The 288,358-nt window shown below is 41.3% G+C and overlaps 4 protein-coding genes across 6 annotated transcripts; 2 read left to right on the forward strand and 2 right to left on the reverse strand.

Moving 5' to 3' along the window:
* Window positions 1-101,811: 101,811 nt before the first annotated feature.
* Window positions 101,812-122,755, reverse strand: cep76 (centrosomal protein 76). Its single transcript, XM_061718195.1, has 13 exons — window positions 122,309-122,755; window positions 120,930-121,085; window positions 119,839-119,923; window positions 119,517-119,747; window positions 119,244-119,423; window positions 117,859-117,956; window positions 117,110-117,238; window positions 116,032-116,223; window positions 109,295-109,461; window positions 107,746-107,905; window positions 106,940-107,113; window positions 104,359-104,576; window positions 101,812-102,159 (listed from the first exon to the last, which is right to left on the reverse strand). The coding sequence occupies exons 1-13, from the start codon at window positions 122,369-122,371 to the stop codon at window positions 102,021-102,023; spliced, it is 1,992 nt and encodes a 663-aa protein (XP_061574179.1). The 5' UTR covers window positions 122,372-122,755; the 3' UTR covers window positions 101,812-102,020.
* Window positions 122,756-123,830: 1,075 nt separating this feature from the next.
* ptpn2a (protein tyrosine phosphatase non-receptor type 2a) lies at window positions 123,831-142,219 on the reverse strand. Of its 2 annotated transcripts, none has more exons than XM_061715916.1 (9): window positions 141,992-142,219; window positions 138,489-138,579; window positions 138,294-138,394; window positions 138,066-138,164; window positions 133,705-133,842; window positions 131,168-131,377; window positions 129,606-129,770; window positions 128,600-128,790; window positions 123,831-125,573 (listed from the first exon to the last, which is right to left on the reverse strand). In XM_061715916.1, exons 1-9 carry the CDS (start codon window positions 142,046-142,048, stop codon window positions 125,387-125,389), a joined length of 1,239 nt encoding a protein of 412 aa, XP_061571900.1. In that variant the 5' UTR covers window positions 142,049-142,219; the 3' UTR covers window positions 123,831-125,386. The 2 variants fall into 2 exon arrangements, with proteins under 2 accessions (XP_061571900.1, XP_061571892.1); XM_061715908.1 differs by having other exon boundaries at window positions 128,600-128,793.
* Window positions 142,220-143,280: 1,061 nt separating this feature from the next.
* On the forward strand, window positions 143,281-160,275 carry seh1l (SEH1-like (S. cerevisiae)). Of its 2 annotated transcripts, none has more exons than XM_061715938.1 (9): window positions 143,281-143,479; window positions 144,297-144,347; window positions 146,294-146,440; window positions 146,533-146,744; window positions 153,744-153,842; window positions 153,944-154,084; window positions 155,998-156,152; window positions 157,983-158,136; window positions 159,788-160,275. In XM_061715938.1, exons 1-9 carry the CDS (start codon window positions 143,369-143,371, stop codon window positions 159,966-159,968), a joined length of 1,251 nt encoding a protein of 416 aa, XP_061571922.1. In that variant the 5' UTR covers window positions 143,281-143,368; the 3' UTR covers window positions 159,969-160,275. The 2 variants fall into 2 exon arrangements, with proteins under 2 accessions (XP_061571922.1, XP_061571911.1); XM_061715927.1 differs by lacking the exon at window positions 159,788-160,275 and adding an exon at window positions 159,307-159,619 and having other exon boundaries at window positions 143,283-143,479.
* A 1,182-nt stretch (window positions 160,276-161,457) lies between these two features.
* cep192 (centrosomal protein 192) lies at window positions 161,458-224,585 on the forward strand. Its single transcript, XM_061715963.1, has 52 exons — window positions 161,458-161,653; window positions 162,311-162,547; window positions 163,414-163,521; window positions 169,746-169,897; window positions 170,534-170,595; window positions 171,734-171,887; window positions 171,992-172,107; window positions 173,580-173,669; window positions 174,497-174,649; window positions 174,818-174,968; window positions 176,154-176,362; window positions 177,397-177,513; window positions 186,172-186,327; window positions 187,759-188,008; window positions 188,161-188,310; window positions 188,420-188,484; window positions 190,921-191,142; window positions 192,783-192,924; window positions 193,026-193,108; window positions 193,203-193,469; window positions 193,716-194,478; window positions 194,590-194,707; window positions 195,519-195,675; window positions 195,935-196,559; window positions 197,430-197,573; window positions 197,887-198,035; window positions 198,204-198,434; window positions 198,890-199,015; window positions 200,602-200,742; window positions 200,913-200,976; window positions 201,133-201,272; window positions 202,819-202,911; window positions 203,105-203,223; window positions 204,230-204,427; window positions 205,964-206,054; window positions 206,163-206,342; window positions 207,316-207,576; window positions 208,418-208,539; window positions 208,754-208,863; window positions 208,997-209,159; window positions 210,145-210,232; window positions 210,357-210,435; window positions 210,530-210,653; window positions 211,581-211,686; window positions 214,175-214,403; window positions 215,463-215,539; window positions 216,628-216,723; window positions 216,884-217,003; window positions 218,411-218,527; window positions 219,640-219,762; window positions 221,735-221,793; window positions 223,474-224,585. The coding sequence occupies exons 2-52, from the start codon at window positions 162,363-162,365 to the stop codon at window positions 223,604-223,606; spliced, it is 8,178 nt and encodes a 2,725-aa protein (XP_061571947.1). The 5' UTR covers window positions 161,458-161,653; window positions 162,311-162,362; the 3' UTR covers window positions 223,607-224,585.
* The last annotated feature ends 63,773 nt before the right edge of the window (window positions 224,586-288,358 follow it).

Raw genomic sequence — 288,358 nt, forward strand, 5'->3', positions numbered from 1 at the left:
AGTCCTGCTCAGTCCTGCTCAGTCCTGCTCAGTCCTGCTCAGTCCTGCTCAGTCCTGCTCCGTCCTGCTCAGTCCTGCTCAGTCCTGCTCAGTCCTACTCAGTCCTGCTCGGTCCTGCTCAATCCTACTCAATCCTGCTCAGTCCTACTCAGTCCTGCTCAGTCCTGCTCCGTCCTGCTCAGTCCTGCTCCGTCCTGCTCAGTCCTGCTCAGTCCTGCTCAATCCTGCTCGGTCCTGCTCGGTCCTACTCGGTCCTGCTCGGTCCTGCTCGGTCCTACTCGGTCCTGCTTGGTCCTGCTCAGTCCTACTCGGTCCTGCTCAGTCCTGCTATCTTCCAGCTGAAAAATGGCGCTTTTTCCACTAGCACCTACTCAGCCCGACTGGACTCGCCTCGGTTTTTCTCTTCTCCACTAGGGGTCTAACGTGCCGAGTAGATTCTTTTCTGTAACTATTCTGCCGAGGTTCTAAGCGGCTGAGTCGGCTGTATCTGACATCATCACACTACAGGCCACCCATTGGTCGGGGGGTTGGAGTCAGACGTCTGAGTCAGGAGGAGGAAATCAGAGAAAGAGACTCTGACGGCTTCTTGTTCATTTTATTCGACAGGCAATGGCAGCAAAAGTCTGTTTCATGATCCAACTCTGAGGTGCAGATGTTCATAAACCTGGTGCTGAGGAGAGAATTAAAAAGGGATCTAGACGGTGATAAGGAACGACCAGATCCACCAGGAGCTCTGTCTCTTCATAGCTGCTCACGGCTCCAGCTGACTTTTCAGCAGCACAGAGACAAATAAACAAAAAAAAAAGTGTTGCTGCTTGAAGCTTCTCTCATTCTCATTTTTTAACTTGATATCAAACACAAGCCACAGACCCAGCAGCACATCTATCATCTCCTCCAGGTTCTACATCTTTAGTGTTGTTGTCTTCTTCCTTTAGATCACACAATCAAATACGTCACAGCAGCTTCACTCCAACCTCCTACTTCTGATCTGGGTATTGAAAATAAACCTGGGCAAGGCGAGTCGAGTCGGGCTGAGTAGGTACTAGTGTAAAAGTGCCAAAAGAGAGCCACACGCACAGAAATACAGTGAAAGAACATTGCGTAGGCATTCCTGGCCACCCAACCAACGCAGCTGCCCGTGCAGCATGAGCATGTCGGCACCGAGAAACTGTTGAACCAGTTTAAAAAAGCACAACAGCAGGGAGAAGCACACTGATATCACAGAGAGAACATTTACCCTCACTACATAAAACAGCATTCATTTAAATGAATAAACAGACATTCCACCTTCTCCTTACCTTGCTGTGTTTGTGACTTCTGTTCAATCGAAGAAACGGCACATGAACTGATTGAAATAAATGTGTATACAGGACTGTCTCAGAAAATTAGAATATTGTGATAAAGTCCTTTATTTTCTGTAATGCAAAAATGTCATACATTCTGGATTCATTACAAATCAACTGAAATATTGCAAGCCTTTTATTATTTAATATTGCTGATCATGGCTTACAGCTTAAGAAAACTCAAATATCCTATCTCAAAAAATTTAAATATTCCGGGAATCTTAATCTTAAACTGTAAACCATAATCAGCAATATTAAAATAATAAAAGGCTTGGAATATTTCAGTTGATTTGTAATGAATCCACAATGTATGACATTTTTGTTTTTTTATTTGCATTACAGAAAATAAAGTACTTTATTACAATATTCTAATTTTCTGAGACAGTCCTGTATATGTGTTCAGGCAGCTGATATAGTATGAAAATTAGAAGTATTCAAGTAGAGACAAAGCATCCAACATCAAGCTGATAGCCCAAATTTTATTTACAACCTCAGATTCAGAAACCGAACAAAACTAAAAAACAATCATTTATGAGTTAATGCAGAATAATACAAACGTAGGAGGAGGATCACCGAAGAATGTGACAGAAAATCACCACATAATAAATCTACCAATCAACCAAAATGGTGTAAGAGAGATTTCTTCTAGAATGGTAAGTGTTTTGTTCTTATCATTGGATAGCAAGCCATAAACGGGAGATCAAATATCCCGACCCAGGTGCTGCGGTGATGCTCCAGATGTGAATATAGTGTTTCATGGAGGACAGGTCTGTTGGCCCTTCGACCAGGCACACAAGGATCTGTGTGTCAGCTGGAGTAAGAGAATCCTGCCTCCCATCACAGCACTTCCACGCAGAGTCAGATCAATAGCACTGTCACCGAAGGATGAAACAATACCCTGATGTCCAGGAATAAGAGCTGGATTAGATGATGGGAAAGTGATCTCGTACCTGTGGAGTCACTTTTCCCCAGCACACATTACTGGCAAGAAGTGAGTCATCATGGAAGGACACCAGAGTGGTGGAAGACACACACACACACACACACACACACACACACACACACACACACACACACACACACACACACACACACACACACACACACACACAAACATCTCTGTGTGTGACATATAACAAGTCTCAGGTGATAAATCCATTCAATCGGTGTGTGTGTTTTTGTAGACGTATGAATTTGTACATGTGACCCCCAATCACCCAAACCTTAACGCCACACACACACACACACACACACACACACACACACACACACACACACACACACACACACGCTCCCATCTGGCTCCCACAGGTCAGCATCGTAAACCTGGCATAATAAACAGCGGCTGTATGTATCCCCTTTATAACATGACACTCTCCATTCACGGCGCTGTCATCATGGAGGCAGTTACCGCCTCCCATAGCGTTTTGCTGACAGACATTTTAAATTAGACTAATAAATTGCCTAGCGCTCTGCTTCAAGCTTTCTGAAAGCACTGTTACCGGGAGACAAATTAGCACAGCGCAGGTATAAAGACTGGATCCTGCACAAAAGGCCAAGGTGTGTTTATGAGGCAGCGGCAACATCTGAGCAGAGACGTGAGGGTCATGCGGGGAGGTCACACCGACGGAGAATGCAATGAGTAAACAGACTTATACACTCATATAGTAATGAATTATCAAAAAGAAGTCACTGCACAAAGCCAGAGTTTGTGGCTTAAAGCCAAACTGTTTCGAAAGTTTTAAAACGGTGAAACTTTCCAAGGCTGCTTATTAATCACTGTTCCTGAATTTAAACAGAACTAGGAATCTAGTTGAATCATGCCACCTGTAAAAGCACGGTTGTTTGTCCTGTAGGCTCTCACATGCAAATATATTGGTCATTTAACACGCATATTACAGACAGATGCTTATGTAAGTCTGCATTGATGCAAATGTAAATCAATGAAACTCAACTACAAAACATTTAAAAAAAATGTAGGCCTATATGTGATTTGAAAGCAGTCTTGATTAAATAATATTGGTAATATGACACAATACAGCGCTATACTTACAAAATGGTTTCATAACATTGACCATGTAATCCCCACTAATATAAACTAATATTCATAAACTAGTTGTAGTTCCTATTAACACCTACAATGTGCAGGGGAGGAGAAAAAAAATCATTTTTGTTTTGTCTAAGGGTATTTCACAGTAAAAAGAAATGAATTACTCTGCACGTCATTCCTAAAGTGGGTATGACATGTTTTTCCATGTTTTATAACATATACAACAAATTCTTACCATAGATGTCATCATAAGCAGAAAAATGTCCAAGATGTTGTATTTCTACACAGGTTTTTAAATCTCACAAACTCTACGATGCAAGAATTTGTTTTTCTTTGACTAACTATGTCATGATCAGGCGATTGCTTTAATTAGTCCGATTCTATCATACTAAAAGGGAAGTCTACATTCATGAGACAGGCAGCTTCCAGTTATGAGGCAACAACTACCTGCTTTGAAACAACTACCTGCATATGGTTAGTACCATCCATCCATCCATCCATTTTCTATACCTGCTTTATCCTCTGCAGGGTCACGGGGGTCTGCTGGAGCCTATCTCAGCACATTACAGGCGAGAGGCAGGTTCATCCTGGACCATCGTACGCTATGGCATCACCAGCTGGTTTGGGAACCTAACGGTCAAATCAAAATCCCAGATAGTTAGCCTGGTCAAAACAGCAGGGAAGATCATGGGAATGCCTTTGAACAATCCACCATTCGGCAGGCCAACAAGATCCTGTCTGACCCATCCCATGTGCTGAACCCTGAGTATGAGCTGATGAACTCTGGTAGGAGATACATGCTCCCCCTGTGTAAACACAATAGGTACAAGCACTCCTTCATTCCACAATCAGTCAAACTTATTATTAAGCTCCCCCGAATGGTTGGGGGGGGAAGATAGGAGGCTGAGAGAAGCCGGCCCATGTGGATTGATTAACAACTGATTATGTGATCTTGTACAGTGAAGCTAAAAATACTGATGATGCTAGCATTGTCTTTTAACAATTTGCACTTGTTTGCTGTTTTATACAGTGCTGTTGCAAGTGCTCCATATGCCTCCGCCGATGTTGATGGTGTTGTTGATGTTGTTAATGTGTCGTCTGTGTCTGTCTTTACTGCAGCTTTGTGGCCTCTACTCCGAGACCAATTTCTCCCGTGGGAGATTAATAAATTAACCTTGACCTTGACCTTGACAGGTCGCCAGTCCATCGCAGGGACACATATGGCGCTTTTCCACTAGTACCTACTCAGCCCGACTCGACTCGACTCGGTTTGGTTCTTCTCCATTAGGGGTTTGACGTGTCAAGTAGATACTTTTTCTGTATCTATTCTGTCGAGGTTCTAAGCTGCTGAGTCAGCTGTATCTGACATCATCACACTACAGGCCACCGATTGGTCGGGGGGTTGGAGTCAGACGTCTGAGTCAGGAGTAGGAAATCAGAGAAAGAGACTCTGACGGATTCTTGTTCATTTTATTCAACAGGCAATGGCAGCAGAAGTCTGTTTCATGATCCAACTCTGAGGTGCAGATGTTCATAAACCTGGTGCTGAGGAGAGAATTCAAAAGGGATCTAGACGGGCGATAAGGAACGACCAGATCTACCAGGAGCTCTGTCACTTCATAGCTGCTCACGGCTCCAGCTGAATCATGAAAGGACGAGACTATAGGGAGACAAGACAGTGATGAGTGCAGTGTGCGCAGTGTGGTGATTACTATAGTGTTTGTGTGGTGTGTCGTGCTGTATGTAAATGAACGTGTGGTGAGTTGTGTTTCAATATGACAAAAGGATAGACATGCTAATAAAAGTCAAACAGATATAAAAGGGAAAGGATGTACAAAAGAGAGAGTGTGTGTGCAGGTCTGTAAGCATGTAATGTATGTATGTAAGTAGCTTCCAGCTACGGGTTATGATGTCACCAACACGGCCAATGGGAAACAGCGATGCAGCTGATTTGGTGTTCAGATATGATATGTAGAAACAAGAAACGATATCTGATAGCACAACAAAAGACAGAGAAAACAAGCATCAGTGAATGCAGTTTGTTTTTGGGGGCAAACAGAGTTGCACATATGTCACTTCACAGCTGATTGTATTGTGAACAAAGATCATTATGACACTGGATTTTCAAGCAGACTGAGGTTTAAAGCCGATGATATTTTGACATTGGAAGATCCTGAGCCTTAACCACTAGCAGTGAGAATTACGGTTTCATACGTCTGCATTGTCCTGTCAAGTATAACATGTTTGCACTATTATGTGCATGTAAGTATTTTGGAGCAAACATTATGGGTACATTTAGTCAAACATTAGCAGCAAACAGGTTTATTTTCTTCATGTTGACATATCAGTTACAATTTCATTTTGGAAGGAATGTTTGATTACTTTTATAATTTGCTCTCATGTCCCTACTATGAGTAAGTAACTTTAGACTGTTTCTCGCAATAACTGTGTAATAACACTCGCAATAACACTAAATCACACTGTTTTATTCTCCAAATTGATTTCATAGAAGTCACACGGCTGATTTCTCCAGCAGTAGAATAAGATGCAGTAAAAGATCAGAAGATGAGATTCCTGTCATAACCCAGTTTTGATGTAACGTATCCAGGTAATTTACTGGACTGCTATATGGCTCTACATCACACATAGGAAAAATGTATTTATTTATGTCACTGCTGAGCAGTCTGCACAGAAAAAGCAATTGAATAAGAACATATTCGACATGCAAAAGAGTGATAACAGCAATAGAAAAGTTCCACACTCACTGACGATGTTTCATAAAGCACTTCAGAAGAACTGGGGCAGTGATCTGCAGTGTGGGGTTGAGTGTCTTGCTGAAGGACACTTTGACAGGCAGAAGATTGAACCACTGATCCTTCATCGTACCACAAGCTGCCGGCAGAAAAAGAAAGGAGGAGAAGAAGAGAATGCTGGAGAGGAACAAGGTGGAGAAGAATGAAATGAAGGGGGAAGAGCAGACTCCCTTTCCCGAATGACATACGTGCAATTGTCCGTGAAGTGTCTCTATTATATGGCGGCGATGTTGGTGCTCCGTAGCAGCAGCAACAACAAAATAATCTAGCTTTACGGTTATCTACGGTCTATGCAGTGCATCTGTTTTATGTTCTAAAATTAATTATATAGAAGACACACAGCTCATTTCTGCTGCAGTATTACATGGTGCAGTGAAATATCTGAAAAGCAGATTCATATGTGAACTGATGTGATGTATCCAGGAAATTTACTGGATGTTTATGGCACATTGGCTGGAGGAGCCGTCATTTCCCATGTGTAGGGAAGTGCACGTTAGTGCGTTGGTCCAGCACTTTCGCGTTTGATGCAACATTTCAAAGGCTTGGAAGAAAAAGCCTCGGCTTGATATGTGATCTGAGGCAGGGAACAAGATATATATTGGTGCATTAAAAAAGTGAGGAACAGTTTGAACTCTCTTCTATGGAGCAGGTTGTGTTTCTTTGTCAGCGCTCATTTTCTACTGTTCTTTCAACTGTCAGAGCGAGCCTTAACATCCTCTCCAGATGAATTGAGCCGCTGTTAAGAGCAGAGTGGATGGAAATTAAGCTCCTACACAATGCGTGGGTAGCTCTGCCAAGCACATGACAAAGTGGAAAGTGTTGTATTTAAAACCATATAATGTTTCCCTTGTGTGCGGCGGTGCCGTCAAAGCAAAGAGAAAGTGGCGAACGGAGGGAAGAGAAAGGAAAGCTGAAGAGGGAAAAGAGACTCGGAGCGAGATATATTGTCGGCCAGATAATTGACACTCTCAGAAAACAAGCCACCACTTCTCGTCTTCCTCTCGTCGTTTGAGTGCGGCGCTATTGCTTAAGTTATTGTGGCTATTGTAAGTCACAAAGCAAGAAGGAATGTTTGGCCGCCTCTCTGGGAAACGCCACTTCAGGGCCCGCAGCTGTCACAGCCTGGCGACTTGAATTCTGCCACGGAGAGTTCAATGGTGAGGCGCTGGCACACTGCGATATGCTTTCTCACTCGCGGACGGCAAACTGTGGGAAGTAAAAACCAAAACCCGACTGCCCTGACGTACAGTTACTCTCATACTCTCAGCTTCCCTTCCATCATCACACACTATTGCCATAATTCTCCCTCGTCGCTCGCTATGAAACTCTTCAAACCTTCTGTCTTTGTCCGCTTTCTTCAACACTCCTTATATGTTTCCTCTTCCTTCCTCTTTTCAAATGCTCTGTCTCCCTCTGCATTGTGCCTTCACTTGAATAAACAATCGTCTCTCTGTGGCGAAGGCTCCCCATCCCAGCAAAGGAATGCTGTTTCCCATCCTCCATCTCACCATGGTTACTGGGAATCTTCTGACAATCTGATTTCATACCAAGGTATATATGGGTAGAAATACTTCAAAAGCTAATCAGCTGCACTTTTTGAATCTGGTTTTCACTGGTTTATATTCGTCATTTGACAAAGTAATCAAAATTGCCTTGTTTTTTTGTTGTTGTTTTTTTTTTCTGGGAAAGATAAATTATGAAAAAGGCAACATGTTTGTGCAGAGTGGCTCTGCCAGTAATTTACTGACATAATTGCCAGCAGTGAAAATTAATTCAATTAAATGACTTTTATGAGACTGTCACATTATTAATTTGTTTTGAACACCAACCTCTTTAATAAAGTGATTATAATTCTGCTGCTAAATGCAAAAATAAGTAGAAGCAAGCATGACAAAAATGCATTTGTCCCACAAAGCTCTCACAATTATCATTATTATCATGTGACTGATTTATTTGTTTAAACAGACTTGAAAATTAAACATTGGGAACTAGAATCTTCTTCTACATTCAAAATAAATACAACATTTCAACATTTTCACAAGCTTTTGCAGTGTGTCAGATGAGCTGCAGAAATAAAAACAGTCCTCTTTTGCAGTAGCCTTGAAACCTAAACTCAGTCAGTTAATGGGTAGAAATCATTTGGAAAGCGAACGCTACTTCAGACCTCGTGTTCGGGCTGCAGTTTGAGTTGCACAGCTCCTTTTGTCTCCGACGTCTCATTATATTCAGGACCAAACCTTCTCATTCCTGAGCAGTGATCTCATTTCTGTATCACAATATAGTGTGAGACCATCAATGTACGGAGACCCCGAAGGGGCTTAAAGGGCTACAAAAGTCTCACCCGCTGGGATGTTCACGAACCTCAGCTGAGATGAAGGATTTCCAGAGCACTGAAACAATGCAGCACACATTTTCCATCTCTGTATCTCTACAGCTGTGCTCTGCTCCTCTCAAGTGACATTGTCTTTTGCAGCTTTAATAGCCTGGCAAGATCGCCTCCCTGCAACGCTGTCCACCTCCAACAATTACAGCACTGCTGCTGGATGTCAGGCATTGTGCTGCGCGCCGCATGTGTCACTGACTGATAGAATTAATAATTAGATGCGAACTACGTGTGTGCCTTTGTATTCAATAGAGGAGGAGGCTGAAAATAGTGAGCGCAATTCTTTCTTACAACACCCTATGTTTTTTTTTAGACTGGAACAATTATAGTGATGATCACAGGAGCATTCTTAGTCTTTGTTTTACCAAATAATCCAATATGAAAATAAAGCTTTTTTTTTTGTTTGTTTTTAGTTTCTTTGCTGACTTTTTCCAAAACAAAAAAAGTATGCTTGTAAAATAGTAATTTCTGTAAATAGTGAATATGCAGACATAGGGCCATAATGTGCCATAAACATCCAGAATTCCCATTGATCGTACTTGGAAAGCACTGTGCAACTTTGTGGGGTATTTCTGTGGATTTAGACATCAGACTGCGGTTTGATGTCTGGTTAGACCAACAGTAAACCAACAGTGCCAATATTAAGGGTTCGTGAGGACATTACTAGATAAATAACGATAAACTTGCTGAGTCTGAAAGTACCCAACCATACCAAATAAATGATAAATCAAATAAATGATAAAACACTGCAGATTTAAATTCTCAGTGTTACATCAGACAAATGCGACTGGCATCAAAGGGAACGTATTAGGGCGTATCAGGGCCATGCAGAGGAAATAATATTTGAGAGGGGAAGTTTTTTTTATTATGCACTTCGAGAAAAAAGTCGAAATGTTGAGAAAAAAGCCAAAATGTTGAGATTAATGTTGAAATACAGTTTCAAGAATAAAGTCGAAATTTCGTGAATAAAGTCGAAATTTCGAGAATAAAGTTGAAATACAATTTGGTGAATAAAGTGTAAATGTCTCCTCTTCCATCAAATCCAGTTAGGAGAGCGACTGACAGCTCTGCAGCAGCAGCTGTAACTAACTAACTTACATCCTTGGAGTGGAACGTTAAGGTACGTTTCTGAAGTTATGCAATTGCATACTGTATGTGTTATATGTGTTTCAAATCTATATTGTAAAGCCAATTCACTTTATTCATGAAATTTTTACTTATTTCTCAACATTTCGACTTTTTCTCGACCTTTCAACTTTTTTCTCGAAGTGCATAATGAAAAAAAAAATCTTCCTCCTCTAAAATATTATTTTTATTTTTCTCCTGCCTGGCCCTAATACTCTTCCATATAAATCATTTTATTATTGTGTCTTTTTTAATGCATTTATGCTGGGTTTTTTTACGTAATAAAGCTGCTTACACAGCTAAAGTAAAGCATTTAGACTGAGGGAAAAAATGTATGCTCAAGTTGACCCAAAGGAAACACACTTTACACATTACACCACCTCTATTCTCACACAAACTGCCATATTCCTCTTGTAATAATGCTGATTTCATTATGTGCACTTCCATCTTCCCTCTGTCTTCCTCCAACAAGCCCCTCACCACCACCAACTAAACACACACGTAGACACACAACACACACGTGCACTCCCCCTTCCTCCCCCAGCTCTACTGTAGCTTTGCCATTAAAGCTATTTGCATCTGACTGAGAGACCATTAGAATAATAATTAGCCTAACCCACCTCCGTCACACACACACGCACACATGCATACGCTCATGTGTTGCCGGTCGAATAAGAGATTAAATCACACATTTTTTTTCCAGGTTGCTTGATTTTTTTGTTTCTTGCTTGAAGAATGACTGGCGTGAATCCTTGTAACGGCGAGCTTTCAGTGTAGGCTGACGAGACAATCACAAAATACAGCATGACGAGCTAGAAAATCTGCCTGAAATTGCACCGAAATGACTTTGTATGCTTTTCTTTTCTTTCTCGTGAAATTGCTTCTCTAACAGTTCTGCATACTAGCAGAAAGCTCTGGTGGCAAATGGGATGAAAAATGGGTATCACATGCTTTTAGCAGATATGTGCTAATGTGCACTACTTCCAGGATTATTATGGCCTTAATGCACAAATCACAGGCCTGGGTGAGATTTTTCACGTTGAAAGGAGAAATAATCACCAATAATGAACCGTATTAGTGCACAGCCGAACCACGTTAGTGAAGTGTGGACCACAGCAGGTTCAAGCTGAACCTTGGCTCCTGAAAAAAGCTGCTACATTTATTATACACGCCTCACGCCTCCATGCAAGCAAAGCAGTGGTATCGTATGTACTGCTACTGCTTTCAGAGATAAAACAGTTTAATAAAGCACATTATGGGGCAGTTTATGAGAAACCCCCCCCCCCGGACAGGTGAAAGTCTTGGGACTTTTGGACTTTTGAAGAAGGTATAACTTCAAGTTTAAATGGGGAAGATCCAGAAGCATTGGGTTTCAGAACTGGTCAGAAGTTTGGGTCTCTCATAAACAATATTTATTACTCAGACATCTTCCTTTTGTTATTTCTTTTTTCTGGATGCTTTGGGCGTATTTACATCAAAAGCTTTCCTCAGTGAGAAACCTTTCATGAATCCACAGTATACTATAAATTAAACTGTTAATGAACACACTTAGGACTTTTTTCAGAGACAGTTTTCTTTTTACTGCCCTTTTCATTTACAATAGCTCCATGAGAAGAGAAATAAGAATGTATTCCTACTTTCTGGGCAACAGTGGCCATACATGTGCTATCATGTTGATGCGTCTGTAAAGCTAAGCCTAAATAATCAGACATTTTCCCCCTCTTTGGTGTCATTAACTGAATGGGGCCTCACGACCATTGTGTCATTTTGAAAAATATTTCACCTGTTTTATAGTTGCTGGGCCTCCAGGTCGGCTTCTGTCTAAATATGGCCACTTGGCCATAAATGTCATCCATAAAAAAATGGAAGAGCTTGGAGGGTTGATGAAAATTAATCAGAACTACAGGGAATTAAGCACAATCTGTTTCACCGAGACGTTGCCGCGGGAACATATTTTGGGCTCCATGAGCTCTATGAGCAGACAAAAACAGCAAGCAGGACAGAAAGATTGAAAGAATTAAGAGTTTCAGTGCTTGCTAAGAAAAAAAAGGTGTAAACTTGGGCATGTTACTGTAAAGGAGCATCTCTGCACCTGGATACTGAACTGCTGGCTGCAAGCATCCATGTTTTCTACTGAGAGTTCACTTGCGACAAAAAACGCAAAAGATTTTTGGTGATCCCTGGAGATTTCAACTGTGCATCTCTATCTGCCACACTTCCAACAGCTCGTTGATTAATACTATATATACCACGGTCTGTGTGAATACTCCATTCTGATTGGCTGGCAGGTGTACGTTAAAAGTGATAACAACAAGTTTGGTCAAATTGCCTGATATCTTTAATATCATTGCGCTGGATCAACTGCCAGGTGGTAACCACGGCAACGGAGATTCAGAGAAGAAGAGCCGGCTACCGCAGGACGGCTACATGAGTGATTTTGTAATTTCTTTTAATTTATTTGGTGAATTTAACAATTTTGACGACTGGGATGCAGAAGAGGAGAGAAAAGAAAATAGCCGAGTGGAGCTGAGCGGACTACAATATCTCCCGTTGCTAAATCGTATCTCAGGTCCGTCCTAGTTACTGGAGAATCAACACTGTGTCCGTTGCATAAGGACCTTATGGGACGGTAGTGATTGTTCCAGGTATTAGTCAGACCCTCAGGTGTGACCAAGGTGTTAAAAAACTTTGTAACTTACCAGGTTCCAACGGCTGCAGACGAGAGATTAAATAGTCGCTCAGCCGCTCAGCTGTGGCTTGTTATAAAACTAATGATTTACACTGAAAACACATTAAAGCATGAATAACTGATTTAATATTTATGTTTTATGGTTAGTGGCCGTGGTATAAGCGGGATAATTCCCTTCAAGGTGTCCATTAACATAAATATTATCCCTTACATATACTGTATGTTTTTATTCTCAATTTACACTACAATCCTTTCTTTTCCCTCATGGGATTAATCAGTTTGAGGCTTTAAAAGAAGAGTTCACAAACCAGTGTGTAACATCGGTGTGGCTCCACCTTGTAAATACAGTCTATATAGACTCTACCAACATGCTCTTGTCTGGGCAGTTGTTAGATTTTGTACAAAGTGTTACTAAATTCTGCTTGGACAAACAGGGAGGCCAACGTGTTAACGCTTGAGGGTAGTGGTCATGGTTCTGGCTGCTTTGCAGGCAGATATTTCCATCGCAGGAAGTCACATAGAGTAAATGCAGCGTTGAATCTGTTCTATATGTCACAGGTACTCGATGTTTCTGCCATGAGCACACCTTTATGAAGGGATTATATTCATTGTTTTGTTCACAGATTAATTTATCACGATGAGCATCACTAATCTGCACTGGCTTGATTTTGTTGTCATTCCCAGATTCCCAGACAATTTCCCATTATCCGTTTTCCCGAGTTTGACGCCTTCCTACACGAAGGCTCGATAATTGTGGTAATTTTGTGTGATCTCTCTCACAGTCACTTTTTATTTTTTATCTAAGTTGCTGCAGCATGCTGCTGTGCTCCAGACTCAACGTGTTTTAAAGGATTAAGCTTAATCCTGAGAGGTGGGTTAATTTGTCATAAGTCATGCTCACTTTACTTCGGACTCGTTCAGATAGACCACCTCAGTCTTACATTATTGGGCTGTGCCCTTTTTGTGAAGGGGGATATAAGTTACACACTTTGCCATAACTTAATAGACTTCATTTGATAAGAAACTGCAAAAACAAGGAAACATTTGCAGCATGTCTGGTGTTGGAGACGCCAGTCACAGCATCCCTGACAGGCCCAGTCTGGAGATACACTGCGTGCGTGCGTGCGTGCGTGCGTGCGTGCGTGCGTGCGTGCGTGCGTGCGTGCGTGCGTGCGTGCGTGCGTGCGTGCGTGCGTGCGTGCGTGCGTGCGTGCGCCCTTAAATACAGCTAATCTTACTGGGGTCCACATTAAAAAAACAATACATTTAAAACGTATGTAGTATGTACTATATGTATCTGTATAAGTGTGTGTGTGTGTGTGTGTGTGTGTGTGTGTGTGTGTGTGTGTGTGTGTGTGTGTGTGTGTATGGTATCCTATACATATGATATTCCAAGGTGTTTCTTCATTTGCTTTTTAAATATTGATTTCTGTGTTAATTGAGTCATATAGTGGTAAAGGATTCCATGATTTAATTGATCTTAATATATTTTACTATATGCTTCAGAAAATTAGTGTTTGGCTGAGGAAGTGAAAACTGGCCCTTTATTGCCAGTCTAGTGGCGTATGGATATGACTCTAGATTGAGTCTTAACTGATTGTACTGATATAATGGAGTTTTGGATTGTAAAACCTTCCATATTGAAAACAGAAGTGCAGCATTCATTCTGTCAACTTTTAACCTTTGTAGATAGAAACGCATGCTGTTGATACTGGTATAATATGGACAGTGTGTGTGTGTGTGTGTGTGTGTGTGTGTGTGTGTGTGTGTGTGTGTGTGTGTGTGTGTGTGTGTGTGTGTGTGTGTGTGTGTGTGTGCGTGTGCGTGTGTTTCCTCTACTGAAACCGTGTGTATCCATGCATGCAATCCTGAATCTGTGCATATGTTCCTGGGTCTACAGGTAAATCTGCTGTGTGTTTAATGTATTATATGACTTATAAATTATTTTGCATGTACGCAGAGGCAAGTGCACTAACACACACACGTGCACATCCCATCTGCATGCACGCACGTCTCGTTAGCGTCGTTTGTTTGCAGACACATGCAGGCCTACATGTAGCAGATTGGAGGGCGGTTTGTGCGTCTTCTGGTGTGTGTGCAGTTGCTGCAGGCAGGTTGAAAATTGTCTCCCCCCTGAGGGCCTCTCGGTCCCTGCAGCATGTGGGAACCATGGCGCGTTGCCAGGATACAAGCCCCTCGTCTGTACTGACAAGAAGACATGAAGAGCAAAGATTAATTATTTACAAGCAGACCCCTGTACACCACGTCTGGCTTGGCACTTCTCCTGCATTTAATGTCACTATCTATGAAGCCATCCGTTTTATTGCTTATTCTATTTAAGCAATTTGGAAAATCTGTTGCATCACCCCGCCCACTATCTCATATGCCATTCTTGCATGTAGAGGCAGTAATGTTTCCTTCTTAATAAAGCTATTTCGGATTTTAAAAGGCCTGTTTTAAAGAGCAGTCCTGAATGTCCCGTAATGGTCCCTGCATGCAACTCTCACAGCGAGTTTTGGGTGTTTCTGCAAGCCGAGGTTACCAGTGTCCTCTGGGCAGCTTTCTCCAGTGCCTCATCTAATATTTATGGAGACTGCACACGGCTGACTCGCTAGCATATCTGCTTTCTAAGAGCAGCAGATATTTACGCAACAATATTAGACCCGTTCATTTATCGCGACATTCGATTTGGGCGCCATTTCTCCTTTCCCCTCAGATTCTAACTCAGTAAAGGATGAATTTTCCCCGGTACGGTGTGAGGTGTGCTGCGTTAACAATGTGCGGCACACACAATGAAATCAGGTGCTAATCCAGTGCCGTATCCAGAGATGTGATCCCTGGTTTCTGACGGTGACGAATCTGGAAGTGAAGGCATCCGCGCAGCCTCACCCAGGACTGCTCCTTTGTTCTCTTTTCCTACCACCTCTTTGTTGTGCTGCTGTCTGTCTGCTCGTCTCTCCGTCTGTCCGCCTGTCCGTCTGCCTCTCCCTCTCTGCCTGTCTGCAGCCAGCCGGAGGTTCATTTGCATTCCTCCAACACATCCATATTAATGATGGAAGCAGGTCACTCCACGTGGAGATGTGTGTGTTTTTTTGTATACAGTGTGCTCGTGTGTGCAGAATTTAATTGGGCTGTGGTCAGAAGGGGATCCTCCACACCGAGTCCCAGGTGGAGAGGGAGCAGAGATCCCACTGTTCAGAGCATTCTGCATTTTCTATTGTTTCTCCACCCCCCCCTCTTCCTCCTGCACACACAAGCTCTCCTGCGGTGGCGGCGCAAGATGCCTTTTCATCACACCAAATTCAGCCTGATCCAGTGCTAATTCTGCTCATATCTGACGAATTGATTTGGAGGACCACAGGCTGCGAAAGATGTATCTTGCTGTGTTTTCTAAATGTGGGGGAAAAAAAGGAGAAAAAAAAAATTGCATTCAGGTATTAGTATTTCCTGAGCGCACACTGTTGACTTTGGGTGTTGTTTTCAACTGCCATAAAGTGACGGAGACTTGAATTTATTAGAGAAGATACGTATATTTTAATATTCCAGCTTTTAAATGACATTGATTTGGCCCCGACAGACACTTGAAAGACACAAAGGCAATTACAGCGAGCATTTGGCCTCATGCAAGGGTTGCTATTATTGTCAGAAATGTAATTGCACTGTTGTTGCTGAAGGACAGAGGACAGAGGGAAAGGGATCAGGCTCTAGATATAAAGTACGTGCCGAGCATTAATGCACAAGCCCACTCCTTTCCTCGTATTTTCCAGCTATTCTCTGTAACTTTCTGACATGATGGCGCTATTGTATCCCCTTAACCTCTTGTATGTCACATGTCAGGGAACACAATCACCGCTGCAGCCTCCTTCACCTCGGAGTGGAAGTGAGCAGGAAAGCGAAAGAGGAGACTCTGCTGGCTGCAGAGGTCAGCAGTGGAGGATGACGCTGCTCCAGCGCATATCTGCGGGTCTGGACGATCCACAGATTTCTAACTGGGGGAGGTAATGTTCACTAGTAGGTGGTTTATTTTCAGTCTCGGTTAAAAAAGAAAATCCAATGAATTTAGAAAAAAAAGGGGAATTTTTAAGGGCTGAACGTTGACAAAAATCAGAGGGAGAGAAATAATAATATTCTTTGTTTCAGAATTGTTTTAAATATTGTTTAAAATAATTTTGGAGCATCATAAGGCTTTAATTTCTCCTTTACTTTTTACTTCCTATAAACACATGATAATGATCCAAAGAAATAATGTCAAACATATGAGCAAATTAAATATGTCGATGTTTAATCTCTTTCTTGTTTTCACTCAGCACTTCACCTTTGTTATGTGATTACAATGGACATTACTCTTTTTTTTAAATCAGCAAATTGCCTCAAATATACACATCTAATAGTTAGTACTTGGTCTACTTCCATCTCCACACACACACAAACTATCAATTTACTCAAATTAGGAAAACATAGTGATTTATCATACGCATAAAGCAAAATAGATTGATTTAAATCTAACTAAATATGCAGAATTTAATCATGTAAAGCCTAAGTGTGATAATGAACATTTTCACCTTTAGACTTGATAAGTAGCTCCATGACACCGTGGCTTTCCAAGGTATTTCTCAGAGAAGCAGCGTTGCAGGTGTTGAAGTGACTGTTTTTGTGCTGCTGTACATATTATTTGACTACTGATACAAGTGTCTGGCCCAAAAAACAAAATGCCTGTCCGGGGGTAAAGATACTTTCTTTCATGTTCATGCATTCTTATCGTTTTCGGTGCAGCACTCGGCACAACAGAGATGTTCAGTCATGAAATCGTCCAGCACAACAGCTGGATCTGAGATGTGCGCCTTCACGTTGAAAAGGATCAAGACCTTCCTGACAAGCTCCATGATGCATGGACAAAAAAATTATTTTACAATACATAAGTTTGGATTATTCTTGGAGGACTCACAGTAAACATTTACATAAAAAGGTTTCATTGCTCTTAAATTTTATTTAATGGGTGATTAATGAATACAGATAAGGCCATGCTTGAGTAAAGTTAGATAAAAGTTTCTGTCTCTTAACTATGCCTGAAGCGCTTATCATCTTATTAGGATTTGAGGAAAAGATCCCTGTTTCATATTAATATTGCTATTAGACTTGATTGACTACTCTCCATATCAAGGTGGTCATTTAAATAAGATATGAATTTACAAAACCCCTGACAGCATAATTTGAAATTTCTTGGAAGCTAAACTGGTCACGGTCTTAATTTCAGACTTGATGCTTCATCATCAAATGGAGCTAAAACGATGACTCAGCAGTAGTTTCAGCTACTCACTAAAAGCTTTATCAAGGTCAGGACTTTATTTTAGTTTTCTTTAGGATAAAAGCATCTTTCCTTTGAGGCCCTAGTGACTCTCTGCCACTGCTTTGTTAAATCTTGCTAAATGAATTCAAATCAAAACACGTTTTGGAGGTTTGTGACTCTTGTTTTTTGATATTTTCCGTGACAATGCTTTATACTGTTATTTGCAATATTTATGTTGTTTTGTGTGGTGAATGCGATTCTACTGACCTAAAACTGCAAATGGTTAAACACACACATTGACTAAAGCTTGAATAAAGATTAAAAAATAAACAAACAAAGAGAAAAATAGGAGTTAAACATGACATGTGAAATGCTGGGTTTATCATAAATGTTAAGTGGAAAACTTCTCATATCACCGTGAGGATTTTTAATTGAACTAATTCATCAGCTCAATTCATTAATATTTTAATATTTTTAATATAGATTATTATAACTATGCAGAATTTCCCTGAGTGAGTGATGGAGCATTTTTGTACATTTACTTCTTTATTTCATGTTTAACTGTACTGACTGAGTGGTTGTTTTTTTGGTATCTGACATTAAATGATTGTCTTTATGTTGCATCAAGTAAATAGTCTTACCAAAAATTAAAAACATGGTTTTGGGCTACAATGAATGTACGTACAGTAGTCAGGGTCACATACTTTGATATTAATGGCCTCCATTTACAATCATCTCACGTGAAATCTCCTCTACAGGAAAAACAGCATACAAATATGTAGCAATCTCCCCATTTTGAGCCTTAAACTGTAAAATCTTCTGCATTTTGAACATGTGGACAAACCCAGCAGTTCCACCTGTCCCTGTGAGGTTGGAGGTTCCAACCACCAGTCAGGCTGATTAAACAGCAGGGGGTTGTTCCCAGATTAGTGGAGCCGGCGCTGTAAATTTGAGCAACTGATCCTAAGAATACACATTGATTAAATCCAAAGACAACTCTCGAGAATTACAAACAGAAAAGCTACTGATATTGTGAAAGCCAGTTGGTAGGAAAACAGAGTCAATGTAAAAACAGGTGTAATCCCTCAGAAATGTTGTCAGCAAACAGTTTCAGCAAGTCAATATTAAAATTCCGAGGTCAGCGTTTGGGTCCTGTTCTTCCGGGGGGTCCTGCGTGTCTGACGTCAGGACTAGGGTTGCCAACTCCCTGAAAAAGAAACAAGGGACACCTCATCAGCAGGACCGGGCAACCCGATCGATTGCCTTCACCCTTCCTGGCGTGGTGAATTTTTTTAGCCCCTTTTTTTGTGAGTGAAACAATTTTTTAACTATTTGACTCAAACCTGAATTGAATTAGATACGTATTTTTGAATGCCATGAACACATGGAAAACAAAACATTATCCAGCAATGCACTTTAATACAAAATAACAAAATTAACTGAATAAAATAAGTATCTTTCTTAAACGGAAACCTATCCTGCTTAACTTAAAATTACAAATTAATATAAAACAATAGAAAGAAAGCAGAACATCCATTCTGTAATAGTGCACATTTTTAGTGCAATAATAAAAGTGCAAACAGAAAGTCTGTTTTAAACTTGTAAACATATTTGTGCCTCAAAGGCCATGACTGTAGCTACAGTTGGAGAAAAACAGAAAAAAATAACTTATGAACTCAACAGCTCAATGCCATTTTCCATTGGTATTTTATGACTATTTTTTGACTCTCACAGTAATACGGGACAAAGTACATCCCTTTTCAGCTCAATACAGGACGTACTTAAGTTTATAAATACAGGATGATTCCATTTTTCAAGGTTGGCCACCCTAGTCAGGACCTCCCCTGCAGCGGGGACCTTAGCTGCAGCTGGCCTGGACTAATGAGTTGGTACCCCTAGGTTAAACTAAAGAATGTCCTGTACTCAGCATCACAGGTGTCTTCAGTCAGAGAAAGCAAAAGAGACAGTTGTTTGAGGAGATCAGATGGATAATTACAGGCAGACATGTTAAAGGTAAAGGCTGGAAGATCATCATCTCCAAGCAGCCTGATGTTCCTGTGACTACCGCTGCAAATTTGATTCAGACGTTTAGGGTCCACACGACTGTGGCCAACCTCTCTGGATGGAGATGTAACTGGAAAAATAAATTTGATTACTTCACTGTTAAAATAAGATCATAATAAAGACAGACTGGAATTTGTCAAGACGCAAAGCTCCTGGGAGAACGTCCTTTGGACAAAAACTGGAGCTTTATGACAAGTCACACCAGCTCTTTGTGTCTTTGTTACAGACACAAAAAAAAGAGAAGAGATTCCAAAAAAAGGACACGGTACGAAACATAAAGGAAGCTTACTTATGTAGTGCAGCTGCTTTGTTTTTTCTCTGGTGCAGGATGTCTTTATTTTGTGTCGGGACAATGACGTCTCAAGACACTCTGAAATCAGTCCGTTTTAGAAAACCTGGTCTCAGTTGCAGGCCATGGATCCTCCAACAGGATAATGGTCCAAAAACAAACAAGAATGGCTAAGAACTTTACATTTGACTATTCTGAGGCGGTCATGTCCGACTTCTGATCTAAATCTATTGAACATCTGTGGAAAGAGACCAAAATACCTGCCTGCAGTCTCATTCAGAGTTACTGCGATGAAGAGTGAACCCAACCAGAAGTCTCTTGACTGTAGTGAAAGGTTGTAAAACAAAACCTAAACCTTAAGTTTAGGTTTCCATAGATCTGTATGGTTAAATGAGTCCAATCAAAGTAGAACGTATACTAATTGCTTCAACATCATTAGAGTGCTGTGGTTATTCTCTTTATGTTCAGTTTATTAAAGCTTTAATACTGTCCGTCCTGTGAGCTCATGTTTCCACAGATATGGTCCTCGTCTGTCTCCTGCCTTAAATCTTATTTTCTAAATGGGGAAAAAAAAAATGAAGGGGAAAACAAAAATCTGTCTTGCCTCTGTAGTGCTGAATGCCCAAGCTGTGCATATTATGGCACAAGCTCAAGATAATTTCATATGAAATGCTCACAGTTGCTCTTAAAACAATTAGTGTCTTTGTATGATGGGAGGGAATAAAAGAGTCTCAGAGAACTGATTATTGTGATGGGACTTTATATTGGTTTTTTAAAACCAATTAACTCCTGAGAGCTTAGTGGCTTTTCACCAAATGGCCCGTCATTAAAGTATTGTGGAGAAACATTGTTGGGCGTGATAATTGGCATCCATTCAGAGTGGGCCTGGCAGACGCTTACAAAGGAGTTGATTGTTGAACAATCAAACACTCAGAGACAGAACCCTGACTTGGCATTTCTCTGCCTTTTCCCCTCATTACAGATACAAGTCGCACGCGGACTCATTGCTCCGTCCTTATCTCCACTCTGTGAACACTATGAACTCTCACATTTAACCGGACAGTGAGAGAAAATGCTCAGCACACTGGAGTGGATGTAAGTGACATGCATTGTCTGCTCCTTCTTGACACCAAGAAGAATTTGAATCAACCTCCCATACTTGACAAGATGTGGAAATAAGGCTATCTGGCTCTAGCCTTGTAAACACTAGCAGTATTTACCTTTTTGACTGAAAATTTCCATTATTCAGTGAAACAGTTTTTTTAGAAAGAGACTAGATAAGATTTAGCGATTTTCTTGCTGCAGGGTAGTCGCTGGCTTGTGGATGTTGTGATTTTAATTCATTTAATGTCTATTGGAGCATTTAATGAGGTTGTCTTCCAGTACAATGTAACCATAGCTTTGGTGTTTAAGGTATTTTTATGACAAACTATTAAGATTTCATTATAACAATGCCGAAAGAAGATGTTGAAGTGGAATGAGAGCACATACACATTTGTTATTTTTATTTTTATGTAGATAAATAGGACAAATTTGAGTAATATTGAAAAACAAATCACACTTTAAGCACTCAAAATTATAAGAAAAAAGTGTGTAACTATCATGTACTGATTTGTACGGAAGAGTATTAGGGCCATGCAGGAGAAAAAAGATTTTTTTTATTGTGCACTTCGAGAAAAAAGTCGAAATGTCGAGAATAATATTGAAATACAATTTCGAGAATAAAGTTTACTCACGAAATTTTGACTTTTTTCTTGAAATTGTACTTCAACATTAATCTCGAGATTTCAACTTTTTTCTCAAAATTGTACTTCAACATTATTCCTCGACATTTCAACTTTTTTTCTCAACATTTCAATTTTTTTCTCGAAATTGTATTTCAACATTAATCTCAACATTTCGACTTTTTTTTCGACATTTCGACTTTTTTCTCGAAGTGCATAATGAAGAAAAAGTCTTCCTCCTCTAAAATATTATTTTTATTTTTCTCCTGCTTGACCCTAATACTCTTCCATAGATTTGCAATCACTTCTCATGGGGTCAAAAAATATTTGTATAGCAGAAAATGGGATAAGAAATAACAGCACATTGATCAGTAAATAACCCACGTATACGATATGAACCAAAATCTTGTTTGAGTTGCTTCCCTGAGCTTGCAAGGTAAAAATGCACATGTGTCAAATGTAGTCTAGGTACAAACATTTAACATTTATCATACCAGCTATCCTACTGTTGTCTAACTGGATGAAAGGCTCCCCTCAGAGAGCTAGACGAAGGCTTGGACTGCATCCAGGGTTCTTTGAGCTGCAGCACGGTCCACAGCGACACTGAGGTCAGCAGCTAATCAATAACACCCAAACTGATTGCTTCGATCCCTGCCCCCGCTTTTGGCTGGATGGAGCTTATATACCTCCACTCACAGACACAGAAACACACCTGCTGGGCTCCCCTCACGTCTCTAATCGAACAGCCATGTCAGATGCTCTCTGGGGGGTTTCTGAATCCTGGACTTTGTGCTCTCTGTCGAACATGAAACAGGCAGAAGACAGACAGACGGTCACCTGGGAACTCTGTAACATCTCAGTCCACCAGACGTGAAAAAATACTTTTACTTCAATTCATCTAAACTTGTGATGTCCTACATCCATTTCCATCCGTACTGACGTGTGTAGGGAAGCTGCACATAACCTGAACCCCTAAAGATGTCTTTGTAGGTTCTCAAGGCCAATAAGTGGTACTTTAAAATTTATATATATATTTCCGATTATTCATTTTCAAATCAAAATAATGATGCAGATCCACCCTGCACAATTTAGATGTAGAGCAGGGGTCAACTATATTGGTCAGAGGGCCAGAATTTTACCGGACAGTCACCTTGGGGGCCGGACCCTCATATAAAAATGAAATAAAAATCAAATTTTGGCATAACATTATTATTTGATGTTTATTGTATATATTTTTTTTCCATTTCATTACAAACACATTACAAATCCCAAGGCATTTTTAGCCTTTATGAGTCAGTCTCCTATCACCTAAACCACAGTCATCCACCAGGAGTGATAGAGATATTTTGCCTCAACTCAATTGAGTCAACTTTATTTATAGAGCTCTTGAAAAACAAACACCACGGAAGTGATAGGAAAAGGCCTCTTAACACAAGTAAAATGTCACTCTCAAAGGCCATGAAACGAAAAGTTGAAGTTGGAAAACCTTCCAGATCATTTATCATTCATCCTTTAACGATGACTGGACTGAAAAGTACGCATTTATCATGCCAACCTTCCCAAATGCGTCACCTGTTTGCCTCGTCCAACATACATAGCCAGATGCTGAATATGTATGTGCTCACCATGTTGGGTTCAACCTACACCTGCGAGGCTGCGTTCTCCAAGATGAACTCGATAAAAACACACGAGAGGAACCGACTGTCGGACCAGTCTTTGGAGAACTGTTTGCTCATAAGTCTGACAGCTGCCAAGCCTGATGTGAAAGAGTTGGTGTCAGAGGGGAAATGTAACTTCAGTCATTGAGCAGTGTGAGTCGCCCATTTCAGCCTTGAGATTTTACCTTTTATTTGATGTGCGAACACTATTTGTGACCTGTTTTGTTCTGGTACCAGGTTATTTACCATGCTATTTTAAGTTATGCCAGTTGGTTTTTCTTCCTTTTGTCCTGAGAAGTCTACTAGTTTGAAGCTTGTTGTTGTGTGTTTCACTGTGTTAAAGAATTAATGTTAGGCTAAACAGTGCAGTGAGTCTGTCCTCATTTTGTAATGTAGAGAGTCATAAATGGTGGGGATTACTGATAGTTATGAGTCTCAGTATATTTTCTGTTTGATCCTCATAATTATGGAATCCAGTCGCGGGCCGGATTCGGCCCGTGGGCCGCCAGTTGATGATCACTGACATAGACTCTTTAATCAAAGTCAAATTTATCACTTTGAGCAAAAATTTGAAATAAAACAATGTAATATTTTATTCATACAATATAATTTAAATTTGTATCATCTGAAAGAATAAAATCATAATTCTGAAGGCATAGAGGCTTTTATTTTGGCGTGGTGGTGTGTCAGGATCATTTAAAGGTAGCAGAAACTCTGCATTTAAAAAGTCTGTCCTGGGACCTGGACACTCCTGGGGCCTGTACTACGAAGCAGGATTTGGGGTTAGCGAGGTAACTTCAGGTTTAACCCTGGGTTTTCAGGACTACGACGGTGGTTCACTTCTTACCGGGGTACATCGCCATGGTAACTTATGCTGAACAGCTAACCTGCTCCGGAGCAGGTTATGTTCGAGATACAGATCGCCGGGTATAAAAGCACCGCCCACTGACCAATCAGCTCTCTTGGAAAATAGCCCTTTCGAAAAGAATCCAGTGGAGCTCGGTGCGCGGATCGTGAGAGGAAAAAAAAAAGAGTGGGCTGACTTTCAACAAAAATTGAATTAGTCAAGAAACTAAGCAATTCCTTTCATACCCAAGTATCAACACTTTATCATTTCTTTTCTCCTGACAGAGAGGTATGCGAGTACGTTTGTCTTTGCTGTAGATACCCTCACTCCGTCTTTCTAAGAAAACTACTTTTGCAAATAAACCTTTATGTACAAACTGTAAATATACTGTAGAAACAAGGTATGAGTCATTTGAGAGAGGATGAAATGTCAGACCTCGTTTAATTTGAACACGACATGAACTTTTAATTTCAAGTCTAAATATTAAGTTAAATCACAGTGTAATTTATCCTTTGCTCTTCGCTACTGAAATAAGCGGCTCTGACAGCGGACTTCTCCATGCTTGCGATTGGTCATGCGCTGAAAACACCGGCCCTTTTATGTGCACGCGCTCATATCCAGATTGGAGAAACCTGGGTTGATATACCGAGTTGATAACCGCCGTCGTGTGACCGCTTAGCGTGATTGCAATTGTCCCGCTTAGTGAATCTGGATAAGGAAAAGATATCCTGGATATGTTGAACTTGCTTCGTAGTACAGGCCCCTGGTCACCTCCAAACAACAGCATCGAGACAACAACGTTCCTTTTGTGTGGAGTTGACAGAGAAGCTTAAACCAGGCTTCACCTTCACATTTAGCTTCTCTTCATGCGCTCCTTTAAAATAGAGAAGACTTCTACATTCTTCTCATCACACATGGAGCCAAACACCAGGATGAAGGATCTCTCCTAACAGACTGTAGATAATTCTGAGTTTCTGAACTCAAAACATCCAGCACAATAATATTCCAGCTGACAAAATGTACATCTATATTTTGAACCCCTTCCTCTCAGATATATGGACATTCCATAAGTACATGTGAATGCTTTTTCATTCATCAAACTTTTTCTAAATAAAGGTCACATGTCATATTTTCTTGCTGATGTTTAATCTCTTTCTTGTTGTCACTCAGCACGTCACCTTTGTTACGTGATTACAACAGAGATTAGCTACTCTTTTTTATAAATCAGCAAATTGCCTCAAATATGTTAACACATCTAATAGTTGGTACATGGTCTACTTCCAGTTTTACACCCATTTTGCACCGTTTGCAGCTGTGCATACTGAAAAAGAATGAAATATATATATATACCGGTATATATATATATATATATATATATATATATATATATATATATATATATATATATATATATATATACAAATATGGGCTGTATTGCAGGAAATTAAGTTAATTGGAGCGGTTATGTCTTTAGTTTGATTGAAACAGAATTTTGACATGTCATAAATCATGGATGTTCAAACTTTTTTCTTTTTTAAGTCTTTAAAAGTGAAGAAGAGAAAAATCCCTCAGTGCTGCATGTACTGTACCGTGTAATGGATCAAATGTTTTTGCGGTGGATTAATCTACTGAGAGAATGAATAAAAGATGAAAAACACAACACAGAGAAAGAAGTAACACCAAAAGTTTGGATTTAAATTCTTTCAAGACGTGAAAAACATCTCTTGTTGAAGAAGTGGGCTTCTGTTTTCATCACAGCTTTGATCAGAGTGACACAAACAGATCCACAGAGAGATAAATAGAAAGGGAAAAAAAAGAAGCCAGATTTCCTGATTGACAGCTTTAATTAACAAAAGCAGCGCAGGTTCTGTGCATTTCCTCTCCAGCCTCTGGGACCTGAGCTGTTAAAACTGGGAAATGCCAGGGAAAAGAAAACGCCGTCTTTACAAACAATTTATCTTTTCTTTTAACAGTTACATTCCTTTACGGTCTTGCAGGATTTATTTTAATAAGGATTTTCAGTTTGACAGAATCCCGACTGATTGCGTGGGGACGCTGCAGGAAACTCTCCAAAGGAAATTAACAAGATGCCATATGTTTTTCACCGTAAAAGGTTCACAGCTATACAACACAGTCTCTGTACAACATCTTCACCTTCAATTCTCATGTGAAACAATGAGATCGTTATTTTAACAAATATTATATGTGTGATAAAGATAATAGACTGATTGTTTTCAAGGAAAAGGACAATGTGAATACAGTACTAGACAATAAACATAAAGGTCGTAGAGATGATGGCTGGAGACTTTGTGAGGAAAAAGCAGCAAATACCATATTTCACTAGTTTCTTGAGTTGTCGATGGAAATAAAAGCAAAATCATCTGGCATAGGATACATTGTTTAATTTTAATTTCTATTGGTGAGAAATGCTGCTCTCTGACCCACGTAGGCTACATGATAAAAAGGAAATACTATATAATACCATCATTATTTAAAAAGCACTTTAAGCTTCTACAGTGGAACAAAGTGCTGTACAGGAAAGTAGACAAAAATGTACAAAATTAAAAACATAAATAAATAATTTTCCAGTGACATAAAGACAAAATATGGTCTCAAACTAGTTAAAAACAGCCGAACCAGGGACACAGACTGAGGGGTCATAAGCACCAGGTGGGATTAAAACTCTGGAGTAAGAGACTTTTTCAATAAAAACATTGAGCAAAGGTTTGGCGGATGGTAGAGGAAGGTTCACCACAAACTGTGGGACATCAAGAACTAAATCAACTGTCCTCAACAACACAAGGCCTGTGAAAGTTGGGAAGACTCGACTCGCCTTGCCGTGGTTTATTTTCAATACCCAGATCAGAAGTAGGAGGTTGGAGCGAAGCTGCTGTAACGTATTTGATTGTGTGTATCTAAATGAAGAAGACAACAACACTAAAGATGTAGAACCTGGAGGAGACGATAAATGTGCTGCTGGGACTCATGAGAGTGAGAGAAGCTTCAATCGGCGACGCTTTTTAATTTTGTTAGTTTGTCTCTGTGCTGCTGAAAAGTCAGCTGGAGCCGTGAGCAGCTATGAAGAGACAGAGCTCCTGGTAGATCTGGTCGTTCCTTATCGCCCGTCTAGATCCCTTTTTAATTCTCTCCTCAGCACCAGGTTTATGAACATCTGCACCTCAGAGTTGGATCACCAAACAGACTTTTGCGCTGCCATTTCCTGTCGAATAAAATGAACAAGAATCCGTCAGAGTCTCTTTCACTGATTTCCTCCTCCTGACTCAGACGTCTGACTCCAACCCCCCGACCAATCGGTGGCCTGTAGTGTGATGATGTCAGATACAGCCGACTCAGCAGCTTAGAACCTCGGCAGAATAGTTACAGAAAAGTATCTACTCGGTACGTTAGGACCAAACTGAGGCGAGGCGAGTTGAGTCGGGCCGAGTAGGTACTAGTGGAAAAGCACCATATGAGTGGTGCTGGGGCTCCGGTTTAGTTTTAGACTAAGATCTCTAGGAACCGCATGGCAGGCGAACATTTTGAGAGCAGTAGAATTAAGTTATGTTATATTTTATATATTCTATGATACTGGATATCCTAAGATATTGTTGTGCGGCGCCCATGTGAACTCTGGACTTATAAATGTATGAATATTTTGTGATTATGAGGACCTGTAAAACCAGACTTTGCCCCTTCTTCCTGAAGTCCTGCGACCCCCTGCTGCTAACTCCTGGTTATCTCGGCCTGGGTCGAGATAGTCCGTTTACGACCCCCACTGCATGGCCGGAGATCAAAACAAGGACCCAGCAGGGTTTCTGCCAGGGAAAACAGACTTCCTTGGGGTTTTATGACACCTAAGCAGGGGTCGGGACGCAGCGGAGCCCTAAAACCAGGCCTCTTTGGACAGACACAAAACCTACCAGCAACCCCCCCAGCATGCCTTGCGGGATGGGGCGGCGCCTACAAGCGGCGCGCATCCAATCACAAACGAGGCACCGATGACGTCACCGCAGCGCGCGTGAGATACAAAACTCCGTGCTGCACCGAGACGTCTTCTCTTCTCAACTACATCTCGTGCTGGAACAGCTGGATCTTCTTGGCTCTGGGCCAAAGATCCCACCTCTCTCTCCCCCCGGGCTGGGGGGAGGCAGGAGGCCTGCTCGGACCGGGCCCTGCGGGGTCTGGTCGTTGAAGCGGCGGTCCCCCGGGGAGCCTCCGGCTTCCACTAACTCTGTCCTCTAAGTTCACAGATCCAAGCTTCCGACGCCCACGCGCTCCCGGCAACCAGATCGGGACACAGCTGCGACTCAGACTGAACCCCCCTCCCCGCTCCGAGCCCCTGCCTGCCAACCGGCGCAGGGATCGGGGACGGACGGCCGGCGTCTCGCCCGGCGTGAGCTCTCCCGGGGCCCGGACGGCCGCGCGTCGGCGACCGGCGCAGAGAGGGAAGCACGGCGGAGAGACCGGTCCCCCCGCCGCGCCTAGGAATGCGTGTGAGCCTCCGTTTTGGTCCGGAACCACGGCCCGGCACGAGGCGGCCCCGCCGCTGTCTAATCCGTTTCAGGGGAAGGGACGGGACGCGATAGCCTGACTGCGAAACCCCAGCAGGACCGCGAACCCAGTCGACAAACCCGCAGGCACCCGATTCCAGATCCCAGAGGAGACGTGAGCCCGCGTAGCAGTGATCAGTAGGATTTAAGAGTGTTCAGAACTGTGTGTGAGATTGTGAGACCTGGGTTATCAGTAACTTAAGAGTGTTACAGAGCTAAATCTGTGTTCAGAGCTGAGATTACATCATCATTGTTATCATTATCATGTTTGATTATTTGGTAGTCGTTTTCTGCCGTAGGCACGTTTTAAATGCTGCGTTCGCCATCCGGTCCGATTGCACGTGGCCCAGAGGGCGCGTCCATCTTTAAAAGACCACAGGAGCCCCGTTTGAACTGTAGATGTTCTGTATCTTTATTATTGCTTGATTTCTTTTTTTTTTTTTCATTCCATGCATTTAACGTTTATGTTTCATTTTATTGATTGTTGTTTTTCTTGTTAGTTAATGGTTTTATAATAATGTCGTGTGCCATCAGATTTATTCGGGTATTTATTTACATCCCTTTTGATACCCGTATGTAAATAAATTCTGATTGATTTCTTTATGAGTGGTTGTTGTTTCATGCAAGATTTGGTCACAAATTGATTTGTTTAAGCAGAGCCTAGTGTTCGGACATCACGCCTTCACTGTTATTCTGTAAGATTTGCTGTTCTGCAGGATAATTCAAAAATCATATGAGACTGATTTTCTGCTGTTTTAGTTATCGAATTTCTCCGGATTTAAGGCCATCGGAGTGGTGCCCCGACGAGAATTATTATCATATTGGTCATTCAATTTGATAAATAGTCCACTTTATTAATTATTAATAATTCTTTAATAGAATTATCATTAGCCTTGATAACTGGACAGCCAAGCTACCCGAGACGCACAACAATATTCTAGATCAGAGCCCAATCAGCAAAACTCAAATGTGTTTCATTATTGATAAAGCAATTAAAGCCTTCAGCACGTGAGTTGACTGACTGGACTATGATAATCTGAACAAGTAGACATGTTACTGGATGTAGCTACAGAGCAGTACGGACTGCGTCTGAATCATTATGTGAGACGAGGGGAGGTGGGTAACAGCCTGATTAAGGTGTAAGGGAGTGGAAATGGAAAGCAAGCATTAACACAGCGCCACATTAGCATTGTCCTAGACAGCCTGTTAGCTGAAGTGGGCTTTAATGAGCTATTTTCCAGTGAGTAAATGGAGGAATTATCAGTGGCCCAAAAACGAGAGTGAAACTGGGTATTCAGTGTACCAACAGGAAAAACAACACACACACACAGTCTGTGAAGTACACAAACAAACACTCAACATAAACGGTGGATACATGCATATCATATTGGCTCACAAATGGGAAAAGCCATTATCTGGTTTCAGGGCTTGAAGTTGTTTTTCTTTTTTTTTTTAAACACCCTGTACTGAACAAACCAGAGCCTGCTCTTACAATATTACATATTACAAGTGCACACATAACACTTTTAAAAAAATTGCAAGATATTGCGCTTTTGTCCATTCAGCATCTGACAGGTTACTTCGCTATCCCTCTTTTATGAACAAGCTCTTAGTTGTCATAGCTGAGGACATCATGAGGATAACAGAATGCTGAGGTTATTAGCCGGCTTTTTAGTTAGCTACTCTCCCACCACCCTTGTGGCTTCTCATTTTAATGTTATTTGTGTGTGCACCAGCAAGGCATTATTAATATTTAGATTAGAAAACCCCCACTCTGGCCTTAGAGGGTGTTGTTAAAACCAGGTCCCCCTAACGCAGCAGGGGAGGTGGATGGATGGATTCCTCTGGTCTTCCGTCTGCTGCCACAGCCGTGCAACCTCTCTAGTAGGAGAGACGAGCATCCACACTGTTTATACTGCAGCAGAAACAAGTCAGATTGATTTCCTAAAAATCTACAATGTTATTTAAAATGCTGTATCCATGCTGGGTTCTTTTGAGTTTTCCTTTCTCAATGGGGGTGTTTAGAAATATTTTGAGAATTGAAATGCTATTGTTATGTTTGATTACAGGGGGGAAAGGCATACATTTTTATTCAGATCATTTAGGAATTAAGGTGTACTGGGATTTATCACTTTATCTTGATCATTTTCTGTGTTAATCAAAAGTTTACAGTACAAATACAATACAAAATTCAAATTTACAACATTGTAGTTATTGTTGTTAATGTCTGCAAAATCTACTCTCTTACTGTGCTCACACCTTAACACTAAGTGGTGAAGGTGGAGCAGGTTAAAGTATTACACAACACCATGTCATTTTTTTTACTAAATGATCATTTGTTTTACACTAAGGAAACATTTTATGAGGTAAGACTGTATGATGTTAAGTTATTACAGTTTTTTATCCGTGATCCCTAACTTCCAGGTGCGGATATACAGGGGAGCAAGGAAAAGCTGCCCCCCACTTAAGAGTAAGGAAGAGTGTCAGGACCACTGAAGAGAAAAAAAAAATACAATTCTGAGAAAAAAAGTCTGAATTCCGACTTTTTTCTCAGAATTGTATTTTCTTCTTCAGCACAAGGACATGTACAGTATATGTTATGTGGTCCTGGTACCCTCCCGTAGGGGGGCACCAGTGCAACCTAATTTACCGTAGATGACCAAATAGTCGCCCGCGCGCAAATACGCGCCTGTGCGCTAATAGCCGCCGGGGGTCCGAGCCCATTTGGCATAATAAACGCCGGTTCAATTAAACGCCCGGGCGACTACCGGTAATAACCTGGTAATAACACTGTATTTGCATTGTATTGTGTACAGTATCGTTCATACTGCTCTGATCAGCTCCGTGTGTCGCCGTTACACAGACAAACTGTCTTTGTATATCAGAGCATGTGAGCGGAGTGAAGCGGCGAGGGGATTCTTTATTATTTTTAATTTTATTTTTTTATATATTAAAATCCCAAAATATCTGTACCGTTTCTGATTGGGTGTGTGCACTGCGAATCATTTTTAGACACAACAAAGAACGCGTACCGCAAAAGTTGTGTCTCGGTGGAGGAACCCCGGCGTCCAGCAAAATGAGAAGAGAAAAAAGAGTTCAGCAGACAGCGCACACACTGAAGGCTGATTTATGGTTCCGCGTTACACCAACGCAGAGCCTACGGTGCAGGGTACGCCGTAAGGCTGATTTATGGTTCCGCGTTACACCAACGCAGAGCCTACGGTGCAGGGTACGCCGTAAGGCTGATTTATGGTTCCGCGTTACAACAACGCAGAGCCTACGGCGTAGGGGACGCGGCGACCCGCACCATAGCCTACGTGGAAATGCGCTCTTTTTTTTTGCTATTAAAACATGATTTGTAATGTGAATTTGCAAAACTTAAACTACAAATAATAGTTTTTGACGTAACATCAGAGATTGTGCATGCTCTCTGTGAAAGGATGAGTCCAGTCGGGTCGCACCTGCTTCAGCTGTGATTCCTTCACGAGGAGCGACCAGGATTTCAAACACGCTTGATTTTCTTGCGAGCTCACGATTCGTGATCGGGAGCTCGTCGTGAGGTGTTGTGTTGTGTACAGTGTGTACAATTTTAGTTCTAGTGGTACTATGGTGATCTCATATGTTCTTTGTAAGTAATGGTCTGGTGCTGCTCATTGCAAAAATAAATTGTAGCCTGGTGCAAATACCCGCCTGGTTCTTATAAACGCCTGGGGTCCAAGTGGATTTAGCATATTAAACGCCCGGGCTACTAAATGGTCATCTACGGTAAATACCTTCCCCCAAACCTTCCAAGTAGCAGCAAAAAGAAGTTATATAGACACTAGAATTTCCTCATATTGTGCTGATGTTGTCCCACGCCACCCTGTCTAGACCTCCCGCCACCCTTTTGCCCCCCATGTAAAATAATCTAAATCCGCCACTGCTCACTTCCTTTTAGTCGTACTCCTCCATAAAGTTATGAAAAGACTGAAGAGGCAGTCTTCTGACCTTTCCATGTAAACAGATCTTTTGTAGTTTGTTTGTTATTCTGTTACATTGCTGATATAAGGTAAACAGAATTTCTTACGTAAATAATGTCTCCATAGCTTAATAAACGGTAGGATATATAAACACAATATAATACGATTCAAACCTCATTCTTACTGTGCATGTGCAATGTACAGCAAATTATAAAGACATAATAATGGAGACGGCATTCGACCATGTCCCTGGGGGCACTTTGTTGGGGGTATGAGAGTATGAAGAGAGTATGGAGAGAGTATGGACCAAAAAATTAAATCGGGGATGCAAGTGGCTGAAGTGAGTTTCCGCTGTTTTCCAAAAGGAGCCAACCGAGTTGGTTTAGGCATCTGGTTAGGGTGGTTCCCTCTTTGGGAGGCCTCCAGGCCCGCAGATACAAGTGGCTGAAATTGGACTGGGAACTAGAAATTGGACTAGACTCTTCATTTGAGATAGGGTGACAAGTCCAGGCATCTGGGAGGGACTCAGTGTAGAGCTCCTCTACATTGAGAGGAGCCAGTTGAGGTGTTGGCGTCACCCTTAGGAGGTGTTTTGAGCATGTTCAACTGCGAGGAGACCCTGGGTAACACCTTGGATACACTGGAGACATTATATTTCTCCAGCTGGGGACTGGGACTGGCCTGGGCTGGAGGAGGTGGCCGGGGTGAGGAAGGCCTTGGCACCTCTGCTTAGACTGCTTCCCCTGTGACCTGACCTTGGATAAGCGGAAGTTAATGGATGGCTGAATGAATAATAATTTTTGTCTTAAAACAGTAGAAGTTGTTCCATCGATTTCTTCTTATCCACCCTTGACACTACCAACATGACATTCCACATAACATATAATGTACATGTCCTTGTGCTGCTGTAGGAAGTTGTGCGACCATCTGGTTACATTATTATAGCAGACAGCTCATTTTACTTCAGTGGGAACAACAAATGGACCAGGTGCCTTTTCCTGTATAAGCAAACAGCCAGGTAAAGTGAACATATGCAAAACAACCAATCTTTGTTCAAACAGTTTAATTTGACAATGTCCTGCCTACCCCCTGCTTTAGATTATGACTACAGAAATATAGACCAAAGTTAAATAGACACAAGAGAAAACTCTATCAGGTCCCAACTTATCATAGTTCTAGCGTGTTCCCTGATCAATCCTGTTTCTGTCCCGATGCCTGCCGTTTCCTGGATTACTTTTTTCTGTTATCTTCTTTTTTTTTCTGTTATCTTCTAATTCTAACCCTGATTACCTGCCTGCCAATTGGAATAATCTTGGATGGACACTTTTATATTTTCCTACCTATCAAGGCGAGAGGAAGCGTTGGCTACGGCCGAGAGGAGTTGAAATTCAGCATTTTCTAGCTCATTATCCAACTTTATCTCAGCACACTTGTGGCAGTGAAGCAGTGTCTCCTCTGCTAAATCTATGCCATCGAATTCAGGACCTTGGCTGCAGAGAGCAGCTGGAATCAACCCCCACTGCAGGACACATTTTGGCATGGACTGTCCAATACTCTAAAAGATTAGTTGGCCCCGCTGGACATATCAGAAGATCTATATTCTCTCATTGCTTTGGCTATCAAAATTAATAACAGACTGTGTGACAGGGAAAGAGAGTGGAGCTGACATCTCTCAGGCAGCAGAGGGTTCGAGCTATTCCCTGTGGCTCCATCTCTAAAAGCCTTGTCTCTCCAATTTCCTTCACCAATGCCAATGTTGTCTACTGAGGAGCTCTTGCAGCTCCCCCCATTTGATCCAGGAAGAAGTCGACAGAAGAGCTGCATATATTGTGGACAGGACATTTCATCACTCACCGTCCAGTAAAAGACCACACTCACTGGTGAATCATAGGGCCCCAGTGAGGAGGATGTCAATATCTGACTGTCCACCTCAAACTAGGGTTTGTTTGTTTGTTTTTTCTTCTGTGTCATCTAGGGGTGGGACGATACGGGTAAGTCCCAATTCGATACTTTGGCGATATGTGGACCAGGATATCGATAATATCACGATATTTTCGATATTCGATATATCGATATATCGATATATTGGTAAGAGCGATATATCACGATATATGGGACTGAAAAAGAAAAAATACCTATAAAAAGGAAAACGTCTGTAGTTATGCATTTATTCAATGCCAAAACTTCATACAAGAAAGTGCATTTGTATATTTCCTCACTGTCTCCTAGGCTTGTAAATGTAAACACTGTACAGCTGGACAAATTCAAGTGCATGAACATTAATAACATGTTTTATATAAACCAGGACAGTGCACTGCTTTGTTTCTAATACTGAAAAGTCAGTAAGCAACTTAATTTTGCACAGTACCTCACTGCCTCCTAGGGCTGGGTATCTATTAAAATGTCAAGAATTGATCCGATTCTTAAGATTCAGAATCGATTATCACTATTTGATTCGATTTGATCCGATATTGATGTGGATTAGTGTTATTAAAAAAATGTTTGCCCTGTTGCCTGAATTATATGACTGTAAAATAACTAGTGAAATAATAATTTCACAAATAATTATTGTGAAATAACTAAGAAATAAATAACTCAAATAGGCTTTTCAATATCCCTTCTTTTCCAATATCCTTTTAGCCTGTCTAATTTATTCTGTCACCACACGCACATATTGCCATGAAGCATCAGGCATTTTTCACTCATGTCATGACAAACTGTATCCGATAACAGAAGAAACCAAATAAGCTATAATAAATATAAATAATATGAACTTCATTGAACTAATATAACATTTTGAAATTTAAGCTGAAATATCCAAAGCACTGAACACTGGTTGTGCACGGGTGGGCGTGTGTCTGAGTGTGTCCGTGTCCGTGTGTAAAGGCTGATTTATGGTTCCGCGTTACACCAACGCAGATTTACGCCGTAGAGTACGCAGCGACAGGCACCGTACTGTACGCGTCGCCGCGTAACATACGGCGTAGGCTCTGCGTTGGTGTAACGCGGAACCATAAATCAAGCTTAACGTGTCTGGTCAATGATCTGCAAGTTTTCCCAGCACACGGTTGACTGGACACGGAAGGATACGAGCGAGGATCACTTACAGAGTGAAAAGCATAAACGTCACAACACAAAAAGACTGACAATCATTTACTTTAACGGCGTCTGTAATAGGTGGAATAATTTTGTATTACAGTACGAGCCGCTCTCCTCACGTGGAGCGCAAGCGGAGCGGGGTCCGTTTCTTAACGCAGCTGGTTGTCTGTGTGAGCGGACATTAACGCACATGGCAGCTTTAACACCGGCTCAAACAGCAAGTAATTTCCATTGCATTAACAGTGCTGCTCAGCCCGCTGTCTGTACGAAGTAACCCGTGGTTCTGTATTTTCTGAGCTGGTTTCTCAGGCGGCCGTTTGTTTTGTTCACGAGGGCAGCGGGGGCGGGCGGGGCAGAGCTTGAACAATAGTGCGGTGACAACCGCGTAAACCATTATGTGTGTTGTAATAAAATATCGATATTAGCCGACAGTATATCGATTATTTATTGAAACAGAGAGCACAACAATATATTGAAATATCGATTTTTTTTCCCACCCCTAGTGTCATCATCCTTATCCTAGGTGGTGGTGGACTCGGAGGCTGATGATAAACCAAATGGATTCAACCCTTGCCAGACCACTCAGTTTGGGATTAATAGCACATCATAAACCCCTTGAGGCTACTGGGAAGCTCTTGCAAGTCACTCACTGCACTATTCCTGTAACTGTATCCTTCTCTTAAAGTCACACTGAGTGTCACACTCGGCCCTGTCGTGGCATGTTGTGGTTGTGGTGAGTGAACTCACTGACCTCCCTGCCACACAATCTCATCTGCATCATGTCCCATACCTGTTTGGTCCCAGTTGCAGCTCATCACTGCTCATCAGCCAGCCAGCATTTAACCTGCACTGAGCCCTCACTCAGTGCCAGGTTCTCTGCGCAGCATGCACTGCTTTCCAGCACTCATTCTTGGATTGGCGGCTTGGTTTTGACTCTTGGTCGCCCCGATCACATTTTGTCTTTGCCCGTCCACAATAATCCTCCTGTCTGCTCCCTCTAGGCTTTGTTTGCCCTACTGATGGTCTGCTTGGTTCTGGCACTGCTTCTGCCTCGATCACGATTACAGCTAGCTGCTCCCCTGAGTTGTCGCCTTCATCGAACACTCTCAGGAATACTATGCCTGTTCCAGAGCACCCACTAAACTTTCTGTTGGTTCCTCGCATCTTCCAAGGACTGTTGCCTGCTTCCAGCTGAAGATCCTTCCTGTTAATTCAAAGACTTTTCTAAACTCTACTCCATGGTACTCCATGACTGGGAGACCGGTCTAGGTCCCGGCCTCCGTCACCTCCGTCACTAAACATTCATATTTTGCTGAGTCACATCAGTTTGTGCCAAGCAAACCTTTCTTCTGCCGTTTCTTCGCTGCAAATTGTGTTTCAATATTTATCTGTTCAGACACAGTTATGGGATATTTTAAGGATATGGCTTTTATCTCGAGAAGTCGTCTCATACGGTCGTCATGGCGACACAGATGTCCGACCTGTCAGCAGCTCCCACTGAAAGGTTCTTGTTGGTCTGAACCGGAGCAGCTGGTCCAGTTCAGGGCAGTGATCCAGAAGGATCCTTGTGGTGACCTAACCAGCTGATGGTCCAGTCTTCACCCTGGACCAGCAGCTCGGTGTGATCCCTGAAGACTCGCTCCTGATCCTGCATCAGCAGTGTCCTCTAACAGGGCCAAAGCTGCCATTGTGATTTACAAGTTCCACCGTTGAGCTCCTACCTTCATATGTTCATGTGGTTGACTGTGAGATTGGTGCAGCTCCACTCGTGTGTAGCTTCTCTGGTGATGTGGGGACTGTCGTGTTCTTCACGTGTGGTCATGAACTTATTGTTGACGTCACGTTTCCTCATATTCTGGACTTTACTGCATCACCAGTGAGATTCGCCAACGGACAAAACCTCAGAAAAGTGCGTAAGCCCACCTTGATGTGCGCGTAAAAAAGACCACAAACTTTCATGTCCAAATCACTTTTGGAACATCCGACCGTGAGCGTAGAAAGTGCCGTACGCACATTTTTTGTGCACATTACATGAGGCCCCTGGACTACTCGGGGACCTCTCATGATACACCTGTACTCACTCTGTTCTTGTCTACTCCAACTCTATTGATGATACTGTTGTTATAATGTTGCTAAATCACTTTCCCTTTAGGGATTAATAACGTTTTGGAATTGAATGTCTTCCTTGTTCCCAGTAGGTGTTCCTGATCTGTTATTGATCTCAGTCGATGGCTGCCCTTCCTAAGTCTGGTTCTGCCAGAGGTTACTTCCTGATAAAGGGAAGTTTTTCTTTTCAACAGTAACCTGTTGCTTGTTCAGGATGGGAGATTGTATCAAAGAAAAGATTTTTGGTGTAATTCTTTTTTTTTGGCACTAGTGGCCTTTTGTTGAAAGTAGGTAGACAGGAAATGGGTATTTGGGAAGACACACAGCATATAACGACTTGAGATAGATGAGTCAACCCAGACATCACTCTGTCTAGTTGTCCTGAGACCTTGCGTCCTCATATGAGGACATTACATTTCTGCTGTTCTGCGCCATGATACTTCATTTGTACGAACATTGACCCATTGTCCTCATCCGGGGACCCTCCCTGCACAATCTAGTGGTCTCATAATGAAATTACACTCATTTGGGAAAAAACAAGACGGCGCAGATCACAACGAAAGGCTTCTATGGCAGCTACCGACAGAAATATGGACAAGGTAAAAATCCTTACCTAATTTTATGATTGAAACTAGTATATTTATGCACAATAACGTTCCATGTGAAAAAACTGGGGAGCAACCTGATGATTCTGAATCAGATTCAGATTATCAGCCTGATGATGCTCACATAAGTGAAGATACTGACAGTGATACGAGTGAGCCACAACATAAACAACCGCATCTTGAGAATGATGGTGAGACATAACCTAATACCCATGTTTTTACTCTGTAGCACTTTATTTCATTCAAAATTGTGAGTATATTGCAAATAAAATGTATCATATTTTTATTATTAGAACCTGACCAAGATGTGCAAGGACGCAGGGCAGGACCAAGAAAGGGAAATAGAGAGTACTGGAAGTTTGCTCCATTCAACCCTATCTTAGTCCCATTTCAGGGAGCTGATGAACAACAAGACGAGAGAGCAGATTTATGGCCGGTGCAGTACATGGAGCAGTACATTGACATAGAACTGATGAAAGTCCTTGCGGACAGTACAAATTCTATGTCCTTAGCCAAAAGTGGGAGATCTCTCAACACATAGGTTGAAGAGATGTACCACTTTTTTGGAGCATCCATCTTGATGTCCTGCGTCCCTTATCCACAAACCTGCATGTTTTGGTCCAATAGCCTGAGAATCCCTGCCATAAGTGACACAATGAGACGCAACCGATTCTTCAAGCTGAGGAGCCATCTGAAGGTAGTAATTGATGAAAACGTTCCTGAAGACAGGAAAACAGACAAATTCTGGAAGGTGAGGTCTTTCATGAATCGCATACTCAAAGGCTGCCACGCTCAGGCTCGGCCAGAATCCGTCTCAATAGATGAGCAGATGATACCTTTCAGTGGAGCCTGTCCATTCCGCCAGTATGTGCTGCTAAATCCAAATCCAGTTGGCATGAAGAACTTTTTCCTGGCATCAGCAGATGGGATCGTTCTGGACTTTGAAGTTTACCAAGGTTCAAAGGCACTGGCTGCACAGGTTCCAGATGCAGAAGGATTGGGTTTGGGAACCCTGGTCCTCAAACGCCTGACAAAAACAGTGCATCCTGGTACAAAGGTGTACTGCGATAGGTTCTTCACCACCATATCAGCTGTGGATTGCATGCTGGAGAAGAAGGTATATATTTTATATAGTTTCCTAGGTATTATCCAGCTTGTCATTCTTTTTTGCTTTTTCGGTTTCACAGCAGCAAATGACATTCATCAATCTGTGTCCATCGGTTAATTGTTGTGTCAGTCTGGCTCAAGGTGCATGTTTACCCTGTTTTCTGCCAAGATGGTTGCCATTCAAACATTGTCCTTGCTACATCACTTTGAGAGTATCTAATTGGTTTTGTTTACACTGATACAGTCATAAAGAACAGGATCCCAAAAGCAATGCAGAAACTGCCAAGTGACAAGATCATGAAGCAGCAAGGCAGAGGTACGTCAGCATCAGTTGTCAGGGGAGATGGGAAACTCAGTGTTGTGAAATGGTTTTACAACAAGCCGGTCCTGCTGCTCTCTGCTGTCCATGCTGAGGAGCCAGAGGATACCTGCCAGCGGTGGTCAAAGAAAGACAAACGCTACATAACTGTCAGACGACCAAAGATTGTACAGGAGTACAACGCAAAGATGGGTGGGGTAGACTTATCAGACAGAATGATGAGCTACTACAGGATGAGTGTGCGAACAAAGAAGTGGACAATTTGCATGCTTATGCACTTTATGGATCCTACTCTGGCCAACAGCTGGCCGCTGTATCGCAGAGATCAACAGGAACATGGTACCCCAAGAAAGGCTATCATGATGTTCCGCATGGACGTGGCTCAGGTGTTCCTCAACAAGTGTGATGTCAAACATGCAGAAGAAGAGAGTGCATGCTATCCACAACCTGGCCAAAGATCCCGGGTCACTCCAGCCCCCCACATCTCAGTGTGCACAACCTCTGCTGCTCATTTGCCGGAAGTTGTCAATCTCAAGAACCTGATGCGTTGCAGACAACAAGGCTACCCTGGGAAATGCTGTGTGTGCTGCATGACATGCAATGTGTTCCTTTGCTTGCAAAATGGGTGCAACTGCTATGAAGCCTTTCACAGAGGACACTAGGACTTTATGAATGACTGTTTGTTTGTTTGCTATGACACGTTCATAATGATGTTCATTAACTTTGCACTTTTCCATGCAAAGCCTTTCACAGAGGCCAGTAGCAGTATTTGAATGAATGACTGAGTTCGCTGTGACATGTTCATAATGACATCCATAAACTTTTCACTTTTTTCATGCAAAAGCTGGACACTTTTATCTGCACTTTTATGTTTGTTGACAGTATAAAATAAACGTTTGTACTTTATTAACTAATGGTGTCATACAGAAAGTCGGGACAGAAAGAAACACAGGTGTAAATAATAACATTGATTGAATGGTTTTTATTGTCATACAGTAAGATAGGCCCAATGTCCTCATATGAGTACATTGGTTTTTGAGATAACTACTTATTATTTTAAAGGCAGCATCAGTTGTCAGGGGGAGATGACAACTGGGGAGATAAAGGCAGTTTCAAGCCAGTTATGTGACTATTTGTATAGAAATGATCTGTTTGAAGTCTTTCAGTCAGGGTTCAGAATGCATCATAGCACAGAGACAGCACTTGTTCGAGTCACGAATGACCTCCTTATGGCCTCAGATAAGGGATTAGTGTCCATACTGGTTCTACTGGACCTCAGTGCTGCTTTTGACACTATAGATCATGGCATTTTACTGCACAGGTTAGAGCATGTTGTTGGGATTAAAGGGACAGCTCTATGTTGGTTTAAATCATACCTATCTGACAGGTTCCAGTTTGTTCATGTACATGAGGTTTCTTCAGAACAGTCAAGGGTCTGTTATGGTGTTCCGCAGGGTTCAGTGCTAGGGCCAATCTTGTTCAGTTTATACATGCAGCCGTTGGGAAGTATAATCCAGAATCACGGCATACAATTTCATTGTTATGCTGATGATACGCAGCTCTATTTGTCTATGAAGCCGGATGAAACAGAACCGTTAGTTAAACTTCAGGCATGTCTTAGGGACATCAAGGACTGGATGTCCAGAAATTTCCTGCTTCTAAATTCAGATAAAACAGAGGTTATCATTCTTGGTCCAGAGCATCTTAGGAAGGGATTAGATGGTGTTGCGATGGCTTCCAGTGCAACTGTGAGAAATCTTGGTGTTATTTTCGATCAGGATTTGTCGTTTAAACCATATGTCAATCAGGTTTGTAAAATAGCCTTTTTCCATCTCCGTAATATTGCAAAGATTAGGAAAATCCTCTCACAGAGTGATGCAGAAAAACTAGTTCATGCGTTTGTATCTTCTAGACTAGATTACTGTAATGTGTTGTTAGCAGGATGTCCAAGTAATTTGCTGAATAGGCTCCAGCTGATCCAAAATGCAGCAGCACGAGTACTGACAGGAATTAGCAGGAGAGACCACGTCTCTCCAGTGTTAGCGTCGCTCCATTGGTTACCCGTAAAATTCAGAATCCAATTTAAAATTTTATTACTTGCGTATAAAGCCCAAAACGGCTTAGCTCCGCATTATTTGCAAGACCTGATAGTGCCTTATGTTCCTGTCAGAGCTCTCCGTTCTCAGAGTGCAGGTTTACTCGTAGTTCCTAGAGTATCTAAATGTAGATTTGGAGGGCGGGCGTTCTGCTATCAGGCGCCACTACTATGGAACCAACTTCCAATCTGGGTTAAGGGGGCTGACACCACCTCCACCTTTAAAACTAAACTTAAAACATTTCTGTTTAGTAAAGCCTATAGTTAGTGTTTAGTAAACCTCTAGCTGGTGTTGGTAAATCTCTAGGTAGTGTAAACTTTAGTGTGTCAGAGTCGCTCCTGTGGTTTCTTGTGCTGGCCCCCCCTTCTCCTCCCTTTTCTCTCTTTTGTCCATGTTGCAGCATCCTTTGCCGGACACCGGAACCTGCAGTGTGGGAGTGAGGGGGGCAGGGTAACGGCCCCTTTTGGGCGGGGGAGAATGTTCGTCCCTCAAGACTCCTCTCCCTGGCCCTGCCCCTTCTCAACCTTTCCCCGACCCTGCACCCCAACCTGGGACTTGATGATTGGGCCGGAGCTTCGGGAGCTGCGTGCTGGCCTGCGGTCCCCACCCCTGGTCATCCCGTTGCTGGCCCCCCCTTCTCCTCCCTTTTCTCTCTTTTGTCCTGCAGGTGGCCGTGGGTGGCTTGTAGCTTGCATTACGGAGCACAAGTCTTTTCCTGACCCTGCACCCCAACCTGGGACTTGCTGATTGGGCCGGAGCTTCGGGAGCTGTGTGCTGGCCTGCGGTCCCCACCCCCGGTCATCCCGTTGCTGCTTCCACCTGCCTGCTGTGCTGTTGCCGTCCCTGACCCACCAGTCTGGCCCTCGGCAGGAGGGTCCCCCCTGATGAGCCTGGTCCTGCTCAAGGTTTCTTCCCTCCTAAAGGGGAGTTTTTCCTTGCCACTGTTTGGCTTAAGGTTTTTCTCCCACTAGGGGAGTTTTTACCTGCCATTGTTTATGTAATAACTGCTCGGGGGTCATGTTCTGGGTATGGGTCTCTGTAAAGCGTCTAGAGACAACTCTGTTGTATTAGACGCTATATAAATAAAATTGAATTGAATTGAATTGAATTGAATTATAGAAAGGTCCATTTTCATTTTTAGGCTATTTGGGTCCCAAATTTCCCAAATAGCGAGGAAAAAATGTATATGCAAAGATAGACCCATTGTCCTCATGTGAGGACAGGGGATTTGACATAGTTCAACAGCACATAGTAAGCTAAAATTTAATTTCAACTAAAATTAGGTCCTACTGATCCCAAATAGTAAGGAGACAAAAAATGCACATCAAACAAAAGTCTGTGTCTCAGGAGGTTAAGACTCAAATAGTTGTGAAATCACATAGGCAGGACAGTCAAAGTTGCATTGTGAATGTCGGATAAGTGATAACTGAAGAAAAGGAACAAAAAAAAAAGAAATCAATTCAAACCTGTGGATACCTGAATTCAACTTCTCTAAAACCAAGTGGTGGTGCTGCTCACAGCCTAACAAACCACCACCAAACTACCAAGACACCCTGGATCGTATTTCAGTTCTCGATTTTATAATTGTATTATCAGATCGCTGCAGTCTCTGCTGTAATGAGGACTCTGTATTGGTCTGTTTGATGAAGACAGAGTTGCGTCAGACGGCAAGGCTTTCTTTTTAATCAGTCGATCTACGTTGCTAGCTCAACCATGGTCATGACCTGTGGGTAGTGACCGAAAGAATAGGATTGTGGCAAGCGGCTGAGCTGAGTTTCCTCCATAGGTTGGCTGGAGTCTCCCTTACAGGAAGGTTGAGAAGCTCAGTCATCCGGGAGGTACTCAGAATGGAGTAATTTCTCCTCCACATCAAGAGGAGTCAGTTTCGGTGGTTTGGGCATCTGGTGCGGATGCCCCATGGACGTCTCCAGACCAAATCATTAAAACTGGATTGTCTGTATGTATTAAAAGACCTCCGACTGTTGCTCTTTGAAGACTACAGCCTGGACCAAATGTGCACAAAATTATCACGTTAAGTTTCTACTATTTTTAATGTCAGCTTTGCTCTGAAAGATCCATGCCTCCTTTGTTTTGGTAAACAAACCAGCAAATGCTTTCCCCTCCATTTAAGCGACAAACTCCTCCTCCCCCACTCGTCACCACTTCTCCCCGGGTCCCGCTCGACTGACGCAAAATGAGCAGAGCCAGTAATTCACAAACGCAGCATAGGGTAATGGTAACCATTTACTTTATTTAAAGAGTAATGCATTAGAGTATTAGTTACTGACAAAACACGTTACTAGTAACCCGTTACCACCCAGCACTAGTAGGGACTAAAGTGCAACTTTGACATCAAGATTTGTGCATATAGAAGTAAATAGCTTTGAAATAGCTGTCCACTGTAGTGACCACTATGCATGAAATTACAGTAGTACAAACAAACTATTCAGAAAAAATTTCCAATTCTGGGTCAGAATATGCAGTTATTGTGTGACTGATTGTTATTGCTTCACTTCAAGCCGGTTGTTATAGAAACATGACGGTGTGCCACCACTAATATTGACTGATGATAGCACTGACCATTGACTAAATTTACATGGACTGTGTTCTGGTTATTGATCTTAATCTAACTAAGACAATATTTCATTTCAGACCTTCACATCCTTTGCCTCAAAAATATTCACTTCATAATCCAGGTTTACATGTTTACAAGAGCATAGTTTGATTAAGGGGATGTAGTTTACATCACCATCAGGGTTGCATATTACGCTTATTATAAGTCACTTTGGAAGTTGCGGGTTAGAGGTTTTTGGATTTTTTTTTTTTTTTTTTTCAGACCTGTAGCTTGGATTAGGTTTGTTCATATCTTTCCTTTGCCCCAAGAAGGAGCTCTACACACGGCCTCATTATGACAGGGCCGGTGCAGGAAGCACAAACAAATCACTGCAGCGCATGACAACTCATTATGTAGCGTCATTTAAATATCACACTCTGTACTGTAACTGCTGCAGACACGATGTAGCTGGCACACATCCTTCCTTTGAAATAAAATGTGCCATTACTACTATTCCTACTATTACTACTACTACTACTACTACTACTACTGTCACTTTTTATCCAAAACGACTACTGTCTGTCTCTGCTGTGCGCAAAATATTCTCGCTCCTGCCAGTGTGCACATAAAACGCGTACAGACACACACACACACACACACACACACACACACACACACACACACACACACACACACACACACAAACTTGTTTGTGTCTCACCACAACGCAGTTTATTTATTGATCACAATAATATAATTGTAGAATTTTCAAATATTTGTGTTTTGCTAAAATCTAAAGTATATAGAAAGAAAGAACTCAATGATATAACAATTATCAGTTAAGTTATTCATTTGTTGTTGTTTTTTATAATTTTTTTCCATTATTAGTACTGCTGATCATGTGACCTCACGGAACACCATGACTTCACAGCACATGATGACATCACAGGGCACTGTGACATCAAAGCAAATCATGTGTAAATATTCCGTGAGGCCAGATAGATCAGCTAGCTGTTTTCATTTGCATGGTGTTAGATGACTTTTCCACCAAAGAAGAGTTCTTGACTTTACTTCCACTAAAAACTACTACTACCAGGGGAGTTGATATTTACAACGCAGTGAAGGACTACTTTGTTGAGAAAAAGATCCCCGTTGAAAAGCTGGTGTCTGTGACAACCGACGGTGCGCCCGCAATGACAGGCTGTCATTCAGGATTTATTGCGCACTGCAAAGCGGCTCCAGACTTTCCAAAGTTTCTGAACTATCATTGCATCATACATCAACAGGCTATACGCGCAAAAGTTATGGGATTCGACCATGTCATGGCGCCTGTTGTCAAGATCATCAATTCCATTCGGGCAAAGGCAAAACAACACTGGAGCTTCAAGCTGTTCCTGGAGGAATGCTCTGTGGAGTACGGGGATCTCCTCCTCCACGCTGACGTCACATGGCTAAGTCGAGGTAAGATACTGCAGCGCTTTCTTTCCTGTCTGGATGAAATCAAGGCTTTTATGGAAACGAGGGAGGAGGATACCACCTTGTTATCTGATCCTGAGTGGCTGATGGATTTTGCTTTCCTGACTGATGTAACTGAGAAAACTAACCACCTGAACCTACAGTTACAAGGCAAAGATAAAAACATATCTGATATGGTCAGTGCTGTCAAGGCGTTCAGTGCAAAACTGTCACTGTACATTCAGCAAGTGAAAAACAAAAGGTTTCAACACTTCCCCTCTGTCTCCAAGATGTTGGAAAGTCACACAGGTGGAGCCAATGCTTTAAATGTTTCCAAGTATTGTGACCTCTTGTCAAGGCTTGGACAGGAGTTTTCAGACAGATTCAGTGACTTTGAGAGACTTGAGCCCTGTGTGACATTTATGGCCAACCCTTTCATGGATGTGGACACAAGTGAGATATCAGGACGGGTGGCTGAACTTTTCTGTATTGATCCTGTTGAAATGGAAATGGAAGTTCAGAATAATGTGCAGTTAAAGTCCCAGCAGCAATCTCAACATTTCTGGAGCTTAGTAGACCCAGACAACTACAAAAACCTTCACCAAACAGCTTTGAAAATGTCTGCTTTGTTTGGGTCCACATATCCCTGTGAGTCAGCCTTTTCTGATATGAATGTGATGAAATCAAAGTTCAGAACAAGACTGACTGAACTTTGTCAGTTCTTGGGAGGTGAAAATCCGGTTTTAGTTGTTCAAAATCATCCAACTTTGTGAACTAAGTGAACTTAAGTGGGTTTACTCCAGCATACACCTCTCTTGTTGGCCCCATGCAGTGCCAATCATCTCACTAATTAAAAAAGATGTGTACATCACATGAATACTCTTGTAACATGGGCAGATATAACAAATGATGAGTGAATTAACAACATCTGTATTTGTAATTGCATTTTGTTTTAATAGTTTTAATAGTGTTAAATAGTTTAATAGTGTTTTAATAGTGTGAGATACATACAAAAAGTACATACAGAAAGCCAAAATGCAGATGTTTTAAATATTGTTCATGGTGTTTTGATACATAATGTTAACAGTTAAGTGTGTTTGGTTAAAAGACAGTATGGAATAAATGTTACAAAACATGAGTAGCTCTCGTCCACTTTCATTTTTGTAAAAGTAGCTCTCAGAGGGAAAAAGGTTGGACACCCCTGCAATAGGGCCTTCGCACTGTCAGTGCTCGGGCCCTAATAACTGACAAGTAAACAGCAGACATTAATTTTGATTAATAGTTCAACAAAATCATATGAAATAAATAAATAAACACACTAATGAAACTATCCTTGACAAATTAGTTAGTATCCTCAGCTTTATTTACACAACCTTTGCAGGCAATTACTGCAACCAGGTGATGGCTGTAACTCTCAATGAGACTTTCCACCTGTAGACAGGTATTTTGGTCAACTCTTCACAAGTAAACTGCTCCAGTTGTCTCATGCTTGAAGGATTTCTTCCCCGCTGTATTCACACAGCCATCACTAAATATTTGGACATAAGCAGCCAGTGGTGAAACCGGTGTCAGAAAGCAGAAAATCCACTTCTTTGTAACCTCAGCACTTGGCCTGCTACATAACTGTTAAAATCCCACTATTCAGAGCAACTTCAGAATGGATTTCTGAACTGACAGTAAAATAAATCTGCGCTACTCTCATTCAGCAACCAAACTGAAAACGGAATGTGTGATGATGCAATCAAACATATTCTTTGATCTTCCTGAAGATCAAAGAATATGTTTGACTGCATCATCACACATTCCGTTATGACATCAAAACGACATCAGTGGCTTGTGGGCGGGGCTAAAGCCAGCCTATAAATACTGGACTCCCCACATTGGTTGCTCATACAAAAAGAGGAAGAGGACAGTGCACTCAAGTTCTGGACGCTGAATCAACTGTAAACAACTAAAAATGTCAACAGAATCCCAAAGTTCCCCACTGAGAAGAAGTTCGCGCCTGCAGGAAGCAGGATATTATAATGAAGAGGGAGAGCCAATTATCTCCTATAGAGATAATAGAAAATATGAAAGAGGTCAGGAAGATCCTCAGGAAGACGATATCAACCACAGCAGGTTTATCAATAATGTGGGCCGCTACTCCAGATGCCTGGATAGATATAGACAGCAAGTATTGAGAAAAGGTAGGCAAACCAGTTGGACTGGAAGACAAAAAATGTGTTTTTTCTTTTTCCTTGTTCTGGGTCTTGGAAATACATTCATGTTTTTTAGTTTAGGAAACACCAATGAGGAACTGCAATCATTAAGAGAGCAGATGGACAGTTCTTTACATCACACGAACGCAAAAGCAAATTTTGCCTCTGGATATCAGATGAACGCAAAACCAAATTTTGCCTCTGCATATCTTGGAGCCAAAGTTATCAATCACTTGTCCTCAGACACACATTTGGCCCCAGGACAGAAAAACTCAGTGTTGTCCAGATTATACAACTGGATTATTCCACCGTTAGATTATAAAAAGGAAATAGTCATCCAGGAACGTTCAACACTAGAGGCAGGTGATTGCTGGTGTCTCACAGGAAACCGTGGACATTTAGTCATCTCTCTGGCTAACCCTGTTTCCATCACTCACCTGACACTTGGACACATCATGGAAAGTCAAGCCGTCTATGGACAGAGAGAAAGTGCACCCAGGATATTTTCTGTCTATGGAATGGAGACGGCCGATGGGAGAGGTACATTTCTGGGAACGATGGAGTATGATCGAGGCGGTAGTGGATTTCAGTTCTTCCAACTGAATAATGCAGAAAACACTGTTTTCAGTTACGTGAAGATCCAGATTGAAACCAACTGGGGAAACACTGACTTCACCTGCATTTACTCTTTGAGGGTTCATGGAGACTAACTGCAATTACTTGCCGGTCAAACATAATTCAGTGTAAGCTCTCCAACATTTAATAGGCACGTAAAAATTGCTCTGGCAGAAATTCTTGGACAGGAGCCCTAAAAATTAGGATGATTCAAATTAAAATTTGGAGAAAAACTTGGATGGTTTTGAACAACTAAAACCGGATTTTCACCTCCCAAGGACTGACTTTTTTAAATACCTACAATTAAGACACCTTCTAACAATTAAGACACCTTCTAACAAAACATAATGACTGGAATAAAATTAGAAATTACAAATTAGAAATAGGGGTGGAGTTGTACCTAGCAAAGGTACAATTGAGGAAAGATAGGGGAAGACTGATCTCTGGTATGTACCAGGAATTCTTATGAATCAGACTAACTGAAAACACATTAAAGAAAGATGGGAAACCGAGATGCATGAGGAAATATCAAATGAGGACTGGGAACGAATTTGTCTTGAAGCCCACACGGTAACCAGTGCCAATATCTGGAGAGAGTTCAAATGGAAAGTTATTGTTAGATACTTTCGGACACCACAAATAACTGCAAAGATGAGTCCAACACATACTGATAAATGTTGGCGGAACTGTGTTGGAGACATCGGTAACCATCTCCACATATTCTGGTCTTGTCCTAAATTACAACAATTCTGGGGGAGTTTTACCGAGCCTTTAAGGCGGTATTTACCATCGTCATCCCTCAGGACCCACAAACTGCCCTACTCGGACTGGATCCTGATGGACTCATAGAGGGAAGAGCTGCAAAGTATTTATTGCAGATTTCGTTAACTGCTGCATTAAAATGTATCACAATCAACTGGCTGAAGACGGAACCACCTACCCAACCAGTGGATTCAAAGGATCTGGGATATCTATATGATGGAGCAGATAACCTACTCCCTGAGGTTACAGAAAAACATTTTTATCAAGAGATGGAGCCCTATAATGAAACTACTGTGTACATCACACATATCACTATGCATGTGAATACTCTTGTAACATGGGCAGATATAACAAATGATGAGTGAATTAACAACATCTGTATTTGTAATTGCATTTTGATAGTTTGCATTTTGTTTTGATAGTTTTAATAGTGTTAAATAGTTTAATAGTGTTACAGAAAGCCAAAATGCAGATGATTTAAATATTGTTTGTGGTGTTTTGATACATAATGTTAACAGTTAAGTGTGTTTGGTTAAAAGACAGTATGGAATAAATGTTACAAAACATGAGTGGCTCTCGTCCACATTCATTTTTGTAAAAGTAGCTCTCAGAGGGAAAAAGGTTGGACACCCCTGCAATAGGGCCTTCGCACTGTCAGTGCTCGGGCCCTAATAACTGACAAGTAAACAGCAGACATTAATTTTGATTAATAGTTCAACAAAATCATATGAAATAAATAAATAAACACACTAATGAAACTATCCTTGACAAATTAGTTAGTATTCTCAGCTTTATTTACACAACCTTTGCAGGCAATTACTGCAACCAGGTGATGGCTGTAACTCTCAATGAGACTTTCCACCTGTAGACAGGTATTTTGGTCAACTCTTCACGAATAAACTGCTCCAGTTGTCTCATGCTTGAAGGATTTCTTCCCCGCTGTATTCACACAGCCATCACTAAATATTTGGACATAAGCAGCCAGTGGTGAAACCGGTGTCAGAAAGCAGAAAAGCCACTTCTTTGTAACCTCAGCACTTGGCCTGCTACATAACTGTTAAAATCCCACTATTCAGAGCAACTTCAGAGTAGATTTCTGAACTGAGAGTAAAATAAATCTGCGCTACTCTCATTCAGCAACCAAACTGAAAACGGAATGTGTGATGATGCAATCAAACATATTCTTTGATCTTCCTGAAGATCAAAGAATATGTTTGACTGCATCATCACACATTCCGTTATGACATCATAACATTCATGACATCAGTGGCTTGTGGGCGGGGCTAAAGCCAGCCTATAAATACTGGACTCCCCTCATTGGTTGCTCATACAAAAAGAGGAAGAGGACAGTGCACTCAAGTTCTGGACGCTGAATCAACTGTAAACAACAAAAAATGTCAACAGAATCCCAAAGTTCCCCACTGAGAAGAAGTTCGCGCCTGCAGGAAGCAGGATATTATAATGAAGAGGGAAAGCCAATTATCTCCTATAAAGACACAAGAAAATATGAAAGAGGTCAGGAAGATCCTCAGGAAGACGATATCAACCTCAGCAGGTTTATCAATAATGTGGGCCGCTACTCCAGATGCCTGGATAGATATAGACAGCAAGTATTGAGAAAAGGTAGGCAAACCAGTTGGACTGGAAGACAAAAAATGTGTTTTTTCTTTTTCCTTGTTCTGGGTCTTGGAAATACATTCATGTTTTTTAGTTTAGGAAACACCAATGAGGAACTGCAATCATTAAGAGAGCAGATGGACAGTTCTTTACATCACACGAACGCAAAACCAAATTTTGCCTCTGGATATCAGATGAACGCAAAACCAAATTTTGCCTCTGCATATCTTGGAGCAAAAGTTATCAAACACTTGTCCTCAGACACACATGTGGCCCCAGGACAGAAAAACTCAGTGTTGTCCAGATTATACAACTGGATTATTCCACCGTTAGATAATAAAAAGGAAATAGTCATCCAGGAACGTTCAACACTAGAGGCAGGTGATTGCTGGTGTCTCACAGGAAACCGTGGACATTTAGTCATCTCTCTGGCTAACCCTGTTTCCATCACTCACCTGACACTTGGACACATCATGGAAAGTCAAGCCGTCTATGGACAGAGAGAAAGTGCACCCAGGATATTTTCTGTCTATGGAATGGAGACGGCCGATGGGAAAGGTACATTTCTGGGAACGATGGAGTATGATCGAGGCGGTAGTGGATTTCAGTTCTTCCAACTGAATAATGCAGATAACACTGTTTTCAGTTACGTGAAGATCCAGATTGAAACCAACTGGGGAAACACTGACTTCACCTGCATTTACTCTTTGAGGGTTCATGGAGACTAACTGCAATTACTTGCCGGTCAAACAGAATTCAGTGTAAGCTCTCCAACATTTAATAGGCACGTAAAATTGCTCTGGCAGAAATTCTTGGACAGGAGCCCTAAAAATTAGGATGATTCAAATTAAAGTTTGGAGAAAAACTTGGATGGTTTTGAACAACTAAAACCGGATTTTCACCTCCCAAGGACTGACTTTTTTAAATACCTACAATTAAGACACCTTCTAACAATTAAGACACCTTCTAACAAAACATAATGACTGGAATAAAATTAGAAATCCAACAGGGGTGGAGTTGTACCTAGCAAAGGTACAATTGAGGAAAGATAGGGGAAGACTGATCTCTGGTATGTACCAGGAATTCTTATCTATGAATCAGACTAACTGAAAACACATTAAAGAAAGATGGGACACCGAGATGCATGAGGAAATATCAAATGAGGACTGGGAACGAATTTGTCTCGAAGCCCACACGGTAACCAGTGCCAATATCTGGAGAGAGTTCAAACGGAAAGTTATTGTTAGATACTTTCGGACACCACAAATAACTGCAAAGATGAGTCCAACACATACTGATAAATGTTGGCAGAACTGTGTTGGACACATCGGTAACCATCTCCACATATTCTGGTCTTGTCCTAAATTACAACAATTCTGGGGGAGTTTTACCGAGCCCTTAAGGCGGTATTTACCATCGTCATCCCTCAGGACCCACAAACTGCCCTACTCGGACTGGATCCTGATGGACTCATAGAGGGAAGAGCTGCAAAGTATTTATTGCAGATTTCGTTAACTGCTGCATTAAAATGTATCACAATCAACTGGCTGAAGACGGAACCACCTACCTATAACCAGTGGATTCAAAGGATCTGGGATATCTATATGATGGAGCAGATAACCTACTCCCTGAGGTTACAGAAAAACATTTTTATCAAGAGATGGAGCCCTATAATGAAACTACTGTGTACATCACACATATCACTATGCATGTGAATACTCTTGTGACATGGGCAGATATAACAAATGATGAGTGAATTAACAACATCTGTATTTGTAATTGCATTTTGATAGTTTGCATTTTGTTTTGATAGTTTTAATAGTGTTAAATAGTTTAATAGTGTTACAGAAAGCCAAAATGCAGATGATTTAAATATTGTTTGTGGTGTTTTGATACATAATGTTAACAGTTAAGTGTGTTTGGTTAAAAGACAGTATGGAATAAATGTTACAAAACATGAGTAGCTCTCGTCCACTTTCATTTTTGTAAAAGTAGCTCTCAGAGGGAAAAAGGTTGGACACCCCTGCAATAGGGCCTTCGCACTGTCAGTGCTCGGGCCCTAATAACTGACAAGTAAACAGCAGACATTAATTTTGATTAATAGTTCAACAAAATCATATGAAATAAATAAATAAACACACTAATGAAACTATCCTTGACAAATTAGTTAGTATCCTCAGCTTTATTTACACAACCTTTGCAGGCGATTACTGCAACCAGGTGATGGCTGTAACTCTCAATGAGACTTTCCACCTGTACACAGGTATTTTGGTCAACTCTTCACAAGTAAACTGCTCCAGTTGTCTCATGCTTGAAAGATTTCTTCCCCGCTGTATTCACACAGCCTTCACTAAATATTTGGACATAAGCAGCCAGTGGTGAAACCGGTGTCAGAAAGCAGAAAATCCACTTCTTTGTAACCTCAGCACTTGGCCTGCTACATAACTGTTAAAATCCCACTATTCAGAGCAACTTCAGAATGGATTTCTGAACTTAGAGTAAGACCCCGTCCACACGTAGCCGGATATCTGCGGATATCTGCTAAACCGGAGATATTTTCCTACGTTTTGACCTGTCATCCACACGAAAACGCAAATAAACGAAGGTTTAAAAAAACTCCGGGCAAAGTGAAGATTTTTGAAAACTCCGTTTATGTAGATGCGTGTAGACACACACAACCGGAGTTTTGCGTTTTCGAACGTCACATTATGCGCCAAAACAGCAACAAATCTGCTCTGACGTGCGCCTTTTGTTTACTACAGATGATCCAGCATCTGTTCTCTAAGCTATTTATTAAATAAATGGTCTCTGGTCTTGACCACCGCTTACTGCGTTACACCGACACAGAGCCTGTAGGGTACGCGGCGGATCCGCGGAGCCCCGGAGCCCCGGATCCGCGGAGCCGCGGAGGTGCAGCTTCCCCGGGAGCCGAAGATGATCTACAGGTTAGAATGCTTATGAATGTGGTCGAAAACGCAGATCTTCGGTTACGTGTGGATGCAAATTTTTTTATAAACGGAGGGGGGAAATATTTGTTTTTAAAAATACCCGGCTACGTGTGGACGGGGTCTAAAATAAATCTGCGCTACTCTCATTCAGCAACCAAACTGAAAACGGAATGTGTGATGATGCAATCAAACATATTCTTTGATCTTCCTGAAGATCAAAGAATATGTTTGACTGCATCATCACACATTCCGTTATGACATCAAAACGACATCAGTGGCTTGTGGGCGGGGCTAAAGCCAGTCTATAAATACTGGACTCCCCACATTAGTTGCTCATACAAAAAGAGGAAGAGGACAGTGCACTCAAGTTCTGGACGCTGAATCAACTGTAAACAACTAAAAATGTCAAGAGAATCCCAAAGTTCCCCACTGAGAAGAAGTTCGCGCCTGCAGGAAGCAGGATATTATAATGAAGAGGGAAAGCCAATTATATCCTATAAAGACACAAGAAAATATGAAAGAGGTCAGGAAGATCCTCAGGAAGACGATATCAACCTCAGCAGGTTTATCAATAATGTGGGCCGCTACTCCAGATGCCTGGATAGATATAGACAGCAAGTATTGAGAAAAGGTAGGCAAACCAGTTGGACTGGAAGACAAAAAATGTGTTTTTTCTTTTTCCTTGTTCTGGGTCTTGGAAATACATTCATGTTTTTTAGTTTAGGAAACACCAATGAGGAACTGCAATCATTAAGAGAGCAGATGGACAGTTCTTTACATCACACGAACGAAAAACCAAATTTTGCCTCTGGATATCAGATGAACGCAAAACCAAATTTTGCCTCTGCATATCTTGGAGCCAAAGTTATCAATCACTTGTCCTCAGACACACATGTGGCCCCAGGACAGAAAAACTCAGTGTTGTTCAGATTATTCAACTGGATTATTCCACCGTTAGATAATAAAAAGGAAATAGTCATCCAGGAACGTTCAACACTAGAGGCAGGTGATTGCTGGTGTCTCACAGGAAACCGTGGACATTTAGTCATCTCTCTGGCTAACCCTGTTTCCATCACTCACCTGACACTTGGACACATCATGGAAAGTCAAGCCCTCTATGGACAGAGAGAAAGTGCACCCAGGATATTTTCTGTCTATGGAATGGAGACGGCCGATGGGAGAGGTACATTTCTGGGAACGATGGAGTATGATCGAGGCGGTAGTGGATTTCAGTTCTTCCAACTGAATAATGCAGATAACACTGTTTTCAGTTACGTGAAGATCCAGATTGAAACCAACTGGGGAAACACTGACTTCACCTGCATTTACTCTTTGAGGGTTCATGGAGACTAACTGCAATTACTTGCCGGTCAAACAGAATCCAGTGTAAGCTCTCCAACATTTAATAGGCACGTAAAAATTGCTCTGGCAGAAGTTCTTCGGCAGGAGCCCTAAAAATTAGGATGATTCAAATTAAAATTTGGAGAAAAACTTGGATGGTTTTGAACAACTAAAACCGGATTTTCACCTCCCAAGGACTGACTTTTTAAAATACCTACAATTAAGACACCTTCTAACAATTAAGACACCTTCTAACAAAACATAATGACTGGAATACGATTAGAAATCCAACAGGGGTGGAGTTGTACCTAGCAAAGGTACAATTGAGGAAAGATAGGGGAAGACTGATCTCTGGTATGTACCAGGAATTCTTGGCTGATCTATGAATCAGGCTAACTTAAAACACATTAAAGAAAGATGGGAAACCGAGATGCATGAGGAAATATCAAATGAGGACTGGAAACGAATTTGTCTTGAAGCCCACACGGTAACCAATGCCAATATCTGGAGAGAGTTCAAACGGAAAGTTATTGTTAGATACTTTCGGACACCACAAATAACTGCAAAGATGAGTCCAACACATACTGATAAATGTTGGCGGAACTGTGTTGGACACATCGGTAACCATCTCCACATATTCTGGTCTTGTCCTAAATTACAACAATTCTGGGGGAGTTTTACCGAGCCCTTAAGGCGGTATTTACCATCGACATCCCTCAGGACCCACAAACTGCCCTACTCGGACTGGATCCTGATGGACTCATAGAGGGAAGAGCTGCAAAGTATTTATTGCAGATTTCGTTAACTGCTGCATTAAAATGTATCACAATCAACTGGCTGAAGACGGAACCACCTACCTATAACCAGTGGATTCAAAGGATCTGGGATATCTATATGATGGAGCAGATAACCTACTCCCTGAGGTTACAGAAAAACATTTTTATCAAGAGATGGAGCCCTATAATGAAACTACTGTGTACATCACACATATCACTATGCATGTGAATACTCTTGTGACATGGACAGATATAACAAATGATGAGTGAATTAACAACATCTGTATTTGTAATTGCATTTTGTTTTGATAGTTTGCATTTTGTTTTAATAGTTTTAATAGTGTTAAATAGTTTAATAGTGTTTTAATAGTGTGAGATACATACAAAAAGTACATACAGAAAGCCAAAATGCAGATGTTTTAAATATTGTTCATGGTGTTTTGATACATAATGTTAACAGTTAAGTGTGTTTGGGTTAAAACACAGTATGGAATAAATGTTACAAAACATGAGTAGCTCTCGTCCACTTTCATTTTTGTAAAAGTAGCTCTCAGAGGGAAAAAGGTTGGAGACCCCTGTTCTAAACACTCAGTTATGTGGATGATTCAGAGACCAGACACAGATCTTGCTTATTTCCACCTCCAAAATGTTTTAAAATCTTTATTATAAAACTATTATAACTAAAAAAATGTTGAATGTACCTAATTCCTAAAAGTTTCAGCATTTAGCTGAAATTTCTGTCAAATCACAAGTTATTTTTCTGGTGATGACTCTAAATGTTGAAATAGCAGTAAAACCACATTCATTGATGAAATGACATAAGGGATGGAAAGGGGGGATGGCAGTTTTACAGGGGAGATGATTTGGACCGTTTTTATTTCAGGGGCGGATGCCATCCCCCCTCATCCCCCCTCACCCCCCCTCATCTTGAGTACTGTATATATATATGTATAATATACATATGTGTATGGAGTGAGGCCGGAGAGGCCGGAGAGGCCAGAGAGAGATAGAGAGAGAGAGAGAGTGAGAGAGAGAGAGAGAGAGAGAGAGAGAGAGAGAGAGAGAGAGAGAGAGAGAGAGAGAGAGAGAGAGAGAGGCCGGAGGGAGAGACCGGAGCAACCGGAGAGACTGCCGTGTCTCATGTCATAGACGAGGCTCGACCTTCACACACTTCAATGTGTCTTATCTTTAGTTGAAAGGATGAACAATACTTTGAAACGAGAATTTTATTTTGAAAAATACTTTTATTTTGAATGTTCGGACAGGATATCCTCCTTCGCAGTTAACGGTTGTTGTCGGGTTTTTTTTTATACTGCAACTGCTGCGTGTGTGTACATACTTTTCTAAACGGACGGAGATTTCAACGGATTTTTTGTGATAGTGTCTCAGTTAGAGAGGAAAAAGGTAATATTGTCATGAATATGTTTGTAAATATTTGTTTGAAGTGTTTTAAGATCTGTTTACTGCAGCTCTTACGGTGTGAAGGAACTTAATAAACTCCTGAACATCAGTTGAAGACTCCAACGTTTCTTAATTGGTACTCCATATGTGGACTCCCTCTTTTGTCACTGACTGGCCCGGTTTGTGACAGTATGAACTTAAACATTTTAAGTTAAAATGCACATATGTAAACTGGGACATTAAGGAAATAAGTGGAAAATGGACTATACTGTATGTTGTTGTAAAGTCTATCCAGTGTGACATTGGTGATACATTTTCTTTTGTCATCACAGAAATATGAAATTACCATATTGTAGCTTCAGCCATTCAGAATCCAGCCCCACACTCACAAAGATTTTTGGTTGACATTACATGTCTATGTCATGTTTGACTTTACCGGTGAAGTTTGTTTCACAAATGAGATTTTAATCAACTAAATACACTTATAACTTACATGGTCTTTTGTGTTCTGCTGCAAACTTTGCTGTTCTCTATTGTTTAAATTGTGTTTTTGTATTTTGATTGTTGAACAGCGACCTTGAGTGCCATGAAAGGCAAGAAATTAAATGTATTATTATTATTATTACTCTAGAAAACTAAATAACACACAAAAAAGAGTTCACTGGCGTAATTATACTGTTTTCTGAGTGTTTTGCTTCTGGAAATGTTGGAGCTTCAAGTACAGCTTCTTGTGTTTAATGTCGTACTTGCTAAGAGACACCAGCAGGGACACTTTTTAAAGCGACAGGTCATTCTGCAACTTTATTTTAGCCCCCATCAGGGTTGCATATTACTACTATTACTTATTATAAGTCACTTTGGACTTGTAAGTTGCTTTAAAATATCACAAGTTGCGGGTTGCAGGTTTTCAGATTTTTTATTATTTTTTTTCAGACCTGTAGCTTGGATTGGGTTTGTTCATATCTTTCCTTTGCCCCAAGAAGGAGCTCTACACACGGCCTCATCATGACAGGACCGGTGCAGGAAGCTCAAACAAATCACTGCGCATGACAACTCATTATGTAGCGTCATTTAAATATCACACTCTGTACTGTAACTGCTGCAGACACGATGTAGCTGGCACACATCCTTCCTTTGAAATAAAATGTGGCATTACTACTATTACTACTACTACTGTCATTTAGCAGACGTTTTTATCCAAAACATCTACTGTCTGCTGTGCACAAAATATTCTCGCTCCTGCCAGTGTGCACATAAAACGCACACACACACACACACAAACACACACACAAACTTGTTTGTGTCTCACCGAAACGCAGTTTATTTATTGATCACAATAATATAATTGTAGAATTTTCAAATATGTTTTTGTGTTTTGCTACAATCTAAAGTATATAGAAAGAAAGAACTCAATGATATAACAATTATCAGTTAAGTTATTCATTTGTTTGTTTTTTTTGTTCTTTTTTTCCATTACTAGTACTGCTGTGACCTCATGGAACACGATGACATCACAGCACATGATGACATCACAGGGCACTGTGACATCAAAGCCGATCTTGTGTAAATATTCCGTGAGGCCAGATAGAATTCTCTGCTCTACAGTTGTTTCGATCCACATCTAGCTCTTCTGCAGCAGCACAACTTAAAAAATACAAACCGTTAAACCCACAGTTTTTCACAGGCTCTGAAAAACTAACCGATACAATTAATTCAGCTGAACTTCTTCGAGTTGACATGATGGGAGAAAAGAAGAGGTTTGCAACTATAAACGGGGTCCGAGGCCTGAGGCCTGACTAGCATGGTGCTAACGCGCTCCGCGCTAGCCGCTAACGGGGCTGTGTGTTGGCCTGGAGCCAACGTCCTGGCTACACCACACTCTTGAGCGATGAGGGACAAGGGGAATCCGTCTTAAGACAATTTTCTGTGGTAAACTGAGTCTTTTATGCACTCGGACACTTTACTTTATTATTTTTAATTTTAAGCCTAACTTTATCAATCAGTCAGATTGTCCTAGAAATTAAATGGATGGTTGTACTTACTTGAAGCTACCTCTAACTCAGGGATATTAATATTTATTTTGTTTATAAAACTACAAAATGTGTCACGATTGCCTTACGCTGTGCTCCCACTCTTTTCAGGGAAAACACATTTTGATGCAAAGTAGCTATTCACCCAGGGCAACTGTTAAAGGTGAAACTCGACTGAATAAGGGAATTATTTAAAAGATGGTCATGGGTCTAATATATGTCTTTATATGCACATTTTTTTTTTATTTTTATTTTTTTTTCATATATACTTTTGTCAAGGCATAGACTGGGTGGCCTTTCTTTAGGTTCAATTATTGAGTAACATTTAGATTGAAGAGGAATATTCTTAAAATATCTCTGTTATAAGGGTTAAATGAACAACTGATGTTTTGATCATTAGTCAAGGGGTTAGAGATGATGCAGAGAAGAAAGATGCATCAGAAAGGGAAGTATGAATATGTTGTTGTCTTAGATAAGTCTTGGATGACTGAATTAGGTGGGAGGAGGGTGGGAGGGGGGAGGGAGAGCGAGGGGACTGTTCAGGGAGGGGAATTTGGACCTATAATGATGGGCAGGTGCATGGGGGAAGGGACCTCTTTGGTTATATGCCACTGGTTTACAGCTAATCTGAATACGTTGTTGATTTCACTGCCATTACATGTCGCTTTCTATGTTCATGATGACTCGCAGGTCCTGTGCTGCTCACGTCTCGGGACTGTTTTGACAGTTCTGATGCTTTACATCATAGAATGGCTGGCGTGAACGGTGGGGGGGGTGCTGCTGGACAGGTGGTGAGGATCATCTCCTTGAATACTGGTGGGTTAAATGCTGCAGTAAAGCGTGCAAAAATTATGACACATATAAAAAACCTAAATGCGGACGTCATGCTCCTCCAGGAGACGCACCTACAGAACCTTCGGGGTCCGTAGGCTTCCATGGCATGACCGAGACGTGAGCAGCTATCAGGACTTTGTTTGTATTCTTCTACATAATTAGCACTCTAACAAGTGGCAGTGAAGTGATTCATCCTATCAATCTACAGCTGATATTTGACTTATCTATTTTGATTAATTTTTGTTGTTTGCTGTATATTATTTATATAATTACTCCTCCTCTCATGTTAATCATTTATGTTAAGCTTTACCATTTTTCATATCAATGACACTGACTATTTACTACTGGCCATGTGGTTAATGTGAGGTCCATGAGTGGGTGGGATGGGAGGGAGTTTAGTAAGGGGATAATAGGGTGAGGGTTTGATGTAAAAAAAAAAAAAAAAAAATGGTTACTGATTGTTTTATTGTTACTGTACATTGTTGCCTGGATTCAATAAAATATGTTAAAAAATTAAAAAAACTGTCACCAGTAATGGATGCTTAAATCACACTACGTGAGCTGATGTTCTTGATGCACACTTGAGATCTTTTTCGTATCCCAGCAATAAATGTTGATTTATAGTTTTAATTATCTTTTTGTTAATTTTTGTTTCTGTGTAAGTTAATTTAGTTAACTGTTAGGATGGCATTTTTTCAAATATGCTGACAGCTGGGCTGTTTTTTTGTTTGTTTACTGTTAATATTGTAAAGGTTGTTAAAAGGCATGTTTAATTCAATTCAATTCAATTCAATTTTATTTATATAGCGTCTAATACAACAGAGTTGTCTCTAGACGCTTTCCAGAGACCCATACCCAGAACATGACCCCCGAGCAGTTATTACATAAACAATGGCAGGTAAAAACTCCCCTAGTGGGAGAAAAACCTTAAGCCAAACAGTGGCAAGGAAAAACTCCCCTTTAGGAGGGAAGAAACCTTGAGCAGGACCAGGCTCATAAGGGGGGACCCTCCTGCCGAGGGCCAGACTGGTGGGTCAGGGACGGCAACAGCACAGCAGGCAGGTGGAAGCAGCAATGTTTACATTGCCTTTGTTTATCTTTATATTTAAAGTTTTTTTTTTTAAATATTGACTCCCAGCTCTTTTATCGAATATAACGTTATTTGTAAATAGTGAACATGTTTTGTTAATATGTTGGAAATAAATGAAAATAAATGAAAATAAAAATGCTTGGCGTCCAGCGACTCCAGGCCCAGCTGTGTTTCCCCAATCAGTTTACCTGACCATTTAATAATCTGCTTAAGTGAGCTCCTTTCTTTTAGGGGCAGGTTTCCAAACCATGCTGTTAGTGAAAAAGTTAAAACAGATTCAATAAAAACATGATAAAAAAGTGTCATCATGGTTTTATCAATGTGGAAACGGGACAACTTCCTCAGACAGAACAGCCGCTGGTGTCCCTTCCTGCTCGCAGCTTTGCAATTCTCTTTACAGTTTAGGTAAGAGTCAATGATTGTCCCCAGATATTTATAGGACTGCACTTGTTCAATGACTTGTCCTTTAATCATTGACTAAGGATCTCCCATTTTCACAAATTGCATCCTGTTTTTTAAATAACTTCTGCACTCTGTGGTAACTCTCGAGTTACCACACTTATCAAACGCTTACAAAAACTTACAAAGCAGCCATGAGTCTCCTTGTAGTTTCACACCCATTCAAACCTTAATTTATGTGACCAGAACACCTCAGTCGAGTCCCAGGCCCGGTAGGGTCTTTCTATGTGGAGTTTGCATGTTCTCCCCGTGCTTGCGTGGGTTCCCTCCGGTTACTCCGTTAATTGGTGATTCTAAATTGCCCGTAGGTGTGAGTGTGAGTGTGTCGGGTTGTTTGTATGTATGTGGCCCTGCGATGGACTGGTGACCTGTCCAGGGTGAACCCCTGCCTCTCGCCTGAAAAGGACCACAGCATCCCACAGGTGAGGCAAGTGAACCACACAACAATTAGACCATTTAGGAGACAAGAGAGGCTGCCCATCCCAAATAGTGAAAAAGAGACATCTGAGTGAGGTGAATAGAGGGTCTGCATTGACGTCACTTCCCCACTGGACCACGCCCCCTTAGTCGCACTGAGTGGCAAAAATGGCTGCAACTAGTAGGGGAAAGTGGAAAAGACGGGATAACAGCCGAATATCGGCTTAAATCAAAGGCAGACCCCGGGGGAAGACCCAGGACACGCTGGAGAGACTATGTCTCTCTGCTGGCCTGGGAACGCCTCAGACTCTCCTCGGAAGAGCTGGAGGAAGGGTCTGGCGTGAAGGAAGTCTCTGTTGAGGCTGCTGCCCCTGCGACACGGTTCCGGATAAGCAGCGGAAAATGGATGGATGGATGATAAAAATATAATGATTCAGAAAGCACCCCAAGACAGAGCTTTTAGCCAGGCCAGAGTTGCAAAAAAGAAAGAAAGAAAAAAAGAGTTGCGTTATTTCGCTACAAGCACCTCGGCCCAGTTCTTCATGCACCACTACATCACCCTCGTATTGTTGGAGGCCCTTTCACATCGAAAGGGAAGGTGTAAATTAGTAGGTACAAGCGCACACACTCCTCTTTCACAAGGAAACAGCCATCACCATGGTTACTGACAGACACCTCTTTGGCAGAGCTGTCTTGTGTCTTCTCAAAAACATGAATACAGTAAGCAATACTTTATTAAATTTTGATTGTTTGTTGAACGCTATAATCGTATTCTTCATTGATCTTTTACATTTTCAGTTAGTTTTTTGCGCTTTATATTTTTGGTTTTATGTATTTTAATAGTATTTTCCCTCACTGTGTGAAAGACCTAAACACTGATAAACCCCAGGAAACCCCAGGAAATAATTAACAAACAATTGGTGTGGAGCACAATAAGACCTTAAAGCATTCACAGCAAATCTACCAAGCCTGTTGAGGAAATTCCTGAGTAACTCGTGCGTCTCCAATGCATCTCCGATGGACAGGAGGGCGCCGTTTGTGTCTGGGCAGCAGTGCAGATGTTGCAGGAGTGAGTTCAGGATACTGAAAGGCTTCTCTTGTGGCGCTTTTCCACTAGTACCTTCTCAGCCGGACTCAACTCGACTCGACTCGCCTTGCCCTCGTTTCTTTTCAATACCCAGATCAGAAGGGTTGGAGCTAAGCTGCTGTGACGTATTTGATTGTGTGATCCAAACGAAGAGGACAACAACGCTAAAGAAATATATATATATATATATACTATAATTTAAAAGGCATAGTACGAACAACAACAGAATAGTTCAGTCAGGGTAGTGAAATGGAGACATACACTTTAATTTTAAAGAATAGGTTTGCACATTGAAGGTTTGTTAAGTTAATTCACACATCAACTTTTCTCTCAGAGCTGTAAAAAGCCTGAGAGGATGTGACTGGTTCTGTTTTATCTCAAACTGAGGAGTTTTACGAGCATAGAGTCCTTTGTTCTTGTTGTGGCAGGCCCTGCTAGCCTCCTCCGAAGTCTTCGCCTGATGCTTTTGACCTGCGGTTACTCCCAAGGTGTAACTTATTCATGGAAACGTTGATGTGGATTCTACTCGTCCTGCTTTTAAGGACCCTCTCAAATTCTTCTTTGGTTTGCTTATGGATAAGGTGTGTATCTTCATGGGGCGCCAGCTGGACATTCCTCTCCAAGTGTGACCTATTGGAAAAAGGTCATGTGATTTTCACTCTCCCTGGATTTGGGGAGCATGCGTCTGTGAGTTGAGGTGTGGTAAACCAGGCTTGGATTGCTACACCTGAATGATATAAATATTATTCCCAATCTTTGTCTGGTTAGTTTTGATTATTCAGTAGCTGTCCACTCACAACTGCTTTTCTATTTATGGCTATTTTTGAGTCAGAACAGTTTCAATGTTTGTTTCACTTTCAGTAGTTACCTCTTAATTCCATTCAATTCAATTCAATTTTTAACAGTGGGCAGCAGGGTAGCTTGGTGGTTAGCACTGTTGTCTCTGTTTCTATGTGAGTTTGCATGTTCTCCCCGTGCTTGCGTGGGTTTCCTCCGGTTACTCCGGCTTCCTCCCACAGTCCAATAACATGCGTAGTAGGTTAATTGGTGATTCTAAATTGCCCGTAGGTGTGAGTGTGAGTATTTCTGGTTGTTTGTGTTTTGTTAGAAGGTGTCTTAATTGTAGGTATTTAAAAAAGTCAGTCCTTGGGAGGTGAAAATCCGGTTTTAGTTGTTCAAAACCATCCAAGTTTTTCTCCAAACTTTAATTTGCATCATCCTAATTTTTAGGGCTCCTGTCGAAGAATTTCTGCCAGAGCAATTTTTACGTGCCTATTAAATGTTGGAGAGCTTACACTGGATTCTGTTTGACCGGCAAGTAATTGCAGTTAGTCTCCATGAACCCTCAAAGAGTAAATGCAGGTGAAGTCAGTGTTTCCCCAGTTGGTTTCAATCTGGATCTTCACGTAACTGAAAACAGTGTTATCTGCATTATTCAGTTGGAAGAACTGAAATCCACTACCGCCTCGATCATACTCCATCGTTCCCAGAAATGTACCTTTCCCATCGGCCATCTCCATTCCATAGACAGAAAATATCCTGGGTGCACTTTCTCTCTGTCCATAGACGGCTTGACTTTCCATGATGTGTCCAAGTGTCAGGTGAGTGATGGAAACAGGGTTAGCCAGAGAGATGACTAAATGTCCACGGTTTCCTGTGAGACACCAGCAATCACCTGCCTCTAGTGTTGAACGTTCCTGGATGACTATTTCCTTTTTATAATCTAAACGTGGAATAATCCAGTTGAATAATCTGAACAACACTGAGTTTTTCTGTCCTGGGGCCACATGTGTGTCTGAGGACAAGTGTTTGATAACTTTGGCTCCAAGATATGCAGAGGCAAAATTTGGTTTTGCGTTCATCTGATATCCAGAGGCAAAATTTGGTTTTTCGTTCGTGTGATGTAAAGAACTGTCCATCTGCTCTCTTAATGATTGCAGTTCCTCATTGGTGTTTCTTAAACCAAAAAACATGAATGTATTTCCAAGACCCAGAACAAGGAAAAAGAAAAAACACATTTTTTGTCTTCCAGTCCAACTGGTTTGCCTACCTTTTCTCAATACTTGCTGTCTATATCTATCCAGGCATCTGGAGTAGCGGCCCACATTATAGATAAACCTGCTGAGGTTGATATCGTCTTCCTGAGGATCTTCCTGACCTCTTTCATATTTTCTATTATCTCTATAGGAGATAATTGGCTCTCCCTCTTCATTATAATATCCTGCTTCCTGCAGGCGCGAACTTCTTCTCAGTGGGGAACTTTGGGATTCTGTTGACATTTTTAGTTGTTTACATTTGATTCAGCGTCCAGAACTTGAGTGCACTGTACTCTTCCTCTTTTTGTATGAGCAACCAATGTGGGGAGTCCAGTATTTATAGGCTGGCTTTAGCCCCGCCCACAAGCAGGGGCGGGGTGGCCACAGGGAGGTTCGGGAGGATTCCCGAACGGCCGGTCTGTTCTGGGCCGAACCGGCCGGTGGTCAGATTTTTTTTTTTTTTTTTTTAATGTAAAACGGGGCCGCGGCCCGCGATTAAACAGGCAGCCTGCCCTTACAGCCCTTGTAGGTGGCAGATTGGAACGCCAGACCGGGTCACTCTAATATCTTGCATTTTAAGGGGGGATACGAGCGGCCCCCCCTCTCAATTTGAGCTGATCCTTGTTCCTATTGACATGTGATTGGCTCAGCCGCTCAGTCAGAAGAACGGCTGGTTTTCCTGTTAAAAAAACAGAAAAGGAAGGAAGGAAGAGGGGCAGGATCGCGATGATGAAAAGAAAGAAGCCAGAGAAAGAGATGGGTGGAGCAGAGAAAGTGAGGATGAAAAAGAAAAGAAAGTTGATAGAAGACACAGCAAAATGCGCGAAATTAACTGACATGTTCCGTCGTGGTGGGACCAAGGTCGGCCAGGCCGGTGATGACGACACGGGTCCGAGCAGCACGGCCACAGCAGGTTAAAAAGCACCGTCTACACCGCGCCATCACCAGACCCAGACAATATAGTGTTTGTGTTTCAGGACACAGACAGAGCTATCAGTAAAGTTACACAATAAATAAATCATTAATTTGCTTTGTCAATTAAAAATAAAATCCATAGGCTACCAACTGACCATAAAACACTAAAATTCATTGCAATAATAAATAAATAAATAACATTCTGTTTTAAAGATATAATTTAAAATTATAAATATATATATAGCCTAATATAATACGGCTATATTTCCTGTTATGTTTCTGCATTAGTGTGTGTGTGTGTGCGCGCGCTGCACTTTTCTTAAATTTAATTTTAGATTTTGTTTGTGTTCTAACACTGAATTATTTGCAAAAGTACTATAAATGTTATCATTGTTGCTGTTAATGTTAGACACAGATAATGCCAGTCATGAGAGTGAGGAGGAGAGAGGGACAGATGAGGAGGGACAGGAGAAGGAGGAGGAGGAGAAGGAGGAAGAGGACGAAGAGGAGGAGGAGGAGGAGGTGGATGAAGCGGAGGAGGCGGAGGCGGGGACTGAGGAAAGTGGAGCAAGAACAGTGCCAGGTACAGGTGCAGTGTGAAGGTCTGGGTTAGCAATAGGTCTTTGCTTAGAATTATATGAAGATGTAAAGTTCCACAGGAACAAAAAGCTCATCCACTCATTTTGCCCCATTTTGCCCCACTCAAAAGCCCCATTTTGAGTCATACACTGTCTGGACAGCAGAAGAGACAGAAAATGGAGAAAACATGGAGCTGAAAAACACCAGTTGTACCTGTTGTAAAAACTGTGCAATTTGTGTTTATCACATACTCTCCAAATACAACCTGCTGACTGATGCCTATCATGTCATCGGACTAGGCTATAAGTCCCTACTGACCCTGTCTTTCAGTCAAGTGGCCTGTGAGAGAACTTTCTCAACTCTTAAGTTTGTAAAGAATAGACTGAGGAGCACACTGACACAGGAGCATCTTGAGGGATTTATGCTAATGTCAACAGAGAAAGAGACCCTGATGACTTTGGACAATGATACAGTCGTAGACAGAGTTGCAGAGAGCAGTGCATTGCTCAGACGCTTGCTGATAAAGTAAGTTAGGACAGTTTCCTTTTGTTGGGCAGGTTGAGATGACAAAAGCATGAGAGCATCTGAGAGTTTAGATGAATAACAATATTAACAGAGGATAAGAGTAATAGAAACAGTGATGGGCATACAACTGAATAAAAAAAATCAGTGTTGATAAATTCTCAAGAGAGAAAATTAGAGCAGAATGTTAACATCTAAACAGGTCAGAAAAGGTACTCACACTGTTTAGATAATAAGGAGAGGAGGAAGAGAATGAGCAGAAGGAGGAAGAAGGAGGAGGAATAGGAATACATTGAGGAAGAAGATGAAGAGGAGGAGGAAGAAGAGGAGGATTAAACAGGGAGAGGAGATAGAAGAGGAGGAGGAGAAAGAGGAGGATTAAACAGGGAGAGGAGAAAGAAGAGGAGGAGGAGGAGAAATAAGAGGATGGGGAGAAAGAGAATGATTTAACAGGGAGAGGAGAAAGAAGATGAAGAGGAGGGGAAAGAAGAGGGGGAGGAGGAGAAAGAGGAGGATTAAACAGGGAGAGGAGAAAGAAGAGGAGGAGAAGGAGTAGAAAAAGGAGGATTAAACAGGGAGAGGAGAAAGAAGAGGAGGAGTAGAAAAAGGAGGAATACACAGAGAGAGGATAAAGAAGAGGAGGAGGAGAAAGAAGAGGGGGAGGAGAAAGAAGAGGAGAAAGAAGAGGAGTAGAAAAAGGAGGATTAAACAGGGAGAGGAGGAAGAAGAGGAGGAGAAGAGGGAGGGAGGGAGAGAGAGAGAGAAAGGAGGAGCAGCAGTTTGTACAGTATATTGAACAGGTATTTTTTCACACACACACACACAGTAGTTTTGTTGGTTGAAAATAAAGTATTTGTGTTTAAATTAAATTACGGTTCTACTTGTGCCCTTCGTGCGATCGGATAAAAGGCCTCTCCAAACCAAGCTCCCGGGCTGAATTTCAACCCCAGCCCGCCCCTGCCCACAAGCCACTGATGTCATGAATGTGATGATGTCATAACGGAATGTGTGATGATGCAGTCAAACATATTCTTTGATCTTCAGGAAGATCAAAGAATATGTTTGATTGCATCATCACACATTCCGTTTTCAGTTTGGTTTTTCAAATGACAGAATTACTCCATTTTCAATGAGACTTCACCTGACTGGCTGGGCCTTCCTTTATCGTGGTTTAATATTTGTATGATTTGAAGGAGAGTAGCACAGATTTATTTTACTGTCAGTTCAGAAATCTATTCTGAAGTTGCTGTGAATAGTGGGATTTTAACAGTTATGTAGCAGGCCAAGTGCTGAGGTTACAAAGAAGTGGCTTTTCTGCTTTCTGACACCGGTTTCACCACTGGCTGCTTATGTCCAAATATTTAGTGATGGCTGTGTGAATACAGCGGGGAAGAAATCCTTCAAGCATGAGACAACTGGAGCAGTTTACTTGTGAAGAGTTGACCAAAATACCTGTTTACAGTAGTGGGGCAGCATAGCTAAGCTATTGTGCATTTTGTGATACAAGCAACAAATTTGGCACAAATGTACATTGACATATGGCGAACATTTTCAGATAATGAGCCACTCGGAATTCTCTCTTCATGTCCGCCATATTGGAATTCAAAATGGCCGCCATTTAAAATCTACATTTGCGCTCATCTGTGGATCTAAAATTGCTATTGACTCGATTCTGGTGCCAAAATGTATGTTTTGGGGGACAAGGAATCCAATGGTAACAATATGCATTGCATATTTTTTACCACTGAGCCGCCATCTTGGATTTCATTATGGCCGCCATTTGAAATCTTCATTTTTGTTTATCAGCGGGTCTACTGCTGCTATTGACTTGATTCTGGTGTCTAAATGTATGTTTTTGGGGGCAAGGAATCCAATGGTAACATTATGTATTGCGTATATTTTACCACAGAGCCGCCATGCTGGATTTCAAAATGGCCGCCTTTTAAAATCTACATTTGCGATAACCTTTGGGTTCAGTCTAAATGTATGATTTGGGGGGTTGGGGGCAAGGAACCCAGACGAAAGACACTAACCCTGCAGCAATTACCGCAGCCCAGATACTGAAGTTCAACAGCGTCAAACACAGGCGAACTCGTGGCACGACATCGTCCACCTGTGTCAGACACAGTGTTGCACAAGAGACCCCACTTCCAACATACATTGGGATGATGTTGCATGCACATACACGCAAGAAAGAATTAGTCGACAGACTTTCACACCTTGGCTTAAGCATCTCATATGACAGAGTGCTCCAGCTCTCAGCACAGATGGGCAACCGTGTCTGCAAACAGTTTTACAGAGAACAAGTGGTCTGCCCTCTAAATTTGCGTGGCGAAGTGTTTACAACTGCCGCTGTAGACAACATAGACCATAACCCCAGTGCAACAACATCAAAAGACTCCGTCCATGGTACCGGTATTTCTTTAATAAGACATCCTTCTTACACTGGTGAAGGAGTGAATCGGAGCATCGTCGTTTCCGGAGAATCTGGAGATGCACGGTCCAAGACTGTCGCCCCCTTGCCGCACTATTATACTGACGTACCCCCCGTCACTAGCAGCATCAGGGGGTCGCCTGTCACAGCTGCTAGAGTAGAGTCATTGGCCAGAGGAAACTTCCAACAGCAGACTCATGAAGAATACCAATGGCTAGGCTATGTAAAAAAGGTCCTAGAAGATAAAACTGGTACAGTAGACAATGAAAACACATCTTGGGCTGCATTTCACGCTAGCCGACAGCAACCAAATGCTGGATGCATCTGCCCCAAGTCACTGCTCCCACTCTTCATGGAGTGTGCTCACACTGTAGCCATGATCCGCCATTCAATGGACGTTGTGAAGAATGCTGTAGAACACATGAATCCTGGACAGACAGAAGTGATCACCTTTGATCAGCCACTGTTTGCTTTGGCCAAGCAGCTACAGTGGAAGTGGCCAGATAGTTATGGTGAAGACCACATAATGGTGATGTTTGGTGGTCTCCACATCGAGATGGCAGCACTGAAGACACTTGGGGACTGGCTGAAAAGAAGTGGTTGGGTGCAAGCACTGGTGCAAGCTGAGATTGCAACAGCAGGGACAGCAGACTCATTCTTGCGAGCATCTCATGTCTTGCGCACTAGAAGAGCACATCAAGTGACTGCAGCAGCACTGTACATCCTGCAACACCATGCCTACAACTGCTTCTGTTTGTAAAAAACCAGAGAAGCAGAGGACCTTCCCGCGTTTGAAGACTGGTGTCGCCAAAGACGAGACAACATCCCCCAGTTTCGTTACTGGGCAACTGTGCTGGAACTAGAATTGTCGGTTCAAGTATATGTGTGTTCTCTCAGGCAGGGATCGTTTGTGATGTACATAGATGCTCTGACAGATTTGGTCCCCTGGTTTCACGCACTAGATCATACCCACTATGCTAGGTGGATACCAGTGCACCTGAAGGACATGGCTGAGCTAACTACCAAACACCCAAACGTAGCCAGCAAATTCAGCGGGTGTTCTCTTCAATCCCAACAGACCAAGCACATGAGCAGAATAATGCCTGTATCAAAGGAGACGGTGGCGCAGTTGGGCTTACTGACAACCCTAGTGCCCTTCGTCGCTGGATGGTTGCAGGACCAGAAGTTGCTAGGTTGATCGAAGAATTCCAAGACGGGAACCAATACTGTAGACGGCAAACAGCAGACACACGCCATCATGATCAGACTCCAAGTGTACAGGCCTCATTTGTGAGAGATGTCTCATCTCTCGTTGGTGTAATAGAGGAGATGGGGAACCCATTCGAGGAGGACAGCCAGGATATAGATAGATAGATAGATAGATAGATAGATAGATAGATAGATAGATAGATAGATAGATAGATAGATAGATAGATAGATAGATAGATAGATAGATAGATAGATAGATAGATAGATAGATAGATAGATAGATAGATAGATAGATATCCCTTTAAGCTCTCTGGAGATAGCTCTCTGCGTTGAACAACCGTCCTTTATAACGACTGCAGGCTCTATACAGTGTCTGCAGGCACAGGTTCATTTCCTGCTTTGTTGAGCAGATTCTGTAATTTTTTATTTATTTTTTTAACAAATTCAGCAATTTCTTTAAAGCTTGCCTTCAGCAGCATTCAGCATGTCACCAGGAGGCTATCAGCTCTTAGAATCATACCCAAATTTCAAACATGCAATTTTGTAGTTATTGTTTCTCATTTTCTCTGTCTTTACTCTTTGTATTTTTAGCTTGACTATCACAACTTGATGACGGCATTGAAAGTATTTCGTCTTAATTGCAGTGTGTTGCCGTTACCGATAAGTACGGTCAATAATATGAAGAACTTATATTCATGGACACAATGTAAGACTCAAGAGCAGATTTTAAAAGTCTGAAAATCCCAATTCTTAAATTAAACAGTGGTTTGATGCATAAATGAAACCTCTCCCTCATGACAAGGCTGCCATGTAAACATTCTTCCGTCTTTCCTCCAGTTGTAATAACCTTGAAAAAATCCTGCACAGCATCACGATGATGTATCATTGACTGTGACATCTCTGTGATTTAAATGGAAATCCTGTGTACCTCTGAAGTTTACCAACATCAAATATAAAACAAAACAAAACCTCCTCATTGCACCAGGACCGCTTTGGTGTTTAATATTTCAAAAACCTTCCCCCCTTTTCCTCTTGCCGACAATCAGGAAACAATCTTTCCTTGTCTCTCCCTGGCATCTTCAGGGACTCTGGGTACGGCGTGTGAGGGGAGACATCTGAATGCAAGATGACTGCTCCAAATCTGATGGCGGAGGGGCGTGGGAGGTGGAGGGTGGTTTAATTGAAGATGTGGCTGGCTTCTCCCATGGAGGGGGAATAACATTACAAGGGGGCTCTTACTGGCTCGGCGCAACACATAACCGGTGACCTAGAAAAGGAATACTGAGCGCTCCCCGGAGTTGATGGGAGCACAGTCTCATGCTTCAGGAATGCACGCTGCCCGAGTCTGCTGCCGATCAGAGAAAGGAGGAGCAGTGAGAGTATACATGTGGGACAGACAGGAGGACACGTGATGCTCCGAGTTACTGAGGCCAAACATGAAGCCAAAAGACTGTCCACTGTGTCAGGACATAGTCTTTAATGATTAATAACATTGTACAAGAATGGTGAATAGTTTGATGTGAGGGGGGCTTTTAGACAGTTAACTGTATATGCATGAGCGCTTGGTGGCTAACAAATGGAAGGTTTTTGAAAAAGGCCATTAGAAAAACCATTTCAGCACTTAGAAAGTTCCAGTTTCCCATTTAAGTCCCTGATGATGTTGGAGAGTGCACTTGTATGATAGAGGCCCTGGCTTCATTTATTATTAGTCACACGTGTGACTTTCACCCAGTGGATGGAGAGAAAAAGTCTAACGGAGGTGACGCGAGCCAGTCTCATCGTTGATACGGGTTAGTGAAGTAAAGCCATACACAGGTGTCGCTAGAGACGGCCAGGACGGCACTGCCAAGCTACTTTGACTGGGTTTTACCGTTGAGGACAGGAGACCATGAGACCGGGATCAAACTTGTTGAAGGTACTCAAGCTGAAAATGATATTTTAACATTAAAAACTATTGACTATTAAAAACTACTTAGTGTTGCTTCAGACATTTTGTTGCACAATTATCTTTTAAAATACATCCCACTCTTGTTTCCCCACATACTTTGCCCTTTTTTAACAAACTGACAGTGTGCATGGATCTAAATCTGCATAACAAAAGTCTCTGCTGCGACAACGGATCGTTGCCGCAGCGGATTGCCACCGCAGCAGATCGTTCCCGCACCGGTTCATCGCCATAGTGGATTGTCGCTGCAGTGGATAGTGGCCACAGTGGATCGTCGCCACAGCGGATCGTCGCCACAGTGGATCGTCGCCACAGTGGATCGTCGCCATAGTGGATTGTAGCCACAGTGGATCATCGCTACAGCGGATCGTCGCCACAATGGATCGTCGCCATAGTGGATTGTAGCCACAGTGGATCGTCGCCACAGCGGATCGTGGCCACAGCAGATCGTGGCCACAGCAGATCGTAGCCACAGTGGATCGTCGCCACAGTGGATCGTCGCCATAGTGGATTGTAGCCACAGTGGATCGTCGCTACAGCGGATCGTCGCCACAATGGATCGTCGCCATAGTGGATTGTAGCCACAGTGGATCGTCGCCACAGCGGATCGTGGCCACAGCAGATCGTGGCCACAGCAGATCGTCGCCATAGCGGATTGCCTGCACATCGATTTGGCCGACTTTACGCCAAATGCCCTTTCTGACACAACCCTGAGTACAGGGAGCCAGAGTCCCAGGAGAAACCCCACCCAAGCACAGGGAGAGCATGTAAACTCCACACAGGAAGACCCCCACCAGGCTGGTAGCTGAACCAGGAACCACTTTGAGGCAACAGTGCTAGCCACTTAGCCACTGAGCAAACTGTCTCCCAGTTCACCCAGTTGCCTCCCTGCATATTGAGATTGACAGTGAAAGCTGATTTAAAAGTCATCTCCCTATTTACAAAGTCCCCATTAGATAAGCTCTATTTGTTTTTTTAAAGCTAAATTTGAATCCTGCACTTTTCCTCTCAAAGAATCCTGAGGGAACCGTGGCTCTGGTGTTACATGGAAACATTTCTCCTGACCTTCCCACATTCTGTCCTTCCTAATGAGGTGAATCAGACAAAGAGAGAGCGAGCCTCCCGGTAGTGGCGGAGGAGAGGACTCCAGCATTTCCTCCATCAATTAGCACTGCAGCTAAACCAGAGGAGCACAGGTGATTGCTTAAGGAGCTGCAGCAAACCAGCAAGACAGCCAGTCGCTGGATGCTTGATGACTTAGATTCTGCAGGGCTCGGCCGCTGGGGGTTGGTTTCCTGGTGCATTCACTCACCCAATCAGGCCATTTGCAGTGATTTTGGCATTCAGCTGGTTAGCTGCAGGACAGCTCGACACAGGACTGAGAGGTGGTCAGTTAGTCCTTTGATGCACAGAGTAACACCAAAGCATTTTAATGAGCCTTTCCTGCATCCTCTGTTTTTCCTGCAGCCAGTGACGTACAGATATGAAAACATCAGTCCCAACATCATTTATTGTGCTGAGAGGAGATACAGACCATCACCAGTTTTTCCAGGAAGTTTTTCTGTAATTAGTTACCCTATATAACATTATTCTACTTTTCTTCTCTGTAGTTAGACTGAAAGGTAAATTAGATAAAGATATCTATCCAAAATATACAACATGATCATTTACTTATTGTCAGCTTGATCCTGTTAGTAACAGCCAAAGTCAAAAATAGAGACTCAGTTAATGTTTTTCGTTAAACGGTTCTCCCATCTCAGTTGTTTTTTGCTTTTGTTAATTAAACTTTTAAAGATTTTTCAGTTTAAGAAAGAAACTCATGCGATATTTCTGGACAAGCGTCACAAAGGTGAATCTACGTCAACACAGAAAATAATTATGCAAATGAAACAAGAGTCTGCTATGATATATGCGTTTTGTGGGAAGCTCGTGGTTTAAATGTGTTTTACAGGCTCAAATGTGAGTACTCTGTGTCCTCCTTTCCTTTTCAAAGAAAACCTCTCCCGATCCTTTCATTTGTCTCCCGTTGACGTGCATCACAGCCTTCACATTAATCACCAGTCTGTCTCACTTTCTCTCCTCCTCCTGGTCTCAATTTATTCACATTCCTCTCTTTCCCCTTCCTTTACCGTGAATCACGCCTAATTAGGCGCTCTCCAGATCTGATTTTCATAAAAGGCTGGGGGGGAGGAGGAGGGGGCAGCGGGGGTTTGGTTATGACAATTATTTTTCATGGGCTGCATGGAACAGGGACAATGGATAAATGGTTATTAGTATTCTGCACCTTTAAAAAAAACCTCCCAAAAAGCTTTCACTGTGAATCTAAAATTACACCGAGCCGTTACTGCTACTTGAATTCACAGGACGCCGATGTCTGGGTGGATGGGAAGTAACAGGCATGGCAGTACGACTAGGGTTTCCAACTCCCTGTAAAATAAATCAGGGACACCTCATCCTCAGGCCCAATTGTCTTCACCCTTCCTGGCGTGGTGAATTTTTTTAGCCCCTTTTTTTGCGAGTGAAATGATTTTTTAACTATTTGACTCGAACCTGAATTGAATTAGATGCATATTTTTGAATGCCATGAACACATGGAAAACAAATCATTATCCAGCAATTCACTTTAATACAAAATAACAAATTGATCTGAATAAAAAAAGTATCTTTCTTAAACAGAAACCTGTCCTGCTTAACTTAAAATTGTATAAATTAATATAAAACAATAGAAAGAAAGCAGAACATCCATTCTGTAATCGTTCACATTTTTAGTGCAATAACAAAAGTGCAAACAGAAAGTCTGTAGAAAACTTGTAAACATATTTGTGCCTCAAAGGCCATGACTGTAGCTACAGTTGGAGTTAAACAGAAAAAAATAACAACAGCTCAATGCCATCTTCCATTGGTATTTTCGGACTATTTTTTGACTCTCACAGTAATACGGGACAAAGTGTCAATACGGGATACGCATCCCGTATTGACCTTTTCAGCTCAATACGGGACGCGTACTTTAGTTTATAAATACGGGACAATTACGTTTTTCAAGGGACGGTTGGCAACCTGAAGTACGACTACACAGTTGAATGGGAAATTTCATTAGAAAATAAGTGTGTGAAATATCCAGTCTTGGTATGTCCGGAAAATAATAAAGAAATGTCCTGAATACTTGGGATAACATCAAGGATAAATGTACGGTTTATCCACGTAGAATTTCTTGAGTCTGCATCCAGCTTTCTACAGTTTATGCCTTTTTTGTTGCAGGCAGGGGCCTCGGTGGTTGGAGGTACGGCACTCCGGAGCAGAGCCTTATTAAAAACCAACTCAAAAAGAAAGGAGACCTAAAAAGAACATGTTCTAGTCGGGCATTCAAAACGACGGACAGCAAAGTGAAAACCAACCCAGAGAGTTTGTATATGTATATATTATTTACATATACATATATATTATGTATATATTATGTATTTATGTATATGTAGATGAAAAGGACAGCATATGTTACACACACACACACTCACACACACGCTGACCGTTTCTCAAATATTGAATAAAAGAGTGTACATTATTCAGAAAGCGGGGGCCTGTGGCTCCACTGATGGCGGCAGTAACAGCCTCGGGGTGCATGCAGGGGGTGAGAAAACATTGGTTTAGGTGGGGAAGATCTGCTAATGCCCCCTGCCAAACTGACAACACACACACACATTCGTCTGTACCGAAGAAGTCTTCCGCCATATTGAGTGGCCCCTATTGTTTGTGGCCCCCTGGACGGGGTCTCCAGATGGCAGGGGGCCTATTATCGCGGCCCCTACTGTGAGGGCCTCGCAGTGGAGGTGTATGTGGGTTTTGGAGCGTGGGCTTATGGATGAATTTGCGTAGAAGTAAACAGAAAGGGAGACAGTAAGACATTCCTCTTTGTGTGGCTGTACGTCTGCAGGGCTGTATTGGCGCTTTTACACTAGTACCTACTCAGCCCGACTCGACTCGACTCATTTATTTTCAATACTCAGAAGTAGGAGGTTGGAGTGAAGCTGCTGTGACGTATTTGATTGTGTGATCTAAACGAAGAAGACAACAACACTAAATAACCTGGAGGAGATGATAGATGTGCTGCTGGATCTGTGGCTTGTGTTTGATATCAAGTTAAAAAATGATAGTGAGAGAAGCTTCAAGTGGTGACGCTTTTTAAATTTTAGTTTTTTTTGTCTCGGCGCTGCTGAAAAGTCAGCTGGAGCCGTGAGCAGCTATGAAGTGACAGAACTCCTGGTGGATCTGGTCGTTCCTTATCCTGGAAACAGGCATTGTGGCATAGAATTGTCAAATTAATTCACCGTACGAATTGTTACAGATTACTTTTGTAATACTGTATTTGACCCGGTCTTTGTACGTTTTGACCGTATAGAAACGTAATTCTGCTGTACTCTACTGCCCTTACTTTTTAACAACTTGTGCTTTCTATAATTTTACCTCCTTTCTTATCATTTTATTTCATTTAATTTGTTATTTATGTTTTAATTGCGTCTTGCCGCTTTTAATGTTGATGTAAAGCACTTTACCTTGTGTTGAATTGTGCTATACAAATAAACTTGCCTTGCTTTGCCTTATCGCCCGTCTAGATCCCTTTTTAATTCTCTCCTCAGCACCAGGTTTATGAACATCTGACCCTCAGAGTTGGATCATGAAACAGACTTTTGCTGCCATTGCTGGTTGAATAAAATGAACAAGAATCCGTCAGAGTCTCTTTCTCTGATTTCCTCCTCCTGACTCAGACGTCTGACTCCAACCCCCCGACCAATCGGTGGCCTGTAGTGTGATGATGTCAGATACAGCCGACTCAGCAGCTTAGAACCTCGGCAGAATAGATACAGAAAAGTATCTACTCGGCACGTTAGACCCCTGGTGGAAAAGAACCAAACCAAAGCGAGGCGAGTCGGGCTGAGTAGTTACTAGTGGGAAAGCAGCATATGTGTGCATGGCTGTACGTCTGCGTAGGAGTGTGTGTACGGGCTCAGGGTGAGCCCGAGGCGTCATGATGTGGGACACCAGGGTGACATTCCTTCAAAGCTCTCATCAGAGCTTCCCCCAGGAGAGGAGGGTGCTGTGCGTGCGCCTCCGGGGGATTAGCTGGGCCTTGGTCATTAGGCCTCAGCCAAATGGCCCTAAGGAGACACTGGCTGGATCTATAGCACGGAGCGCATACAGCACTCGTACAGCCGTGTGGTGGGCCCAGCTCATGAATATCATTACATAGTAATGGAATAAAATTACCCAGGGATAACGCCTGGCATCACACATTATGTTTCTCTCTGCATGGCGGGACGGCTTTAAAAGCAGAGTGTATCAGCTCTAAATAAAATTCTGGATATTTAAAGACGCTTTTCACATAAGAAGAACTCAATGCAATTTTATGAAGAGAATTCCTTCCACTCGCTGCAGCGCACATGTGATTTTAAAATGATTTCGTTTGAGGAAAAAAAAAAACAAATTTGTCCCAGCTTTCTCTCCAATGGAGGGCTTGCTCACAGGATTATTGCAAATTTAATTTAAAAAGATTGGTACGGTGGTGATTTATTGCTAAAGTCAAGCAATCACGTGTCAGGGAAACTGCATTAATTAACCGAAAAATACTGGATTCATTTAGGGGGGAAATTATTGCATATTATAGTTGAGACGATGCAGAGATTTACCATTCGTTTTGATTGTGTAGAGGTAGTTAAAAAAACAGCTCTGTGTTCTCAAATATATGTATGTATATATATATATATATATATATATATATATATATATATATATATATATATATATATATATATATATGTATGTACATATATAGATATATATATACACATATACATATATATACATATATATACATATATATACACATATATACATATTCATTTAGAGGGAAAATGATTGCATATTATAGTTGAGACGATGCAGAGATTTAACATTCGTTTGATTGTGTAGAGGTAGTTAGAAGAACAGTTGTGTTCTCAAAAATATATATATACATATATATACATACACACACACACACACACACACACACACACACACACACACACATATATATATATATATATATATATATATATATATATATGTGTGTGTATATTAGCTGGGATAGGCTCCAGCAGACCCCCGTGACTCTGCAAAGGCTAAATATATACATACATATATTATGTATCTGTATATTCAAAAAGAAAAATAGCATCTTTTCCCACCCTGGCATGATTTGATTGTTCTACGTTCCCCTGCCTCTCACCTGCACTCAGCTGGGATCGGCTCCAGCAGACGCCCGTGACCCTGCATTAGATTAAACAGGGATAGAAAATGGATGGATGGATATACTTCCTGCGTGTGACACATCTTCTCTGTTGAGACAATTCATTACCTGCATGAAATCTGGCAGGACGCGCTGCGATGGTTTCTTTTTTTTTCCTCTGCAGCTCAGAGACATGCTGACATTTCAACATAATGGTGCCAATAATGCATTCATCTGTTCACTGTTTATGGAGCAGCAGTCAGGGGTGATATCATGGTAGGTACCTCAAGCTGCTGCCGCTGCATCTTTGATGGGGAACGTTTCACTTTAACTGTGGATAAACACCCCAATGAAAAGAGCCAAAGCAGGTGTGGGGGGTATATCCTTCTGCCGTTCATTTTTATAAATAATTGGAAATTTGATGTTAAGGAATCATAATGAACATATGAGGTCAGTCAGTCTAACGGGCAGAAAATGAGCATTTTTTTGGACTCTTGTTCTCTTTCATCTCCTTCATCATCATCTTTATTTGCACAGCAACTGCTCTCTCTTGCATTTGTCTTTTCAATCAGTGGTAAATTATTTACACAGAGAACAGAGCTACGAGATCTGAGTGTGTTGCAGGTTGCTGAACCGCGTCACCCAGCGCTGCAGACGGGGGGGTAGGGTGGGACCGGTGGCCGAGCACTTTCCGAGAGAGCGAGCAAGCAAGGCAGAAAACGCAGCGCTCTCCAAAGGTCACCGCCACCCACCGGGTCCCCTGTGATAGTTTCATTACTGAGGTGCAAAAAGGGAAAAACAAAGAGGCTCTGCCCCATTCAGCTCTGTGTGCGTGCACCACCTTCAGGCCGAGCACGCAGATCCCCAGCGGCGGAGCCAGGCACTGTCATGCATGGTAAAGGGCTGGAGGAGGGACGCTTTTCTACATGTGTAAACATGTGGCGGTAGAAGAGGAGAAAATGTGGAGAGTCAAAACAAATGGGCAGAGAAACAAGGGAAAGCTATTATGGGAAAACGAAGGGGAAACTATTAAAAAAACAGGAAAATAGATAGAAAAGAAAGAAAGGAAAGAGGCAGGAGTGGAGATGGAGGGAAGGAAATAAAAGGTGAAGAAGTGCAAGAGAAAAGAGGACAAATGAGAGACATTGGTGCGCGGGTGTGTGTGTTGTGCCGAAGCAGTGAATCAGATAGGCTCTGATTGTTTTTGGGCTTTTTTCTTAGATACACTGTAATCTTGCTGATCTTCAAACAGTGCTGTAATTGGATTCTCCTGGGAGGATCAGAGAAAAAGAGCCCGGCAAACTGTTGTCCTTTTTGTCTCCAGACAAAAGCAGCAAGGAAAGAAGATCATCTAAAAGATAAATAAAGGTTTGCATTTATATGAAAATGTATGATATTAAACGTGATTGTTCTGTCTCTATTTTGCTTCAAAAGGATAGGTTGCAAGGGGCGTAAATTTAAGGCTGAAAAGTAGATATGATTACCTGACACTGATCATTTTAAAGTTAAAAAGAAGCTGGATGTTTAAGTCCATATCCAGTCCCAGGGCTGCTTAGTTTCACGATTGGAAACAGGAAAACAGCAAGTTGGATTCAGTGCAGCAGTAAAACAGCAACCTGTGGCACCATCTTTGAAACCTATTAAGACTGTACATCTGGTTCATTTCATTTGTGTAAACTGCAGAACGATAATGAAGTTCTTTTCTGCAGAGTGTAGCACATGAAACATTCATTTTCATTGCCTGATGTTGACTCATTCCCAGTCTTTATGCTTTCAACGATATAAATCCTCATTTCTCAGTTAAATCTTCAGAGTCATCTCTGTCAGACACTTTTTGTTTTGCCACTAGCTTTATCGTGACAGGACTGACAATGAATCATCATGTTTGAAAGAATATGTCACCTCTAGTGTCAAAATGGTTGAAATTTGGCTTTAATGATCTTTTTCGAATCCTTAGCTAGTAGTTTTTAGTTTTAGCCTCTATCAAGTAACGATAGTAATAACGAGTCTTTTAGTGAAGTGGTCCTTTAGGAAGGTTTTTACCTCCAGGACTTCCAAGACTTCAGAGCGGGGGCTCACGAGAGTCTAAGATGATTGTGGGGGCCTGCACCGATATGACAATGGAGATGGACCTCTTATAAAAATCCATATCTTATATATATGACACCTTGCAAGCTACCAATCCTGTTAATTCCACTTTAATAAGGACAAAATGGGAGGAAGAAATGGGCACTGAGATCCGGGATGCTCTATGGGTGGAGTTTAGAACATGTCCATAAGTGCTCTAATAACGCTACACTGCAAAAACTCAAAATCTTACCAGGAATATTTGTCTAATTTCTAGTTAAAATGTCTAATTTTTAGTCAAAAAATCTCATTACACTTAAAACAAGAGTCATTACCAGAAAAATAACTTATTTGACAATTTTCACCTGTTTCAAGTAAATTTTCTCTTGAAATAAGTAGAAAAATCTGCCAGTGGGACAAGATTTATCTTCTCATTACAAGCAAAAAAATCGTGTTCCACTGGCAGATTTTTCTACTTATTTTAAGTGAAAATCTACCTGAAACAGGTGAAAATTGTTGTTTTTTTCCAGCGATGAGTCTTGTTTAAAGTGTAATGAGATTTTCTTTGACTAAAAATGAGACATTTTAACTAGAAATAAGACAAATATTCTTGTTAAGATTTTGAGTTTTTTGCAGTGTAGGCACTGCCTAATCCAGTTTTAAATCATACACCGTCTTCATTATTCTAAGGAGAGGTTACATAGAATATACCCTGAGATCTCTCTCAGCAGACGACACGTCGCTCCACAGCTTTGTTCTGTGTACCAAGGTTAAGGCCTATTGGTTTAATATATTCAGTTTAATATCCAAAATACTTCACATACAGCTAGATACCGATCCATTCATTGTTATTTTAGGAACATCAGATGATGTTATAAAGTTAAGCAACTTCCAACAATGTTTCCTCTCCTATAGTCTTATTATGCAAAAAAGTTACTTATCATGCATTGGAAGAAAAAAGATGTTTCCACCACAAAGATGTGGCTTGGTGACCTTACTAACACACTCCACTTAGAAAGAATAAGATATAATCTTCTGGATAAACTCACTTACTTTGAATAAAATGTGGTCCCCTCATTCATTATCTCACACCTCCTATCAGAAATGGACATTTCCCCTTCACATTAACAAAGTAGTGAACAGACGGAAGAGTAAGACTGGCTAGGGTCTTTCTTTGTATTTTGCACTCCACATTTTATATCAGTTTCTTCAGTTATTATGTTCTAAGAAAACAAAAAAGTGCACTATGACCTGTACTCCCTTTATGTGCACTGATGTGTGTATACTGTAAATTTGCAAGTGTATTTTAGTGTGCTCTAATAAAACACATTTGAAAAAGAGAAGAGAAGAGATGGACCTCTATAAATAGATTTTGCACGGGGGTATTTTTATTTATTTTTTTTAAAGTGACATGGCTCAGTCCTTTAATTTTCTATATTGTTTCAATAAGGGGAGAAAACATTTTGTGAGTGTGTGACATCACCTGCAGCGTCTCATATCACGAGTCCCTTCACGGCCTCCTCAGCTGAATGTATGTAAACAGGCTCACTTTAGAGCGATAGTTTGATTTTCTACCGTAAATATCAGCGGCGCAATGATCAGTCATGAGTAAAATACTTATCTAAAAACAATGAACACTGCAACAATTTCATTTAAAATTTTGACACATATTAGATATTGCAGTTCAGGAAAACATAACTGGGAGGCTGGATTTTCCTTCTCTGCATTGAGGTGTAAATAATTACTTTAGCAGTTTTGCCCCATTCGGACTACAGTACCTCGCAGGCCGGTTCATTGCAGGCTCTTTTGGCATCGTGGGATTGATTTATTACCTACACGTGACCCAGAAATGTAAAATAGGAGGGAAAGAAACATTGTACATGATGGTTTAGTTTTGAAATGGGCTGAAGGAGCGATAGGTTGGAGACTCCATGAGGCCGTGTGGATAGAAGGACTTGTAACTGGGGGCTTTAGTTCCTCACTGTTTGGGATGTTGTATGGCTTTTGACTCCCATCTGACCTTTTTACCCTCAATATGCTTTATGTAGTTATTGTTGACCAAATTAAGGGAAATAGACTAAATTGGATGATCCTTTAAGCAGCTCTCAGTATTTTCTATATAATCAACATTTCAGCCAAGACACTTCAGGTTCCATGTAACTCATATGTAACTTACCTGTATATGTAACTCATATGTGACTTATATGTAATTTACATGTGACACATGAACTTGCGTGCAGCAGCATCTTTTTGTCTAAATGGTATGAATTAGAAATACTCTAGCATGAATGAGAGATGGATGGAAAATTAGAAAACACTGTAAAAATTTATATTTTATTTATTACTATTTAGATGCCAAAGACACAGCATGACTGCTAATGAACATTGCATGGTTGCCCTTAAATGAAATATTTTTAACTTTGAAATTGTATGTTTTTTATCGATTGCTGTAAAATTCTGCTTTTTTTTCAGTGGAGCCATGGCTTTCACTGCAAGCTGAATTGGATAAAATCAAATCAAATCATAGATAAATCAATAGATAAATCAATAAATAAATAAATAAATGTTTGCCCAGCTTAACCCAAAAAGTAAAGTTGAAGTCTCTTAAAAGAAAAGGAACTATACTGTACTTTGAATGTTTCTCATATAACCCTGAAGCAATTACTGTTGCTGGCTGGAGGTGTGTGAAATTGGTGTAAAACCGCCACCGTGACTGTTAATTAATTCTTCCTTTGAAATGGCATTAAAACTCCCTTGAAAATATAAATCTCTAATTGCCGTGGTAAACTCCTCCAGCAGGGACAGTGAGGAGGATTTAAACCAGGCCAAGCAGGTTGCAGGTGGAGGGATGGCAAATGTTCCACAACGCTTTAAGTTTTACTTTCTCAAAGTCCCTGTTTTTTTTTCTTTCTTTGTCTTAATTTAGGCGTTCATCTATTTCGCCTCTCGCTTTCTCTTGCAGTTCCTTTATTTTGAAGCCAATCCTTTCAAGGCTCCCATTAGAGCCTCACATCAAGCAACGCTCCTCTGAAGCCAGATCCTGCTGGAACTTATTTCACGCCATCCATTGATCTTTTGTCAATCCTTCGCTCTCGTTCCTTCCGAGTCTTCCTCAGCCTCCCTGTATCTCAGCACACGGGACAATACGGCGTTTTCCGTCCCGACCGGTTTGATCTGTTATTGAGAGGGCACATCTTTTGCTCAAATGGCGCTTTTCCACTAGCACCTACTCAGCTCGACTCGACTCTCGTTTCTTTTCAATACCCAGATCAGAAGTAGGAGGTTGGAGAGAAGCTGCTGTGACGTATTTGATTGTGTGATTCTAAATGAAGAAGACAACAACACTAAAGTCTGAATTCTGGTTCTGCGTTAAACCTACTCCGTAGGCTACGCGGCTACGCGGCTACGCAGGAGTCTCTCCGTAGCCTACGCCGTAGCCTGACCTGAACCTCCCAAAAAAATGGAACTACGCGTCGAGGCGACGCAGACCCAACGCAGACCGAGAGGGCTGTGATTGTTTCGCTTGGTAGCAACACATGTCCGGTTCTGGTTCTCTCTCGGCGGCCATTGTTCACTGTGACCGGAAAAACCGGAAGCTAAACAAAGAATCAACTAGAGACGACCATAAGAATAAAATTGTTGTAATTCAGCCACATTGGAGGGTTTTCGAGCATGAATCGCCTTTTTTTTTCTCCGGAAAAGAACGCAACCCCCTAGCACTCTGGGGGGTACTGCACCGCGGCGCAATGGAGTGACGGAGAAGTCCGAAGGTTGACGACGGCGTCACGGCAACGGCGTAGGCTCTGCGTTGGTTTAACGCAGAACCTTAAATCAGGCTTAACGATGTAGAACCTAGAGGAGATGATAGATGTGCTGCTGGGTCTGTGACTTGTGTTCTATATCAAATTAAAAAATGAGAGTGAGAGAAGCTTCAAGCGGCAACGCTTTTTTGTTTGTCTCTGCGCTGCATAAAAGTCAGCTGGAGCCATGAGCAGCTATGAAGAGACAGAGCTCCTGGTGGATCTGGTCGTTCCTTATCTCCCGTCTAGATCCCTTTTTAATTCTCTCCTCAGCACCAGGTTTATGAACATCTGCACCTCAAAGTTGGATCATGAAACAGACTTTTGCTGCCATTGCCTGTTGAATAAAATGAACAAGAATCCGTCAGAGTCTCTTTCTCTGATTTCCTCCTCCTGACTCAGACGTCTGACTCCAACCCCCCGACCAATGGGTGGTCTGTAGTGTGATGATGTCAGATACAGCCGACTCAGCAGCTTAGAACCTCGGCAGAATAGTTACAGAAAAGTATCTACTCTGCACGTTAGACCCCTAGTGGAAAAGAACCAAACCGAGTGGAGGCGAGTCGGGCTGAGTAGGTACTAGTGGGAAAGCGCCAAAAGTGTTAACGTTACCTGCCGGCAGCCTCGTCCTCCACTCCCAGACATCCATCTCTGCTTCGTCTCCGTCAGAGAAACGTGACATCGGCTCGACTGCTGCGATGCACGAGTCTCATCAGCTCTGGCGCTCCTAGACTCTCAGAGTCACAAATCAAAGTGGACAGAAGTTGTAAGTGTTGAGTTACCGCAGCAATAATGCATCACTATCAAAGACGGTGGAACGGCGATATATCTTAGAATCAAACAATGATCGTTTCTTTTACTTGCCTCAGGCTTTTGGGAGGCTTTAAGCAAGACTGTCTTTGTCGGTAGCTGTGTCGTTAAACTCCAGTCATGCAAACAAGAGGTCATATGAGAAGAGGATGCAGAAATGCAGCTGTCCTATCTGGATCAAAGCTTGTTTAATGTGGACTGAGGCAAAGTGGAAAACTGTACTGTGTACCCTTTTATTTATTTATTTATTACAGATCCCCATTAGTCCTCACTGCAGTGAAGACTATTCTTCCTGGGGTCCAACATTGCACACATAAAACAATAAAATACAATCCTTACAATTAAAACATAACTAAATCTAAACAAAAATGATCTGGGATTTAATGGAATTCAACCCTTAAATTGTTGAAACCAGCCAGAACCAAACATCAAGAAATATTCCATTTTACACACTCAGAATTTCAGAATAAACCAAGAATTTCAGCATAAACCAACTAACTAAAACTGATTTCCTTGCTAAGTATTGCTTTTCTTAATTTATTTTTGAATCTAACTTTTTTGTTGATCATGGTTAAATGAGGTGGAAGCTTATTCCAATAATATTCCCTTTGAAAGGGTAGGATGCACATCTGGAAAAGAAACATAAATGCTGAAAGATATACAGGTTTAAAGCAAGATATACCTCCATCCAGACCCCGTCTTTTCAGGTAAGGGCTTGCATATCTCATCAAGACAAAGCTGAGCCACATACTGCATCCATGAGAAAGGCATGGGTGAGTTTTAGAAGAGGAGTCTGGATCCAGGTCTGGTCCGTCCCAACCTTCCCACATCTGGAAACACTGATGAAAACATGCAAAAGGAGACCCAAGTGGTCTGGTCAGCCTGCACATGTGTGGACTGATGTTGCAGCAAAACGAGATGCCACACAGTCGTGCAAACTGCTCTTTAGAGAACTTTGTGAGATCTGTTTACTGCCACGAAATTCAAAATGACCTTTTTAGTTGTCAAACATTTTCATCAGTTTAGAGATGTGGGATGTTGTTTTATGTTCTATTTGGACCAAAAAATGCAAATGATTTCACTTTGTTTTTATTTATATTTTAAAGTGTCCCAACTATAATTGCAGTAAGATGGAAACCACCACACACGCTTAACATCTCCCATTGGATTTGACTTTTCTTTTTATTATCTACCTGGAAATATCTACAGCCCCAATCCATAATGCAAAACAACTAAATATTTTATTTTGGTAAATGGCAGCAGATCAAAATAAAGCCAAATTTGAAAGATGTTTTAAAATTGATATAGACTACCTTGTTGCAGCTATACTTGTCCAGTTTTTGATATCATTATGTTTTGCCTTTGTTATGTTTTGTCCTTTTTTGTTTGTTTTTTATTGTTGTATTATATTTTTTTCTGTTTTTCTTATTATTAATTATTAATTGTTTTCATTGAATGCTTAGGTCCGAGGGGTGGGTTTGGAAGGGGGTGAAAATATGTGTATAATGTCTGTTTGACATCATTGTGGATGCCACCATGTATAATAATAAAAAAAGAAATATAAATAAAAACATTTGATCACAAAAAAGAAGTGTCCCAACTTTTGGGGATTAGTGGTAATAGATCTGTTTGCTGTTGGCATAAATGATTGGCACCGTGGGTGTGTCTGCACCCGGGCCAAAGCAAACCTCTGTGTTTGTCAAAGATGTGTCCCACTTCAACAAAACAGCAGGCGTTAACGCCCCGCGGAGGAGAACGCGTTACTTCTTCTCAGCCAGAAGGAGAAGACTTATCTCATCAGGTCACTGAGAACTGGTGATGGTAATGTTTAATTATGGGCATGCCAAGTAGTGGCTGTGGACTTCAACATATTAAAATGTCATGAAGCTGTCATTTAAAGAAGCATGAGGCTCCTTTTAAGAAATGAGACTCTCTAGCGCCACCCTTCACCACGACGGCCGTCGGGGGTACTGCAGCCAACAGTGAAGCCGGCACGGGAGAACGGGGAGAACGCACATGCAGCGTCATGTGACGTCACATATGCTGCCCAGCGCGGGAAATTCGGGACCGAATTGCAGCACATTTTGCAGCACACAGCCTGTTCAAGGCAACGGAGAGATACACTAGAGGACTCATTCTTTTTGGTTTGGAACGCTTCATCTGACATTATTACTAGAAAACTTAAAACGTATACGAATTTTTTTCATAAATCCTGCCTCAATCCTGCCTCATGCTCCTTTAAGGAAATTTTATGTCAAAATCCAGGCCAAATGGCCCCATTCATTCAGATGGGGCTTTTGACCATGGTGGAAAAACGTAGCCTGAACCGGAACGTGCACCCATGCATGGCATACATCTACACATGTAAATACTTTTCTCAGTCAAAAGCGTTACCGTGGCAACGCTAGATGCCAAGAAGCGGGAAAAAAAGGTGAAAATTCGGACGCTTATTGGTCGGCCGAACTTTATCATTCAAATGTTCCCAGACTCGGTTCGCTTCGGACCAAAATATCTTTCAACCTCATTATGCCAATTCTTACAGTTTTTGAGATATTAATCTTTTAATACAAAAAAAAATGTCCATTTGACTTTGGACGCTTGTTGCTAGGCAACAGGTTATCGTAGGGACATGATTCAAATGTTTCAAAACTCGCCTCGTTGTCGACTACAACATATTCATATTTCATGAAGCTGTGATTTACATACATTTTAAGTCAAAATGCCTGCCAAATGGCCCCATCCCCAAAGGTTTAATAACAACCTTTAACGGTTTATTAACAACCCTAAACTACTTCTTGGAAAAAGGTTGAAATGTCGAGATTAATGTTGAAATACAATTTCAAGAATAACGTTGAAATGTCGCCTTTTTTCTCAACATTTCAACTTTATTCACGAAATTTTGACTTTTTTCTTAACATTTCGACTTTTTTCTCAAAATTGTTCTTCAACATTATTCTCGACATTTCGACTTTTTTCTCGACATTTCGACTTTGTTCTCGAAGTGCATAATGAAAAAAAAATCTTCCTCCTTTAAAATATTATTTTTATTTTTCTCCTGCCTGGCCCTAAAGGCGGGAATATACTCTACGTTGGTGCCTGCGTACCCTGCGTACGTGTCTGTTCGGCTCCCACCATACCTCGCGTACCACACGACGAGAGCCCGTCATACCGATGGTGACCAATAGGGGGCAGTAAGCAGAGCAACAGTTGGAAAAGCTACTTATATTAAGTAGCAGAAGTAGTAGCAGCAGCAGCGGTAGCAGATTAGAAAAACGAACAAGTTTACAGGACAATACTGGATGATGTAGGAGATTATAACATCGTGTGAATGTGTTTGAATGTGTATGAATGTTGGTGGTGGTCGGAGGGGCCGTTTGGCGCGATATGGCAGCCACGCTTCCGTCAGTCTGCAGGGCAGCTGTTGCTACAAACATAGTTTACCACCACCGGGGAGGATGTGTATGAATTAATAATGATCTCTGTAAAGCTCTGGGTGCCTTGAAGGAAGCTAAAGAAAACCACAGCATTATTATTATTATTATTACTCTTTATTAATTTGTATTACTTATTTATATTACTTTTTACCCCCTTCCCTGTATGTGTGTGTGATGCTGCTACGTGAGTTTCCCTGTTGAGGGAGTAATAAAGGACTATTTTATCTTATCTTATTATTATTGCTTATTATCAAAAATGGATAGTCTGTCCAGACTAATTTATCCGGCATTCTCCTTACCCATCTCAACAAGAATGACGAAACAATAAATACAGTTAATTTTAAGTTCATATGGAGAAGTAGATGTCAATATATAAGAAAGATTAAGATGGTAAAAAACTATGATGATGTTGAATATGATCGATTTCAATATCATGAATGGTGTCTTGAAACTGAAATAGTTACAATCTTTCCTTACAAATAGACATTCCATCTGATTTATTGTTCCTAATATGATTCCAAGTCATTAAAAGAGTATTTAAAATAAAATAAGTCCCGTCAATTGACTCCTGGCTCCCGGCTCCGCTTCCTCCCGGCTCCCGGCACCGAGGCTCGGCGCGTACCTCCGCCGGGGCTCCGACGGGGCTCGGCCGGGGCTCGGCCGGGGCTCGCCATCCGCGGTACTCCCGGGGACTCTAGTCCCGCAGCACCAGTGAGTATTTTCACCGGACATTTTGACCGGAGAGATTATAAAATACCGGACTTCGGCATATTTTACCGGACAACGGAAACCCTGAGGGGAAGTTAACCTGCATGGGGAACTTTCTCCAGGGGAGAGCAGCATAATCGTGCCAGCTGGGATCAGACCGGGAACAGCGATACTAGCGGCCAGAGCGAGAACTGCAGGTCGCGTACGCGTTCAGTGTCTTTTTGAGAACGTGCACGTCGACGCGTCAAATGAACGCAGGATACGCAGGATACGCGTGACGTGACGTCACACGTATCCTGCGTCGCGCGTACGCGTTCTGAACGGCAAGTATATACAGCCCTTAATACTCTTCTGTAGCTGGTAACAGCTGTTGCTTACTGTTATTATTATTATCATTATTTAGGTGAATAAGTAGTAACAGCTATTTTGTCTCATATCCAGTGAGGAGAGACTGTATACAATAACGTGGTGTTATTTAAGGCTGAATTAAGGTTCTGCGTCACACCAACGCAGAGCACACGGCGCAGCCGTGACGGCGTCGTGAACCCTTTGGACTTCTCCGTCACTCCATTTCTCCGCGGTGCAGTACCCCCCGTGGCCGCTAGTTAGCGATCTTTTTCTGAATGGTTTATCCGACTTTTTCCGGTCACAGTAAATCAAAGAGATAAGGACAACTATTGACAATGCAAAAAACCAAAACAAGAAAAATCACATATAAACGAAGAAAAGAGCGCTGAAAGTTCACGACTGCTTCAAACCGGAAACCGGAAATGCGTTGCTACCAAGTCAATCAATCACAGCCCTCTCGGCCTGCGTGTGGTCTGCGTCGCCTCGACGCATAGTTACAATTTTCGGGAGGTGCAGGTCAGTGACGGCGCAGGTGACGGCGTGTGGTACGCGTGGACGAAAACCACACGCCGTAGGCACGGCGCCATTTTGACGCAGAACCATATTTCGACCTTTACTGTTGACGTTTCCTAGTTTCCTCACCAGGATGTCCAACACATCTATCTGCTCTATTGTTGTCCAACATCCGGTGCATCGGTTGTGATTTTGACGAGCCAGTTGTCCAAGCTTGTTTTGTATAGTGAGAATAACTCACAGAATGGGGCGTACTGGTATATTCATCTTTAAGTCTGTCCGTCCAAAGTAAACTGAAAGGCAATCTATTCATCAATTTATTTCTCTTGGCCTGAAATAATTATTCTGGGACGTACAACAGTAAAGTTGTATCAATATTGCCATTTTTATTCGACTTGAAATTCTTCTCATTCACTGGATTTTTCTCTCTTATCAAACCCCTTCATTCGATTATATTTCATCCATGTATTTCTTTGTCACCCTCACCTTTTCAGTCTTTATTTTTTTTCCTCGCCTTTTCTTGGCACCATGTGCTTCCCTCTTGTGCTTCCCAGTTTTCTGTCCTCTGCGACCTCTCACCCTTTCTTCAGATTGACCACTCTTTCAATGGCAGTGGCCAAGGTTATTTGGCGGCCTCCACAGAGCACGTTTGTTTGTGCCCGTCTGCCACTGAAGAAGACACTCCGCTATTCTAACAGACTCCAGAAGAGAGAGTTCTTTGAATTGGTTTATAAAGGAGGCCAACAGAGTCCTTTTTCACTCATTCTTCTCTCCTTCTCTGCCTTTGTAGACGCTGACAAAGGAGTCTTTCTGTGTTTGCCATGGGACCGATGTACCCAAGCAGCAGACAGGATGCTAACCTCTGGAAGCCCTTATGTTCCTCCTGTTATGGGGCATCAAAGCTCCTCTCAGCAGCCTCGCATATTGGCAGCTAAATAAATAGAGCTGTGGAAGAAGAAAATGCAGAATACAGATCCAGATACAGAAATGCTCTGAAAATAGCAAATACTGTCTGTATTTCCACGGGGCACTGGCACTGAGGAACAACTGGCAGAGATGAGAGATTCTCGTTGTTACCATGGTGAGTCATGAAGCTGTTTAAGTCACTTAACCATTAGTGGTGTTTCACATCGAATTAACATGCAAGTTGGTGTGTTTCATGCGTCTGCAGATGACGGGGGGATGGTTTACTGTTTAAATGAGGTCACTTTTGGTAAGTTGTTTAAAGACTTATCTATCTGCAGACGTGTCACTCAGTGCGTTTACATGCAGCAGTTTAATCAAGTTTCTGATCGTATAAGACATTGTTCGGACTTTTAAACTGCATGTAAACACCTCAATCGATCTACTTCGGACCTATTTCGGACATTTAGTAATCGGGTAGCAACACCTAGATAATTCGTTCGGAGTCTGAATTTTAACGAGACATCGGATATTGCAGTCTGAGCATGCTGGAGAATTTCCTCTGGGGCTTCACCCGGAAGTGAAAGGAGACGGCGTGTGTTAAATAAATGTAAAAATATATGGAAGGCGTACATTGGCGCCAAACAAAACAACCGTCAACCGGAAGTGGCTCTTTGTTGAAATGGTTACCATGGTTCATCACGGAGTCAGCCATGCTCTGGACATTTATCCGATTCTCTGAACAGCATGCAAACTCAGACAAGTGATTCGGTCTTCTGGAGGTTTATCTGATACGATCAGAAATCTGATTTCTTTACTGCATGTAAACGTACTGAATAAGAAATGAAATGACCTGTGCTGATCAGTGCAGGAGGGGTCAGGTGTTTGGGGTGGGACGGGACTAGATGCTGCGACCATGTGGGAAGTTTCTTGGACAAGTGTTTATGTTCTAAATAAAATCAGTTCAATAATGCACCGACGTCACCAGTCACCCTGAATCCCTGACTTCACATAGCCGTAAAAGGTCATTGCTCATTTTACAGTTGTTTTGTGGCGCTTTTCCACTAGCACCTACTCGGCTCTACTCATCTCAACTCAGCCTGGTTTCTTTTCCATAACAATTCAGCACCTGGAGCAGAAGTAGGAGGTTGGAGAGAAGCTGCTGTGACGTATTTGATTGTGTATCTAAAGGAAGAAGACAACAACACTAAAGATGTAGAACCTGGAGGAGATGATAGATGTGCTGCTGGATCTGTGGCTTGTGTTTGATATCAAGTTAAAAAATGAGAGTGAGACAAGCTTCAAGCAGCAACGCTTTTTAATTTTTAGTTTGTCTCTGCGCTGCTGAAGTCAGCTCGAGCAGCTATGAAGAGACAGAGCTCCTGGTGGATCTGGTCGTTCCTTATCGCCGTCTAGATCCCTTTTTAATTCTCTCCTCAGCACCAGGTTTATGAACATCTGACCCTCAGAGTTGGATCACCAAACAGACTTTTGCTGCCATTGCTGGTTGAATAAAATGAACAAGAATCCGTCAGAGTCTCTTTCTCTGATTTCCTCCTACTGACTCAGACGTCTGACTCCAACCCCCCGACCAATCGGTGGCCTGTATTGTGATGATGTCAGATACAGCCGACTCAGCAGCTTAGAACCTCAGCATAATAGTTACAGAAAAGTATCTACTCGGCACGTTAGAACCCTAGTCGGAAAGCACAAATCCGAGTGGAGGCGAGTCGAGCTGAGTAGGTACTAGTGGAAAAGCACCATTGGATAATTGAATCTTGATTATAGAGACTTTAGTTGTGGGTGTATCAATGATGGACAAGAGACTGAAGACAGAGAAGTGGTGGACTGTTTTTGTGGTGTGATGTAGGAACAATCGTCTCATCTTGAATGTGAACAAGATAACGGAGATGGTTGTGGATTTCAGGACAGTCAAGATCGAGTCAATAGTCAATAGATCATGGGGGAAGAAGTGGGGGTGGTGGAGGAGTGTAAATACCTCAGTGTTCACCTGGACAGCAGACTGGACTGGAAATACAACACTGATGCTGTTTCTGAGAAGGGACAGAGCAGACTTTACTTCCTGAGCAAGCTGTTGAGGGGGCGGCATCTGAGCCAGAGACTTCATGAAGCTGAACAAAGGGAAATCCTTCACACCGCTACAAGAGATCCTTCAGACCGCTACAAGAAATTCTTCAGGCCGCTACGGGACATCCTTCACACCGCTACAATCCTTCACACTGCTACATATGTATGGGATAATGCCCTTCCAGGTGTATATTAACATAAATATATGGACGACGCAGGGGCGTGAACCGTCCGATGACCCCGCGTCGTCCATATATTTATGTTAATGTCACCTTGAAGGGCATTATCCCGCTTATACCACGGTCACTTACCAAAAAACATAAATATTAAATCAGTTATTCATGCTTTAATGTGTTTTCAGTGTAAGTTAATTTAGTTAGTTTAATAACAAGCCACAGCTGAGTGGCTGAGCAACTATTTAATCTCTCGTCTGCAGCCGTTGGAACCTGGTGAATTACAGTTTTTTAACAAGCCATAACTCAGTTTCCTTGGTAACGGGAGATCTTCTAGTCCGCTCAGCTCCGCTCGGCTATTTTCTTTTCTCTCCTCTTCTGCATCCCAGTAATCAAAATTGTTAAATTCACCAGATAAATTAAAAGAAATTACAAATTCACTCATGTCTCCGTCCTGTGGTAGCCGGCTCTTCTTCTCTGAATCTCCGTTGCCGTGGTCACCACCTGGCAGTTGATCCAGCGTAATGATATTAAAGTTATCAGGCAATTTGACCAAACTTGTTTTCTAGGTGTAGGTTATAAGTGATAACCTATACCTAGAAAACAAGTTCTGCCAGCCAATCAGAATTGAGTATTCACACAGACCGTGGTATAAGCATATATATGTACCGGTATATACAGTGCCTTGCGAAAGTATTTGGCTTCCTTGAACTTTGTGACCTTTTGCTACATTTCAGGCTTCAAACATAAAGATATAAAACTGTAATTTTTTGTGAAGAATCAACAACAAGTGGGACACAATCATGAAGTGGAACGAAATTTATTGGATATTTCTAACTTTTTTAACAAATAAAAAACTGAAAAATTGGGCGTGCAAAATTATTCTAAAATTATTCTAATATGATGTGGCAAAAGTATATAAAGAAAAACAGCTCTGTGTTCTCAAATATATGTATATATATATATATATATATATATATATATATATATATATATATATATATATATATATATATATATATTCCCTCTCTTCATAATTCTGCATCGTTTCAGGTAATGACACAAAATCATCAGTAATTGCTGAATGAGTCGTGCACAGATAAAGGACTAGCCCCACGTTTTAATGCGTCATCTTTGGTCCATCAGGACTAAGTTTCCCCCTCAGCGCCCACTTGTGTTATAATCCAGCCCGGCATTAGCGGCTGGACTCCTGCCGCCAGCTCGCAGCACGCCCGTGCCTCCCAGCCGCCTTCTGCTTCCAACAGAAACAGTCATGCCGGGGACGGACACTGAATCAGATAGCTCTCACGATGACCTTAGCTGCTGAACAATAGTCTAAAACAGGCATTTGCAAAGTGACTTTTACGCGTTGCTGCACTGATTCTGCTGGGCGGGCCACCCTGCCCAAGTCTCTTGTTGCTCTTTTTCTGATTGCCTTCTCCCCGCATCTCACAATAAGCTCATTAAACTGCAACCGAGCCGACATTTCACCCCGACGTCTCCCCCTCTCTTGCTCACATCATTAAAGTGGCAGCGAGAGGCTCAAAGGTAGCCGGGCAGGCTCTTTGAGAGGACAGGTTCGCCTGGCAAGCGGGCGTTTTGATGAGCTGCTCACTCCCTCACCCCAAACATGGCTCATTAGTAGTTCAGTCCAAACACCTATCCAGCCCCCCCAACACCCAACACACACACACACACACGCACACGCACACGCACACGCACACGCGCACACACACACACACACACACCAACAGTTTCTTTTCTCTTTCTGCATCTCCCTCCTTGGCCCCCCTCTTGTTTTTCCGCACTAATTAGCTGGCTTCTCCCTCTTCTGTGCTTCCCCAGTCACATCTCGAAGGGGGACGGATATGATTTTTCTTTAACCCAAAGGCCAACTTAATCAGCTGAATTAATGACTTTATTACTCGTTAGGCTCCAGGCCACGCAACGCATTTCTCCCCCCCCCCCGATGCCCAGGGCTCCTCTGGCTGCCTCTACCAGCGTCTTCTTTCTCTGTAGGAATTTACACCTTTCAAATATAGAAACGAGAGGAGAGAAGGGGAGAGGAGGCGAGGCAGGAAGACATTAGTAGAGATATAATGTAGTAGTGGAAGAGAGACGGGGTTGCAGGTGCTAACGACTGGCACCACGACTACGTTTCCATGCATCAATAACCCTTTTCTAACCGGAATATTGGCAATAACCCGGTTTTACACGTCCATGTAAACACCAATAACCTCTTTGAATAACCGGAATTTGCTCATATTCGGGTTTTTAAAAACCAGAATATGACCCCTGGGTTACTCCTTTTCTAACTGAATATTGGGTCATGTAAACGCCTAACGGGATTTCCCCATCAAAAGGAACAGGAATTTGTTTTCTGCACATGCTCTGTTCACAAGGAATCCTGGTCTTTTGAGTCCAGGAAGTTCTTAGAAACACGGAGAAACACAAGACCAGGAGGAGACTAATCACTTCATAAATGTAATGAAAGATACATTTTGTCATTTGTAGATGGTAGAAAGTACAGATAGAGAGATTTCCAAAAAGGTGAGAGAAAAGTTGCGTGAAGCAGGATTTGTACGAACGCCAGACCAGATCAAGTTCCGCTGGAAGACGCTGGAAAAGGAACTACAGGTCAAGAAACTAAACCACTTCTACTGGGCTGTTCATTATCCTCCGTGCTGCTGTTATTGTTGTTGTTTTGGATTTGGATACAGGAACAAGAAGCAGAAATGACCGGAGTAACCGGAGAGAACCCACACAAGCACGGGGAGAACATGCAAACTCCACATAGAAAGACCCTGCTGGACCTGGGAATCGAACCAGGAACCTTCTTGCTGTGAGGCAACAGTGCTAACCACCAAGCCAAACGGAACATGAATTTGTTTTCTGAGCATGCTCTTTTCGCAAGGAATCTTAGTCTTTTGAGTCCAGGACGTACTTCTAAACACACAAGACCACACCACACTTTTGGAGTGAGGAGGAGACTAATCATTTTATAAATGTAATGAAGGATATGAACATTTCTGCATTTGTAGACGGTAGAAAGTACCGGGATAGCCAGATTTACAAGAAGGTGAGCGAAAAGTTGCGCAAAGCAGCATTTGTTTTGAATTTGGATACAGGAAGAAGAAGCAGAAATGACGGGAATTGCGTCATCACGTTCTCTGTGCGTCGCTGTCTTGATCGAGATATCCTGAATGATTAATTACCATGTAAACAGGGATAACCCTGTTTGCTCACACATGGAAACACATTATTCCCAATGTTTCAGTAACCGGAATATTGACCTTAACCCCACTTTTGACTGCATGGAAACGTAGTCACTGAGCAGCGTCTCCTGGAAAAGGAAAAGTACAATCTTTCTTCCTTGCTTCCTCCAACTGTTGTCACACCAGTCCAGTTAATCATTTGAAGGTTGTTGTGTTTTTATTTTATTTACATGCGTGTCAAACATGACAAACGGAAGCGTGGTCAGAAACACCATAAAATCACTGCCAAGCTTAATGTTTATACACAGTCTTCTTTTTTAATGGCTAAAATACGGTAATTAGTTGATACATCAGTGTCTGCCAGTAGATATATTACCACAATTGAAAAACACCACTGATAAGGAAATGCGCCATTAGTCTTCTCATTTATGTGACAAGCTCGAACAGAGCCCAAGGCCTAGGCACTGAATTAGGTTCATCAATTGACAATGAAATAATGAGGTGCACGTGAAACGTGCTTCTTTGCTGCTGTGATGAAATGAAACGGTTCCAATACACCTGAGCTCCGCGTGAGGAAAGCAGGCTTTTCCTGTGGATACCTCGCTAACAAAAGCCCCGGTCCACAACCAGCAAGCAGGGCGACATACGTGTCTCATGGTGTTCAGCTGGTCACTGCAACACGTGCTTTTCTCTGGTCAGGTAAAGGTGCGCGGTGCTAACAGTGCACCTTTACGGCTAACAGCGCTTTTTGGCGTCTATCGTCGCCACGGTAACACTTTTGACTGAGAAAAGTAATGCGCATCGTTGCAGGATGGAGACGCACATTTTGATGTACAACACACCTGGGTGCACGTTACGGTTCGGGCCGCATTAACAGCCGAAGAAATGGCATAAATTGCACCAAAATTACACGATTAATTCAAAATGCCCGGCTTCCTGTTGGGTTTCGGCCATGGCGCCAAGAGACTTTTCTTTAAGTTGCGACATGATACAGGTGTGTACTGTATTTTCGTGCATGTACGTCAAACCATATCGTGGGGCTTGAGGCACAAAGTTTTCAAGGGGGCGCTGTTGAGCCATTAGGCCACGCCCATTAATGCAAACCATTAAATATCAAATTTTTTGCCAGGCCTGGCTTGGTGCAAAATTTGGTGACTTTTGGGGCACGTTTAGGGGGGCAAAAAGGCCCTCCTTTTGTCGTAAAATTAAAAACGAGAAAAAAAAAAACATTATCAAAGGTTTGTATTGTACAATACTGAGCTAAACTGCAACTTTGATTAAGTTGATTCTCGGTATATACATACAGTCATGGATTATTAGACCGCCTTTGTTTTCCTCAACTTCCCGCCCACTCCAATGCCCTGCACCACCCTTGTTTGGACAAACATAATGATAACCACAAAAATAGCTCACAAGAGTTTTATTTAAGAGCTGATATCTAGCCATTTTCCATGGCTTTCTTGATAATAACCTAAATCACTAAAGGTTTTACATCAATAGCTATTGCATTTCACTGCAAAAAACAGTACTTTTATGCATTCAATGTTTTCATTTCTGTCTGTTTTAGTCACATGATACACTTTAGTGGTACCAGGCATTAAAATGAACAAGAAACTGAAGAAAACAAGGGTGGTCCAACAATTATTTCCATGACTGCATATTCTGGGTCGCTTTTTTGACAAGGTTTGATAGTAAACGTTTAATATCAACTTATTACAAATGTCAAACGTTAATCACTGTGGATTACAATCTAACTACAACAAAAAGTTCTAAGATCTAGTTTTACAAGTGTATTTGTATATTTGACAGGGAAGAACATGAAATAAGTTTATAGTGGGTGTGTGAATGATCAATAATCAGTATTATTGGCAGTAATAGAGGGACCATGGAGGCTTGCTCCCTTTGAGGGGGAAGACGATGTTATAGAGGTGTTATAAACAGTAGATCAGTTCAACCTGAACCGATACTCACATTCGTTCTTTATCCAGTTTGTTCAAATACTGACTGCAAGGCCTGCTATACTGTTTTCATTCATTTCCCAGTTCATTGTTATGCTTATAAAGAAAATTAACATCCTCTTTCTCATGTGTGACAAACCACAAAAAGGTGACATGAACACAAGTGAGTTTTTTACAGAAATTTGAAAGTCTCACCTGAAAGCGCCTGCTGTCTGTCAGCGTTGGCGTTGGGAGACGAGGTGTGAGGGACGTTATCTTCAGCTGTGCTGGAAACCAGCACCTTCTCCTCTCTTCCTGCTCCGGAGCCGCCGCCTCCCCGTAGGATGTACTTGTCAATTACACCTGAATGTTGCTGTTTAATGAGGGCTGAAAACAGAGCTGAATTCCCAGCATCAAACACTTCCTACGCCATTCATCCTGTGGTATACAGTAATGACTGCGGTGTTTGTGCACATCTGTGTGACATTCAGAAAAAAGGGTGGAATAATTCATTAGCTCCCCAATTCGCTCTTTCTGCCTCCCCTCCTGAGCCTCATGTACAACAACTCCGGGGCAAATGCAGAATTGCAAATTAGCTCCCTGCAAAAAATCAAATTAATTGGCCGTCCTCACAGGCGTCTTGTCAAAGTTTGGGCTGACGTTCAGACGCTCCAACAATTCATCTGCGTCAACTCCAAAAGGGAGAAAGGTTCAGTGAATTCAACATCTTTAATCAGGGATTAAAGATGTTGAATTCGCGTCTGCTCGCTACAAAGTTGCCGTTTACGTCGCCGCTTCACTCGTCCTCAAATCTCACAACCGTTCATTCTGACTTTAACACTCAACATCTGTCTGCGGCGTTCCAGCAAGTTTGCTGTGGCTTCTGCCTAAAAACTGTATATATTTCTCTTATGTTTTGCTTCATAAATAGAATCACATTTTGTCCTGAAGTTAATTCCTCCCATTCTTCATGCCAGGATGTTTTTAATGATCTCTGAGAAAGGTCTGACATGACCCCAGAAAAAGGAGCCATTTCCATGCAACATTCAGGTTAAATACAACGCTGTTGTATCCTGAGATCATAACTTGTCTCACTTCGCCATCTAGTGGTAGATACGAGTATTGCAAGTTCAGATTTAAATAGCAATTTATCGCTTTACATGGGTAAATAAACATGTTTGGAATATAGAAATCCCCTTAAGAAAACGTTCCTTCTCTTTTTACGTATCGTTACCAATTGCCCCTAAAGTCAAGGAAACCCACTTTAAAAGAGCATCAGCTATTTATCCTGTTAATGATTTGTTACACAGGTTTAAATTGGAAGTTGATCCTTTTGGTCTGACATTCATAATTGTTGTTATCTTTAAAAATGGATGAAATTCCTGTTTTTATTTACAATGATGTTATTTATTATTTGGATAACTTGGATCCTAAATATTCACCAACTACCAACTACTTTAATTCTATGAAAAAGTGTAGCAGGGCGAGTGCTACCGGGGCCGACCGAAGGATGGAGAGACACGGAGTTTCGTGCAGACCCTTTTTTTCAGAACACCCAGACCACCCACACACAGTGCACAAGCACCTCCGCATGACAGCAGCTCCTCCGACCCCTTTGCTGCTGTCCAGCTCCGCCTATAAGGCAGGCAGGGTGGAGAGAACCAGCCACTCAGGCGGATGGGACACAGGTGCGTGTCCCATCAACTTCTCCACCCTGCCACAAAAAGATTGATAATATGAACAGGGTTGCTAAGAAACTGTATCATCCATAACTCAGTCCTTGCTCTTTTGATTTTATTGCACCTTGCAGTCCTTGTGCTTTTTGTTTGTTTTCGTTTCTTGTGTGAATCTGTTATCTTCACCATTGTTGCTGTAATTATTTCCTAATTTGATACCTTTTTCACCCTGCCTTGATCTGTACATTCTTTGTGTAAAATAAAGTTTAAAAAATAAAATAAAAAAATAAACATGTTTGATAGCTTTATTAGACCCGTTGTGATTAAAAAGCGGGAGTTTGACCAGTGAGGTCCACAAAAGTCAAGAATAAATGACAGATGTTATTTATTGTCATAAATAACTTTTGCATGAAGTCATCGTAAGTGCAAACATTTTCTTTTTCCAGAAATAAAATATTTTCAGTCCTATTATTATTTATGACACCAAGTAAAAAAGAAGAAATGCGAGTAACGTAGTTTAAAAAATATCTTTAATAGTGCTTCTAAAAAGTGCACAGTGAAAAATAAATAGTATAAATGTCTGTACAAATGGAGACTGTAGTAATGTATGAGACACGGCCTGAGGGTGAGAGGAAACATCGGGGGTTGCACTTCATTTCTCTGTAGTTTCATGGTGGACCCTGACGACCTACGACCTCAGAGTGCTGTGGAAGTTCCTCTGAAACATTTAAAATATGGCTTTGGTCCGGTGGTCAGAGTACAGACCGGTATTTAACTGCAAACATGAGCCACACTGCACACGCGTTCTCCGGATACGCAAACACTCGGACGCGGACCGCCAGCCTCACGTGGTCGCCACGGCAGCAGACTATCTCCTCGCAGAATGGAGACCTGGAAGAAGAAGAACGGAGAACAGGGCATGAAAAAAATCTGTATTCAATAGAATTGATAGAAATGCATATACAGTTGTGTGAAAAAGTGTTTGCCTCCTTCCTGATTTCTTATTTTTTTGCATGTTTGTCACACTTAAATGTTTCAGATCATCAAACAAATTTAAATATTAGACAAAGATAACACAAGTAAATTAAGTGAGTAATTAAATGAAGGCTTTGCAGCCTGAAGAAGAGCATTGGTGAGACGGACTGGAGCCCCAGATATCAGTCTGGACTCTTGAACAGTGAGAGAGAATATGGTCTGATGAATCCACATTAACCCGGTCCAGAGTGACGGCACATGAGAGCAAAAACAGCGGAGGATGAAGTGACGTACCCAGGGCCGGTCCAAGCCTCCATGGGGCCCTAAGCTAAATGTGATTTTGAGGCCCTCTATTACTGCCAATAATACTGATTATTGATCATTCACACACCCACTATAAACTTATTTCATGTTCTTCCCTGTCATTACAAATACACTTGTAAAACTAGATGTAAGAACTTTTTGTTGTAGTTAGATTGAAATCCACAGTTATTAAGACCATGGAAGCAACAACAGATTAACAAACTTGCAGCAAAATCTTTCAATGAATATTGATCAGAGTCAGCAACTGCCCCTACTGGCCACACAGAGATCAACGGGTCAAAGGTGAAAGAGCTGCACAGTTGCAGCAGTGTTGTTTCCATCATCCTACTGTCAGCCTGGCAGGTTTTTACCATCTATGGTTTTTCATCTGAAATGGAGCAAATTCAGCTACAAGAGCGGCCTGGGGTTGATTTACACTTAATATTTAAAGTGATATAGTACTAAGTGTGATACTGAGTGTCATCTACAGTGTAGGCCGACTAAAAGAAACAAAATAATCTAATAGATCATTTATAAACCATTTACTGTAAACACATCATCTACTTAATTTTGGTTTTAAATATGCAAGCAGTATCTACTCTAGTCTGTTAACATAATATTGTTTATATAATAATTTTAACTATTTTGTTTGTGTACAATAACATACCTTTGATAATGTATGAATCATCACTCACACATAAAAAATATATTTATTTGTTTTTAACTCTTGGGGGCCCCCTAGTGGTCATGGGGGACTAAGCAGGGGCTTAGTTCATTTATGCCTTGGGCCGGCTCTGGACGTACCCATAATGCAAGGCTTTTGCGGGTGGTTTTATGAACTGGGGCTGCCTCAGCTGAGTATATACCAGCACTGTATCGCAAAAGTGGGGTCAGCTGACTCCCTGCATGTTTGAGTAACCAGCTTTTCACCCTGGAAATGCTCAAGATGACAATAGCTGCATCCATCAGGCTCAAACAGAGAAAAAGTGGAGAACTCAGGGAGAACAACATCACTTTCTCACAGGGATTGCGCCCCCAGAGTCTTGACCTCCGTGAGAATGTGTGGGATGAGCTGGACAAGACTTTACGGCTCTATCGTTACCAGATGTGTACTGTAATCAAAGCTAAAGGATATCCCACAGAAAGAATGAGTGTTTCTTGTCCGGTCAGTGTCTGACAGCTGAAGTTCCTCCTCTTTTGCTCCTACAGGGAAGTTGGTGGTCAGGTGCTGGAACTGATGCCACCAAAACACACTCTGTTGAATACATCAGTACTCAAGGACCCTCAAACAACAAAAGCAAACTTAAAATGCATGTCATGATACAACAGAGACACTTTTATGACACAGAAATTAAGAAGGAAATGTCACTGGAAGGGAATGATGTGAGTGAGGTGTTGACAGGTGCTTATAAGCAAATTCCTTTAAGAATTGTCTCCAAACTTAAACATAGAGTTGCCACTCCATGTGTAAGACCCAACACCTCAACCAGCTCCAAAAGATGGAGGGAATTTGGTTGGAAAAATTTAATTTGTTTTTTTTTATTTATTACAAGAAATTGGCTGAAGATGGACTCGTCTCTGGACTGAGCCAATGGTTGGACATTGTAGAAGAAATACGATCAATGGAACTAATTACTTGGCACGTACTTAGCAAGATGGAAAAAATTGCATTATTATATAAGACAGTAGTGTCTTTTCTTGTATTGTTGTCCACCTGTTTTTGTTGTTGTTTTTTCATTATGTCTGAAAATTGAAAAATAAAGTTTAAGTGGCTGAAAGGTGGTTTCTAAACGCTCCTGTCCCGTGTCTGACCTGAGGCAGGTGGCGAAGGCTCTGCGAGCGTTGCGGTGCAGGAAGTGTATGGGGAAGCCTTTGAAGGTGTGTCCGTCCGGCACGGCCCTCCTCACGGCGTCCTGGAACTCCTCGTTGCCGCAGGAGACGCCGGTGCAGCGCTCCATCTCGTAGGCCGACAGGGCCGAGGACAGCAGGTAGGACAGGTGGTCGTCCCACACGGTGGCCAGATCCAGGTCCTGGAGGAGGACGAGTGGACGTTCACACAGAGCAGAGCTGGACCGCACTAACACTAAACACACGGTTCATACACATCTTAACCAACACATTTACCTGCCTGCTGTGCTGTTGCCGTCCCTGACCCACCAGTCTGGCCCTCGGCAGGAGGGTCCCCCCTTATGAGCCTGGTCCTGCTCAAGGTTTCTTCCCTCAAAGGGGAGTTTTTCCTTGCCACTGTTTGGCTTAAGGTTTTTCTCCCACTAGGAGAGTTTTTACCTGCCATTTTTTATGTAATAACTGCTCGGGGGTCATGTTCTGGGTATGGGTCTCTGTAAAGCGTCTAGAGACAACTCTGTTGTATTAGACGCTATATAAATAAAATTGAATTGAATTGAATTGAACCATGACTTTCCCATGACTTGGCAGCAAGTTTCCATGACTATACATGACCTCTAAAACATCAATGTATGAATGAAATATAGGAATAAAACTATGTAAAAAGTCACCACAGTGGAGATCTAATGACAATTAAAGCTGCAAGCAGCGATGAACGGGCCCTCGCACCCTTGTGCACGTTCAGGCTGCAGTGGAAGCTTGTATGACTTGTATGTAGATTCTTCAGGCCTGGACATTTAGCGGATGAAACCACCCACGACTCTCTATATCAAACCATTCAAAAGTTATGGCAGAAAGTAGGAACTATCAAATATGGATCAATCAGAAGAAGGGTGGGTGCGCTTTTTGGCGTCTATCATCGCCACGGTAACACTTTTGACTGAGAAAAGTAATGCGCGTCGTGCAAAATTTGGTGATTTTTGGGGCACGTTTAGGGGGGCAAAAAGGCCATCCTTTCGTCAGAAAAAAAAAAAAGAGAGAAAAAAAAAAGAATTCCTACAGATACAATAGGGCCTTCGCACTGTAAGTGCTCGGGCCCTAATTATGGTTTTATACAAAATAAACATTTGTTGCACTTTGATGTCACAGATAAACTGTACATCAAAGTGCAAACTTTACATTAAAGTGCACAAACTTTGCATCATAGTAAAAACTTTACATCAAAGTGCAAACTAAGATACCCCCCTCCCACAGAAATAACTCATACGCCATTCATTTTTTCATTTCTGCCGGCTTCTCATCAATTTGCTTTTCAATATGCAGCAGAGACGCTTTCTTTGCTTTTGAAGTACGGCGAAAACTGTTGGATTTGGTGATGTATGTCAGTTTGCTCGTGGTCTCTGCTTTCTCAGCATATTCATCAGCTGACTTTTCAAGGCCAGGGCACAAATATCAGCCTCAACTGTAGCCCTCTTCTTTTTCAAGTCATGGAGCTCATCACTGAGGGCCTTCCGCTTCAGATCAACAGTTTGCTTTTCTGTGACTCTTTTCTGTTCATCCAAGTAGGAATGATACTTCTGCCAAGCTCCTGCTGCTGACAGGAGCAGCTCTTTTGTGGTGTTTACCTTTGTTACACCCCCGACAGACCGGACATAGTCAATAATGAGTCTCTACGCGAACCCTCGTCATCAAAATCACCCTCCTTAATAAAACCCTGCTTGGATTGTTCATCCATCTGTCATAACAAGTTTATGCCGTACTACCTCTACTGGTTTTATAGGTAGAATTTGCAGGGCTTTCTTTGGAATACAAACATGTACAGGTGGGTTTGAGTCATTTCCTCATTTCCACGTGTAACGTAGGACTGACAGGTGAGGCTGTGGGTAGGGATGAGAATCAAGAACCGGCTCTTGTTCAGAACCGGTTCCCAGTGTTTCAATTCCTTGGAATGGTTTGCAAAATTTGCAAACCATTCCCGTATCAATTCCAGTGGGGACGAATGACGTCATCAGGCACGTTGGGTAACAACCAGCAGTCAATAGTAAACATGGCACCCAAGCGATACAAACGCTTGAAAGTCTGGTTACATTTCAGTAAAAAAGACCACAACTGGGTAACTTGCAATACTTGTGAAGTGGATGTTTAGTCAAAGGGTTAGATTTGCAGATTTGCAAAATACACAGTTTGATTGGATTTGACTTGATTGTATATGTCACTGACTGACAGTTTTATTTTTGAGCGCTCAGTTCATTTATCCTTTTAAAGTGGAGAATTGTTATTTCTATTAGAAAAATGTTGGACATTCTCATGGAACTGCCACAGCATCATTAATGTTAAATTTTGTTTATTTCTAAAGAAGAATATTTAATTTATTATTATTAAAATGTTATATTGGTTATGCTAATCAACCTTATATCGTCTTCTTTTTCCAAATGAGAAGCGATAAGGGAATTGATTAAGAACCGAATCATTAAGCAGAATCGAAAATGGGTTTGGAATGGTAAAAATCCTCTCAATTCCCATCCGTACTGGAGGGCTGTTACCGTACCTTGCGGTGCTCGTAGAGCAGGTAGCGCAGCTCCAGCTCCAGCTGGTTGCTGGCGGCAGCAGGATCCAGAGAGGGGGCGCAAAGAGGAGGTGGGGGGGGCAGCGCCGTGGTGGCGCCGGGGCCGCACACCGACTGCAGAGCCGCTTCACTCATCGCCTTCCAGCGAGACTGATTCTGAAGGAGAGAGGAGATAAGCCCACATGGACCCATGACGCTGAGCCCACTGCTGCACAGAAGGAGTTGATGGATTGTCCCGCCTACAAACCGACCTCTTTCTGATAGCAAAGGATCATTCTCATTGATTATTTCTGTGGCATCACCATCATAGAGCACAAATAGAGATTTCCACACTGAAGTCCATCTTACTAATAAATAAACTGGAAGTTGAAAGTTGAAAGTTGAGATGTTGAGAAAAAAAGTGAAATTTTGACTTTATTCATGAAATTGTATTTCAACATTAATCTCGACATTTTGACTTTTTTCTCAAAATTGTATTTCAACATTAATCTCGACATTTCAACTTTTTTCTTGAAGTGCACAATAAAAAAAAAACAACTTCCCCTCTCAAATATTTTTTCTCCTGCATGGCCCTGATACTCTTCCGTATTTATCAGCTCCTGCTGCCTTGGCGGCTTCATCTCGGGACAGCAATGTATGAGCTACAGGTCACCAACACCCTCTCAACACTAAAGGGAACTTCATAAATGCAGTAATGGGCTATGAAATATCGGTTTCATTTAAATGACATGAAGACCAAGCCGTCCATTGATTGTTGTGGGAAACTGTGAGAGACATTATCCTCCCACCTGGAAGTCAAAGACGCACAGCTCCACGGCATCCGAGGGCTGACAGTTGGCCAGGAAGCTCTGGTGGTTGAAGACGCAGCCCACGGTGCGGTAGGGGGAGGAGGGTTTGGGCTGGGGGGCCAGGGGGGGGGCGTCCGGATCAATGGCTCGGTGCAAATATCTGATCACACAGATGGAGGGAGAAGAAAAGTACAATCAGTCGGATTACATTTTATATTTACAGTAACAGCAAATCTGGCATGATTTATGTGGAAATAGCCTAAACTAATGTGGAGAAAACGCAAGAAAACAACAAGATTATTGCAACTAAACTCTTTAACAACGGATTTATCTCTATTGGTGCTTTTCCACTAGTACCTACTCAGGCCGACTCGACTCCACTCAGTTTGGTTCTTTTCCACCAGGGGTCTAACGTGCCGAGTAGATACTTTTCTGTATCTATTCTGCCGAGGTTCTAAGTGGCTGAGTCGGCTGTATCTGACGTCATCACACTACAGACCACCGATTGGTCGGGGGGCTGGAGTCAGACGTCTGAGTCAGGAGGAGGAAATCAGAGAAAGAGACTGACGGATTCTTGTTCATTTTATTCAACCAGCAATGGCAGCAAAAGTCTGTTTCATGATCCAACTCTGAGGTGCAGATGTTCATAAACCTGGTGCTGAGGAGAGAATTAAAAAGGGATCTAGACGGAGATAAGGAACGACCAGATCCACCAGGAGCTCTGTCACTTCATAGCTGCTCACGGCTCCAGCTGACTTTTCAGCAGCACAGAGACAAACTAAAAACTATTGAAAACTGTTGCCGCTTTCTTGAATGATGTGAAGACAGACACCAATACTATCATATCATTATCCTTATTATTATCTCACCCTCTCCACCCAGAGAGAATCATGTTATTTTTCTTCTGTATGGAGGTTTTATGTTTATAGTCTGTCTCTCCCAGATTGTATAAAGTTCTTTGTAGTTTTTGTCTTTTGTTTCTTTTTTCCTTTTCTTATTTCTTAATAAGTTTACTTAAAATGAAAAACTGGATGGCGGATAATATTACTGCTTTTACTTTGTGATATGTACTGCCATACCTAAATAAAGAATTAAGAGAGAGAGAAAAAAAAAAGCTTTGCTGCTTGAAGCTTCTCTCACTCTCATTTTTTAACTTGATATCAAACACAAGTCACAGATCCAGCAGCACATCTATCATCTCCTCCAGGTTCTACATCTTTAGTGTTGTTGTCTTCTTCCTTTAGATACACAATCAAATACGTCACAGCAGCTTCACTCCACGTCCTACTTCTGCTCCAGATGCTGAATTGTTATGGAAAAGAAACCAGGCCAAGTTGAGATGAGTAGATCCGAGTAGGTGCTAGTGGAAAATTGCCATATGAGTTTTGGGGAAACTCAATATAAGAAAATGCAGAGACCTTTTAGGAGTCCGAGGATAAAACCATGACGTTAGACCATATATGCTGTAACTAGCTTCCTCGTAGACGTTGGAACCAAAGGTGAGTGTTGCACTTGTTGAGCATCCGTGTAAAAGCAGATGAGGTCAGACCTGTGTGCAGTCAGACTCTCCCAGAAGGTGATGCTCCCGTCGGTCCCGCGGGTCAGGACCCAGGTGTGTGGCCCTCCCTTGGATTTGGTGCCCACGCACACGTACGCGTCCAGGCCGAAGCCCAGGAGGAGGCTGCACAGCAGGGTAGCGTGGTCCTCACAGTCTCCCTGGGGGAACAGACGGGTCAGCATCACCTTAACAACAGTCCTCACGTGTTTTTCTGCTTTAGTTTGGTCATAAACATGTTTGGAGGGGGGCCGGGTGGCTTTAACCTGGTGTGATGTGCAGTGAAGGGCAACAGGCTGCAGTGTTGTGCAAGTTCATACTTCTCATGAACTAGTTCAACGTTCAGTTCACATAGTTTAAAAATGAATAGTCCACGTTCATAGTTCACCATTTTCACTTTGAACTAGTTCAAATTCAGTTCATTTCAATATTTTTAGGTGAGAAGTACGAATGAAACGCCCCCCTATCCTAAAACTATTCACTACAATCATTATTGTCCTAGTGGCTTCTCAACTTTACTCAGAGGTTGTAAATCTCCAACAATGTGGTCCATTATCAGTGTTTCTACCTGTTGCAGGTAAATCCACCCCCTGAAGGAGCAGCAGTGACTGGGGTCGTTTGGGGCTGTTGGGTCTTCTTGCTCTTTCCTGATCTCTTTGTTTGATTGTCAAGGACTTGCAGATATTTTCTCACACTGGACAGATGCTTTAACTACACATGATGTTTCTAATTTGAACCGTCAGACTCTTTGGGAGACGATGTGTAAAATTCCCTCAGATAATGATAAGGATCATCTGACGTCTCGCTGACGCTGCGTCTTAATCGTCTCTCTCTTCACTGGTCATGTAAAGATGCACCGGGCTCGGGCCGCCGTTGCCATGGAGCTGGTGCCCGTTGTTATGCTAGTGTGCACTGCATTGTGGGTAATGTAGTGTGAAGTCGTCGTCTCGTGGAGTATTTTAAATGTGTGTGCCGCCTGCTGGTGAAATGAGGAGGATTATTCCCTAATAATTGGACCTAAACAGTGAAGCTGAAACTCACATAATCTGAACAGTTCAAATTCCAGTTCGTGATCTGCAGAATGAACAAGTTCACGTTCAAGTTCTTTATTTGTAAATATGTTGCGTTCAGTTCAACGTTCTCACAGAAATTAACTCGTTCATGCACAACACAGACAGGCCGGAACTCGAACCTGCGCTGCCTGCACGAGGACTACTAAGAAAAGTACGGTAAAACAACTCTTTCTAGGCATCATTTCTTTCTGCATAATACTCATAAAGACTCAGGCAGTGGTGTGTACCAGCCGAGCCGGACACCTCTGGTGGCCCCAGGCTGGCTCCATCACCACATCACCTTGGAAACCAGTGATGCCTAAAACACAGCCTGGTGCCGACTCCAGTAATCCAGCTTTAGGGTACAATCATGTCATAATTACATGCAGAATAAGCCAGATTTTGACAGCGAACAACTGCACACAACCTCATCTATGTTTATATGTGTGTGTGTGTGTGTGTGTGTGTGTGTGTGTGTGTGTATATATATATATATATATATATAGCTATAGAGCAGATGGAGTTAATATATAGATAGTATGGTGTAAATAAGTATATTTATTTGGGGCATGTGTGTACAGATATATATAAATATTCAACTATGTGTATGTATGTTATAGGTAAGTGCGCGAGTACAGTGTGAGTATAATTATATTATAGTTAGTTATTATAAATACGTGTTAATAAATGATTAGTGAATGGGGGTAGGATTAAATAAGTTTACGCTTCTTCCTACTCCTTTTTGCACATGTAAATGAACATATTATGTGGGAAGGATGAAATTCTTTGTTTTGTTGTTTTTTTTTTGTTTGCTTTGTTTTGTTTTGTTATCTTCTCTTTTAATTGTTGTCTTTTACATGTACAAAATCAAATCAATCAATCAATCAATCAATCTCAGATGGCCAGAAAGATGGTGGACGCGAGTTCTCTGTCATGGGAGGTTCCAGTTTTGTGAAACACTAATGGCCCTTTTCCACTAGTCCTTACTCGGCCCGACTCGGCTCGTCACGCCTCTACCCGTTTTGTCCCCGTTTGTTTTTCCACATCCAGGGGAGAAGTGGGGGGCTTGGGGTGAAGCTGCTGTGACGTACTCGATTGCGCAACACCTTTGTTCATGTCGGCGCTGATCAGAAATCAGCTGGAGCCCCGAGCGGCTGAGAGTAAAACAGCCCGTCTACATCCCTTTTTTAATTCTCTCGTCAGTCACCAGGTTTATGAACATCTGCACCTCAGAGTTGGATCACCAAACAGACGTTTTGCACTTTATAATAAAATCGCCGCGAGCCGCGCTGACTCCCGCTTCCTGATTCAAACGTCTGACGGCCCCGCCCCCGACCAATCGGTGGCGAGGAGGGTGGTGACGTCAGAAATAGTCCCGGCTCAGCCCGGTTAGAACCTCGCCAGAATGGTTACAGAAAAAGTATCGGCTTGGAGCGGCTCTACCCGTCTCAGCCAGTGCAAAAGCGCAAGACGGGGCCGTGGCGGGTAGAACCGAGCTGAGGCGGGACTAGTGCGAAAGGGCCATATTATTACTCAACTGAGAGAAAAAAAACAAAGGTTGTTCCCACTAACAAGGTGGAAAGGCCGGCGGCGCCTGTGATGGTATGGGGTGGGGTGGGGGGGGCATTAGTGTCAAAACACACAAAGATGAAGCTGCTGGAGAGAAACAGCCTCAGTTTGTCCACCATCTACTCTTGCTGTTCCGGTTAGAGAACCAGGGTTGGGGGGGCGACCGCTCCAGCGGGGCAGTCAGGATGACAGATCTCTCCAGAAGGGCCACTATGGATCGGAGCATCAGAACAGGCCCGGGACTGAGGAGGCTAGATTAATTTTTCCTGGAATGGAGCTCGTAAATCACAGATGACAAGAGCCACGTTGTGCCAGTTGGACTGCGTCTGCCCTGCAAGCCACTCGCACAGAAGCACTAACGTTCATCCTCTGGTGGTCGGGGGAATTCCCCGCTATCAAGGGGAGAGACCAAAATACAGCAGTCAGTCAAGCTCGCACAAATCCTCCTTCCCCAGAAACAACACCATCCGTCCTACTTGGAAATGCAGGGAGCGTTCAGACAGCCGAGCCCAGCAGGATGCTTTCTGAGTCCTGATTTGATCTTTGAACTGTGTCTTTAGTGCAGCCCACTGTAAACCTGCACGTGGGCCTTTCCCAGAGGCCAGGGGGAACCAGATCAGCTTAGGGAGGAGGCTGTGGTCATGCAGCCGACTCTGAATCATCCCTGATCAACTGTTTCCCTCCTGATACAGAGTGCTGATCCTATCAGTGTTCTGCAGTCAGTGTTGTGCATGAACGAGTTCAAATGAACGCCTTCATTGAACACGTTCATTTCTGTGGGAACGTTGAACTGAACGCAACATATTTGCAAATAAAGAACTTGAACTTGTTAATTCTGCAGATCACTAACTGGAATTTAAACTGTTCAAACTCTAACCCTAACCGTTTAGGTCCAATTATTATGAAATACATTTCACCAGCGGGCGGCACACATTTAAAATACTCGACGAGACGACGACTTCACACTACATTACCCACAATGCAGTGGAGTCTTAACATTATTTGCAGGAATTTTACACATTGTCTCCCAAAGAGTCTGATGGTAAAAATCTAACCTTTCTGTACAAATTATGTCCACCTGCGCTGAGAAAACAAGTCTGAGCATCTGCCTCGTCAACTTCAAATTGTAAACGTCATGTGGAGTTAAAGCATCCGTCCAGTGGGAGAAAATATCTGCAAGTCCTTGAAAAAAAGTCACCAGGAAAGACCAAGAAGACCCAACAACCCAAACGAGCCCAGTCCCACTGCTGCACCTTCAGGGGGAGGATTTACCTGCAACAGGTAGAAACACTGATAATGGACTACATTGTTGGAGATTTACAGCCTCTGAGTAAAGTTGAAAAGCCACTAGGACAATAATGATTGTATACTGTGTTACAGTTTTAGGATAGGGGGGCGTTTCATTCGTACTTCTCACCTAAAAATATTGAAATGAACTGAATTTGAACTAGTTCAAAGTGAAAATGGTGAACTAAGAACGTGAAATTTTTTTTTTTGGTTTGTACTCTGTGATCTAGTGTTTTAGTGTGTTCTCCTTTAATGTTTTGCAGATGTAAATTAGCCTGTATGGCTAAATCTTGCACATTTATATGATGGACACAAGAGCTCATGTTAATTAATGTGCGTTGTCCCTTTTTAAATAAATAAATGAAATGAAATTTTTAAACTACCGGTATGTGAACTGAACTTTGAACTAGTTCATGAGGAGTATGAACTTGCTCAACACTGCAGGTACGAATCATTCAGTGTAAACTGGATGGGACCAGAGATTGATGTGGTACTGAAAGAGCAGTCACCGTGTGATTTAGTGCATTGACATGAATTTGTCACACAAAAACTGTATTGTGGTTTAGTCCAGTGATTCTTAACCATAGGGCCGCGGCCCACACTTGGGCCGCGAGCGCCCCCTAGTGGGCCGCGGAAAAAAATTCTGTTTCGTAGGTTTGGGCCGCGGGGGCCGCGGGACTGCATCCCGACCATGTGGTGGCGCTAATGCGTTAGTCAGTTGTTACTGACTGCCAGCCGGTGGAGGAGGGAACCAAGAGGAAGAAGCGGGGGAGCTCTATAAAAGAGGAGAATAATGCCGCGGCACGTTCCATTTACCTCGGACACTCATCTAGCTGCACGTGTACTATTAAGGCCTGTATTTACGGAGAAAATCCTTTATTTTGCACAAAATAGGTTTAAATCCGCCAGTATCAGGGATTGATTACTTGGTCTGCGCCCAGCAACGGGGAGAGCGAGCGCGGCGTGATCCTTTATTTTTATATTCTCCATCGTGGCCACAACTAAGCCCAAAGCCCGAAACAGACTCAGAGCAACGCTGCATGCTACTCTGAGAGTGAGCCTTTCCCCCATTCCACCCAGACTGGACCTGATGGTGTCTCAGAGGCCCAAGTGTCTCATTAAGAGCTGCAGATAAAAAGGAAATTGTATTTTTTTTTTTAATATGTATATGAAAGAAAATAAAGATTCTTCTGGTTCTGCTATGCACAAATATAGTTTCATTTGCACTTTATTTCAATTTTATTTACAGTTTATTTAATTTAAAAACATTATTTTGAATGTATTTATTTTACTTTTTATTAATAATAATGGCTTGGTTTTATATAGCGCCCTTCAAGGCACCCAGAGCGCTTTTTACAGAGACCATTATTCATTCATACCATCCTCACCGGTGGTGGTAGCTACGTTTGTAGCCACAGCTGCCTTGCAGACTGACAGAAGCGTCAGTCGGCCCCTCCGACCACCACCAAACATTCAAACACATTCACACAGGGCAAGGTGGGTAAGGTGTCTTGCCCAAGGACACTACGACAGCAACTGGGACGTAGCGGGATTCGAACTGCCGACCTTCCGATCATTGGACGACCCGCTCTACTGCCATCCATTGATTGATTTATATGTATATTTTTTATTCTGAGTCCTTCCTTTTTTATTTAAGTAAAATCTAATTATTGATCTTTTTTTATTAATAAGCCTGAACTGATTGATTTGTCCTAGTATAAATCAAGCTTGACATGTGCATGTTAACATTGACATGTTTCATAAAAGTCCGTGATGATCATTTTATTTGACAAGGTTTTTACTTGGGCCCTGGGCCGCTCTGTACTGAAAAAATTGGGCCTCGAGGTCAGAAAGGTTAAGAACCCCTGGTTTAGTCAAATTGTGACCAACATGATAAATGAGATCAGTGCTAACACTGATGAAGGTCTAGCTGTCAGACTGGATTTTCATTCACTTTTACAAGCTCCAGCCACAAATCTAACATCAATATAAATTCATCTCACACTTTGAGCTGTAGACTTATGACTTGATGCACGAGGATAAGAAACACATCAGTTGGGCACACTGACTTCGTTTACATGCAGCCAATAACCCTTTTAAAACCCGAATATTAGCAATATCCCGGTTTTGCACGGCCATGTAAACACTAATAACCCCTTTGAATAACCGGAATTTGCTCATATTCCGGTTTTTAAAATCCCCAATATGACCCCTGGGTTACTCCTTTTTAAACCTGAATATTCGGTCATGTATAGCTAACGGGATTTCCCCATCAAATGGAACAGGAATCTGTTTTCTGCGCATGTTCTTTTCACAAGGAATCCTGGTCTTTTGAGTCCAGGAAGTTCTTATAAACACGGAGAAACACAAGACCAGGAGGAGACTAATCACTTCATAAATGTAATGAAGGATATGAATATTTTGGCATTTGTAGACGGTAGAAAGTACCGGGATAGCCAGATTTACACAGAAGGTGAGAGAAAAGTTGCGCAAAGTAGCATTTGTTTTGAATTTGGATACAGGAAGAAGAAGCGGAAATGAGGGGAATTGCGTCATCACGTTCTCCGTGCGTCGCTGGTTTGATCAAGATATCCCAATTAATTACCATGTAAACAGGGATAACCCTGTTTGCTCACGCATGTAAACGGAATATTCTGAATGTTTCAGTAACCGGAATATTAACAATAACCCAAATTTTGACTGCATGTAAACGTAGTCACTGATGCCTTGACACATGTTTTCCCGGTAGCCCACTTCAGCCCAGAGATAAACCACAAACATTAAACACACTTCCTGAGACGTGGCTCCTCTAGAAAAACTTACCTTCCCTCTGCATAAGAAGGCCATCAGCGTGCACCACTGCTCCTGCTTGCCCGTGCCCCCCCCCACCACCGGGGCCTTCTCCTGGGCCAGCAGGCTGACGAAGCGGGCCGCCTGGCGAGGGTTCTCCAGCAGGCGTCCCGCCCGCAGGACTCGCACGTAGGAGCAGACCGGCCGGTTCACGCAGTTCTCATCCTGCAGAGGGAGCAGACAAACACCTGGCTGGAACAGAACGGTCTGAACATTTTGGTAAACTCTTTAGAAAACTAAATTCCTCCTGCCAAACCAGTGCATCAGTGCTGCCATATGAGTCATATTAGTAAACAGGGCTGGGGATTGATTCAAATATCAAGAATCAATTTGATTCCAATTCTTAAGATTCAGAATTGATTATCAAGATTTGATTTGATTCAATTCCGATATTGATTTGGGTTAGTGTTTTTAAAACTGTTTTTTTGAGCTGTTGCATGAATGATATGACTGTAGTTCTGTAACATATTACTACTGGTATTATAATGAGATTCAACAGCAAGTATTGGCAGCTAATGATGCTGTAAGGACCAATCAGCTCCCAGAATGCTGATAGAACTGCTTTCAGAAACATCATGTGGGTCAGAATTACCAAACAGATCCAGGTGAGCAAACAGAGACGGATGAAATCGTTTTTATTTTTCCCCACATTCCGTTTTAATTATTTCCATTTTCGGTCTATTTCGGTTTTTAATTTTTGAGAATTTGGTTTTTAGCATTTTATGCAAATGTAACCCCAAGACAGTATATAAAGTAATGAAATATAGACAATTTATGCAATTATAACTGAAAACTTTAATGTTTTCATACCTTTAAACGTATTTAACGGCAAAAACATGGCACCAGTTATTCTCGTGTCCAACAAAACATTCCTTTTTTGGGCATAAACAAAAAAATACCAAAAGTTGTAATGTAATGATAAAGAAAAAGAAAAAAAAGACATACGAATCGATTTTTAGGAATTAATATGAGAATCGATTTAGAATTGGAAAATCGATTTATTCAACACACATGAGTAAATATTCTTTACAGATATAAATCATAGACGAACCTGTGCAAATATCTTGACCAGTTTGGATTGGTGAGACGGCCGGATTTCAAGGAACTCTCTCCACCACTGTTTGGCGTAGACCAGGAAGAGCCTCTCCTTCTCTGCCGTCCTCTGCCGCTCCAGGGATTGCTGAATGAGAAGGAGACAGTACAGCGCTGCACATGTCACGATGGTCTGATTCCTAATGGTACTAATGAGTCACAGATGGCTCCCAGTGCTCAAGGTGAATAATCAATAATGAAGCAGGGAAAGAAAAGGTGGAGGAAGCCACTTTGACACCGTTCCACGCAGCTTTGATTGTTTTTAAACCTAGGAGCCAGAGGTGACTACATCTGGCCAAGAGGCTGGAGCTGGAGAGAGATGCTCCAAACATGACTGAACAAAAACACTTTTGCTAATATCCCCTCAACTCAGGTGTCCTTATCAAATGGTTATCCAAGCGCTTCATGAATGTGAGTTTACTCTGGCCGCCCGTCGCTACTACCGACTGGATGGTTTAGTGAGGTCCTCGGATGGGCCCCGCCGGGGTCGTTCACGGCCCTGGTAGAGCGCCGTGAAGACGATCAGACTTGACTATCCAGAGGAAGTAAAATTCCTAACAAGGTTTCCTTAGGGGAACCTGCAGAGGGATCATTAACGGCTTGACCCTGCTGGTCTTATCACGCAGAGGCTCCTCAGGATCGCTGTTCGGATCCAGTGGCTTTGTAGCCAAACCACATGGCCGGATGAAACAACGGTGTTGTGCTGACCTGTGTGCTGATGACGTCACTGCTCAGGGTTTCTGGGAGAGGAGGGTAGAGCTCCACGCTGACATTCAAAACACCAGCCGGAACTCTGCTTTCACTTCCTGGTGAAATACAGACGTATTAAGATAAGATAAGATAAGAAGCTTTATTATCATTGCAAAGTATACAACAAAATTCTGTTCGGCAGCATCCTCCAGAGACAGCAGCTACATTCACAAGTCGGAATCCCAAACAGCAAAAAACTGTTAGTGACAGCTATTGACACTTTTCTAGAAGAAGCTAACCACACAATGTAAAGTCCAATGTTGGGACTGTCCCTGAACACAAGTCCTCCACATTCTTATGCAGGATGAACTTAACTCTTTCATTGAATTGGGAATTCGTGTGCAAGCAAATCGGACTAAAGTAAATCTTTACTTTAAAACAAACCATTTTCATTGCAGGAGGTACAGTGTTTGGAGGGTTAAAGAGAAGAGGTGTTTTTTGTTTGTACCGTATTTTTGCGACCATTAGGCGCATATAAACGTTTTTTTTTTTTTTTTTAAATGTGCTGCACGCCCAATGACGCAATGCACCCATTGTATTATTGTAAAGGTTGATTTATGGTTCCACGTTACACCAACGCAGAGCCTACGGCGTAGGGTACTTGGCGACGCACACTGTACGGTAGGCTCTGCGTCAATTTAACGCTGAACCATAATTCAGGCTTAAGGCGGACGTTTTGAGGCCACCATGAGAAGTTAAAGGGGGAAGGGGGGGCGCGTGAATTGCCCGTGATTGCCCGGCGGCGGCTCCGTGGCGGGACACCTGGAGCGGACGGGGAGACTCGGGCTCGCTACCGAGAAGGAGACGCGGCTGCGCCGCGGAGGTGGGCCCGAAGGCCGGAGGAACCACCCAACCAAGCGTCCCCGCGGGCTTGGAGGTCGGCTGGCGCTCGGTCGGCGAGCTTTCGCGAAAGCCAGCATCGGAAAGTGACTCGGCTGCTCAGCACGGCCAGAGCAGCGCGATCAGGCTCTTGCCCGTCTCAGCACTGATCAGTTCTCCCGGTCTCAGCGCAATCAGGCTCGGATGAAACCCGACACGCTGAGTCCTGACAACTGATTAATGTAATAACTTGAATAAAGTACAATCAAACTAAGTTTTGCTCCCGCTCTATTTTTAAATACGCACACTTGTATGCTTGTGTGTAGACGGCGCCTTTTCAGTCGATGCGCTGTGTGTGTGTTTTAAATACAGAAATGACACACAAAACTGAGGGGGGGCCTTTCCACACGGCACACCGAATGGTCGCGAAAATACGGTAATATGATGTATAAAAAGTGCTCTTAAAAGTAAAGCATAGCTTTACTAAAAGAATCTGGTTCTGAAGCTGGATTATTCCTGCTTACCGACTCCCATCAGCTCTACGGCACAGCTGATCTTGCTGCTGGGGGAGCTGAGGACCGTCCTCCAGTCCAGACAGTAGGACGACACCAGTGCCGTCTCACCAGACGGGTCGGTCTTGATCAGCACCAGGTGGACGGGGTCACACATAGACAGCATGCTGGTTGCATCTGCCATACTGCTCTCTCCTGCAACAGCGGAAGTCATTGCAAAGTTACGGGTGCAGCACAGAAGTACACGACAGCTACTTGTGAAGGGCTCCGAGAGTGCTGCTCGACTCTTACCTGCACCGTCCCGGTGCATCTCCAGGAGAAATCCCTCCTTCAAGTCGGGTTCACACACACAGGGCACCGGTTTGGAATGAAACCTCTGATCACGGAAGTGCAGGTAGAGTGTAAACGTAGAACACACACGACCAGGTAAAGGGTCTGGCTCCTGGAGGTGTTCCAGAAATGCCTTACCTCCAAGCACCTGGAGATACAGGTACCGCCTTGATGGATCAACATTGCCTGAGGAAGAAAAAAATGATCAGCACTCAAAATAGATTCAGTGCACAAACTATTACATCAGTTGATATGACTTGTAAGTGATGTTTCTTACTTTTCTTGAGCCGAGGAACGTCTTTGTCGACAAAATGAGTGGCAGGCTGCAGAGGAGACGCCACCCTCGCACTTGTAGCTGTTTCCTGCCAAGGCAGACAGATAGGACAAACTCACATTTTTGAGAAACTCAAATCTCTAAAATAGATTCTTAGAAATTGATAAAATAGATTAACCCTTTAAGCTCCAGCCTATTGTCAAAGTCCATCTGCTTCTCTGCAGTAGGGTCAGGGACCCTGGAGTGGAACGGGTTAATTCATTTTCATATTTGCACAAAGTAGTGAGCAAACATTAATATTTTTTTCTTTCCTTGCCAGTATATTGTTGTCAATATTATGGGGGAGTCTATTTGGAATCTGGAATTATCTACATTTGGTTTATGATAGTGTTGATGCCTTTTGTCGATCCATTTTGTGAAAAATGTCCTCAAACACTCATGTGCATATGTTTTGGTCATGTACATCCCTGTATAACTATTGGACTGCAATTTTTAATACTTTGACAGAGGTAACTGGGACAGTTATTGAGCCTTATCCCATTACTGCGTTGTTTGGCATCTCTCAACTGCCTTTACTTAAACTTCAAGCAGATTTAAAAGCTTTTGTGACATTATTGGCTAGATGTCTTATTCTAATGAGGTGGAAATCACCAACACCGCCATCACATACACTGTGGATAAAAGAGATTTTCAACAATTTGAGGCTTGAAAAAAATCCGATACACACTGAGAGGTCTTCCAGAAAATGTAGTGAAATGTGGGGACGTTTCTTTGCCTAAGCAGAGAAAGTCCCAGTTACACCAGAATAAGATTCCACTTATTTTTTATCTACCTTTTGTCATTTATTTATTTATTTTTATTTTGACTTGAAAAGTGAGGTTATCGTCACGTAATATGTGAAATATTGCAAAGCCGACTGTCTGGGTTTTTTTGTTTGTTTGTTTTTTCTTTATCTTTCTTTCTTTGTCAATTTGTGTATTAAAAATCAATAACCAAAGTTCATAAAAAAAGTATCTACATTTATGCATCACATGATTACATTTATATATGTCTATATAACTTATTGTGTCAAATAGTCCAAAGAGCTCAGAAACCTGGGTAAAGTGGAGGTCTTTCATCAGATCGTCTACGATGCCCCTGCGCTGCAGAGCACGAAGCAGATCCGCCTCAGACAGAGACTTGTGTCCCGAGTCCTGGTGGTCCCTCATCGTCTCAGCCAGCACCTCTCGGATCTTTCCATGGACGTCCATCTGTTCAGCAGAAAATAATGTTTACAATCCCTGTAGCTCAAAATAGCAGTTGGGTTTTAATACTAGAGGACTCATTAAAGAAAGGCATCTTAGTGCAACTAAACCTGCAGTGTCTTTAATTTTCTATATTAGTCAGTGGAGTTAAACTATGGAACAGAATGGATTCAGAATTAAAACAATGTCCAAACATTAACCAGTTTAAAAACAAATATAAAAACATGATTTTCACAAGGTACAAAGAGGAAGGGGTTTAGCGGCTTTTAGGGGCCTGATGTAACACTATTGAGTGATGGGTAGATCTGTTTATGTTTTTGTTCAGAAATGGGCAGCTAATTATAACTATATGTGTATGTATGCATGTGTATATATATGTATGTATGGGTGTATGTATATGTGTGTGTGTGTGTGTGTATATATATATATATATATATATATATATATATATATATATATATATATATGTGTGTGTGTGTGTGTGGTATGTGCGCAAGTAGATATATAGAGCAGATGGAGTTAATATAGAGATAGTATGGTGTAAATAAGTATATTTATATAAATATGTATATGGGCATGTGTGCACAAATATATAGAAATACTCAACTATGTGTATGTATGTTATAGGTAAGTGTGTGAGTACAGTGTGTGAGTATAATTATAGTATAGTTAGTTATTATACGTGTTAATAGAGGATTAGTGAATGGGGGTAGGATTAAATAAGTTTATACTTCTTCCTACTCCTTTTTGCACATGTAAGATGTTAAATGTTGAAGTTTGAAATTCTTTGTTTTGTTGTTTTATCTTCTCTTTGTTGTCTTTTACATGTACAAAATCAAATCAAATCAAATATCCATGTCAGTATTCTAACACCAGATCAAAACAGCATTTCAGACACATATATTGTCTGTTATTATCCACCAGGGTAGGTTTGGCATACATGAGTCTGAAAGTGGCATAATCAGGTGACAGTGACTCTTTAAATCCTGTAAAGCAAATCAAAACATTGGATTACCACTTTAAATAACATAGTAAACAGTACAGCTGAACATATGTCACACAGTCAAATGTAATTCATTATGTTTCTACTTTTGGCTTTACAAGGGTGTTTTCAGGAGAGCCCACTACAACAGCTTTAATCTTATATGAAAAAACAAACACAAACTATGTTAAATCATACAAGTATATACTAGTGGGAGTTGTTTGCAGAACATAGCAGGAGTTGTTACCTCGAGCAGGTGATTGTGGATCATCTGCTTTAACTCTGTCGCTTTCTCTGGAGGCAAAGACATGGCAGCTGCTTCGCCCCGGGGAGGATTTAAGCAGAATTAAACCGTTTGGCGATGCAAACGTGCGTTTACGAATGATAAATAACGTAGTGTCTTGTCTGGGCTATCCTTGATACTTCTGTGCATTTGTCGTCTTTCGCACAACCGTCATTCTTGTGTTTAGAGACGCGTCTGCAGTTTAAACTCTGGGGAAGCAGCAAGCGGGAATACGTCTCATCTGCTGCCTGAATAAAAATACAAAAAAAAATATCGATGCTGAGGTAAAAACTGAATAATGTATGTCGGATATAATATTTCTGATGACATGATTAATTTTAGAGGAAGCGTTTTTGATTTTTGTCTAAAGTCTTTTAAGATTCATTCAAGAATCGTAGCGGCTACCTTGGTGCCATCAGGACCCTTTTGTAGTTTTGCTGCTGACGTCGGTGTAGGCGTTACTGTTACGTCATGACGTCACTTCTACGCTTCGATTTTCACATTTTCACTCATATTTTCACTTACAGACTGATAAAAAGTGTGGTAACAAGTTTATTTGTAATGTTTTTAAATCCAGATTGTTCCATGATTTTTGCAGAAGGATAATTCGACAGGATTCTTACATGGTAAATATAAACACTTTAAAAACAAAGCGCATTCCAAATGTATTAAATGGCCTATTTTGCCTAAAGTTAAAGTAGTACATTTTAAAATTATGAATAAGGTCTATCCTGTGGCAGAATTTCTAAAAAAGAGATTTAAAAATTTGAGGTAGATCAATGTTCCTTCTGTAAAAAGGATGAAGAAACACTGGATAATTTGTTTTATCAATGTCCTTTGTCTCATTGTTTCTGGACAGACATACACAATTGGATATCTCTTAAAATTAATAATGTTCCACCTTTTTAATTGAGCCATTTTCTTTTCTTTTTCTTTTTTTCTTCTCTCATTTTCCATTTTCTTCATGGATTTGGAATTTTCTGTTTCTGATATTATAATATTAATTATTAACAATGAAGTTTTGTTACTGGGTAAGTAAGCACCATATTGATTATGCCAAATGGAGAAATTGTAATCCCTCCTTCCAGGGTTTGATTAACGATTTTAAGATTTTTTTTCACATGTCTCAAGAGTAGAAAACAAAAATGCAAGTAAAATAAATCTAGACATTGCTCGTTGTTATTCTAAATTTAATAATTCCTCTTTTTCTATGCTCCATTATGTTAATTTAAATGCTTAATTTATTTTGTTATTCATATACACCTTTTAATTCTTAAAGCGCCTTGTTTTTTGTATTCCTTACAAGAATTCCAATTTTTTTTATTTTACTTTCTTTTCATATTGCATTTAAATTGATATTTGTCCATTATCCTCTTTAAGAGTTGGTATATTTTCAATAAAATTGTTTAAAAAAAAAAAAAACCTCATATTTTCACTCTTAATTAACATATTAAGCAGCCGTCACACACAAACACCACCAACAGGGTTGAATAAAAAATGATTTTGTTTTATTTTTTTCTCTATGTATTTCTAGTTATTTTTCTTTTCTCAAAAACAAATCATTTGTATTGTTTGCACTGCAACTCAGCAGCGTACAGAACTTCCCTGAAATCTTAAGTGGACATCAAGAACAAACGGAATGTCAAGGTCAAATCAACGTCTTCAGTAACACGAAAACAAGTCAAAAAGCCGTGAGCAACAGTAGCCGGACACACATCTCATTTCAGTGGTCAGTAAAAGCCATCAACACACTTAAAGAGTGCAACTGACTTCAAATTTATGGTACAACACCTCCAGTTTTTACAAACTTGTCATTGCAGTGTGTTGCGTCATTCTTTTCCTTTGGGACTGTTCGCACAAGTCGCTTTCTGTTCTGATCATGTTGGAGACCTTCAGTTTACCTTACTGTACTTCAAGGCACATTAAAAACCAATATCAACTGTCAGATGTGTTTACTATCATTTTCTTTTAAATTGGACTTGATCCAGGGTGTTCTGCTCCAATTTATAACTTCAGACTAATCCATGTTAGATGAAAACCAGTTTGGTGAAGCTCTATGATAAATTTAAGGAGACACACAAAAAAACTCAAAAGTACTATGTCTGATAATTTGAAACATACGTGTGAGTCCTATCAGATCTAAGAGAACATAAATTACAGGTGATGGGAGTACAAGGCTTCATCATGGAACAGCTTGCCTGGCTGCTGATCTTCCTAAAACGGACAACTTTGGTTTGCTCAACAACAAAACAACAGTGGGTAAACTCAAAAGTACACACATGAACCCATCCAGTGGGCGAACATTGGCAAGGGAGCTGGCAGCTTGGATGATTCGCATGACAAACAAAAGTTAATATGAGACAAGAGGAAATGTACTTGTAACATAAAAAGTCAAGGATAATATTCAAGCACAATTTGAATACATTGAGAGGGTCCCTTGAAATGTCCAGCTACGCAAAAATATAAATCTGGCCATAGTGGGATGCCCTGCAGAATGTGAGTGGAAGAACAGGCGGAGGTGTGGAAAACCTGCAAGTGCATGCATTTCCTCATAAAACAAGAAAAACTCAATTCCCAAAGTTGACGTTTTGGCTCTGAAGTCTTTCCACACATTTACGGTAGGACTGAATGTCACCACGAGTCATCCTGAAAAGCAAAATGCAAAACGTGTCCACAGTTGATCAATGTACATCTGACCATTAAGAATGCATAAAATAAACCAGTCAGAATGTTTTTGTTTTTTTTCCTTTGTACTGCACCTTCTGTAAGTTTCTCTCAAAGCCATTTCACTATGCTACAGTACATTCAACAGTGACGAGAAGAAAAATAAAATCAAATTCACCTTGCTGGCACCAAGATCCTGAGATGTTACCACTTAACAAGAAAAATATACACAAACTCATTTGATCTAGCGCTCCTGCATTTTGACCTTAAGAAATAAATATCCTCAGTTATGCACATCTACACCTACTTAGACAAGAGGTACCTAATCCCAGGTACTGGTGCAAAATAGGAGTCAGTCTTAGGAGACGGCGAGTTATTTCATCGATAGTACATCCAGCACAGCAGGCCGACGACACACGCGGCCCCGGCCCCGACGTTGAGCAGGACGGGCCTCCAGTACTCCCACTTCTCCTGCTTCTTCTCTGAGTCCGTCAGTCTCTGTTTCATCTGCTGGATCTTCTGTGTTGTGCTGGCAATCCTCTCCTCGCGGTGTCTCTTTCTCAGGCTGGAGAAGAAGAATAAAATAAATTAGGCCTGGGGATCCATTCAAATGTCAAGAATCGATTCGATTCCGATTCTTAAGATTCAGAATCGATTATCCGCATTTGATTCGAATATTGATTTGGGTTAGTGTTATTAAAATGTTTTTTGAGCTGTTGCCTGAATTATATGACTGTGTAGTTATGCAACATATTAATACTAGTATTATATTGAGATTCAACAGCAAGTATTGGCAGCTAATGATGCTGTAAGGACCAATCACCTCCCAGAATGCTGATAGAACTGCTTTCAGAAACATTGCGGGGCAGAATTACCAAACAGATCCAGGGAGGAAACAGAGACGGATGAAATTGGTTTTATTTTTTCCCATTTATGAGAATTTGGTTTTTAGCATTTTTGCAAATGTAACCCCCAGACAGTATATAAAGCAAAGAAATATAAACAATTTATGCAATTATAACTGAAAACAATGTTTTCCTGCCTTTAAACATATTTAAAGGCAAAAACATGGCACCAGGTATTCTCGTGTCCAACAAAACATTCCTTTTTTGGGCATAAACAAAGAAATACCAAAAGTTGTAATGTAACGATGAGAAAAAAAAAAAAATAATCGATCTTTTGACATATGAATCAATTTTTAGGAATTAATATTAGAATCGGAAAATTTATCTTTTCAACACAGGCCTAAAAGAAATTTAAAAAAAAGTCAGTCAGCAATTTAATAGTGTTGGATTAATGGAATTTTCAAAATAACACTAAATCTAACACTGTGGTGGCAAAGAGTTATTACAAAGAGTGATTTATTAATCAATCAGGGATGACACATTCTGATTCCTCTGCCATCTTACAGCCCGTTCAGACGGATGGAGGAACCTACTGATTTAACGCTACTGTGTTAAATCTTTTCTCCGAAATGCTAAACCGGGCTGGCTTATGACCTTATATGACCCGCCTAGTTTGATGCTTTTAAATGTGCTGAGTCTCAATCACAGCTGGCTGTGATTGAGACTGCATGGTGCCACGCCATAAATGAATAATACAAGTCACTGTGTAACATGCCACACATAAGTGCAGTAATCCCTCCCTTCACCGTTCACGTCTCGCTGATTCACGGATTTGCATTGTGCATCGTGTTCTGCATTCTGATTGGCTAAACAGTCTCCCCGCTTCTTCACTTCCTGTGTCAATAACGTTGGTCGCTTACCAACAATGCTGAGAAGTAGGGCTGGGTATCAATTCAAATGTCAAGAATCGATTAGATTCCGATCCTTAAGATTCAGAATCGATTATCACCATTTGATTCGATCCAATATTGATTTGGGTGAGTGTTATTAAAAATGTTTTTTGAGCTGTTGCCTGAATTATATGACTAAAATAACTAGTGAAATAATAATTTCACAATAATTATTGTGAAATAACTAAAAAATAAATAACTCAAATGTGCCTTTCAATATCCATTTAAAGTGCAAAAAAGAAGGAAATCATTTTAGCTTGTCTAATTTATTCTGTCACCAGACACACAGCTTGCCATGAAGCACTCGGCATTTTTCAGGTATGTCATGACAAACCGTGTGGCCGATAACAGAAGAAACCAAACAAGCTATAATAAATATAGATAATATGAACTTCATTGAACTTGTATAACATTTTGAAATTTAAGCTGAAATATCCAAAACACTGAACACTGGTTGTGCACGGGTGGGGGTGTGTATGAATGTGTATGAGTGTGTCTGTGTGTAACGTGGCTGGCGATTCAATGATCTGCAAGTTTTGCCAGCACACGGTTGACTGGAGATGGAAGGATATGTGCGAAGAAAGATCATGTAATTTAACGGTGACGTCTGTAGGTGGAATCATAATTTTGTATTACAGTACGATGCGCTCTCCTTGCGTGGTTCGAGCGAGGTGCGTTTCTTATGCAGCTGGTTGTCTGTTTATGCTGCCATATGTGTTAATGTCCGCTCACACACAGACTCAGCAAACAAACAGCAAGTCATTTCCAGCATTAACAGTCCTGCTCAGCCTGCCGTCTGTACGGAGAAAACCGGTCGTTCTGTAGCTTCTGCGCTGGTTTCTCCAGCGGCGCTTCGACATGTTTGTTTTGTTCACGAGGTTGTTTAGTGACCCCTCTTTCAGCATTTTCTCAAAAGAAAAGTTCATTTAGTTCGGGAGTTTTAAAAACCAGCGCTTTGTTAATGCTACCGCTGTTCTTCCACGCCATGTTAATTGTTTGATAGTTTCACACCACGCCCATGTGTGAATTAAATGACGTGACTACTGGGATTAAAGTTCACCTGGCGAAAATCTAATGATGAAAAATAATCGATCTTTAGACATACAAATCGATTTTTAGGAATTAATATAAGAATCGATTTAGAATCGGAAAGTCAATTTTTTTTCAACACAGGCCTACTGAGAGAGCGGCCAATGAGCTTCAGCAGCAGCTCAAGAACAGGACGCTTTGATGAATCGTTCATTACAGTCTCAGATATAATCCATGGTGGCATGTCGGTTTAGAAGAATCTTTTTGCCCAGAAGAAAAAAGAGCGACAACAACGACCCAGAACTATGTTCTTCTCTGGAAAAAACACACCTGCACCGCGGCTTTAGAAGAAAAAGACGCTACAGAGCGAGTCAGGATGCAGCAGCATCACAAGAGCAGTGAAATACGTCACAATTTTTCCTACTGTACTTAATGTATTTTTTTTTTTCATAATCATTTTTCATTTTCTCCCGTTCAAATCCAATTACTCGGTGGGGCGGGGCTGATCTCCGCAACAAACTCGACAACAGAGCACTGGCTACTTGTGCTGAGGCTGACATTTCTCTGCAGGCGTGCACTTCCCAAAACCATCATTCCAGTGCATATTTGCAAACAGTTGTGAGCTGTTGTTGAAAGCTTACTTCCTGGTTGTGACGTCATGAATGACCCAAGACGGAGGTAAGGGAGTCAACCTGCTGACTTCTTGTTTGGACAACAACCTATTCTTGATTCTTGAAGTGAACCTCTGTGGGACGGCAGGTACTTACGGCCCGGAGTTGTCTGCCACAGGGTGATCTGGGACATCGAACTTTGCTGTTGGGAGCGGGGCTTCTGTGCTGGTCTCTGGCTCCAGACACGGCCCGTTGGGCCTGCTGTCATTCAGATGAGGTCTGGGTGGAGGGGGTGGAGGGGGCAGATCTGGCTCCAGGTCATCGCTGAGCAGACCTTCCTGCACCATCTGCTATCAGGGGCCAAAGGAAAAACATTTTAACTGTATGTCAGACAGTTCCAAGTATCATTCTAAGGTGGCTAGAAGGAAGTGACCGTCTATGTTAAATAAAAAAAAAATAAAATAAAAAACAGGAGGCAACTTCAGGTTTCCCCCATCCACAATTAAATGTAGCCTTGTCTCTTCTCTCCTTGTGGTTTCACAACCAATCACGTGACAGCACATCTTTAAGGGAATGTATGGTGTAAAGATGGACCCTAATAACCCACAAGACGGACCGGTGGGTCAGGAAAGAAAACATTTTTTCCTGCTGTTTAGCTGTTTGCTGTTTTTTTTTGGATTGTTCAGGTTAAACTGAGAACTTCTGAACTCATAAGCTATCTCATACTGTGCAATATTCTTTCATCCATTCATGCGCAATATTCCTTTACTCATGTAATGACAATATTCTTTCTTCTTATATATATAGTTTGTTTCTTATTTTGTTTTTACATGTGTGCACTTTTATGGAGCTGCTGCTTAATCTCATATCATTATAATGACAATAAAGGCTTTCTATTCTATTCTAACTTCAAGCTGTGTGTATATAAGTTCTGAATGACTCCTCTCACTTGGATGTTGTAACATATCTGTGGATCTTCTGGCTGCTGAGTTAACACCCACAGTGGATAAACACGTTAGTCTATAATTAAGATTCAGTAGGAGGTTTCTGCCTGACACTGGAGCTCACAACCAAACAATAAATGAACTTAAAGCAGTCCAAAAATGAGCTTTAGACTGTTTGTTTCCAGGTTCCATCTCACTTGCCGGTGTTGTGCAGGTACCTGAGCTGCTGAGCTGTCTGTCAGGATGAACTTGGCTCCCTCGATGACGGCCATGTAAGAGAAGCGCAGCTGGTCGGGAGTCTGGATCAGGCCCATGCGGTACTCTCTCATGCCCAGTAGCACCTTCTGGATCTCCACCGATGACGGGCCTTTCCTCTTGTCCATCTGTAAAGATTTGTACAGAATACAGCTGGAGAGATTGTGCGGCTAAGCCAGCGTTTTCAACACAATACTGAATCATATCAGATTGCTCAACACGATATCACGCTCTGCTTCGTGGGGTCATGGAGCTACGGTGTGGTGCAACTCACAATTCCTGGTATGAAACATTTATTTATGGTTCATTTAGAGTTGAACATTGAGAACTTGAGGAAATACAATTCATCAAAATGGTGAGTTGCGACTTTCTCACGCCTAACTTGGAGGAACTAGATGCTCAGCAACTATCCACCACCACTAAAACCAGAACGGGTTGAGCTGCAGGAGCTGACGTGACTAGTTTATCAGTGGCTCTGCTTTTATTTACTCCAGATATGAATCAATCCAGCAGAACATTTTGAGCATGAAGAGTTAGTGTGGGTAAACAATGCTTAAAAAGATGACAAACATAAAACAATTTAAGTAATAATAAAGAAATTGTTTATTTGAGGTATAAAAGTGAAGACTGTGTTTAAAGATCACCAGCTGTGTGTGTTCTGGTATTTTGTCATGTTGTCTTTGTATGTTTATATACTTGGATGTACGTATTATATATTATATTTATGATAGAGCTTACATCTTGTATTGAACAGGTTATTTTTGTAAAAATGATACATATTTATACAAATTAAGAGTATAGTATAAAAAAAAAGACAGACATATTTTATGTTTGGTTGTGGAAAGGGGGTGGGATTAAATACGTTTATACTTCCTCCTACTCCTTTTCCAACATGTAACTTGAAATATGTGTTTTGATGCCTCGTATGTGTTTTGATGTTTTTTTATTTTTTATTATTCTACCTCTTTTCTCATCATTTTATTTGTTATTTAAGTGTACTCTTAAATGAAATACTTTTTGAAAACCGCGCAAAGTTATGGATAAGCCCGGAATGCAGGCATTGTGACATAGAATTGTCAAATTGTTTTAATTCACCGCACGAATCGGCACAGATTACTTTTGTAATACTGTATTTGACCCGGTCTTTGTACGTTTTGACCGTATAGAAACGTAATTCTTGCCATTGTAAGAATGAGATGTACCTGCTGTACTCTACTGCCCTTACTTTTTAACAACTTGTGCTTTTTATAATTTTACTTCTTTTGTTATCATTGTATTTGTTATTTATGTTTTAATTGTGTCTTGCCGCTTTTAATGTTGATGTAAAGCACTTTGAATTAGCTTGTGTTGAATTGTGCTATATACACTTGCCTTGATGTGGTGGAATGCCCACCTGTATTTGTTTTCTTGTCTTTTTTTTTTACATGTACGAAATAAACAAGCAAATTGAAACTATATGAAGTGTTTTCTGTTTCTGTTGTGGCCCCTGTTAACTCTGTGTTTGGTGAACCCCCCCCCCTCTTACCAGGACGAGGCAGGTGTCCACCAGGGCGAAGGTCCCCGACCGTCCGATCCCAGCGCTGCAGTGCACCACCGAGGGCCCGTGCTCCGAGCCCAGGGAGCCCGACTCCCGCACCTTCAGCAGGAAGTCCAGGAAAGCAGCGGGAGATTCTGGCACGCCAAAGTCAGGCCACGTGGTGTAGTGAAAGTGGTAGATCTCTCTCGACTCTCCCGTCTAGAAAAAAACACGCCATATCAGTCAGAACGTGAGTCCTGTATGGACATAGTGTTGGGCTGATCCTGACAACATCCCGTGAAATAATTGCCTGTTGATAAACCAAATAATCTGTTGGGTAATTTACCTGGAAATTAAATTACATCACTCGATTCAAATGTCAAGATTTGATTAGATTCCGATATTGATTTGGGTTAGTGTTATTAAAACTGTTTTTTGAGCTGTTGCATGAATGATATGACTGTAGTTCTGCAACATATTAATACTAGTATTATATTGAGATTCAACAGCAAGTATTGGCAGCTAATGATGCTGTAAGGACCAATCAGCTCCCAGAATGCTGATAGAACTGCAAACAGAAACATCGTGTGGGTCAGAATTATCAAACAGATCCAGGGAGGAAACAGAGACGTATGAAATCAGTTTTATTTGTTCCCACATTCCGTTTTTATTTTTTCCATTTTCGGTTTTTAATTTTTGAGAATTTGGTTTTTAGCATTTTATGCAAATGTAACCCCAAGACAGTATATAAGTAATGAAATATAGACAATTTATGCAATTATAACTGAAAACTTTAATGTTTTCATACCTTTAAATATATTTAAAGGCAAAAACATGGCACAAGTTATTCTCGTTGTCAAACAAAACATTCCTTTTTTGGGCATAAGCAAAAAAAAAACAACAAAAGTTGTAATGTAATGATGAAAAAAAAGAAGGATCTTTAGACATATGAATCGATTTCAGGAATTAATGAGAATCGATTTAGAATTGGAAAAAAAAAAATCGATATTTTCAACACAGGCCTAGTCTGATGTGTCCTGGGTGATTCCATCACAAGTGGAAAGAACTGTTCACACCTGGCTTTAAAATGCCCCAGCAGGTTTGGTTTTTTTTGACAGCAAAAAAAAAAAACCACTGCTGTGACTGGACCTGCTATTACAGCTCATACTCACCTGGGTTGCATTAATGAAGATTTTTTAAAGCAAATATTTCAATAAATGCAATTCCAAAACAGACGCATGAGAAAATCACAGGGGCATGGGGAAGGGCCTTTAAAAAGGCACAGGCAACCTACAAGACACATTTGGTGCTTTAGCACTCTGCTCACATTTGATTCTTTTAAATTCCTGGTGTTTGTAAGTCCTTACAAACACCAGGAAACTGGACCACATTACACCGGTCATGAAATCACTAATCTGGCTTCCAGTGAGTCAAAGGATAGAGTTTAAAGTCTTCCTGCTGGTCTACAAAGACCTGAATGGTCTTGGACCAAAATACATGTTTGATCTGTTAGTTCCTATGAAGCTCCCAGACCCCTGAGGTTCATCTGGATCTGTTAGTTCCTATGAAGCTCCCAGACCCCTGAGCTTCATCTGGATCTGGTTTGTTGTGGTTCCAGAACCAAGCAAGGTGAGGCAGCGTTCAGTTATTCTGCTCCTCACCGGTGGAACAAACTTCCTGTAGACCTGAGGTCTGCTCCAACTGTAGATCCTTTAAATCAGGACTAAAAACATTACTGTTTACTCAAGCTACTCTTAAATTAAATACTTACCTGCTGGACTCTACTGCCCTTATTTTTAACAGCTTGTGCTTTTTATCATTTTACCTCTTTTCTTATCATTTTATTTATTATTTAAGCATACTCTTAAATTAAATACATATGATTTTTAAAACCGTGCGAAGTTACACTAGTGATGGATAAGCCCTGAATGCAGGCATTGTGACGTAGAATTGTCAACTTGGTCTGATTCACTGGACGAATTGTTACAGATTACTTTTGTAATAACTGTATTTGACCCGGTCTTTGTATGTTTTGACCGTATAGAAACAACTTGTGCTTTTTATTATTTTACCTCTTTTCTTATCATTTTATTTGTAATTTACTGTTTAATTGCGTCTTGCCGCTTTTAATGTTGATGTAAAGCACTTTGAATTACCTTGTGTTGAATTGTGCTATACAAATAAACTTGCCTTTAACAGCATACGTTCATACTTTGGACTCCACTGTTGGCAGAATGTGGCCCCAGATCTCTGAATCTGTCCTGTACTCGGACTGGCATGCTGCCTCAACTTGTTTTGAGTGCAGTCAGTCACACCTCTATTTAGAGCCGTCCACTTGTCATTGGATCACCCGGAAAAATAAGTCGGCAGCGAGTCTGATCAGGGCTCCGGGGATAGAATTCAGGTGGACTGGTTAAAAAGTGGAAAGACTCTTAGTTGTTTTGCTCGACTTTTTCCCCAGAATCACCACACCACACTTTTCACCTGAAACATCCATGCTGTTTAACCGGTACAGTGCTGTTGAACATGTCCCCGCTCGTGCTCACCTTTGTGTTTTGTAGTTCTAGCACCCTAATGATATAATGGGATTGATCCACCTCTGACAGCAGTCTCACAACAAATCCCGTGTCTGTGAACGACATCTGCAGCTCTTCTGCGGTGGGCCAGTACTGAGCACACTTTTCCTGTTGAGACAGAGAAGAACTAAGTCAGTCTGGGGCAGGACACCACATGCCAGAAAACGCAGAGCACAGCAGGGAAGACACGTGCACATGAACCGAGTAGGAGTTGCTGAGCGTGTACTTGTGTTTGTAGGAACTTCTATTCATTCTGGGAATCTGTGAAGACGCAGAGTACGAGCTCTGTACGAACAAACTAACCAAGTAACCTCCCTACACGATCATCACAGTCTTTGAATGAAAGGGAACAGAAAGAAGACTAAGCTTATTTTATCTGTCCCTTTTTCCTAAGAAATCAAATTTCAATTAATGCAATAATAAAAAAACTACACAATTAAAAAAAAAAAAACAACATTTTCCAATAAACGTAATTTAAAAAAAACCCGAAAGACAAAACCAAAACTACAACAAAGTTATAAAATAACAAAATAGCTGTCGTCAAACACAGATAGTCGTATTCTTTTTTGATTCAAAGAAAAAAATATGACAATGGTGCTAAAGAGAGAGAAAAAAAGAAAACACACCTAATTTAACAATTATGATATTTCTTCATCATACTGGCTTTTATTATTCTTTTAAATGTAATGTTTGATTTGCATTCTTTGGTTTCTGTATACAGATTGTTCCATAAACTGATACCTTTTACAGAAACACAACGTTCCATTAATTTTATCCTGAATTTAGTTTTTTTTTTAAAGATCTCTGTTCCTTTTAAGTTATACTTATTTTCTCTTTTTTCTGTATATTGATTGGCAGAATTTTCTTATTAGCTTTCCACATAATTTGCAGAATTCTGTGGTCCACTAATTCAAGAAATTTCAACAGTTTTAACTAAAGGATAGATTTGAAGGATGACTATATTGTTTTCTACTAATTATTCTGCAGATTCTCAAGAAAAATGGACACCTCATTTCAATTATACAGTCTGATGCATCTGGACTATTAAAAGAGGTCTTATCAGGTCTTTAAATGAGTTAAATACAATTTCAGACACATACAACACATGACATATTACATGGTGCCGAGTGCAGCATGTGGGAAAAACTTGGAATAAGTTTGGCCTACTCTACTTTACCATTTTACTTCAATTGAGCTTTCCAGAAATCTGTGTATTCACAAATCTTTTAAAAAAAGGTCCAGCCGCAGAATTTCAATCAGGTTTGGATCTGAACCTTGACTGGAAACGACAACACCTTGATTTGTTTCTTTTTCGGCTGTTATGTTGTGGATACGGTGGTGTGCTAGGACTCTGTAGCTAGATCCAATTTCAACAAGCCCCAAACACCACACCTTCGCCATGAATGAACACTTGGGGTGAGACGGTTTAATGTACCATTTCTGGTTTACCATGGCCAAATGTGTCCACTTAAGTCTCATCTTCCTGAAGAAAAAGTATTCAGGTTTACTCAGATCCAGGTTACAAACCTAAGTCACACTGTTGTGTTATTTTTTAGAGAGAAGGGGCTTTACCTTTGCAAACCTCGTAAAAAATGTTTAAAAAGTATACTTGTTCACCCTGAACAGAGGTCTGTACCGTCCGATATTTAGCTCAGACTTTAGGGCTTTCTGTAATTTCTTCTAACACTATATAGTCTGACCTGGGAGTGAACTGGAATGTTCACTCCTAAAAACACTGGCAAGTGTCATGAATATTTTATCATTAAAACTATTCTTCCTCATTCTAAAAAAGAGGGACTCACATTGTTTAGAAGTGGCACCCCAGCCCTTCCCAAATTGATGGGCAGCAATAAATACTTCCCTAAACTCAAACACACGCAAAAACAAAACAAACAAACCAAATCAACGAATGCTGGCCAGAGTGCTCAAATACATTTTGCTCATTTTGCTAAAAACATTAAGGCGATGTAAGAGCATATTTAGATCAGACTACGTCAACAGTCTGGGTAATGACTCGTATATGTACATTTTTATACAGTAATCCCTGGTTTTTCGCAGGAGTTACATTCCAAAAAGAACCTGATAGGTGAAATAGCAACCTTTTTTTTTTTTTGTTTATAATTATACAAGGCTTCAAATTGTGGAAATCAGCCCCCACCCCCCCGCCCCCCGCCCCCCCCCCCACACAGCGACCCGGGTAATTGGATTTGTACAGGAGAAAATGAAAAATGACTATGAATAAAAATACAATACGTACAGTAGGACAAATTGTGACTCACTGCTCTTCTGATGCCGCTGCATCCTGACTCGCTCTGTAGCGTCTTTTTCAACTAAAGCTGCGGTGCAGGTGTGTTTCTTCCAGAGAAGAACATAGTTATGGGTCGTTATTGTCGCTCTTTTTTCTTCTGGGCAAACCGACATTCCACCATGGATTATATCTGAGACTGTAATGAACGATTCATCAAAGGTCCCGTTCTTGAGCTGCTGCTGAAGCTCAAGTTCTACAGTTCTGCACCAAGCTCTTCAATCTCTGTATATCCTCATGCACTTTGAGTATGCAGTATTAGTTTTTAGACTAATGTCCTTATCTTTTAGTGTTTTGAGTGTTTTAGTGTTTTAATTATTCTAATTGCTTGCTTTGAGCCAGTGGCAACGAAATTTCGTTCCACTTGTTCTTGGACTTTTGGAATGACAATAAAGTGAACCTTGAACCTTGAAGTTCATTGGCCATTCTCAGCATTGTTATGGATACAGGAAGTGAAGAAGCGGGGAGACTGTTTAACCAATCAGAATGCAGAACACGATGCACAATGCAAACCTGTGAAGCAGCGAGAGGTGAAAGGTGAACCTCGTTATAGCGAGGGATCACTGTATATAGAGGTAAACTGTTCCAGGATTATTATGGGCCGCTGCAAAGACCCGATCACCTGTATAATTTGACGAGGATCTTAGGACGTCTCAAAGCAGCAGACTGGGTGGTCGCAGTAATGGAGTGTGGATGTGTCCATTTATAACTTCACACATCAGCCTTTAAATCTTAAAATCACTTCACCACCTCACAGGGATGTGGAGGCTGTAGTTGTGTTATCATCACTATTTTGAGCCAGTTAAAAGACGAGCTGCTGCATTTTGAACTATTTGCAAACGCTACAGAGAAGACGGATCTAAACCAACAAACAGCATGAAGTCATTTCAGAGGTGATGAAAGCATGTATGCTTTCCTGGTCTGTGGAAGAAAGATAAAGCTTGACCTTCACTATCATTGATCTTTTATACAATTGGAAAAAGATGCTATTTAAAAAAGATTAAAAATAAATCCCACCCACATTTCTTACAGCAGGAGGACAATCTGGAGCCAAGAGGATTGGTGCAGTCACACTTACTGACGATCAAGTTGAATTGTTGAAGTCCCTGGTTGCTGCTTACCCTCATCACAAGTGAATAGGGCTGGGGATCCATTCAAATGTCAAGAATAAATTCGATTCCGATTCTTAAGATTTAGAATCGATTATCAAGATTTGATTCGATTCCGATATTGATCTGGGTTAGTGTTATTAAAACAGTTTTTTGAGCTGTCGCCTGAATGATATGACTGTAGTTCTGCAACCTATTAATACTAGTATTATATTGAGATTCAACAGCAAGTATTGCAGCTAATGATGCTGTAAGGACCAATCAGCCCCCATGATGCTGATAGAACTGCTTTCAGAAACATCGTGGGTCAGAATTACCAAACAGATCCAGGGAGGAAACAGAGACTTATGAAATCGGTTTTATTTTTTCCCACATTCTGTTTTAATTTTTTCCATTTTTCCGTCCATTTTTTTTTTTTAAATTTTGGAGAATTTGGTTTTCAGCATTTTATGCAAATGTAACCCCAAGACAGTATATAAAGTAATGAAATATAGACAATTTAAGCAATTATAACTGAAAACTTTAATGTTTTCATACCTTTAAACATATTTAAAGGCAAAAACATGGCACCAGTTATTCTTGTGCCCAACAAAATATTCCTTTTTTGGGGATAAACAAAAAAATAAAAAAAGGTTATGTAATGACGAGGAGAAAAAAAAAATTGAATTAATTTAATATGAGAATCGATTTAGAATCGGAAAATCTATTTTTTTCAACACCGGCCTACACCCCGCCCCCCGACACACGCGCACACACACACACACACACACTGCTGCTATGATTGATTTGTCAAAACACACAAATTTACACAATTTAAAAAAAATCCACAGGTGATGACATTGACAGGTTGTGAATGGAAGAGGCCAGCAGGAAGAAAGAAAGAGATCAGTGATCAGCAGGTGTGGAGAAGTACTCACAGATCCTTTTTCTATCACTCTGTTCAGCATGATAACAGCTTTGGAACATTGCTGCCAGATCATCAGCCAGAAGTGACCACATGTATTCCTCAGAGGCCCCTGCCAAGGGGAAAAAACAAACAAATATAAACACAAATCTAATAGCAACACACAGAAATTGATTGCCACCATACTATTCAACAGGTATATAATGTGTAAAGAGCCATAATTATCCAGCAGGCTACGTACCTGAGAAAGAATGTAGGCCCTTTGAGCTTCTTTCTCCGTGACTAAACTTGCGTTGATGTAGTCGTTTTCAGAGTTTTCAAGTTTTACTCGACTGTGGTCATCTAAGACCAAATAAAGAGATCACAGATAATTACAAAGAAGCCATTATCGACACAATGTCAACATACGATCAGCTCTCGTTGTCCTTTAACTCACATGGGCTTACGTCTCTGTAGCGGTTCAAATTCCTGTTCGCTGGGAGTTTGGCTACTCTGTACGGATACTCGCTGGCCTGGTTGCGGATTTCCTAAAGCACACAAGAACACAGAGTTACTCAACAACAGCCTCGTTGGGTACAGCCTGCAAAGAGAATGCATCTTCCTGCCCGACTGAAGTGGCACCAGGTAACAATGAGGGCATGCAAGCACCGAGCACAAAGAGATGAGAGGTTTTCATTACAGTAAATCTATTGTGCTGGACTCATTTGAACTGCTCTGCTTTGTTTACATGGTGCTTTGTCCAAGTGGAGAATTGTAATCTACATAGACTGCTGACTGTAGTTTATGACAGTTGTTAAATGACAAGACAACCAGACACTGTTGGGACTTGACTATTTGACAAATACCAAATTTGTTTCACATAGGACAAGGGTCTGCAACCTGCGGCTCTTCATCATCATTGTAGCGGTTCCCTTTGGCCTTGAAAAAATACCCAAACACAAATAAATTATATTTCTGAATTCATTTTTAGTCATATTATTAGTTTGTTTTGTTGGGCAGTTATTTTGGAGTTTGAGTTGATGCCATCTTATTTTAAAAGAACTATTTTTAATTTCTATATTTATTTTTAAAGCTGCAGCTACATTTTCTATTTATATTAAAGTGGGGTAGTTTTTATTTTCCTTTTACACAAATATAGACTGAAATAGGCCTACAGTTCACAGTTTAATTTATTTCAAAGTACGCCTACAAATGCACACTGCCCTTCTGTTATATTTAGGGGTTGCAGCTAAAATAAATAAAAGATGAAAACTTTTACAATCTCTGTTATTTCTTGCTGCTCCCGACAATTTCTTTTTGTAGAAGTGGGGGCAAAATGGCTCTTTTTTTGATAATAAAGGTTGCAGACCCCAGACATAGGAGCTAAAAATGTGCCCTGTTAAGATATCATGGTACTATTGGAGGGGAAAAAATAAAAAAATAAAAATATTGGAATATATTGTTGCGCTCTCTGTCGCAATAGATAATCGATAAACTGACGGCAAATATTGCTATTTTATTACAAGACACATAATGGATTTACGCAGTCGTCACCGCACGATTGTTCATGCACGATTGTTCATGCACGATTGTTCATGCACGATTGTTCATCCAGCTGTTCAGTGTTTACATTTACAAGACTAGGAGTCAGTGAGGTACTATGCAAAATTAAGTTGCTTACTGACTTTTCAGTATTAGAAACAAAGGAGTGCACTGTCCTGGTTTATATAAAACATGTTATTAATGTTCATGCACTTTAATTTGTCCAGCTGTACAGTGTTTACATTTACAAGACTAGGAGGCAGTGAGGCACTATACAAATGCACTTTCTTTGTACATTGTATGAAGTTTTGGCATTGAATAAATGCATAACTACAGACGTTTTCCTTTTTATGGGTATTTTTTTCTTTTTTCAGTCACATATCTTGATATACCGTTGATGAAATGTCGTACAATATATCGAATATCGTAGATATTGTGTATCGTGATATTATCGTTATCCTGGGCCACATATCGCCACAGTATTGAATGGTGAGTTACCCGTATCGTCCCACCCCTACACAATAACTAGATATCTCCCCTTAAACATTAAAGATGACTTTTTATTTGGCTGCTGTTATTATTAAATGTTTAACTGCAAATAACAGCAGGGGTTCGTGTTTGTCATGGCCGTTTCCCTGTAACAGCATCCCGGTCTGGCTAGATAAAGCAGGTCACAAAGTTCAGCAGAGGAGTGATCACAGAAACTAGATCTAACCGCTGAGAGAGAGGGAGGGAGAGACACAGACACAGACAGAGAGAGGATCTAAGATCCAAGTTCTTTCCTAAAATTAAACAAGTCCAGGATTTTGATTCCCTCAGATCAGGACAAAATCCAACATTTAATTGGAGAAAAAAGGAAAGTGCTTTAGAAGCAGCTAAATACATCAGTGCATGTCATAGATGGAGAGAAACACAACATGACAACACAGTCTCCTTATAGCCCTGCCCATTAATGTATATATACGGTAGTATATATGTAAATAGTTCTGTGTATATATATATATATATATATATATATATATATATATATATATATATATATATATATATATATATATATATATATATATATATATATATATATATATATATATATATATATATATATAGTATGCATGTGTTAGTTATCTAATGTTAAATATTTATTGTAATTGTATTAATATTTCATGTATTAATTGTATTGTAATTTATTGTATGTATATGCAGTACTGGAGTTGAGGGGGGATGAGGGGGGATGGCATCCCCCCCTGAAATAAAAACGGTCCAAATCATCCCCCCTGTAAAACTGTCATCCCCCCTTTCCATCCCTTATGTAATTTCATCAATGAATGTGGTTTTACTGCTATTTCAACATTTAGAGTCATCAACAGAAAAATAACACCAGAAAAATAACTTATTTGACAATTTTCACCTGTTTCAAGTAAATTTTAGTAAAAAATAAGTAGGAAAATCTGCCAGTGGGACAAGATTTATCTTCTTATTACAAGCAAAAAAATCTTGTCCCACTGGCAGATTTTTCTACTTATTTCAAGTGAAAATCTACTTGAAACAGGTGAAAATTGTTGTTTTTTCCAGTGATGAGTCTTGTTTTTAAGTGTAATGAGATTGTTTTACTAAAATTAGACATTTTAACTAGAAATAAGACAAATATTCTTGTTAAGATTTTGAGTTTTTGCAGTGATCCATTTTACTTATCCTGTGAAGGACAGAGTCATATTGATAAGTTCAGAAAAGTGTTTTTTATTGTTGTGTTTTGATGTAAGCCCAGTGGATATTTAAAGCTTACAGAAGGCTGCATGTAACTGCTGCTGTCATTCCTGCAGTATTTCTGCAGGTGTTTTGGTCACTGCTATTATTTGAAATATATTATATTATTTGTAATCAGCACAAATTATCTGTCCCCATATGATAAAATCCACCATCTCCCCTGATTTTTTTTTTACAAGTACTGTGTGTATGTATGCTTTCGGCAACAATGGTTTCCATTCATGCCAATAAAGCCAATTTGAATTTGAAAAAAATTTGACAGACAGAGAGAGAGAGACATAGACAGAGACAGGGAGAGAGAGGGAGAGCTGCAGCAGTGACGTCACGTGCTGGTTCTCTGGAAGCCTGCTGAGTTCTCAGAAAGAGCAGCTGACGTCTGCGAGCGTCACACCGAGCCGCCACCGAGCTGCGACCGAGGCCCGACTGAGCCCCGACCGAGCAACCGTTTCACGTCCCCCAGCTACGAAAGTTCAGAGCCAACGCAGGGCTCTAGTTCTGCCGTTACCGACACGAAATACGGGGGAAGTTTTTAAGTTGGCACGAAAACCCGCGAGACTACGAGGAAAGAGCAGTCCGGTGGACTGCTCTTTCCTCGTAGTCTCGCGGTGTTTCCGTGCAGCAACACAGCAGCAGCGCAGGCCCCGGACTCACGTTGTAGACGTTCTGCCAGCTCCCGACCGAGTCGATGTCCTCGAACTCCCCCTCCATCCTGATAGCTGCTGGTGTCCGCGTTAGAAGAGCCCCGTTCAGCCGCTCAGTCCCTCCTGTCCAGCATGTGAGCAGCAGCGGAGCTGCGGGAGCTGCGGTAGCTGCGTGAGAGCGGGATCCCTGCGGGAGTCTGCGGCTCCCTCACTGCTGCCTGCACGCTGCTGACCCGCTCGGGTTGCCAGTTATGCCTTTACCACGCAGTGGCTCCTTTTAACACCTCTGCGTCTTGCTGTTGTAATGTAATCCTCTGTAGAGCCAAATTCTTTATTCATAAAAATAGATATTTAAAGTCATCCCCCAAATTTGTTTTTTTTCTAATGAATTTGGATTATATTTAAAATCTTTAAAACTAATAACTGAAACAAAAGCACAAAAAAGCAAAAAAAATGTGTGAAGCATTAAGACATTTTCTCACTGATTTAGAAGATTGATATCATAAAAGAACCTTAATTAAAGACCCTTAAAGATTCTTAAAGATCCTTAAAGACCCTTAGAGACCCTTAAAGAACCTTAAAGACCCTACTTATCCCTTGTATGATGGACCTTGTGGTATTATTTTACTTAAATGTCCTGTATTTAATTTATTTATTATTGTTTGTACCTTATTTTTTAATATTATATTACTGTATAATTGTCATGGGACATTCAATCTCTACACACTTTATTCTTTATTATTCTTTATTATATATATATATATATATATATATATATATATATATATATATATATATATATATATATATATATATATATATATATAAATAAAATATATACGTGATATATTTAAAAATATATCATATATATTTTATATTAAAAAAAATATATACACACACACACACATATATATATATATATATATATATATATATATATATATATATATATATATATATATATATATATATATATATGCTTTAGGTTCTTACCAACATGGTACTAACCATTAATATATATGCAGACAAAAAAGTAAAATAAAAATAAAGGAGTCGGATGTCAGTTACTATGACGCAATATATGCCAAACCTGGCAACCCTGTTAACGGGAGAAAGTTAGTCGCCTTAAATTCGTTCAGATTATAGTTTTTCCCTAAAATTACAAAAAAAAGGATATCCCACTGTGTGGTCAATATCACAATATTGGACATATTTTATAAAACTATTACTAAAACTAAAACTATTGCGTATTTCGGAAGCCGCGTTTGTACTGTGGTGTTTGGCGCCCCCTGGTGTCCAGGGCGCGGTACTGCAGCTCCGCTCACGAGTCTCCGGGCGCCAACCTTAGCAGAACCAGTGTAGCTGCAGCCGCCACAGGGATCCTGACATGTTCGTGGCTCGCAGTATCGCAGCGGATCACAAAGATCTCATCCACGATGTGTCGTACGACTTCCACGGCCGCAGGATGGCGACCTGCTCCAGCGACCAGAGCGTGAAGGTGAGCTCCAGTCTGGCTGGGTGTAGCGTGTTAGCATGTTAGCATCACATGTTAAACCTGATTTATGGTTCCGCGTTAAATCGACGGCGTAGGGTACGACGCGCACCGTATGCTGCGCGTCGCCGCGTACCGTACGCCGTAGGCTCTGCGTGGAACCATAAATCAGCTTTTATCCCCTGAACGCTCACTGTCCTGAACTCAACTCACTCTTCTTTTTCTTTTTTTTTTTCCAGAAATATGTTTATTGTCGTTTTTTAGTTTTCCAAACATACATTTACGCATACATTACATAGACACACATACACTTAGCTTGCACCATTTTCAATTGAAATATAAATAATTATTATTTATATTATTTATTTTATTTATATTTATATGTATATATATATATATATATATATATGAATTATATATTATATTAACCAATCAGAGAGGAACAATAAAATAAACAAAAATAAAAAGATGATATTTTTATGTTATTTTCAGATAAATCTATCTATCTATCATAATGTTCATATATGGTTCCCAGAGTTCAACAAAGTCCTTTTGTTTTCCTTTAGCAATCTACGTTAGTCTTTCCAGTCCAATCCAGCCAGAAAGCTCCCTCATCCACATTCATCCATATAATACTATATGACGATTAATTATATATATATATATATATATATATATATATATATATATATATATATATATATATATATATATATTATATATTAATTATAACATCCTTCCAGAAGTTTTGGATCTTCACACATTCCCATAATAAGCAGTGAACTCAACACACATTTCTAACGAGCATGTCTTTTTTTCTCAGGTGTGGGACAAAAGTGAAAGCGGAGAATGGCACTGCACGGCCAGCTGGAAGGTAAAGCATCATTTCTGTCTCCATATGAATAGTAGCTGGGAGCTTTAGTGCAACACCAATTCCAGTAAGCTGGGACACTGAAATGTCAATAAAAACAGAAGGCAATGATTTGCTAATCTTATAAAGACGGATTTGTTTCCCAATATACATTTACATATTGGATGTCAAAACTGAGAAATGTTGTCGTTTCATGGAAAATATGATCTCATTCTGAACTTGATGGCTGAAATACAGGTTAAAGAAGTTGGCACAGGGTGATGTTTACCATTGTGTGGTATCCCTTCTTCTTTTGATTTGATTTGAAGATTTTATTTCAAACATGCGTGTTAAAAAATAGTACAAAAAAGTTAAAAGCAGAATACAAACGGAGTTGGATTGAAGTAAATACTTATCCAGTCCTACCCCTGAATCTTACATACATTCTTACATGTAACAAGAGTTTCAATAAGCTTACTTATAAACACACACATACCTACTTTAATAACTGTTCTATACAGTGATATAATACTCTATAATATTATATACTATAATTATATGTATATATAAATATACCGGTAGTCAAAATCAAAGCAAAGAAAACAAAACAAACCCCCAGCATTTAGTTGTGCTACTATGTATGTATGTAATAATAGAAGTAATTATAATGCATAGTATTACATTATCATTACTATTATGATTTCATTGAAGAGATGTCGTCTGGATGGGAGCTCGGAAACTTGTACATGTCAGCACTGATGGGACCTTTCCAGATGTGTAAGCTGCCCATAATATCAGAGATGCTGGCTTTTGAAAAGAGCTGATAACAAGCCTGATGGTTCCTCTCCTCTGTAGTCTGCAGAACACAGCGTCCTATACTTTCCCACTTTCCTTATTCTGACCACAGAACAATTTCCCAGAGTGCTTCAGACCATTTTAAATCAGTTTTGTTCCAGAGAAGACAGAGGTGTTTCTGGATTGTGTTCACATATGACTACTTCTTTAATGACAGGGCTGTAAGCTGCATGGCCAAATCACAGAGAGTGATTTCTGGGAGTGTTCCTGAGTCCATGCAGTGATTTTCAGTAGAGAACCACGCCTGTTTTTGATGAGGGCCAAAAGCGCCCGAACATTTAGTTTTAACCTTCAGCCTTGTCCCTTGCACGTAGACATTCCTCCTGGTTCTCAGATTTTTTTGATAATATACAATGTAGATGGTGGGATCTTCAAAGTGTTTGCAATTTTATATGGAAGAACACTTTTCTGAACGTGTTACACAAATCTTTGATAGAGTATGGTTGGTGAAAAAATGCATTAAAGTACATTGTAAAAAAAGTGAAAAAGAAGTGGATAAAACAAAATAAAGAAAAATAAAATCAATCCCTTTCCCATACAAGTATTAATATGGGAAAGGGACTGATTTTCTTTTTCTTTATTTTGTTTTATCCTTTTGCGTCATCTAAACACGCCGTTATTACAGGTAATTGTTCGTTTTTTACCAGACTTATTCCACCGAACACCGAGGATGATTTTTTTGCTATTTTCGGCCAAACAATTTCGGTTACCGAACATTCGGTGCATCACTAGTCCACATATACTTGAGAGACTTTGTCCCTCTGAAATGCTCCTTTTATTCCCAATCATGTTGTTGACCTGCCATCAAATTCAAAATGAGGTAATATCTTACATGACATGGCAAATGTCTCAGTTTCAACATCTAATATGTTGTTCATGTCCTATTGGGAATAAAATGTGGGTTTATGAGGTTTGCAATTCATTGCATTTTTTTTTAATTTACTTTTTACACGGCGTCCTAACTTTTTGGAGCTGAAGTTGTCATTTTTCTTTTCCATTATAAGATATCATTAATTTCTCCGCCTGGATTTCATTGATTATTTTTGTATGTGGGCTTGAAAAATATAGTCGCTGGTGATGAAATAAAATGTCGATTTCTTCTGTTTTCTGCGCAGACGCACAGTGGGTCAGTGTGGCGAGTCACCTGGGCTCATCCGGAGTTCGGGCAGGTTCTAGCCTCCTGCTCCTTCGACAGAACCGCTGCCGTGTGGGAGGAGATTGTAGGCGAGTCCAACGACAAGCAGAGAGGCTTGAGTCACTGGGTTAGTACGACCGTCACATCCTTCTAAAAGCAAATTGGCCTGCTTGTTTGCTGTTCCATCTGACTCAAAGGTGTGGTGTTGCTGTGTTTTAGATAAAGAGAACCACGCTGGTGGACAGCAGGACGTCGGTGACGGATGTGAAGTTTGCTCCCAAACACATGGGTCTGATGCTGACGACCTGCTCTGCGGACGGAGTGGTTAGGATCTACGAGGCTCCTGATGTCATGAATCTCAGCCAGTGGTCCCTGCAGCACGAAATCTCATGCAAGCTCAGCTGCAGCTGCATATCCTGGAACCCCTCCAGGTAACACCACCGTTTTACTCCACTTATTTTGCAATCTAAAGCTCTTGATGTTAAAATGGCATAATTCATAACTGGTATGAAGCAGGAATTCACCACATTTACAACCTTTGGGATAGGGGAAGATTCAAAACATTTGAAGCATTACAGGAAACATACAAACTACAAACAAAAGAGTTTTACAAATACCTACAAGTCAGACATTATGTATATTAGGGATGTTAATAATTAATCGATTTTCGATTAATTGCCGTTATGAAATTACCCGATTAAAATTAACGATTACAATTAATCTATTTATTTATTTATTTATTTTTTTCGTTTAATTTCACCAGCTGGTATTACGCCCGGACCACATTTAATGCGACACAACGCGCTGCCACCGCCGCGCGCACAGAAGAAAGAGACGGCGGATATGTTTGGTTTTAGTAACATGCTCAGGCAATGAGTCTGCCATGGCCCAGACGGGAGACACATGTAGCTCAGTGCTTAACTTTTATTTTTAATCCACTCTATATTCTTCTGGTTGTTCTCCGATATGTCCCCCTAAAGCCTGAATTATGGTTCCGCCTTAAATCGACGCAGAGCCGCCGCCGTAGCCTACGGCGTAAGCTCTGCATCGTTGTAACGCGGAACCATAAATCAGCCTTCACCCGGTACATACATAGGTTTCTCTAAACATCTGTCCCCGCTACAGTTTTAACTAAAAGAAAATGTGCTCCAATACAGTAGGTCTCATCATTTTATTTTGAACACTGCCAAAACTCTAACTTAAAACGTAACTAGAACTTAAAATTTGCTTGACACAAATGACACTATTATGGCTGCTGCTACTAGTAATAGCCTTGAAGTGCACTTTATATTATATTCCTTGTGGTACAAAAATGTCTTTTTGTTACTTTTGTATCAAATAAATATTTGATTAAGGAATACATTAAAATGTCCTTTGTATTTTATATAAGCAAAAAAAATTATGTTTGTATCTCAGACGGGGGAAAAACGCCGCTTATCAACTAATCGATGATCGATCGATAAGGTTATCAACTATCAATTAATGAAATAATCGATAATTTGCATCCCTAATATATATACAAAAATGCTCTGTCTTCCAGATGACTTTCATTCACTGGAAAAGACACTCTTAGATAGTCTTAAACAAGGTCACTTTGTCTCAAAATTCTCTTCCAAGCTGCAACACTTGACTACAGGCAGACTGTCATTCTTACAGAAATCATGGGAGACTCAGTTGAAAACAACAATAGTCAGTGATACATGGGAGGAAATTTTACTTTTACCTTCGAAAATATCCATATGCAGCAAACTTCTTTTTTGATTAAATAATAAAGACACAAATGTCCTACCCATAATATGGCCCAAACACAAAAAAATACTTCAATCAAAAAAGTTGCTTCAAACAAAAAAAACTTCACTCCTATCATTTCCAATCAGAAAGAAAAACAGTGTTCAAATGCATTTTTTGAGTATCAAATATTTTTTTGCATTCAAACCCTTTTTTTCTTTGATTGAAATACATTTTTTTTTTTTGAAGTGAAATTTTTTTTAATTGAAAATATATTTTTTGATTGAAGCAATCTTTTTTTGATTGAATAATTAAGATCCAAATCTACCTCCATATAAACCTCAATTCGAAATTACTATTTCCATGTAAACTCAAAGGAAAATAGTTTCATTTGGAATTATTTAATTGGGAATAATTAATCATCAAAAACATCATGTAACCGTGGCTGATGCTAAAGAAGTTCTGCAGTTTGGACTGCTCGACTGGCACAGACTGCAAAGCAAAAACCATCAAAACTGTTATATAGAAATCCGGAGGAGCTGTACATATGTACAAATAACATGATCAACTCACATCTACCCTTTATGTATTGATTTAGATTCCCCTCAAGGTGTGATAATAAGATATTGGACTAACACCGTCACTGCCGTCGTGAGGCAAGCGGCACCGATGACTTTACAAGGAACCACATCTGCTGTTGGGCTGCGCTAAGCCACCAAAGAAACGCACCACATTAAGCTAAATATTCCAGAAATCTGTGGATTAATGGCAGACCATTGGTTCAAATCCCTGTTTTAATATGAGTGCAGTTGCCAATCCAGTTTTATATTGTGGGAGATTAGTAAAGCAGTCCGATTCAAAGTGTCTCAGAAAGATAAGGGTGAGCTGTGCAGCCAGGACAGGGATTCTGCCCTGGAACTCTGTTGGTTGTTATAATGTCCTGATGGGATGTAGAAGTTCTCAGTTCCTGCCATTCGTCCCGGCTGGGGCAGCAAGCAGACTCAGGACAGACTGAATACTTTAATAAGACGTTTTTGGGTTTTTTTTGTGATCAAATGTTTTTATTTATATTTCTTTTTTCTTTTATTATAAACGGTGGCATCCACAATGATGTCAAACAAACATTATACACATATTTTCACCCCCTTGCAAACCCACCCCTCGGACCTAAGCATTCGATGAAAACAATTAATAATTAATAATAAAGAAAACAGAAAAAAAAGATAATACAACAATAAAAAACAAACGAACAAAAAAAAGGACAAAATAAAACAAAGGCAAAACATAATAATAGCAAGGATAGCTGCAACAAGGTAGTCTATATCAATTTTAAAGCAGCACTATGTAACTTTTCCACCTTAAAGGGATTGTGACATGAAAAACACATTTTTCTTGATTTTTTTGTGTTTTGTTGGGTGTCTTGACATCAATTACACCCAAAAAACAACAAACTTTTAACATTCAGTGTATTGTGTGCTTTCTGGGATTTTCTGCACAATTATGCAAAAACGGCGCATCTGGTTTGGTGGCGGACCGTTACGTAACGGTCCGCTAAATCACCGCCCCCTCCACCCAGCTCCCTCTCTCCTCTCCAGCGCACCATAAAGGCTGATTTATGGTTCCGCGTTACGTTGGAGGAGGAGGTTTGGAGGAGGAGCGGGGCAATGATTGACAGGAAAGGGGGAAAGGACGCGTTTTTCACGGCGCAAAAAAACACCGTCATAAAAAGAGTGAAGTTTTTCTTGTTACAATCTTTTAGACACATTTGAGGGATGTTGGCCAAGACTTTTAATAGTGTTAAAAGCATTTTAAAAATGATGTCACAATACCTTTAATCTAATATTTCATCATCATCATTGTGATGGTACATCAACTTCCAACAGGTTTAATGAACCTCTGTCATGGTCTGAGGGGTCTGTATCACCTTCACTGGCACTATGTAACTTTGAGGAGCATGGTAGGAACCCTTCCACACTAAAAAACTACACATTTTTACGGCTTTGACTGCTTTACGGCATACGTCACTTCCCCCTCCTTCCCGATTCGTAGTCCAGACGAACACGGGGCGGGGCGTGGAGCGCAGAGCGCAGAGCTCAGCAGAAGCTGGTATCATGGCCGAAACAGCGAAAAAACCGAAGAAAATAACAGTTTTAACGGAGAAGGCGAAAAAAAGAAAGTGGAAGAGTGACAAGCTAAATGCCCGGACAAGAATAAACATTGGCCCGGCGTTCACTCGCTGGCGTGAGCTGAAAGACGAGGAGAGATGTACAATACAATTGAATAGAATTACAGCACTAGAGGCAAGAATGCAATATAAAGAAAATGTATAGAACATTTCTAGTATTTTTCCTGAGAACTGTAAAATTGTGCAGGGCTGATCTGCAAAATATAAGGAATGGGCATTCAGTTATTCACAGAACATTATCTGTCTGAAACAGGACAGGGGGGCGGGGGAGACTTCACTAATAAAACCAAGTTGAACTTAGTGATTTTCAACATCGTCATATTATATTGTTTAGCCAAAAATAGATACATTACCTCTTCACTATCCATCCTGCAAACGACTGCTGAAAACAGAAAAGTAGTTTTGAAAGTCTGTCCCGTCTTATTTCATTCACTATCAAAACAAATGCAGCGACGGGGACAGGAGTTTTCCGGCAGTACGCGCTGGTGCTCATGGGAAATGTAGTGTTCTTTCTGGTAAAGCACTACTGCTTTTGTCCAAAGGAGCCGCCAAACTCAACAAAAGCTGAAAATTACATTGTGCTGCTTTAATTTGATTTGCTGCCATTTACCAAAATAAAATATTTAGTTGTTTTGCATTATGGATTGGGGCTGTAGATATTAACAGATAGATAATATCAAGAAAAGTCAAATACCAATGGGAGATGTTAAGCGTGTGTGGTGGTTTCCATCTTACTGCAATTATCTTTTTTGCTGCTGTTCGGCCAGAGAGCAAGATTCATTTTTGACATAGTGAAGCTTTAATTGTGGATAAATTATTTAAACTAAGTGTTTGATGGTTTACTGGAATATTCTGTACTGTTATGGAGGATAATGCAGTTGCAACCTGTTGCCAGAAGTTTGCAACAGGTTCCCAGACCAGATGCATGAAGGTTCCTGGTTTATTCTGAGAGCATCATGTACATAAAGAGCTGACCAGGATCTTCATATGGTAAAGCTTGCAAGGTGTTAAATAGGTTCTGTGTACAAATTGATAATGAATAAGCTGATGATCTGGGTTTCTGGAAGATGATATTATATTAGTCCATACATCATTCCAGTTGAAATTTGGATCCCAGTCACGTATATCCTTATATAATAGGATGTTTTTATGGTCTGGTTGGAGCCCAGGACTCCAAACTTTCATTCTCAAGACGTCAAGAAGTGAATTCTCCATAATATGTCCCCTTTAAATTGATGCTGACAGCAAGATACATGTTTTATTTGCGGCACCCTTCTCACTTTTGGTTTGCATGTAACAAAATGAGGGCATGAGTGATCACAGGATGAGAGCTTTCCTGCGGTCACATGATCATATTCCAAGCAATCGAGAAAATCCCCCTTCTTGGAGTCCCGGTTGCTGGAACAACCAAATAGCATTTGTTAAAGGATGATAATCTGTTCTTATTTCAGCTCATGCACTGCAGCAGCTTCTCTACAGTTGCAGTGTGTTGTGTAGTAAAAATATGCGCACACATCTCTGGCTGCAGATGTGTAGCGTGCAGCTCTCTTCTCACTTTGATAATGTGGCCATAAATTTACTCCAAATCTTTCTCTAGTCCGGGACTTTTACCTGTCAGCGAATCTTCAACATAAATCATTAAAAATCATTACCGAGCAGTAAAGTCAGCTTGACCTTGCTGCCTCTATTCTGCAGAATTAGTTCAGCTCAGTTCTGTTTATTTATATAACACCATTTCACAGTAGACGCAATCTAAAGACACATTTACACATCTATCTGTCATTGCAAGATGTTTCTCAGCTCAGTTAATGCTTGATGCTCCAGTGTTACAATGCACCGCTCGACTGAACCACACATTATAATGTACGATGCTGATGTGATAGAACGATTAGTTCAGTGTAAATTTACAGATGAGATGATGTGATGGATTTAAACAAAGATTATAATTTTTTTATAATTATTCATTTTTTTAATTGTTTTTTGCACACTGTGTCGTCAATAAGCCTCTGAGTTAAAATAAACCCAGACTGATTTAGTTATATGAATTACTGGTTTAACATTGGCTATCCTTATGTGACTCAAGAAACAGTTTTATAATTATTAATCAAATCTTTCCACCTGTGGTGCATTTTTTTAAAGTTGGTCCAGAGGTTTGTGTATCAGTGGTAGTGGAGAAGCTCCAGCTCCTGTCATTGGCGCTGTAAGGACACGCTGACGAGAGCTGGGGATGTCGACCGATAACAGCGTCACACTGGCCAGTGGAAGACTCTAGGGACTGATTATCAATCTGGGATACAAGCTTGTTTGAATTCAATTCTGATGTTTTTTAGGCCTGTGTTGAAAGAATCGATTTTCCGATTCTAAATCGATTCTCATATTAATTCCTAAAAATCGATTCGTATGTCTATTCTAGATCGTATTTTTTTGTTTATGCCCAAAAAAGGAATGTTTTGTTGGACACGAGAATAACTGGTGCCATGTATTTGCCTTTAAATATGTTTAAAGGTATGAAAACATTAAAGTTTTTCAGTTATAATTGCATAAATTGTCTATATTTCATTACTTTATATACTGTCTTGGGGTTACATTTGCAAAAATACTAAAAACCAAATTCTCAAAAATTAAAAACCGAAAAAGACAGAAAATGGGAAAAAATAAAAACGGAATGTGGGAAAAACTAAAACAGATTTCATCTGTCTCCGTTTGCTGCCCTGGATCTGTTTGATAATTCTGACCCACGATGTTTCTGAAAGCAGTTCTATCAGCATTCTGGGAGCTGATTGGTCCTTACAGCATCATTAGCTGCAATACTTGCTGTTGAATCTCAATACTAGTATTAATATGTTGCAGAACTACAGTCATATTCATGCAACAGCTCAAAAAAAGTTTTAATAACACTAACCCAAATCAATATCAGAATCAAATCAAATCATATCTTGATAATCGATTCTGAATCTTAAGAATCGGAATCAAATATTATTATTATTATTATTATTATTATTATTATCATTATCATATGGTATTTTTATAGCCCTGTCGCCTCTGCGGGGGATTCATATTTTCTGTTTAGATATGAGAGCATTGTCTTACGGAAGAGTATTAGGGCCAGGCAGGAGAAACATAAAAATCATATTTTAGAGGAGGAAGATTTTTTTTTACATTATGCACTTTGAGAAAAAAGTTGAAATGATGAGAAATTTCAACTTTATTCTTGAAACTGTATTTCAACATTGATCTCGACATTTCGACTTTTTTCTCGAAATTGTATTTCGACTATTTTCTCTGCATTTTGACTTTTTTCACAATAAAAAAAAATCTTCCCCTATCAAATATTTTTCTCCAACGTATTGTCTGCAGTTGACGTCTAAGGAGAATTTCAGGTAATATAGCAAAAAAAATCTAACCGGTTCAGAAGGAGATGTACCAGGCTTTAAAACATGGATCCTGCCAGAGGTAGAAACATTATTCCACTGTTCTGCAGCTTGTCCAATAATCCCGGATTGTTGTTGTTCCTCAGCTCGCGGGCCCACCCTCCCATGTTTGCTGTGGGGAGCGACGACAACAACGCCACATGTGGGGGGAAGGTTCAGGTCTACGAGTACAATGAAAACACGCGGTAAGTATCTGCTCCCAAATATACGGCAGAAATGTGCTCCAGTATTACTGAAAATGCAGTTTTAAGATTCCTGTTTCCTATAATTTCCTGATTTTTCTCAGGAAATATGCCAAAGCAGAGACTCTGATGACGGTCACTGATGCGGTGCACGACATCGCCTTCGCTCCAAACCTGGGGAGATCTTTCCACGTGCTCGCCATCGCAACTAAAGACGTCAGAATATTTAAGCTCGCTCCTATGAGGTGACGTCTTCAGTTTTTTTGGGCATGGAGGGAACGAAGCCCGAATGAAAGCCTGATGAAATAACAAAGATAATGTGCAACAAATTAAAAGAATTATAAATATAAACGTAAAAGAGAACATTACGGAAGAGTATTAGGGCCAAGCAGGAGAAAAAATATTTGAGAGGGGAAGATTTTTTTTTTATTGTGCACTTCGAGAAAAAAGTCGAAATGTCGAGATTAATGTTGAAATACAATTTCAAGAATAAAGTTGAAATTTCACCTTTTTTCTCAACATTTCAACTTTATGCATGAAATTTTGACTTTTTTCTCAAGATTTCGACTTTTTTCTCAAAATTGTACTTCAACATTAATCTCGACATTTCAACTTTTTTCTCAAAGTGCATAATGTAAAAAAAATCTTCCTCCTTTAAAATATTATTTTTATTTTTCTCCTGCCTGGCCCTAATACTCTTCTGTAGAACATGGATACAAGGTCTGGATTACATTGAAGATCAAGAACTTGAAGGTTAAGACAGAATAAGATGTTTTTTTAATAACTTTCTGAAGGACTTCCTGTTCCGGCGGTATGTCAGACAAGTGGAACAAATATCAATGCAAATATATAGATCTTGCTATGTTGGCAGCCAGGAAATGTATAACCTTAAATTGGAAACAATCTAAACCCCCAGTATTAGCCCATTGGTGGAACGAACTCTCAAGCTACCTTACACTTGACAATATTTACTACAAGAGTAAAGGCAAATCCTCAGACTTTTTAAAAATATGGCAATCTCATACAGAATTTGATTTTAAGAAATCTGTAGGTAATTGTAAGGCATAGTGACAATGATAAGACCTGAGTGTAATGGTTTGTATTGTTTTGTTGTCGTGTTTGTTTTAAGTGGGGTTTTCCCACCGTTTATATCTGTTTTGTTTTGTTAGGTTTTTTTTTTTTTTTTTTTTGTTTTCGTTGTGTTTTGAGGGTATATATTTGGATATCATTTTTGTTCTTTAACGGACCAGCCCCAACTTAGGATAAGAAAGTAATGACATTAAGTGTTTCCTACCTTTTTTTTTTTTTTTTGATAAGTCCCCTTCATTAAGAAGTAGGTAGAATATTATTTAACTATTTAATTGTTATTTCAGAGTCATTGATAGAACAGATAGGGTAGTACTATCTGGTATTCTCAATTAGTGCATTGAGTAGAATTTTTGGTTGGTATATTTGGCATGATTATAGCACTATGAAATATGTTTGGTATGTATGGACTTTGACTTTTTTTATTTATTTTTTTTTATTTTTGGAAATTGAGTTGTGGGGGTTTGTGTTCTATGTATCTAAGGTATACCCCTCTTTTTGTGGCTGAAAATATAAAAATACAATAAAAAAAAAAAAACTTTCTGAATGAGGTAAAAGATAATGTTGACTTCAGCGACACATTCAAGTCATTCCAGAGTTTTGGATCTACAGTGTAAATGTAATATTAAATTTATGACCAGATGTTCAACAGAAGGGTAAATGAAGACTGTGTCTAGTTGGATATGAATTAAAAGCAGATGAAAAAGTAAAAAACTGCTGGAAAGTGACAGGAAGATCTTGTTTTCTATTGATAAAATTATGCACAAACAAGCATGAGTGAAAAACATTAAGTTTATGAAGGATAATAGTGAATATTTCATAAAAAGAGGTGCAGATAGTTCTTGTCTACCAGACTGAGAGATTGTTCTTAAGAATCTTTTTGGATTATCAGTAATTTGTTAAGATAAGTTGCAGACCAGACAATATTGCAGTAATTCATATATGGAAATAGCAAACTATAATACAGAGTCAAGTGAGCAGAGGGACCTACCGCCTTCAAATGATTTGAATGCTATAAAACTGTTGCTACCGCCTTGTATTTTTTATTTTGACTTATTTCTTTCCCCCACAGGAAGGAGAGCACCACTTCAGGACCCACTAAGTTTGAGGTGCAGATTGTGGCCCAGTTTGACAACCATAACTCTCAGGTGTGGCGTGTGAGCTGGAACATCACCAGCACCCTGCTGGCCTCCTCCGGGGACGACGGCTGCGTGCGGCTCTGGAAAGGTGGGAAAGTGTTGAAGAGCTGCTGTCTAGGGCTGGGGATCCATTCAAATGTCAAGAATCCATTCCGATTCTTAAGATTCAGAATCGATTATCAAGATGTGATTACCGTAGATCCGATTCCGATGTCGATTAGGGTTAGTGTTATTAAAACAGTTTTTTCAGCTGTTGCATGAATTATATGACTGTAGTTCTGCAACATATTACTACTAGTATTATATTGAGATTCAACCGCAAGTATTGCAGCTAATGATGCTGTAAGGACCAATCAGCTCCCAGAATGCTGATGGAACTGCTTTCAGAAACATCATGTGGGTCAGAATTACCAAACAGATCCAGGGCAGCAAACAGAGACGGATGAAATCGGTTTTAATTTTTTCCCACATTCCGTTTAAATTAATCTAGTATATTTTGGTGTTTAATTTTTGAGAATTTGTTTTTTATCATTTTATGCAAATGTAACCCCAAGACAGTATATACAGTAATGAAATATAGACAATGTATGCAATTATAGGGTTAGGGTATGTTTTCATACCTTTAAACATATTTAAAGGCAAAAACATGGCACCAGTTATTCTCGTGTCCAACAAAACATTCCTTTTTGGGCATAAACAAAAAAATACCAAAAGTTGTAATGATTAAAAATAAATAAATAAATAGATCTTTAGACATATGAATCGATTTTTAGGAATTAATATGAGAATCAATTTAGAATTGGAAAATCGATTTTTTCAACACAGGCCTACTGCCGTCACCTCATCCTTTGTCGTCCTGTCAGTCTAGTGACAGCTGTGCTGGGGGGGGGTTCTTTTGTGTTTCATCAGGATTTAGTAATAAGTTTGACAAAATCAAAGTAGGTTTTAACAACTAGATGAAATTTAGCAAGTTCTTTCTGTTGATAAGAGTGGGTTTGACTCATGAGCTGCCAAAGAATCAGAGGATTTTTGAATTGTCATTCTAGCCGAAGATGGGAACCAAAAGTAGTTTTAGAGGTCAATTTATTTGTCAGAATCCGTATAGTAGCTTTGGTGTCTGTGTGACTTTTGATTCCTAGATGCTTCAAGGGCAGACAAACCGGACGTAAAAGGATGCTGCTGCTGATTATAATTGCAGCAGGGTTCCAGCAGCTTGATTGCTTGGATTTTTTGAAGGGAAAAAAAAACATGTTGAGAATTAGGACATTATATCGCGTAAACTACAATCTATTAAATTAAATTCAGTTTTATTTACAGTATTCTTTTTTAATTTTACTTAAAATATTACATACATTCTCTTTGAATGGGGTGTTATATTAGTTGTAAAAAGGCACACCTTTATTGAAAAAAGGAAAAAGTTAGGATTTGTGGCTGCTGTTGATGGTGTCAGTCTGCAGGCCCTTCATCTCCCATATTATCATCTTACAGGGCTGCTCCATTATGGAGGGAAAAAGCCTTAATCACAATCATTTGATCATTGAAATCATGATCCAATTTTTTTTTTTTTCATCCGTCAAACCTAACATATAAATGTTGACATTTCCACCATAAACTTCTTTTTGAATAATGCACCTGGCCTAATTGGTTTGCTGATGTGCTTGACCTTTTTCTTTTTGAATTTCATTTATGAAACACACTTCACCAATCAAAATGTGGATTTCAAATCTTCTCTTCTTAGTGTATTCAATTGATTAGTCATGCACTACAATTTTGTAATGTCCTAGAATTCAAATTCTTTATTTGGGGACCTTTAGCAGATTTGAGATTAAAATGTGATTAATTAGATTAATTTTTTTAATCGCCTGACAGCACTAGAAATAACTGAACTCTGACTTTTGTTTGTTTTGTTTGCGAGCAGCGAACTACATGGACAACTGGAAGTGCACGGGCATCCTGAAGGGCGACGGCAGCCCGCTGACGGGCTCGTCGGGCCAGCCCACGGCCATGAGCACGGTGGTGGGCTCCTCCGTGCAGACCTCCCAGAATGCCCTGAACGGGATGGCAGCTGGAAGGTAGGTGGTGTGGTGCGTCTCACACCACTCCCCCGACCCACGCCGGGCCCGTCAGCACTGACCACTTCACATGGGAGTGCAGCTGCTCACTGACAAACCTGCCGGACTCACTCTGACCCAACGCTGTCCTCATGCAAAGAGCTTGGCTTCTGATTCCTGCGTATAGATCACCCGAGTTCAGCCTGTGCAGCTTGGTTTGTTACGGAGACTTCTTGATTTTTTGTACCCGATTGCATGTCATACGAGCGGTGAGACGTTTTGCATGATAGTGTAAGGGCTAACTGTCGTTTGAAATTGAAATTGAAATAAATCTGATATGTGGCTATTATTTTAATCATTGCTTCAGATGTTATTTCAGGAGATGCAGCAGAACCACTGTCTTGTTGGTAACCTCGCTTTGTAAATGCTGAGACGTTTAAGTTTCACTCAAAAAAAACAATTCAATCTCTGAGAGTCTCCATCTCGAGAGCTCTCCTCTCCTCACTTCCCTCTTCACATGAATGTCTTGAGCAAATATCGCCAAACTCTTTGCTGAGCAGAAAGAGCGCTTGAATGAACCGTATTAACCAACTGTAGACACTTGAATGTGAGGATGAATACAGCCATTCACATTTTTCAAAAAAAGATATTGTAACTTTGAAGAGAAAACGGATTCTGCTTTACACAGGCGATCTTTTTTCTATAAGCAATTAAACTTTTACGTTCCTGTTAAGTGCACAGTTGTTTTGTTATGACACTCTCATTTGACTTTACTACTCTACAACTTTGTCATATAAATTTGTAATTTTAATACTTATCAGTGCCTGTTCAAACTGCTTACATATGCTTAAGATAAAATATGGCATCATTTTATGTGAATCATAAATTAAAAGTGCCACGAATCAAATAGATTTTTGGCTTAAATTTGTTTTCTCAGAATTGATATGTGGCTGTATTTATGTTCAGTTTGATAACCTTAGACTTACCAAAGCCTCTGTATGTTAGTTTTGACTTAACTCTTAATTAACTTACAACCCAAGGAGTGTGAGATCTGTCTACTGTATGACATTGTGTTACATACTAAGTTTTGTTTCTTTAACACCAAGTTTGCTGATATTCCAGTCACCTGTTGCAGTAAATGAGTGTGAAGTGGGTATGTTGACGTTAATTTGTATTGCTTGTTGCATGCAGGATTGGCAAGAGAGCTCCGTTTGCTCCTCCCCTGCGGCAGCTGACCTCTCCAAAGATAAACCAGAGTCCTGCGTATTACTAATGTCTCTTGTGCATCAACAGCCATTCGCCCAACATATTTCAAAAGCAAGACTGTGTGCAGCGCGTGTCATAGATGAGTACTTGGTTGTACTGATAAGTGGCATGGAAACTACACGCATGCACCTCACAACTTTTCTTTTGTTTTGAATCCTTGGTGTTTTTGACAGACTGATTTTGGGTGATAGTGTTGCACATACACCTTTTGAAAAATAAAATTGATGTCATCACCCTGCCTTTTGTTACTCCCTTTTTAGTTTCTGCAGTTCATACTTTTAATTTCTCACTTCCTTTTACGTTTCCCTTGCATATTCCTTATATTGTTTTGTTTTTTTCCCCCGTCCATGTATTTGTCGTCTGTTTCCTTCCCCTTTTTCCTCCTTTTTCCTCCTTGTTGCCTCAGGTATTTCTTTCCACCTCTGGATCCTCCCAGAGAGGGTACAAGGTATGGTCACCTGCTGCCTCCGTCCTCCCTCATAGAGCACTGTGACGCTGAGCCCGTAGTTCAGCCTCAGCAGACGGGTTTACCCCGCAGAATCTCCTCTAGAGCCTTGCTGTCCTTACCTGAGGCTGAAGAGCAATGAAGTGCGTGAACGTTTTGGTTAAAAAGCGGGATATAGTTGGTGGGTGAGGGTGAACTACAATGTTGCCATTCACTTAAAGAAAGAATTGTGTTATTATATTTTGTTCCTTTTTTTTATGTGCTTCATTAGAAAAGAAATGTACTGGGGAAAACTTTGTGTGGGGAGAGGTGCTTCAATCATGTATATAATGACTAATAAACTTTTTCAAATTTAAATTGAGGTAATGTGCACTGAATATACCTTCTGTTTTTCAGGTCATGAGACGGTGTCAAATAGCACTTGGAAGTTATGATGAACTTATTTTTGAATATTTTCCTCTTCAAATAAGCAGAAGAGACGTATATGAGTAAACTGACAAGCTTGTGGAACAACTCAAATGAATGTGGCACATGATTCATAGCATTGCAGGTGTTATGCCAAAATAAACCCAAGCTATTTTGAAGTGTAATGTTGCCATCGTCCCTGATATTCTTGAAATTGTGCGAAGTGAGGTCTTTTTGGAGCTTTATGTTCCAAATGTGTATCTGAATAGAATGATTGGTGCATCTATGTGCAGTCCTTGTCCTTGGTAGGCAAGGCAAGTTTATTTGTACAGCACAATTCAACACAAGGTCATTCAAAGTGCTGTACATCAACATTAAAAGCGGCAAGACACAATTAAACAGTAAATAACAAATAAAATCAAATAATATGATAATAAAATAAGAAAAGACGTAAAATAAAAAGCACAAGTTGTTAAAAAGTAAGGGCAGTAAAGTACAGCAGGTACATCTCATTCTTACAATGGCAAGAATTACGTTTCTACACGGGCAAAACGTACAAAGACTGGGTCAAATACAGTATTACAAAAGTGATCTGTAACAATTCGTACAGTGAATTAAACCAATTTTACAATTCTATGCCACAATGCCTGTTTCCAGGTCTTATTTTACACAATTGACGGTAGGAACAAGTGTCCTGCTGAAGTGTCACAGACTAAGATGAAGTTCATCCCATTTTTTTCTTCTATTTTATTTAATTAATTCTTTAGTATTTAGAGATGCCACAGGGACATTTACTGGTCAAGTAGGGAATGTATCACGTGTTCTGCCAAGCAGCTGGTTTGCAGACAACTACAAGTTAAACTGTTGTAAGTGGTGCCGCACACAGCGATGCAACTTTAAAACAGCCACAGATGAGGGCCTTTATTAACTGAGTAGCTCATTAAATAAAAGTACGTTTATTTGTGTAATTTCTGTATCTATTATTGGAAACATGGGTGGAATGTAAAAATAAGCATTTCCATTTAACTGAGGTTAAAGGACGAACTCCTCGGTGGTGTATGAATGGGCTACTTTCCAAGCATCCCAAGGCGACAAATTGCAAGTAAGTACCATGAGTTTTGTCCAATCAGAATCGAGCTTGTCCTCCCTCTCCGCTCCTCCAGCCAATCAGCGCGAGAGAGAGCCGTTTAAGTCCCGCCCTAACGCGATGACGCGGAGGCGGGCTTCCTGTGGTTTCTGGGCGCCGCTTTTACACAGTTTGTTGTCAAAGTCTGCTTGAAATGCTCGACTTTAAGAAATGACGATAAATAAAAGTGTTCGCGGTATTACAGCTGGAACTTAAGGACTTGTCGTTGCTGTCTGAGGAAGTTTTGAAGGACAGAAGCTCGAGTTGGGGAAGAGGCAGTTGTCCATCGGCCGCTGGTGAGTTTCAGAACAACTAACATCTACAACAACTCCAGATTAACTTCAAAATTAACTGTTCAGCCACCAAATGTAACTTCATTTATCACCTACGTTTGTAAGTTGACGGGGTTCAACTCTGTGTTGACCAGAGGGCTTTATCTGGAAGGTGCAGAGAAGTTTGACTAATGTTGTTTTTAGCAAGTAGCCCGTTAGTAGCTGGTCCGGTTTGATTGACAGGTCAGTTTGATTGGCAGGTCAGTTTGATTGACAGGTCAGATACTGATATCTAAAAGTTACACTACAATCTAAACCTGTACTGTACCTGGAAACAGCTCAAAAAGGGATGTTTTCAGCACTGTTTGTCATAGTTTGATCATAGTATTAGAAAACTGGTACTTTTCTAAAAAGTCCCAAATCAGGTGGTTACATTGATTTGGTCTGGTTAACCTGGACATGTTAAATTACAAACTAATACCACCTTAACATCTGTTTATTAATGTTAACCTGGACATGTTAAATCACAAACTAATACCACCTTAACATCTGTTTATTAATGTTAGCCTGGACATGTTAAATCACAAACTAATCCAACCTTAACGCCTATTTATTCTTGTTAATGTGGACATGTTGAATCCCAAACTACTACCACTTTAACATGTATCTGTTGTTTATCAGATCCTACAGATGCTGGTCCCCTCCAGGCAGCCGTCCTGCTCCGCTGGTAAACATGGCGGATAGTTTTTACAGGTTGGAGGATGAGGCGTTTCCCAGCTTCCTGGGCCGGTCCCTGGACCGGTCCCTGGACAGCACCGGGGGCCGGGCCACGCTGGGGAACGTGACCCTGGGCTCCGGCCCGGGGCTGCCAGTAGCCGCCTCCACCGTGGCTAAAATTAGACCTGGCTGTGACAACAGGTGGGGGCATGTTTTCTCCCTGGATGGGACTTCTTGTAAAGAAATACTCCAATGCAGTGTTGTCTAAATTCATAAGAAAAGTTATTCTGAGATAAAGTTCTTTGTTTTGTATTTTTAGTAGATTTCAAAGTGCTTCTGAACTTGACACGGTTGATATAATAATGTGGCAAAAAGGCCTGCAAAATAAGGAACTGCATTTTTTGAGAAGTTGCTTTTTGTGGTTCCTGATTGTATCCCAAAAAAATAGTTTTATTAAATGTAAAACATGTTATCTACGGAAGCGTATTTACGGAATTGCGCATTGCATTCACTTGAGAAAAAAAAATCTGCTCTGTTTTTCTGAATTAACAAGATAATTATCTCAGAATTCCGAGAAAAATTTTAATAAAAAAAAAATCTGCTCTTTTTTTTCCCCCGAATTGACGAGATAATTATCTCAGAATTCCGAAAGAAGTTTTAAGGAAAAAAAAAAAAAAAAAAAAAAAAATCTGATCTGCGTGACTTGGACAACCGCAAAGTCCTGAGGTTTCTGCGCAAAGTCGACAAACTAATAACAATACCATCTATATAATTTAAAGACAAGAGTGTCTCCCAATGTTTCAAACCAAAAGCAAAATAAAACTAGATTAAACTGGACACGCGGAACATGTTTGCTTCCATGAAATCGAGCTCTCAAGTGAATGACAGCTTCTTTCAAGTTGTGAGGTATTTCGTTAATTCAGAAAAAACAGCCTTTTTTTTTTTTTTTTTTCATTAAAACTTTTAAATTTTGATTTCTTTTGATTTGTTGAGGTGTCAGCTGTTCAGAGTTGTCTAGTGTCTCAACAATGGCTGCTTTGTGACGGCGTGAGTGTGCTTGTTTCCAGAGATCACGCCGAGGCGTCGTATCTGGAAGGCAGAGAAGCGCCGCGGGCTCATTTACAGTCATCTGTTGAAGAGCAGCCCAAGTTCGCCCTCAGCTACAAAGATGAATTGTGAGTATATGCCAATATTTGTGACACGGTTGATTTCTTCCTCCATTGTTTCACCATGTCAAGTAAGCAGAGAAAAAATGCTTTCTCTTGGGTTTTAACGCTCTTGGAATAGTTTTGTTCGTTCTCGGCTTATCTCGGTGACTTGCTGTCAGCTTCCACAATGTAGCATGGGTCTGTTTGTCAAGATAAAAATCCAACGCATATTGTGTTGTTTTCAGGAGATCTTGGTTGCAGAGGGTCTTCAAGAACATTGAGTTATGTCACAGAGAGCACTATAAGCATGGCATGGAGAAACAAGTGTTAGCTCATTGATCATATCGTAACCTACGGAAAAGTATTAGGGCCAGGCAGGAGAAAAATAAAAATAATATTTTAGAGGAGGAAGATTTATTTTTTTTCATTATGCACTTCAAGAAAAAAGTCGAAATGTCGAGATTAATGTTGAAGTACAATTTCGTGAAAAAAGTTGAAATGTTGACTTGACTTTATTCTTTAAATTGTATTTCAACATTAAAGGAGCTTGAGGCCGGATTGTGGCAAGATTTATGAAAAAAATCCGTATACATTTTAAGTTTTCTAGTAATAATGTCAGATGAAGCGTTCCAAACCCAAAAGAATGAGCCCTCTAGTGTATCTCTCCTTTGCCTTGAACAGGCTGTGTGCTGCAAAATGTTCTGCAATTCGGTCCCAAATTTCCCGCGCTGGGCTGCGGATGTGACGTCACATGACGCTGCATGGGCGTTCTCCCCGTTCTCCCGTGCCGGCTTCGCTGTTGGCTGCAGTACCCCCAACGGCCGTCGTAGTGAAGGGTGGCGCTAGAGAGTCTAATTTCTTAAAAGGAGCCTCAAGCTCCTTTAATCTTGACATTTCGACTTTTTTCTCGACATTTCGCCTGTTTTCTCGAAGTGCACAATAAAAAAAAAAGAAACTTCCCCTCTCAAATATTTTTTCTCCTGCATGGCCGTAATACTCTTCCGTAATAACCAGCTATGAGGTGGCCAAGTTTGGAACCTCCTGTTGTTATCTGGTTTTTTTGTGGCACTAGTGGCCTTTTATTGACAGTGTGGAGACAGGAAAGATGGTTAAAAATATCTTATAATCAGGCATCAGATTCTTCCGCGGAATTCCGCGGATTTTGGTCTCAGCAAAAAATGTCCGCGGTTTCCGCGGAACGGGGGGAAAAAAAAAAAAAAAGTAGGGTTACGGCGTAGGTTCTGCGTCGATTTAACGCAGTACCATAAATCAGCCTTCACAGACAGACAGCCAGGACGCGGCAGCAGCAGAAATGAAGAGGAGCCGGCAGCTCCGTTTAAAACACATTTTTGCAGCGGGACAAAAAAGCAGCAGCACTGCTGTGTTGCAGGTAGGCTGTGCAGAGATGAGTATGGGCTTGCCACCCGCCCCTTGAAATACGGAATTGTTACCTAATTGGGAATTAAAAGTTGCGTTCCGTATTGAACCAATACGGAACCCTTTTTGCGCTCCGTTGCCTCGTTAAGCCTCAGTTATGGTTCTGCGTTAAATCGACGCAGAGCCTACGCCGTAAGGTACGCGGTGACCCGCAATGTACGGCGTAGGTTCTGCGTTGGTCTGACGCGGACCATAAATCAGCCTTTACCTCTCACTGCTGCTAACTGCACCGACACACGCGACTTTAAACAAAAACAAAGTAAAGTCAAGATGTCTCCCGAGGCTCCAAACACCCCCACCTCGTTCTAAAAGAGGAAACAGAGGTCTCCCAGAGGTGTGTAAGACAGCATGCTGCAGGAACCTCCACAAACGTAATATAACATCCCAGAGGAACCAGGCATCTGTTGCAGAGTTCCTCATACCTGAATCATCCCCTGAGCCTGATATGGTGTGATATGGGACATATATTATGCTCTTATTTATTGGTCATAATATACAGGTGAAGGTCAGAAAATTAGAATATATTGCTAAACTTAATTAGTTTCAGTAAATTCAACTAAAGGTGAAACAAATATATTATTTCCCACTACATGCAAAGTGAGATATTTCAAGCCTTTATTTGTTATAATTTTGATGATTATGGCCCACAGCTTATGAAAACCCCAAATAAAAAATCTCAAAAAATTTGAATATTTTATGAAATCAATAAAGAATTAAATAATCAAAATTATAAAAAATAAAGGCTTAAAATATCTTGCTTTGCTCAGTGGAGCTCATGAAGTGAGCTCCTCATCATTGAACTTTGAGCAGATCTGTTTGGAGTTCCACACCACAGTTCTGAAAGACAAGGAGCTGCTTGTCTTTTGTCGTTTTGTCATTTAATTTAGGTGTGAAAGGGGGATTCTGGCCATTTTAGAAGTTTAAGATATATCTTGATTTCAAGATTTATTCATGCATGAAGAATTAGCCATGATGATGAATGCGTGTTATTATGTTATCAAAATGCATCATTCTTTGCAAAAATTCAGATTTTTTTGTGTGTATTCTTGTATTGATAAAAGATGTGATTATGGAGCTTTGAGACCACCAGAATGCACCATTTTGAGTCTATTTTTCAAAATTTTCGTGGGGAGCATGCCCCCGGACCCCCCTAGAGGGTTTGTGCGTGTTGCGTCCTCACTCGTCGAGAATTTTCCTCTTTTTTTTACGACAAGCCATTCTGATGCCTGTATAATAGTTCATTGTGGCAGGGTGGAGGAGCTGCAGCCACTCAGGCTGATGGGACACAGGTGTGGCCCGTCAGCCCCTCCACTCTGCCAGCCTTGATAAGGGAGAGACTGAGAAGCTGTGGGCAGGAGCTGCTGGAGCTGTGCTTGTGGCCGTGTTTGGGAAGTGTTTGACGAATAAAGGGTTCTGCACAAAACTCTGTGTCCTCTCTATCCTGTCGGTCGGGCCCTGTAGCACTAGTCTTGCTACATTCATTTATTGTCACGCTTCGGAGTAGATCTTTGTTATTCAGTTTGATTATTTATTCTGCAAATGATAAATGTAAAACTGCCACACTAATATATGTTTTAACGCATGAAACCCATTTACACAATACAGCACGAGGGAGAAATTGTGACGATTCAGACAATACCTACTTTTAAACAGGGGTGTCCAAACTTTTTGCAAAGAGTGCCAGATTTGATAAAGTGAAGATGCCCGGGGGCCAATCGTTTTTTTTTAACATTTTTTACTACAAAAGTTTCATGCAAATACACACTGTTATAAAACCATTTTCATTGTCACAATTATCTTTATTTTTCAAATGACAAAATAACCAAATATAAGCCACTCAGGCGGACGTGAACAACTCTAAAAACACAAATTCTGCCTTTCATTCTTATCTGAAGAGTCAGATAACATTGAACAAACTGTATGAAATACCTTAAATTTACATGAGTTTAAAAATATTTTTGCCTCATGGACATTTAAAACAGGAGTTATAAGTAATGGAAAGTTGTCTGTTGTTATTATTAAATTTTAAAACAAGTGAATTTTGCTCTTGCCATTTACAATATCTTTCAGCAAATAATAGTTTGTGTCACATCTACAGGTTCATAACGTCAACAGTAATAACCAAATCTTACTCAAGAGTTTAATAAAAATAAGTGCCATAAATCAAAGTGCATAAATGTTTTTTTGGTTTTTCACTGCTGATAGAGACAGATGTTACTGTTCAAAATACTCTATTTCAGATTGATCAAGAAAGGGATAGATTGCTGACACTAATGAGGAGGGTGATACTGAGATCTGGATCCAGGTCTGGCTTGAGGGCAGTGGTTGAAATGTGTAAAATGTCACGCTAGTGGGAGTCACTTTGTCTTGACCTCAATCGGTTCTTGTTTGAGTTCATGACAGAGAATGTCTTCTCACACAAATATGTGGAGCCCAATAAGCTCAGCATTTTCTTAGCAAATGTTCGCATTTCTGGAAACCCGTCTTTATCCATGTTGTCCTGTGGGAAACTTTGAATGAGCTCTTTCAGAGCCGGCAAGTGTTTGTTTAGGACAAATGTCTTTGGAAAAGTTGCAGCGTGGTTCCAAAGGCTTTGATGTGAGCGTGTAGCTGGCTCACCACTGCATCTCGTCCTTGAAGATTAAAATTCAGCGCATTCAGATGCTTCGTTATGTCAACCAAAAAAGCCAAATCTGCCAGCCTTACAGGATCGGACAGTTCTTCCATCAGCTGCCCCTTTTCACTCAAAAACTGTCAAAGTTCCTCTCTGAGAGTGAAAAATCGCTGCAGTGCTGACCCCCGACTTAGCCACCTCGCATCATTGTGATATATAACGTCTCAGTATTCAGCCTGGACGTCAAGCAAGAACTGCTGAAACTGTCGGTGGTGTAGTGCTTTAGAACAAATAGAATTGATTGCCCTTACCACTGGTTTCATAACATGATCAAATTTGGGATGTTTGGCGCAGAGAGCCTGCTGGTGAGTTATACAGTGAAGTTCCTTCTTCGCTGACTTTATTGCAGATCAGTGTGGACAATCCACGTCGCTCACCAGCCATGGCAGGTGCACCATCGGTAATGATCCCACAAACTTTACTCCAAAGTAGTTTCATATCATCAACAGCTTCACAAACAGAAAGCAATAAATCCGATCCTCTGGTTTGTCCTTTTATGCTTTGGAGGTCCAGCAACTCCTCTGTTATGTTCTTCTTAAAAAAAATCAGTGTCAGATGCATCTGTGCTTTCATCGCAGGCTAATGAAAAGCCTCTCCCCTGTACCCCAGTTGTCTCTGAATATCCGACTGTATGTCCTCACCTCTCCGAGCCACAGTGCTACCTGCCAGGCAAACATTCGCAAACTCTTGCTTCTTCTCAGGGCGAATGTTCTCCACCAGTGGCGGCTGGTCGGTAGAGGGCGCCGTCCCCATCAAATCAAGAGAAGAATAATAAAATGAAAAACATAAGCTGCGTCCGAAATTCCATACTTCCACCCTAATGAGTAGCAAAAACAGTATGTGAGATTTTTTTAGTGCATCCGAAACATTAGTACGTACTCAATAGTATGTACTATCCATACTCATTCTGGATAAATTTATTAGTATGGATTGATGGACACTAGCTAAGCAGAAACTTCCCACAATGCAATGCGGTGTTTGGTTGCTAAGTGATACGTATATGTCATAAGTATAATAATAATATTATTATATAAATATTATATGATGTCATCTTGTTTTGGCCAGGATAAACGGGAAAGAGCGGTGTGCTGCATTGCATTGTTTCTGCTTAGCTAGTGTCCATCAATCCATACTAACTTAGAAAACGTACTCACTTGTTATGTTGATGCACAGAGTCTCAAAACTGGAAAAAACACCCAAAGCAGTAACGTCACACTTTGTCCTCACGAAAAACGACGCTCACTCAACCGCTTCACCTGGACATCAACAAAGTCGGGGGGCTGAGTGACATCATCGTGTCATAATTAACTCGTATCTTCAAAACTAAAGCAGCACAAATGAAATTTCTTCCTGCACTAACCTGCATTAACGCAGCACAAACAAACGAGACCATTTTGGTTAATTTTTGACAAAGTCGGGGGGCTGCGTGAATTTAGAATTACCTTTGCCAGGGGCGACCGTGCCTTTTCAGCAATAGCCCCTAAATTATGGAACGCGCTTCCTCCCCACATCAAAATGGCCCCCACCCTCGAAATGTTTAAATCTCGTCTTAAAACTTATTTTTATTCTTTGGCTTTTAATCCAGTATGAGAGGGTTGTGGTCTCTTTTTATGTTTCTGAATCACTGGTTGTTGTCTGTCTGTGTTTTTATTTCGTGCTTTTATGTGCTCTTATAAAATTTTAAAAACTAAAAACAGAGTAAAATAGATGTCTTGTTTTACTAATTCTGCAGCACTTTGGTAACCCTGATGTTTTTTTAAAATGTGCTATATAAATAAAGTGGATTGGATTGGATTTGCAATATAACGTGATATCTTCAAAAATAAAGCAGCACAAAACGATGAACGAGAATATTTTCACTGAGTTTTGCGTGGGGTGGCGGGGCAGCTTTACGCAGGTCCCTCAGGCCTGGTGAAGAATCGCTGTTGTGATGCCAGAGCAGCTTGGAGCTGCTTCACTTTTTCAGCACAGTCACTCCCTGTTATCTAGAAAACAGTTTAAAATGTGGTCCACCATCTTTTTTTTTTTTTTTTTTAATTTTCTGTAGTCGTTGTTGGGTTACAATAGTGGGATTGATTCGATGATGCGATAAGATGTTTTGTTTCTGTCCTCATTATTTCCGTCCCTACCCGCGTTCCAGAGAGGATGCAGACGACTTCATCGCAGCACATCGGATGTCTCTGGTGAAGATCAGTCTGGATGAGACTACGTCCAGGAACCAGGGCTCCGTGCTGGGACTCCTGCCCATGCAGACGGGGTTAGAGTACGGACGACCCACGGACTTCGGAAACGGTGAGACTTCTAGCCTTTTCCTGTTATTGATTTAGAAATTGAGGGTTGAATTGGTGTTATAAATTTTTTTCTTGGCTTAAGATGTGTATATATTACTTGTTCTCGTTAGATTTTTTTTTAATTTTTTTTTTTTCATTATGCACTTCGAGAAAAAAGTTGAAATGTTGAAATACAATTTCAAGAAAAAATCAAAATTTTGTGAATAAAGTTGAAATGAACATTAATCTCGACATTTCGACTTTTTTCTCAATTGTATTTCAACATTAATCTCAACATTTCGACTTTTTTCTCAATTGTATTTCAACATTAATCTCAACATTTCGACTTTTTTCTCAATTGTATTTCAACATTTATTTTGACTTTTTTCTTGACATTTCGACTTTTTTCTCGAAGTTCACAATAAAAAAAAAACTTCCCCTCTCAAATATTTTTTCTCCTGCATTGCCCTAATACTCTTCCGTAGAACTATATGTTGTTTTTCTTTTTAAATTTATTTTATACATTTTTTTTTTTTTTTTTTTTTTTTTTTTTTTTTTAATGCTTATCTAAACGAGCCTATGCTCATTTGGACATAACCATCCTAATGGAAATCCTTGTTTAATTGATTCTAATGATCAGTCGTATCTCCTTCAACAGATCTGTCAACAGGACTTCTGACATTTACACAGTTTGGACAGAGGGATGGTGCTGATAAAAAGGTACCAGTTTGACAGATCCCACTTTTCTTTTTTTGTTTTCTATTCTTGATAATTTTTCATCAGCTCTGTATGAAGATGATGCACAGCAAACTACTTGAAAACTTCAAATTCATGATTATAGGCCTCTGAAATTAGACGTTAAGCACGATTGGTGCGTAACGTTAGAAGTAATTGCAACACATATGGGTGCAACGATTACTCAACATTGTCAACAAAAATCGATAATAAAAATAGTCAACAAATTGAATTGTCGGGAAAACAAATTAAGAGTGAGCTTTCTATCTCTGCTGAGAATTGCAGATGTGTAGTAGAGCGACTGGCAATAAAGTTCATTACACCAACCAACAAATAGATTATTCATAAATTCAAATGTGCTTAAATGTGAGATTTAGTGGACCTTAAAACAGCGCAATTTATGTTAAAAATCAACAATAAAACGCTTCCTGATAGTATTCAGAAGCTCTTCCAAAGCAGAGTTAGCCAATATGAACTAAGAGGAACATTTATGTTCAGGAAAACTAAGACAAGAACCAACGATGATCTCAGTGACAGGAGTTAATCTGTGGAACAGCTGAGATACAGAAATGAAAATGTGGAGCACGTTATTACAATTCAAAAGCACCTAGAAATACAAAATAATTAATACACATAAAACTGTGTGTGTGTGTGTGTGTGTGTGTGGTATATATTTATTATTTGTGTTGTGGAAATTGAAAGGACCAATAAACTAAAATTAGACTTTTTTTTTTTTTTTTTGAATGGCGTGTCCATCTTTCATGTCTTTAATTATTGATAATTAAAACATCATTTAAACAAGCTCATGCAAAATTTAAAAGCTGAGATCTAAATGAAAGCAATTTAATAATTATGGGACTCATAATCCAATTAGTTGACTAATCGTTTCAATAGTCTGATGAAAAGTTGGTAGAAGTGTGAAAGTAATGACTTCTGATTAGTCAGTCGTTAGAAGATGAAATGTCCCAAATGTCATGAAGATAAGTAAAATGTCCTCAGACGAACTTTAATGGGCACTTTTAAAAGGAAGAAGAAAACAACAATCTATGCAAAAATGAAAGGTTTCCTTCTTGGACACCTAAAATGCATTTTTATGAACTGAGGAAGGTCCCTTCTGTTACAGTCCTCCATCCAGGCTCGGACCTTTACCGCTGCAGCCGAGGACGACCACGTGCAGAGCGAGGGAGTGTCCAGTGACCATTTCAGCGGCAGCACCTCCAGCTTCCTGGCCAATGAAAAGCTCTTGGCTGTGGACAGCATGAACAGTGATATCACAGGTACTGAGTTTGAGTTTTTTTTATACTGATGTTTGGATGAGACAGAGAAAATGCAGAGCGCTCAAAGTCTCACACTCTTGCTTTAACCGTTGTTTGGTTACCAGATGATGACATTGATTTAAACAACCTGCCTGAAGATGAGCTGGAGGTTTACTTCAACAAACTCATCCCTCCTGCAATGCAGAGAGGCCGAGTGGAGGGCCAGGAGATTCCTGTCACGGTAAGACTCCTCCTTCCTTCTAAACAATAGATTGTGTTTATTACCCGTCTTACTCTTTAGAAGCAATTGTAAACCCTTGCATGTAACTAGATCAGTTCTGTTCAAAGCAGCTGAAAAAACTCACTTTAAAGTGTCAGTTACAGTTAAACTTGAAAGTGGAGATTTGCAAAAACTCCGTCTTCACGTTTGCTTGTAAACAGAGGGAAACGGACATTTAGGCTTCAGAACATCACATTATGTGACAGAAACGTCACCAGCGACATGTGTGAGACCTGTGTTTACAATTTGTTTGGCCACTGTCAATATTTTCTTGTATTTTTACTTGTTTTATATTCTAACGTCACACTTAACTCATTGACTGCCAGCCATTTTCAGACCAGAGAGCTCCATACTGCCAGAGGTTTTGGGCATTTTGGCTGAGTTTTAAGAGTACATAAACATTGAAACTACGTCAAGAAACTTTAGACTCTCATGAACATCAGGGGAAAAAAAAGTTTGTGTTTATCATTTTCTGTTCTTCAGATATCAGCAGTAGAACATAGGGTGGTTTCAGCGAAAACACAAGGTTTGGACCAAAAAAAGGGGAAAAAAAGAAGCTGCTGGTATTTCTCTGTGTTGTCTCGCCTTTTCTCTTCTGCACCGTCTTCCTGTGTGTGTGTGTGTGTGTGTGTGTGTGTGTGTGTGTGTGTGTGTGTGTGTGTGTGTGTGTGTGTGTGTGTGTGTGTGTGTGTGTGTGTGTGTGTGTGTGTGTGTGTGTGTGTGTGTGTGTGTGTGTGTGTGTGTGTGTGTGTGTGTGTGTGTGTGTGTGTGTGTGTGTGTGTGTGTGTGTGTGTGTGTGTGTGTGTGTGTGTGTGTGTGTGTGTGTGTGTGTGTATTTACTAGTTGACTGCATGACACGGTATATGTAAGGGATATTATGTATATGGTATTTATATACATCAACACTGCCCTCCCCCCGACATTTAATTATTCTCGCAGGACTCCATGCATGCATAACACAGTGCACATCCCCCTCTTCTGATTATAAATACTTGTTATGTCTCTTTTCTTTTGAGCACAACACATTATACACTTATTTTCACACACACTACAACACATCTCACTCTCCAAACGGCACGCATCCCTGTCACGTCTCCTCTTTCCTACTTTTTCACGCTCTACTTTTGGTGATCTAAGTCGTCTTCGGCAGACTTTTTTTTTTTTCTCTTTTTTCCTTTTCGTGAGGGACTAATAAAATATAGTAGACTGCTAAGAGGGCTGGTGAAGGAGACGCACTCACGCACGCCCATGCACGCATACACACACAAAGAACAACCTTTTTTGAAGATTAAAATGCATATATATGCTTTAGGTTTTTACCAAACTTGCCATTTACCATTACCAACCATTAATATACAGGCAGACAAGGGGAGAGAAAAAAAACGTATTTAATGAAAGCGCTCTCTGCTCTAATATAATCCATTAATGCTCAGGGAGTGGCAGGTGCTGCTGCTGGCAACGTATCGGACACCAGTTCAGAGCCGGACCAGTACGGACACCAGTTCCTCGACCACTATGATCAGGTGAGTACCTTCAAACATTTACTGCTCTGGGGCTCAAAAGGGGCTTAATATGAACTTGTTTGAAAAACACAGATTAACATTTGGCATTGAGGTGATTTAATCTCACTTCCTTGAATTTAACATTAGTAGAATTCAAGTATTGCCTTTTTATTAATCGCACCTTTCTATTAAAATAAAAGGAATGAAGTTACTTAGAAATAGGCCTGTGTTGAAAAGATCGATTTTCTGATTCTCATATTAATTCCTAAAAATCGATTTCATATGTCTAAAGATCTTTTCTTTTTTTTTTTTTATCATTACATTACAACTTTTGGTATTTTTTTGTTTATGCCCAAAAAAAGAATGTTTTGTTGGACACGAGCATAACTAGTGCCATGTTTTTGCCTTTTAAATATGTTTAAAGGTATGAAAACAGGTACGTCCTCTGTTTGCTGCCCTGGATCTGTTTGGTAATTCTGACCCACATGATGTTTCTGAAAGCAGTTCTATCAGCATTCTGGGAGCTGATTGGTCCTTACAGCATCATTAGCTGCCAATACTTGCTGTTGAATCTCAATATAATACAAGTATTCAAATGTTGCATAACTACAGTCATATAATTCATGCAACAGCTGAAAAAACAGTTTTAATAACACTAACCCAAATCAATATCGGAATCGAATCAAAGCGTGATAATCGATTCTGAATCTTAAGAATCGGAATCGAATCGATTCTTGACATTTTAATCACTCCCCAGCCCTACTTAGAAAGGTAAAATTAATGCCGTGGGTTTTTATATTTTGATATTTTCCCTGCTTATGTTATTTTTTTTTTTTTCTTCTTCCCAGGAGGACTTCCAGATGCCTGACGTGCGTCTTGCTGCGACGGGTATGGACTCTTGTCCGGCCAGTGACGAAGACACCGAAGACGAGCTGGAATCTGCGAGAAGGAGCAACAACACGAGCAGGACACGGCTGCTGCCCAGCACGTCCAGACAACTGGTCAGGGAAACGAATAAATAGATCAAATCCATGTTTCTTACCTTCCATAAAAGTGTGGTGTTGAGGTTTGCTAAAAACCCTCAAAGTGCCTCCACTATTCTCAATAAATCAATGTACTGTATGACAGATTTTCACAGTAGCTGTCTGTTTGTGTACATGTTTCCACAGGTGGGGGAAAGCAACCGTCCCAGTTTTAGGCCGGGTCTGGAAGGGGGCAGTTCTGATGACGAGGCCTCCAGCGGACGCAACGGTCCGTCTCTGTCTGGGATCGAGCACAGAAGATCTGCCGAAGGACGGGTCATCAACCCCCCCGTCACAGGTGGAGCATTAATGACTTCCCTCAAAGATGTTTATTCATCACATCACTGTTTTAGATCCTTCAGCATCCCTAAAATTACTAAGATTTTTATTTTTGAGTGTGAAACCCTTTTCTTAAAAGCATAAAACCTAATTTTCAAGCAATTTCAAATAGGGCTGGGGATCGATTCAAATGTCAAGAATCGATAGGATTCCGATTCTTAAGATTCAGAATCAATTATCATGCTTTGATTTGATCCGATTCAAATTCCAATATTGATATGGGTTAGTGTTATTAAAACTGTTTTTTCAGCTGTTGCATGAATTATATGATACTGTAGTTCTGCAACATATTAATACTAGTATTACTGTATATTGAGAATCAACAGCAAGTATTGGCAGCTAATGATGCTGTAAGGACCAATCAGCTCCCAGAAACATTGTGTTGGTCAGAATTACCAAACCAGGGCAGCAAACGGATGACGTATGAAATCGCTTTTAGTTTTTCCCATTTTTGAGAATTTGGTTTTTAGCATTTTATGCAAATGTAACCCCAAGACAGTATATAAAGCAAAGAAATATAGACAATTTATGCAATTTTATAACTGAAAACTTTAATGTTTTCATACCTTTTAAACATATTTAAAGGCAAAAACATGGCACTAGTTATGCTAACAAATAAGATGATAAGAAAAGATGTAAATTAATAAAAAGCACAAGTAAGGGCAGTAGAGTACAGCAGGAACACATCTCATTCTTACAATGACAAAAATTACGTTTCTATATGGTCAAAAAGTACAAAGACCGGGTCAAAAACAGTATTACAAACGTAATCTGTGCCGAAAAGGAAAGAGGGGCAATGCACAAAGCCAGTGTGTTCGTTTCATACTACGTCAAACACTGCAGCTCAGTTCCCCTGCTCCTGATGGAGTTGGTCTCAGAGACGCTCAGAAGTTTTGGTTGTACCCCTTTGTCCATCTTTTTTGTAAAGCACAACATACCGTAAATTAGATAGTAGTCAATCACGTTCTTCATCAGTGTCCACCTGGTATACAACCTTTTCACGTTATTCTCCTGATGCCTCTCGGATCAGAGACTGTGTCAAACGCCACAGCTGTTCCTTCAACAATCTCACACATTGGAAGAAAGCAACCCTCTGACCCCTTGGTGTGACCACGGCTTGTTCTGTATCGTTGCGTGACACCAGGGGACGGAGGAGGTGGCGATGGCAGCAGTGGGAGTGAGGAAAGCGGCAACGATGGTGGCGTTTCCACCATGCCTCTCCCAGCGACCGGCGCCCAGACCACCTACGATGCTCTGCGTGGTCTAGGGATCGTTGGTGGCGGCGAGGAGGAGAACGATGATGGGATTAACCTGCCAGGACACGGCTGGAACGGCTTTCTCAGACCTGCAGAGGTAGGAGTGGGATCTGTGGTCAGCTGTTCTCTAGCAACTCATTCAATGTCACTGCTGGGAAAAGGATGGCAATGATTTTACCTACTGTGTTAAAGCTTTTCAGTTCCTACTATGTCTACTTCGACTGTATTTTACTGAATCTGCTCTATTGATGCATTCAACAAATTACAAATCCCACATCTGGAGAAAAACGTATCATTATTCTGATTTGTTTTTTAGTATTTGTACATTTTGGGAAAATAATTTCAAGACAATTTAACTTGAAATTATTTCACATATGTTTTTCCCTCCTTTTGAAAATTGTTTATTGTTGGCTTTATCTCGAACAACAACAAATCACCATCAAATTAAAAGCGTCAAAGTATCAAATAAAGCTAAACAATTTAACAGTCTCATCCAGAAATAAAGAACAGCCAAATAATGTGTTGGAGAGGGAACAGGAGGAAGCATAATGCTTATTTAGTCCTGCCCCTTCCTCACAATATCATATCATATAGAAAAAATAAAATAAGAAAAAAACAAAATAACAAAAAAATAAATAAATACAACGCAAACAATGAATAAACAAAGATCAAGGCATAATTAAACTAGCCTCCTACAATATCCTAAACTCAAAAATGTAATTTCCGCAGTCACTTCTTTGACAATCCATGACCAGCCATGAATGCAGGGAATTACATTTGTATCACACAAGGAACAGAATAATAATAAAATAAATACATACAGAAGGTAAATTGAGTTCTTTAGAGGTCCTTATTTTTATATTTGTCAATAGTTGTTTTCTTGTATGTGTTTTTAAACTGTATAGAGTTAGTGCTTCAATCATGTATTGCCTACTTGATGATATAATTTAATTGACATGTTAGGACCCTACACACCACTGACTCAGCATGTGTCTAGTGTTGTGTCAAATCAGGGTGTTACTACCTGACAGATGGTGTATTTTGTCGTTGGACCTCCATCTGTGGATCTGTGATTCATTCAGTAGATTGACATCATTGTCAGAGTTGTGATTTTTAGCTTGTGTTTTCCAGATGGGGGATCGTGTAGGTCCCGTAGGAACAGGGGAGGCCAGCTCCTCGGTGACGTCTGGGGGGTCTCAGAGACTCTCTGTCAACTGGAGCACAAGGATGGACCGCCAGGAGGCCCTGGTGAGTAAACATGCCTCACGTCTCTAATGGAATAACAATAAACTAACTTCTGCACCTTTTCGACCAGGTTGTAATGTTCTTACTGTGTGTTTAAAATATTCAGCCCAGTGTTTTATTATATTGTTACCTTAAATATAAGGCCGTGTTCATGCTACATCATTTACACAACAGCGACATTAAGAGTGTCTCTGGAGGGGAAATCGCAAATAAGACCAGAAACAATGTAGTACGCATGCCAGGCCACTAGAGGGCGATTGAATGTTGCAACCACATACCCAGATGTGTCGTCTGAAGGGGCCACTCTGGACTAGGGCTGCAGCTATCGAATATTTTAGTAATCGAGTGAACTGAAAATTCCATCGAGTAATCGGATAAAACATTTTTGTTTAGTTAAAGAGCAATTATACATATACATAAGAAAATAAGACATTTCACCTAGTAATGAACCACTGGTTTCCTTTTTTAGACAATCAATGTCTTTATTTTTAGATGCACATTGTTTAAAACAGCCAACCGCAATTGCATCTGCGGTTTTCTTGTAAGTACCAAAAACATTTGGCATAAATAAAAATAAAAAATACTTTGGCCACAATAACAGAATTTACAGGCATAGCAGTCTTCTCCTTTGGGATTCTTTGTGGCGTATAGGAGGCAAAAACATTGGAACTAGTCTGGACATCCCAAGGTTTTCCCTCCATGCCGGCTCATCAACGATGTCATTCTCCAAATTGTTCCACCAGCAACTTGTCCTCCCACGTCTCATCCAGATGCGTCTTTTAGTAACCCCCGCTTGTACAGAGGTGCACTGATTATCTGGAGCATGTAACCGATGCCTCCTCGCTGACGGAGCAAATGTTCTATCAGAAACGGGTTGTGCTTCAATAGACCAAATGAATAAAAAAAAAGACGCAGCGGCAGGCTCATTCATCAAACTCTGGACTGCAGCTGTTCTAAAGTAAAGATATTCCTTAAGGGTATATTAACCATTACTAAATTTGACACCCAAGGCTGCCCCTGACCAAATTGGGGCCCTAAGCGAAATGTTATTTGGAGGCCCCCCCCTCAACCTCAAACCTCTCCCCATTCCAAATGTATCATTGCTACAAAAGGACCGTATCACAACATGCCATTTAACCTGACAACCTGTCAATAATAACAAATGTACGGTAGATAAAGTAGTTTGACTGTATGAGTCAAATAAAAAACGTAAAACTGAAATAAACAAGTCACAAATAGCGATCAATTACTCACCAAAAGAAAGTAACTTCCACCACCTCAATCCCCCACAAAAAACTGAAAGCAGGTCTCAAATCAGAGCTAAACACGAACATGTTCCTTTTACAGATGCACATTTATCTCATTAAAAATTGTCAAACTTCTTAACAATATAAATTGATATAAAACTATAGCCAATTTATTATATATTGGCTAAAGTTTGTAGCTTATATACGACCACCTGGTCATTTTACCACTCTTTTTCAACAGAGGTGGATGCAGAGGGCGTTAACAAGGTATTCAATAAATGTTCATCAGGGCTGCTGGAAAAACACAATCCTCCAGTCTAGACAGAGATGGAGACAGATTCCTATCTGAGTGGCAGCTCAGGTGTTTGTGCTACAAAATTTTATTTCAACAACATCCCCACCTTCAAGTGAAGCACGAGTTTCCTTGTGTTTTGTCTTTTTTCTTCTCTTGCTCCTGATTTGTGATGTCTTTTGGATGAAAAGTTGAAATCTCTGCAAGAGCCTGCCTGCACCCAGGGCTTTCAACTAAGGCACAGACTAGCCAGCCATATTAAATAAGTAGCCAGCCAGATGTTGGTGGTGGTCACGTCGTAGCCACGATCGTATACACTGGTCTTAAATGTAGTAGTAATATAACTTATTCATATTTATTTTCATTTATTGAAATAGTAAAAACATAAAATAAAAACAAACAATACAATAACAATAAAAAAAAAAAAAAATATAGACAACTGAGGAGTCAAGTTCAACATTATTAAACAAAAGTCCAGAATGCTACCAGTGGTACCCACCGAAAAAACTAGGGATGCACCGAAATGAAAATTTGAGGCCGAAACTGAAGTGGAATAAAATTTTAAGACTTGGCTGAATACTGAGTACCGAATAGCCTACCGAATGCGGTTGGTCACAGTTTTTTATTTATTTTGCCCTTTTTTTTCACAATTGCATAGATAAAATTGCAATGACATTATTAACAACAAAAACAGTAAACTAATGAGTTGAGCCACTGTCAAGCAGCTGGCGATGCTGTTGCTTAAATTGACCAAAAGGTGGCTCTCTAACATCACAGTTTGTGTACTGTGCGTGACTCTGACGCTGGTTAGTAATTAAGGAGTTAAAACTCACTCGCCACTTACGGGACTCGGTAGCCAGCAGAAACGGCAGTAGGAGCATTTATTACATTTATTAACTGTAGTACCGCTATTATGAGAGGTTATTTCTCACAGTATTAGCCTAAAGGGACTTACTCACTGCTGCAACGTGTTGCCTCCAGTCATTTCAATGAGAAGCACACCGCAAAACACCACATTGCATATTCAGCGCCGCACAGAGGCTCCCAAATGGAATGGATTATTGATTTCTGAATGAATGGGTAGATACGTCACTTATTTTTTGCATATTATTTTTTTCTTTTCCGGCCTGGCGGGGGCTCTCATTGGCCTGGCGCCCTGCCAAGCCAAACACTATTATTATTACAACTCACTCGCCATTGCATCTTCTTTTATTCATTAGTGTAACTAATGAAGTGTATGAAAATACACTCTCACGTGTCGCAGGTGGTGCTAATTGAACGCTTGAAGAGAAGACTGGATTCCCGGTAGAACGTTTTGGGCTAAACGATGCAACGCGGTTAGGCTTTCTTTTGGCGTTTTCTCTTTTTAATACGAACTGATTAAACTGATTCAATTTTGTAGTGGATAGCCAGAGTAAGTAAGGACGTACCGTTTTTATGGTGACAAAAGAATCATCATGCTGAGCTCGGCTTGTTGCCTCCGAATTCCGACACATTCACTCCGCTGAGCACGCAGACACACACCCATGTCGGGGCCGCGGAGTTACTCTCAGTTTCTCATGAAGTCAGCGGTGATCAGAGTAATTTGTGGCTATTATCGGTACAAGCAGAGCGAATCACAACTTTAATGAGTGCGGTTCAGTTTGACATTATTCTCAGTCTATGAGAAAGACATTTAATTTTATTAAAATCGAAAAATAATATTTATAGGCTATAAAAATAATGGTCATTAAAGTAGCCGGCTGGACCTAATTGTGTAGTCGGCTATATGGCCGGCAGCCGGCGCTTGTGGAAAGCCCTGTGCACCCTTCTGATTGGTCAGATTTCAGGTGCTGCCAATCAATGCACGGCCAGATTAATCACCATTCAGATCGCTTTTCTCCCCAAATTGGCTTACAATTTGAAGGATTTCCTTCACAAAGATTCATCTTGATATTTAACCATTTTATATGTTCATAATTTTTTTTAACAGCATTTTTATTAATCTTTCACTTTTACAAGTAAAGAGAAAAAAAAAAAAAAAAACACCAGCTCAGATCCATATTAATAATATCTGGGTTACAGTAAAGATGTACGCTATGACCATTCAAGAAAATCCTGCAACATGATATTAGAGACATCATGCTCTACATAGTTCAAGTAGGGCTCCCAAACTTTATAGAATTGCTCTGTTTTTGAATGTAATATCCATGTAAGGTCTAATGGCACCAGATCGAACACCACTCTTTGCCAGCCTTTAACAGTTGGTACTTTTTAATTGATCCACTGCAATAAAATATTCTTCACATTTGGCAACCACTCACTCATCTCACTCACTCATCTTCTCCCGCTTTATCCGTTCCCGGGTCGCGGGGGCAGCAGCCTCAGCAGGGATGCCCAGACTTCCCTCACCCCAGACACTTCCTCCAGCTCTTCCGGGGGGAGTCCGAGGCGTTCCCAGGCCAGCCGAGAGACATAGTCTCTCCAGCGTGTCCTGGGTCTTCCCCGGGGTCTCCTCCCAGTGGGACATGCCTGGAACACCTCCCTAGGGAGGTGTCCAGGAGGCATCCGGTACAGATGCCCAAGCCACCTCAGCTGACTCCTCTCAATGTGAAGGAGCAGCGGCTCGACTCCGAGCTCCTCCCGGGTGACCGAACTCCTCACCCTATCTCTAAGGGAGCGTCCAGCCACCCTGGTTTGCCACCCCAGCGGTACTGTCCCCTTCCTCCATGCAATGTCGCACAGGCGTGTCAACCAAGACAGCCCTACGACATCCAGAGACTTGAGGTACTCAGGGCGAATCTCATCCACCCCCGGTGCCCTGCCACCGAGGAGCTTACGAACCACCTCGGTGACCTCGGCTTGGGTGATGGATGAGCACGCCTCCGAGCCCCAACCCTCTGCTTCCTCAGTGGAAGGCATGTCAGTCGGGTTAAGGAGATCCTCGAAGTATTCCTTCCACCGTCCGACAATGTCCCCAGTCGAGGTCAACAGCTCCCCACCAGCACCATAAACGGTGCCGGCAGAGTACTGCTTCCCCCTTCTGAGGCGCCGAACGGTCCTCCAGAATTTCCTCGAGGCCGACCGAAAGTCCTCCTCCATGGCCTCCCCGAACTCCTCCCAGACCCGAGTTTTTGCCTCCAAGACTGCCCGAGCCGCGGCCCGCTTGGCCTGCCGGTACCTATCTACTGCGTCAGGAGTCCCACCGGCCAACATAGCCCGGTAGGACTCCTTCTTCAGTCTGACGGCATCCTGTACTTCCGGTGTCCACCACCGGGTTCTAGGATTTCCGCCACGACAGGCACCGGAGACCTTGCGTCCACAGCTTCGAGCCGCCGCGTTGACAATGGAGGCAGAGAACATGGTCCACTCGGACTCGATGTCCCCCGCCTCCCCCGGGATCCGAGAGAAGCTCTCTCGGAGGTGGGAGTTGAAGATGTCCCTGACAGAGGGCTCGGCCAGACGTTCCCAACAGACCCTCACAATCCGTTTGGGTCTGCCCGGTCTGTCCAACCTCCTCCTCCGCCAGCGCATCCAACTCACCACCAGGTGGTGATAGGGTTGACAGCTCAGCCCCTCTCTTCACCCGAGTGTCCAAGACATGCGGCCGAAGGTCAGATGAAACGACAACAAAGTCGATCATTGACCTCCGGCCTAGGGTGTCCTGGTGCCACGTGCACTGATGGACACCCTTATGCCTGAACATGGTGTTCGTTATGGACAAACTGTGACTCACACAGAAGTCCAACAACAAAACACCGCTCGGGTTCAGATCAGGGAGGCCGTTCCTCCCAATCACGCCTCTCCAGGTATCACTGTCATTACCCACGTGAGCGTTGAAGTCCCCCAGTAGAACAAGTGGGGAGTCCCCAGTCCCCAGTTGGAGCACTATCAAGTACTCCTCCCAGGGACTCCAAGAAGGCCGGGTACTCCCCACTGCTGTTCGGCCCGTAGGCACAAACAACAGTGAGAGACCTCTCCCCGACCCGAAGGCGCAGGGAAGCGACCCTCTCGTTCACCGGGGTGAACTCCAACACCTGGCGGCTGAGCTGGGGGGCTATAACCAAGCCCACACCAGCCCGCCGCCTCTCACCCTGGGCAACTCCAGAGTAGTGGAGGGTCCAGCCCCCTTCAAGGAGCTGGGTTCCAGAGCCCAAGCTATGTGTGGAGGTGAGCCCGACTATCTCTAGCCGGTATCTCTCAACCTCACGCACAAGCTCCGGCTCCTTCCCCCCCAGCGAGGTGACATTCCATGTCCCCACTGAGGGTTTTGGTCCAGGGATTGGGTCGTAAGTGAGTAAATTTACTTGAGTACTGTACTTAAGTACATATCCAGAGGATTTGTACTTTACTTGAGTATTAGATTTCTTTGGTACTTATTACTCTTACTTGAATACATTTCCAAGACAAATATTTTTACTTTTACTCGAGTAAATTTCTAGGAAGGCTGAAAAGTACTCGTTACTTTCAGGTCTGCTCTTTTTTCTTCTTCCCTAAAATCCTATTGGACAAAAGCTGTTTTTGTCAAAGGACGAGACGTATCACAGTGCACGCTCTCCACTCGGATGTACGTAAAGCGGAAATACGTCAAGCCTCCTCAAAACGATACCGCCAAAGTAGCCTGCGTTTGTCAAGACAGAGCCGCAATAAGTCAAGACATACTGTAGCCGCAACAATGGCTACGCCTGCGTATGATCCCATTCATTAGGGCCCGAGCACTTACAGTGCGAAGGCCCTATTGTATCTGTAGGAATTCTTCGCGTTATTATTATTTTTCTGACAAAAGGAAGGCCTTTTTGCCCCCCTAAACGTGCCCAAAAAGTCACCAAATTTTGCACGCAAGTCAGGCCTGGCGAAAAATTTGATATTTAATGGTTTACATTAATGGGCGTGGCAAAATGGCTCAACAGCGCCCCCCGGACAACTTTGTGCCTCAAGCCCCACAATACGGTTTGACGTACATGCACGAAAATCGCTACACACCTGTATCAGTACACAACTTAAAGAAAAGTCTCTTGGCGACATGGCCGAAACCGAACAGGAAGTCAGCCATTTTGAATTAATCGTGTCACTTTGGCGCAATTTATGCCATTCCTTCGGCAGTTAATACGGCCCGAACCGTAACGTGCACCCAGGTGTGTTATACATCAAAATGTGCGTCTCCATCCTGCGACAACACGCATTACTTTTCTCTTTCAAAAGCGTTACCGTGGCGACGCTAGACGCCAAAAAGCGCGCCCACCCTTCATCTGGTTGGTTCAGACAGAAAAAACTTTGCGCCTCAAGCCCCAGAATACGGTGTGACGTACATGAACGAAAATCGGTACACACCTGTATCATGTCGCAACTAAAAGAAAAGTCTCTTGGCGCCATGGCCGAAACCGAACAAGAAGTCGGCCATTTTGAACATTCTGAATTAATCGCATAATTTTGGAGCAATATGAGCCATTCCTTCGAGAATTAATACGGCCCGAACCGTAACGTGCACCCAGATGTGTTATACATCAAAATGTGCGTCTCCATCCTGCGACTACGCGCATTACTTTTCTCTTTCAAAAGTGTTACTGTGCCGACGCTAGAAGCCAAAAGGCGCGCCCCCCCCCCTTCATCTGATTGGTCCATATTTGATAGTCACCAAATTTTGCATGCAAGCCAGGCCTGGCGATACATTTGATATTTCATGGTTTGCATTAATGGGCGTGGCCTAACGGCTCAACAGCGCCCCCTAGAATACTATTCTCTGCCATAACTTTTGAATGGTTTGATATAAAGAGTTGTGGGTGGTGTCATGGGACTCGGTATTGAGTCCTTTACCATAATTGGTGAAAATTAGCCCCGCCCCATCTTCTGATTGGTTGTCCCTATTTCCCACTATAACTTTTGAATGTTTTGACATAGAGAGCAGTGGGTGGTGTCATCTGACTCTGTATTGAGTCCTTGAGCTTCATTGGCCTGAATTAGCCCCGCCCCTTCTTCTGATTGGTTGTCCCTTTTTTCTGCTATAACTTTTGAATGGTTTGACGTAGGAAGTCGTGGGTGGTGTCATTTCTGATATGCTTATTGGGGGCGGTGGCCGTGAGTGCGAGGGCCCGTTCATCGCTGCTTGCAGCTTTAATTTGATTTGTTTTTGGTGTTTCTGCAGGTTTTATATAACATTGTGGTTCTAAAAGCAGCACATCAGTGCAGCTGGTTTCAAAGAGTTAATTCTCAGAAACAAGAGTTAAAAGCTCCTTAAATTAATTTAGAAAAAATATAGTAATTTACTGATGTGGAAAATAAGAAATTTACTCTTACTCTTACTTTTACTTAAAGTAAATTTAAAAGCATTTACTTTTGGATACTTAAGTACCTTTTAAAAGCAAGTACTTTTCTACTCTTACTCGAGTAATATTTTGACTGAGCTACTTTTACTTGAAACTGAGTAAATTTTGACCAGTAGTATTTGTACTCTTACTCAAGTACTGGGGTCGAGTACTCTGTCCACCTCTGGCCACGACTGCTACCCAGCCCACATTGCACCGGCCTGCCATGGTCCTTCCTGCGGGTGGTGGGCCTACAGGAAGGCGGGACCACGTCGCCGTTTCGGGCTGAGCCCGGCCGGGTCCCACGGGCAAAGACCCGGCCACCAGGCGCTCGCCTACGAGCCCCAACCCCAGGCCTGGCTCCAGGGCGGGGCCCCGGTGACGCCGATTCGGGCGACGTAACGGTCCTCGCTGTCTTCCTCTTCATAACAAGCTTGTGAACCGCTCTTAGTCTGGCCCGTCACCCAGGACCTGTTTGCCATGGGAGTCCCTACCAGGGGCGAAAGTGCCCCCGACAACATAGCTCCTAGGATCACTCGGGCACACAAACCCCTCCACCACAGTAAGGTGGCGGTTCAAGGAGGGGTTTTTTTTGGCAACCACGTGGTGAAAATACTGAGCTGGCCTTCTCAAGCATGAGCTGTGTGGAAGGAAACCCTGTTAACGGCACCGGTTTTCATCTTGTAATCACATTATTCTACGCTTCTGTCAATTGGGATGTTAAAATGACTTGTCCAAACACAACATATTTAACACGTCCTGCCCCTTGGACAGAATGATTTCTCAGTAACCGGGTTGATGTTTTAGGGTTGTGTTAACATGCTTCTGTTTTTCTTGCCAGGATGCCATGGAGAGCACAGACTCGGGGCCGACGGCCGATCGGATGCTGGATTCCATCTACTTCAGGAACGGAGCTGGACTGAGGAGACCTCAGGATTCAGTAAACCTGACCGTCTCTCCACTTGAAGGCACCCAGGGGAGCTTACATCTCTCCCAGGTAGAGTATAATAAGAGGGATAACCTTAAAATCTGGAAAATGTTTTCACTAGACCACGTCCCCATAGTGACAAAACATCAGCAAAAATGTCTGCAACTAGTGGAGAAGACGGGATAACAGCTGATTATCGGCTTAAATTAAAGGCAGTTGGACTTGACAGTGACCCGTACAGTTACCAAGAACCAGTGGTCCATGGACATTAATATTTGGTACAGTTACCAAGAACCAGTGGTCCATGGACATTAATATTTGGTACAGTTACCCCAAGAACCAGTGGTCCATGGACATCAATATTTGGTACAGTTACCAAGAACCAGTGGTCCATGGACATCAATATTTGGTACAGTTACCGAGAACCAGTGGTCCATGGACATTAATATTTGGTACAGTTACCCCAAGAACCAGTGGTCCATGGACATTAATATTTGGTACAGTTACCAAGAACCAGTGGTCCATGGACATTAATATTTGGCCACGAATCCAGTTTCCTGATATTTATATGTACTTAATTTCTACTCCGGGGAAATACTCGAAGCAAAGCTTGAAGGCTTACAAAAGTCTTGACGCTTGGTCCGACTTCAAGGCAGGATTTGTTGTAGAAATTAAAGTGATGAGGACACCGAACTTTATGATTTGACCGTTTAACGTTAGTTACCCAACAATCCAACATTACCTGATAGAAAATGGGAACCGCAAATCCACGTTTCGGTGCCTGGAATCCAGTTGTTTCTGTGAATTGCAGTGATCCATTTGTCTCTCTTAAGCTTATTTTTCGTCAGTCTGTAAAACGATAACTCGGATTTCTTGCTAAATCTATGAGTACAGTCGATCGCACAACAGCTCTTTCTCATTGTAGATGTTTTCAAGTTGCTCAAACTGAAACTTTACGCTGCCACTCAGTCTTTCTGACACTCAGTCTTTCTGACACTCAGTCTTTCTGCCACTCAGTCTTTCTGCCACTCAGTCTCTCTGCCACTCAGTCTCTCTGCCACTCAGTCTTTCTGCCACTCAGTCTTTCTGCCACTCAGTCTTTCTGACACTCAGTCTTTCTGACACTCAGTCTTTCTGACACTCAGTCTTTCTGACACTCAGTCTTTCTGACACTCAGTCTTTCTGACACTCAGTCTTTCTGACACTCAGTCTTTCTGACACTCAGTCTTTCTGACACTCAGTGGGTGTAACCCGCTGTGACGTCATGCGCCTTCCCTCTATTACACCTAAATATAAGCTGTTCCTAATGTGAAAACGGCATAAAACTACAAGTTGCTATTATAGTAGGACAAGCCATCTCAAAGAAACAATACGGTAGAATGAAATCTAAACTACATTAACTTGTGTGGGGAGTACAGTGTGCAGCCCTCGGTGTATGAGTGGGATATTTCACATTCAACAATTTATAAAGTTAACATTTGTGATTGTGCCATATCTCAGGTGCTGCTCTCTAATGACGAGGGTGTAGATGTACCTGATGGAGCCAGGCCCTCTCTAGGGTTGAGGGGTGGGCCGTGTGGCAACGTGACTGTTGCAGAGGCTTCAGACGGGACCAGCGAAGATGACGCCAACGCCCCTTCCTCTTCCCTGGAGCCCAAGTATTTCTCCCAGAGCTTTCTGCAGGAACAAGAGGAGTCTGACGACGGCTGGCACAACTGTCCAGACAACATGCAGCTGGAGTTTCAGCAAGGTCCGTTGTCCTCGTTCTTCATGTTCATTTCACAAGTAGCCCAGAGATATTCTTATAATATCTCTGGGCAACTTTAAAAAAAAACAATACGTTTTTCATGAAGCAGATGTTTCTACGACTTTATCCACATACAGCGGTGCTTCTTTACTCAGGTGCCGATGCTGCTCAGAGCGTTGTTTACCAGAATGAAGAAGGCCAGTGGGTCACAGACCTCGCCTATTACTCCTCCTTTGAGAAAGAGGTTGATGGCAAGAAAGCTGAGGTTTCAAACCAGTTTGAGACTGAAGACTTTGTACCTGCCGGTATTTAAAAGTCCACAACTTCAGCAGTGATGATGTGACTTTTGTTCTTTTCAATACAGCAGAATACAATAACTGATGTTTTCATTCAACAATGTTTCTCCATTTGCAGGTGCAGCTTTGGAAACGATAGCGAAAGATCAAGAGGAGTTTGAAAAGGAGCATCAGTTTATGCAGGTAATCTTCAGAGTCACTTCTCAATTTAGTTGGCAAAGCTTTTGTCTGCAGAGTCACATGTATTTTCTCCAACCTTGTCACTATTGTGATCAAACATGCCCCTTTCAGTTATCAGGTTTTGCATATCAGGACATAATGGTTCAAATCAAAATGTTACCAGCGTTTCCCTCATTAGATAAGTTAAATACAACTTCAAAAGAAGAAAATCACATAAGATAATGCACCCTTATTATTTAAGAACATTTCTAAATCTCTTACTGCTCTCATAGGAATTAGGAAGGGAAGTAGCAACCAGGTGTTGCCAATCAAATACTCGATTAACTGATCATCAGCAAGCATGAGCGCGTCTGCAAAAGCAGAGCATTTACCGTTTTTTCAGTCTCGGTGGTTTTTAACGACATTTCCAAACAGTTAATAGAATCATTATAATGAGATCGATCACAAGTGGAGAATATCAGAGACGGATGTACAGTAACGCGCAGGATGGTGGATTATTCTAAAGTAAGGATGTGATGAGAACGGGTGTGTTCTTGAGGTTTGGCATAAAAATAATTAAATTAAATGGATTGTAACAGACAGGATTCAAATCTTACGGAAGAGTATCAGGGCCATGCAGGAGAAAAACAATATTTGAGAGGGGAAGATTATTTTTTAAAGAATAAAGTGAAAATTTCACCTTTTTTTTTTTTCCTAAACATTTCGACTTTTTTCTCAAAATTGTACTTCAACATTAATCTCGACATTTCAACTTTTTTCTCGACATTTCGACTTTTTTCAGTGCATAATGAAAAAAAATTTTCCTCCCCTAAAATATTTTATTTTTTTCCTGCCTGGCCCTAATACTCTTCCGTAAAATCTAGATAATTTTTCTTGTATTAAATTATTTTTGCCGTGACTGCATAAATAAACAGAATGTTTTATTTTCCTTGAGCATCTGCGCTCACACCAGCCTCTGTCACGATTAAGAGATTGTAGGTTGTAGCAGGACCCAAATGTAGGGGAGGATGTGTCAGGTGAAGTAGAAAAAGGTGATTTTTATTTGAACAAAAGGCGCTGCAATGCATGAGGACCAAGGGAATAAACCAAAAGGAAACCAAACTCTGAACAGAACTCAAGACAACCCCAAAAAACCCAGAAACCCACACACGAAAGCTAAACATGAAAAACCCAAGGAAACGGGACAGAGTACAGCAGGGAGGACGGGAAAGACGAGACTAGATGCACTCACAGTGCCACAAGTCTCACTTTACTGGAAGAGTGTCGGTAACCCTGAAGACTCAGCAGTACTCAACTTTCCCCATATATCCTCAAATTCAAAGGGCTTTTTCTTGACACAGTAGGTGAGTTTTTTTCTAGAGCCAGCATGACATTAGATGTCTCAGCCAGAGGCAAAAGTTTGGACCCTTAACACTTTTCCATCACAAAGCTATTGATTGTCTAGCTTGTAGTCAGCAGAGGTCAACCATTTTATTTTTTTTCCTTATTGGACAAAGCGCAATAGTCCGAGTATGCACTCAAAACACAATATATTGCATCACCATTACTCCTGTGTTGAAAAAATCGATTTTTCCGATTCTAAATTGATTCTCATATTAATTCCTAAAAATCTATTTGTATGTCTAAAGGTCGATTTTCTTTTTTTTTCTCTCTCTCCTTCATCATTACATAACTTTTGGTACTTTTTTGTTTATGCCCAAAAAAGGAATGTTTTGTTGGACATGACAATAACTGGTGCCATGTTTTTGCCTTTTAGATATGTTTAAAGGTATGAAAACATTAAAGTTTTCAGTTATAATTGCATAAATTGTCTATATTTCATTACTTTATATACTGTCTTGGGGTTACATTTGCTTAAAATGCTAAAAACCAAATTCTTAAAATTGAAAAACCGAAAAAGACCGAAAATGGAAAAAATAAAAACGGAATGTGGGAAAAACTAAAATCGATTTCATTCGTCCTCTGTTTGCTGCCCTGGATCTGTTTGGTAATTCTGCCCCACGATGTTTCTTAAAGCAGTTCTATCAGCATTCTGGGAGCTGATTGGTCCTTACAGCATCATTAGCTGCCAATACTTGCTGTTGAATCTCAATATAATACTAGTATTAATATGTTGCAGAACTACAGTCATATAATTCACGCAACAGCTCAAAAAACAGTTTTAAAAACACTAACCGAATCAAATCTTGATAATCGATTCTGAATCTTAAGAGTCGGAATTGAATCAATTCTTGACATTTGAATCGATCCCCAGCCCTGTTCACCATCCTCCAAAATGTTTGGATTTCTTTACATTCCAGTGATATAAAGTACCTTGATAATCATTGCATTTATAGCAGAGGTCAGGGATATTGGGATCAAATCTATTTAATATTACAGGAATTATACATTTTCATGTATTGAGTTAAGTTTCTGTCTGAGTGTGTGCTGTTCTCTCAGGAGGAGCAGATTGAGCCCGCCAACAGCAACGCCACATTTCAGAGCGAGTCCTCGTGGAAGATTCCCCCCAGCAGCCACGTCCTGATGAGAGCGTCCCAGGTCTCCCAGGAGTTCAAGCAGGCGGATGACAGCTACTTACGGCTATCTCTAGGGCAGTTCTTTAGCCAGCGCTCCGAAGCCCTGGGCTGTCTGGGTTGGGCGGATGTGCACAATGTTAAACGGGTAAGTAAACATTACTTGATGCAAAGCTGCCTTCGTCTATATGACGATGTGAAGAGTTCAGTTGCATGTTATAAAACACCGATTAGCCACCGGCTGCTGATAGAAAATGAGCTGTTTAGGGGCACGGTGGTGCAGCTGGTACTGCAGCCATGACTGCAGCACCAACACCCTGGGTGGGGTTGGTGAAACGGCTTCTGTGTGGAGTTTGCATGTTCTCCCCGTGGGTCGCTAATGTGAGCTAGAGCCCTGCATGGGAGTGTTTTCTTCATCCTGCTCCCACAGTGTTTATATCCACTCGCAACCGCAAAACTCTCTTTGAGAATTCATGCCCGCACAATAATAGAAATGCATTGGTTTAGTGTCTTCTCCCGTCCCGCAAGAGAAATGTTCTATACAAATCTATCTGATTTAATGTTAACATGATCATTGTGGAGCTTGATGGATAATTGACAGTTCATAGGTCACCTGACCGAAAGTTAGATGCAAATTCATCATTGTCATCATCCACAAGTTATTTACACTTTTCGTACACGCATCAATTATGTGATTGAGGTTATAGCAACGAGAGTAGCTGTGAGTGGCTCAAATATCACTAATAAATAACATAAAATAAACAAAGTTAACAATGAAACAATTTAATTTAACAAATGAATCACTTGGTCATTACATATCTGTGGAGGGAGAGAATGCTGCTGATCGACTGAGGTCCCAATCCCTTGTCTCTCTTCCAAGATGCTCCACAGACACTAAACGCAGTTTCTCCAAATATCTGACTGGCCTTTCTTTGTTTTGTAAAGACCTTGTTTGAGGTTCTTTTCCACCTCATGTATTTCCATCTTGTTGCTAGACTACATCCCAATCCCGCAGTGTTTTTTTTTTTTTTTTTTTTTTTAGCCACCTGCAGCAAAGTTCAAACCACCCGCTCCCGCCAGATTTGCGTTGCAAATCCCAATGCAGCCCTCTAATGTGAGCTACCGTCACAAAAACATGCACCAGTCCTGGGCTGTACTGCCCCCTCTGGCCAGATGGGGTGGGGAGGATCTGGCTGGAATAACGTGATCCTTTCACGCGCTTCGTCTGGCCTGTGAAGCCCCACCCTGTCTGGTGAAAAGAAGCTGCTCACTCCTCAGGTGAAGGAGGAGACCTGAGCTCAGTGCGGGGCCTCCCGGGGTTGGTAGAGGATGGCAATGCCCAGGACTGTTAGGTAGGAGCACTGAATGATTAATAATGGGGTGAAAAATTGGTAAAAATATTTACAAAGAAAATGAGCTGTTTAAGAGTCAGGTTCCATTAATTTACGCTGGTTGTTTCAGCTTTTATAGTCCGTAGGAAGAACCGCAAGGCAAGTTTATTTGTATAGCACAATTCAACACAAGGTAATTCAAACTGCTTTACATCAACATTGAAAGCGGCAAGACACAATTAAACGGTAAATAACAAATAAAATGAAAAGAAGAAGAAAGGATGTAAAATAATAAAAAGCACAAGTTGTTAAAAAGTAAGGGCAGTAGAGTACAGCAGGTACATCTCATTCACAAAGGCAAGAATTCCGTTTCTATACGGTCAAAATGTACAAAGACCGATTTCGTGCGGTGATGCAACATACACAAGTACTGAAAACATGGTCTCTGTTCTGCCAGCCCTCCTTCGGCTACATCATCACGTCTCCAGAGAAGAGGGATCCATTTCCCCTCATTCACCCCGCAGAGCTCCTGTCTGGAGGTCCCTCTTCTCACAATTACACAATTGACCTCAGTGAAGAGGACAAAACACTCAACACAGGTGTGTACGAGAAAGGACAGATGCTTAGTCTTTTGTTTAAATATTTTTTTGTTAATTTCTTATACTGTTGTGATGAACGGCTCATGATCATCTCCATGCAGATGACCTGGACAAAACTCTCAATGGTCAGAGTGACGGGATGTTACCGAAAGAGGATCCAGATCCTGAACCATGTGAACCGGAAGTATGTTTGTCTTTCCGTCCATATGGGAATATTTGCTATTGGTTCCTGTATAAATATGTTTTGGGTGTCTCACGTAAATTCTCTCGTGTTTCAGGGTCCTGCCGTCACGGCTTCACCGCCTGAACAAAGTCGGGGCTCGGGCTCCGAGTCGAGCCCCGGTAACCAAAGCTGCGCGTCGTCAGACAACAACAGCAGTCAGCTGATGCTCAGTATCAGTACAATCGCTTCAGCAATGGCTAACGCTTCCATCAGCACCGACCCATCACAACTGGCCGCCATGATTATGGATCTGACCAGGAGGAGCAGAGCGAGGAACCGTCCACTCGCCGCTAGCAGCAACACGGAGGAGCCCACTCAACATGTAAGAGAGTTGGCCTAATGCCTCGACATACTCACACATACCCTTACTGTTGGCAGTATCAGCGAGTATTTCAGATACTTGTATCATCGTAACAAATCTAGTCCAGCAGTTCTTCTCTACAATAACCTCTTTGGGCGTTTGTAAATATTTTTCAATTTGTTAAAGGCACCTGAAATGTTGCCTTCAAATCTTTATCTTGAAAATGAATGTTAATCAAAACGCACTGCTTCACTTTTTCTTTTATAGATCATCCCTGAGTCCAGTCCAAGTGCACTCTTGGAGACTCTGCAGAGAAGCATGTGTGCCGGAGAGAGGAGTGCTTTTGATATGGAGAAATATCTGAAAAAGACTGACTCCTCTGCAGCACACACCATCTTTGACTTGAGTGGCTGGGCTGAAAGTCTCAGGAGCTCACAGAGGAACTCTCAAGGAGGATATCCCTCCGAACAGGAGACTGAGAATCAGCAGTTTCCTTCAAGCACAAAAACTGCAGATGCCAACAAAAGAGGAAGCACAAATACAAACACTTCAGTGCCACTTTCCAATTTAGTGTCACCGGTGAAGAATGGGGATTCGCATAAAAGCTCCCTTTCTCGTCCTCTTGCATCAGTGAGCTCTACCAGGACCCGGGATTCAGGACGGTCTTCTTCACTCCACCCCCCCACAGACAAACTGACATCCTGTGATGGCCCTGCTGCCTCTTCATCCAAGGAGTTTAACTCCACAGACACTGGAGTCCAGCTGGGAGAAACCAACCCCAGAATGCCTGACATAAACTTTTCAGAACCCCCCCGTGGGAATAATAAAAGCTTGCCCAGGACGTCCCCAAACTGGAGGAAAGGGCACTCAGGCTTGCCCGGTCCTAAAGGCTCCTCATCCTCCAACCAGAGGGTGAGTGTCGGCCAGCAGCCACCAGAGAAACCCGGCGTGTCTCCAGAGAGGAGGGCGGGGCATGTTGTTGATGCCTCCGAGAAGCATGTTGGTGTTCCTGGACAAAAGTCTTCATCAGGTGAGGAATAACCAGAAATCTGACTTCTGATGTGAAAATTACACTCACTGGCCATCATAATACACAAATCTGCTGTTATTGAGGTGTCACCACAAACCTTTTGTTTCTAAGAACTACCTAAAGGTTTTCCTGAGCCATGTGCGGGGGATGCTCAGTGCAGCTTCAGACCATCCACCTCCCCTCTCACCCACTCCTCTCCAACTCAGACCTCCATTCCCAATGCCGACAGGTACTGTATCACATGTAGATCAGAGACCTAATGGCGCTTTTTCACTAGTACCTACTCGATTCAACTCGTCCAAGTTTCTTTTCCATAACAATTCAGCACCTGGATCAGAAGTAGGAGGTTGGAGTGAAGCTGCTGTGACGTATTTGATTGTGTATCTAAAAGAAGAAGAGAACAACACTAAAGATGTAGAACCTGGAGGAGATGATAGATTTGCTGCTGGGTCTGTGGCTTGTGTTTGATATCAAGTTAAAAAATGAGAGTGAAAGAAGCTTCAAGCGGCAACGCTTTTTTTTTTTTTTTTGTCTCTGCGCTGCTGAAAAGTCAGCTGGAGCCGTGAGCAGCTATGAAGAGACAGATCTCCTGGTAGATCTGGTCGTTCCTTATCTCCGTCTACATCCCTTTTTAATTCTCTCCTCAGCACCAGGTTTATGAACATCTGCACCTCAGAGTTGGATCACCAAACAGACTTTTGCTGCCGTTGCTGGTTGAATAAAATGAACAAGAAGCCGTCAGAGTCTCTTTCTCTGATTTCCTCCTCCTGACTCAGACGTCTGACTCCAACCCCCCGACCAATCGGTGTCCTGTAGTGTGATGATGTCAGATACAGCCGACTCAGCCGCTTAGAACCTCGGCAGAATAGTTACAGAAAAGTATCTACTCGACACGTTAGACCCCTAGTGGAGAAGAGAAAAACCGAGTCGAGTCGGACTGAGTAGGTACTAGTGGAAAAGTGCCATTAGTAACCGACGTTGCTGCAGATTAGGACTAACGGATCAATTTGAATGTGTTGTTAATTTGTTCCTCCTCTTAGCACGCTTTCACCCTCTTCATCCAATGGAGGTCCTGCTGACCGGCATCCGTGTGCCGACCTCTCCCCCCAGTCTGTCTGCTGCAGCCCCAGTCTCAGCAGGCTCACGTACATCTCAATGAACGAAGGAACTGTTGTACCCACGCCGGAGAGAAAGAAGGTACGGTCAAAGTCTTTTATGTCCGATTTATAATCCAACTGCTCTGGTTGCTCTCAGATGAACGTGCGTTGGTAAATCACTGTCATCAGGACATTATTAGTATCATAAAAATGTTTGAAATGCAGCCTTTAACAACTTAATCTTCTAGGGCTACCGTTTCATAATAATCTTAATATTACACACTTTGTCTGAATGTTGAAAAGATTGTGGGAATGGAAAGTTTGGTGTTTATTCTGCTGCGTTACTTTGCTTCTGACAGAATAATTCTACTTTGGCGCTGAGTACCACCATCATCAGATTTAGTCCAACGCCGGACAGTTTTCCCCCAAATCTGGATAATAATCACTCTCAGCATTCTAAAAGTCTGGACTCTCTTCCAGCGCGGCCCAGTAAAAGCCCAGAAGCCCCACGTAGCGGTTCTGCTCTGAGCTGCACTCGCAGCCAGAGTGAATGCAACTACCGCTGTTCAGGTAACACTCCCACAGGTTTCAGGAGCGACCAGCATCTCTCCGAGCCCAACGTGAAGCAGCTCATTAAAGTGGATTCAGGCTATTGCAGCAATTTAAACATTCAGCACCCTGGCAGCTCCGCAACACCTCAGGGCTCCCAGCAGTGGCCGGCCGCTGCTCCGGCGTCGTCGGTGTACCCCGGTGGTCTCGGCATGCCTCCCTCCTACCCAGCAGAAGGTCTCCGCTATGTGCCCATCCCCAGCTTCAAACCTCAGTATGCGGGCATGAACCTTTCCCACAAAGGAGATATTCAGTCCCTGCTAAATGGACACCCCCTCTACAGCTCCCAGCCCCCCCAGCAGTACCTGGGACCTGAGGGTCCTGTGCAGTCTGGGGCTTTCCAAGGAAATGCTCTCTTCACTGCCCCCTCTACAGGCATGTATTTCATTTAACTTTCTTTTAAAACCTTTAAAATTTGAAACTGGTTCAGCTCCTACCTCAAAGACCGATCATTTTTTCTAAGTATGGATGCATGCTCCTCAGGAACCAAGAAAATCAAGTGTGGGGTACCCCAAGGTTCCATTTTAGGCCCAATACTTTTTAGTGTATATATACTTCCGCTTGGGAATGTCATCAGGAGGCACGGCATCAATTTTCATAGTTTGTTGATTTGATTTGATTTATTTTGTACATGTAAAAGACAACAATTAAAAGAGAAAATAAGAAAACAAAAAAAAACAAAACAAAAGAATTTCATACTTTAACACTTAATATCTTAATTTACATAATTTACAAAAAGGAGTAGGAAGAAGTGTAAACTTATTTAATCCTACCCCCATTCACTAATCATTTAAAAAGTATTTATAATAACTATACTATAATTATACTCGCATACATACACATAGTTGAATATTTGATATATATTTGATATATATTTGTACAGAGATGCCCATATACATACATTTTTATATAAATATACTTATTTACACCATACTATCTCTATATTAACTCCATCTGATAGATATTTATGTATGCACACACACACACACACACACACACACACACACACACACACACACACACATACATATATATATATATATATATATATATATATATATATATATATATATATATATATATATGCATATACACACACACACCCCCCCGTCAGCATATACCGGTAGGTATGTTGACGATACACAGCTGTATATCGTTTTTATGTTTTATGTACATTTTTTGTCTGTTTTGTTTTTTTTCTCGTATTGATTCTGAATGGTGATCTTCCTGTTCCTCCCACATCAGGTTTTCTGGGGGTTTCCGGGCCTGCCGGGTCCCATCACTTCCCTAGACCGCATCAGTGCCAACAGGAAATGGGCATAATTGGGAAACCATACAATCAATACGGCGGGGAGCCCCTGCTGACAGGTGGTCTTGAAGAACTCAGAGGTAACTGATGGTCTAGTAGCTCATAGGAGAATTTGCTCTTTTAACAGTTTTATTATACTGTAAACACTTTTGAGATGTTTAAAAGTGTTGTGTGTCCAGATGACTCTGATCATTACGCCACCGGTGCTTGGGGGTGGAAGGGTCGAAGAATCTTTTGAGAATTGTGTTGAGCAGTTTTTCACTTCTGCAGTTGATATCATTTGACTTGCAGCCATCCACAGGCCTTGCTTCTTATAAAAGCTTTCAGTTTTATGCACCGGCACGTAGAAAGGCGGTCCCCTGTATCTGTCAACACTGTCTCCTTCATCCCCAGGACAAGTGGTGGTGCCAGAGGAGCTGCGGTTCCCTCATTCCTGCTGTGTAGGAATTGCCTCCCAGACCTCGCTGAGCCTCTTCAATCCTTCTGAGAGATGGCAACAAGTGTCAATCACAGTCACTAGCTTGGCCATCGACGGAGAGAAGGTGAACCAAGGGCTTTGATTGGAAAACAAATGTTTTTAAACAACAGGATCTCATCAATTGTATGAAGCTTTTGGTAGAAGAGACTGACCATTGCCCTTTTTAGAGTGTAGCTGGTGTTGTTTAATAATATTACAGCGATGGCTTAACTTCTTACTCCCATTTCTGAAGGTGGGCAATCTGCCTTATCAGTGGTTGATTGTGAAGAACAAGACCATTATCGGTCCCAAGACCACGGAGGAGCAGAAGGTGTTGTTCATCCCTCCGCAGGCGGGCATCTACCAGTGTATCCTCAGCGTCTGCTGCTGGCCTGCGTCTGCTGAGACGGAGTTGGCCGCCCGGGCCAGTCTCTTCTCCAAACGGGTGGCGCTAGTCGCCGTGGCAGAGAACCCACAGCTCGAGGTGAGGTTTACATTGAAATATTAATGGACAGATTTGTTGAGATGGCGTTTTGAATCGGTATGTACTAGGGATGCACAGTTCATCGAATTTTAATCACGATTTGCTTCCCACGATCAAAATTACGTGATCGTGCGATTATTATGAAAAATAAGTTTCCTGCGCCGTCTGCAAAGCAGATCTCAGATGCTCAATAATTCTGTGTGCGTGTGACTGGCTGCATGAGCCAATAAGAGACCACTGACTCGCAGAGTGCCTTCTGTTTCTTCTCTTTACATGACGTGCAAAAAAAAAAAATGACTTAAACTCATTGAATAACCGTTATCAAAATAATCGTGATTATCAGTTTGGCCATAATCATGCACCCCTAGTATGTGCACAAAGTTTTCCTTTCTTTTTTTTTTTTTTTTTTTTTTTTAATATAAAGAAAGATTTTTCAAATTAGTTTGTATTCTCAGATTGAAGTGGGCAATTCCGGCTGTTTGGACTTTGGGGACGTGCCAGCAGACGGTGCTAAATCTCTCCCCCTGAGGCTGCTCAACAGAACTCATGCTACAGTCCCCATCCGCCTGGTCATCAGTGCAGTGAGTCCACTCATACACTTTTATGTGCTCATAACAGTTCAGCACATCCTGAAACCTTCACCGACTCTCATCCATAACTGTTGCACAAACGGCTCCAGTAGAAGCTGTATGACTTCTCCGGGATGCTGCCGTGTGAAAGAGAAACACTTTTAGTTACCGGTATTTGTTTTCTTTAAGCTGCATCTAAGCACTTGACTGCTGGTCTGAAAACAGCATGTGAACAAGAGTGTATATAATGTGACTTATTTGAAGCTAAATTCACATTTTAGTCAATTAAAAAAAAGGAAATGCCAGAGGGTTGGTTATAAACATATTGTTCCTTCTTTTTTGCTCTCATATATAACTAAACTTGAATTTATTGTGTGGTGGAACAGAATTATTCTTTTTTTTTTTTTTTCTTTTTTTTTTTCTCCAACAAAACCTAAGTGGACATATTGAATTGAAATTTTATTTTGAACATGAAACAGTTGTGAAAACAAAACTATAATAAATAAATGTAAATAAGAAAACAAAAATATAAATAAAAACATGCATCCATCATAATTAACATGCTCGAAAAGGAGTAGGAAGAAGTAAAAACGTATTAAATCCTACCTCCTAAACTATATTTCATTATAATCGAAATTCATTTAATTTCTATACAAAAAAAACAAAGAAAAAACACATACAGGACTGTCTCAGAAAATTAGAATATTGTGATTTTCTGTAATGCAATAACAAAAAAGTCATACATTCTGGATTCATCACAAATCAACTGAAATATTGCAAGCCTTTTATTATTTTAATATTGCTGATCATGGCTTACAGCTTAAGAAAACTCAAATATCCTATCTCAAAAAATTAGAATATTCTGGGAATCTTAATCTTAAACTGTAAGCCATAATCAGCAATATTAAAATAATAAAAGGCTTGCAATATTTCAGTTGATTTGTAATGAATCCAGAATGTATGACTTTTTTTTAAATTTTTTTTATTGCATTACAGAAAATAAAGAACTTTATCACAATATTCTAATTTTCTGAGACAGTCCTGTACATATACTGTATACACATGGACTTTTTGGATATTATATATATATATATTATATACACACACACACAAATGTTACATGAATATCAATAATAACACATCCTCACACCTATATACACTGGTATGAATATACCCATTCATTAAATGAATATATTAGTATCATCAATATACAAAAAAGAAAAGAAAACAAACAAACAACTCATAATGGCAGAGCCCCACCCTAAAATCAACCTAAGCCCCCTCCTCCCTGTATCTTGTAAAAATCATCTGTTTCTATTTGTTTTTAAACTGGTTGATACTTGGACATTTCTTCAGATCCACACTCAGTCTGTTCCGCCTTTCTCCATTATTTATTATGCAGAATCTTTTCATTGTAGTTCGATATTGCTGAATCTTGAAACAGGTTCTGTAAGGGATTTGGTAATAAATTGTTCCTAGCTTTGTAAAGAAATTGTGCTGTTTGGAATTCTACCATATCATAAAGTTTTGTTATTTTTAGACTTTACAAATAATACATGTTATTTGAATGTTTCTCATTCTACCTTTTATTCCTTCAGAATGCCACTGCATGGAGATGCTTCACCTTTTCCAAGCAGCCCGTTACCATGACGTCTGAGGCTCCACAGCAGGCGGGACACATGACCCCGCTGTCCTCTCCCGCAGTCGTGAATCATGTGATGCACGCCAGCTACGGAGAGGTCAGAGCTGCCAAAATCATTACAAGACACTCAATATCTGTCATTTAAAATGTTCATTACTTGGAGGCAAAGGCGTGTTCAGTATCTGAAGTCAAGCCTCAAGTGTGGGTTTTCTACTCTGAGCTGCAGCTGAAGTTCATAATATGACCTGATTTAACTTTTTCTCTCAGAATCCAGAAAGTTTTATGGTCTGGGTTCATTTCAAGGCACCTCAGAAGTATGCGGCTTCTTCAGGTAATCAGCCTTTATTGCATGTCTTTACATGCAGACTAAGGTTTAAAACCTGACTCATACTTTGAATTACCGGTATTCTTCTTATTTATATGGTACATTAGCTTTTTTCCTGGTGAGCCCACCTCTAAGGTTGTGTGTGTTTTCCCTCCCCTGCAGAGGAGCTGGGTCCAGCGGATGAGTACCACGCCCGGGTGGATATTGAAGTGGACTCTCCTGGTCCGAGTCAGGTTATTGCAAGAATTCCCCTCAAGGCCAGGTCTGGAACCGCGAGGGTCCATGCTCCTAAAGATCTGCAGGTAGTCGGAGAACAGCTGAGTGTAGCGTCACTTATGTAGCTTTTAGCTCATATGTTAAGGTCAATATTGCATTTGAATGTCTCTTTATGACTAACAGCATGTTAGGTCAATGGAATTTTTGCCTTTTTCTTTAAAATAATAAAAATAAAAAGTTGTTAAAACGAAGTAAAGTACAGCAGGTACATCTCATTCTTACAATGGCAAGAATTAAGTTTCTATACGGTCAAAACGTACAAAGACCGGGTCAAATACAGTATTACCAAAGTAATCTGTAACAATTCGTGCGGTGAATCAAACTAATTTGACAATTCTACGTCACAATGCCTGCATTCAGGGCTTATCCATAACTTTGCGCAGTTTTTTTTTAAGTATTTAATTTAAGAGTACGCTTAAATAACAATTAAAATGATGAGAAAAGAGGTAAAATAATAAAAAGCACAAGTTGTTAAATAAGGGCATCTACATCTTTGACTAAGATCCTAGGTGTGAAAGAGGAAGGTATTGCTGTGCCAACAGCTGAGGGGTGTAATGAAGCAACTAATTTCTACTAATTTCATATTAACGGAGCATCAGTTGCCACCAACTTTAATGAAAGAGTTTACACAAAAATATCGCTGTTGCCATTTAGGAAATGCAGCCATTTTAAGCAAAGTAGCTACATTTTCAAAGTATTTGGACGGGTGACTGAGAAGAATTTAACCGTCCAGGTATGGTCAGTTTCCTCGTTACTTCAAGACGCGTGAAGCCCATCAAAGGTCAGCTGTTGATACGCCGTATTGATTTGGCATTTGGCAGCTGTTTGACTAACAAGTAGCAGGAGGGAGCAGGGTGAATTTTGAGGTTTAAAGCGTTATACCATCTACTCGATTCAGCCAAATGCTAGGAAACTGACAGGACGGCTCCTCTCGGTTTGGATGGATAATGACCCTAAACAGACTGAGTTCAGCTCAGACGCCTGATCTCAACAAGCATCTGCAGGGAGGAAACTTAGCATTTGATATATATATGTGCTGCAGAATCATTGACTATCAAAGAAATGTGAAGTATTAAAAAACGATGGCTGTATTTACGCTTGTCACTTCGTTCAAGTGTTTTTCAACCTTTTTATAACGGAGGCACTTTGCTATATTTCCTAAATATAAATGTTGTTTTTGTGAAACCTTTCAAATTAAAGCTGAAAGTCTACTCCCATAGGGATAGTTTTATTTATAGTGGTTGTGGTGCTGTATAAAGATAAGATTTTAAATTCTCTGTCCCTGTCCAAATACTTCTGGACCTTACTATACTGTCTTACTGTATGGGTTGTAACTCACTGAACATTACAAATATGAATTGGCCACTTTGAATTTAATCATGTTTAGTACAGGTAAGCATGCATGGCTTCATTTATTTTTTAAGAAATGCAAAATGGTGTGATCCTGAGGTTATCTATGAGCAGAACAATACTGTTTATAATACGTTATAGTAGACCTTAAAATGTTCTTTGACTTGTCAGATATCAGCGTTTCTCTTCAGCACTGTCCTGCTTGTGCCTGTTCTTGTCTAGACTGTCAGCCTTTCTGCTCCGGTCGGTGAATGTAGCCAACAGACTCTGCCGTTAAAGAACGCAGGAAACATTGATGTGCAGCTGAAACTCAAGGTAATTCTGACCTCTACTGTCTTATTAGGACTGCATAACTCTGATATTTAAATCTGATGGACACTTAAGTCTTTAAAATTCTAATTTCTTGGTTTGTCCTGCATCTTTCCCTCCTTGCCACTGTTTTTCCTTTTTCCTTCCCTTCAACATTCAAAACGCCCGTTTCTCTGCTTGCTTTCATTCTTGTTTACAGAGCAGCGACGACAGTGAGGCCTTTTCTGTGACGCCTGATGAACTGTCACTGAGACCGGGAGAGGAACGAGGCATCGTCGTTACTTTCAAAGCCCACGGCAACAGGAAATGTAGAGAAAGGTAGACGAGCAATATTCTGTTTCCAAACAAAAATGTGATCCTTTTTGCAATAATCAGATTTTTTTTTTACAATCTTCCAATATGACGCATTTGTTCTGTGTTCCGATTCAAATTGAGTTGACTAATCCATGAATACAGCAACATAGACTACGTTTCCATGCAGTCAAAAACCCTTTTCTAACCGGAATATTAGTAATAACCCGGTTTTGCACGGCCATGTAAACACCAATAACCCCTTAGAATAACCGGAATTTGCTCATGTTCCGGTTTTTAAAAACCCGAAAATGACCCCGTGGTTACTCCTTTTCTAACTGAATATTGGGTCATGTAAACGCCTAACGGGATTTCCCCATCAAAAGGAACAGGAATTTGTTTTCAGGAAGTTCTTATAAACACGGAGAAACCAAGACCAGGAGGAGACTAATCACTTCATAAATGTAATGAAGGATATGAACATTTCTGCATTTGTAGACGGTAGAAAGTACAGCGATAGAGAGATTTAAAAGAAGGTGAGCAAAAAGTTGTGCGACGCAGGATTTGTACGAACACCAGACCAAATCAAGCTCCGCTGGAAGACGCTGAAAAAGGAGAACTACAGGACCGAGAAACAAAACAACTTCTACTGGGCTGTTGATTATCCACCGTGCTGCTGTTATTGTTGTTGTTTTAGATTTGGATACAGGAAGAAGAAGCGGAAATGACAGGCATTGCGTCATCACGTTCTCCGCGCGTCGCTGGTTTGATCCAGATATCCCAAATGATTAATCACCATGTTTACAGGGATAACCCTGTTTGCTCACGCATGGAAACGCATTATTCCCAATGTTTCAGTAACCGGAATATTGACCTTAACCCCAATTTTGACTGCATGTAAACGTAGTCATTAATACTTGTCCCTTCCACAGCTATTTTCATATTAACGGAGCGTCAGTCTTAACCCGTACCCATAAATATGTCTTCTGTGCAGTGAAAATCTTCTAAAAGGAACTTTGTCCTCCCCCCACAGCCTCCTCACCATCCTGGTGCTCCCATCAGGCCCCCAGTATGAAGTCACGTTGAAAGGGGAGCTGATCCCTGCCGCCTCTGGAAAACCAGCACCCCCATCTGCTCCCGTCTACGGCGCCGCTCTGACCAGCGACGTCCCGCCGATCCTCTCTAATAAACAATTTGTGGCCTGGGGAGGGGTCACCCTGGGACGAGCTGTGTAGGCAACTTCTTCTCTGTTTTTCATTAATTTCACTGCTGCTTGGTTACACATTTTGGGCATAAAATATTCATTGGAAAGTAATCGATTTTGAAGGGGGAAAACCCCCTCCCTCCAAATAACTCCAGGCCCAGAGCTCCATCTTATTCTATTAAGACTTGTGTAATGTTATTCATAAGAGGGGACAGAAGGCGTCTACGGGGAGCGTTATTCCTCCGAAGCCATTTCTACATAATACACTATTTATTTGCTCCCGCTAAAGGAAGGTTAAGCCAGCACAACGGAAAGATGGCTGGCTCGGCACAATTTTATAGGTTTTAACCAAATCTGGGTTAAACTTGCCTGGTCAACAAAAACGCAGACAGTTCAGAGTATAGGGGCTCTTGTTTAGACAATGTTTTGTTTGTTTTTATTTAGGATCCCCGTTAGCATTAGGTCCGACATTCACACAACACAAATTAACACTATATACATAACAGACATACATTATACATGACAAACAAAACAATAATACACAACTCCCTTAGTCACAAACAGCACAGAGGAACTAAATCACCATCATTCTCAGACATAAATACATAGAAATTAAATCAAATAAAACACCTTCATAAACAATACCTGCCTGAAATGACCTTATCTTAGAATTCTTGACCACTTTTCACCTTTATTGTGATAGGGTTTACACTACCTGTAATTCTATTCAAACTCCATTCTGTTCCTTCCAAATGTCAAATCATAATTCATTACATTTGAAAAGATATTGTTTTAACTGAGTCTTAAACCAATCTTTGCTACCTGCATGAGAAATATGAACTGGTATAGAGTTCCAGCCAACCATGGCTCTGTAAAACAGTTCTCTGTATCAAACCTGTTCTCACCCTTTATATGAACCTCCTTTCTGATGTAATTCTTGTACTGTACCCATGGTGATAAAATGATAGTAGAATCTATCATACAGTTGTTTCGGAGATCGTGTCACCAGTATATTCCTCAGAAAATTGAACAAAGTATAAGTCGACCTTTGTCTTATTGATAACCAGCCTAGATTCTTCTGCTGCTGGACACATTAGACCTATAAGGACACAATAGAAGCACAACGTGCAGCTTTATTTTTTTGCCACTTGTAATTTCTTCATATTCTTAACTGAAGTATTTGACCAAACTACAAAACAATAATTCAGTTGCGACAAAACCAAAGCATTCAAAACCTGTCTCCTAACATCTAGAGATAAAAATGTAGAAACTCTTCTCATTAGTGACACGCCTCTTCCCATTTTGCAAACTACAGAATCAGTTTGTTTGGACAATGGCAGATTATGTTCTAAAATTACACCCAACACCTTTTTGTCTCATAAACCTGTTCATCGGAAATATTATTTACATTCAATGTCGGTATTAGTTCAGGTTTAAATTGATACTTAGAACAAAGCAATATTGATTTTGTTTTGCCAACATTAAGAATGAATTTATTGTCACTGATTCAGACTCCACACAAACGTACCGGCAGCTGTAACTAATAACCAGTGTTGTTTCTAGTCAACAGAAGCTGGTTCTGAGGAACAACTCCACCACGAACACACAGCAGCTCCGGCTGCTCATCCGTGGCCAAGACCAGGACTGTTTCCAGGTATTTGAAACTGTTTATATTGAAGTCTTCTCCGAGCGTGCAGTTTAATAATTAAGATTGTTTGAGGTTTATGTGATGAACCATGAAACCCTTATGTGTGTTTCTCAGCTCCAGAGTATGTTCAGCCCGGAAGAGCGCATCACCCGGCATGGAGAGCTGTCCATCCGTCCCAAAGAGGACGTGACGGTCCACGTGCTCTTCGCTCCCACCAGGGTGGCCTGCATGCTGGCCAAGCTGGAGATCAAGCAGTCTGGGGTCCGGCCTTCGCAGCCGGGGGTCAAATTCACGGTGAGGAAGCAACTGCTGTCACCTTGAGATGCTAACTGGCCTTTGCTGCTACATTTTCTTTCTTTTTTTTGCATTTTATTTATTTATTTATTTATTTATTTGACAGGGACAATGCAGTCAAACATAGACACAAGCTTGCAGCTGATGTGATGCATGTAGAGTTTATAGCTAGTGCTAATTCTCAACTCCAGTCCCCAGACACTGCACTGCAAAAACTCAAAATCCTACCAGGAATATTTATTATATATTTATTTTTAGTTAAAATGTCTCATTTTTTTCTCAATTTTCACCTGTTTAAAGTAAGTTTTCACTTGAAATAAGTATAAAAATCTGCCGATGGGACAAGATTCATCTTCTCATTATAAGCAAAAACATCTTGTTCCACTGGCAGATTTTTCTACTTTAAGTGAAAATCTATTTGAAACAGGTGAAAATTGTTGTTTTTTCCAGTGATCAGTCTTGTTTTAAGTGTAATGAGATTTCTTTACTAAAATGAGACATTTTAACTAGAAATAAGACAAATATTCTTGTTAAGATTTTGAGGTTTTGCAGTGTGGGCTTTTCCACAACATTGCAGTACAATATAAAATTCACATACATCAATTAATAAGGCCATACAATACAATATTGCATTTACATGATATAAAACCTTCCCACACAAATATACACACTATTTACAGATGAGTACAGTTTAACATTTTCTTTAACCAGGTTTTAGTTTTGGTGAAGAACATGAGATGGCAGTGAATTCCAGAGTTTACAGCTCTTATAGGAGAAGGTTGACTGTCCGAAAGCAATTGTGGTTTGAGGAGGTTTGATGATTGAGATTTTATGGGCTGCTTTACATTTTTCTTTTATTCCCTGAATGGATTTCCCTCTACATTTTTGTTCAGCCTATTGGGAAAGTTTTCCAATGCTCTGCAGGACTTGAGCGGTCATTTTGATTAATTCATTCATTCTCTCCCAACTTCAGATTCCTCTGTCTGGTTACGGTGGCACCAGCAACATCATCCTGGAGGACCAGAGGAAACAGGCGGACGGCTACGTGGCGGCGATGGCCGACGTTGCGGTGGGTCACGTCAGTAAAGTGTGTCTCTGTGTGAGGAACACCGGCTCCAGGGCAGCCTTCATCAAAGCCGTGGCCTTCTCCGACGTGCCGTCCCGGTCTCACATGGAGCCGTCTGTCATGACGCTGGCGCCTTCACAGTTTGTGCTGAAGGAACGGTCACAAGAGGTGAGAGGCTGCTCCTTTATCATGCGTTTAGGAAGTTTAGAGTTTTATTTGGATCCCCATTAGCTACAGCAAAACTGCAGCTACTCTTCCTGGGGGGACACATAATACATAGTACATTATAACAACTAATTAAAGCAAACCTAAAGAGGTAGCATATTTAAAGGAAAAACAGAAAATAAAGAAAAAATAAAAAGTCCTTCCATTTAACATTTAGATATAAATAAAAACACTACATATTCATACATTTTATAACATCAACAAATTCAAACAATGTATAGTTATCATAGTTTGCACCAATAACTATTTTTAATAAATATTTTTTTTATATATATATATATATATATATATATATATATATATACACACACACCCATATACTATCTATATTATTTATTTAATAATAATTAAATACGGTACGTTTTATATGTATCTATTCAAGACATTTGAATTATTTTGTGTTAATAGTTTAAAGTGTTTGGGAAGGGGGTTCCATGCAGACGTAGCTCTGTAAATCACTGTTCTTGTACCATAGTTTGTCTTTATTTAGCATGTCTTTATTTAGCATTTTCTGAACTGTAACATCATTCTTTGTATAGAACTTGCAGGGTTTTTGATACGGATACATTTCTTACAAATATTAATAAAGAATAAAGTAATCTTTCTCTTACCATTAACCAGATTTATATGCATTTATTCTTAAATGAAAAACAACCGCTTTGTTCACGTGTGACCCTGGAAGGTATAAGTACTTTCAAGGAAAGTATATAGATGTTCTCTCTCTTAACTCTTATTGATTCTTGTCTTGGGCACCATCTAATGACGGGGACCTGCTTGTTTTCAGGTGATCACGGTGCTCATGAAGTCCACGCAGAGAGAGCAGCGTCTGTGTCAGTCCGCTAACTCCCTGCTGGCGACGGTCTGCCTGTTCTGTGGAGATGAAGTCTCCCGGCAGCAGTACAGGAGGTGAGACTGCAGTGTTCAGCTGAAGTCATGATTTAATTTGCATTGCTCGAACACTAATGAAATATTAATGTTTTAAGTGTCCAGGATCTTAGATCTGGGGATTCGTTGTGGGTTATTGATTATGAAATCAGGGCTGTCCTCAGGAAACCCTGCAGTGAAAATGTTATGATGCCAACAGTAGTGCTTTGATATATGAACTCCTTTTCTCCCCCAGATTGCTTCAGAGCAAACCGGAGGCAGCGAGAAAGGCCCTGTCTGAGAACAGCCTGCTCAAAAGCATCGACTTCAATGAAAAATTCCTCGGAGAAGAAAATGTTGCAGAGAGTAATGTCCCATTTTAATACTGCACAAAATAATCTGTTGTTCTCTCAAATCAATTCAGGAATTTCATATTCAGAGCAGGAAGGCTGCGGCTGCAGCATTTGTTAATCTGACCGATACCTTGACTTGTCTTCAGCGTACGACCTGCCCCTCCGGCCCAACGAGGCTCACATCTTCTACATCAACATGACCAAGGTGGTGGTGTCTTTGTTGGGAAGCACCAAAAGCACAGATTGTGATGAGAGTGAGCGCAAAGAAAGGTCTCTTCCCTCCATCAGCCACATCACAGAGATGGAGAGGTAATGCCACACGTCGGATATCACCAACTTATTCTACTACAACACTTATGGCGCTTTTCAACTAGTACCTACTCAGCCCGACTCGCGGCGAAGCGCTTTCCCACCAGGGGTCTAACGTGCTGAGTAGATACTTCTATGTATCTATTCTGCCGAGGTTCTAAGCTGCTGAGTCGGCTGTATCTGACATCATCACACTACAGGCCACCGATTGGTCGGGGGGTTGGAGTCAGACGTCTCAGTCAGGAGGAGGAAATCAGAGAAAGAGACTCTGACGGATTCTTGTTCATTTTATTCAACCAGCAATGGCAGCAAAAGTCTGTTTCATGATCCAACTCTGAGGGTCAGATGTTCATAAACCTGGTGCTGAGGAGAGAATTAAAAAGGGATCTAGACGGCGATAAGGAACGACCAGATCCACCAGGAGCTCTGTCTCTTCATAGCTGCTCACGGCTCCAGCTGACTTTTCAGCAGCGCAAAGACAAACTAAAAATTAAAAAGCGTCGCTGCTTGAAGCTTCTCTCACTCTCATTTTTTAGCTTGATATCGAACACAAGCCACAGACCCAGCAGCACATATATCATCTCCTCCAGGTTCTACATCTTTAGTGTTGTTGTCTTCTTCGTTTAGATCACACAATCAAATACATCACAGCAGCTTCACTCCAACCTCCTACTTCTGGTCCAGGTGCTGAATTGTCATGGAAAAGAAACCAGGCTGAGTTGAGTAGAGCCGATTAGGTGCTGGTGGAAAAGCGACATTAGAACTAGTGTTTGAGCTGTTGACAGAGATGGAGAGAGAAAGATAAATGAACTTGTTTCTCAACCTTATTTATAATGTTGGTCTTTGTGCTGAGTCGCTAAAACAAAAGTCAGTGGAGCTCGCTGGACTATTGATCTTATTTTTAAATGGTCTCGATGGTTAGAGGGATAGATAGATACTTGATAATTGAATGTGACATAGTTTAATGCAATGCAATTCCCTGTAGTTTGCCAAATGGGAATATCTCTCTGGATGTGCTCCCGGTGAAGGGTCCCCAGGGTCCAGCTCTGACGGTTGCAGAACCTTCCTCCCAGGTATTGCAAGCTTTCCTCAACTTTCTGTTTCTTTTTCAACTGTGCCAGTTGAACTCCTCTTTGTCTCCTTCTCTCTCGTTGGAGAAAACACTGCATACGTGTGAAGTAATCTCTCTCCTGTCAGACTCCAGAGCCGTCACACTCGCAGCCCGACTCCTGGACCCTCCACCCCCTGCAACTTGTCCTGGAAGCTCCCACCATCAGTGAGCTCAATCTGCACTGTTAAAAGCATGTCATGATGGAAGTTTCTTTGTTTTCTTTTTTTAAATAACTGGTGAATGTCCTTTTTGGTTTTAGACGGCCCGTCCAACACCAGTCAGGTCCAGATACGCAACAACACGTCCAGAGAGCTGAAGTTTGACTTGTCCTGGCCGGCTCACTGCCTCACCATCACTCCTCAGCATGGACTTCTAGAGCCGCAGTAAGACACAGCTTGTGTTTAGGGGGGGGGGTGGAAATACACTTTGGTGAGGATACATGCCTGAAAAGAGTTCTTTTTTAATTAGAGGAAAAACTGATGTTAGTCATTATATTTTCTGTGAAAATACATTACAAATTACATCATTCTATGCAGCTGTTGAAGCTGTAACAAATACATGTCCTGGACTGTCAGTTAGGGTGCAGTGAGTTTTACAATTAAATTATTGTCCATTGACATTTACCAAAAGTTTGTTTGTTTTTTACAGGACAAACACATTTATTACTGCTTTAAATGTCATTTTCTATTCCGTTTGAGAGAATATTTGACTCCTTGCTTTAGGACACAACGTCGCACAAGAACAACGATGAAACCAGCAGAGCTGCAGGGGTGACTGAAGAACGTAATGACAAAAGAGAAAAGTTTGACTAAATCAAAGGGCAGGATTACATGTCCACCTGTTATTCACACAGGTGTTGCCTTCTATTTGACATAAAATACCGGTCAGCCCACTATGGAAGAGTATTAGGGCCAGGCATGAGAAAGATAATATTTTAGAAGAGGAAGAATTTTTCTTTTTCATTATGCACTTCGAGGAAAAAAGTCAAAATGTCAAGAAAAAAGTTGAAATGTTGAGGAAAAAGGCGAAATTTCGACTTTATTCACAAAAATTCTACTTTATTCTACTTTATTTTTGAAATTGTATTTCAACATTTATCTCGACATTTTTCCACTTTTTTCTCGAAGTGCACAATAAAAAAGAATCTATTTTCTCTCCTGCATGGCCCTAATACTCTTCCGTAGCCCACAGTGTATCGCTGATCCAGTCATAATAGCTTATCAAGACAAATGCAAACAAAGTGAAACCACTAATCTGTGGGACATTTAATTGTCGGACTCATTTGTTGCTTCCTGGTTGTGTGAACGCAGGTGCCACCTTCAGATCCTGATCAGCCCCAACCCCTCGCTGGCAACCAAGTCCTCTCTGTTGCCCTGGAGCGGGCAGATCTACGTGCAGTGTGACGGTCAACAGAAGGTATCTGACAGCAACGCCGCTTTGGTTCATCACTAGTTTATTTTTATAATTTTATTTATCATTGAGCATTAATAGCACAGCACATGGATACAGACACAAAAGGATTACAATGCTCATTTTTATATTTTAACACCCCTGCCCTCCCATCCCCTGAACAGGTTGGGACACCTAACCAACAGAATTGGAAAATTGAATGAAGAAAACAAAACAACATGATGAATAGAGCAAGTTAACATGCACATATGCAGGGCTGCACATAAGTGGGCCGCCAGAGCGCATGCGCCGTCAAAATCCACAGTGCGCTGTCAATCTTGTGCTGCGAAGCGCTTTTGCGTACCAACAGCTGGGGCTCACATTATTGGTTGTGGCCAGACCAGAATACTAATATTAAAAAATCTATTGGGAGAGCTTTTCCCCAGAACTGCCACTCAAAGTTGGTACTGGCCAATCACAGCGCGTCCTTACTCCCCCTCCATGCTCGTTGGGCAGGAAGAGAGGTAAGGATCAGCTTTACTGAACAAACCCCGACACGTCTCGTCAAAATGTCCAAGAAGCAAGCGCCATTAAGTAATTATGTTGGCGTTCCACCACCACCAACTACAAAGAGATGCCAAACTAAACCACTACCCGAATCGAACAGAAAACGTGTGTTGGCCGAGAAGTGGCTGCATGATGTTACGCGGCGACGCGCACCGTACGTTCGCGTTCCCGCGTATCCTACCCCGTAAGCTCTGCGTTGGTGCAACGCGGAACCATAAATCAGCCAGTGTCCGTCACTGCGTGCAGCAGCAGCGTGCCTGCACCAGCAAGACGCTGCTCTCTGATTATGGCTCACAGTTTATGAAAACCCCAAATAAAAAATAAATTAGAGAATATTTTATGAAATCAATAAACAATTCCATCATCAAAATTATAACAAATAAAGGTTCAACATATCTTGCTTTGCATGTAATAAGACTAGGTAATATATTAGTTTCACCTTTTAAGTTGAATTATTGAAATAGATTAACTTTTACACCATATTCTAGTTGAATTATTTAAATAAATTAACTTTTACACCATATTCTTCACCTGTAGTAATATTCTACACCTTGGCTGATGTGGACATACAGAGCATAGGAGGCTATTTCAGTTGCTATATGGTTGACTGTCTGTACAGTCATGCAAGTTCAATGCTATTAAAGAACACGTTTTTTCATATAAAATAAACACATTTTTATGCAGTTTAGAAGTTTTGGGGGGGTTTTTTTGGCTCCTGCGCTGCTGAAATCGGGGCGTCCTTTATTTCTATGTGCAAAATATGCCGTGAGCATCCCAATCTGGCCGATAAAAACTGTAACTTTTATATTGACTCTACAGACTAACACGCACCATAATTTGTTAATTCATCTTTATAAGTGAATAAATATCGTTTTGCCTATAACTTATTCCTGCATCCCTCTTTTATCGATCCGGCGAGACGGGTCACCGCGTTTTTGGAGCCCCAAGTCACATATCCAGGGGCTCCTCTGAGCACCAGACCAAAATAATTATGTGCAGACCTGCACATATGCATATATACAAACACATACAACACTAAAGGAAAATATGGCCTATCAACATTGAAACTGTACACTAAATAAAACACGATTCACATGGATTTAATCCCATCTCAAATACCAGTGAAACTGGCTGCTATGCCGTATCTAAGTGGGCACAATTCTAAGTTTACTGATATACAGTAACACCGGATCCCAGACAGAGAAAAATGTGTCCCTGGACCCCCTGAGAGTATATTTAATCTTCAACTGTATGAATTGCGTCAGATCACTAAACCATAAAGATAGTTTGGCTGGATTTTTTTGACATCAAATACAATAATATTCTTCTTGCAAGCAGCGTTGTAAATGCAATAATAATTTTATAGCTTTCTTTATACAGTTTTCTATACAGTTTTAAGGCAAATATTTGAGATTTAAGAGATGAAAATATGTTGTTGCACGGCTCGAGCTGCACATTTCTGTTTACTGGTTCATAGCAGAGAGGGGAGGTGTAGTAGACAGAAGGGATGTCATTAACTAAACCTGAGGAAAGGGATAGTAACGCGTGTCCGAGGACAAATGGTGAGTGTCAGCTCGTCCAGATACTGGTGCTAGTGTTTAATATTAATTTATGTTAGAACTGACCGGGGAAGGGGTTTCCATTTGCTTAAAACGTGGTTTTGAATTTAATTTCAATGCTTTTTTTTTTTTTTTTCTTATACTTCCACTAAACTACGGAATAGTATTGGCATGGCCCTAAATACTCTTCCATACTAAACAGATGTTGTTGTTTTGTCTTTTTAAATATAACATTCTTATCAGTCTTTGCTAATGCAGCTTTAAACTCACTGATAGAATTATAGCTCCTGTTTTATATATATGTACAATGAGAGTGGTGGTTCATCCAGGTCAGATCTAACGTACCAGCGTGTGAGGTGGGAGTACGAGTAAGTGTGTGCTCTGTTCAGGTTATCAAGGTCCAGATCCGTCAGGACCTGGCCCTGGATGTGTCTGCTGCCCCAGCAGACGCCTCTCTGTCAGCCCTGCCTGCCCAGGCTGCTACTCCGGTGCTGCCCATGCCAAGGCTCGGCTCCAAGCCCCCCGCTCCCCCCGACACCCCGCAGACGCCGCTGGCCGCGGTGGAGATCAGCAACAAGACCATCACCTTTCCCAGCACCGCTTCAGGGGAAACATCAGGTAGGGAAGCTGCGGAGCAGCTCAGGCCCAGGACAACCAAGTTCAGGCGCGTTTGTGTGCCGTCTTCCAGTGATGGTCACGTGGTTCAGGCCTGATGCATTGATGAGGGATTAATTATAACCCAGAGGAGCAAAACATGAACCGAAAAAGTGCAACTGTACCAAGAGTAGGCCTGTGTTGAGAAAAATCGATTTTCCGATTCTAAATCGATTTTCATATTAATTCCTTAAAATTGATTTGTTTGTCTAAAGATCGATTGGGCACGATGTTTTTGCCTTTTTAATATGTTTAAAGGTATGAAAACATTAAAGTTTTCAGTTATAATTGCATAAATTGTCTATATTTAATTACTTTATATACTGTCTTGGGGTTACATTTGCATAAAATGCTAAAAACCAAATTCTCAAAAATTAAAAACCTGAAAAAGACGGAAAAAATAAAAACGGAATGTGGGAAAGAAAAAAAAAAACAGATTTAATGTTTCTGAAAGCAGTTCTATCATCATTCTGGGAGGTGATTGGTCCTTACAGCATCATTAGCTGCAATACTTGCTGCTGTTGGATCTCAATATAATACTAGTATTAATATGTTGCACAACTACAGTCATATAATTCATGCAACAGCTCAAAAAACAGTTTAATAACACTAACCCAAATCAATATCGGAATCTAATCAAATCTTGACATTTGAAACGATCCCCAGCCCTGACCAAGAGTGCTTAGTTTCAAACTTAGCATGTATTAATTTAATGTAAAATGCATTATTTTGGGTGTTTGTGGGACTAGAAGATGGTGGATGATCCTCTTCATAGGTGGTCTTCACAAAAATCAACCCATGGAGATTGATTTCAGTTCTGTATACAAACATTTAGTTTCATCATCATAAATCCTCCTGCCCTTCATCTCTGTCCGAGGAATTAACCTGAGAAGCCTCAACCATTCTGCCATTCATTGGTCTGCATGACGTAGGCTGCAGGGTACAATAGCTGCTGTCAACTGCATAACTAGCTGGTGCAGTTAGCTAGCTGGATGTTAAAACCCCGGTGCTCCTGTATTTCAGAGGCCCAGCTGGAAGTGAACAATGGAGACGTGGAAGTGAGGTGGTACCTGTCATCATTTGCTCCTCCATATGTCAAGGTACTGTTTCCCTTTTTTTCCCAGCGGGTGTTTGGTTTTTTTTGCTGTCTCTTATATTGTCTCCGGTGCAGATATTTGTGCTGCTTCTGTTTGCAATTTCATTAAAAATGTAATTTTGGTGATTGGTTTGTTGTTCTGCCTTCGTTGCCAGATGACTTTTTTGCACAAAAGTAAAATAAAGAAATCTAGAGCAAACGAGCCTTAACACATCCCACTGAATTAATCCGAGCTCAGTCCATCGTACAGACGGGATGACCAGGTGCTACTCAAACCTGGCACATCCATGTTCAGTTTTCTCAAGCAGACTGAAGCTGGCAACAGATTTACAGATGCAGAAAAAGTAGATCTACTTTTTCACTACTCAAGCAACAGCTTATCATGGAAATGTATGAGGTTGAGCCTAATACCTTCATAACAATACAGGATCTTTTTGGTGCAGGATCTTTGCCCAGCCGGTTCACTTTTACCGTGCGATGCAAAAACAGCCTCTTTTAGAAATAAGTCCAGTTTTTATCAATCAAGTCAAAATTACCCTATTTTAAGTAAAATTATCTTTGCCAGTGCGGTAAGAAAAATTCTCTTCACTAGAATTCTTAAAAAAAATACAAGAGTCTTGTGATTGTCTTGAAAGAAGAATTTTCTTACTTTCTTAGAAATTAGTTTGTGCAGCGTAAGGAAACCTCAGAATGATGCCAATGCGAGTAGTGTGGAAATATTAGGGCCAGGCAGGAGAAAAATAATATTGGAGGAGGAAGATTTTTTTTTTCATTATGCAAAAGTCAAAATGACGAGATAATTTTGAAGTACAATTTTGAGAAAAAAGTCAAAATTTCTTGAATAGTCAATGTTGAGAAAAAAGGCGAAATTTTGACTTTATTCTTGAAATTGTATTTCAACATTAATCCCGACATTTCAACTTTTTTCTTGAAGTGCACAATAAAAAATATTTGTTCTCCTGCATGGCCCTAATACTCTTCCATAGTGGAGGTGAATGAACACCATTTCCAGCAGAAATGGAACCTGCATCCTCCACCACTTGCTAAGCACCGTGATTCTGCATTCTTAGACGGTTGTGGTTTCTCTCTCAGGGGGTTGACAACACCCAGGACGTGTACCGGGCCACCTACACCGCCTTCAGGTGTTCCAGGGTGTCGGGGATCCTGGGGGCTCGGGAGAAGATGCAGGTAAGTCCTTGGCTCCAACCAGATTGTTTTTGAAAGGGACGGCAAAGATTGTTGTGAGCCATGGAAGTTACTTCTGAAGTTTCTCTTAATGTGTGACACACAGAGAAAGGAGCCATTAACTAATTTCTGATGATTTCCTGCCATGTTTCTGCTCCCCCAGGTGCCTGTGACCTTCCTGCCCAGAGACAAAGGAGACTACGTTCAGTTCTGGGACCTGGAGTGTCACCCCGTGTCTGACCCCCAGCAGAAATCCAGGATCCGCTTCCAGCTCTGCGGCACTGTGAGGACTAGTTTGTCTGAAGTCATGTCATCCTTATTGATATTTATAGATGGATATCTATTAGGGCTGGGGATCCATTCAAATGTCAAGAATTGATTCTATTCAGAATTGATTATAGGGATTTGATTCGATCCAATACTGATCTGGGTTAGTGTTATTAAAACTGTTTTTTGAGCTGCTGCCTGAATTATATGACTGTAGTTTTGCAACATATTAATACTAGTAGGCCTGTTGCTGCAGCTACTCTTCGACTCCATGTTCATTGTTTGATAGTTTCACACCATGCCCATGTGTGAATTAAATGACGTGACTACTGGGGTTAAAGATCACCTAGTGAAAATCTAATGAAGGAAAAAAATCGATCTTTAGACATACGAATTGATATTTAGGAATTAATATGAGAATCGATTTAGAATCGGAAAATCCATTTTTTTTTTCAACACTGGCCTAATAAGATAAGATTATCCTTTATTTCTCCCTCAATGTGTTATGACACGCCCGGTTGATTTAAAAGCCTACGTGCACGACGCCTGCTGGCCTGTCAGAGGAAAAAGTTATGTGTTTTCAACAGCAGAATGCTAAACTGTCCAAGAGTGGTGAAACCGTGTTTACTTTTAAACTTCCTGGAGTACAGTAATCCCTCACTATAACAGGGTTCACCTTTCACGTCTCGCTGCTTCACGGATTTTCATCATGCATCGTGTTCTGCATTCTGATTGGATAAACAGTCTCCCCGCTTCTTCACTTCCTGTGTCAATAACGTTGGTCTCTTGGCAACAATGCTGAGAACGGCCAATGAGCTTCAGCAGCAGCTCAAGAACGGGACCTTTGATGAATCTTTCATTACAGTCTCAGATATAATCCATGGTGTCATGTCTGTTTATAAGAATCTTTTTGCCCAGAAGAAAAAAGAGCGACAACAACGACCCATAACTATGTTCTTCTCTGGAAAAAACACTCCTGTACTTTAGAAGAAAAAGACGCTACAGAGCGAGTCAGGATGCAGTAGCATCAGAAGAGCAGTGGAATACGCACCAGTCACAATTTGTCCTACTGTATTTATTGTATTTTTTTTTCATAATCCTTTTTCATTTTCTTCTGTTCAAATCCAATTACTCGGGTTGCGGTGGGGCTGATCTCCACAATTTGAAACCTTGTATAATAATTGTAAAAAGAAAAAAAAAAAAAGTACTTTGCGGATTTCACTTATCACGGGTTCTTTTTGGAACGTAACCCCCGAGAAAAACCAGGGATTACTGTATTCACATGCTGCAAATGCCAGGAACCAACTTAAAAACACAACAAGCGTTCTGCATGTAATGTTTAAGAAGTTTTAGTTTTTCATAAAGCAATATTTTGGAAATAAGATGAAAGGTTTGTGAAAAATAAATATATATATTTCTAAAGGGAGTAAAGTTTGGGCCGGTGGAAGCACCGCAGGAAGGAAACTGTTCTCTGGTGAAGACTGACGCCGCAGTGAAGAGCAGGAAGAGACCAGAAGCCTCGGCAGGCAAAACCAGGCAAGTCCTAGCAGTGAAATTGGATGTTGTGGTTTTTGATTTTGGGGGAAATTTGTTTTTTTTTGGCTCTTCTTTAAAACTACTCCAAACCCTGAAAAGGGGCCAAATTGGGCCAGTTGGAATAGGGGAAAGTGAGATGAACCAGGTGGCTGTCCACCACCATCAAACAGTCAGATGATTTACCTGAGAAAATAGTGGAATATAGCACTGTAATCATACAGTTTAGGCAGAAATTGTACTTTTTGGTAATAAGAACATATCGGACTCCTTCACTTTTCTCTCATTTATCAGAACAACATAAATCCCTATAAAATATACTATTACTTAGTTGTCTTGAATGCTATTGAATACTAACCATTGGTTTTATGGAGATATCTGGTACAGTTCTCTTGAAAATGAGATTTCTTTAGACACATTCCTCTCTGAAACAGTCAAATTAAGTCATTCCGAATGGAGGATTGGTGACATAATATCCTATAAATTAAGTATTCTCACTCTGATGGTAATCATATCTGGAGAGGGGAGTGTCAGGTGGCTTAACTGCATCACCAGATAGTCAGGATGTGACTAACCCAATAAAATTAACTTTACCTATATTACAAGCCTCTAAAACGGAGACACGTGTCACAATAAATTTACTGAAACTAGAACATCAATCCAATCTAAATGTATAGTAGTACTTCAAACACACAAACAGAATACCCAATGAAAAGTCATACAATTTATTGGGGGGAAAAAAAGTCATAACATTTCTGGAACCAGGAAAAAGTCATGTGAATAAAAATCATAAAATTTCGCCAAAAAAGTCAAACAGTTTTTGATATATGGTGAGTTCCCACGGATTTTTACAAACTAAGGGACTGAGCTCTCCCTCCACGACGCCAGTCAGTCCAGTTGTTCTTTCAGCTTCTCCCTTTAATATTGTAGCATCCAATATTCCCTCCAGTCTAACATTTTGTTGTTTCTTTCTTAATTCCTGCATATCACAATTGTTAAACGTCCTAATTCCCCTGTAATAAGAACTACAGTTAATTAGGGGGTTATTAGGGACATTTACTCCTCTCCTCAAATAGTATTTTTGTTCTGGACTATAACTCCCCCTGTGATTGCAGCCAGGAGGAGTCCGTGCGGAGGGGGGTGTACTGTCCACATGACTTGTACACCTTCGAGAAAACCCGTGTGGGGGAGTCCAGCACTCTGAAGGTCAACATCCGCAACAACTCGGCCGACATGCACGAGGTGAGGCCTTCTTTATTATCCTGAAGATTGTTTTAATGTATTCTTTTGGTTCCTGCCCATGTAAGACGATCTGTTCCAGCAGTTAAAGCCCATCCATTCATTCACTTGGCTCGTCAGAGTTTGCTTTAAGAGCAGCTAAGAGGAGATCCCCCCCCCCCCAGGATGCCTAGCCCATGTCGGCTGGCTCTTCCTGGCGTGGAAGTGCAGCATTCCCCTCCCAGATAACCATCCCAAAGTCTGTCATGGAAAGTCCAGCCACACTGGAAGGACAATTCCTTATAGCAGCTTTGCATCCCAGATTTTAGTGTTTCAGTCACAGTGAGTATAGCTGAGGGTAAACGGGTCTCAGTTTCTGAATCAGCTCCCTCATCACCACTTAACTGCAGATGACTCGTACCGACCTCTCAGCCTCCAGGTCCATCCGTCCTTGGGTGGAGAACGAGAACCAGAGATGCTTGAACTCCTCCTCACTGCCAGCCTGGAGAAGAAGACACTCTGCCCTCTCCTGGCTCAGACCCATATGGAGCTGTCACACTAGCACCTACTCAGCCCGACTCGTCTTGCCCTCGTTTCTTTTCAATATCCAGATCAGAAGTAGGAGGTTGGAGTGAAGCTGCTGTGATGTATTTGATTGTGTGATCTAAAGGAAGAAGACAACAACACTAAAGATGTAGAACCTGGAGGAGATGATAGATGTGCTGCTGGGTCTGTGGCTTGTGTTTGATATCAAGTTAAAAATGAGAGAGAGAGAAACTTCAAACGGCGACGCTTTTTAATTTTTTTTTAGTTTGTCTCGGCGCTGCTGAAAAGTCAGCTGGAGCCGTGAGCAGCTATGAAGAGACAGAGCTCCTGGTAGATCTGGTCGTTCCTTATCGCCTCTACATCCCTTTTTAATTCTCTCCTCAGCACCAGGTCTATGAACATCTGCACCTCAGAGTTGGATCAGAAACAGACTTTTGCTGCCGTTGCCATGCCTGACTGAAATAGCCTCCTATGTCCACGTCAGCCAAGATGTAGAATAAGCTACAGGTGAAGAATATGGTGTAAAAGTTATTTATTTTATTTCAATAATTCGACTTAAAAGGTGAAACTAATACATGTATATTTCATAGTCTCATTACAGGCAAAGCAAGATGTGTTAAGCCTTTATTTGTCATAATTTTGATGATTGAATTGTTTATTGATTTCATAAAATATTCAATTTCTTTTTCTTTTAATTCCCAATTACGGAACAATTCCGTATTTCAAGGGACGGGTGGCAACCCCAGTCAGAGTCTTTCACTGATGTCACATCCTGACTCAGACGTCTGACTCCAACCCCCCGACCAATCGGTGGTCTGTAGTGTGATGATGTCAGATACAGCCGACTCAGCAGCTTAGAACCTCGGCAGAATAGATACAGAAAAGTATTTACTCTGCACGTTAGACCCCTGGTGGAGAAGAACCAAACTGAGGCGAGTTGAGTCGGGCTGAGTAGGTACTAGTGGAAAAGCTCCATAAGACTGTCCCCGTCAGCCCCCAGACCCCAGCAGAGGATTCCCTCCTCCAGGCCTGGCTCCAGGGCAGGCCCTGGTTACCCCCATGTAGCATCCAATCAGCTATCAGCCGTTCTCGTGATTGTAAAACCCTCCACCCCTCCCTCCATGTTGCGCCTCTTGCTTTTTATTAAACATGTGTCTGGAGTTTGCCCTCAGTCTGGCCTGCCCCCCGGGACCAACTTGCCTTGGGAGAGCCTAGCAGGGGTAGGGACCCCCCTCCCCCCCCCAGGTTGTGGCTGTGGGCGACCTCAGACCCCAGACATTAGAGTTGAAACACCAGTGACGGGTTTTGCTGCAACTGTATAACTGTATACTGCTAGATGAAATTGCACGACTAACCTGATGTATAAATGTTGTATTAACCCCCCAGCATTTATTTCTGTGCTTTGCATGGTTTTAATATTTGATGTGTGGCTTTTCTAATTGACTTGCAGCTGAATTTTGTAAAACCTAGGGAGCCCTTTCACATCAAGCATTCCAAATACTCCCTGAGGTGAGTTTCCTGTTGTTATTCCTCACAGAAGTGCTCCATTGTGCACCATTGTAGCTTGATTCTGGATAATAAGGGAATATCATAGGCTTCTAAAAATGTTTGCAATTATTCCTTCCGTCTTTTGGTCCTCTTGTTTGTTTTTGTTCTTTGATTTATTATTTTTCATGACGGTAGATATTAACATTTAGTCAGCAGAGACCTGGAGGGTAATGTTACCTCTATGAATGCAGCAGGTACCAGCTGAGGAGGCTTTTTGTTCCAGTCCAAATGTTGACTATTTAGGCTTTTGATCTGTAAATTTCACAATTCATTTCACGCTGCCTGGACTTTTCCAGCGGGACTTTTTTTTTTCCTGAGTTACAGGTTGTCATTGACCCTTAAGCAGGGTGCTTGCGCAAGTCTTGAAAGTCTTAATAAGTATGGGATTTTGAAACACTGTTTTCCAGACCTTGAAAAGTCTTGAATTTTGTGTGAAAGTCTTAATAAAGTATGGGGAAAAATGTATGGTAGAATTTTACAGTATGCTCAAAGGCATTGTGAAATGAGAAATAGAAAGGTAGGCTATAAAACTTATAATAAATAGTTTATTTAACTATAAACTATAAAAATAGTTTATTTTTTGTTCTTACCAAGTGAGCTAGGTCAAATATGCACTTTTATCTCTTCTGATACAGCTTGTTCAGAAGTTAAAATGAGTTAACATAAAGATAAGTTCAGTCATGTCAAGGACAGAAAAAATAAGATGCGAGTGAAGAGACTGAATTCTACATACATTCATCCATCCATCCATTCATGTGTTTTTATAGATAGTCTTTGTGACACTTGTTTGATGTGAAATTCATGTACTTGATTTTCATGTTTTGAAACGTTTTCATCAGTAAAAACATAATTTACTGTGAATAATGCATTCGTTCATTGAATACTAGCCTATAAAAAATTCTAACAAACATTTCTAATAAACACAATTGGTACAATCTCAACCAATGAAGTAGGCAGTAGGCACACAAGTATACAAGTACGTAAAGTTAAGGTCTTGGGAAAAATCTGGGGGCAGTTTTAAAAAAGTCTGGGAAAAGTCTGGAATTTTAATTTGGAAAAAGAGCAAGCACCCTGCTTAAGGTGCTCTTCAGATTTATATATTAAACTAGAAGTGATGTTAATTATAAAGACTTGGATCTAGGTGACTCCTGTAGAGGTCTTGTTGTAGTTGTATCCACCTAAAATATTTATTTGTTTGAAGGAAACGTGTGTGTGTGTGTGTGTGTGTGTGTGTGTTCGTGTCCGGAAGAGTATTAGGTCCAGGCGGGAAAAAAATAAAAATATTTTAGAGGAGGAAGATTTTTTTTCGAGAAAAAAGTCGAAATGTCGAGAAAAAAGTCAAAATGTCGAGATTAATGTTGAAGTACAATTTCGAGAAAAAAGTTTAAATGTTGAGAAAAAAGGCGAAATTTCGACTTTATTCTTGAAATTGTATTTCAACATGAATCTCGACATTTCGATTTTTTTTTTTTCTCGAAGTGCACAATAAAAAAAAATCTTCCTCTCAAATATTTTTTCTCCTGCCTGGCCCTAATACTCTTCCGTAGTGCTTGTGCTTGTTTCTATTTGAATATTGGCTAGTGTGTAATTTCCTGAATGAATGAAGTGTTCACTAACTGCTTTCTCTTTCTCGTGGGTCAGATCGCAGCATTATCTGAAACTCCCCGTCCAGTTCAAGCCCGGTTCCGCCGGCCGACATACGGGTTTGCTGCTGATCCAGTCAGAAACCAGCGGGAGTCTTGTTATCCAGCTAAGTGGTGAGGCGTCGCCCTGATTCCTCCTCCACCCGCCTGTTCTACCTCCTCCTGCAGCGTCTGCTCGGCTCTTCATCGTGGGACGGATGAGAGGAACCGAGAAGTGACGGACCTTCAGCAACTCATGAGTTTTGGAGAGCTAATGGATTTGTCTCACTGTCCTCTGCTGCTGCGGTGCCACTTCACTTCTGTAACACGACGAAGGATTGTGCTTTTGAAAAAGTGACACTATGCCTTTTTTTTGTGGTTACAACATCTGGAGGAACAATTTTCTCTGCAGAGCTGAAGTAATAAGTCTCATGATTGTAAACCCCCCCCCAACCTTTTTGTTTTACTTGAATCATACACTCTTACACGAATGCTTTTAGGTCCGTTTACATGTCATGAGATTCTCCTGCAGGGTGGTTTCCATGGCGATGATCCCGGGCCGGGCCGAGCCCACCTGCACGGCAGCCTTCGTCAGCACCAGGTGTTGATGCAGCAGTTACCAAGCCGTCCAGATGTTTAATTTAGTTGTGATGGGGCAGCTTTCCACCAGCATTAGGGCGGGGGCTTCTTTTCGGCAGCTGGCCAGCTCCATTTTGCACGGTAACCATGTGGTAACCGTGTGGTTACCACGTGGTAACCACACGGTTACCACATGGTTACCATGGCAAAAGGGTGTTGATCGTTGTTCCTGCCACAGAATATGAGCTTTAGTGCGAGTGGCCGACCTGACCTGCTTCTCTAGTCTGTTTTGGGACTGAACTGCCACGAGGTTTACTGCGTTTGTACCTCAGGAAGAAAAACCTTCTCAACCTGCTGGATGCCACGTATTTGTACCGCTGAGGAACACTAATGTTTATAGCAGTTTGTTTAGTTTTTCCCCTGCATGTTTGGTCCTTTTGATAAGAAAGCAGTTGCTGTCGGCGCTAGCTGCAGACGAACACTCCTTAGCTTTTTGATTTGCACTATGTAATATATTTTGTGAATTTTTAAATAAAGTTTTTCTGGTAAACAGCTGTGTAGTCTGTTTGTTTTAAATCCACATTGCAGTAGTGAGGTAGTTGTATTGGCTTAAACTTGACGTGTGTTGACTTTTTTTTTTCTTTTTTTTTTTTTTTCTTTTTTAAATAATTTTCTTTCCACATTTTCAAACTATATAAAACCCTGATGAGCCGATGAGAACCGGGTGTGTCTCAAAGATTAGGTAAGTTGAATCATGCCGCAGTCGCATTGTTTATTTTACAGCAGAGGATGGTGTGTTTTCAGAGATTTAAGATATCATTTAGATTTTTGGTAGTTCTGTTCAGTCACAGATCAGTAAGGTGGCAGCTGGAGAAGTTTTTTAGTTCCATTCAATTTCCACTACACAAACAACCCAAAGTACAGGTGTAAATTGTCAGTGTAATACAAAAAAATATATATAATTTTTTGTGTGTGCGTGCGTAATTTTAACTAAAAACCAAGGACCAAAAGGTGTAGACTGAAGCCTGAGCTTATGACGCCTACCCTTTTGCTGTTGCAAATGAATCTTTGTTCTGTCTTGAAATGCTGACTTAACACATTCATGAATAAGGGTTTTATCTGAACTAAAAATAATAATTGCATGATTTGATGCTTTGGTGCAAATACATTCCATTTTATTTATAAAGCGTCTATTACAACAGAAGTTGTCTCTAAGATCTTTCCAGAGACCAGAACATAAACCCCCGAGCAATTATTACATAAACAATGGCAGGTAAAAACTCCCCTAGTGGGAGAAAAACCTTAAGCCAAACAAGAGCAAGAAAAACTCATTTAGGAGGGGAGAAACCTGGACCAGGACCTGGATCATAAGGGGGAACCTCCTGCTGAAGACCAGACTGGGATCCACAGACATGTGGAAGCAGCAGCGGGATTCATGGTACTTAGTACACCCAACTGCAAAAATGTGAGAACCCCCTGGCATGTCTTTCACATTTAACTCCACAGGAGTGACCTGCACCCGTGCTGCAGAGCCAGTGGGTCGCAAAGGGCTGAGGGAATCCATCTTTTCCATCTCTACATAATCCTGTCTCCATTCAAAATGTCAAAATCTTCAAAAGGAAATAAAAACTGACACTGATAATGAAGTTATTGATGTGTTTTTGAAAGCTTACGAAGGAAAAACATGTAAAGTAATCTCAACCCTGTACAAAGGTTTGCTGTCCTTCAGGAAGACTTCCTCTCTTTATATCAAAGAAAAAGAGTTGAGAGAACAGATAACTGAGGAGGAATGGTTTAATATTTGTAAAATGTAGTGCACGGACACTAGCTCCAGGATCTGGAGAGAATTCAATTGGAAAAATATAGTCAGATTTTTTAGAACTCCAAACATTAGGAAGGAAACTGTTGGAGACTGGAGACTCTGTGGATACATGGATGTGGCCCATATGCAGATTATCTGGTCTTCCCAGAAGATAATAGGATATTGGGATAAAATATTGCGGGGTTTAAGAAAAATAATAGGATACGAGATTCCCAAACTTTATTTGGGAAATTTGACACAAGATATAAGACAAAAAGAGGATGAATATCTTGTTAAAGTTCTATCGGCAAGTAAAAAAGCAATAAGGTTATGGTATAAAGCAGAACCAGCGACCGTGGGGCCGTGGTTGAGCAGGAAATATTTGTTATGGAAAAAATGACAAACTACGATTACAAGAGACACAATTTCAGGAAAAATGGACAGATTATAGAGCACAGGAAGAGGACAGCACCATCACCACTGGACAATAAGGACATTGATATGAGAATAATTGCTTTGTGAAGTTTGTAAAACCTGACACTGTAATTGTTGACAGAATTTTCATTAAAAAAAAAAAGTTTTGGTCCCTTTCTTAGAATTCATCCTTACGCTGTCTTTCGATGATGTAGCTTAGCATTTATTTTGTCATGTTTACAGTGTTACTTGGATGTGTGGAAACCCTCAATTGTACTACTGACAGATGTTTGGACTAATGTGTAACCCTTAACCGTCCATGTGTTATTCATCTATTTATTTATTTTATCATTATTATTATTTTATTTATGTATTTATTTTATTTGATCTTTTTTCCTTGTTTACATATTCTGTTTTATTGCTATTATCTTCTTTGTATGTGGGAACTGGGGAGGGTGGTATATACAGGACTGTCTCAGAAAATTAGAATATTGTGACAAAGTTCTTTATTTTCTGTAATGCAATTAAAAAAACAAAAATGTCATACATTCTGGATTCATTACAAATCAACTGAAATATTGCAAGCCTTTTATGATTTTAATATTGCTGATTATGGCTTACAGTTTAAGATTAAGATTCCCAGAATATTCTAATTTTTTGACATAGGATATTTGAGTTTTCTTAAGCTGTAAACCATGATCAGCAATATTAAAATAATAAAAGGCTTGCAATATTTCAGTTGATTTGTAACGAATCCACAATGTATGACATTTGTGTTTTTGTAATTGCATTACAGAAAATCACAATATTTTAATTTTCTGAGACAGTCCTGTAAGTGGGGTTGTTTGTCTTAAAAAATATTGAAAATCAAATGAATAAAGTTATTAGAAAAAAAGTAAAAAAAAAAAAAAAAAAAAAAGTAAAAATCTTCAGATGCCATCATGAAATCTTGGACTTTTGATCATATCCATTGTGGTTGATTGATCTTATAGTTCATATAGCTTTGTTTTTATGTTTCAGTGCGTTTGCAGATCATTTTTAACTTGAATTTGGAAATATAAAACGTCTTTATTATGCTAAAAGCAGGCTGCCGGTGAGGCGGCGTGGTGTGTAGTAGCGGCGGGTGTCCGGCAGGTGTCGCCAGAGCTCCGCTGGAGCGCTGCTGTTCCTAGCGGGGACAGCGGAGCTGGCTGAGCTGACAGGACGGCAGGACTCGGACTGATCCTGCAGCAGCTGCACTACGGGCGGCCGCGGCTCTACTGCCGCTGATACAGGTAGGACCGTTCCGGTTCAATCTTCCTCTGGTCTGTGTGGGTCTTTACCGCACATTAATGTCGTGTTGGGCCGGAGGGGCCCGGGGACGCGCTGCGGCCGCGCGCCCCGCCGCGGCGGCGCGTACTTTCCTCCCAAGTTGTTCAGAGTTGAAGCTGCAGCTGAAAGACCGGGGATAAGATGACGGAGCTGACGGAGCTGACGCTCCATCATCCATCCATCACTCCATCACTCCATCATCCATCCCTCCATCCATCATCCATCATCCATCCATCACTCCATCATCCATCATCCATCCCTCCATCCATCATCCATCCATCACTCCATCACTCCATCATCCATCCCTCCATCCATCATCCATCCATCACTCCATCACTCCATCATCCATCCCTCCATCCATCATCCATCACTCCATTATCCATCCATCATCCATCCATCACTCCATCACTCCATCATCCATCCCTCCATCCATCACTCCATTATCCATCCATCATCCATCCATCACTCCATCATCCATCCCTCCATCCATCCCTCCATCCATCATCCATCATCCATCCATCATCCATCCATCACTCCATCATCCATCCATCATCCATCCATCCATCCATCACTCCATCATTCATCCATCCATCATCCATCCATCACTCCATCATCCATCCATCACTCCATCATCCATCCATCATTCCATCATCCATCCATCCATCACTCCATCATCCATCCATCACTCCATCATCCATCCATCACTCCATCATCCATCACTCCATCACCCATCCATCATCCATCCATCCATCACTCCATCATCCATCCATCACTCCATCACTCCATCACCCATCCATCATCCATCACTCCATCATCCATCCATCATCCATCACTCCATCATCCATCCATCATCCATCATCCATCACTCCATCATCCATCCATCACTCCATCATCCATCACTCCATCATCCATCCATCATCCATCACTCCATCATCCATCCATCCATCATCCATCACTCCATCATCCATCCATCCATCACTCCATCATCCATCCATCCATCCATCCATCCATCCATCCATCATCCATCCATCCATCCATCATCCATCCATCCATCATCCATCCATCCATCATCCATCCATCCATCCATCATTCATCCATCCATCCATCATCCATCCATCCATCATCCATCCATCCATCATTCATCCATCCATCCATCATCCATCACTCTATCCATCCATCCATCATCCATCCATCCATCATTCATCCATCCATCCATCATCCATCACTCTATCCATCCATCCATCATCCATCCATCCATCATTCATCCATCCATCCATCATCCATCACTCTATCCATCACTCCATCATCCATCCATCCATCACTCCATCATCCATCCATCATTCATCCATCCATCATTCATCCATCCATCATCCATCCATCCATCATCCATCCATCCATCCATCCATCATTCATCCATCCATCCATCATCCATCCATCCATCATCCATCCATCCATCATTCATCCATCCATCCATCATCCATCCATCCATCATTCATCCATCCATCATTCATCCATCCATCCATCATCCATCACTCTATCATCCATCCATCCATCCCTTCATCATCCATCCATCCTCTACCTCCTCCGTCTCCTCCGTCTCCTCCCCCTCCCCGTCTCCTCCACTTCTTCCGTCTCCTCCTCCTCCTTTGTCTCCTCCACCTCCTCCACCTCCTCCGTCTCCTCCCCCTCCCCGTCTCCTCCACTTCTTCCGTCTCCTCCTCCTCCTTTGTCTCCTCCACCTCCTCCACCTCCCTCGTCTCCTCCACCTCCTCCACCTCCTCCACCTCCTCCTGCTCTCCAGCTACCTGGCTCTGGTCTGTACATCAAGCTCACTGAGAAGCAAGAACAGCAGTCTGAGTTTGGGTGACTCTCACATGTGATACTCTTGGGTGGGGGTAACTTTTGGGTGCAGCGAGGCCCCACGGCCCACTTGTGGAGTGGTGGAGCAGCTTCATCTGAGTTGGGAAACAGAAAAAAGAAATAAAATCCATATGTATCCTCCCACTATTCCCCCTTTACTAGGTGGTGATTATACTGGGACACCCACGACCCCTCCCCATTTTCCTCACCTGATGTGGGTCAAGTCTTCATTACACTAATTTGGTCTAATCATGGACATTTTTATGAAGTTTACAATCGTCTCTAGGCTCCTAATGAGATGTTTGGAGAAAATACGTCATAGATTCAGTGCTTACCAACCACGTGTATAGAGGGTCTGCATTGACGTCACTTCCCCACTGGACCAGCCCCCTTACTCACACTGAGTGGCAAAACATCAGCAAAAATGGCTGCAACTAGTGGGGAAGACGAGATAACAGCCGATTATGGCTTAAATTAAAGGCAGTTGGACTTGACAGTGACCCGTACAGTTACCCCAAGAACCAGAGGTCCATGGACATTAATATTTGGTACAGTTACCAAGAACCAGTGGTCCATGGACATTAATATTTGGTACAGTTACCCCAAGAACCAGTGGTCCATGGACATTAATATTTGGTACAGTTACCAAGAACCAGTGGTCCATGGACATTAATATTTGGTACAGTTACCAAGAACCAGTGGTCCATGGACATTAATATTTGGTACAGTTACCAAGAACCAGTGGTCCATGGACATTAATATTTGGTACAGTTACCCCAAGAACCAGTGGTCCATGGACATTAATATTTGGTACAGTTACCAAGAACCAGTGGTCCATGGACATTAATATTTGGTACAGTTACCAAGAACCAGTGGTCCATCGACATTAATATTTGACCACGAATCCAGTTTCCTGATATTTAAATGTACTTAATTTCTACGCCGGGGAAATACACGAAGCAAAGCTTGAAGGCTTACAAAAGTCTTGACGCTTGGTCGGACTTCAAGGCAGGATTTGTTTTAGAAATTAAAGTGATGAAGACACAGAACTTTATGTTTTGACCGTTTAACGTTAGCTACCCAAAAATCCAACATTACCTGATACAAAATGGGAACCACAAATCCACGTTTCGGTGCCTGGAATCCAGTTGTTTCTGAGAATTACAGCGATCCATTTGTCTCTCTTAAGCTTATTTTTCGGCAGTCTGTAAAATGATAACTCTGATTTCTTGCTAAATCTATGAGTACAGTCAATCGCACAACAGCTCTTTCCTATTTTAGATGTTTTCCAGTTGCTCAAACTGAAAGTTTACGCTGCCACTCAGTCTTTCTGCCACTCAGTCTTTCTGTCACTCAGTGGGCGTCATGGGCATTCCCTCTATACAGCTCTGTTCATAGCAGCTGGCTTTAGGGGGTGGGGTCATGTGGAGTTGGCCCCGCCCCTCTGCAGAGCTACATCCAATCAAACCAGTGTTAAACGCTGCTGTGGTGATGTGGGTGGAGATGGCGGTGGATGGTTCTGATCCAGGTCTGCGTCGTCGTGTCCTCCAGCTGTACAGGACAGGATTGTGTGTTGCAGCAGTGTAGGAAGCCTGAGTGGGCACCTCAGATCCTCCTCCTCCGCTGCAGCTCCGGGGAGGTGATGGAGGAGCAGCTCCTTCAGTCAGGCTCAAACAGAGGTGGTTGTGATTCACCATGAAGCTAAGGGGAACGGCAGGGTTGTGTCGGTCAACACCGGGTTGGAGCCACAGTGTCGGGACGTAAAAACCTTGGACTTTTCTTTTCAAACAGCTGGAATCAATTTCAGTCATTGATTCTGTTTATATCGTTTTTTTCTGGTTGTGTTGGGAAAAAAAAAAGGACTTGACTGACTCAGCTTAATAAAGTGCTACAGCAAAGTCTAATGTATAATGTATGATCCTGGAATGGAGACTGATTTCTTATTAATTTACTGCACTTGAGTCAAGTGCATTGACGCACTGTTGGCGTGCACGGCCAGACCTCTTCCAGGGAGATTAGGGATACCATTTTTGTCACACCGAGTACGAGTATTTTAATTTGTGTACATGCCGATACCGAGTACCGATACAATACTTCTACCACAAAAATAACTAGGCTAAAAATGCAATGAAAAATGCAATGAATTGGAAGATATTTGAAGATACATTCAATAAAAATAAATACAATGAGTAGAATAACTATTTTAAACAAAAAATAATCTTTCTGTGTAAATAAAAAGTCTCCACACTGGGACTGTCTTCACATTTAAGAAAATATCAAACATATAACATATCAATGAAACATCATATTGCGGCTTGAGTGCGTCGAGAAGACGGTGAAATCCTTGGTCTTCTCCAGCTGACAGTGGCTGCTCATCCAGCGCTTTATAACGAGTTAGAGCCTCCGTTATTTTAACGGCCCGTGGGTCGTGTTGTCTCTTGCCATTGTCTGTCTTTTCTGCAGAACCTGAGCTAATGTTGGCTGTTGTTGTCTTGCAGTAGCATTAGTAAACTCTGTATACTCAGCTTTATGATGCGTCTTGAGATGTTTTATCAAGTTGCTGGTATTAAACGACATATTCTCCTTCCCTCCTCTTGACACCTTAGCAGCAGTAGCTTCAGTCTGTCTTGCTTCTGTCGTCGTCCATTATTTTGAAATATGTCCACACTGCTGACGTCCCGCTGCATTAATTGTCGCCATCTTGCCTGAAATGGCGCTGCCAGTCTCACTCATGTATCACTCTCTTCTCACTCATGTATCACTCTCTTCTCATCACCGCTGACTGCATCAACATCTCCCCCTAGAGTCACTAATCAGTAACTACAACAACAATGAAGTGGTATCAGTGCGTGGTATCGGACAACTTTTGTTGTCCGATACCACGTGTGTATGAGAGCAGTATCGGTATCGCATCCCTACCTGAGATCCCTGTGGATGACAGAAGTAGTGGGGATGAGGAGCTGAAGGTTCTGCGTTAGCTGCTGACGTGTCCGGTGACGGCCAGCTCTGCTGTTGCTCACTTAACGACGCGCTGCCTCTAGAAACCACCATTATCTTGAAAGAGATGCTCAAGTTTATGTTTATGTTTATTTGTAAGGATCCCCATTAGCTATGCCTTAAACACAGCTAGTCTTACTGGGGTCCACATTAAAAAACAATACATTTAAAACATACATTTAAAGGGGACCTATTATGGCATTTAATGTAGATTTTAAACAGGCCTTGAATGTTTTAAAAACAATCTAAAGCTTGTTTTTTCTACATACGGTAAATCAGAAATTCAGCCTGTAGGCCCTGTCTCTAGTTTTAGCGCTTCTAGCCTCCGTTTCTGTGCTGGATTCTAATGGCACTTTTGCACTAGGACTTACTCAGAGTTTAATGGTTTCAGTGTGGACAATAGAGAGTTTAACAGTTTCAGTGTGGACAGAGAGAGTTTAACAGTTTCAGTGTGGACAGAGAGAGTTTAACAGTTTCAGTGTGGACAGAGAGCGTCCGATGTCACGCAGCTCGACCTGATAGTCGGACGCTCTCATTCAGTTACACGCTGTAAACGGATCTTAAAGCCTGAATTACGGATCTGCGTTAAATCGACGCGTACCCTACGCCGTAGGCTCTGGGTTGGTGTAACGCGGAACCATAAATCAGCCTTTAGTCACCTCGTCTTCAAACAGGAAGATTTAAGTGAATTCTAAACAGTTACACCAGTTATTTACTCTGATTCCTCATCATTTCATATGTTACAAGACAAATGAATCATGTTAACTGTGAAGAAATCACAACACTGAATTTTCACAAATGGTAACTTTATTGTTAAAAAAATAAAAGAACATAAGTTGTATATAAATAACATTTATGCACTATTGCTGGCTCAAGGAAGGACCGTGCGTTTTCTGAATGTGTCGTTGAAGCTTCAGGTGCTTGGAAGATCTAAAACCATAAACAGAAGAAAAATGTATTACTAATAGAGCTCCGGTGTTTCCTAACGAGTGAGTGGCTCCGGGGCCCCTCACCGGTCCGGTCCGTGAGGAGCCTCCGGTGCTCCGGAGCTAAGCTAAATACTTAGCCCATGCAAAGATCATACTTGTAGACAAATAATAATAACATAAAAAAATAACGTCACTTACCGCTGACTCCTGTGCAGTTGCCGGGTCCGTGCTGTTGGAACTGATCCTTTTATGGGGGTACATTTCGATGCAAAACCAAATTTGTACTGTCCCCTCGCTGTGGAAACAGCCACCGCTGCTGAACAATGGCTGAAGCTCCGGCCGGCTGAGTTAGTTGTGGGCGTGGTTTCAGCAGCGGAGGCTGAACCTATGGAAATCAGCCCCTATCGTTACGTAATGACGGCTCGTAGAAGTCACATGACACTGGAAGATTCAGCCGGGCAGGGGTGAACAGACCCTGCAGAATTTCGTGGCATTTCATCTTTTCTGTGTTGGCAGGGTGAGGGGAGACCACTTTATATATGTTAAAACAAGAAAAAACGTGTTTTTCATAATAGGTCCCCTTTAAAACATACAGTTAAAAAACAGGACATAAAGAACATACATGAAACATTCCAATATACAGTAAAACATCAACTAGACCATGAAAACCAGATCAAAAATACACCTCACCCTGTCCAGTATGTATATGTATCTTTATAAGTGTGTGTGTGTGTATTGGTATCCTATACATATGATATTCTAAGGTATTTCTTAATTTTCTTTTTGAATATTGATTTCTGTGTTAATTTAGTGATATAGTGGTAAAGAATTCCATGATTTCATTGATCTATATTCTACTGTATGCTTCAGAAAATTAGTGTTTGGCTTAAAGTGTGTTGTGCCGATGTTGCAGCGATCACGCCTAACAGGGGAACCTCCCGTTACGGGAAAGCACGGAGCTACAACAGATATAGTTCCATAGTACTTTTACTTGGATGTCAAAGTCAGAGCCGGCCCAAGGCATAAGCGAACTAAGCGGCTGCTTAGGCCCGTGACCACTAGGGTACCACTAGGGTAGGTAGGTATGTTATTGTAGAAAAACACAATAATTAATATAATTACGTAAAGAATATTATGTTAACAGACTAGAGTAGATACTGCTGGCATATTGACTGCAGCCTCTATTGACGAGGTTCTGTTTATCTAAGTTGAGTGATTTTAATTATAGTTCTAGTTTAGTCTAGTACTTTGTTGTTGCACTTAATTGTTGTTGTTCCACTTCAAATTGTTGCACATTGCTGTTGCAGTTTATTTAAAACCAAAAATAAAGTAGATAACCTGTTTACAATAAATGGTTTATAAATGATCTATTTGATTATTTAGTTTCTTTTAGTAGGCCTACACTGTAGATGACACTCAGTATCACACTTAGTACTATATCACTTTAAATATTAAGTGTAAATCAACCCCAGGCCGCTCTTGTAGCTGAATTTGCTCCATTTCAGATTAAAAACCATAGATGGTAAAAACCTGCCAGGCTGACAATAGGATGATGAAACAACTCTGCTGCAACTGTGCAGCTTTTTCACCTTTTATCTGTTGCTTCTCTGTGTGGCCAGTAGGGGCAGTTGCTGACTTTGATCAATATTAATAGAAAGATTTTTCTGCAAGTTTGTTAATCTGTCGTCTGGTCTTAATCACCTAACCCCCCACTGACGGCGGGGGGTTAGGAGCATCGTGGCTGCTCCGGCCGACGTGCACAAAGCTTTACAACATGAACAAAACTGGCCTTTGAGAATTAAAGACCCGGATAAGAATACTTTTTAGCAGGTGTTGATTATCAACACATTGTTGGTGAGAAGAAGAAATTAAAACAAAAAAATGAAAGAAAGCAAGAAAAAAAGTAGAGGAGTGAACATTTCACGAGATTTAGATGTGTGTTTTATTTGGTTTGATAGTACGGTGCAGAAAAATGAAATCTTTGGTTGGTATAATATTGATGAATCCCAGTAAATAATCTGGCTATATGTTCTGACTCAAACACATTTGACTGGTTTCTCTGATGAACTGCTGTCCAGCGCTGCCGTGTAATCACTTCTGGCGTCTCGGTAATGAAGATATCAGTTGCTTCAGAACAATTTCCATCCTCCTCCTGAGCTGTGGAGCCTTCAGCTGAGTCGTCATTTATCATTTCTTGGAGTAGATCCTAGGCTGCATGAAAAAACCCAGCTTTTGCAGCGAAGGTGCAGTGGAGTCTCTCTGCTGGACAACTTTTGGGTAGCTTGTGTTCACGTTTCAGCAGCGCTGCTCAGTCAGAACTGCTTCCCCCGGAGCTGAGTGGTTCCATCTGCAGGCTGCACAGCAGCTCCAGAGCTGTTGACAGAACATGGCACAAGTCCAACCACCCAGTCTATCCATCACTGCTAACCACCCCTAAACAGGCTTTTATAATAATAACATCTGCACCACCACTGGCATGAACTCAGCTGTTCTCTGACACAATACTGGACCTGCTCGGCCGCCTCCAGCTGCAAACCTCTCCCTTGACAACTCTGGATAGAGAAGGTAACGGCGCTCAGCTGGTTCGCTCTTCATGGCCTTCTCTCTAATGGTGCTTTTCCACTAGCACCTACTCAGCCCGACTCAGCCCAACTCACTTCCCACCAGCGGTCTAACGTGCCGAGTAGATACTTTTCTGTATCTATTCTGCCGAGGTTCTAAGCTGCTGAGTCGGCTGTCTCTGACATCATCACACTACAGGCCACCGATTGGTCGGGGGGTTGGAGTCAGACGTCTGAGTCAGGAGGAGGAAATCAGAGAAAGAGACTCTGACGGATTCATGTTCATTTTATTCAACCAGCAATGGCAGCAGAAGTCTGTTTGGTGGTCGCCGCTTGAAGCCTCCCTCACTCTCATTTTTTAACTTGATATCAAACACAAGCCACAGATCCAGCAGCACATCTATCATCTCCTCCAGGTTCTACATCTTTAGTGTTGTTGTCTTCTTCCTTTAGATACACAATCAAACACGTTACAGCAGCTTCACTCCAACCTCCTACTTCTGCTCAGGTGCTGCATTGTAGTGGAAAAGAAACCAGGCCGAGTTGAGTTCAGTAGAGCCGAGTAGATTCTAGTGGAAAAGCGCCATCAGAGCAGGGAATCCTCCAGCCAAACCTGGTGTGGTGCTCCCACATGTCCATCATCTTCTCCAGTCAACCTCATATAAATCTGTGACATGCTCCTTATGCAAACTCAGCTAAACCAGAGCAATGATGGACAACCATTGAATTAATTTACCAAGACTACCAGCTCCCGATGGTTGTTAACAATGTTGGATTTCATCGTGTAATTGTACATCTGGAGCTGCGGTAACTCCCCCCCCCCCCCCCCCCCCGGGTCAGAAACATATCTCTGAAACCACTTGGTTTAAATTGATTTTGAAAAAAGAAAACAATACTCAGTATCGGCTGATATCCACAGCACAGGTATCGGTATTGATATCGCAACAAAGAAATTGGTATCACAACATCTCTTTTGTGCTGGCAACATAAGGAAAATGAGATAATTTGTGGCTCCTGACTCCTGATACAGTCCATGGTTATCTCTGTACTCGACTACTACTAGTCCAAAGCGTCCAGTGGTCACCCTTGACTGCCTGAACAGAGTTCAAGCCACTGCTTTCCTGCATACAAGAGTTGTTTCTGCACCTGCACCCACTTATGCAGACTAGAGATGCACCGATCAGGATTTTGAGGGCCGATCACTGATAACCAATCTCCAAAACCAGTATCTGCCGATCCCGATATTGCTGATCACCGATCACAGCGTGAAATCCATTAATTCGTCAATAGTGTTGTCTCGTACACAACACTGACATTGTATTATTAGGTATAAAAATTAGGAGACAAGAAAGTATCATGAATTGACCACTGTTTTATTGCAGACTGAGGCAATATGCAATATTTCACCCTCTAGAGACTCTTAGAGACTCGGCTTACAAAAGGGTAGCTTAGTAGCTTCAGTTTTCCTGTGGCAATAGTACAACATGTGCAGCAACACAGACAACAGCAGACATGTCACTCTCTAAAAGTTGATACAAGTTGTAAACTATAAACCTTAGTTTTCCGCTGGAAAGAGGAATTAAATCTTAAAATAAAAATGTATTATGAATTAATAAGGTTTGCTAAAGCTTTAGCGATAGCTTCCGTCGCGTGTGAGGAAACTCTTGTGAGTGAAACTCAACTCTTCACACTAGAGCTCCACATGTCCCTCGTGAAGCTGTGTGAGGCTTTGGATGTGACTGTATATAGTCTGGTATAACTCCGACAGGATTTCATCAGTAAAATATTCACGACGCAGCAGCGCGTACCGGGATCCAAGCAGCTAACGACGCGTTTAAACCCGATGTCTTCAACAACAGAAAGCGGCTGATGAGCAAAGCATATGAATTCATTACCTTACAATGTAGTTCTTTATTTTTCTTGCTGTCGTTTATATGTCTCTGTTACGTTCAGCGGAGTTAGCGGCGTTGCTCCTTTTCTGTCTCTGCCTTAGCGGCAGCCGACTTTGGCAACTCAATAAACTCCTTCGTGTGAAAAGCTTTCAAATGTCTTAACAGCTTCGTTGTGTTGAAATTATTTTGTAACATTCCTCCTCGGGGTATCTCCTTTGCACACAGCTTGCAAACTGCAAATTTGTTGTCCTTTTCGGAGATTGTAAAACTCCCATACCTGCGACGCCATTCTCAGTGTTGATGTTTTGTAGAGACGGCCACACCCCCTTAGGACACCTCGGCCTGAGGTGCGGGAACGCAATCGCGGGCGGCGGTTTGTTGTTGTAAATGTCATCTGATCGGCCTGCTTTGTACTATTATTTTCCGATCTCCAATCACAATCGTTAGGGCCATTATAGGGCGATACCAATCAGTTGCCGATCGATCGGTGCATCTCTAATGCAGACTCAATCCCATATCATCGCACCATGCCGTCATCCAAGCAGGTTCTCCCTCTACCTTCAAGTGTTCCTTGAAGACTCATCTCTTCGTAGTACACCACCCAGCATCCAGCACACTAACATGGATAACCAGCTCTTAATTTGCATGTCTGTGCTTGTTCCTCTTGAACTCAGTCGTTTGAATAAATCTAAGTCTTGCATATCTCAGGGTTTCTCATTGACCTGAAACTGATATGGTATTCTTCACTTGTAAGTCACTATGGACAAAAGCATCTACTCAATTAATAAATGTACATTTCAAATAATTGCTGGTAAATGTTGTAATGACACGCTTGTAAAAAGTTGCAGCTCTTTAGTAGCTGCTAGGGGCAACAAAGAGCCTGCAGTCTTGATTATTCAAGCTTTAGTTGAACCAGAGAAGACCTTAAATGTGAGCTTTCTCCTTTTGAAGGTCAGTGCTGCGCACACGCTTAACCAAAGAAGCAGAACGTATTAATATATAAGTGAATTAAACCATCGCGTCATGAAAAATGAACCATGAGAGAAAGTTGAGGAGGAAGTCAGCAGGCAGACGATGTTTATTCTTAGCTAGTCTAGCAGGTCGAGCTGTGCGAACAGACCCACACCGTCCGAGAGCCTCTCAGAGCCGACTCCCCTGTCCGTCTGTCTCTTTGTCCTACTGGATTGTGTGTGAGAGAGAGAGAGAGTGTGCCTGACTGTGTGAGTGTGTGTCTGAGCGATCGCGCACATGTTTTTTGCCCTTTGCCAATTAGCGGCTTCTCACCTCCCGAGGCAAGAGGCTGAGTATGTGTTGGACAGAGGAGGGAGAGTTGACGGGGCTTGTCTGGGGCTGACAGCTTAGCCCGGACCTGAACTCACACACTCCTCCTTTGTCTCGGACACACACACACACACACACACACTTTGGTCTGAGCATTGAACCCAAACTCACACACACACACACACACACACAGACGCAGGCCACGGCGTTGTTGATAATACAGGCTTGTCTGTCTGTGAGTTCATGTGACACGGCAAAATGTGAGAGTATTGTGATGGTGGGACGAAGGCGCGAGACGGCCGAAGACTAGTGCCAGCCTGCACCAGTGTGTGTGTGTGTGTGTGTGTGTGTGTGTGTGTGTGCGTCTGGGTTGTGCTCATTAGACCACCTTTCTATGTACAAACACAATGACTACGTTTTACATGCAGTCAAAATTGGGGTTAAGGTCAATATTCCGGTTACTGAAACATTGGGAATAATGTGTTTCCATGCGTGAGCAAACAGGGTTATCCCTGTTTACATGGTGATTAATCATTTGGGATATCTGGATCAAACCAGCGACGCACGGAGAACGTCATGATGCAATTCACGTCATTTCCGCTTCTTCTTCCTGTATCCAAATCCAAAACAACAACAATGACTGTGTTTCCATGCATCAATAACCCTTTTAAAACCTGAATATTGGCAATAACCCGAATTTGCACGGCCATGTAAACACCAATAACCCCTTTGAATAAACCGAATTTGCTCATATTCCGGTTTTTAAAAACCTGAATATGAGCCCTGGGTTACTCCTTTTCTAACTGAATATTGGGTCATGTTAAGCTTAACGGAATATCCCGATCAAACGGAACATGGATTTGTTTTCTGCACATGCTCTGTTCACAAGGAATCCTGGTCTTTTAAGTCCAGGAAGTTCTTCTAAACACGGAGAAACACAAGACCAGGAGGAGACTAATCACTTCATAAATGTAATGAAGGATATGAACATTTCTGCATTTGTAGACGGTAGAAAGTACCGGGAAAGACAGATTTACAAGAAGGTGAGAGAAAAGTTGCACGAAGCAGCATTTGTTTTGAATTTGGATACAGGAAGAAGAAGCGGAAATGACGGGAATTGCGTCATGACGTTCTCCACGCGTCGCTGGTTTGATCCAGATATCCCAAATGATTAATCACCATGTAAACAGGGATAACCCTGTTTGCTCACGCATGTAAACAGATTATTCCGAATGTTTCTGTAACCGGAATATTAGCAATAACCCGAATTTTGACTGCATGTAAACGTAGTCATTAACAGCAGCACGGCGGATAATGAACAGCCCAGTAGAAGTCTCCTTCTTTTGCGTTTTGCTGCTGGTACTGACCCACCAGGACTTAACACTGTTCCTCGTCGCCTTCTTCATTAATGGAAGGTGAGAACGAGAAGAAATGGCAAATGCAGCCGGAGCTGTGCCGTCCATATCCATGCTACCTGTTTTCACCAGAGACACCGGACACTTTGGATGAAGGTGCAGTCAGGACTGGTGGGAACGGGTCGTAATGATGGAGTTCACCCACGCCGACTGGCGTGAAGATTTCCGTATATCGCTTCCTGGACTCAAAAGACCAAGATTCCTCGTGAAAAGAGCATGTGCAGAAAACAAATTCCTGTTCCGTTTGATGGGGATATCCCGTTAGGCGTTTACATGACCAAATATTCAGTTAGAAAAGGAGCCACCCAGGGGTCATTTTCGGGTTTTCAAAAACCGGAATATGAACAAATTCCGGTTATTCAAAGGGGTTATTGGTGTTTACATGGCCGTGCAAAACCCGGGTTATTGCTAATATTCTGGTTAGAAAAGCGTTAATGACTGCATGTAAACATAGTCACTGTTGCCGTGCGCTTTTAGAGATGGGTGTGTATGTGACTTTGCAGTGTGAAAATAATGTTAAAAGGGAAATTGGGTAAGTCTGTGGAGCATCTGCAGGATGGCCTTGTGTCTGCAGATAAAACACAGAAATCTGAGAAAGCGCAACTCCTCACTTTTCTTGATGCAACAGTCTTAAAAATATAGTAAATGCTGTATAATAAACCAATTACAGTATATTATATTTATGCTACAGGCTCACTCTTTTGAGTTTAATCTTCTCAATGAGAACTTTAAAAGGGTCTTGAAAACGCCTTGATTAGACAGTTTCTCCATTCGTAACTAGCCCTGTTTAAAAAAATCTGCTTTTGAAGTGCAGCATGTCATTTGAATAGCACTACAAACAACACTTTCATATCTTAACCAAAGAAAGGAAAATGTTTTTTACATCTCTGTTCCATTTTCAGCATTTCATTTTGAATATATATTTATGTTTTTTGGGTTTCTCCTCAGACGGAGCCAGTTATCTTGCTGAGTTCTCGCTAAATGCATTCTGAAATGTTGTGCTTGTAAAACAGAGGATCAAAGTGGAACCCTCTGAGAAAGCACTGGTTTTTTATTTTTAACCCCGGCCGGCACACCGTGATAAGTTAATCAAAGAACTTATTTGCCAAAACATGGTGTATCCTTCTGTGCAGAAATCACAGCTTTGAGGTGTGCTGCGGTGCAGGTAATCTCAGTCATTTCATGATAACAGAACCGGCTTTCACAGATATTTCTGCTGAGAGCTTCAGGAGTACAGCCTGTTTGACAAAACCCTGCTGAAGTTGATGCATTTTAGTATATTTCTGCACTTTAGGAGTTGACTGTGTTGAAAATGACGCTAGTGGAAGATTAATTACTGCACCAGATTTGTTATTTATTATACTAATGCTCATTTTAGTCCAACTCGAAGCTCTGCTTATGCTTATATAGGTACCAGTTTCTTAAAGGTTTTTCAGTTCATGTGACCACAGGACAATGTTTCGACTTTACCTCAGTCTGCATTTTAAATCATCCCAGACCCTCACATACGGCTTCTTCTTGCCTGATATAGTGTTAACCTGCGTTTGTTGATGGCACAGCAGGCTGCATTCTTAGACAGAGAGTTCACCCGAGGGCACGGAGTTCACAGGCATCCATTGTTGATTGTCAGTCGTGCCCCTGACCAGGCTTTCCACCAGATCTTTGAATGTTTTTGAAGTTATTCAAAGTCCAATACTGTGGAACATTGAACTGAAGTTGTTTCATAATTTGTAGATGCATTCGTTCATAGACTAGTGAACCTCTGCTTAACCTCTGGTTAAGCAGAGGTTCACTAGTCTATGACAGAATGCATCATTTTATGTGAACTAATGCTTTCAGTGGTGACTACATTATGAATGACCTGACCGAAATAAATATATTTTCATTCATTTCATTCATCTACAAATTAGGTTAAGAAGAGCTTCGCTTCGGAGACTCTGCATCTTCAAAATGCTGTTTTAAGTTTTCTAGTAATAATGTCAGATGAAGCGTTCCAAACCAAAAAGAATGAGCCCTCTAGCGTATCTCTCCGTTGCCTTGAACAGGCTGTGTGCTGCAAAATGTGCTGCAATTCCGGGCCCGAATTTCCCGCGCTGTCCTGCGGATGTGACGTCACATGACGCTGCATGCGCGTTCTCCCCGTTCTCCCGTGCCGGCTTCACTGTTGGCTGCAGTACCCCCGACGGCCGTCGTGGCGCTAATGAGTCTCATTTCTTATTCTTGCCTCAAGCTCCTTTAAGTATCAATCAAAGTTATTCATTGATTTTAAATTGCAAGATGTTCTTCCAGGCGTTTCACTTTGGTCCTACTTACTCTTCAAGTCTTTGGTTGCTTGTGGCGTAATACAGTAATCCCTCGCTATAATGCGTTTCACGGTTTCACGGTTTCACGATTTGCATTGTGCATTGTGTTCTGCATTCTGATTGGCTAAACAGTCTCCCAGCTTCTTCACTTCCTGTGTATCAATAACGTTTTGGTTTAATATGTACTGTACATGTACATGTACGTAAAACAGCTTGCCAAATTTAAGCAAATTTTCTCCAAAACCCATAATGTCGACAAAACGTTCTGCACCGATTCTCCCGTTCAAATCCAGTTACTCGGGTCGCAGTGGGGCAGTGCTGATCTCTGCAATTTTAAGCCTTGTATAATAATTGTAAAAAAAATAAAGGTTACTACTTCACGGATTTCACCTATAGTTTTTGGAACGTAACCCCCGCGAAAAACGAGGGATTACTGTACTTAAATATTGGTCTCACTCTACTGTAAGTATATGGAATTACATCATTGTGAGTAATTTGAGATGCATCAGTTCATCTCACTTAATCGCACTGATCTGTGCTGACCAATATCGGCCAATATTGTTTGCTAAACTCAATTAATAGTTGTGGAAATTTTTTTTGCCCATTAAGTATCACGTGTCATATTATCAGCCATGGCAATTTTTCCATCCATTCATTTTCTATACTTGCTTAATCTTTTACAGGGTCACGGGGTTCTGCAGCCGTATCACTGATGGTTGATTAAGTTAACGTATGCTGTTGGTTACATTTCCAATTAAGACAATTTGATTTGCCAACATTGATATTGTCAAGTTAGACCTCCAAAAAATATGGAAATCTGAACTGGCAAAGAAAAAAAAATCAGTGCATCTCTGTAAGTAAAGATATATACAGTATATAACTGGACTCTGCCAAAGGAAAGACTCACAGCTTTGGCTCACCAAACTGAAAAGGTACACATCTTTTAGGATAATAAACAGGATGTTTTCCAGTTCCTCTGTAGGTCAGGTAACAACATGAGAGTCCATACAGCCACAGCTGAGACTGAACAGTACTCAAAACATGTGGGAGAAAGAGACAACCCATGACATCAATGCCTTTTGACCAGAACAAGAATATTGGGTTAATTAATGTTATCCCTGGTTCTTTGATAACAGAGTGAGCATAGTTGTACACACACACACAAACTTATTTTTTACCAGGAATTAATCAATTTCATCTAGAAAACTGACATTTTTGCGAACTGGGAGGGGCCACAGCTTGTCTGACAAAATCTTAATGATCTCCACCCCCAAGTGTTTCGATGGCCACCAAGGGGCCACCAGGATGAGTGACGACCCTGCTCCCATGCTCTGGTTAGTGTTGGAGAGATCAGGGTGAGAGGTGGGAAGGCATATTGCAGGATGTTTGGCCATGGGGAAGCCAACGCATCACCCCTAATGGTGCATATTCCTGGAATAAGGAAAAAAACAGTGGCCACTGGGTGTTTTCCCATGAGGTGAAGAGATCAGCGGTTTCCCCTGAGACAGCAGCTCGGCTCCTCTGTTCAAAGCCCCTTTTATGTGAGTCACCCGAACAGACAGAAGCCTTGTGCTGCTCAACACAATCAACTTCCTCGCCAGCCTGTGCAGCTGTGGGCAATGGCTACCACCATGGCGATTGATGTACACCACCACTGTGAAGTTGTCTTTCTTTACTAAGACGTGACATCCTAAGCCCCAGTTTCACAACTGATATTACTAAAACCATGAGGCCAAAATGGTGCAGGTAAAGTCTGAATGACAAGACTCGTCCCAGCTCAAAATGAGTCTGGCAGTTGCAGAAAGTCGTGATCCTCGCCTCTGACACCGTGACCTGATGTGAGAGGGAGTTTATCCTGAGCCCCAAATATCCTGTACATTGAACGGAGACCAAGCAGCTCATTTCAGTTCAGTTTATTCTGAACCCGAGATCGATGAGGTGATTATCCTTCATGAGGAAATGAGGTAATTGTCTATGTAAGAAAATATTCTGATGTTGTGGTTTTTCAGAGGGGACAGTGCTGCCTCCACACAATTGCTGAACACCCTCTGGGCCAGAGACAGCCCGAACAGAATGGTTTGAAACTCATAGGCTGTGCCTTGATACGCAAACCTGAGAAACCTCCTGTGTGATAAATAGCGCTGTGAAAATATGCGTTGAGAATCACGCACATCTTAACCCTGCATTCAGCATTCAGTCAATACATCCATACTAGGCAAAACCACAGTTGCTGTGATGCATTAGTTTGAGTCCCACGACTGAAAACTACCCTTCAAAACCAATGTAGTGGTGGAATAATGCACCTTGACGCGATCACTTTTCCAATGACGATGTATTTCCCTTCTTACGAAGAACTTACTCAGCATGATCCAGACAGGAGCTTGGAACTACGTTCGGCGGCATACACATCTCCGGGACGCATGAGGACTGTTGAACAGCTGAAAAAAAACTTGCCTGAATGTGCTGATGGAGCTTTGCTGTCATTTCACACGGGAAGAAAGCGAGAATTAGTAGGAAGAGGTCAGTTGCCCAGGACAACAGGAGGGGCAGAGTCTTGAGCATGCCCCAACCTGTCTGTCACAGACAAATGTTGTGTCATTGGAGATTCCGCAGTAGGTCACGTCCAGGTGATTCCCATAGTGAAACACCTCACTCTGTTATCAAAGAACCCATTAATATCAAATGACACCCAAGAAAGGGGCTCAAGAATGAAGACTTGGACCAAGCCTGGACATGATAGACACCTAATGGCTGAAGAAACTAATCGCACACCAGGAAACCCTAGCAGCACAGAGAACCTGCTGCTGTTAGATGGGATCCACTTAGCTTCCTGATCACGAAGGACCTCCAGACAAAAAATGATCCCAATGAACGATCATCCTGGTTCAGTAATTCCCCGATTTTCTTTCTAATGGCTTGGCAGTTTTCGTTGGTGAACAGTTTTTCCTACAGAAATCAATTATGCTTGTGGCACTTAATGTTGTTCACAACATAATGAAATCAACATGATATCTTAACTTTCGTCTCATATTAAAACAGCTGTTGTTCTCCTGCACAGACTGCTGTTGGATGAATAGCTGCCACATTTACTTGGCCATTGTGACAATGACTGAATTGAATGAATTGTTCCCTTCCTGTCGTCTGCTGTACGTCTCGCTTCCTTTTGGGAACACAGTGGACAGAACTCACAGACCCTTAAGCTTTAAAGAAGAGACATCCAAAGTTTCTGGCCAATAAATACAGTTCATGCATTGATTAAACTCAATCCTGGATTCTCAGTATAAAGCCTTTGATTAAGAAGCTAAAACAACAGTTTGGCATCAAGTAGTGCATTCTCTTAATGCAGAAGCTGTTGTTTTTTAATGTCCTTGTTTGCATAGCTTCAATTAACCAGAGTCTCAGTAGTGATTGAATAATTCAGTGAATTTATTGCATGGATGAAAAGATTGCTAAAGGAGACACTTCACATTTACGCTGTTACCTTGAAAAATATCCTCTTCTGAGGTTTTTCCATTTTACTCAAATTAAAGGTTCACATGTGCACTTGAACATAGCAGAGACTGAATCTTACTGAACATCAGTAAAGGGCGGTATACCAATATTGCCCTCAGTTCATGCGTGGTTTGAGATATTCTCATTTGACAACTTGATGTTTCTCAGCATGAGGAGCTGTAGCAGGATATGCACAATAATTAGGTGTGGTAGTAGCAGAGGTGGGTATCTTTATGACAAATGTGGCCCTGAGTCTTATTCTATTCTTGTGTGCCGACTTGATAGGCCGTCTAACTACACACATTGCTGATTATGTCTGCGTGTTTACAGGCTGCCCCCTTATTCATTTGTCTAGTGGAAAGAACAAGTTTGTTAACCCCTGGGAATTAATTCGCTTTCTGCATTGTTTTGCCATAAATTGTGATCCAAGTGACAACAATAGACATACAGAATGGGCTTGAACTGATAACACACAATTATAGTTTCTTGTGTCTGAATTCTCTTTTTAAACATTCACGGTGCTGCAGGAAAAGTTCAATGAATCCATGGATTAAATATAACTGGAATCAGTAATTTTTCCAGCTCCAATTAATGAAACAAGATTGTAGGTGTGGCTTAGAGCTACTTTGATTGATACATTAAGTTAAAGGAGCTTGAGGCTCCTTTTAAGAAATGAGACTCTCTAGCGCCACCCTTCACCACGACGGCCGTCGGGGGTACTGCAGCCAACAGTGAAGCCGGCACGGGAGAACGGGGAGAACGTGCATGCAGCGTCATGTGACGTCACATCCGCAGGACAGCACGGGAAACTCGGGACCGAATTGCAGCACATTTTGCAGCACACAGCCTGTTCAAGGCAATGGAGAGATACACTAGAGGGCTCATTCTTTTGGGTTTGGAACGCTTCATCTGACATTATTACTAGAAAACTTAAAATGTATACAGATTTTTTTCATAAATCCTGCCACAATCCGGCCTCAAGCTCCTTTAACTATTTATTAGAAGAACTTGCTGAGGTTAGTCATGACTCACAAATGAAATATCATTTGATTGAGAGTAGTTGATCTGCATAAGGCTGGAATCAAGTAATCTCAAAGTATTTAGCCATCCTTCAGTCACAGTTGATAGAAAATGAAGACACTTTAGTAAATGTGGCTGCTCTTCCTAGTAGTGGACACCCAAGCTGAAGCTTAAAAGGAGCTGGTGTAAGGACCTTGACTCAAAGGAGGACTCAAATGCACTGACTCCAGGAACAAAAAGAGTATTTATTCAAAAAAATGGAGCAAAAAGGGTAGTAGCAACAGAAAACACTCTTGACGAGGAAAATTCAAGGCTGAACAAAAAGCGCTCTCAGGGAGGATCAATCTTTCACAACCTTCAGGTACAAACTAAATCTGGCGACGTGGCGACGTGGCGACGTGGCGACGTGGCGACGTGGCGACACTTGACTACACTTGATATGAGGCAACCAACTGGCAACAAGACAAGGGGAGACACAGACTATTTATACATGAGGTAGGGGAACACAGGTGGAGCCAATCAGGGGCGGGGTTGACAATCACAGTGGCGGGAAAATCACACAAAGGGGGGAAGTCAGGATCTGAAACAAGAGGGAGAAGGTGAGTATCAAAATAAAACAGGAAGTGCATGATGAGCAGAGGAGGGTAGTAACGAGTTACATTTACTGAGTACGTTTTGGGAAATTCTGTACTTTTAAGAGTAGTTTTGAATCACTATACTTTTTACTTTTACTTGAGTAGATTTGTGAAGAAGAAACTGTTCCTCTTACTCCACTACATTAGGCTACGTTGAGCTGTTACTTTTCTTTTATCCCTTTTATCCGCGTACGCGTCAATCTCATGACATCACTGGGTGATTCTTTGGGAAAAATGTTTGTTTTTGCATGTTTTGTCACATTTACACAGACTCAAACACACACAGAGTTTCTATGAGTTCATGTTTGTTCTAGTTCTGCCTGGTTAAAAAAGAAAAGTACAAAGGCTTGAAATTTTGTGCTACTTGTGCTTAATTTATTTTTTTATTCTGTTATTTTTTTATTATTTATTAAAGTACTAAAATTATTAATTTTAATTTATGTTATTGATTTAATTAGCCTGAAGATGATTATTTTGCACTTTTGTCTGTTTGAATGGTTGTGTTAAAAAAATAAATCAGACGTTACTCAACAGTTACTCAGTACTTGAGTAGTTTTTTCACCAAGTACTTTTTTACTTTTACTCAAGTAATTATTTGGATGACTACTTTTTACTTCTACTTGAGTCATATTATTCTGAAGTAACAGTACTTTTACTTGAGTACAATTTTTGGCTCCTCTACCCACCTCTGATGATGAGACTGGATATAAGCACACAATACCACAAGGACTAAACATGAAATGAACACAGACATGACATAAAACATGAAACACTAAACCTGAACATGACTGACACTAATACCTTTGACAAGACACAACAGCAGGACCTTTAACATTAAAGTAAGTACAGTAGGCAATGTCTTCAGATCCTTGTTTTAGAGGGGCTCAGTCAGAGCCCAGACCTTAACCCCAAAGAGATGCCGTGGAATGACCTTGAGAAAGCCTGACGCCAGACGTCCTACAAATGTGTCTGAGCTGATGTGGTTCTGTTGAGAGGAATGGTCGTACATTCCCTCTGAACGTTGTATAGGTCTGATCCAGAGCTACCAAAACGCTTTTCTGTGCATCTGTGTGTGGGACAGAGAGTATTATTTTTGCACATCACATAATCCAGGTTTCAGCGATCTTGTGCTCACGTAGTCTGCCTTTTGTTGTAGAGCAAACCTCCCGATAAACCTGCGATATTAAAGGGGCTGTGGTTTCTGCATTATTGATGGAGGCTAGAACTCGTGTGTGAAGCTCGTAGACTGTAGCTTAAAAAAAAAGAAAAAAAAGCAGCACACAAAATGGAGTGAACTCCAGTTGAACTCGCATGGTATTTAGCTAAAGAAGTCAGAGAGACAGTGTCTCCCTGACTTCAGTCTAAAAGAGAAGCAGTTTATAGCGGGAGCCGAGAGACGACCTGATTCCAGTGATATGACGACTTTGTCTCAACATTTTAATGAGCCCTGGTCCCAGGGTGAGACTCGGATGATTAAATTTGGCTTATAGGCCAGAAAAGTTTAAGACAGTCAGTCATAGATAGGGGATGAGCTGCACTGTGGATACAAGGGCGATATAAAAGGCTTCCAGAGCATCGTTACAGTGTAGGAGGCAGATTATGGTCTTTTTTGGCACAATGTTCCGAGATCTTAATAAGATCTGACACGTTTTGGTCAAAATACCACAAGAACTGCTTTTTAACCCCAGGGACATGTCCATTGGCCAGACTTCTTTAAGGGACTATGTCTTGTTCCCTGAGGAGGTCTGGGGGAGACATTTCACCCCACAAAAAGCTTTGACAGAGAGGTTTTTGTTTGTGATTTAAAGTGAATTAAAATGTTCAGCTCCACTCTGTCATCTCTCTGTTGTACAATAATCTCAAAGAAGCACAGGTTTGTGTGCTCATGCAAACAAAGTTGGACAATAAAGGTAGCAAATACTTGATCAGCAATATTGTTTTCAAATACTTCCATTTCCCTCATCTGCAGTTGAGGAACACATAGATGTCTCTCATCTCATTTAGAAATCTGTGGCACTTAAAGTATTGAAAAGCAGAGTGAAAGGTAAAGCAACTGTAGTCTAGTGCATAAATGGGAAATGGCCTGCACTGATAGTAGCACCTTTTTAACCTTATCTTAATTACTGCACTTTGTCCTTATAATTCACAATTTTACACACATTTTATGTAATTTTGACCCCATTCATATTGATCAAGCAGAGCAGTAGAGTCGTTTTACTCTGACTGTAAAACTACCTAATCTAAAAAAAAAGATACGGTCGGTAATGAGGTTAAATTGGAGACAAGGATTTGCAGTCACTCTACATATTTTGTTGTTGGCTACAAGTCATGAGCCATTTGGACATGTTTACATGTTTTCTTTCTACCATTGTGGATCATGTTGATCTAAGTTTCATTTTTATAAAGACTGTGGTTTCAGAAAATCTAATCAAGCTCTTCTGCTCTTCAAGCATGTGAGTAGTTTGCACCGTGGCAAACCCTCTGAATTTTCTACCTTAAAGCTTTCTATATATTGTTATTATAATTACATAGCTACTTCTACTTCTTCTTAAAGTGTAAATCGCTATGAATGACAATGATGAAATGAACAAACCTCTTCCTTTTTGGTAAAAAAGTGTTTTGTCTACCATGGAAAAGATCATGCAATCATGCTGTCCTCTTTAGTGGACATCTAGATAGTGCCATGTTCTATAGTTCCCTTTGGAGGCCTTTTATTTCACTTTAAGTGTACTCCCTGTCTGCAATTATTTTTTTTCCTTTTCTGTTTTCCAGATTATCTAAAGCTACTAATCGATCATAACCTCTCAAATCTGCTCTTGCATGCCACGTGTTACATCTGTGCTCTGAAATACTCTGAGGTGATAAATACGTAACAGTTACTACTCAGTTTTATACTGATTTAATTTCATATGTATGCATTACTTCTCTGTATAAACATTATAGGAGAAATGGGTAATTGATTGTAGGTTCAAATATCAGAAAATAACCTTGAAAGAGCAAGAGTGAGAAAAAAATAAGTGCATTCATGTCACTAAAATGTTAATCATGTATTTTTCTGCTGAGATATGTACTGAGTGAGCGTGCTAAACAACTAGCTTCACTCTGTCCAGTCTTGTTATACCACTTTCTGCTATGTGTCACAGTAGCAACCTTAGTAGTACATGAATACACAAATAAGTTGCAGTTTGTGGATGTACTTGAACTTGTAGGTACTGCCCCCAAGTTACCATTTCAGGATAGGTGAACAGAACCAGCAGGGATGGCTGATGCTCTTCCGAAGATAACTCCTCCACCACTACAACTACCTAGTGCAGGGAAAAAGCCTCATTCGGAAGCTAGAAAAAGAGCATCCAAAAACTGCTAAAACCAGAGTAAAAATCTGCAGTGCCCTCCCCCTGTGGGAGACAACTCTTGGACAGCAAAGAAATGAAGTTTGATGCGGAACTTGAAATGTTTTTTTTTTAATTGGTAAATAAACTCCTGCTGATTTTTGTTTTGCTAAACATTTCAATGGTGGAGTAAGCCAAGTTATTATGGCATCAATTCAATAGCCAATATCTTGACTTTGTCCTTTTGTGATCTTGACTTTGTATATATATATATATATATATATATACAGTACAGACCAAAAGTTTGGGCACGGCTCAGTGTATCAAGTTGGTTTCCCCCTGCAGCGTAGGTCTATAGCAGCATATCTACAACAAAGCTATGTTTGAGTCAGTCAGGAGCTGTAACAGATAACTTACTAATAAATGGCTTTCGAAGGGGCATTAAACAGGAGATTTGGTTGTTTTTGCTAGCTGCCACCTCTACAACACATATAATATGTATTGTATTGTGCATTATTTATAATTTAAAATCTATCCTGGTGTTGTTCAGGTAACCTGATGAAATAGTCCCGTTCACCTGTCTTCACTTTGAGCAGCTGATTTTTTTTCAACAGTTTTAAAGGTCACCTGTGTGTTCAGTCACTTTTTATTTATAGAGCCACGCCTCCGAAGCGCTCAATGGACACTCAAATGTTGAGAGTTGTCGAACGCAAATGTTCCACTTTCTTTGTGCTCAGAGGTTTCAGATCAGACTTCAGACGCCACACGAATAGGACCTCTCTTAAAACACACATTTATTATTTGATATTAGAATACATTTATTAAATGAATGCATTCTGTTTAGTTCTTACCTCAGTCAAAAAGTTCTCACTGGAATAAACTTGCAGACTCTCTTAAATCGGTACTGCTGATGCCTCAGAAATGGAAATTAGCAGATGACGTCTTCTTGCCCTCAGGACACACACAAGATTTTTAAATCAGGAAAAAAAATAGAAAATCTGCCAGTCGGCACTCTTTAATGTATTCCACTCCCTTGTTTTAATGAAAGTTGTGAAATTAAACCCATATTGTTTATTTATTAAACACAATTTAACACAATTGATTTGTGTAGTAACATGGAGAAAGGCATTGTTTTTACAATGCTGGTATCTTGTCATAAGAAGCTGAAGGGTTAGATGCTGCAGTCACGTCGTCTAGTGTCTGGTCTGTAATGTCTGCCTGTTCAACGATTCAAGGATTCAAGGATTCTTATTGTCATGCCAGCACACATTTACATAGGAGATGGGACAAAATGTAGTACTCGAGGTCCTTAGTTTCAGCCCAATATAAAAGAAAAATTATATTAAATAACTTATAATATAGGATGTAAAGACAACAACAAAGCAATCAAAAAAGACCCCAGTTTAGTACACTAACAAAACGTCTGTGCAAAAATGCAATTAAAGCGAAAGGTTGTCCAATTTGCCACTGGCCTATGTTGCGCAATGTTGATACTTCAAACTTCGCTATCCGACAGGAAGAGCAGGCGGGCAAAGCCGTCTGTTTTCCAGGTGGGTGAGGGTTGTGTGGACTGCTGAGGCAATGGCTTCATCAGTGGAGTGGCTCTTGGTTGTGTTCATCTTGGTGGAAAATGGAAAGAAAAACAGAAAAAGCCAAAATCTTCCTTCTGCCTTTATCCCTTATTCTGGGAATTAACATTACCAGTCAAAAGTTTGAACGCATCACAAAACTTCTGATCTGGTTTCCCATTTCGCAGCAGATTCCCTCGCAGACACCCTCACGACAAGCCTCCCGCAGTCCATCCTCCAACTTTTGGTACCAACTTTTTGTCCGCTTTCTAGGGTCAAACACTCAGCTCTTGACTTTGACTTTGACTTTTCTTGACTAAACCTAACCCTACCTGGACATACGCCAGGATTCTGTTTGTGGTTTTCAGCTTGGCGGTTAACACCATTTTAGATTATTGACTGTGGACACATACTGTAGTATTGAGTCTTCACAGATGCCGTAGTTCTGGTTTTGCCCATGCGCACTGGATGTCCTGGTTTTTGTAGTTGTGCTCCCTCTCGTGTATTTCCATTGAGCACTGCTGTATATGCTGTATATGCTTGCTGTGTATGGCAGGAGACTGCAGGTGAACTGCTCCTCAGGTCACCTTCTGTGAAGCTCCTGAAGTATGCAGATGACATGACAGTAATGCCGCTTTTCCACTAGTACCTACTCAGCCCGACTCGCCTCGCCGCGGTTTGGTTCTTTTCCACTAGGGTTCTAACGTGCCGAGTAGATACTTTTCTGTAACTATTATGCTGAGGTTCTAAGCGGCTGAGTCGGCTGTATCTGACATCATCACACTACAGACCACCCATTGGTCGGGGGGTTGGAGTCAGACGTCTGAGTCAGGAGGAGGAAATCAGTGAAAGAGACTCTGACGGATTCTTGTTCATTTTATTCGACCAGCAACGGCAGCAGAAGTCTGTTTGGTGATCCAACCCTGAGGTGCAGATGTTCATAAACCTGGTGCTGAGGAGAAAATTAAAAAGGGATCTAGACGGACATAAGGAACGACCAGATCTACCAGGAGCTCTGTCTCTTCATAGCTGCTCACGGCTCCAGCTGACTTTTCAGCAGCACAAAGACAAACTAAAAAAATGAAAAAGCGTTTCCGCTTGAAGCTTCTCTCTCTCTCATTATTTAACTAGGTATCGAACACAAGCCACAGACCCAGCAACACATCTATCATCTCCTCCAGGTTCTACATCTTTAGTGTTGTTGTCTTCTTCATTTAGATCACACAATCAAATACGTCACAGCAGCTTCACTCCAACCTCCTACTTCTGATCTGGGTATTGAAAAGAAACGAGGGGCAAGGCGAGTGGAGTCGAGACGATGCGTGGCGAGTCCAGTCAGGCTGAGTAGGTACTAGTGTAAAAACAGCATTATTGGACTGATCCAGGTTGGCGATGAGTCTGCATACACACAGGAAGTGGAGCAGATGGTCCAATGGTGCACTCAGTACCACCTTGAGCTGAACCCGCTCAAGACTGTGGAGATGATAGTAGACTTCAGGAGTAAACCCCCACCAATCCCATACCTCAACAACACAGTGTTTACTGTGGACACTTTCAGGTTTCTGGGATCAAAAGTTACATAGACACTGTTCGCAAAGAAGGCACAGCAGAAGTCGTGCTTCCTGAGACAGCTCAGAAAGTTTAACCCCATCCCATGGCCTGCTGATCTTTCCCGCATTTTTCCAGTGATGTCTGGTTTGTTTGGGCACCAAACAGGACCGGTAGGGACTGCAACGAACAGTAAGGTCTGTAGAAAGAATAATCGGGCCGACTTTCCCTCCATCCAGGACCTATACCAGTCTAGGGCCAGGAAACGGAAAAGGAACATTTCTGCAGAACCCTCACACGCTGCACACGAACTTTTCAAACTTCTCCCATCTCTACCGACCACTGCACATCAAAACTAGCTGTCATAGAGACACTTTCTTCCCTCAGGCCATCACTCTGCTGAACTTTCAGTAGTCTTGAATATTGTGCAATATCATCATGACTGTAAATATTGCATGGATTCTTCATGCTGCACTTTACTCTGTTGTGCAACGGCCTCTGGCTAGACTGTTTTACGGTCTATGGGCTAGCTGGACCAGTCTGAAACTGGATCAGCTGAAACTCGGTCCAGAAGAGGAATATCACATCCAGACTGTAGGATTGTTTGGGTTTTTACAAAAGGAAGACGCCGCGCAATGTCCGGTGTTCTGAGTAAGCCGTGCTAACGTTGCTACTTCACGGAGTAAAATGAACTTTAACAAACTTGTTCTTGCATGTAAAAAAAAAACAAAACAAACAACAAACACCAGAGCCATGTACAACAGATGTGTGTCTAAAATATCGACCGTTAGCGCACCAGACAAGGCAAAGACGGGGATCACTGCCCAAAATGTTTGAAAGTGTTGCAGTTTAAAACGGCATGTTAAAACCACTCTGTCAACAACGAAGTCCTCAGCTAAAGATGTGGCTCCAGCACGGAGACCAAGCCTGGGTTCACAACATTGATAAACGATACAGGAGCGGCATTTGGGCTGAAGCCTGGTACATAACCGCTGCTGCATCAGGAGATATTCATCTGAACAACAAGCCTTGCTCATGATTTTCACTTTTGAATAATTAAAATAATATTTTCAACCATCATGCCGATGAAACCCGTTGATGGTTCTTTTCTCACGGTGGGATATTGGATACTACTGTTTACTGTCAGAGCTCTGATTAAAACTATTAATATTCTGCAGCGTGATCCTGATTTACCATTTCTTTTTTCTCGTGAATAAGTCGTCACTCATTAGTCTCAGTTCACAGATTGGTATTAAGATATTGGTGATTTACTGTACGTGCTCTTGAAAAGAGGTGCTTAAACCAGTAACACCACCAGACCTGTTTTAAATGTATTTGAGCCTTTTGGTGAGTTAAGCCTGATTTAAGGTTCTGCGTTAAACCAACTGTTGTGAACCCTTCGGACTTGCCTGAAGGTAGGTGCAGGTCAGGCTACGGCGTAGGCTACGGAGAGACTCCCGCGTAGCCGCGTACCCTACGCCGTAGGGTTCAGTTTTATAAATAATAACTTTGACATTTTTATGAACTTAATTGTATTGTCTCTAATTTCACATTTAAACTTTGTCTTTGAGGTAGTAGATCTGTTGGTTGGTGGTGTTAAAGTTATCTGTTTAAAACTTTCTTAAAAAAAACAATAATTATGTTATTATTACTCTGTATACTGTGTTTACTGGCTAAATTAAAATATGCAATACTTGACACAAAGATGCCTAGTCTATGAAATAATATGTTATACTTAATGTAAATATTATTGTGTTAGTATTAAAGGGATTGTGACATGAAAAACACATTTTTCTTGATTTTTTGTGTTTTGTTGGGTGTCTTGACATTAATTACACCCAAAAAACAACGAACTTTTAACATTCAGTGTATTGTGTGCTTTCTGGGATTTTCCGCATAACTGTGCAAAAACGGCGCATGTGGTTTGCTGGCGGGCCGTTACGTAACGGCCCGCTAAATCACCGCCCCCTCCACCCAGCTCCCTGCCTCCTCTCCTCTCTAGCGCACCATAAAGGCTGATTTATGGTTCCGCGTTACACCGACACAGAGCCTACGGCGTAGGGTTACGCGGAGACGCGCACCTACGGCGTAGGCTCTGCGTCGATTTAACGCGGAACCATAAATGAGGCTTAAGACGGAGCTGTTTAGAGCCTCTTTTGTTCTAATCACCGGAGGAGAACTGCTAAAAAGACCCGCGGTCACTGACTGGACTTAAGATAAGAGGACACTGCTGCTTGCATGCCTTTATTTTTATGATTGTTTGCTGTGGACTGTCTGCTTCGCCCTGCTGCTTTTCCGTGCATGCTTCGCCTGTCGCTCTCGGCTTAACTCTCCGACGCCGCTGTGAGCGTATGGCTGGAGGAGGAGGAGGTTTGGAGGAGGAGCGGAGCAATGATTGACAGGAAAGGGGGGAAAGGAAGCATTTTTCACGGCGCAATAAAACACTGTAATAAAAAGCCAGGAAAAGAGTACTAGAGTGAAGTTTTTCTTGTTACACTCTTTTAGACACATTTGAGGGATGTTGGCCAAGACTTTTAATAGTGTTAAAAGCATGTTAAAAATGATGTCACAATACCTTTAAAATCATCCTTTAGGTTTTATTGAAAAGAAAAAAAATGCATATTAAATCACAATCGCATAGTGTGGGAAAAAAATAACAATTAGATTATTTTTATCTAATTTCTTTTATTGAACCATGAGAGATCTAACAAATCAAATTCCTTATTTGTTTGCACAGACCTGGAGAATTACGTTGATTCTGGTTCTGTCATCCTGCTACGTTCTTCAAACCTCCGAAAATAGAAAAAAGGCACATTTTCAACTAGGCCTGTGTTGAAAAGATCGATTCTCCGATTTTAAATCGATTCTCATATTAATTCCTAAAAATCGATTCATATGTCTAAAGATCGATTTAATTTTTTTTTTTTTTTTTTTTTCATCATTACATTACAACTTTTGGTACTTTTTTGTTTATGCCCAAAAAAGGAATATTTTGTTGGACAAGAGAATAACTGGTGCCATGTTTTTGCCTTTAAATATGTTTAAAGGTATGAAAACATTAAAGTTTTCAGTTATAATTGCATAAAATAGGTCTATATTTCTTTGCTTTATATACTGTCTTGGGGTTACATTTGCATAAATGTTAAAAACCAAATTCTCATAAATGGGGAAAAAATAAAAGCGATTTCTTTCGTCCTCTGTTTGCTGCCCAGGATCTGTTTGATAATTCTGACCCACATGATGTTTCCTAAAGCAGTTCTATCAGCATTCTGGGAGGTGATTGGTCCTTACAGCATCATTAGCTGCAATACTTGCTGTTGAATCTCAATATAATACTAGTATTAATATGTTGCATAACTAGACGGTCATATAATTCATGCAACAGCTGAAAAAACAGTTTTATTAACAGTAACCCAAATCGATATCGGATCGAATCGGATCGAATCGGATCGTGATAATCGATTCATAATCTTAAGAATCGGAATCGAATCGATTCTTGACATTTGAATCGATCCCCAGCCCTATTTTCAACTGCATGTTTCATGGGTCTACCGGACTTCCGAGGCAATTATTCCACATTCTGTATGTCCCTTTGTAGCATTTTGATGTTATGTGTCTCAGCCCACTTACACAAGTAATATTAATATATTATTAATCTTGCTATGAATACTTCTTTTGGAGCATCATTTTTGAATTAACTCAGTTCATGACTTATTGATAGCACCGTTGTAAGTTGCAGTTTTCTGTGTGCCTTAGAAATGAAATAAACCTGCAGTGCAGAACTTCTGTTTTCCCCTCTGTGCACCGAGGTGATTCAACATAGACTCTCCAAACACACTCATGACATACCGGAGACAAGGAAAGGCCACGCCGGTGTGTATTTGTTTATCACTGGCTTTCGACTGACTCTGTTAGACTGCAGTATCTGCTATGGATGAAAAGATGTTTTTGAGTTCCTGGGCTGCTTTTAGTCTTATTCACCTTTTTGGCCACAGTTTGTCCTCAGCTCTGGCACACATCATCATTGATGCAAACAGCATGATTCTATGGGAAAGCTGATGCAGACATCTATGCAGCAGTTTCTAGATATAAAACTGCAGTCTACTTTGGTGGTTATAGCTGTAATCAGCATTTTGTCAACTAATCTTTTTGAGGGCGTGAAAAGGACAGATGTTCATTCAAATCCTGTCTCTGACGTTAAGAGTAGACATTGTTCTTTCGAAGGACAAGGGGATCGTCTACAATATTCTGTTGGAGTTGAATCTTTCCTAAGAAAGCAGTGTTCATTTGACAGCCATGTTTGATGTTTTTAGTCATAGTCTTTTGACTAAAAGTCCAATTACTTTTATTCCAAAAGAAGTCAAAAAATGTAATCTAACTTCATTCAAGTTTTAATCCAGGGGGAACGGAGGTGAAGCTGGTAATGCAGCCATCTCACAGCTAGAAGGTCCTGGGTTCAAGTCTCCGCGTGTTGTGGTTGCTGACTAGTGTTGTGTTTGTCAGCCTGTTTCAATTTTAGTTTTAGTCTAGTCTTTGGGTTATGCTATCATTTTAGTTTTTATTAGTTTTAGTCACGTTCATTCTCCTTTTAGTCGTGTCAAGTTTCAGTCGACTTAAAGTCTGAGCATTTTAGTCTTATTTTAGTCAGAATTGTCCAGGACCATTTTAGTCTAGTTTTAGTCAAATATTGTATTTAGCCAAACCCATTTTACAATTCAAACAAGGTTCTCTTATTATTATATTATTGTTACCTTATAAACTTATAGACTCAAGAATACATTCATTCCAGATACAGAAGACTCTCATTTGAGTTTACAATATTTACCGCATTTCTCCCCATCTTTTTCTTTTCAGACGACACATTGGGTTTTCTTTTCCACGTCTATGTAGGAAAGTGTATCCAAAGATGGTTTCTTCTTCTTCTCCCAGCTCCAGAGAAGATCCCCGTGTTTCTCTATGTAACTTTGTTTTTAATGTGACGCGGAACCATAAATCAGCCACCGGGAGCAAGGGCCCTGGGTTGATGTTGATCCGCGGACCAAACTTGTTAAGGAGCATCAAACTCACTCTTATCTACGCGGAAATAACACTAAAATATAGAAGGCACTCCAAACTGTGATCTATGTTGAAATAGGAAAATTAAGATGTGTACGCTATATGTGTAGGCTGTTCCCACTGTTCCCTTCAGTTCTGCAGCGCAGCTTGAAACCCCGCCCACCCCCGCCCCGCTGCAGGCACTGATGCTTTCAGTGTGAATGCACCAAGCGGGGAGATGCTGGCGTCGGGACGCCCGTTGACGCTTTCAGTGTGAACGCAGGGTAAGCGGCTGCTTAGGGCCCCGTGACCACCAGGGGGCCCCCAAGAGTTAAAAAAAAAATGTTTTCATGTGTGAATGATTATTCATACATTATCAAAGGTATGTTATTGTACAAAAACACAATAATTAATATTATTACATAAACAATATTATGCAGACTAGAGTGTTGCATGTTGACTGCTGCCTCGGCTAGATGGGTAAAAACCTGCCAGGCTGACAGTAGGATGATGAAACAACTCTGCTGCAACTATACAGCTCTCTGACCTTTGACCTGTAGCTTCTCTGTGTGGCCAGTAGGGGCAGTTGCTGACTCTGATCAATATTCATTGAAAGATTTTTCTGCAAGTTTGTTAATCTGTTGTTGCTTCCATGGTCTTAATCACTGTGGATTACAATCTAACTCCAACAAAAAGTTCTTACATCTAGTTTTACAAGTGTATTTGTAATGACAGGGAAGAACATGAAATAAGTTTATAGTGGGTGTGTGAATGATCAATAATCAGTATTATTGGCAGTAATAGAGGGCCCCAAAATCTAATTGTGCTTAGGGCCGCTCTGTTGTCATCGTGTTGAGCCCGCCGAGAGACTCTCCCTACAAGGATAGACTGACTTGATTGGCTCCTCCTCGCGGTACGTCTAGATTTCTTGGTTGCTGGATTTCCTCTTACAGATCAAATGTGTGACCTCCTTTCCCAACAAGGACGTTTAGAGCTACTGAATCATGGAGTACTTTTACACAAACTGCTTCTGCCTTGTTATTTTTAATAAAACAAATGACACTAATATTTCATGTGTTGGACGTAGCTACATTTAAAGCGTGGTAAAGACCTGTTTAAAAAAAATATCATTTTATCATCATATGGTACATAAAACCTTTGAAACCGAGGAGTGAAGTGTTTCTTTCTCCCGACAGCATGTGTCATGGCTCAAACTACTCAATTCAAAGTATTTTTAAAGGATTTTCATTATAGGATTTAATTATAGCTGGATTTATTTCCTTACAGACTTTCTTAAAGGTAAAAATATCAGTCTTGTTACTAGGCAGCTGCACTAAATTAAGGATCGGTGTGAGCTTTCGTCTGCTAATGCTGTGTAATGACTCAGTGGATGTGGGTTGGTGTAGGCTGGTGGAGGCTCGGGTGGGATCTGTTTGTGCCGGGCGATTGTTAGATAAGGTGGGTAACTGTGGGCCGTTGGAGGCTGCAGGGGTTAGCTCAGGTTACAGGTTGGTGTATAAGTGTGTGTGTGTGCTCCTGGAGGAAGAATAGCCTCAGAGCCACTGCCAAGACCTTCAAGGAACTTTCTATGGCTTTGAATCCACAGCTTTAATTGCTGGGAGTCTTTTGTGAATATCAAGGGACAGCACTAACTCTCTCCCTTTCATCCAGTCTCTCACTCCATTTCTTTCTCTATTCTCATTCTTTTCATGTCTCTTTATCCTTACTTGCCCTTTTCTGAGAAACTGGGTGTGTTGACATCCTTAACTCGGTAGTTTCAGGTGGTACAGTTATCATTACTCCAAAGTCGTTTTGACTGTGAGGAGATCAGCATTTTTTTTTTTTTAAGGCAGCATTTTGTGGTGTTGGCTAAAATGTTGCTAAAAATGCTGCTTCATCAGCCAGTTTTCCACTTATTTAATTATTTTATGTGATATACTTTCCGTGGTGGGGGAGAGACAACAAAGTTGGAGCAAAATACAGTTAGTTTTGCTGAAAACTGCTTTATTTTTAATGTGGATGTTGTTAGAAAAGGCCTGCCATGATCCTGACGTCTTAAGGTGGGCTTGTGTGAGCGCGGCCCACGCTGGTTTAGCATGCTTTGTCCGTTGACGTGTCTCCATTACTAGGCACGACACCACAATGAGAGTTTCCGGGAGCACAGACTAAGCCGAGACAAGTCCCTCGCTTGGATTAGGTACTTCAGTGCAGCACCAAAAAAACAATGTCACCCTCTGGCTCGAGTCTTTTCATCTCTTTCATATCATCTTCTTTTTCTTTTATATTTGTGCCTGCAAAGGCTTAATTGGTTTTGCAAAAAAAGAAGAAAAAAAAACACTTTACACGTAGAGAAACATAACAAGGCACCATTGCTGCGCGGGCCAACACAGGAAACAGAAACGTAGCGGCCAGTCTCGGCTCCTCCGCTGATCTTCTCCTTCCACTTTCTTCTCCTTCTTTGTCCTTTGCTTTTATTTTGCTTGCAGACATTAAAAGTGGTGCTTGATGTTGGATTCACACTGAAAGCGTCACGGGCGAATGGCAACCACTATGGTTGCCATTCGCCCTTCATTTTCTATGAAAGCGCTGCGAGAGGCGTTGGAGGCCACGGTGGCGTTGGAGGTGTTGGGAGCAGCGCGCCCAGGGCGTCAATATGAAGTTGAAAAATCTCAACTTTATGCAAATGAGCAGCGGCGACGCCGAGGCAGCGTCCAATCACAGACCGGGATTCCCGAAGCAAGAAGCCTCAATGCAGATTGTACTTTGATGTACACACAAACGTACACTCATTCACATGCACACATGAGCAGAGCTGTGCACTAACAAACTTATTTTATCAGGAATTAATATATTTCATCCAGCAAACTGACATTTCTGCTGATTTGACTGCCGTTTTTACCTGAACTGCTCATGTGAAACACTAACTGAGGGTTTAGGAGCTGGATGGTCCGAACTATTTTATTTGCTACATCAATCCAATGCAAAATAATTAAAAACTGTGCTTATTAATCACAAAACACAGTTTAAACAATATGACCAAATCCGCTGGGACCCGGTGTGTCAGTGTTCACCGCAGACAGACTGCAGCTTCACCGGGACCAACGATGATGGTTGATGTTGATCCAGGACCAACCTGGTTAAGGAGCATCAAACTCACTCTTATCTATGTGGAAATAATGTTAAAATATAAAGAAGGCTTCCCAAAGTGTGATCCATGGTGAAATAGGAAACTGGTTCCCTCCAGTTCTGCAGTGCAACTTGAAGCCCCGCCCACTGCAGGCGTCAGCCGACTTTGGCAAGCAGCGATGCAGGAGTCCTGGGCCTCACCCAGGGGCGTCAATTGGGTATGAAGGTACGGCAGCCGCCACACCTTGGCTTCAAGGGAAAATGTAAATGTTTGTTTTTTAAATACATTTATGGAATTACTCTGTGTCTATTTGTATTGGTTATTCTATTACTTAATACATATAGAATAACTACAAATGCAAATCAGAACAACATGATCGATTTCACTAGCTATTTTACACTGCAAAAACTCAAAATCTTAACAAGAATATTTGTCTTATTTCTAGTTAAAATGTCTAATTCTTAGTAAAAAAAAATCTCATTACATTTAAGACAAGACTCAAAAACAACCATTTTCACTTGTTTCAAGTAGATTTTCACTTAAAATAAGTGGAAAAATCTGCCAGTGGAACAAGATTTTTTTGTTTGTAATAAGAAGATAAATCTTGTTCCACTGGCAGATTTTTCTACTTATTTCAAGTGAAAATTTACTTGAAACAGGTGAAAATGGTCAAATAAGTAATTTTTCTGGTGATGACTCTTGTTTTAAGTGTAATGAGATTTTTTGACTAAAAATGAGACATTTTAACTAGAAATAAGACAAATATTCCTGGTAAGATTTTGAGTTTTTGCAGTGAGCGAGACTGCATTTGAAAAAGTTCCAATTTTCTTGACCACACAGATAAGCTACATAGCAGACTTGTGTGATGAGTATTTGCTGGACATGTTGATTGATACTCTAGTTAAGTTCTGTGACTCGTAACCTTGCCATACCTTAGCTTCGACTGAATTGACGCCACTGGCCTCACCAGGTGGTTTTTGACACTTTCAGTGTGAATCCAGCATTACTGTCACTAAGTGTTACAGAGTCGGGCTCTGACAGATACCGGACCACCCCACAACTATGGGCAACTATGGGCATGAGCTGTGAACTGATTTGTCTGACTGAAACACGTATATAATTTGATGCAGTCGTGTGGATTGTGAGAGGTAAGCGAGCGGTAATCAGGAACATGTGGAACAGGAGGAACTTGAACTTTTAAGTTGCCACCATGGCAGCACTCTGGCTGTCGACAGCAGTCCACATCTGGGGAGGTGCACGCATAAACCAAATTACAGGTAATAGATATTGCATAAATCACCTTATATGGTATGTTATGTATGTCAGCATGGTGACATATGTAAATCAACATGGATTGTATTTTATTGATTATTAGGGCCCGAGCACTGACAGTGCGAAGGCTCTATTGTATCTGTAGGAATTTTCTTTTTTTTTATTCTCTCGTTATTTTTATTTTTCCGACGAAATGATGGCCTTTTTTCCCCCTAAACGTGCCCCAAAAGTCACCAAATTTTTACATGCAAGCCAGGCCTGGCGATAAATTTGATATTTAATGGTTTGCATTAATGGGCGTGGCCTAATGGCTCAACAGCGCCCCCTTGAAAACTTTGTCTCAAGCCCCACGATACGGTTTGACGTACATGCACGAAAATCGGTACACACCTGTATCATGTCGCAACTTAAAGAAAAGTCTTTTGGCGCCATGGCCGAAACCGAACAGGAAGTCGGCCATTTTTAATTAACAGTGTAATTTTGGTGCAATTTATGCCATTTCTTTGGTCGCTTCTTTGCCCGAACCGTACCGTGCACCCAGGTGTGTTATACATCAAAATGTGCGTCTCCATCCTGCGAGGATGCGCATTACTTTTCTCAGTCAAAAGCGTTACCGTGGCGACGATAGACGCCAAAAAGCGCGCCCCCCCCCTTCATCTGATTGGTCCATATTTGATAGTTCCTACTTTCTGCTATAACTTTTGAATGGTTTGGTATAGAGAGTCGTGGGTGGTGTCATCGGACTCAGTTTTGAGTCCTTGAACATAATTGTTGCAGGCCTGAAGAATCTACATGTAAGTCATACAAGCTTCCACTGCAGCCTGAACATGCACAAGGGTGCGAGGGCCCGTTCATTGCTGCTTGTAGCTTTAATTTTTTTCTTTAATCTGTGACTTTATGCCTAAAGTTTAAATGGACCTATGCCTTTTTATTGTTTTTTATAGTTTTTTTTATGAATTAATGTTTTAATTATGAGAAGACAAATTCTTTGCTGTGAAAATGTTCAAATTGAAGCAGCTATCATATTTTTTATATATAAATGGAAAGTAAAGTATTATTTCCCTTCCCTTGTCTTGTTTTAAACTTAACTGATCCAAAAAAGGTCTGACCGGTGCACCAGAAACTGTTATATGACCTTAACCATGCCAGTCGCCAGTCCATCGCATCGCTCGCGCTCATGGGCAATTTAGAAATGATTAGTCAACCCAACATCCGTGTTTTTTCTCAGTGGGAGGAGAAAACCCTGGGAGTTGCACCAGGAACCTTCTTGCTGTGAAGCACATGCTGGATAACTGGATAGCTGTTCAACACATTCTTCTCACTTGTTGGTGGAAAACTAAGACAGGGGCCAAAGATGAAATGGCTCTTCGGCCATTTTGATTGTATGAAATATGAAGGTTGTTAGCTCATTGATCAATCACATGGAGTAAACTTGTGGTTCTTGTTGATTATCTTCATTGGGTTTAGACAGGACCAATAACAACAACCAGCCACCCAATAGTGTCAGTTTAGGAAAAATGTCAATGCAGAGGTAAAAAAAAAAAAGTATAGATGTAATAATTATGAGAATGACATTGAATGAATGAATGAATGAATTAATTAATTAATTTTTATTTCGAACATGTATATAAAATGGAAGTAAAAATAATAATATTATTATTGCAGATAATATACTATTTTATTTGTTTCTCACACTCCTCATTAACCCATTTCCTCTTCCATATACCTGTTTATAAATAATTTTTGTATTTCTTTTTAAACAGATTTATGTTATTACTTTGTTTCATTTCCTGATCCAAACTCTTCCACAGAGTCACTCCACAGTTCCATATGCACATGCTTTTCATTGTTGTTCATACTTTATGTTTTCTAAAATGTAGTTCTCCCCTTCACCTACATTTCCTACAAAGTAAACTTAAAAGTGCATGTTTAAACTTACTGTTATTATTAATACAGTCTTGTGTTTGACAATCTCTACAGACGGTCTTCCATGTAGGACAGACGTGCAGTCTGTCCTACATGTACGCTGTTATTACTTCAGCAGTGACTCCCTGGTCGCCCTGACTTGAACATGTGTGTGAGTGCATGCGCTGACGACAGTCCTGGGGAACATCTCCTCTGCAGAAACGATGCACGATGCATCTGTCAGTCCTGTCCCACCAATTGTCCAGATGTTGGCAAACATCACACATAAATGCGCTCCTGTGGAAATGCCATATAGCTGTCAGTGATGCTGACATGAGCTCAGTGCCACCGGGGGCTGGGCACTTTTTTTCAGTGTGTGCATGTTTAAATCTCATGGACTATAAAAGTGATCTGTTGAGTGTATACAACTGTGTCTATGTGCAACATGTACTGAAAATATGGCTCTTGCACACACTCCATCTGACTGTGTTTTCCCCTGTGTCTCTGTTTGGCATCTTCTTTTTTCCCTTCTCTGTTTAGCTCTGCTTTTTATCTCTGTCTGTTGCTGGGTTTCCATTCAACTGCTGTCAAGATGCACCAAACTGTAACTGTTGATGGACAATGGGATATTTCTTTGTACTTATTTGTTTTGGCAGTTTATGACCCTGAGTAGGAAAAAGTGGGTATAGCTAACGAATGGATGGATGGGCAGTTTAAGATAATCAGGTGTGATTTAGCCACTGTCTCCTTAAATGAAGAAACTTTTCACCTCCAAGACCTTCAGAGGTGAAGTGTGTTTGACCTTCTCAGGTGGTCTGTGGACTCCACAGTACTAAGGGTGTGGATGAAGGCACGGGCACTTCAGAGATGTCCCTACCAATCATTTGCCAACATTTTCTTCACCAGGATTAAAGTAAATGTGTCTACACCATCTTTGAATTAATATTTGCCATCACATCTTCAAAATGATCACTTTAGGCAAACTAGAATTGGATTTGCTGAACGAAATCGTGGTGTCTAAAAAGCCTTTCAGTTGCGTACGTGGCGCTCCGCTCTGGAAGACATTTATTTCTGTGCAGCGTGAAGCTGAGGGCATTTCAGGGAGCAACGCCTCCAGGTGGCTGTGAAGCTTCTCCCAAAATTTTGTGAATAAAGTTGACTCGGCCTGAAGTAACCCTGAAAACCGTCAGTTGCTCAGTGCGTCAGGGCAGGAAAAGGCAAACTCTCCCAACTCCTGTCTGTAGGGATTTTTAAAAGAACAACTAAGGGAAGGGAGGAAGAATCATACGAAGTATTAGGGCCATGCAGGAGAAAAAATATTTGAGAGGGGAAGATTTTTTTTTTATTGTGCACTTCGAGAAAAAAGTCAAAATGTCGAGAAAAAAGTCAAAATGTTGAAATACAATTTCAAGAATAAAGTTGAAATATTGTGAATGAAGTCAAAATTTTGTGAATAAAGTCGAAATTTTGTGAATAAAGTCGAAATTTTGAGAATAAAGTTGAAATACAATTTGGTGAATAAAGTGGAATTGTCTCCTCTGGCCCATCATGGGGCGTCAGCAGCAACAGCAGACATCCACGTAGGCAGGTGGGGGCAGCAATGGGATGACCGGGGGGCCGGGACCGCAGGCCAGAACGCAGCTTCTGAGGCTCCGGCCTGCAAACATGCAAAAAAGAGAAAAGAGGGGGGCCGGCGTAAGAAACTACAGGAACGATGGACAAAAATGATAGCTATGAAATATTTATAATAAATTAAAATGGTAATGGAGAAGAGAGGCAGGGAAAAGGAGAGGAGAAGAAGGGTGAGAGGCACCGCCCAGCGGATCATGTCGGTGCCCCCCTGCAGCATAAGCCTATAGCAGCATATCTACCACGAAGCTATATTTGAGACTAACTATTATAGTTTTGTTCTATAGCTGCCACTATGACTACTGACTCTAACACACTAGAGTTTACACTACCTAGAAATTTACCAACACCAGCTAGAGGTTTACTAAACACTAACTATAGGCTTTACTAAACAGAAAGGTTTTAAGTTTAGTTTTAAAGGTGGAGGTGGTGTCAGCCTCCTTAACCCAGATTGGAAGTTGGTTCCAAAGTTGGTGCCTGATAGCAGAACGCCCGCCCTCCAAATCTACATTTAGATACTCTAGGAACTACGAGTAAACCTGCACCCTGGGAGCGGAGAGCTCTGCCAGGAACATAAGGCACTATCAGGTCTTGTAAATACTGTGGAGCTAAGCCGTTTTGGGCTTTATATGCAAGTAATAAAATTTTTAATTGGATTCTGAATTTTACAGGGAGCCAATGGAGCGACGCTAACACTGGAGAGACGTGGTCTCTCCTGCTAATTCCTGTCAGCACTCGTGCTGCTGCATTTTGGATCAGCTGGAGCTTATTCAGCAAATTACTTGGACATCCTGCTAACAACACATTACAGTCTAGAAAATACAAACGCATGAACTAGTTTTTCTGCATCACTCTGCGAGAGGATTTTCCAAATTTTTGCAATATTACGGAGATGGAAAAACGCTATTTTACAAACCTGATTAACATATGGTTTAAACGACAAATCCTGATCGAAAACAACACCAAGGTTTCTCACAGTTGCACTGGAAGCCATCGCAACACCATCTAATCCCTTCCTAAGATGCTCTCAACCAAGAATGATAACCTCTGTTTTATCTGAATTTAGAAGAAAGAAATTTCTGGACATCCAGTCCTTGATGTCCCTAAGACATGCCTGAAGTTTAACTAACGGTTCTGTTTCATCCGGCTTCATAGACAAATAGAGCTGCGTATCATCAGCATAGCAACCAGCAATGGCAGCAATGGCATATTCAACCAGCAATGGCAGCAGAAGTCTGTTTCTGATCCAACTCTGAGGTGCAGATGTTCATAAACCTGGTGGCTGAGGAGAGAATTAAAAAGGGATGTAGACGGGAGATAAGGAACGACCAGATCTACCAGGAGTTCTGTCACTTCATAGCTGCTCACAGCTCCAGCTGACTTTTCAGCAGCACGGAGACTAACTAACAAAAAAAAAAGCGTCGCTGCTTGAAGCTTCTCTCACTCTCATTTTTTAACTTGATATGGAATACAAGCCACAGACCCAGCAGCACATCTATCATCTCTAGGGCTGCAACTAACGACTATTTTAATAGTCGACTAGTCACCGACTATTGAAACGATTAGTCGACTAATCGGATAATTAGTAATTTTTTCTTAAATTTAGTATGTCACTTTAATTATGTGGCAAATGATAATAAACACGAGAAAAATGGGTACTTCAATGAAAAATACAGGACTGTCTCAGAATATTTGAATATTGTGATAAAGTCCTTTATTTTCTGTAATGCAAAATGTCATACATTCTGGATTCATTACAAATCAACTGAAATATTGCAAGCCTTTTATTATTTTAATATTGCTGATCATGGCTTACAGCTTAAGAAAACTCAAATATCCTATCTCAAAAAATTTGAATATTCAGGGAATCTTAATCTTAAACTGTAAGCCATAATCAGCAATATTAAAATAATAAAAGGCTTGCAATATTTCAGTTGATTTGTAATGAATCCAGAATGTATGACATTTTTGTTGTTTTAATCGCATTACAGAACATAAAGAAATAAAGAACACAATATTCTAATTTTCTGAGACAGTCCTGTAGATAATTTATTCAACTTTGCCGCTGTTCATACAAAAAGTTAAGAAAATGTCCTATTTAAAACAGGCAGTGATCAGTCAGACATAAATCCATGAATGAATAAACATCTATCCATTATTTTTCATTTTTTAAGGACAGGCAAATGTGTTATATAAAAAATAAAATAAAACGTCTCATATTTTTTCTGTATCAAGTGGGTGAAATGGGTTCTGGATGGGAGGACATGATCTGGGTTGAACTGGTGTTGTTGAAACCCGTCACTCAGACCCGACGTGCTTTCTCTTCAAATGCTTGTGCTCCCGTGATAAGCAAGGTCTGCTTTGCAAACCTTGCAAGTCATCTTTTTATTTACCGTATCGAGGCTAAAAGGCTCCAAAATTTTAGAAGTTTTGTTACATGCAGCGGCTCTACAGGACGGGACGCCGTCATTCTGTTTACCCGCTACCGCTCGGCAGAGACGCTATCGCGCATGCGCGACTCTCGGCAGAGAACGTATTGAAGTGAGACGCCTCACTCCGTTGGAAAAACACGTCTGGCGACAATTGTCGACAATGGAATTCATTGTCGACAATTTTGATTATCGATTTTTGTCGACAACGTCGACGAATCGTTGCAGCCCTAATCATCTCCTCCAGGTTCTACATCTTTAGTGTTGTTGTCTTCTTCGTTTAGATACACAATCAAATACGTCACAGCAGCTTCACTTCAACCTCCTACTTCTCATCTGGGTATTGAAAAGAAACGAGGGCAAGGCGAGTGGAGGCGAGCCGAGTCGCGCTGAGTAGGTACTAGTATAAAAGCGCCATAATTTAGGGTAACCTGAGCAATCCAGCGGTGTAGGGGCTTGTGTTTGAGGATACCGTGGACCCCCACCCTCGTCTCATTCTCCTCAACATCTACAGCAAGAACTTTTGACTGGCAGGAAGAATAAGGATGAAGTGTGCGTCCATCTCCACTCTTTAATACATGCTAACCACCTCCTGGAATCCTTACGGTCACCTAGCAACTGAGGCTACATGAATGCGATTTGCGTGCACGTATCTCCTGTTCTGCAGCAGCGAGCCCAGCGCATGGCGCATCCTATCTGAAAGACCTTTTATGTTCCCATCACGCACACACTGCTCCAGAACAGAGCGAACATGTCTGCAATTCCCTGTCTTGGGTAAAAAGAACGGCTGTACCACTGTGAAAAATGTTAAATTTATGTTTGTAACAATATAAGATACTACTGGATAGATCAAAAAGATCATTATGTGCTCAATTGCGAACTGGGATTCTCCCTCTGGCCATAGAAACAGGTATAACTCTGTTCCTGAAGAGGAAAGATTATGTAGTGTTTGTTTTGTTTTGTTTTATTGTCCATTATATGATGAAGCCAGGCAGCTTTTATTTCAGAAAATGCAAGATTGTAAACCTGAGTTGTTTTGGACGGAGGATGATGCTAAGTTGGAATGGTTTTTCAGAGAGGAGGTTTTCTCTATAGCTACCTTTATAAAGAGAGCCGGGAAACAGGGAAAGGACCAATTATATTTTGAAACTGAGAAAGGATCTGTAATTTGATCTGTAATGTATAAGTGGAATTTATAATTTTGTGTTTGTGTTTTTGTTTGTACGCAGCTGATGTTAGTTTGCTGGCGTAGTGTATCTGTGTCTTGTAAGCCCTTATAGGCTGGAACCTTAGAGGTGTATGACACATTAACAAATTAACAAATAACTATTCATTCATTCATTCATACTGCCTTTGTCCCAGCGCACTTTTATTCATCCATAGGTTTGCAGTCCAATTGGTAGTATTGGAAGTAAATGAGCTAATGTAGGCTACAACTAATATGATTTTAACTTAATTAAATGATTTAAAGCTGCATCATATTTTACATGTCAGTACTGCTGTTAGAGTAGCTTTGTGTAACTAGATTTAATGTTGTGACACCTTACATATTCAACCTACATTTTAATACATCCTTAAATACAAAACACATCTCTAATTAAACACTAGTGGTCAAAAACTCTGCAGGCCTTCCAAGGTTTCCGCAGAAACTGACTTGAAACTGAAAACATTGTGTCTCCTTTTCTTTTCCTTATCTGTGTTTGTCATGATGGGACGTTTTGTTTGCATCCAGGCCTGCAGCAGTTGGAGCTCAGTAACGTCAGAGCGTAGCATGACACAGAAAGTGCTGATAAACCTTCTGGATGTTGCTGATTTTCAGAGGTAAAATATTGTCATTGCACTGACAAGAAATAGATGTAAAAGCAAAAATAACGGGACATCTAGATACCTTAGGGAAAGTGCAATAAAACCTGTGGATGAATTAAGTATTCAGCAGAATAGAGCAATATGGCTAGGACAGGTCTGTGTTTGTTTGGTGTCAGCAGTGCCGTGCTACAGAGCAGGAGACTGGCACTCTTCCTGCCTCCTGCTGTCTGTGACGTACGCAGATCATAAGACAGTCTGGATACCTGGCACTCACCTCTCTTTATCCCTTTCCCTCTCCATCCAGTCTCGCTTCCTGCATGTCCATCTGTCCCCATCTCTTCATCCTGCCTGCTCATCTCTCTCTGTTAGCTGTCTGGCATCTTGTCTTGCAACTCCGTCTTCCTCACCTGGCTGCCGTCGCTGTTACATGTACCTGTTTTCATGAACACCGCCTCTTATATGTCAAGCCGTCTGTCCTCTTTTATCATTTTCTGTCAGGTCATCTTGATCCATTTTCACATTTTGCTCAGGATAGTCCCTCAGACAAGGCTCAAACCCTTTTTGTTCTGCAGGAATGTCTGAATGACGCTGCCATGTGCCCCTGTATGCATGGGTGGATACAGGTGATTGATGTGGTTTATTGCTGAACATTCAGAACAGGAAGTTATTGTTCTGTCTTTGGAGACCAGACAGTTCTTTTGAATCAACAATCCCACGAGTCAGTGGAAAAGGAAGGTTGTGTTTTTACATGTTTCCTTGGTTGGAACATTACCTCCAGCTCCAGTTGGCTGAAGCTCGGGGGGATTCAGTCCAAAAAGACCATTTCATTTTTCTTCCATATAAATTGCTGATCGGCTTCTCTCAATACTAATTGACATTTTCAGGTGTTTCAGCAAAACTGTTCGGTTGGATTATGACTGCGTACATCTGAAAGCCAATATTTATATATTGCAGATTCAGCTGCATTAAAAATATTGTAGTCTTTTTACAAAAATATTAACATTTTTTGCAGTTATTCATAGCTGTCAGTAGGGCTGCAGCTATCGAATATTTTAGTAATCGAGTATTCTACTGAAAATTCCATCGATTAATCGAGTAATCGGATAAAACATATTTTTGTTTAGTTAAAGAGCAATTATAAATATACATAAGATGTTAGATGTTAATTGACATCAAGACTAAATTATATAATACAGTAGGTTCATGGCTGTTCATTTAAAAACCCTGAACTTACACCAGTTGACCAAATTCACTGCCTTCACTCAAAAAACTAAGGATCTTACCAAGAAATGTTCTTATTTCTAACCTAAAAATGCCATTACACCTGATATCAGACATAACTTAAAATGTTAGGTTTTTTCCCACGTGTTTCAATTGAACTTTCATTTGTGTCAAGCTAATTTTAAGTTCTAGTTAAGTTCTAAGTTAGAGTTTTGGCAGTGTTCAAAATATAATTATGAGACCTGCTGTATTGGAGCACATTAGACACCAGTGCTGCTTGTTTTATCCATGAATGACTATAGAGATAAAATGAAATGAAAACTACCTAGCTTTATTACGTTTTTATTTTTCTGACATTTTCTGCCTTTTCTTTTAGTTAAAACTGTAGCGGGAACAGAGGTTTATATACCGGGTAAAGGCTGATTTATGGTTCCGCGTTACAACAACACAGTATGGTGCGCGTCGCTGCGTACCCTACGCCGTACCCTACGGCGTAGCCGTGGACAGCCCGCACGGCAGCGCAGCCCCGCCAGCCGGACCAGCGCTCTCCGCCCTCGCCGGAGAGCGGCGTAGACTCTGCGTCGATTTAACGCGGAACATTTAGAGGGGGAACATTAGGAGAACGGACCAGAAGAATATAGCGTGGATTAAAAATAAAAGTTAAGCACTGAACTACATGTGTCTCCCGTCTGGGCCATTGCAGACTGCCTGAGCATGGCATGTTACAAAACAAACATATCCGCCGCCTCTTTCTCCCCCCTTTAACGTGCGCAGCGTCAGCGTGTTGTGTCGCATTAAATGTGGTCCGGGCGTAATACGAGGCTTTGAGCTGGTGAAATTAAACGAAAAAAATAAATAAATAAATTAATTAATTAATTAAACGATTCCTCGAGGCAGAGAAAATTCCTCGATCATTTTTTGTAATCGAATTACTCGAATTATTCGAGGAATCGTTTCAGCCCTAGCTGTCAGACTGTTTTTGTTGTATTCAATCAGTTGGTATCAATGGAGAGTGGTACTTCATGTTCCTACCTAAGCTTTTCTGCGGGAATAACACCCAACAATTCATAATGATGATAGTCACTAACTGATCTTTATCATGGAAGTTATTTTAACATGGTCTTGCAAAGGAAAACAAAAGTGGATTTCAATTCTTTTTTCAGTTATTACAATTGTACCTCCCTAATGTAATGAGTTGTATTGTTTGCCAGAGTTACCAGCTCAAATGTGGATGTTGTAAACAGTGTAACCCATGCCACATTTGTAACACCATCACTGCTTTTCTGACTTTATTAACCCATCAAACTGGACCCCTTTTACGTCTTGACTGTGCTTAGAAATTTTGTCCAGGAAAGGTATGAATGGGATTAGTGACAACGGAGAGACCTGATGGAGTCCAACCTGATTTACTAAAACCAATACAGACCAAATTATCGCTCCATTTCTATACTGAATAGCCCATAGTAATGGACCCTGTAGCCCATACTCTCAGAGCTCCCCTCATAGGGTACCCCTAAGAACACATTTGAATGCCATCTCCAAGACCACAAAGCACATGTGAACTGGTTGGGCAAACGTCAGTGTTGCCTCCAGGATCTTGTGAGGGTGAAAAGTTGGTCTATCCCTCCATGGCCAGGACCAAACCCATATTGTTCCTCCTGTGTTAGGCTCATGGGAAGGAGAGTGGACCCAAATGCAGGACAACACGAGCAAGGTTCAGGTATAACAAAGTTTATTAACAAAAAGCGCTCCACAGGAGGGAAGGAAGACAAACACAAAATCATAGACCGTAAAAACGCATCTGGAAAGTCCAACAAAAGGTGCAGACCGGAGGGAAACTCACGGCTGGAAAAAGTAATCCAAAAGGACTCAGGAAAGGAAGGTCCACAAACGGGAAACTAGGCAAGTCCAGGAAAACGGGCAGAGTACGGGGCTCTTAGCTTGAGAGAATCATCCGACACCACAGCTTGTGGGAGTCAGGCTTAAGAGCAGGCTGGGTGACGAGGCTGAATGGTTGTCAGGTGTGGGGACGGTGATTGGGATCAGCTGCGGATGCTCTGGCTAAGCCTGACCAGGCATTGGCGCCCTCTGGTGGAGGAAGGGTGTGCCAAACCCTAACATCCTGAATCTGAGGTTTAGCAATCGATCACTCTCTTCTCCAGCACCCCTACATCAACCTTGCCAGGGAGGCTGAGTAGTGCCATGACCCTGTAATTGTAATACACACTCTGGTCCCACTTCTTGAAACGGGGGCTACCATCCCAGTCTACCAATCTGAAGGGACTGCCCCCTATGCCCACACAATGTTGTAGAGGCATGTCATTAAGGCAGCCCACGACTCCCAGAGTCTTGAGGAACTCTGGGTGGACATCATCCACCCCTGGAGCCCTGCCACTCTGGAACTTTATAACTATTGCAGCCCTTGTAATTGGCCGCCCCAGAGTGCACAGACTCAGCCAGGGAGGATCTGTTGGCTGCATTGACAAGATCCTTGACGTATACCTTCCACCGTTCAATGGCACTCCCAGTTAAGGCCAACAGCATCCTACTATACACAGTGCTGGTGAGGCACCGCTCTTCCAGTCTGATGCAACTGACAGTTTGCTAAAATCTTCTCTGAGCCAAATGAAAGTCAGTCACTATGGCCTCTCGAAACTCTCCTCCACGATTCTTTAGGCTGGAGCCGGCTTGACCTGTAGGTATCTGAACGCTGTCTCTGGACTTTGACACGCTAACCAAGTCTTGCAGGACTCTTGATTCAGCTTGACAGCCTCCCTCGTGTGGGGTGTCCACTACCAGGTTTGGTGATTACCACCACATCAGGCACCAACAACAGAGTTCCAGACTAGGGATGCCCCGATACTGATACTGGTATCGGGGCCGATTCTGTTTTCATATACTTGTACTCGCAAAAATTCTCAAATACCACGCACCGATACCGCTTCATTGTTGTTGTAGTTACTGATAAGTGACTCCAGGGGGAGATGATGAGCTTCAGTCAGCGGTGATGAGAAGAGAGTGATACCCATGAGTGAGACTGGCAGGGGCGTTTCAGTCAAGATAGTGACAATTAATGCAGCGGGATGTCAGCAGTGTGGACATATTTCAAAATAATGGACGACGACAGAAGCAAGACAGACTGCAAGCTACGTGCTGCTAAGGTGTCAAGAGGAGGGAAGGAGAATATGTCGTTTAATACCAGCAACTTGATAAAACATCTCAAGACGCATCATAAAGCTGAGTATACGGAGTTTACTAATGTTACTGCAAGACCACAACAGCCAACATTAGCTCAGGTTCTGCAAAAGAGACAGACAATGGCAAGAGAAAACCCACGGGCCGTTAAAATAACGGAGGCTCTAACCCGTTATCTAGCGCTGGATGAGCAGCCACTGTCAGCTGGAGAAGACCAAGGATTTTGCTTGACGCACTCGAGATGCGATATGATGTTTCATTGATATGTTATATACAGTGCCTTGCGAAAGTATTTGGCCCCTTCACTTTGTGACCTTTTGCCACATTTCAGGCTTCAGACATAAAGATATTTTGCACGCTCACTTTTTCAGTTCTTTATTTGTTAGTTTGAAGTTTGAAATATCCAATACATTTCGTTCCACTTCATGGTTGTGTCCCACTTGTTGTTGATTCTTCACAAAAAATTGCAGTTTTATATCTTTATGTTTGAAGCGTGAAATGTGGCAAAAGGTCACAAAGTTCAAGGGGGCCAAATACTTTCTGCAAGGCACTGTATTTGATATTTTCTTAAATGTGAAGACAGTGCCAGTGTGGAGACTTTTTATTTACACAGAAAGATTATTTTTTGTTTAAAATAGTTATTCTACTCATTTCATTTATTTTTTATTGAATTTATCTGTTGAAAATAAAACCTGTCTTCCAATTCATTGCATTTTTCATTGCATTTTTAGCCTAGTATCGTATCGGATCGGTACTCGTATCGGCAAGTACACAAATTAAAATACTCATACTCGGTGTGAAAAAAATGGTATCGGGGCATCCCTATTCCAGACTCAAATGTCCCCGGCAGACACTCCCAGAAAAGTTGTTTTTGCACCGTATGCCTGTGAAAATGCTCCAACTTCAACTATCGAATAAATATTTAAAATGATCTCAGATTATGACAATCATTCAGTTTTCTTTCCAGACCACATTTCCTCTTCAAAGATGATGGTTCTGCATTATCCTCTCATGTATTAATAATGCGTTGGACAGTTCTCATTTCAATTTTTTTCTAGTTTCAGTGCTTGTTTCGACACAGATCAATAACTGGATCCATGTTGAACAGGGAACAAGCCCACTTAAGTGCAGTACAGTACAGTAAAAGTCCAGCGGAGTCCAAGGTTTGTGAGAAGCAGCACAGATCGTCATCTGTTGATGTTCAGCTTAGTGTGGAGCCTCCAGACCAGATGACTCTATTCTTCCCATGCCAGTTTGTTCATGTACATGCTCCAGCAGCATATGGTGCTAACATGCTGTCAGGGGAGCTCGTCTCCTGGCTCAGCCTGCCCAGCCCCGGGACAGATGGTTGCTCACTGAGCCCCCAAGAGCCAATGTGTTGCTCAAGACATCCATCCTCTTACCTTGGCTCCTCCTGTCTGCTGGACTCTTTTGCTTTTGCGCTAAGAAAAATGTTGAATTCAACAAGATGATGTAAAAACTATAAGAAATGATGGATGCATGACTTCATCTGCTGTTCTTCTGCCCTCGCTCTCATTACTCACCTGGGGCTGTGAGATATCTATTGATTATAAGAAAGATTATTGTAGCCTGTTTTGATGGCAAAGGAGACATGTTATGCATTTTTCCTATAATATCCTTTAATATCAGCTGTTATGCTGCTCAAGTCTTAAGTTTAGTTTTTTAGTTTTAGTTTAGTTTAGTTTATTGGTCCTTACAATTTCCACAACACAAATAACAGATGTAAATCTTCAGTGTAATATAAAAAATACATCATTTTTTTGTATATATATATATATATATATACAATTTTAACTAAAAACCAAGGACCAAAAGGTGTAGACTGAAGCCTAAGCTTATGACGCCTACCCTTTTCACAAAAAAATGCTAGCTTTTATAAACTAGTGCATTTAGGATTTAGTGAATGAAACAAAATACATAAATAAATCCATATGAAAAGTTGCCCGAGTATAAACAAAATAACTGTACACAAATATACAGCATATTCCACATGTCATTACTAAATATCATTCCATACAGTATATATATAATCACACACATACAAATACATACACATATACATACATACAAACACGCATACTGTGTATATATATATATATATATATATATATATATATATATATATATATATATATATATATATATATATATATATATACATATATATATATATATATACATACATACGCATATATGCGTGGCAGGCAGGCCATTAGAAGAGTAAACAGCAATAGGTTGTTTCCAGCTGAGTTTTCAGCCTGTTTTCACTCACGTGTATGTCCCGGGGGTGTGTTTTTGTGTCATACGTGTGCACGGTGGACGGAGATCTCTTCCAGCACTAAGTTGAAACATGGATGTGAATGCAGAGTGGTTTTGCCTTCCAACAGTATTTTAAAATGAAAATGGACTTTGACTCCGACTACCGTCAACAATCCATGAGGTATTTTATTATCCAAAACTCTTAGACCTCATATAGTCCAACACAAAATCGATCGGAAATGACTTGTCTGTTGATTTTTTCTTCTTCTGAATTGTCTGGAGCTGAGCCACAAACAGATGGTACTGGAGGTACAGGAGGTAGTTCACCCCCTCACAACCGGTAGAGCTGATTTCTCAGTTGACTCTTATATAAAATACAAAAACCCTCCAACCGTGTTGCTGGTTGCTGCAGAACTTTAACAGAAGTCCGACTGCGCTACAGGTTTTGGACTCCAGCGGTTGTTGTCTGCAAATGAACTCGTTCTTTTTGTGTCTACATAGTAAAATAGATGGCGTGCAACGTACATTTTATTTATTCATTTATTTCTTTTTATCACAGAATAATTTTATTTCACGTTAAAACATCAAATTCAATTCATTTGAAGGAATATTTTATTACTTTTAGGAAGTGTTGTCTCGCTCTCAGTGCGGTTAATCAAATTTTAATCGTGATTTCAGTGCAGTGTCTCTTAACAATCGCAAAAACAGTCTAGTTAAGAAAAATACTATTATTTTGCCACATATTCTGTTTTATCCCTTCTTGTTGTGCGTAACAAAGTTATTTATTTAAGTTATATTGAAGTCACGCTGGTATTTCTGGGTAAAAAAAAAGAGATGATTAACTTTAATGTATTCTGAAATTGTATTCATTTTACTGTAGAAAAAGTCAACATGTTTATGTGGAAGTTGGTTTATGTAAATTATCCAAAGTGTTTGATTTTCATTCATAATCGAGGAGCCGTAGCCGTCATTGCCCCCCACCAACCCCCCAAAAAACAGTGACTGGGTATCACTTTACGGCTCTGTGTCGCACAACAACAACGATGAAAGTGGCTCACAGAGAAGAAGAGTCTCAAGAAAGTAACGGCGGAGGAGAAAACAAGAGTGACTGAGTATCGTAAAAATGAGTCCAAAGTCCAAAAGCTCCTTTGTGCTGCTTTAATTGAACACTCATACCCGGAGTTGTATCAAACTGCCTTGCTGAAGTATAACTCCCAAAACCATTGACAGTTTAAAATACCAGGGTAACTGTGTCCAGTTCTGGCAATACCGACCGGACAGAAAATTGACACCCGATTCGAATGGGGCCAACAAAAGATAATAACGACCATTCAATGGTCTGACGACATTTGAATCGGGTGAAAGTGATGCCCTCTGCAGAGCATGATCATGAGAATAATACAATAACAGTAAACATATACCCCACATACCCCAGCTGTCTTAAAGGTTCTGGCTCGGGTTTGCTAATCCTATGGGGGAGGTTCTGCTGGAGCTTATCCCACCTTCTGGGTGAAAGGCAGGGCTACACCCGGAACAGGGGTCTGCAACCAAAAATGTTGAAAGAGCCGTATTGGACCAAAAACACAAAAAACAAATATGTCTGTAGCCGCAAAAAATGAAAAGTCTTGTATAAGCTTTAGAATGAAGACAACACATGCTGCATGTATCTATGACTACGTTTACATGCAGTCAAAATTCGGGTTATTGCTAATATTCCGGTTACTGAAACATTCGTAATATTCAGTTTACATGCGTGAGCAAACAGGGTTATCCCTGTTTACATGGTAATTAATCATTCGGGATATCCCGATCAAACCAGCGACGCGCGGAGAACGTGATGACGCAATTACGTCATTTCTGCTTCTTCTTCCTGTATCCAAATTCAAAACAAATGCTGCTTCACGCAACCTTTCTCTCAACTTCATGTAAATCTCGCTATCCCGGTACTTTCTACCGTCTACAAATGCAGAAATGTTCAAAAAGGGCTGGATGGATGAAGGGATGATGATGAGTGGCGGAGGCAGGTGTATGTTTGCGGGGACCCGGTGGTTTTTCCACACATCACCATCGCTGCTGATCTGTGACTTTATGCGCACCCATCTCACACAGACAGTGTAAAAAAAGAAGTGAAAAATATGAACGCTGTGCTTGCTGTTATTCCGGGAGGTCTGACAAAGTAACTCCAACCGCTGGAGGTCGGTGTGAACCGGCCGTTCAAAGTGAAGCCTTATGGTTCCGCGTTAAATCGACGCAGAGCTACGCCGGAGGTTACGTAACCTACGGCGTAGGCTCTGCGTCGGTTTAATGCGGGACCATAAATCAGCTGCACCGGTGTGGGAGAGATGGATGACTGAGGGGGAACAGTTTCTCCAGGAGTGGAAAGCAGCACCAGGCAAGTTATGCCACAGTTTGCAGATGGATTGTTGATCCGTGGTCTAAGGTGTCTGCTGGGACTATTTTGCGAGCTTTTGCAAAAGCATTTCGAGGCGCCGCGCGGCACGGAAAGAGACTCTGACAGCGAGGAATCCGGACTGGCACAGCTGATTTAGCGCAGCTCTTTAATGGAGACACAGAGGATGAGACTTCGATGGGGTTGATTAATGTAAAAACTGAAATAAAGTAATTCAAAATAAGTTTTGCTCCGGCTCTATTTTTAAAAACGCACACTTGCGTGCTTGTGTGTGTGTTCCGCGGCGCGTGTGTAGACGGCGCGCCGTGTGTGTGTGTGTGTTTTAAATACATAAATGACACAAAAATGAGGGTATGCCTTTCCACACAGCACGCCGAATGGTCGTGAAAATACGGTATTTATATATGAAATGTCAGAATAGGTCATTTTTTGATGACACACCAGGGTGCCGCGACACCCCGGTCGAGAAAGGCTGGTTAGAAGAACTTCCTGGACTTAAAAGACCAGGATTCCTTGCGAACAGAGCATGCGCAGAAAACAAATTCCTGTTCCGTTTGGTCGGGATATTCCATTTGGCGTTTATATGACTGAATATTCGGGTTTTAAAAGGAGTAACCCAGGGGTAATATTCGGGTTTTTAAAAACCGGAATATGAGCAAATTCGGGTTATTTAAAGTGTTTACATGGCCGTACAAATTCGGTTTATTGCCAATATTCGGGTTTTAAAAGGGTTATTGAGTGCATGTAAACGTAGTCTATGTTAAGTAGAACTGGGGGAAGATTTTTTTTTCATTATGCTTTAACAAATTTCATTATGCTTTAACAAAAAATTATGCAAAAGTCGAAATGTCGAGAAAAAAGTCAAAATGTCGAGAAAAAAGTCAAATGTTGAGAAAAAAGTCGAAATGTTGAGAAAAAAGTCGAAATTTCGAGAAAAAAGTCTAAATTTCGAGGAAAAAGTTGAAATGTCGAGAAAAATGTTGAAATGTCGAGAAAAAAGAAGAAAAAAGAAAAAAAGGAAAGAAGAAGAAAAAATAAGAAAAAAAAAAGAAAAAAAAGGTCAAACATTTTTGAAAAAGCTCCAGGAGCTACTAGGGCGGCGCTAAAGAGCCTCTAGAGCCGCGGGTTGCCGACCCCTGCCCTGGACAGATCATTGCAGGGACACATATGGACAAACAGCAACTGGCAAAGGCAATTTAAAACCCCCAGTTCACTGGACCTGCATGTTTCTGGACTGTGGAGAAAAGCCATGCAAGCACATGGAGAACATGCAAACTCCACACAGAAGGATTCCTGCTGGGAGTTGAACCAGGAACCTTCTTGCTGTGAGGTCACAGTACTAGCCACTAATGGCGCTTTTCCACTAGTACCTACTCAGCCCGACTCGTCACGCCTCACCCTCGTTTTTTTTCAAAACCCAGATCAGAAGTAGGAGGTTGGAGTGAAGCTGCTGTGACGTATTTGATTGTGTGATCTAAACGAAGAAGACAACACAACACTAAAGATGTAGAACCTGGAGGAGATGATAGATGTGCTGCTGGGTCTGTGGCTTGTGTTTGATATCAAGTTAAAAAATGAGAGTGAGAGAAGCTTTTTTTTGTTAGTTTGTCTCGGTGCTGCTGAAAAGTCAGCTGGAGCCGTGAGCAGCTATGAAGAGACAGAGCTCCTGGTGGATCTGGTTGTTCCTTATCGCCAGTCTAGATCCTTTTTAATTCTCTCCTCAGCACCAGGTTTATGAACATCTGCACCTCAGAGTTGGATCATGAAACAGACTTTTGCTGCCATTGCTGGTTGAATAAAATGAACAAGAATCCGTCAGAGTCTCTTTCTCTGATTTCCTCCTCCTGACTCAGACGTCTGACTCCAACCCCCCGACCAATCGGTGGCCTGTAGTGTGATGATGTCGGATACAGCCGACTCAGCCGCTTAGAACCTCGGCAGAATAGATACAGAAAAGTATCTACTCGGCACGTTAGACCCCTAGTGGAAAAGAACCAAACTGAGTGGAGTTTGAGTCAGGCTGAGTAGGTACTAGTGGAAAAGTGCCATAGGTCACCATGCTGCCTGTAATCTGGTGACAAAGTAGTAAGTTGTGAGGGACTCTGGGATCTCCTGAGGGAGAGGGTATTAAAACAGAAATACTGAACAAATGGGTTTATTATACAGAGCATCAATCCTTTTCATTAGAAAAACGACTTTATTTTATATCTTATGTGAAATGGATACTGATAAGTATCAACAACTATGGATGGAGCTCAGCCGTAGACACTATAGTTGCAGGCTAGACCTAATGCTGCCCAAAGCTGTTACACAGAAACCAAAGCGTCCTTTTCCCCCCAGTATCAATAATGGTAATGGTGCAGCCAGACCGGTGTCAGGGCTGACGCAGCATACAGGTGGACGCTGCAGCTCTCTCATCAGCTAACCTCTGCATTTACACAACTGTTACATTTTTGGAAGGCGGCTGTTGTGTTTGTCCCTGAATATTTGTACAAGCAGGAACACTTTTAAGAATGTGCAAGCCTGGGGTTTTTATTTATCGCAGCATAATGCGAATGTTTTCATGTGGCGCGGAGAGATACAGGGAGTGCAGTCACAACCTGACACAAGGTTCGGCAGAGCAGCAGAAATCCACTCTTTTCAGCTTAGTTTGCTTGTGTGGCGCAGCGTACAGATGAGCTCAAGTTCAAGGACTCCTGCACCGTAAAAAAGACCTTAATGAATTCTTGGCTCCGTCGATTCACTTCTCGCCTTTATCCATGTGCTGTTGGGCCGGGGGACAAACTTCGTCTTTGCACTCAACGGAGGAACAAAGTCAATCTTCAATTTGAAAACTGACAGCGTAAATCCAGAAATACTCATTTTGCAGACGTGCCACACACACCAACAATCACACTCGGGCTGTACTTTCTCCTAATGGCAGATTTTGCACATGCATTCTATTGTTTTATTTTTATTTGTATGTGCCCTGTAGCAGAGCTGATCCATTAGATTCATGTGCGATTGAGACGTGTAACCTGCACCTCCTACTCCATCCTCCCATCCTGCCCTCTCAGAAATTTGAAATGTTTTTCCACTCACATTTTTCTTTTTATTTGTCCTCAGCTTTCCTTTTCATATCACTTCATGACTCTACGTAGGCTGTTCCCTTTGTTAGCTTGCATGAGGTAAATGAGCACATTAATAGCTGTTTCAGTTTGTTCTGAGGGGACGGTATAATGCTATTTTTTGGCAAAGAACGCTGTAATTCAGATAGACACAAGTCTGCACTGTTGCCAGTCTTTGAGAAGTACACACAGTCACACAATCCAATAGTGCTCCTGCTCTCCATTGCTACCCATCAGCAGTGCCCCCCCCCCAACCAGCAGCATACATGCATTACCAGCAAACAGAACACTCTGTCATGTGTGAAATGGGCTGTGGTTGATCCCTGCCCTTGGTAAAGAGAAACCAAAGTGTTTCAGCTGACGAGATGAGAGCACATCACTGAAGAGGAGGGCAAGAAAAAAAAAGTGTAGGAGAAAGGAACATGAGGTGAGAAAAAGTGGAATGGAAAGACAAGGCAATCAAAAGGACAGAATAACAAGGTGTGAGACAAGTTGGAAAAGGACAGATGTTTCTCAGCACGATGAAAAGTGAAGGAGGGAGGAGGAGGGAAGGAGGAGAGACGGGGAGATGGAACGAAAGCGAAAAATATGTCCAAAGAGGACTTTGTCAGTTTTGAAGAGAGAGAAAATGCAAAGTGAGAAGACCAAGAAGAAAAGAGAGGACAGATAAGAAGTCAAGGTTCCGCACCTCAAAATCACTCACCAAATCAAACTTTTTATGTTCAGAAATCTTTATAATCGGTGGCACGGTGGCTTGGTGGTTAGCACTGTTGTCTCACAGCAAGAAGGTTCCCGGTTTGACTCCCAGGCCTGGTGGGGTCTTTCTGTGTGGAGTTTGCATGTTCTCCCCATGTTTGCGTGGGTTTCCTCCGGTTACTCCGGCTTCCTCCCACAGTCCAAAAACATGCGTAGTAGGTTAACTGGTGATTCTAAATTGCCAAGTAGGTGTGAGTATGTCTGATTGTGTGTATATTAGTGATGCACCGATTGTTCGGTAACCGAAATTGTTCGGCCGAAAATGGCAAAAAAACACTTTCGGTGTTCGGTGGAATAAGTGGGAAAAAAAACGAACAATTAATAACGGCGTTGTAAAATAAGGAAATAGACTGGCCGCTCCGTCCCGTAACGTTGCGCACTACATAAATCGTTGGCCAACCAAAAACTAACCCCATAAGAATTTTACCTAACATTCACCAGGAGGTTGATCCAAAACAACATAATGCTGGGAAATTAAAAAAATTTCATTTTTTATGTTCAATAAATATTTTCTACCTTGTAATTTTGTAAAAGATTTTTTTCTTTGAAAAGCCTAAATCAAATGTATTTGATTTATGCAATGGTGAAAAAATTGGCAAAATAAATGAAAAACTGCTGAAGAACCATGTTCGGTATTGTTCGGTATTCGGCCAAGTGTTTATTATTATTTTCGGTTTCGGTTTCGGCCACAAATTTTCATTTCGGTGCATCACTAGTGTATATATGTGGTCCTGGGATGGACTGGCGACCTGTCCAGGGTGAACCTGCCTCTCGCCTGGAATGAGCTGGGATAGACTCCAGCAGACCCCCGTGACCCTGCAGATATAGATAATGGATGGATGGATCTTTATAATCCTGATGACACAATGTTGTAGCGGTTAGCAGCGCCACCTCACGGCGAGAGCCTTCCTGGCTTCAGTTATCGTTCCTTTCAAGTCTACACGGGTTTCCTCTGGTTGGCGTCCCCCAACCGTCCATGAACGTGCACGCTAGGGCACAGTTGTCCAAGTCATGTTTTAGATGTTGCCCTCAGGTGTGTTGAAGCACGGAAACATCTAAAACCTGTAGGACACGACCCTCGTGCACTGGAATTGGACAGCGCTGTTAATTGATGAGCACGGGTGAGTCTCATTTTTTCTTTTTCAGGCCCTGTGATTGGCTGACAACCTTCCCAGGATGCAGCAGTCTCCATGACCCTAAACCAGGGCTCGGCAACCCAAAATGTTGAAAGAGCCATATTGGACCAAAAACACAAAAAACAAATATGTCTGGAGCCGCAAAAAATGAAAAGTCTTGTATGTATAAGCCTTAGAATGAAGGCAAATGGCGAAAGACAAAATGTCAAGAAAAAAGTCAAAACTTTGAGAAAAAAGTCAACATTTTGAGAAAAAAGTCAAAATTTCGAGAAAAACATTCTAAATGTCGAGATTAATGTTGAAGTACAAACCCGAGAAAAAAGTCGAAATGTGGAGAAAAAAGTAGAAATGTTGAGAAAAAAGTCGAAATGTCGAGAAAAAAGTCAAAATTTCGAGAAAAAAGTAGAAATTTCAAGAAAAAAAGTAGAAATGTCAGAAAAAGAAGAAAGAAAGGAAGAAAAAAGGAAGAAAAAAAGAAGAAAAAAGAAAAAAAGGAAAAAAGAGGAAACAAAGAAAAAAAGAGAAAAAAAGGAAAAAAAGAAAAAAAAAGGTCAAACATTTTTGAAAAAGCTCCAGGAGCCACTAGGGCGGCGCTAAAGAGCCGCGGGTTGCCAACCCCTGCCCTAAACGATATGAGTGGATATAGAAAATGGATGTATTTTCTCATGATCATGAAGCAAATGTTAATTCATATCCTTCTTTTTCAATTACTCTTGACGGACGCTGGATTACTGTGATGAGCAGATGAAGTGCCAGTATATATATACTTTGGAGATTAGCTTGTCTGAGTCTGAAGCGGGCTGCAGGGTGTGGACCGTAGACCGTTTCTTCTGTCCTCGTGATTATTTGTTCATAGTTATTTTTCCACCTGTAAAGGTGCGTAAAAACAGGAGGTAGAAAAAACATCTTGAGCAACTCACGTTTTGCTGGATATTTCAGTGTTTCGTAATTGTCACCACAACGGTATTAAACATGTTGCCAGTTGTTTTAAGTCGAACAAACAAACGCAACGCTAACATAAGGACTCGGTTCAATTATCAGTCAGAATCCAAATGAATATTTGGACCTTGGAATTAAAAAAAGTGTAAGAGCAAAGATGATACAGGAATAGATGAGAAGTTTTGACTGAAACCGGGAGGATGACAGGGGCAGAATAGCGATGAGGAAATATTTGGAGAAGATAAAAGGAGATCTGTGGGGAAAAAGAAGAAGAGCAGTGGTGAGGATGCAGTGGAGACAACAAGAAGAGAAAAGGATATGAATATGGAAAAACTGAAGGACGGGTGTGTGCAGAAAAGGAAAAGCAGTGGGGAGTTTTAGGACGCTGTAAGGGCATGAAGAGAGTCGGACAGACGGCTGGAGAGGAAAGGTGGATGTTGTGGAGAGGAAAGAGCGAGTGAGCATGAAGAGAGTGGCCCAGACGGGGAGAGAGTGTGGCACTGCGCCACGCTGCAGCAGCAGCAGCAGCAGCGCTGACTGACAACCGTGGCCTGACAACCGACTGTCTGTTTGTGCTGGCTGGCTGGATGCAGCAGTGTCCCCACAGCAGCGCCGTCTCCTGCCCCTGTCTGTCTGTCTGTCTGTCTGTCTGTCTGTCTGTCTGTCTGTCTGTCTGTCTGTCTGTCTGTCTGTCTGCCCCCCTCCCCCGTATCTTTGTGGTGCAGCACCAACTTTGTTCTACTTACCACTTGACTTTAATTTTTTTAAAGTCGTCTGTCAGTGATGCTGTTCCTCAGACCACACGGTCGTAGACCACACGTCTGCGCCGAATGCTCCTAGAAAGCATTGCATCAAAGTGACCGGTGCTTGGACAAATTCAGGCTGGGCTTTTCTCATCTCCACAAGAATAACACGGATGCATATTGTAATATCAAATCCTTGCCTTTGTTTGCCACTCTATTCTCTTATTTACTTGTTCAACCTTGAATCTGTCAGTGTGTTTCCTCCCCTTACCTGGCACTCTGGGAGCTTTAACTTTTTCTAATGCAGACATAGTTATCATTATCAAGTCCAACTCTCAAATCACCAACGATAAGATCAAAACGCATCCCATCGTCGCCGCGAGCACACAGAGAGCACTCAGAGCAAAAGAGACAGCCCATAAAGCACATAAACACAGGTCTCCTGCTTCCCCTGCTACAGCGAAGCCAGAGATAAATGAACTTGAGATACAACTGCAGACTTAAAAAAATGATAAGAGGGCCATAAAGGCTCTGGCTAAGTGTCCTCCTTCCTCCGCTGGGTAATGCGTGATTCTATTCGGAGTGAAGTAACCTTATAGGTACTGTTCAGATAGCATCATAACAGGGAAACAGGGCCTCCGGTTCAAAAAGCCATAACAACTGTGGGCTCTGCTGCTGCAATGCAGCACTATGTCGTCCTCTGCTCCCTCTCCCTCCGTCTCTCCCGCCCTCACCATGTCTCTCACCCTTCTCTCACCTCCTTTAACACAACAGCTTTGTTTTCCTTACTTGAGGTTAATCAGAGTGGCAATAAACTTAAACACAGCCAGAGCCCCGTTGTAGTTTTTCTATCCGGTATATGTATAAATATTATATACACTGTGTGTGCGTGTCTGAGTACGTGTCTGGAGCCTGTAGCCCGTACAGATAAGCTAGGTTAAATTGTGTGTACAAGCTATAAGCTGGCTTTTGTCTAGGAG

The sequence above is a fragment of the Cololabis saira genome, chromosome 3 (genome assembly GCF_033807715.1).
Source record: "Cololabis saira isolate AMF1-May2022 chromosome 3, fColSai1.1, whole genome shotgun sequence".
NCBI classification, from domain to species: domain Eukaryota; kingdom Metazoa; phylum Chordata; class Actinopteri; order Beloniformes; family Belonidae; genus Cololabis; species Cololabis saira.

Coding starts and splice junctions, on each gene's coding strand:
- cep76 (XM_061718195.1), bottom strand. CDS start 122,371: ATGTCTTTGCCTCCAGAGAAAGCGACAGAGTTAAAGCAGATGATCCAC. Junction 107,906..109,294: donor GAGAGTCTGACTGCACACAG/GTCTGACCTCAT, acceptor CTGTGTGATCAG/ATATTTGCACCGAGCCATTG. Junction 102,160..104,358: donor GCCTTCGCCACCTGCCTCAG/GTCAGACACGGG, acceptor TTCTTCTTCCAG/GTCTCCATTCTGCGAGGAGA.
- cep192 (XM_061715963.1), top strand. CDS start 162,363: ATGGCGGATAGTTTTTACAGGTTGGAGGATGAGGCGTTTCCCAGCTTC. Junction 198,435..198,889: donor CAGAGAACCCACAGCTCGAG/GTGAGGTTTACA, acceptor TTGTATTCTCAG/ATTGAAGTGGGCAATTCCGG. Junction 215,540..216,627: donor TTGCTCCTCCATATGTCAAG/GTACTGTTTCCC, acceptor TTTCTCTCTCAG/GGGGTTGACAACACCCAGGA.
- seh1l (XM_061715938.1), top strand. CDS start 143,369: ATGTTCGTGGCTCGCAGTATCGCAGCGGATCACAAAGATCTCATCCAC. Junction 153,843..153,943: donor GAGTACAATGAAAACACGCG/GTAAGTATCTGC, acceptor GATTTTTCTCAG/GAAATATGCCAAAGCAGAGA. Junction 158,137..159,787: donor AACGGGATGGCAGCTGGAAG/GTAGGTGGTGTG, acceptor TTGTTGCCTCAG/GTATTTCTTTCCACCTCTGG.
- ptpn2a (XM_061715908.1), bottom strand. CDS start 142,048: ATGGAGGGGGAGTTCGAGGACATCGACTCGGTCGGGAGCTGGCAGAAC. Junction 138,580..141,991: donor GCTGGCAGAACGTCTACAAC/GTGAGTCCGGGG, acceptor TGTGTGCTTTAG/GAAATCCGCAACCAGGCCAG. Junction 138,395..138,488: donor CTACAGAGACGTAAGCCCAT/GTGAGTTAAAGG, acceptor ATTTGGTCTTAG/ATGACCACAGTCGAGTAAAA.